This window comes from Neoarius graeffei, chromosome 12, assembly GCF_027579695.1.
Source record: "Neoarius graeffei isolate fNeoGra1 chromosome 12, fNeoGra1.pri, whole genome shotgun sequence".
NCBI classification, from domain to species: Eukaryota; Metazoa; Chordata; class Actinopteri; order Siluriformes; family Ariidae; genus Neoarius; species Neoarius graeffei.
The window spans coordinates 58301482-58589839 of record NC_083580.1 but is presented as its reverse complement, the minus strand read 5'-3'; the positions used below and the strand labels follow the sequence as shown (position 1 = coordinate 58589839).

The window sequence follows — 288358 nt, the reverse complement described above, 5'->3', positions numbered from 1 at the left end:
GAGAATGAAACGTGAAAGACCGACTACAGTAATGGAAAGCGAGAAGAAAAGACGTTATGTTGCGAAGGAAAGAAACGCAGGACCAAACTAATAAATATCGGCGCTCAGCAAGCACCTCGGTGTGATCAGCTGTTCGTTTAGCGACAGAATGATGGAACTGTCAGTGCACGGTCAAAGGTAAACCTGTAGATGCCAGTAATGCAACACTGTGGATGCCATCTGCTGTAAAACCCAAAAGAAGAAGAAGAAGGTAAACCTGCGCATGTGTACACGAACTTCCTCTGTCTGCTTGACTGTGCGAAGCGAGCAATTTCATGCACATTATTTGCTAGAGAAGCCCCTCAAATGAAATAACTTCCCAGTCATAGAATAGCCTGGGTTTGGGGTTTTTTGAGATATTACAGAAATGAACAAATATCACAATGACCAAATTTCAAAGGGAACCAAATTTCACCGATTTTATGAAATCGAAAGGCCGTCTAACTTTAAATAAAAACTTTAAAGCTAACATTTAAAAATTATTTTTAAAAATAATTTTTAGTCAATAAGTTTATGAGGGACTTATTTCCATGAAGTATGCATCCCTGGAGTGCTGACTTAAGTACGCTGCAAAGACTGGCATATCTTGAATATATTCAAATGGTTCTAATATTTCTTATTATAAGATTGCAATGAACCAAATACGAGATTATTAAACCGATTTTAAGGCAATTTTACTCATTTAAAGCTTTCTTCTATTGGCAGATAATTTTGCTTCTTTCAAGAAATAAGTGCTTAAAATTGGCAAAATTATCTGCCAATAGAAGACTATTTCAAGCTTGAAGTTAGATAGACAGATAGACAAAGGAAGAAAGTATACAAATGGGTTTAATAATCTTAGCTTTGGTTTATGGTAATCTTATATTAGGAAGTAGTATAAATAAGGAGGCGATTATAGGAAATCGTGCGTGCTGATTGGTCGAGAAATTCGGATTATTTCTCGATAATCACCTCAAGTGACTCGGCAAAATGGCGGCCAATCGCTTCATCATCGTAAGTGAAGAAGAATTAGAAATTATGGAAGAAAATGCTGTTCCTAAAAGCACTAAAGATGCTACGATGTTTGGTTTCAAACTATTCAAAGGTAAGGTGGAATTGTGATTTATTTTATCGATTTCAAAACAAAGTATTTTATGTGAGTTGGCCAAGATAAGTGACACAAGTCTGCGCGCATTACATTTGCATGCTGCTTTTGAAGTTTGGAATAAATTATTTTTAATAAAAAAATTTAAATAATCACCTGTGTATTTATACTGAAACAATTATCCGCCTAAGGCACATTGGTGAATAATAACCTTGACTTCGTCTCTTATTATTCACCGATATTCACTTTGCCTTGTATTGTTAAATACGAGATATGGACTATATTCACGATATTGTCACTTGCTAAGATGTATTTTTTGCAGTGGTAGTACATGCTCTGTTACCTATCTAGGGCGCTTATACTGTAAGTACGTGCACTTTTGAATAAAAGTTTTTGAACACGTGTTGTTTAATGTTTTATTACAGTTTACCCACTATTGGAAGTTAAATAAGAAAGAAAATTAAACAAGTGTTTACTTTTGCATTCATTGTCCACTTTCAGAATCTAATGTGACTCTAAATGAGTGCTTATTTAGATTTCCTAATACTACATTTAATTAATCTGAACCCAGGTTCTGCAGTTTAACCGAAAGTGTTAAAAGATTTTGACTGGCAGTCTGTGTGGTTCCTGAATGAATAATTTGACATGGTTTTCCATCAGGCATTTCATGAAGAGTACTCCAGACTGTACGAGATGTCTCAGGAGGAGATCACCCCCCAGCAGGACCCTCGGCTCCAGCATGTCTTGATCTATCTCTTCCAGAACAAAGCACCTGACCGGATCATTGAGAGAACTCTGCTGGAGCAGTTCGGTGACCGAAACTTGAGCTTTGATGAGAGGTATTCTGTCTTTTTGCCTTTTTTCCATTGAATTGGATGGTGTTTTGTTTACATACAACAACAATGATATATTCAGTGGTTATTCCTTTACCTTTACGAAACTTAGTACACCTTAATTATACTCTTGTTGCACAAAATCATGTGTGGTAATGGATGTTTGTGTCTTTAACCATTTACCAAAATTGTTCATATGAATTTGGTGTTTGTGTCATCCACTGGAATTTTATTTTACTTACTTTAGGTCTATCAGTATCATGAGGGAGGCCAGAGCCAAACTTCGGCTCATCAAACCAGAAGACATGGACATGGAGGAGTACTTGGTAAAATCACTAACCAGCCTTTATTTTACTTTATTTTTTATATTTAGCAGATGCTGTGATAAAATGTTTGGAATTCATTCATTTAGTGGTCATTCATCATGGAGGTTTTTTTTTTTTTAAATAAGCATGCTGGCGGCACGGTGGTGTAGTGGTTAGCGCTGTCGCCTCACAGCAAGAAGGTCCAGGTTCGAGCCCCGTGGCCGGCGAGGGCCTTTCTGTGGGGAGTTTGCATGTTCTCCCCGTGTCCATGTGGGTTTCCTCCGGGTGCTCCGGTTTCCCCCACAGTCCAAAGACATGCAGGTTAGGTTAACTGGTGACTCTAAATTGACCGTAGGTGTGAATGTGAGTGTGAATGGTTGTCTGTGTCTATGGTGGGGTTTACATTAGACCGTATCAGCGGCTCATCAGATTAACGTTTTTAAAACGATTAGTGTGCACACAGCAACGCCAATACACGATTCGCGTGCACACAGCAACGCCAATACACGGATACGCTCGGCTCCGCAGGCATCCTGCGCTCCAAATCACTCCGCCCTGAACAGCGAGTGCCCTCTGGAGGGTGCGCACTCCGGCCCTGCGCAGCTCACAGAGCGCGCGAGTGGAGCGCACAAGCAGTGATTTGGGACTGAGCCACTGTGTGTGTGATCTCAGTGCATGTCGGGCATGCGCGTCACTTACCACTTGCAAGTTGAAGGATGGCAAGCCTAAAGACAATCATAACTACACAATGGGCAGTATTTGCAGTATTTTCATACTTTTATACTCTTTAATGAAAGGTGATACAAGGCGGAAGTCCGCGCCGTTTTTCAGCAGTCGCGTCACATGACCAACACCAGCGAATCAGGAAGGTGGATGTCACAGTGACGTTGTCCAATGACGACGCCAGCTAGAGCTCAGCACAGCGTATCCGCGTATTCTCAATGTTTACACAGCACCGGACCAGACACGATCTGGATTGAATACGTGGACCCTGGCGGATTCCAGTTTCCCGGCGTTTCCAGGCGTTTTAATGTAAACGGACAGTGCATCCGCGAAGAAAACGAGACAGATACGGTCTAATGTAAACTTGGCCTATGTGTCAGCCCTGTGATGACCTGGCGACTTGTCCAGGGTGTACCCCGCCTTTCGCCCGTAGTCAGCTGGAATAGGCTCCTGCGACCCTGTAGAACAGGATAAAGCGGCGAGAGATAATGAGATGAGATGAGATAAGCATGCTACTCTAACAGTTAGGAAAATATTCTGCCAATAAATGAAGTAAACTCAAACACTTTTTAATAAGATTACACTTGTAAACAAAAACCCAGCTGTCATCAGTAATCAGGAACAGGAATCAGAATTGTAGCTACACTGAAACCTACATCTGCAGAAAAGCTAAGAGATATGCAGCTATGATATAGGCTAACTGACACGTTACTGCTGAGATATGCTAGCATCGATAACAGAGCAGATGTCTTACTGGGAGAGTCACAGTAAACATGTCACCTATATGTAAACAGTATGCTGTGTAGAAGTCTGTCACCCAATTAGTCTGTCTTAAGCTAAGGTACAAAACTACCACAAACTACTATGAGGTTATCCTTCTCAGGGTGCTAACAAAAATTAGCATTATTGTAGAGCGAGTGAACAAGAAAATACTGTATATTCATAAGCAAATGTGTATATTCTGATGTTTTAGCATTAAACATTGCTCCTGAATAATTTTTAAAAAGAGAAAAATTAATAATTTCCAGTCATAACAGACAGGCTAACCTAAAGATTGTCACAACGCTCACCTCAAGCTCAAACAGTGACAAATACATCATCTTATTTACAACCATGGTGCTGCTGAGTTCTCGATGGTGGCTTCAAAGATCAGTTAAGCAAGTAGGTGAATCATAAATATCAATAATGATGACATTGTGCTGAAATAAGGAAACGGTCACTACTGTAGCCCAGTGGTGTATAAGAAACTACAGGTTACAGCATTCTATTATGGACTCAGATTGTAAGACTTTTTGGCAATGTGCAACTGCATGGCTCCATAGTAAGAGTCCAGGTGCTAAACTGGCCTGCCTGCAGTCCAGACCTGTCTTCAACTGAAAGCATTAGGCGAATTATGAAGCGAAAAATACGGCAAAGTTGACCTTGAACTGTTCAGCAACTGAAATTGTATGTCAGGCAGGAATTGGAAAACATTTCACTTTCAGAACTACAGAAATTAGTCTCATCAGTTCCCAAACATTTACAAAGTATCTTTAAAAGGTGAGGTGATGCAACATGGTGGTAAACATAGCTCTGTCCCAACATTTTTGAAACATGTCGCTGGCACTAAATTCAAAATGAGCATGTATTTTTAAAAAAAAATACGTTTTTCAGTTTCAATATTTAATATCTTGTCTTTGTACTATTTTCAAGGAAATATAGGGTTTCCATGATCTGCAAATCATTGCATTCTGTTTTTATTTGCGTTTAACACAGTGTCCCAACTTTTTTGGAATTGGGGTTGTACAATATATTGATTTTTCTTGAAGCAGAAGAAGTTAGTATTTCATGGTTTATCACCTGGAAAATATGTTAACTGCCATACATTATCTTCTCTCCTATTAGCAATGGCATGACGACTACAGCATGTTCAAGACGGTATTTGCCTACCTGCTGACAGGACTTGAGCAATACCAAAATGGAAAGTATGGAAAGTAATTGAGGGTTCTTTTTCTTTCACTGATGAATATTCTGACTATATTACACTCATCGTTGTCATATTTGTCTTCTAAAGAATTCGAGAAGCGTTGATTTATCTTGCACATGCTTACCAAGACAATGCAGCCCTGCTTAAGGGCGGGGAAAAGAGAGGAGTGGACCACAATCTGATCGCACTTTACAGGAGAAAATGTCTGAAGGTAATGTATAAATGTTTTTATATTAGCAGTGAGCAATACAGAAAAATATATCACAATACTTAGACATTTTCATGATATATGATCTCTCTTGTGATATTTAATTGTGCTAGCAAAGTGCCAGGAAAACAGATGTGCAGTATTTAAAAATCCTGTGAACTAATTTCAGTGATATTATTATCTATGTGCTTGACTGAATATCTACAAAAATGTATTTTGTAAAAAAAAAAGAAGAAGAAGAATGTGGGGAAATCAGGTTGATATGAATGTACTCATTTTTACAATTTTTTTTTGTATAGTAACAACTTATACAGTACATGGCAGATGCTCAACATAATATTTTATTTTTCCAAGTGTTTAATTACTTCACCTGTGACGGAGTAAGCAGGGCGAGGTATTGTAATCAGTGCGGTTTGTTTATGTGTTTGTCTGTTAACAATCTAGTTACCTCGCCCGCGATGGAGTAAGCAGGTCGAGGTATTGCAATCAGTGCGGTTTGTTTGTTTGTGTGTCTGTTAGCAATCTAGCGTCTAGACGGTTGCACCGATTGACTTCAGATTTTCAGGGTAGGTGGGCAATGGTCCGTAGATTACCTGATTAAATTTTGAGGGGTAATCAGGTCAAGGTGAAGGTCAAGGTCACTGGAAAGGTCAACCTTTCGGTCAAAATAATATTTTCCATTATAATTCAAAAATGGTTGCCGATAGAGAGGTGTTTACTTTTATGAGCATATAGGAACTCCCATATGGTCTTTCATTTAGCACCATGATCTTTGACCTTGAGTGACCCTGAAAGGTCAAACTCAAGGTCATGGATTTTCAGAGGGCTGTAACTTGAAAATGGTTGATGGTAGACAGATATTTACCATTATCAGCTTATAGGAAGTGCCATATGGGCTTTCATTTGGCACCATGCTCTTTGACCTTGAAAGGTCAAACTGAACGTCACGGGTTTTCAAAGGGCTATAACTTTAAAATGGTTCATGATAGCCAGATGTTTACCATTATCAACATATAAGAAGTGCCATATGGACTTTCAGTTGCCGCCATGACCTTTGACCTTGAATGACTTTGAAATGTCACACTCAAGGTCATGGATTTTCATAGGACTAGAACCTGACAGCTGATGATTGAGAAATATTACCATTATCAACATATAGGTATAAAATAAGTGCTGCCGGGCGAGGTTTGTTTTGCCTGGCAACACTTGTTGGACTTGTGATTATGGCAATGGAGTTTATTTGTTTAACTTGAAAACACCCAAGTACTTTATTCCTTAATTGGGTGGTGTGTTTATTTGCAAGTTATTGTTACACTCACCGGCCACTTTAATAAGAACTCGTTCTTGATTCTAAGATTCCAGTTCTTGGCTGGCAGGAGTGGAACCCAATGTGGTTTTCTGCTGTTGCATGCGGAAATGCTTTTCTGCTCACCATGGTTGTAAAGAGTTTCTATGAGTTACTATATATCCTTCCTGGCAGCTCGAACCAATCTGTCCATTTTCCTCTGACCTCTCTTATCAACAAGGCGTTTCTACCCACAGAATTGTCGCTCACTCAATATTTTTTGTTTTTCTCACCATTCTGTGTAAACTTCTAAAGACTGTTGTGTGTGAAAACCCCAGGAGATCAGCAGTTTCTGAAATACTCAACCCAGTCCATCTGGCGCCAACACCCACGCCACAGATCACAATTTTTCCCATTCTGATGTTTGAAGTGAACATTAATTGAAGCTCTTGATTTGTATCTGCATGATTTCATGCATTGTGCTGCTGTCAAAGAATTGGCTGATTAGATAACTGTATAAAACAGCAGGAGTATGGATATGCCTAATAAAGTGGTCAGCGAGTGTATATGCCACACCCAGTCTGATACTGATCCAGCATTATAAGCATATTATCCTTAATTCTTATTTTAACTGTGGTTGAAATAACTTGCAGGAGCTGAATCAGAATGCAGTAACGCTGTTTAAAAGCGGAGAAGAGAGCGATGTAGAGGAGGGCATGATCATCATGAACGACTGTGTCATCCCCTGTATGCACCTTATGGTCAGAGACAGCATCACACAGGAGGACATGGATGCTATTGAAGCAATCAGGAGTCACTGGTGCTCTTATCTGGGACAGGATATGGACGGTGAGGCTTGCATATGCGACCCCTGATACATAACATCTACAGTAAATAAAGCAAGGTCGTTTGAGAAGTATTAACCTTTGATTAGCTGGTGCTCTGGAAGATCATATGATGATGCTTAAAGGCGTTGTGGTGGTACAATAGATAAACATCAAAGTCATATTTGATAATGCAAAAGGAAGGGAAAATTAAACCACTGATAAAAATGGAGAATTACATTATTTGAATTATTATTATCTGATAAGACGATTATAATCGTACAGTGTAACACTGACTTATGTCAGTAAATTCTGTGTCTTTGTTCTCTGTATGACAGAGTTCCAGCAGGAGAAGCTGAGCGAGTTCTTGCCGAGGGTTCTGGACTGCTCGGCTGAGAGGGTGGTGCTGAAAGAGCCACCCAAAGTAAGAAAGTCACCCCATGACTTGTGCAGCCGCCTGGCCGCCGTCATGGAGTCCATCCACAGCACGTCAGTCGTCACTGTGAAGTGAGCACACACAGGGGAGGTGACATCATGCTGACATCATGGTAATATGCCACCATTTAGCCCCTGAATCCTGCTAAATGGTCAACCACTGAGTTTCAATTGTTGTTGCACTGAATATAGAGCTGTGTCACTTTTTATACATATTTTAACTCGCATTGGTCGACCTGGACACTTCACTGCATAGTCTAGCATTTGCAGAACTTTTGTTTGGTTGATCTCAGGAAAGATCAATTGGATTTTATCTTGTTTCACAGAATCCATTTTCATCATGAAGGCTGGGTATTTAGGGGAGAATATGTGATACTTTGACTTTTCACATGTACCATAGAATGACGTTGTGAAATGAACCCACAGTAACCATAGTCACGTTGTTTCAGATTGCTCTACTGGTTTTCCACTCCTCTGTTTCTTCCCTCTAAGCCTGTCCTGACCCTCAATAAACTTTCTCTCACTTTGTTGTACTCTGCCACTGGACTTCTGTCTTTCTTACTGTTGTATTTTTACCTCACCCAGGACAGGATCCACCAGGGGGCGAAGTATTGTTTTTGGTGGGGTTTCTTTGTCTTTTTGTTAGCAACATTACAGGAAAATGGCTGGACCAACCTGCATGAAACTTTTAGGATAGATGGGCATTGGTCTCAAATAGAACCTCCAACATTTTGAGGGTCATCCAGTCTAGATCAAGGTCACCAAAAAGCAGAGGTGGACAGTAACGAAGTACATTTACTTGAGTACTGTACAGTACACTTTTTGAATATCTGTACTTTACTTGAGGGTTTTTTTTTTTGGAAACTTATGACTTTAACTTCACTACATTTGAAAGACAAATATCATACTTTTTACTCCACTACATTTCTGTCAAGGTCCTCGTTACTCGTTACTATGAAGCAGCTTTGAAAATGGATGTATTTTTTATTTTATTTTCTAAAACGTGATTGGTTTTTTCGCAGGTGACACTGAGACAGCCTATCAGTAATCACTAGGGTCACGTCACATCCATAGACTGTATAAAATCAAGTTCAGTGATTTTCTCCACAGTATTATTTTAACACAATCAGTTGATGGCAGAATGGAAGGAGGCAGTTCTTCTGGGGAATGCACATGCACCCATGGCCATACCTCGAACCCATGTTTCAGTTTTCTGAAACGATTAAAGATTCATTTTGTTTTAAATGTTTGCTTTGTTTGCCGAAAACGAACCACATCACGGCCTACAAAAACTTGCCATCCAACCTGCGGAAGCATATTGAGGGATGTAAACGTTTTATTCCAAGAGAAAGCTTGCAACAAAGTTGTCTGTGCTTTTAGACCTAGCGATAACGTTGCAATAGCTGTGCAGTCTGGTTAGTCAAATGACTTTCTATGGATTTGCCCGCCAAGTTGCCATCGCCTTGTCCACGGCTAACGTTTGCACATAGCTAGTTAACTTGGACACTGTTAATTAGCATGTAAAAACGGAGATATGCTAACATAAATAACATTAACTTATCTGAAGTCCTTTGGCATAATCTTGCCAAATAAACAGAATGTAGAAATCTCTCTTTTCTAGTAGCGTTAGCTACCCAATATGATTTCGAGTTTGAAAAGAGTTTGCTAGCATGTCAGGTGGATCTTCACTAACTAGCTAGCTTAACATTAAACCACCATGATGGCACACCATGCGTTCATTTTGTGAATTCACATTTCTGTCTTTGGTAACGGCGTTAGGTTTTGTAAGCATTGTGGCAATAATACAATGATGCGTTGACAGAAAATGTACTTTTAATACTTAAGTATTTTTAAAAGCAAGTACTTCAGTACTTTAACTTAAATAAAAATTTGACTGGACAACTTTCACTTGTATTGAAGTAACATTTGACCAGTGGGATCTGTACTTTGACTTAAGTAATGAAGTTGGGTACTTTATCCACCTCTGCCAAAATGGTCAAAATCATTTTTGGTGCAAATGATGTCCCGAATGTGTCCCAAATCACTCCCTACTCACTACATAGTGGATAATATAGTCAGGTCGCCATTTTGTAGTGCTGTCCGAATGTATAGTGAGCATTATTACACCCTATATAGTGCACTCAAAGTATCTCACAATGCATCATGAAAAGTAATGTCGCGGCAAAGAAGTAGTTTTATCATTTAATCAATGAGCTCACTATATAGTCTTCTAGATAGTCATTCCCTATATAGTGAGTAGGGCGTAGTGAACAAGTGAGTGACTTAGGACACAGCGTTTGTAACCAATCCGCACTTATCCTGATCAATTTCAATTACCCGTTCTATTTCTTGATAAACTTCGGAACTGATTGGAACTAGAAACGAAATAAGACTGATGTGATACCATAAGTGAGTCAGACAAACACTGACGGAGTGAAAGGATCTTCAGGGATAAGCTTCACTTCATTGGGTTCTGCTACTAACATCGGCAGGGGAGAGCAGGGAGACTTGGGACGAGTTTTCACTTGTGAGATTGAATCAGTTGTTATAACACTAAAATAAGCGCTACCGGGCGAGGTTTGTTTTACCTGGCAGCACTTGTTCCTTCTGTTCTGCTTCTTCTGATATCCCATAGACAAACTGATATCAATCCAGTAAAGATGGTACTGTATATGTGTGGTAGTTTGGGGAAACCCATTAGATGTCAATGTGGCTAAATTCTGGAAAGCAGCCAGAAATGACAGAAAACCTGACCAAAATCAAATTTTTCTGCCTGTACATTGACTCCTCAGCATCAGATTTATCCACCATATATTGTAGTGGACTAAAATGATGTCAAATTAGCCATAATTCACACTTGCCATATCTGACACTGGAGAAATGGAGACAGACAAAGTTGGAATGATTGAATACTAATTGTAGAAAATGGGAAATTTAGCCAACAGAACAAAATTCACTGAATTAATCTGTGATTATTTTAGCAGTGGTGTTAGGCCCACTTTACACGGGGACGGTCTGAAACAAAAACGCAAAAGTCCGTTTTCGTTCTCACTTTTTTCCGCGTCTACACGACCGTTTTCAAGGAGGAAATCTGCGTCTATACGGTGACGCATAAATGTCTCCGCTATGTCTGCACGCATGCGCAACGTCTTCCGTCTTGTCTGATCTGCACATCTGCGCCGCTGTTCTGTAAAGTTATCCTACCTCTTGGATTTGTCCTACCAAGCCTACTGCGCATGCGCGAAATCCAGGAGGGTAGGAAAATTCAACAGTAGTTTTGTCCCACCGATCGGCTGGGCTGATAGAAAATCAGTGAGAATTTCACGCATTTGCCGATTTTTATGTTTTGTGCGTATTGGTCGAGTCTTTGGCCGAGTCAAATAATTTGTAATGACTTGTTTTGAATAATAAAACGGTCTGTATGAGAACTTGCTAGGATAACTTTACAGAACACCGGTCCGGCTGAGGTACTGTAGTGCTCGAGGGAGGAGCAGGAGCAAACCGAAACTCTTTTAATCTACCTTTATTAAGTAACACTCACTCTTGTTTCGGTGAAGAGAAAAGGCAGTGTCCATCTCAGGAAAATAAACCCGTTCGGCTGCTAGTTTTGTTTTCAGTCTCGGGTTTATGGTTTCACGAGCGGCTTGAATAGGCGGCGCGCTTGCGTGTGTGTGTGTGTGTGTGTGTGTGTGTGTGTGTGTAACTTGGCGACACCAAACTGAGGAGCTCCAGCCGAGCGGGTGAGCAGGAAAACACATCTACTGCATTAAAACACAGGGCAGCTTGAAGGTCCGTTGGATCGATGTAATCAGACATGCTCTTACTTTTTTTACTTACTTTCTTACTTCCCGGGCTGACATGTACAGTATATGACATATGTATGACGTAAACGCGTACCCGACGTGAGCAGATCCGAGCAGAGTTTCGCGTATTGGGTAGTTTAGACGGATATGCAACGGGGGCCGTTTTTAACTTATCCACTCTGGAAGGCGTTTTCAATTTTATCCGTTTTTCAGCCTCGGAAACGCCGTCCCCGTGTAGACGAAAGGCACTTCTGATAAAATATTTAGTCGTTTTTACCCGACAGCGTCCTCGTGTAAACGGGCCCTAAGAGTGAACAGCTAGAGACTTAATATTATTAAGACTTGATGAGGCTTAATGTTATTCAAATGCTGCGATTGACATTTTCATCAGGAGAGGAGAATGGAGAGTTGGATGTGGAAAATGCTTATGATCAGTGTGATTACTCTTTTTCTGTCATAATTGGTCATATTTGTTATTTGTATATTTTTGTTATTACACATGTAATAAAATGCTAATTAAAATCAATAAATAGTAGTTACTTTTAGACAATGTTAGTGTCATTACTTGATTTGGACTGGAACCTTTGAATGCGATTTTCTTCCATAATACATTACTTGTGGGTGAGAGACACATTAATGAGAAACATGTACGATATGCCGAAAAATTTGTGGACACCTGATGAATCACATCCATATGTGCTTGTTGAGAATCCTGTTCCAGATTCCGTCCCCTTTACTGTTATAATAACCTCTACTCTCCTAGAATTAGAATATAACTGTAGTTGTTTTGATGAAAAATACTGAGATCTTAGTGGTCGGAATGATATTTTTAAAAAACCGGAAGTCAGAAATGCGAGTGTCAATTCAGTTCAGTGAATCAGAATTGTTTATTGGATGTGGCTCACAGTTTTTTTGAGGTTCGCATTGAAAGCTGTGAATATTAATTGAAATAATCATTTATATTCTTTAATATAAACACTAGTAGGCCCTAGTTTTTTTTTTTTTAAGATTTTTTTGGGCTTTTTGCACCTTTATTGGATAGGACAGTGTAGAGACAGGAAATGAGCGGGAGAGAGAGACGGGATCGGGAAATGACCTCGAGCCGGAATCGAACCCGGGTCCCCGGATTTATGGTATGGCGCCTTATCCACGACGCCCCCAGTCAGGGGTCAGGTACCTTGCTCAAGGGCACCTCAGCCCAAGGCCGCCCCACGTTAACCTAACTGCCTGTCTTTGGATTGTGGGGGAAACCGGAGCACCCGGAGGAAACTCACGCAGACACAGGGAGAACATGCAAACTCCACATAGAAAGGCCCTTGCCAGCCACTGGGTTCAAACCCGGAACCTTCTTGTTGTGAGGTGATCGTGCTAACCACTACACCACCGTGCCGCCAATTCATCAATTCAATTGAAAAACAAACAAATCTGTTCGGGGGGAAAACATAAAAAATAAAAAATGTACAATAAGCTGGGTGCATAAGTGTGAACACCCTTAAATTAATACTTTGTTGAAGCACCTTTTGATTTAATTACAGGATTCAGTCTTTTTGGGTCAGAGTCTATCAGCCTGCCACATCTAGACTTGGCAATATTTGCCCACTCTTCCTTGCAAAAGCGCTCCAAATCTGTCAGATTGCGAGGGCGTCTCTTGTGCACAGCCCTCTTCAGGTCACCCCACAGACTTTCAATTGGATTTAGGTCTGGGCTCTGGCTGGGCCATTCCAAAAATTTTTGGGGTCATTGTCGTGCTGAAAGATGAAATTCCTCTTCATCTTCAGCTTTCTAGCAGACACCTGAAGGTTTTGAGCCAGAATTGACTGGTATTTAGAACTGTTCATAATTCCCTCCACCTTGACTAAAGCCCATGTTCCAGCTGAAGAAAAACAACCCCAAAACATGCTGCTGCCACCACCATGCTTCACCGTGGTGTTCTTTTGGTGATGTGCAGTGTTTTTGCGCCAAACGTACCTTTTGGAATTGTGGCCAAAAAGTTCAACCTTGGTTTCATCAGACCATAATACATCTTCCCACATGCTTTTGGGATAGTTGATTTTTTTTTTTTTTGCAAAATTTAGCCAGGCTTGGATGTTTTTCTTTGACCCTACCTCACAGTCCAGACATATGGAGTATACGGGAGATTGTTTTCACATGTACAGTGGTGCTTGAAAGTTTGTGAACCCTTTAGAATGTTCTATATTTCTGCATAAATGTGACCTAAAACATCATCAGATTTTCATACAAGTCCTAAAAGTAGATAAAGAGAACCCAGTTAAACAAATGAGACAAAAATATTATACTTGGTCATTCATTTATTGAGGAAAATGATCAAATATTGCATATCTGTGAGTGGCAAAAGTATGTGAACCTCTAGGATTAGCAGTTAATTTGAAGGTGAAATTAGAGTCAGGTGTTTTCAATCAGTGGAATGACAATCAGGTGCGAGTGGGCGCCCTGTTTTATTTAAAGAACAGGGATCCATCAAAGTCTGATCTTCACAACACATGTTTGTGGAAGTGTATCATGGCACGAACAAAGGAGATTTCTGAGGACCTCAGAAAAAGCGTTGTTGATGCTCATTAGGCTGGAAAAGGTTACAAAACCATCTCGAAAGAGTTTGGACTCCAACAATCCACAGTCAGACAGATTGTGTACAAATGGAGGAAATTCAAGAACACTGTTACCCTCTCCAGGAGTGGTCGACCAACAAAGATCACTCCAAGAGCAAGGCGTGTAATAGTCAGCGAGGTCACAAAGGACCCCAGGGTAACTTCTAAGCAACTGAAGGCCTCTCTCACATTGGCTAATGTTCATGAGTCCACCATCAGGAGAACACTGAACAACAATGGTGTGCATGGCAGGGTTGCAAGGAGAAAGCCACTGCTCTCTAAAAAGAACATTGCTGCTCGTCTGCAGTTTGCTAAAAATCATGTGGACAAGCCAGAAGGCTACTGGGAAAATGTTTTGCAGATGGATGAGCCCAAAATAGAACTTTTTGGTTTAAATGAGAAGCGTTATGTTTGGAGAAAGGAAAACACTGCTTTCCAGCATAAGAACCTTATCCCATCTGTGAAACATGGTGGTGAAAGTATCATGGTTTGGGCCTGTTTTGCTGCATCTGGGCCAGGACGGCTTGCCATCATTGATGGAACAATAAATTCTGAATTATACCAGCGAATTCTAAAGGAAAATGTCAGGACATCTGTCCATGAACTGAATCTCAAGAGAAGGTGGGTCATGCAGCAAGACAACGACCCTAAGCACACAAGTCATTCTACCAAAGAATGGGTAAAGAAGAATAAAGTTAATGTTTTGGAATGGCCAAGTCAAAGTCCTGACCTTAATCCAATCGAAATATTGTGGAAGGACCTGAAGCGAGCAGTTCATGTGAGGAAACCCACCAACATCCCAGAGTTGAAGCTGTTCTGTATGGAGGAACGGGCTAAAATTCCTCCAAGCCAGTGTGTAGGACTGATCAACAGTTAGCGGAAATGTTTGGTTTCAGTTATTGCTGCACAAGGGGGTCACACCAGATACTGAAAGCAAAGGTTCACATACTTTTGCCACTCACAGATATGAAATATTGGATCATTTTCCTCAATAAATAAATGACCAAGTATAATATTTTTGTCTCATTTGTTTAACTGGATTCTCTTTATCTACTTTTAGGACTTGTGTGAAATTCTGATGATGTTTTAGGTCACATTTATGCAGAAATATAGAAAATTCTAAAGGGTTCACAAACTTTCAAGCACCACTGTAGTACACAACCAGTACTTGCCAGAAATTCCTGCGGCTCCTTCAGTGTTGCTGTAGACCTCTTGGCAGCCTCCCTGTCCAGTTTTCATCTTGTCTTTTCATCAATTTTGGAGGGACGTCCAGTTCTCGGTAATGTCACTGTTGTCCCATATTTTTCCACTTCTTGATGACTGTCTTCAATGTGCTCCATGGTATATCTAATGCCATGCAATGTTTTTTGTACCCTTCTCCTGACTGATACCATTCAACAATGAGATCCCTTTGATGCTTTGTAAGCTGTCTGTGAACCCTGGCTTTTGCTGGAGGATGCAACTGAGTAAATATCCATCCATCCATCATCTGTAGCCGCTTATCCTGTTCCACAGGGTCGCAGGCAAGCTGGAGCCTATCCCAGCTGATTATGGGCGAGAGGCGGGGTACACTCTGGACAAGTTGCCAGGTTATCGCAGGGACAAACAACCATTCACACTCATGGTCAATTTAGAGCCACCAATTAGGCTAACCTGCATGTCTTTGGACCATGGGGAAACCAGAGCACCCGGAGGAAACCCATGCAGACACGGGGAGAACATGCAAACTCCACACAGTATGTCCTCGCTGGGCTTGAACCCAGGACCTTCTTGCTGTGAGGCAACAATGCTAACCACTACACCACCGTGGTGTAGTGAATTGGAGTCATTTTAATTGATGGCAGGTGTGAACCCAAAAAGACTGAATGCAAATCAAAAGGTGCTTCAACAAAGGTGTTTAAGGGTGTGCACACTTGTGCAACCAGCTTCTTGTATGTTTTTTATTTCCCCCCTAACAGATTTGTTTGTTTTTCAATTGAATTGTACAGGGGGTGGCACGGTAGTGTAGCGGTTAACGCTGTTGCCTCACAGCAAGAAGGTCCGGGTTCGAGCCCCATGGCCGGCGAGGGCCTTTCTGTGCGGAGTTTGCATGTTGCCCACGTGGGTTTCCTCCGGGTGCTCCGGTTTCCCCCACAGTCCAAAGACATGCAGGTTAGGTTAACTGGTGACTCTAAATCGACCGTAGGTGTGAGTGTGAATGGTTGTCTGTGTCTATGTGTCAGCCCTGTGATGACCTGGCGACTTGTCCAGGGTGTACCCCGCCTTTCGCCCGTAGTCAGCTGGGATAGGCTCCAGCTTGCCTGCGACCCTGTAGAACAGGATAAAGCGGCTAGAGATAATGAGATGAGATGAATTGTCCAGGTTACAGGTCACATTAAAGGTGGAAAAGGTTTTGAAATTATTTATCATGGTCTCAGGTGTGTTTTTTTTTTTTTTAATAGATAAGACAGTGTAGAGAGACAGGAAATGAGCGGGAGAGAGAGAGACGGGGAGGGCTCGGAAAATGACCTCGGGTCGGAATCGAACCCGGGTCCCCGGATTTATGGTATGGTGCCTTAGCCATCTGAGCCATGACACCCCCTGGTTCCAGGTTTTTCTGATGTCCGTGCTCCTTCATGACACGTATGATTCGATTCCTCGTGAATTCGTTCATTTTTACGAATCGACTCTCGAAATGGCCCGGAAATCCCTTCATTTTGAACGAACCGACTCCCATCTTGATTCGTGAATCTATTAATTTGGAACAGACCATCTCCCAGTTGGAGTTGCGCGCGCGCGGGCAATATGGCGGACAGCAGCAGGATTTGACTAAATAGCAGCTTTGAGTTGGCAGAAAATTTGCTGAGAGATGGCTTCGTTTGTTACAGAAGTACTTGCAAGCTCGGGAAAATTGGAAAAAGATGACCTTGCTTCGAAAATATCCAAACTGTCGCGGAAAGTTGAAGAAACCAAGGTAAACAAACTTGGGTTACAATAGACTTTGCTAGCTAGCTAGCTGTACTTGCTAGCTGTTTGGCTAAAGCAGCTGTCTGTTATAGATAGTGAAGTTAGACTGACTCCTCGTTAAACAGTTCTAATTAGTAAATTTATTGGCATTAATAGTTAGTTTGTTTGCTCTCCACTTTCTTGCTAGTTCACTGGCTTGATTAGCGAGCTGCCGTCATCCATCTCATCTATCTATCTTTCTATAGTGGCATGCAAAAGTTTGGGCACCCTTGCTGAAAATGTCTGTTACTGTGAATAGTTAAGTGAGCAGAAGATGAACTGATCACCATAAGGGTAAAGATGACGCATTTCTTTAATATTTTCCGCAATATTACATTTTTATTTCCATCATTTACAGGCGTAAAATACCAAAAAATGAAAAGGACCTGAAGCAAAAGTTTGGGCACCTGACATGGTCAGTATTTAGTAACACCCCCTTTGGCAAGTATCACAGCTTGTAAACACTTTTTGTAGCCAGCTAATAATCTTTCAGTTCTTACCTGGGGGATTTTCACACATTTGTCCTTGCAAAAGACTTCCAGTTCTACAAGTTTCTTGGGCTGTCTTGCATGCACTGCTCTTTTGAGATCTATCCACAGGTTTTCAATGATGTTTAGGTCAGGGGACTGTGAGGGCCAGGGCAAAACCTTCAGCTTGTGCCTCTTGAGGTATTCCATTGTAGATTTTGAGGTGTGTTTTGGATCATCGTCTTATTGTAGGACCCATCCTCTTTTTAACTTCAACTTTTTTTACAGATGGTGTGATGTTTGCTTCCAGAGTTTGCTGGTATTTATTCGAATCCATGCTTCCCTCGACCAATGAAATGTGCCCTGTGCCACTGGCTGCAACACAACCCCAAAGCATGATCGATCCACACCCATGCTTCAGAGTTGGAGAGGTGTTCTTTTCCTGGAATTTGGCACCCTTTGTCTCCAAACATACCTTTGCACATCGTGGCCAAAAAGTTCTATTTTGATTTCATCACTCCACAGGACTTGTTTTCAAAATGCATCAGACTTATTTAGATGTTCATTTGCAAACTTTAGACGCTGAATTTTGTGGCTCGGATACAGGAAAGGTTTTCTTCTGATGACTCTCCCATGAAGGTCATATTTGTTCAGGTGTCGCTGCATAGTAGAACAGTGCACCACCACTCCAGGGTCTGCTAAATCTTTCTGAAGGTCTTTTGCAGTCAAACAAGGGTTTTTATTTGCCTTTCTAGCAATCCAACGAGCAGTTCTTTCAGAAAGTTTTCTTCATCTTCCAGACCTCACCTTGATCTCCACTGTTTCTGTTAACTGCCATTTCTTAATAACATTACGATCTGAGGAAACAGCTACCTGCAAACACTTTGCTACGTTCTTGTAGCCTTCTCCTGCTTTGTGAGCGTCAATTATTTTATTATTCAGAATGCAAGGGAGTTGCTTAGAGGAGCCCATGGCTGTTAATTTTAGGGACAAGTTTGAGGAGTCAGAGAATTTATACAGCTTTGAAATCTGCATCATCTGACCTTTCCTAACGAAGAATTTGAACAAGCCACAGCTCAATAAGCTAATTAAAGACTGGAACCTTGGTAAAAGTTACCTGAGAACTCAAATGTATTGAGGTGCCCAAACTTTCACATGGTGTTCCTTTTCTTTTTTTCACTCTCCAATTGTACAAAACAAAAATAATGCACAAATCTTGCATAAAACGCTGAAAAGAAATGTCTCGTCTTTACCTTTATGCCTTTTGGTGATCAGTTCATCTTCTGCTCACTTAACTATTCACAGTAACAGACATTTTCAGCAAGGGTGCCCAAACTTTTGCCCGCCACTGTATCTAATTGGCGTGTCATATGGTGAAGCTATTGTTATTGAGCCTGTTATAGCCACTTATCCAAGGATCATCAAGAGCTTTAACTCTTAATAAAGAATGGTTCTATTTGTCGAGTTCATCTTGTTGAAAATAGGATTGTGTTATCCCTTAAAAGGTCACATCAAATATATCACAAGTCTCATTGATATTAAATGTGTGCAGGCAAGAAGTCATTTAAGTAACACTAAAATTGTCCTTAAACCTTTTCAGTTAAATGTTTGTTGTTGTCCTGTCTTTAGGAGGAGATATCTGATATGATCAATAAAAAATACAGTGAGTTCTTACCGAGTATGGAGTCAGCTGAGGAACTCATGGATCAGGTGGAAACTGTATCCAAAGACATTGATCTCCTGAAAAGCTGTATTGACAATGAGGTATGATCAACACACCTTTTTAGTCTTCAAGATATTTGACCAGATATTTTGGATGATTTAAGCATTGTACAGGTGTGCTTTAACATCTGCAAGTAAGTTTCATAATGATCACAGGGCTTGACGTTAACTTTTTAAAGGAGAACTGAAGTCATTTTTAAACCTGCTTTATTTCTTAATTAACGTGTTATTCAGTTACGTTTTCGGTTTTATTAACCTTTATATTGTGACTCGTATTGGCATATTATTATATTACATTTATCAACCTTTTCGGTTTTTAGCCATGTTGAATGTAGTTCGTATGGTCCACGGCAGGCGTCGCTTATCCGCGCGATCTTCACAAGGCTTGTGCGAGACTTCAAACGTGAAGTGTTAGCACTGACATTTTGAAAACTGTTTACACAGCGGCCAGATCGCCATATCATTCCAATTTAGATTTATTTCGAGATTTGCCAGCTTCATCAGTGATGGTCAGTCCTGCGCTTGCACCTGAAGGTGCACCTGAGCTCAATTAAGGAGCTATGTGTTTGCCTATTTAAGGACTGTGCTGATGCATTTGCATCGCAAAGTATTATGACACGCATGCACGCATTACCGAGCCTTTCTATCCATTGTCTTGATTTCCTGTTTCACGATCCTTGTGCCTGTTTCTCGTTCTTGTCCTCACTTAGCCTTTGATGTACTGTTTGCGCCTCGACCGACCCTTTTGCCTGTAATCTCATTTTTGATCTAGCCTGCCGTTTTGGATTGTTTGTGTATATATTGTCTCACTGTGTGTGTATGTATTCTGCACTTTATTAAACTATATACTTCTGCACGTACATCCGCCTCCCTCGCGTACGTGACATGGAGATTATTCCATACGACTTCGAACCAACGTGGAGTAGAGAAGAGTTGGAAAGACGACAGGATAAGGGCTAGTCCGTCGTGCCGGTATTTACGTCATTACTGTCACACAATTAAAACGTGCCAGATCAGGCGGCTGGTGGGTTTTTCAAAATAATAAATACATGCATGTATTTTTGTGATAAATACATATTATACTGAGCGCATTTCCCAAATAATCCTCACTAAGGTTTTGGACAGCACTACAAAATGTCTTCCCCGCTGTATAGTGCCCTTTATAGTGAGTAGGGAGCGATTTCAGACACAGGGAAAACTTCCGGCTTGATTACGTCAGCATTTGAAAGAGGGCGTGCGCGTCTTTTGACAACGTTGGCAGATGTTGGTCACTTTGATTTCCCCTGTACGTTTTACACAGAAAGAAAACATAAACAGAAAGAAAACATAAAACGGCTAAAACAGCATTATTAAAGTCAGCTACAGTAGCGGTGCAGAATTTAGTATGATATAAAAAAATTACACAAATCAATGGATTGACTGTGGTAATGTTTCCAGGCTTGGGTGGAGAAGAAGCAAAGAAAGTATCATATTTTCCGGACTATACATCGCTCCGGAGTTTAAGTCACATCAGCCAAAAAATGCATTATGAAGACGAAAAAAACATATATACGTCGCACCGGACTACAAGTCGCACTTTTTTGAAGGGTTATTCTATCCATAGAATCTGTGATTCGATCTGATAAGCGGCGCGTGGTTACTGCGCGACTGCATTGTTTATTTAATAAACGAACAGCTGAGCAGTGATAATGCGCCCTTTGCCCTGTAAGTAGCCTAGTCTGATTATTTTAAATATCTACTACTATCTTTAATACTATCACTATCGTTATTACTAATAGCCTATATTATTATTATTATAACTAATATTAGTAGCCTATTACTGATGCATTAATCAGTTTGCTTTTAGAATATTTTTACCGGTAGGGCTTATTATCGCCCCATGGCTCTTTCATCTTTGTTATTAAAGCTGTAGTCATCATCGAGGAGAGTCATTCTTCATTTTTGTCGAATTTTATTTCATCAAATCAGAGGCCAAGTAGGCTATAGGTATATCATCTCCAAAGACAGGTACGGTAGTAAAAACAACCGTCTAGTGAAAAAAAAAAAACCAACAACAACCGCTCAGAGAAAAAAAACAGGCAGAAAGTGCGCCTGCCAGTTAACGTCATATCAGATAAAAACATTAAACGTTATTCAGACCATTAACACCATAACATCAGAGACGAAGAATAAAGTTCATCTTGGAAGGAGAGTTATTTTTAAAAATGCAAAACAAAATCATTTATAATAGCCCAGAGAAAAACTGGCTGAATATGTACCGTAACATCAAGTTATTCAATAGCCTATAGGCCTAAAATCATTACGTAACTTATTTAAATAACTATAGGCCTATCATTAATAATAAAACACAGGTCAATCAAGTTTATCAAGCTGATGATTTCACTCCAAATCAGCAAATCCATTGAATTCCTCATCCTCGGTGTCGCTTCTGAACAACTCTGCCAACTCCCACGGCAGACGAAGCGCCGTTTCCTCTTCTTCTGCGTGGCTGTCGTCAGACTCGGCATCAGCTCCAGTTATTCCACGGTGAAAAAAAAAACATATATACGTCGCACCGGAGTATAAGTCGCATGGCCAGCCGAACCATGAAAAAAAGTGCGACTTATAGTCCGAAAAATACGGGAAACAGAACTTACAGACTTTTGCTGCCATCTTGACTCACTGCACCAGGGTGTTTCCTCTTCATGTGCTCGTGCATGACTGTCGTGCTAGAGTGATATGCCAGATGCACTTTGCAGAGTCTGCAGACGACCCCACTGTTGGGGTCAAGATTAAAGTATTCCCAAACTTTGGATGACCGTGTGCAAGCCTTTTTTGCCATGTGTTGCTCCACACGCTCCATTGTACTGCTGGTAGATGCAGCCATGTTGCTCAAGTAGATTACACAGATGCAAATTATTCACGGAGTTTGCATGTTCTCCCCGTGTCCGCGTGGGTTTCCTCCGGGTGCTCCGGTTTCCCCCACAGTCCAAAGACATGCAGGTTAGGTTAACTGGTGACTCTAAATTGACCGTAGGTGTGAATGTGAGTGTGAATGGTTGTCTGTGTCTATGTGTCAGCCCTGTGATGACCTGGCGACTTGTCCAGGGTGTACCGCGCCTTTCGCCCATAGTCAGCTGGGATAGGCTGCAGCTTGCCTGCGACCCTGTAGAAGGATAAAGTGGCTAGAGATAATGAGATGAGATGAAATTATTCACATAATCAATTACATCAACGCGTCGTCCCAGCCGTTGCTCTGCGTTTGTATCCGGTTAAACCAAAGACGATTGATATAAACGGTCCTATTTGAAAGTTCCGGTTTTGTTCTATGAACATTTACCCTGTGTGGTTTTACACAACATGTCACACTAAAATTCCACGTCGAATAATTTTTATAATCGATTACATCGGATAATCATCCCAGCCCTAGTCTCAATGACTCTTGTTTACGGCCATTGCAGGGTAGACCATCTTGTTCACATTTATTATTTATGTAGTTTTAACTTATGTTATTGTTCATAATGTTCATTGTTATCATGAGTATGTAATGAAAGAGAGACCAAAAGAGCAAGGAAAAGCCATATAGAAAGTCAGAAAGAAAAGAGTAGGCTTTCTAAGCTGAAGAAACTGCTAACAAAGAAAAGGAAATAAATATTGACTTGTAAATAGTTGTATATAGTTTTTGACTAGAATCTGTCTAACATGAACAAGAAAGACATTTTGGTATTGAATCAGTTCAAAAACAAGAACATTAGTGACTATTATTTAATAGTCAGTCTAGAATTTCCTCCCTGGAAAAGACATTATGGTACCCAATGAACTGATACAAATCGACACAAGAATATAAGTGAATTTACAATATGAGGTATGTTATTGATATATTTTCATTCTTCAAGTGAACCCTTATCAGTTAAAAGGTAAATCAGTTCATATTGTATTATTTCAACATAATAATAACAGTTCAAATTAAATGGCATGGTTGAGAAAATATTTGCTTTCAGGAGATGCTTCAAATCTATCAATATACACAAAATCTGTTCAGCTTCTGGGGCCCTGTGTCCCCCAGGCCCACGGCTCCTGGGGAGCTCCTCCCCCCCCCCCCCCCCCCCCCCCCCCCGACCCCCTGCTAAAATTGTTTCCTCGGATTTTGTCATTTCTATTTCACAGTCCTGCCATTGTTTTGACATGTGGACTGATCTTACATAGCATATTTCAAACACTCATAACTTGTTATAGCAGTGACAAAATAGCTGTCAAAAATGCATTCCTATATTTAATAAAATGAGAGAAATAGAATTTTGATGATGATGATAAATTTGCCTTCAGTTCTCCTTTAATCCACTTGTCCAGTCAGGCAAGCAGCAAGATTTTTCACTTGTCCTGACCATTACCTTTTTATTACTGTGTATTTACTAGTTCAGTGAAGGAAAAGTGGGTAACAAAAATGATCAAAAAGTAGTTATAGTTATGATAATGATTATGCTTTAATGATTTATACCTTTTCAATAAAACTCAAACTTTAACTGTGACAATAAACAAAAACTATCCAGTGGTGCGTGTGGTGTTATAACCAGTGTGGGGAAATAAGACTGGACCGGCAGATGTTTACCGGTAATTTTCGCATTTGTCCATCTGTATTTCAAAAGCATCAAACCAGATGGCCCATGAAAAGTTGTAAAGATATGGGTCTAATCTACTTCTAATTTTCTTCCAAATGTTACACTGGGCAAATACATTATTGGAACATGGGGGCCCCTGCAGGCCCGACTTTAAAAATTCATAACTCAGTCACCGATGGTCCTAGCCCCGCCAAAATTTACAGGAACCTCCTTCTTCCCAAGCCCTTTCAAACCAGCACAGGCACGGCCCGCTTCAATGTCAGCAGTGAGCACACAAGCCCTTGCTCCAGCCACTCACGCACAGGAATTTAAAAATTCATAACTCGGATGCCAAAGGTCCTAACCCCGTCAAAATTTACGGGCACGTCCCATTCCCGAGCTCTTTTGAACCAGCCCAGGCACAGCCCGGTACGACCCTGCCTTGGCCTGTTATTCGCCCCCGAAACCTTCGCCATGGCTTGAGCCAGCCTTTAAAAATTCATGACTCGGCCACTGAAGGTTCTAGCCCCACCAAAATTTACAGTGTTTCCCTCTCCCAAGTGGCACACTAAATAAGACAATCATAATACACTCAGTATTCACTGTTTTAATTGCAGGATGCAGTTGAACTGGTGTTTTAGGGTTGACAGTATGTGATTGGTCCAGTCGGTTGATTAAAAGTTCAGTTTACATGAACCTTTGCAGTACAGTATTATGGTAAGCGCCAAACTGCCAATCAATGGTTGTTGTTATTATTATGTGCATTTTTTTTATTCATAATAAGAATGACAGTCATAGTCATATGCTTTTGTAAGATGTAGATTTATATTTTAATAGTTTTATTTTCTTCTATTTTCTAAGTTGTAGTCCAGCAGATTTGAGTCCGAATGCCAAATGATATGTCCATGTTTAGTTTTGAGTCATTTTAAGTCATTTTGTTACAAAGTTACGTGGAATCTCGTCCTCAAAATGTTAACTCTGTTATATAAGACTGGTTGTATTGTTAATTACTAAATTTCTTATAAACTTATTATAAACATAGTATTAAAAAAGTCATTGTTGACGTAGCATTTCATGAATGTTATTATAGTACCTATACAGTATATGAGGACCAGTAAGTTGTAACCAACTGGAACATCTCCCCCCCCCACACACACACACACACACACTTTTTTCTAGACATGAAACTGACCTGTGTGTGCTGCTGTTTTCTTGGGTATAACCAGTTACCTGATCTGACTCGCCCAAATTCAAAGCTTCTGGAGGAAATAAAGTTAAATCTTAATTAATCCAATAAAACCTGAAGTATAAATTAATTTTAAAAAATGAAACCAAAAGTTGGACATAAGGGGGACAGAATCACGTTGTGAATGAAAACAAACCGGCGACACTGTTGTAAAATTCCCGAGAAATATTTTACGACATTTGTGATGGTTAATGTGAACCATACAAAAGAAAAATATAATAAATGTCCAAATGAAATGAAGATTCACCACAGATATTTATTTTATTGAGGTATTTTATCACAGTTTCTCCAATTTCGATGCATTCAAAGTCTAATAATCTATAATTAGATATTACAACATGGTTATTTTTACACACGCTTCTGCTGCACTCAGCCTGCCCGGAATTTCGTAAACAATAACGCAGCCGGATCGAGGTGATTGAACTAGTTTTGTCAGAACTTTATTGATGTAACTCTTGAATAATTACGATAAAAATGGATGATTATTAACAAATATTCAACTTGTCCTGTCGGACAGGCAGATGCGGATTTGACTTATCCGGACCAAACATTTGGTTGTCCCGGTCAGTCGGACTACCGTTAATGCCGAGCCCTGGATTACTTTTCCATGCAGGTCATATTTGTGCCAGCAGTGCTGCTGAGTCGAATAATGCACCTGATGCACTTTTACCAGCGCCAAACTCGTTATCATATCGGTATTATTGACAATGGTGGTACTTTGGTGATCCCTGACTACTTTTATAACCGGCATTACATTCAAAGAGTGTTCAAACCCATGTTTGAAGAATATCTTCCTGAGAGGTTTAGGGCTTTTTAAAATCACAAGCAGTGTGATTGGTCACTTGGCTACGTGTTACACTCAGACAGGGCTTGCAGTATTTTGTTGTTTGCAGTTCAGATTATGTATAAACTGCTTGAATGAGACTTTGAGCAGTGTCACGTTTATATAAATGGGTAATGTGGACTGTTGTGCAGTGCCAGTAAAGTCTGTGTAAGTCATGATTTGGATCTGTTGAATGTCTGTACATGCAGGTGCAGAGGAACCTCCATGAGGCTGTAACTGAATATGCCAAACTCAAGCAGCAGCTGGAGAAGAACACTGCGGTGATAAACATGCTCCAACATCTACAAGAGGTGAATGAGTTTACTTAATCGCATTGTATATGCATGTAGTCACTTTTACTCAGTTTCTATGATCTGGTAATGCAATTAAAAGTGCATTTCTTTCCATGTATTTTAAATACTTTTTTCATGAAAAAGGAAATCATTTTTATTTTCATATTTATAGTTTGACACAGCCATGGTGGAATATCACAAAACCTTACAGCAGAAGAACTATGAGACCGCAGCTGAACAACTCAGAAAAGTGGGTAATCTTGTCAGTTTTTGGATCAAATGTCAATCTGTCGATCGAGCAGATTGGCTATATTTACAGAATGCCAGTTTTATAGTTGCAGGATGTACAGGTTCAGTTCGCACATTCTGTCTTTCCAGCTTGAACACATGTAGGTGCTTCATGAAAGCAATATTGAATATTCCTACATTATATTCTGTCAACTCTGAATATTTACACCGCCAATACTATTCTGCAGAGGGGAACCGTCAGGGCCTTCTAAACCTTCAGAGAAAGCCCAAACATATCAGTGGTTCAAATGTTATATTTAATTTCTTTCATAATTTCATCATAATTATTCTCTTCTAATTCTAATTTGGCCTCATTTTCTATCAAATTTGCTTCAGAAATGAAAGGGTTACTGGCCTGAAAACATTAAAATAGTTATCCAGTGAGATTTTTTTTGTTTGTTTGTTGTCTATACGCAGAGAAGAGTTTAAAGCTGGCTCACTCACTGGTTAGGACTTCATTGCCGGGACAGAACGCCATGGCACTGTATGTTTATGTAGGAAGTGACAGATGAATCAACCAATCAGATTTTGATTTATAGTAAGAGGGACCAAAAATGTATTGCCCTCAGCCTTCTCGAAGGCCAACGCGAGCTTAACCACGAGTCAGCGCCGTTAGTGCAGCAATGAAGTCACCTTCCAGCCGGTGTAGCGTTCATCAGTAGTGTTAGAGAATGCTCATAAAGCGGTCAAGCCAGTGCTATCGAGAACAAGTAGCACAGGCCAGTGACCTTGAAACTAAGATTTCTGTCTCCAGACTCTTCTTCCACACACACTCGTCACAGTATTTTTCACTCATACTTAAGTATTCTTTTTACTTTTATCAAGGCACGGGCCAACCTTGAAGCCTTGAAAGCTTGGAACACTTCAGATCTGCCATTACTTCGTGCTCTTAGCTCGGAGATCACTGTACAGAGAGAGAACCTCATCTACCACCTCGGAGAGGAGTGGAAGCAACTGGCAGTGTGGAAGCTACCTACCGGCAAAGGTTACAGTAATGATTAAACAGTGATAAACTAACCCAGGTTGAATTTAATAAAAGGATCGTAAAATAGTTAACATAGAAATTTCAAGCAAGGGTGGGTAAATTTTGTTGATAGAAACCTTGTTATTTCTTGAAATTCTCTTGACAACCCTGACAGCAATGAATAAATCAAATACTCTGACGATAAAAAGAAAATAAAAATCTGTCATCTCTGGCAGTGGCTCCTCCCCTACACACACGCACACTCTCCAGCAGTAATCAGGCAGTGCGCATTCATGTATTTTGGAGGAGTGGCTTTGGAGAGAGGGCTGAAGGGAGGTGGTGCGATTTTTCAATTTGATATTTTCAAACTCTAGCTTACACTTACTGGTTTCTCCAAAAATTACCTACCCTTGTTTTAATGTCTTGATAATGTCCAGACTAACTATGTCTTTGGCCTTGCAATACACAACAGGTCATATCATGGTTGTTCTAGCATTTTCAACAAGTATGAATGGTGATGTTCTCAAAAGAACTCGAAGGTTTTCCATGTAGTGTAGCCAATATACGCATGGTTCTCAATATAAACTATGTTGAGAAAATATTGAGAAATGGGCCGAAAAAAAATTTGGCCACTGACCATCACGCCAATGTCTGTTCCTTCCCCAAACTGTTACCACAGTCTTGGAAGCACACAATTGTCTTGAATGCCTTTGCATGCTGTAGCGTTTAAGGGGCTGGCTCACCCTTCCCAGAAGCCTCTGCACCAAGTAGCGAGTCGCCATTTTCACATTCATGGATAGTCCACTGTTTGAAAAACAATCTGGCGGCATCCTAAGCCATAAATCATACATTGTAATGTGAAATTGAAGATATTTTGTCACAGTAGTTATTTTAAATTCTTTCGCCCAATCCATTTCATTTTTGTTTGATTTTTTTTTTCGTTCTAATGGACCAGAAGTGGCCTCGGCTGTCTCGCGGGCGGCCACGAAGGAAAGAAAATATCGGCCATATTCCATTCAGAACTTCCACATATGACGCATAGATGAAGAAAACACTCAAAAGGATCACAAACAGTGAATTTACAGAAGTTTTGCTGCACAGAAAACTAGCAGAGTAGCGGTCACGTAATTTCAAAACAAACATGACAAACTGGATTCTGGGAAGGGTGCTGTAAGATTTTTATTCACTGGAACTTTATCCTTTATTCAAAGGACATCATATCAAGCCATCAAAGAATGGAACGATCTAAGTGGCGATATTAAACAGTGCTCTAAGATTTACTAGTTGAAATTTAAATTCTCGTCTCGTCTTCATCCGCCTTATCCAGGACCGGGTCGCGGAGGCAGCAGTCTGAGCATGGAAGCCCAAACTTCCCTTTCCCCAGACACCTCGGCCATCTGGGATGACCATTCTCATCCCAGCCGCTTCACACTCGACTGCAAACCGCCCCAGGGCATGCTGAAGGTCCTGGTTTGAAGAAGCCAACAGGGCATCATCATCCGCAAAAAGCAGAGATGAAATCCTTTGGTTCCCAAACAGGATTCCTTCCGGCCCCTGGCTGCGCCTAGAAATTCTGTCCATAAAAATTATGAACAGAACCGGTGACAAAGGGCAGCCCTGCCGGAGTCCAACATGCACTGGGAACAGGTCTGACTTACTGCCGGCAATGCGAACCAGACTCCTGCTCCGTTCGTACAGGGACCGGACAGCCCTTAGCAAAGAGCCCCGAACCCCATACTCCCGAAGCACCCCCCACAGAATACCCCGAGGGACACAGTCGAATGTCTTCTCCAGATCCACAAAGCACCTGTGGACTGGTTGGGCAAACTCCTATGAACCCTCGAGCACCCTCTGAAGGGCATAGAGCTGGTCCAGTGTTCCACGACCAGGACGAAAACCGCATTGTTCCTCCTGGATCCGAGGTTCGACTATTGGCCGAATTCTCCTCTCCAGTACCCTGGAGTAAACCTTCCCGGGGAGGCTGAGAAGTGTGATTGGAGCACACTCTCCGGTCCCCTTTCTTAAAAAGAGGGACCGCCACCCCAGTCTGCCACTCCAGAGGCACTGTCCCCGACCGCCACGCGATGCTGCAGAGGCGTGTCAGCCAAGACAGCCCCACAACATCCAGAGACTTGAGATACTTGGGGCGGATCTCATCCACCCCCGGTGCCTTGCCACCGGGGAGCTTGAAAACCACCTCAGTGACTTCGGCTTGGGTAATGGACGAGTCCACCTCTGAGTCATCAACCTCCGCTTCCTCAATGGAAGACGTGATGGTGGGATTGAGGAGATCCTCGAAGTATTCCTTCCACCGCCCGACAATGTCCCCAGTTGAGGTCAACGGCTCCCCACCTGCACTGTAAACAGTGTTGGCAGAGTACTGCTTCCCCCTCCTGAGGCGCCGGACAGTTTGCCAGAATTTCTTCGAGGCCAACCGATAGTCCTCCTCCATGGCCTCACCGAACTCCTCCCAGTTCCGAGTTTTTGCCTCCGCAAGTCCCGGAGGCCAACCTGGCCCGATAGGACTCCTTCAGCTTTATGGCATCCCTTACTTCCGGTGTCCACCACCGGGTTCGGGGATTGCCGCCACGACAGGCACCGGAGACCTTGCTACCACAGCTCCAAACAGCTGCGTCTACAATGGAGGTAGAGAACATGGTCCACTCAGACTCAATGTCCCCCGCCTCCCTCAGAAGCTGGGAGAAGCTCTCCCGGAGGTGGGAGTTAAAGACCTCCCCGACAGAGTGCTCGGCCAGAAGTTCCCAGCAGACCCTCACTATACGTTTGGGCCTGCCAGGTCGGTCCGGCTTCCTCCTCCGCCAGCGGATCCAACTCACCGCCAGGTGGTGATCAGTTGACAGCTCAGCCCCTCTCTTCCCCCGAGTGTCCAAGACATAGGGCCGGAGATCAGATGAAACGACTTTCATCTCAATTTTGTAACATAATTAGTTTTTACAGGACCTTCTTGAAAATCACTTTGGTGAAGAAACCTCCTGTTAAAATATTGTTTAAAAAAAAAACTACTGGGCCCAAATATGTTCCAGCATGACCACACCCCTGTGCACATCCCCACAGTCACATTCCAAAATCTAGTGGAACCCTTCCCAAAAGTACGAGGTTATTATAACAGCAAAGGGGTGGGGACTAAATCTGGAATGGAACGTTCATCAAGCACATATGAGTGTGATGGTCAGGTATCTACATAGTGTTTGCTATGTGGTGTAACTAGCAGCCGAATCCAGTCGCTAATCCTTTGAACCTGACAGACACTAATTGCGTCCAAATTCACATCCCGTCTTCTCGGTGGAATTGCTCATGAAGACTGCATTGCATTGCAGCTAGAATTCTAACTACGCTAGTTACTTGTCTATGCGATGAAGTGTTAGTAAGAACAATAATTTTGAATTGACATCAAATCTAATTATCGTTACAATCTGCGTGCAGCTCTGCGTCCATCACCACACCCATTACTCTTGTTTGAATTTTTTATGAGCTCGTCACTACATAGATATGAAATGCACACATCACAAGGAGCAGAGCCAGAGCTTTGTAATGATGTTCGTCACATTTGTGCATACAGAAGTAATCGCGTTATGAAAACAGATCAAACTTCTGCAAAGTAATATCTTAACTAATTTCGTCAGCCATTTCCACTCTCCTCCTGCTTCTCAGTTGAATAAGTCACAAAGTTCACGATGTACTGCAGATCAAAATGAACAGCAGAACTTGCCCTTTCTGATACTAGTTGTTTCTCTGTGTGACCGTGTTGTCGAGTAATCCGGTTCTGAAATCCCAGCAAATAAAACAATGACTTCTTTTTTTTTTTCCCCCTGTTAGGCACCAAGCACATCTTTTTGCTCATTTCTAAGTCATAGAGTATCCCACCATCATGATTCTTATATTGCCGGGTACCACACAGTCTCCCCTACACAATTCTGAAAAGATGAGTGTCACAAGACACACTTTTTTTTTTCCCCCTTGATATAAAGGTTAATATAAAAATTGTGCAAGTATTATCATATCAAATAATACTAGACCTAGACTGCCATGGAGAAAAAAAACATTTATGGCTAGCCCTTATAATGTCCAAGCTTAAAAGTGAAGGTGATGAAAATGGTCTAGGGTTCTTAAGGTTCGTTCATTTCATTCATCTTCAGTAAGGGTTTTATCCTGGGATATCCGAAGCCTAATCTGGGCAGACTGGGCACCAGGCAGGAATACACCCTGAATGGGATGCCAGCCTTGCACACATTGACGCACTCATTTACACCTAAAGGCAATTTAATGCCCAGGTCAGACGGCAGACCGCAGCTAGTTTTCAACTACTCGCGTCTCCCTGCGATAACAAAATGATGTGTAGAGATGGCTGCGAAGCATCGCAGGTAAACGCAGACTACACCTGCAAATAGTTTACAACAACCTGTGAGCAGTCTTATGGCCTTATATATAATTTTTAAAGGTTTTCTGTGCGCTGCATCAACTTGCGTCTGCTTCCAATTGGTTAATTCAACTTAAAAGCTCTGCGTCTTGCAATACGTCTGACCACAACGAAGAATTTGACGCAAAACGCCTGCGTCCACCTGCGATCAGTTGCAACCTGACCGATTGCAGGTCGCAGCATGCGCTTTTTTGCCATCTGACCTGGGCATATCATCACCAGTCAATCCACTGGCAGGTTTTTGAGAGGTAGGAGGAAACCAGAGAACCTGGTGGAAATTGGAGCCGAAATCAGATCGTCTTTTTTTTAAACACTCTATGTATGTATGTTTCTTTATTTTTGGGGAAACGATTATGAAGTACAAAAATCATTTTATTTATGACTTTGCATGTGGTTGACATTCAAATGTGACTTATTTTCACAGAACTGACTGGAATGCAGTCTTTCCTGACGACAGCACTTCATTTAACTGGAGGAGAATCTAAAGAGGAAAAAGACACGCCCAATCCATTTCTTTCCAGTGTGCTTCAGGCCCTTGCTATTCAAGGAGAGCTGCACAAAAAGCTAAAACTATTTGGTAATAATATTATTTATTTATTTTTAATTTACATGTTTTAATTGTGTGTTGTGTATGGTGCTTATTGCTGACTTTGTGTCTCAACACCAGGTCAGGTGTTACTGAAGTACATGCTAAAGCCTCTAATCGTGTACCCATCTCTATTGCTGGAGGTGAGAGAGCACCTTGAGATGGGCACGGTGTTGAGTCTACAGAGCATTGAGAACCAAGCAGAGCGCCCTACTCCTGCAGATGTGTATACCAAAATCATTTTAGTGCTCAAGACCCTGCACAAACATCTGTTCGGTACCCTTCAACATCTTTTCTTTTATAAAAATTGTCATGAATATTTCATTGGGGTTTAAAGGAGAACTGAAGGCAAATTTTTTTTTATTATCAAAATTCTATTTATCTCATTTTATTAAATATAGGAATGCATTTTTGATCGCTATTTTGTCACTGCTATAGCAAGTTATGAGTGTTTGAAATATGCTCTGTAATATATCAGTCCATATGTCAAAGCAATGGCCGTAAACGAGATTCGTCGAGACCTGCGCGAGACATCGTAGGACGGAAGTAAAATGTACAGCGGAAACCAAAGTGACCGACATCTGCCAACAGTGTCAAAAACCCGTGTGCCCTCTTTCGAATGCTGATGTAAATCAAGCTGGAAGTTTTGTTTGTTTTGATAGCAATCACGAAAGTTTGAAAAAAGTAGACAGTAATCGTCATTTAAACTCGTTTTTGTGCAATATTTCGTTTGGAAAACAGTTTTCAAAATGGCGGCACTGACACCTGGCTGGCACTTGACGTTTCGAAGTCTCGCACAAGTCTCATGAAGATAAGGTGGATAAGCGACGCCTGTCATGGACCAAACGAACTACATTCAGCATGGCTAAAAACCGAATAGGCCGATAAGTCTAATATTTAATTGCAAATAGTTGCCAATACAAGTCACAATATAAGATTACTAAAACCGAAAATGTAATTGAATAACACGCTAAGAAATAAAGCAAGTTTAAAAATGACTTCAATTCTCCTTTAATGGATTCTTTCTTTGTTCTCTGCATAGATACAGCTGTTGGTGAAAAGAAAGTGTCTGCTATATTGGGAGACCAGATCTGGGAGGAGCTGTCAGACTGTATCATTCGAGAATGCTTATTGTATTCCATCCCGACTAACAGCAGTCAGCTTGCAGCTTATGATACGGTAAATGATGTTTGCAAAAGATGTAACAGTGTCACTGTTAGTTTTTTTTTTTTTTTTTATTAATTTATTTGTTTCTATCTTCAGGTTATCAAAGAAACTGAGGATTTTGAAAGTCAGTTGAAGGAAATGGGCTACCTGCCTGGAGACTCCACAGATCTCTTGAAGTATGCCAGAAATGTCAACTGTCATTTTGCTAGCAAAAAATGCCAAGATGTCATAGTAGCTGCCCGGAAACTAATGACCTCAGAGATGCATAAGACAGTTAAAGTAAGGCCAGCGATGTCGTAAACGGCTATAATTGTACCAGATTTTCCCACAAGTGCACTGGATAGTTAGTTGACCTGCCCATAATTGATCTTCAGATCTCTCCAGACTACAAGCTCAGCCTCCCTAAGCTGCCAAGTCATGGTGGAGGGAGCAAAGAGAAGCACGAGGGAAAGAAGAGTGGCCAGTGTGATCAGCAGGTCCTGGAGAATGAGAAGCAGCTGGGCCAGCACACACTGTGCCTGCCTGTGTGCTGCATCAGTGAGTCAGTGCAACAGCTGATGGAGCTGGCTATAAAAACCCTGTCCGAGGCGGTCGGCAGCTCCCCCCAGTGGTATGTTTATGGCACACTGTTCACAATTGATGGGTTTAGCTTGATCCCTCAAAATAAATGAGTCTGACCTTTCAAGATGGCTGCCCACATAACGTTCTATTGCTCAGCTACCCAGCGAAGTTTTGTTCATAAATCATATCAGAAATTTTCTGACATCACTGAAAATCAGGATGAGGTCTGTGGTTGTTATTTACAGAGAGGATTTTGGGTGAAATGACCTTTTATTACTTGTTAGCTACATTAATCTCAGAGCTTCAGAAGACACATCAGACACGAAGTCTTGACGCGTTCTTTTTCACCAAACTTTTCTTTTCGGAAAATGGCTGAAATATTTTACTGTTATATTGTTGTTGTTTTATTTCTAGTGCAGTCCAGCTCTTCTATACCACCCGAAATATTTTTCACTTGTTCTACGATGTGGTCCCAACATACCACAAGTGAGTTTGTCATATTTCATCATACAAGCATTTACATTTGTTTTTCCAAAAAGTTGAAACCTCATGATTGTTGAAAGGGTTTGCATTTCTGCTTTAACACAGGGATAACCTGCTTAAGTTTCCTCACTTAGCCGCCATCCAGCACAACAACTGCATGTTTCTTGCCCACCATCTGCTGACGCTGGGTCATCAGTTCAGACCACATCTTCCTTTGAAAGACGGTGTGGCCAATTTCGTGGACTTGGTCCCAGGCTTTAGAAAGCTGGGTAAGGTTTTTGTTGCTGTCGTTTCTACTGAGATCAGTAGTTTTTGAGACCGGAACAATAGCAAGCTCTACCTTAAAGCTCACCGCACACCTTCCCGATTTGCTTACGATTTTGTCTGGCCAATTAAATCGCTTGCGAATCATAAACGTATGCGGGGGCACCTCGTAGCCGATTTCATCGGTTGCTCGGTTCATATCAAACCGGTCTTGATATTTTCGTACGCGATCTCCTCGTACGCGACACAATTGGTAGTGTGTGCATTGTTACTACGATCTCATCAGTTATGATAATTTTAAACAGCCAGTTGGAGCGCCAGGATTGATCACACGTGGACTGCAAACCAGGAAGCACAACTTGTGTCACTTTGGGAAGCGTCCACCTGTCTTTATGACATTAGTTCACCTGATTACAGCAAACGGGAAAAGAGGAACGAGGCGGTGGCTGTAATCGTGTCAGCTTTGAAAATGCCTGGTAAAGTATTATAGCATTGTCAGTGGTACAGAAATCGCTTGTCCGGAATCCCGGAACAAGTTGAATTTTAAGACCAACTGAACAAATTAGAATCAGTTCTTATTATTGATTTGTCTAGTTAGGATTATTATCCCTTTTTGATTCTAATACTCAAAATTTAATACTTGTCTATGTATGTATACATTTTATATTTATTTATTTAGTACTATCACATGATATCTTGAGCACGTGACCATCTATTCGGGCTGAACGTGTACAATGTGTGTGGAGAATTTTGAACCGATCAAATCGAGCCCGTATACTCGTAACCGATCGCCTGACACGTGAAGCCCCAATGAAATCAGGAAGGTGTGCGCTGGGCTTAAGACTACTTCTGAGCTTTCAAGAACTGTGCCTAAGAAAATAAATCAACCCGGGTTGCTTCGTTTTGAAAAGATGTGTACTGGGGAAATGCACATGGTGTTCTAAATTGTAACACGTGTTGTCATTGTTTTCTCGTTCAGGTGCTCAGTGTTTTGTGGCACAGATGAACGTTCAGAAAGCAGAAATGTTGGAGAGGCTGTCCACTGCTAGAAACTTCTCCAATTTGGATGATGAAGACAATTGCACTGCAGCCAGCAAGGCAGTCAGACAAGTGAGACCAAACACCCCTTTATATGAATTTTTCAAGAACATCACTTTTAATTTGATGGAGTGTTGTATTCTGGTAACAGAGAGTTGATTTGTAAACAGTATTTGGTGATGATGTTTAGGTGATTCACCAACTAAAGCGACTGGGGAAAGTCTGGCAAGATGTCCTCCCAGTGAACATATACTGCAAATCCATGGGAACACTTCTGAATACAGCGATTTCTGAACTGATTACCAAAATCATGATGTTGGAGGTGAGCCTGGAAATGACAACAGCGTGAACTGCCTTTAATGTTGATAGGTGTTTAACTTCTGCGAACGATTAATCCCGCCCCCAGGACATCTCAACTGAAGACGGAGAGCGTCTGCACACGCTCTGCCAGACCATCATAGAGGAAGGACCGCTAGTCTTCACACCATTCTCAGAGGAGTCCAAGAACAAGAAATACCAAGAGGAAGTGCCAGTCTATGTGAAGAAGTGGATGACCTTTAAAGAGCTGTCCATAGTGCTGCAGGCCAGTCTGCAAGAGATTGTGGACAGGTAATACAAAGCACATTAATTTCCTGAACATACAAGATTTTCCCTTATTATACAGTAGTTATAATGGTCAAACTCTGACTACAGAGGTAGTACGGGGTGCTGCCACATGGTTTAGTCCATTTAGTCCTCTGAAATGGAACCCTGATACATTTTCCTCCTCAGTGCAGTTTGTTTGAGCAGTAGCACAGGAACAAAAACGATCTGAGAACATCGGAGTGAGGTGATCTTGGCCCGGATCTCTGGTGCAGTTCGACTGCAGGAAGGGAACTGAATATGAAATGTGTTTTTAGGGGGTTTTGGATGTTTTTTTTTATTTTTTTTCCCCTCATTTGGACCAACAGACCTAAAGAAAAGAAATGGTGGATATACAAAATATTTGAAATGAATTATTTTCAGCTGTGGTCAGAAATTTACATCCATAGACCTGAATGTCATGGCACGATTGGGCTTTCAGTTATGTCTTTTAAACTCTTCTTTTTGGAGACAGAATGATTGTACAACAACTTTTTTTTTTTTTGGCTGCTCCCAATTAGGGGTCGCCACAGCGGATCTTTCGTCTCCATTGCTCCCGGTCTTCTGCATCCTTCTCTACCACACCTGCCACTTTCATGTCCTCTCTCACCACATCCATGTATCTCCTCTTTGGCCTTCCTCATTTTCATTTGCCTGACAGCTCTATCCTCAACATTCTCCTTCCCACATGCTCTGCATCTCTTCTCAGGGCCTCTGCATGCTCTTGCGACAAGGCTTTCGCAGATACAGTGGTGCTTGAAAGTTTGTGAACCCTTTAGAATTTTCTATATTTCTGCATAAATATGACCTAAAACATCAACAGATTTTCACACAAGTCCTAAAAGTAGATATAGAGAACCCAGTTAAACAAATGAGACAAAAACTATTATATTTGGTCATTTATTTATTGAGGAAAATGATCCAACATTACATATCTGTGAGTGGCAAAAGTATGTGAACCTTTGCTTTCAGTATCTGGTGTGACCCCCTTGTGCAGCAATAACTGCAACTAAACGTTTCTGGTAACTGTTGATCAGTCCTGCACACCGGCTTGGAGGAATTTTAGCCCATTCCTCCGTACAGAACAGCTTCAACTCTGGGATGTTGGTGGGTTTCCTCACATGAACTGCTCGCTTCAGGTCCTTCCACAACATTTCCATTGGATTAAGGTCAGGACTTTGACTTGGCCATTCCAAAACATTAACTTTATTCTTCTTTAACCATTCTTTGGTAGAACGACTTGTGTGCTTAGGATCGTTGTCTTGCTGCATGACCCACCTTCTCTTGAGATTCAGTTCATGGACAGATGTCCTGACATTTTTCTTCAGAATTCGCTGGTATAATTCAGAATTCATTATTCCATCAATGAGGACAAGCCGTCCTGGCCCAGATGCAGCAAAACAGGCCCAAACCATGATACTACCACCACCATGTTTCACAGACGGGATAAGGTTCTTATGCTGGAATGCAGTATTTTCCTTTCTCCAAACATAACGCTTCTCATTTAAACCAAAAAGTTCTATTTTGGTCTCATCCATCCACAAAACATTTTTCCAATAGCCTTCTGGTTTGTCCATGTGATCTTTAGCAAACTGCAGACGAGCAGCAATGTTCTTTTGGAGAGCAGTGGCTTTCTCCTTGCAACCCTGCCATGCACACCATTGTTGTTCAGTGTTCTCCTGATGGTGGACTCATGAACATTAACATTAGCCAATGTGAGAGAGGCCTTCAGTTGCTTAGAAGTTACCCTAGGGTCCTTTGTGACCTCACCGACTATTACATGCCTCGCTCTTGTAGTGATCTTTGTTGGTCGACCACTCCTGGGGAGGGTAACAATGGTCTTGAATGTCCTCCATTTGTACACAGTCTGTCTGACTGTGGATTGGTGGAGTCCAAACTCTTTTTAGAGATGGTTTTGTAACCTTTTCCAGCCTGATGAGCATCAACAACGCTTTTTCTGAGGTCCTCAGAAATCTCCTTTGTTCGTGCCATGATACACTTCCACAAACATGTGTTGTGAAGATCAGACTTTGATAGATCCCTGTTCTTTAAATAAAACAGGGTGCCCACTCACACCTGATTTGTCATCCCACTGATTGAAAACACCTGACTCTAATTTCACCTTCAAATTAACTGCTAATCCTAGAGGTACACATACTTTTGCCACTCACAGATATGTAATATTGGATCATTTTCCTCAATAAATAAATGACCAAGTATAATATTTTTGTCTCATTTGTTTAACTGGGTTCTCTTTATCTACTTTTAGGACTTGTGTGAAAAACTGATGATGTTTTAGATTATATTTATGCAGAAATATAGAAAATTCTAAAGGGTTCACAAACTTTCAAGCACCACTGTAGCTTTTTGCAGACAGTTGTAATTTATCGTTGAGCGGGGAGTAATAGGCGTGCGCGATGTTATTCACCGCCATAACGCAAGGGGGCGCGAAGTCGCGAAATCGCTAGGAGTAGTTGGTGGGTGTGGTTAGTGGAGTGTTTATCCTCCGGTTACTTATAATGACTAGAACTAGAGTCGTATGGATGTCCGTACTTCCTCACTTCCTCGATCAACCGCTCTTCGTGCTGCTCCATCTTCGCTCGTGTTTTAAAAATGGCGGTAGTGAAAACAAACCAAACCGGGAAAGTAGGGAAGCGGAAGTGCGTGTACAGCGGATGTAGAGTGGACCAATCAGAGCCCTCTTGTCTGCAAGGCTTCTGCGGTGGTCATAATTTTTGGGAGGTGCGCGCAGAGCATCTGCGAAGGGGGGGGCTACGCAGACGCCATCTGCGAGGACTGCGTTGTCAGCATAAATTGGCCTTCAGGATGTGCCCATACCATCTCAGTCTCATCTCTATTAGCTGAGCTCCCAAGCGCTCCACATGTGCTGTGTCTCTGATGTGCTTGTTCCTTATCCTGTCCAAACTCCTATCGCAAACCTTAACATCCTCAACGCCACCGCCTCCAACTTTGCCTCCTGTCTCTTCATTAAGGGAGAATGATTGAGGCTGGATTAGAATGATTCTACAACATAAAATAAAAAATCCCAAGAATTTAGTGCACAAGTTTTAATTTATTTTGGGTTTTCTGAAATCAGCACAGGGTCAAAAATATACATTCATCCACTTAGTTATTATTATTATCCATCCATTATCTGTAGCCGCTTATCCTGTTCTACAGTTGGAGCCTATCCCAGCTGACTATGGGTGCGAGGCGGGGTACACCCTGGACAAGTCGCCAGGTTATCGCAGGGCTGACACAGAGACAAACAGCCATTCACACTCTCATTCACACCTACGGTCAATTTAGAGCCGCCAATTAACCTAACCTGCATGTCTTTGGACTGTGGGGGAAACCGGAGCACCCGGAGGAAACCTACACGGACACGGGGAGAACATGCAGAATCCGTACAGAAAGGCTCTCGTCAGCCGCTGGGCTCAAACCCAGAACCTTCTTGCTGTGAGGCGACAGCGCTAACCACTACACCACACTGCCGCATTATTATTATTATTATGATGATGATGAGTGTTTGACAGCACTCATTGGATTGATCAACACGCAGTACAATTGGAAAGGCCAAAATGTTCACTGCAGATCTGAGAAAGAGGATCATAGATTTGCACAGCTCAGGAATGTCTCTTGAGCCGTTTCTAAACAACTGCAGATTCAAAGCTGATCGGCTCAAAAAATTGTATGTGAGTACAAGTTATTGGGAGGTGTAGCCACTTTGCCCAGCCAAACTGTCACCCTCTGCTGAGAGGACATTGGTTCGGATGGTCAGAAACAACCCAGGTACCACCAAGACATTGGGGGGGGCAAAATGTGGTAACTTTATTAGTTGCAGTACTCATGATAATGGTATTTAAATAAAAAAAAAAAAAATAAAGTAAATTTCACAGTCTATGGCAATCTTTTAACCCTAAAAAAAAGCATAGAAAAAATTCAGTGTTTAACTCTGAACGCAAAATCTTTTATGAGGAAAGAAAAGTCAGTAATGGAATTGCGTCAGAAAAAACTGAACTTTCTTAAAATTCAAACCAATATTTCTCTGAAGTGACATTTGCTATAATTGGGTTGATGTTTAAATGTGGTTTTCAGTACATTTTGCCTTGAATTCCATAGTTTAGCAGTAACACTGAGCTGACCGTTTAAGGCAATCTTAATTTCATAATTTTGGCCCCTCTGCTGAAGAATTGCCCTTATATCACTGTATTTAGTAGAGACAATGCTGTTATTGTTGACATGTCAAAATAGCATCATTACTCCTTCAGTTCAGCAGGGGGCTGCTTCAGCAGTCAGCATTGTTGTCTGTGTAATGAATGCGTGCTCGTGTGCTTTAATTTTCAGTTGTATAAAATTACTGACCAACTGTTTCTCTCCTCTAGGTGGGCAGAGGGTAAAGGGCCTCTCGCACAGGAGTTCTGCAGTAATGAAATGAAGAGTCTAATTCGAGCTCTGTTCCAAAACACAAACAGACGAGCTGTAGCCCTCACAAAAATTAAATAATGACTCAAATTGCCAGTGCACTTAATAACCGGACGACAGTGCGACACAGCTGCTCTTCCTTCTTTAATTTTTTTTCTCCCCCCTCCTTGTATTTTTCTATTGCGCTGTAACATAAAATAAATGCATTTTCAAGCAATTTCACTTCATACCTTTGTTTATATACTTTTCTAAGGATGTAAATTCCTCATTACGTGTCACTCTGAAACATGGCTTAATTGTTTTAGGTGCAGTTGTTGATGGCTTTATAAGGTCACAACCAATGTATCTGCAGTTCAGTTAATAATTTTTCTGTAAAATACATTTCCTACATTAAAATTCAGCTCAGAGAAAGGACATCATTAAAAAACAACTAAGGGAAATAAACAGACAACAGTTTTAATTTTGTCTAACAGAAATAGTAAAAATGGTAATCAAGTGACCACAAAATAAATGGGACGGCGTAGCTCACTCCAGTCCGTCTAGTCCAGAAGGAGCGATCTAAGGTGGGCCACCTTGCACAATAAATGTTGCAAGCTATATACGTAGAAGCTGTATATACCTTAGGAATACCTACCTATTTGCCAGAAAGAATTGACTACCAAGAGAATTTTGTTGAACTGCTCATTAAGGATTAATTAGTCCATAACTTTATTGATTAAGTAATCTGGGTAGAAGCTATATGCACTGCAGGCAGATCTACCTTCCTGCCAAAAAGAATAAAAAAAATTGGTGAAGAATTGTAAAATAGTTACGAATTGCAAGGAAATTGTAGCTTCAGAACAAAACAAATTATTTAATACAAATGTTTGAAAATGAAACTTAAACACAATTATTCAACAAATATAAAGTTACTGAAGTCAAATCAAGTTTATTTGTATAGCGCTTTTAACAATAAACATTGTCGCAAAGCAGCTTTACAGAATTTGAACAACTTAAAACATGAGCTAATTTTATCCCTAATCTATCCCCAATGAGCAAGCCTGTGGCGACGGTGGCAAGGAAAAACTCCCTCAGACGACATGAGGAAGAAACCTCGAGAGGAACCAAACTCAAAAGGGAACCCATCCTCATTTGGGCAACAACAGACAGCCTGACTATAATATTAACAGTTTTAACAGGTATAACCCTCAACTGTCCTCATGGGGCCGTCCTTCACAGGAGCGGTGCGATAAAACTCCGACCAGACACAGGGCACCAGGATGGATCAAGCAGGTCCGAGGGGCAGAAGAGGCCAGCATCTCAATCCCAGGATCAACATGTAACTCAGAGGGACAGATTGGGGGGGGGAGAAAGAAAACACAGGTTGTTAGGTATGCCCTAAAAATGACAAGTATTAAATCTGTGTGGTAGGCTCGCAGAGACGAGAGTCTTTACATCAGGCATGACACACAACAATGGCATGTTAATATGGTAAAAAATATCATGACCTGCTCTGGCTGGATGCTTGATTGGGTGATGGGAGCACACTCCTCAGCAATGATGAGATGCAGATGGGACCCTTAGGGCTGGCCAAGACAATTCAGTTACATTTCACCGGGTCTGGGACATGCGGCAGAATGTCTGACGGCCGATTCCCTGCAGGCTACGATAGCCAGTCGAGGTCTCCACCCTCTCCACCAAAAGATTTCCTGTTGACTCCATGTAACTCAGAGGGACAGATTTGGGGTGGGAGGGAGGGAAAGAAAACACAGGTTGTTAGGTATGCCCAATGTCACCTGAATAAGTAGGAGCAGTATACATATTGCACCAAGTACAAGCAGGGACTCTGGCAACTAACTATGACAGCATAACTAAAAGGAGACAGCCAGAAGGTAACACAGGCATGAGGGAGCCCCGGGACATAAAGCAGCCAGCCACTACACCATCAACAAACTCGAGTGAGCAAGCGAGTGGGGACTGACAGCATCCATACATCCCAGTTTACCAAAACACTCTGTCTGAGGACCCTCCAGATCTACTCCTTTACCTCATAAACACCATTAACAAAAGGCTTGACTAAACAGATATGTTTTCAGCCTAGACTTAAATGCTGAGACTGTGTCTGATTCCCGAATATTACTTGGAAGGCTGTTCCATAACTGTGGAGCTTTGTAAGAAAAGGCTCTGCCCCCTGATGTAGCCTTCACTATACGAAGTACCAGCAGATAGCCTGCACCTTTTGATCTAAGTAGGCGTGGCGGGTCATAGAGGAGCAGAAGTTCACTCAGGTACTGTGGTGCGAGACCATTTAGTGCTTTAAAGGTCAATAGTAGTATTTTATAATCAATACGAAATTTGATTGGGAGCCAGTGCAGTGTGGATAAGACAGGTGTGATGTGGTCATATTTTCTAGCTCTAGTAAGGACTCTTGCTGCTGCATTTTGAACTAACTGGAGCTTGTTTATGCACTTATTGGAACATCCAGACAGTAAGGCATTACAATAATCCAACCTGGAGGTAACGAAAGCATGGACTAGTTTTTCTGCATCATGCAATGACATTAAATTTCTTATCTTTGCAATATTTCTGAGATGAAAGAAAGCTATCCGGGTGATGTTATCAATGTGAGTTTCGAATGAAAGACTGGGGTCAATAATCACTCCGAGGTCTTTTACTGCTGCACGTGAAGAAACAGAAAGGCCATCCAGAGTGACTGTGTAATCAGAAAACTTACTTCTAGCTGTATGTGGTCCTAGCACAAGTACTTCAGTCTTGTCAGAGTTAAGCAGAAGGAAATTAATAAGCATCCAGTGTCTAATGTCCTTAACACATTCCTCAATTCTATTAAGCTGGTGTCTCTCATCAGGTTTTGCAGAGACATACAACTGTGTGTCATCAGCATAACAGTGGAAACTAATACAATGTTTACGAATAATATCGCCCAGAGGTAACATATATAGAGAAAAAAGCAGTGGACCCAAGACAGAACCTTGTGGAACACCAAACTTTACCTCGGTACATCTAGAAATATCACCATTTATATCAACATACTGATAACGATCAGTTAGATAAGACCTGAGCCAGGAGAGGGCCATTCCCTTAACTCCCACAACATTTTCTAGTCTATCCAGAAGAATGGAATGATCAATGGTATCAAATGCTGCACTAAGGTCAAGCAACACAAGTAGCGAGACACAGCCCTGATCAGACCCCAACAGTAGGTCGTTTACTACTTTAACCAGTGCTGTCTCTGTGCTATGATGAGGTCTAAATCCTGACTGATACATTTCATGGATGTTATTCGTCTGTAAATATGAGCATAACTGCTGTGCCACAGCTTTTTCAAGGATTTTGGAGATAAAGGGGAGGTTTGATATTGGCCGATAATTGGACAGCTGACAGGAATCAAGGTCAGGTTTTTTAATCAGGGGTTTGATAACTGCTAGTTTAAAGGATTTGGGTACATAGCCAATCATAAGAGAAGAATTTATTATTTTTAGAAGCGGTTCAATTACTCCAGGCATTATCTGTTTGAATAGATGTGTCGGTAAGGGATCTAGTACGCAAGTTGAGGCTTTTGATGTAGAGATTAATGAAAGTAATTCAGTTTCTTTTAGGGGAGTAAAACATTCTAACTGATGATCTGATACAGTTATATTGTTAACTACAAGGTCACTTTCATTGTCTAACCTTAAATTAGTAGTTTGAATTTTTTGTCGGATATTCTCAATTTTGTCATTAAAAAAATTCATGAAGTCGTTGCTACTACATACTGCAGGTGTGCATGTGTTGATAGTGGACTTATTCCTGGTTAATTTTGCTACAGTATTAAATAGGAATCTAGGATTATTTTTGTTATCTTCTATTAGGGAGGAGAAATATGTTGATCTCGCAGCACTAAGAGCTTTTCTATACTTCAGGAAGCTCTCCTTCCAAGCTAATTTGAACACTACCAATTTTGTTTGACGCCATTTACGTTCCAATTTTCGAGTGGTCTGTTTTAATGTGCGAGTGTCATCATTATACCAGGGTGCTAATTTTTTTGTCTCTGACCATTTTCCTTTTTAGAGGAGCTACATTATCTAAAGTATGGCAGAATGTTGACTCTAAGCATTCAGTTGCCTGATCAAGTTCTGCAGGGGCTGACAGTGACCCAATCAAAGTTGACAGCTCTGGGAGATCATTTATAAAGCTCTGTGCAGTAGTTGACGTGAAAGTACGTTTAATACAGTAGCGTGGTGAGGTGCATATATTATTACTCAGACATATCTTGAATGAGATGAGACAATGATCTGAGATAACTTCAGACTGCGGAAGTATGACTATATTATCTACGTTTAATCTGAATGTTAGTATTAGATCAAGGGTGTGACCACCATTATGGGTCGGTCCTATGACATTCTGCTTAATCCCGACTGAGTCTAAGATGGACACAAACGCTGTTTTTAAAGGGTCTTCTGGGTTATCAAAGTGAATATTAAAATCTCCGACAACTAAAGCTTTGTCTAAGGAAATAACCAGATCTGAGATAAAATCTGCGAATTCAGAAAGAAACTCAGAATATGGCCCCGGGGGTCTGTAAATAATAAGCAATGGAATTAACTGGGTAGACTTATTTTTCGAGGCTACATACATTATATGAGTATGAAGAACTTCAAATGTATTAAATTTATAACCAGGTTTTTGTGTTACACCTAGATAATCATTATAAATAACCACGACGCCTCCTCCTCTGCCAGTTAGACGAGGCTGGTGTATATAACTGTATCCAGGAGGACTCGCTTCATTTAATGCTATATATTCATTTGGCTTAATCCATCTCATCTCATCTCATTATCTGTAGCCGCTTTATCCTTCTACAGGGTCGCAGGCAAGCTGGAGCCTATCCCAGCTGACTACGGGCGAAAGGCAGGGTACACCCTGGACAAGTCGCCAGGTCATCAATAGGGCTGACACATAGACACAGACAACCATTCACACTCACATTCACACCTACGGTCAATTTAGAGTCACCAGTTAACCTAACCTGCATGTCTTTGGACTGTGGGGGAAACCGGAGCACCCGGAGGAAACCCACGCGGACACGGGGAGAACATGCAAACTCCACACAGAAAGGCCCTCGCCGGCCCCAGGGCTCGAACCCAGGACCTTCTTGCTGTGAGGCGACAGCGCTAACCACTACACCACCGTGCCGCCCGGCTTAATCCATGTTTCTGTTAAACACAGTACATTAAACTCCTGATCAGTAATGAGTTCATTAACCATTAGCACTTTAGATGTAAGAGATCTAATATTTAATAGCCCCACCTTTAGATCAAAGGTGCTGGCAGCAGCTGTACAGTCAGTATGATCTAATTTTATATTGATTAGGTTACTGGAACAAACTCTGAAAATTTCTACCTTTTTGTTGAGCTCAGGGAACAGACACAGTCTCGATGTAGTGGGCCCTGAGTGACGACTCTGTGCAGCTAGCAGACAGTCGGTTTAGCCTGTTCGTCTGCTCCCTGGCCTTGGCTCTGGATTGTCAGAAATTAACTAGGCCTGTTCTGAGACTATGACCTATGCTGCAGGAAATGAGAGCAGCACCTTCCCGAGTGGGATGGATACCGTCCCGCCCTAACAGGCCAGCAGTGCCCTCAAAATTAGCCCAATTATCTATAAAGCCCACACTGTTTTCAGAGCACCACCTGGACAGCCAGCAGTTCAGCGACCATAACCTGCTGTAAGGTACATCGCCACGCCGCATTGGGATGGGGCCAGAGCATACTACAGCATCGGACATCGCCTTCGCTAATTTAAACACCTCTACAAAGTTACTCTTAGTAACCTCAGACTGACGAAGGCGTATATCATTAGCTCCTGCATGGATAACTATCTTTGAGAACCTGTGCTTGCCTAGGACCCTAAGATTACCTGCTATGTCCGGCGCCCTGGCTCCCGGTATACACCTGACTAAAGCTGCTGGTGCCCCTAAAGGCTGAGCTAATTTCACGTGCCGTATGATAGAGTCCCCTATAACCAGAGCTCTTTCAGGTTTCTCAGTGGGTGCATCACTAAGGAGAGCAAACCTGTTCGACACGTGACGCGGAGAGGAGTGGTGCTCCCGTGGGCGAGCCTCAGCGGTAGCTTTGGCTCTACGCTTATGCCGCCGAGCCGTCACCCATTCGCCCCGCTGTAAGGGCTCTAATGCCGGAGTTGGGGGATTGCTAACTCCACCTAGGGCGTCCAGACTTTCCCTAACAGAAACTACACTGTTCTCACGCTCACTAACCTGCTCTAAAGCCTGGACACGCGCTTCTAGCACTGTAATCTTCTCCGTCAGAGAGCTAACTAATCTGCACTTATCACAAGTAAAGCTAATAAAGCTATCGCTAGTGACGGAGGAAGAATGACTAAACATCCTGCACTCAGCACACTGAACAGGCTGAAGGTGTGCCATGATGAAAAGATTCACGTATCTTAAATGAAGATCTGTTGATATTAAAGCAGATCAGATGTGGATGGCCTCCGCTTGTGGTCTTTACACAGGAGGAGAGAAAAAGAAAGCTTCCGGTCTCGGCGTTCTTCCGAAAAAAGAAAGAGAAAAAAACGGGAAAGAGAAAAAAACGGGAAAGAAAAAAAAACCGGAAAAAGGAAAGCGAAAAGTACAAAAATGAAAGCGACAGTACAATAAAAATGAAGAGGATACTGGAAATTTATTTGTAGAAAAAAAGTTAAAAAAGGATTAGTAATTAACGCCGGCACTCGCGGGAAAAAAGGACTCGGCGCGAACAACTCAGGAAGTAGGAAGTCATGTTTTTGAAGTTAAGTCATGTTTTAAGTTGCCTAAAATGTAAAACTGCTCAAGTCTTGTGGCAGGAAATTCCACAGATTGGGAGCATCAGCACTTGTGTGTTGTGCTTTATTCAGTTAAAGGGATACCCTGTACACCTGCTCGTTTATGCAGTTATCCAATCATGCAGATCCAGGTGAAGAGCTTCAGTTAATGTTCATCAGAATGGGGAAAAGCATGATCTCAGTTACTTTAATTAAACGTGGCACAGTTGTTGGTCCTAGATGGGCTGGTTTGAGTATTTCAGAGACTGCTGATCTCCTGGGGTTTTCATATACAACAGTCCCTAGGGTTTATACAGAATGGTGCGACAAACAAAAAACATTGGTAAGTGATGAGAGAGACCAGAGGAGAATGGCCAGATTGGTTTGAGCTGACTGGAAGCCTATAGGAGCTCAAATAATCACTCTTTACAACCGTGATGAGCAGAAAAGCATCTCAGAATGCACAACGCATCAAACGCTGAGGTGGATGAGCTACAAGAGCAGAAGGTTCCCCTCCTGTTAGCCAAGAACAAGCCTGTGCCCATGATCACCTCAAATTCCTGTTCTTGGCTGACAGGAGGGGAATCTGGTTTAATTCAAAGTGATTATTAATGTGTTTGTGCGCACACTAGCAGCGACATCATCTGAAATCACACTTGTGTTCCTGATCTGTACAAGTAAATTAGGGAGGGTGACATCGTGCGTCACTTTTCAGATGGATGTCAGACTGCAGGAATGATGCTAGATTTATTATTTAATCATTTCAGTGGCCGGGGGAAAGGGGAGCAACCGACCCCCTAAAATTATGTTGGGGGGCTGTGCACCGCCTCCCCAAGTTATGATGGGAGTCCTTTGACTATTTACAAGGAAGAAAAGTGTGAATAAACAGCCTGCTGCGCACCTTTTGTTTTCCCTTATTAAATCCCGCGGCATCCCTTTGTACTGTAGGTTGGTAGCACCCATTCGCACCAAAACCAATGCAAATTAGCCTGGCCCTAACGTCACCGACTGGTTCCGCTTTCCGGGATTTTCCTTATTTGGCTTACGCAGAACTGCAAAACCCATCACTTTTAGTAAACAAGCTGACTTATGAATATTCTGTGGACTAATTAACCTGTTTCTGTGGCAACTGCCTGGACATGTCTGGTCTCCTTGGGTACTCGTGCCAATGCGGGGACCCTGTGACAGCAAGGCTATGACAGTGTCGCGACATTTTATCTGACTGATAACTTGTGTCCTGTCCGGATGGCTAGATAGCATTCACAAGCAGTTTTGGGTGCCCAAAAACTTGATGCTGCTGTAGATCTACATGAATTCGCTTGCTGCCCTGACCACTCACTGAAATCAGTATGAAGAGGAGTTTCAGACAAATATCCATTGCAAACTTTTTGGGCTCAACAAAGGCACCCAAATTACTTGATGATAAAGAGGTAAATTTTCAGTATAAAATTTTTTAACGGGCGGCACGGTGGTCGCCTCAGAGCAAGAAGGTCCGGGTTCGAGCCCCATGGCCGATGAGGGCCTTTCTGTGCGGAGTTTGCATGTTCTCCCCGTGTCCGCGTGGGTTTCCTCCGGGTGCTCCGGTTTCCCCCACAGTCCAAAGACATGCAGGTTAGGTTAACTGGTGACTCTAAATTGACCGTAGGTGTGAATGTGAGTGTGAATGGTTCTCTGTGTCTATGTGTCAGCCCTGCGATGACCTGGCGACTTGTCCAGGGTGTACCCCGCCTTTCGCCCGTAGTCAGCTGGGATAGGCTCCAGCTTGCCTGAGACCCTGTAGAACAGGATAAAGTGGCTACAGATAATGAGATGAATGAGATGAGATTTTAACATCCCAAGTCAAATTTCGCAAACCAAGAAATGAATGATTGATTTGATTTTATTTACTCTGTAAATAATGAAAAACATATAACAAATATGAAAGACATTAAGAACCAGGATAACACATGAAAGTGAAAACACTTATTTCCAATGTGGTCCTAGTAATCCTTGTTTACTCGCACTGAAGCCGAAAGGAAAGGCTGTTATTCGTGCTCTTGTTTTATACCACGTAGCTGAGCAGGTATATAAATCTATTAGCTCTTTAATTCAACAAGGACATTGAGGACAAATTTTCTCGTGTTTGGTTTGTGTGTATGGGGCCCGAGATTTGGCGCGCTTTTGGCCAATCCAAAACTTCCTGCCGCTGCCTCTGCATTTAAAGCACATTCTACCACCAAACAATCTTTCCATATTAATAAGTATCCTGTATATAATATATATTTACATACAAATCTTAAAGATTAAAATAACGTTACTAATTGTTAAAATGACACCTTATAAATCCTGATCTTTTCTTACAGTACAGTGTACTGGGATTGCAGTGGTCGGTTTGTTGTCATTACAAAATGAATAAATGTATTAAAGTGTAGTCCATCGTCTCCTGTCTATTGAGTACATTTAAATGTGCACTTGAATACACTTTATAGCAGGATATTTCCACTTTTCATTGGTTTTGATACAGTGCTGAGCGTAAATGAGTACACCCCCTTTGAAAAGTAACATTTTAAACAATATCTCAATCAACACAATTTCCAAAATGTTGAAAAGACAAAGTTTAATATAACATCTGTTTAACTTGTACAGTGGCTTGAAAAAGTATTCATACCCCTTGAACTTTTTCACATTTTTCCACCTTACAACCACAAAATTAAAAGTTTTTTATTGAGATTTTATGTGATAGACCAACACAGAGTAGCACATAATTGTGAAGTGAAACGAAAATGATAAATGGTCTTCAAAATTTTAAACAAATAAAAATCTGAAAAATGTGATGTGCATTAGTATTCAGCCCCCCTGCGTCAATACTTTGTAGAGCCACCTTTTGCTGCAATTACAGCTGCAAGTCTTTTGTGGTATGTCTCTACCAGCTTTGCACATCTAGACACTGAACTTTTTGCCCATTCTTCTTTGCAAAATAGCTCAAGCTCAGCCAGATTGGATGGAGAGCGTCTGTGAACAGCAATTTTCAAGTCTTGCCACAGATGCTCAATGGGATTTAGGTCTGGACTTTGACTGGGCCATTCTAACACATGAATATTCTTTGATCTAAACCATTCCATTGTAGCTCTGGCTGTATGTTTAGGGTCATTGTCTTGCTGGAAGGTGAATCTCCTTCCCAGTCTCAAGTCTTTTGCAGCCTCCAACAGGTTTTCTTCCAGGATTGCCCTGTATTTAGCTCCATCCATCTTCCCATCAACTCTGACCAGCTTCCCTGTCCCTGCTGAAGAAAAGCATCCCCATAGCATGATGCTGCCACCACAATGTTTCACAGTGGGGATGGTGTGTGCAGGGTGATGAGCAGTGTTAGTTTTCCGCCACACATAACGCTTTGCATTTAGGCCAAAAAGTTCAACTTTGGTCTCATCTGACCAAAGCACCTTCTTCCACATGTTTGCTGTGTCCCCTACATTTCTTATGCCTGTCTTTCAACAATGGCTTTCTTCTTGCCACTCTTCCAAAAAGGCCAGATTTGTGGAGTGTACGACTTATAGTTGTCCTGTGCACAGATTCTCCCACCTGAGCTGTGGATTTCTGCAGCTCCTCCAGAGTGATCATGGGCCTCTTGGCTGCTTCTCTGACCAGTGCTCTCCTTGCTCGCTCTGTCAGTTTAGGTGGACGGCCATGTCTTGGTAGGTTTGCAGTTGTGCCATACTTTTTCCATTTTTGAATGATGGATTGAACAGTGCTTCTTGAGATGTTCAGAGCTTGGGATATTTTTTTTATAACCTAACCCTGCTTTAAACTTCTCCAGAACTTTATCCCTGACCTGTCTGGTGAGTTCTTTGGTCTTCATGATGCTGTTTTTTCTTCAGCATTCTCTAACAAACCACTGAGGCCTTCACAGAACAAGTGTATTTATGCTGAGAGTAAATTACACACAGTAGGACTCTATTAACTAATTAGATGACTTCTGAAGGCAATTGATTGCACTGGATTGTATTTAGAGGTATCAGAGTACAGGGGGCTGAATACACCACACCACATTTTTCAGATTTTTATTTGTTTAAAATTTTGAAGACCATTTATCATTTTTGTTTCACTTGACAATTATGTGCTACTCTGTGTTGATCTATCACATAAAATCTCAATAAAAAACTTTTAATTTTGTGGTTGTAAGGTGGAAAAATGTGAAAAAGTTCAAGGGGTATGAATACTTTTTCAAGCCACTGTAACATGAAAGTAAGGTTAATAATATAACTTAGATTACACATTTTTCAGTTTTACTCAAATTAGGGTGGTGCAAAAATGAGTACACCCCACAACAAAAACTACTACATCTAGTACTTTGTATGGCCTCCATGATTTTTAATGACAGCACCAAGTCTTCTAGGCATGGAATGAACAAGTTGGCGACATTTTGCAACATCAATCTTTTTCCATTCTTCAACAATGACCTCTTTTAGTGACTGGATGCTGGATGGAGAGTGATGCTCAACTTGTCTCTTCAGAATTCCCCGTAGGTGTTCGATTGGGTTCAGATCAGAAGACGTACTTGGCCACTGAATCACTTTCACCTTGTTCTTCAGAAATCCAACAGTGGCCTTAGATGTGTGTTTAGTCATGTTGGAAAAGTGCACGATGACCAAGGGCACGGAGTGATGGTAGCATCTTCTCTTTCAGTGTAGAGCAATACATCTGTGAATTCATGACGTCATCAGTGAAATGCAGCTCCCCGACACCAGCAGCACTCGTGCAGCCCCACGTAAGGACACTGCCACCACCATGTTTCACTGTAGGCACCATGCATTTTTCTTTGTATTCCTCACCTTTGCGATGCCATACAGTTTTGAAGCCATCAGTTCCAAAAACATTTATCTTGGTCTCATCACTCCAGAGTATAGAGTCCCAGTAGTCTTCATCTTTGTCAGCATGGGCCCTGGCAAACTCTAGGCGGGCTTTTTTGTGCCTGGGCTTTAGGAGAGGCTTCTTTCGTAGACGGCATCCATGCATGCCATTCCTCTGCAGTGTACGCCGTATTGTGTCACGGGAAATAGTCACCCCAGTTTTATGGAATCAATTTTGTGCCAAAATGTTCATACAATACTTTTGAAATATCAAACAAAAACAACAAATCAAAATTTTAAAAAAGTCAATTTTTTTAGACTGGCAAACAAATTATTCGTGTAATCGTGCAAAATATCAGTCTATTACTCTTTAGAAACCTTTTATTTTTGTTCTGCGTCATTCTCAGTTTTGTTTGACGTAATTTATTTTGGTTGCGATTCCGCTTTCTCGTTTGCGCTCCCTGACTTTTTGCTTGCAGTTTTGGCACAAACTTCACGTGTGGGTGGGCTGTCCAGGAATGCATTCCCATTGGGTAACTTGTTTGACTGACAGCTACGCTCAGCGACTCCCCCGAAAGCTGTTGTGGCCATTTCCTACTCTGATTTTGGTAGACTGTTTGACGAGTGACCGATCCATTGACGGTAAACAAAGATCTAGTGGACTTCAGTGGCGACTATGATATTGAATTAATTCAACAAAGTGTAAGTACGGGACAAATGTGCTGTATGTGTTGCAGTAGTACACATTATGCAGGTGTTTCGTGGCAAGTCAAATGTTAGACTTCGCTCCACTACCCAATATAATAGCTGTCTTGCTAACGTTAAACACGCCTGCATAATGTGTACTACTGCAACACATACAACACATTTGTCCCGTACTTACACTTTGTTGAATTAATTCAATATCATGGTCACCACTGAAGTCCACTCGACCCTTGTTTACCGTCAATGGATCGGTCACTCGTCAAACAGTCCGCCAAAATCCGAGTAGGAAATGGCCGCAACAGCCTCCGGGGGAATGGCTGAGTGTAGCTGTCAGTCAAACACAAGTTAGCCAATGGGAATGCATTCCTGGACAGCCCACCCACACGTGAAGTTTGTGCCAAAACTGCAAGCAAAAAGTCAGGGAGCGCAAACGAGAAAGCTGGAATCGCAACCAAAATAATATACGTCAAACAAAACTGAGAAAGACGCGGAACAAAAATAAAAGGTTTCTGAAGAGTAATAAACTGATATTTTGCACGATTACACGAATAATTTGTTTGCCAGTCTAAAAAAATTGACTTTTTTTTTTTAATTTTGATTTATCGTTTTTGTTTGATATTTCAGGGGCTGCACGGTGGTGTAGTGGTAAGCGCTGTCGCCTCACAGCAAGAAGGTCCGGGTTCGAGCCCCGTGGCTGGTGAGGGCCTTTCTGTGCGGAGTTTGCATGTTCTCCCTGCATCCGCGTGGGTTTCCTCCGGGTGCTCCGGTTTCCCCCACAGTCCAAAGACATGCAGGTTAGGTTAACTGGTGACTCTAAATCGACCGTAGGTGTGAATGGTTGTCTGTGTCTATGTGTCAGCCCTGTGATGACCTGGCGACTTGTCCAGGGTGTACCCCGCCTTTCGCCCGTAGTCAGCTGGGATAGGCTCCAGCTTGCCTGCGACCCTGTAGAACAGGATAAAGTGGCTACAGATAATGAGATGAGATGAGTTTGATATTTCAAAAGTATTGTATGAACATTTTGGCACAAAATTGATTCCATACAGTTTGGCTTTCTACTTCTTTAGATAACTGCAGTGAACTTGCATGCCGATTTTCTTCAGTGCTTCTCATCAGAAGACGCTCCTGTCGAGGTGTTAACTTCCGTGGACGACCTGGACGTCTCTGTGAGATAGTTGCAGTTCCATCTTTCTTAAATTTTTGTACCACTTTTGCTACAGTATTCTGACTGATGAGTAAAGCTTTGCTGATCTTCTTGTAGCCTTCACCTTTGTGGTGTAAAGAAATGATTTTCTTTGGGGAATTCTGAAGAGACAAGTTGAGCATCACTCTCCATCCAGCATCCAGTCACTAAAAGAGGTCATTGTTGAAGAATGGAAAAAGATTGATGTTGCAAAATGTCGCCAACTTGTTCATTCCATGCCTAGAAGACTTGGTGCTGTTAAAAATCATGGAGGCCATACAAAGTACTAGATGTAGTAGTTTTTGTTGTGGGGGTGTACTCATTTTTGCACCACCCTAATTTGAGTAAAACTGAAAAATGTGTAATCTAAGTTATATTATTAACCTTACTTTCACGTTATAAGTTAAACAGATGTTATATTAAACTTTGCCTTTTCAATATTTTGGAAATTGTATTCATTGAGATATTGTTTAAAATGTTACTTTTCAAAGGGGGTGCACTCATTTATACTGAGCACTGTATATTAGCTTTACTTTCACTTTTATTGTTGATGCCAACACTGTACAATACAAGACACAATAAAACGACCAGGTGAGAAAAGAGCTCTTTACTGGAAGCTTTAAGAGGAGGACAGTGTTTGTTACAATCATGTAAATACACACCACACATGGTCACCAAAACACTTGACAACCTGAACAGAGTCAGTTGACAAGCTGTCAAAATTGGCCTTTGCGACGTTTTTACGACAGTTTGTGAACCGGCCTCTGACAACGCCCCCAGAAGGTTGCCATGTTTGTAAAATTTAATCCTTTTTCACACCAGTCTTTCAATAACATGTTGTTAGAATTTACTTATGGACTCATGCTGCAAGTCCATAACAACAAGGTATGTCTTTTTTCTCAGACGAATGTGTAGAAAGAAAAATGTAAAGCTGGAGCAAATATGTTTATTGTATACTAGCAAAATAGTAATTACACTACCCTTGAATATATTGGTCATCTCATCTCATCTCATTATCTGTAGCCTCTTTATCCTGTTCTACAGGGTCGCAGGCAAGCTGGAGCCTATCCCAGCTGACTACGGGCGAAAGGCGGGGTACACCCTGGACAAGTCGCCAGGTCATCACAGGGCTGACACATAGACACAGACAACCATTCACACTCACATTCACACCTACGGTCAATTTAGAATCACCAGTTAACCTAACCTGCATGTCTTTGGACTGTGGGGGAAACCGGAGCACCCGGAGGAAACCCACGCGGACACGGGGAGAACATGCAAACTCCGCACAGAAAGGCCCTCGCCGGCCACGGGGCTCGAATCCGGACCTTCTTTCTGTGAGGCGACAGCGCTAACCATTACACCACCGTGCCGCCCATATGTTGGTCAGTTTCTTCAAAAAATGACCAAATGTTTACATTCATAGCTGATAACAGTTGTGGTCTACATTGTAAGCTTGAAGTTAAAATTCATAAATTTCCATTCCTGTTTACATTCATGCATCATCTACACTGCTTATCTTATTGAAGGCCGAAGATGAGCTAGAGCCAATCCCGGCTGATGTTGGGTGAGAGACGGGGCCCTGGACAGGCCGCCCATCTATTGCAGGAAGAACACGTTCACAACTATGTGAAATTTAATTTGACCTAAGCTGTATGTCTTTTGAAAGTCCTTTATTTGTCACATATACAGTATAAGAAAGAAAAAAAAAGTCAAAGTCCTTCCCCTGCCAGGACCTGGTCTTCCCAGGCAGTCTTCCATCCCAGTACTAACCAGGTCCTTAAAGCGCATTGGGCAGCGCCAATCTCTGCTTCTCTAGCCCTTGGCCTTTTGCCTATACAGCTAGGGTTACGGTGGGGGGTTAGTCCTCTGGTAACCATGAGAGTTTGACTCTCCACTTGCATCTGTATTGCGATGGCAATAGGTACCATTTTCATGATGGTCTTTGGTATGACCCGACCATGAGTAGAACTCAGTTTCCCAGTCAAGAGGAGGACACGCTAACCACTAGGCCAGCTCGCAGTCATTTTTAGCCATATACAGTAGTGCACCGGCGCCGGAACCGGGGGTGCGGGGGGTGCGGCAGCACCCCCTGGTGGTGGACCCTCAAAACTGACATGAACATAAAACAAAACTTACGTGAAAATATATTTGTTTATTTATTTGTTTTCATTTGGCTCTGCTGATTTTATATGTCATGTTTTAGATGTAGGATGATGAGGGCTACATTTTAGTTATTTAAAAAAGGATTTAATTAAAACTTATAACTTAATATGTAGCCTAGTGGACCATCAGAATTTTTTTTGTCGTGACGTTGACGTTCAGCTTTTCAGCGCGCGAAATTACAACAGGAAGCGAGTATGAGTCGACCGTCTGTAGAGAAGAGTAAGAGTTAGTTAGTTAGTTAGTTAGTTAGTTGATACTATGTCTCAGAAGAGAACCGTGTGGATTTAAGTGGAATAATTGCGAGAAGTCATATGATCAAGACAGCGTTTTAAGGTAAGGCCATTTGGTTATTAATTTTGCCCGCTGTGTCGTGTTCACTTGAGCCTATTTGGTATGCCTTGAACAAGTGCAGGTGTTGCTAGCATCGTGCTTTGAAGTTGACTCAGATGTAACTACAGTCTTAAAAAATGTTCGTTTAAAACGGTGTGTCCATGCTCATCATGTTTTACTTTTACTTTTCTTAATGGAGAGTGTGAAATACCGCTGCATCACTTTTATGAGTGATTTTTGCAATAGAACACTAAGTTAGTGTCACTAACCCATAGTAGTAGGATGAGTGGGTTCATGGATTTCGGTCTGTTGATTGAGAGAACCATGGTGTTTGTGTTGTTCCAGTGAGAGTGTTGTTCTGTTTCATGTGTGTGTGTGTGTGTGTGTGTGTGTGTGTGCGTGCGTGCGACTAACTACTGTATTTGAAATGCACACTCGCTTGACTGGATCTGGGTATGTAAGGCTGTAATCGGGTGGAATCCGCGTCTCCTTCAGTTTATCTAGAGCAGATGTAAAACCTGCGACTGTTAAACCACAGCTGTGCGCTTCTGCTTCTAAAATAACCTGTCCTTCGTAATCGTGTTAACTGAGAATTGTCATTGACAGACAGGCTTCAGATTCTTCCGTCATCACTCAAAAAAAAAAAAAAAAAACGTCGTTTTTACGGATTAGGCCTATAAGTAGTAGGCAGTTTAACGAAATATTGCAATTGCAAGCTTAAAAGGATTTCGGACGCCTGATTGGTTAAAATGCAGGAAATTGCATCTAAGAAATACAAAATTTTCTGGGGGAGGACCCCCAGACCCCCCTTCAAAAAAATGTCCCAGGTCACGTCACAGCACCCCCTGCCGACAATGTCTTCCCGCGCCGCTGCAGTAGTGTATACTTTAGGAAGGGCAGCACAGTGGTGTAGTGGTTAGCATTGTCGTCTCACTGAAAGAAGGTTCTGGGTTTGAACCTCAGAGCCGACAAGGGCCTTTCTGTGTGGAGTTTGCATGTTCTCCCCGTATCTGCGTGGGTTTCCTCCAGGTGCTCTGGTTTCCCCCCACAGTCCAAAGACATGCAGGTTAGGCGATAATGTCCTCTGTGTGGGTTTCCTTTGGGTTCTCCGGTTTCCTCCTGCAGTTCAAAGACATGCATTTAGGTTAACTGGCTGCTCTAAATTACCCACAGGAAAAAACCAACAATAATAATCCAGTAGAAGTCAAGTTTATTTCTATATCGCTTTTAACAACAGACATTGTCGCTAAGCAGCTTTACAGAATTTGAATGACTTTAAACATGAGCTAATTTTATCCCTAATCTAGCCCCAGTGAGCAAGTCTGTGGCGACAGTGGCAAGGAAAAACTCCCTCAGACGACATGAGGAAGAAACCTCAAGAGGAACCAGACTCAAAAGGGAACCCATCCTCATTTGGGCAACAACAGACAATGTGACTATAACATTAACAGTTTTAACATGAAGTCAGTTTTGTTGATGTTATAAACTCTTCAGTTGATGGAAACTTGAGTGCCAAATTGTTCACAGCAACTGCAGTCCTAAAGTTAGCAAGTCAACTGTAGTCCTCAGCCATAAGAGCATTACTGTAAGAGTCCAGAGCGTCTTCCAAGCATGACTTTCAACTGTCCATACAGGGCCGTCCTCTACAGGAGCGATGTGATGAGACTCCGACCAGACGTAGAGCATCCGGATGGATCAGGCAGGTCTGAGGAGCAGAAGAGGTCAGCATCTCGACCTCAGGATTGATATGTAACTCAGCAGAAGGTCACTGGAAACCACTACTGTCATTCTTTCCGAGAAACTTTGATGGCTGGAGCCGTCAGAGTGGCCATGTCAGTCCAGTGAAATGAGTTTCTCCTGTCGTGGCAACCCAGGTGTTAAGCCTGGAGGACCGAGAGAAGCAGAGTGCCGTAAAGCAGGATGTTTTGGACAGGGGAGGTCATTAGAAAGTGAGACTGTCTGGTTAAATTTTGCGCGCAGAAGTCACACAGGTGTCAGATATTCTCATACCACAGAAGCCTCGATTGTACCCGGGTTTGTTTTATTTAAGTTACTCGAGTTAGAAATGTTGCGTTTAGCGTTGAGACTGAGGCCAGCGGTCAGGGTGAGCCGCCCGGGTGTCCTCTCAGGCCCGGGCGCTGGAGCGCGTTCTGGACCGGTACCGTGTCCCAGGAGCGGCTCGTGCCGAGTCCGGGCTCTGAGTTCCGGGAGACATGTTCACTACAGCTTTCTCAACTGCAGAACGCGGACATTACAAACACAACATGCCGCTTTCAGTCAGAGCAAGAGAGTCTGCAGTCTACCGCCTCACCAGAAGGTAACGGCAGTGCTAAGCTAACAAGCTAGCTAACTAACAAGCAAGCTGGCAAGCTAATTAACAAGCGAGCTAACTAACCAACCAAAAAGCTAGCTGGCTAACTGACTAACAAGCTGGCTAACAAGCAAGCAAGCTGGCTAGCTAACTAACAAGCTAGCTAGCTAGCTAGCTAACTAACCAAAAAGCTAGCTGACTAACAAGCTGGCTAACTAACTAGCTGGCTGGCTAATTAACAAGCAAGCAAGCTGGCTAGCTAACTAACAAGCTAACTAACCAACCAAAAAGCTAACTAACTAACGAGCTGACTAACCAACAAGCTAACTAGTAATCTAGCCAGTTAGCTAACTAACAAACTAGCTAAATAGCTAGCTAGGTAACTAACCAAAAAGCTAACTAAGTAGCTAACTAACTAACCAAAAAGCTAGCTAACTAACAAGCAAGCAAGCTAGCTAACTGACTAACAAGCTAGCTAACTGACTAACAAGCTAGCTAGCTAACTAACCAAAAAGCTAGCTAACTAACAAGCAAGCTGGCTAGCTAACTGACTAACAAGCTAGCTAACTGACTAACAAGCTAGCTAGCTAACTAACCAAAAAGCTAGCTAACTAACAAGCAAGCTGGCTAACTAACAAGCTGACTAACTAACTGGCTAATTAACATGCTAGCTAGTTAACTAGCAAGCTAACTAACCAAAAAGCTAGCTTGCTAACGAACAAGCTAGTTAGCTAGCTGACTAATAAGCTATCTGGCTAACTAGCAAGCAGGCTAACTAGCAAGCTATCTAGCTATCTAGCAAGCAAGCTATCTAGCTAACTAGCAAGCAAGCTATCTAGCTAACTAGCAAGCAAGCTATCTAGCTAACTAGCAAGCAAGCTATCTAGCTAACTAGCAAGCAAGCTATCTAGCTAACTAGCAAGCAAGCTATCTAGCTAACAAGCTAGCTAGCTAATCAGAATCAAGTTTATTGCTAAGTACTTTCTCACATACAAAGAATTTGCTTTGGTGATTAGTGCTTGAACAGGTAAGATTGGAAAAAAAAAGGGGGGGAAAGGCAAAAGTAGCTATATACACAATAAAAAATAGAAGAATCTGAAACACAAATTTTGAAAATTGACAAATTTAGGGGTGTGTGTTTGCGTTATTGAAGTCCAAGCTGTAGAGTGTGTGCCGGAATGTGTAATAAATTTCACAGGATGAAGATGACCTTGAAATGTGCACAATTACAGTTTAGTGCACTTTGTGTCTGATGTCACAGAATGGAGGTGTGAGGTTCGAGTCTCTGACCTTATTGATGAGGCCAGGGGCAGTGGGGGGAAAAGCTGGCCTTATGGCGTGAGGTTTTGGTTCTAAAGGACCACAGCCTCCTACCAGAGGGAAGTGATTCAAAAAGTTTGTGTCCGGGGTGAGAGGGGTCGGCCGCAATCCTTTCTGCTCTCCTCAGGGTCCTGGACTCGGACTGGTCCTGAAGAGGTGGAAGGTTACACCCAGTCGTCCTCTCAGCAGAGCGAATGATCCACGTTACATAAAAATCGCTTCTTCTCTCTCAATTCTTCACCGATTTTGATTAGGTAGTGGTACCTCGGGTGCAATATAACTTCTACCCAGGTTTGCTTAATTATTAATGAAGTTCTGGGCTAATTAAGCCTTAATGAGCAGTTCAACAAAAATCGCTTCTTCTCGGTCAATTCCTCACCATTCTGGATTCTTTCTGGCAAATAGGTAGGAACTCCTCGGGTGTATAGTTTCTGTATATAGCTTGCGACATTTTATTGCGCAAGATGGCCCACTTTAGATCGTTCCTTCTGGACTAGATGTGGCCAGACAGAGCTACGCCGTCGTTGACAGTTTTGTTGTTACGATTATTTTTATTTTCTCCACTGAGAAAACCTGGCTCCGAAACCAATAACTAAATCCTTTACTTTCTTACTTCATGACTTTGGTAAGAAATCAACACTTTCCTGAATCTCTACACTTTTTTTTTTTTCTTCATCATGCCATCCGTGCTACACATCACAATCACTGTGTTTTTCAAAATGTCACCTTGGAAAGCTCTCCTGAAGAAATCAAACACACATGAACCTTTTATGAGGGTTTTTTTTTCTCTCCCAGTCTCTAGAAGGTTACCCTGAGACCACCCGAACCCTGACAATGTAACCTGAAGTACACCGAGCACTAAAGGATGAACACAACCCCATACCATGACAAACCCTGGCTTTTGGATTTGTTGTTGGTAACAGGCTGGACGGTCCTGTATGTCTTTGGTCCGGCACACACAGTGTCCATTTCTTCCAAAAAAAAGACCTGGAATGCTGATTTGTCTGACCAATACATGTGTGATGGTCCATCCCGGATGCCTCCTAGCCCAGAGAAATCGATGGCATTTCTGGACACAGTAAACATAAAGCTTCTTTTTTTGCACAGTAAAGTTTTGACATTTGTGGATGTAACTCTGTATTGTCGTGTTTGCCAAAGTAATCCTGAGCCCATGTGGTTATGTCCGCTATAGATGAATGATGGTTCTTGACGCAGTGCCGTCTGAGGGATCAGAGATCACGGGTGTTCAGCTTAGGCTTGTGCCCTTGCCTTTCGTGCACTGAGATTCCTTGAATTGTTTTTATGATGTTATGCACTGTAGAGAGTGAAATATCCACATGCTTTCCTGTCTTTCTTTGAGGAACACTGTTTTTAAACACCAATTATTTTCTCATGCATTTGTTGACAAACTGGAGATCCTCGGCCCATCTTTGCTTCTTAAATACTAATCCTTTCCTGGATGCTGCTTTTGTACCAAATCATGACTACAATCACCCGTCGGTATGCTGTTTCAAATCACGTCATTATTTAAGTGTTACTATTAATTACCTTGTTTCGATCCCTAAATTGCCTCCATCCCAACTCCTTTTTTTTTTTTTTTTTTTTTAAATATACACCAAATGAAATGAAGTTGACCAGACAAAACACGTGAACAGTACATGATTCCAAACATACCGTTTACATGAAAGTGATGGGCTAGATGTGTGTGTTTGTCCCAAGCATACAATCAGAAAAGAGTTTCTGATGTGCACAATCCTGAATAGCTGGCATGTTTCCCACCATGTTTCTCCCGTCCATAAAATGTCACAACGTTGTCAGTCACTGTGAGGGTGTACTGAACATGCGCAGGAGGTTGCAGGTGCAGAAGGCAATCTGATCAAGCATTTATATGGTTAATATTTTCCTATCAAACCGATTTATCGGAGGTTTACAACAGTCTTTTATAATCTGATTGCATTATCAATTGGAATGGGGTATTTCATTCCAGTCAAGCTGTTTACATGAAGAAATATTTATAATAATAATAAGTTCAATTTATATTGCGCCTTTCTCAAAACCCAAGGTCGCTTTACAAATATAGGGAGGGGAAAAAAAAAGTCCACCAAATAGAGGTCAGGATGTCATTCCAATGGTGTCATAGCCACAGTCCCACCAAAAGGCACACGAAAACAAGTCCCACGCCGCCAGCACAGCCGCCGCAACGATGCCGGGCGACATCACTCGGAACACCATGCCATGGATCCACAAAGCGAGCACAGAAGCACTGCCACGCAGAGCACTGGCATGTCCCAAACCTCCTGCACAGCCGCCGCGACGCCACCAAGCAAGATCGCCCGGGACATCACGCCAAGCACTGCTGCACAGAGCGCTGGACAACCGCGATGTTAAAATGACCAACGAGCTCACTGCAGTCCATGACTCGGAGCACAGGCATCACCCACGGCGAACCAAGGCCTGGAGGGAACAGACACCCAAAACTGGGTCCGGAGCTACACCAGCACCGGTGGACAAAAACACTCAAACAAAAAAAAAAAATCAAACTACACAAACGCGCACACCAAAAAAAAAAAAGGAGAGAAAATAAAAAGCTTCGGTGAGAAGCGGCAGCCAGAATGCACACGACGTACTTTCAACTGGAAACGAAAACAGATTTCTTATTATTATTATTATTATTATTATTATTATTTACTGATTATTAGAGTCCATATGAAGGTAGCTAGTTACAGTATTTAATTTTAGGACAAAAATGTCAGCAAAACAGCACTGTTTAACAATTGCAAAAATTACACACGTTTAACATGGAATCCTAAGTTAGAAAATTAACTAGTTAGAAAGAAGTCAAAAAGTACAAAAGGTTCTCCAGAACGTTCTCCAGTGTGTGATTTATCACAGCACTAATATTAGATCATATTTCATATTGTCTGGCATTTAAAAAATAAGGAAATTTTTTATTTTTTTATCTTATGCTTGATCCACTTTGGAGGCTGTGGTTTATTCCCAGCTGAATTTTTAGTTGATCCTACAAATGGCTTTCTACCTGTTTTGTTTATTTGCAGGTGGAGCTTCCTGCTTTATCTCCCACCATGCAGATGGGCACCATCGCTCGCTGGGAGAAGAAAGAGGGGGATAAAATTAACGAGGGAGACCTGATCGCTGAGGTGAGACAGGAATCTGACTTCTGTGAAACGAAGCCTGTTGCTACGGATCAGTTCTTTCCACAGTTATACTACAGCGCAGGTTAATTCTTAAACCTGTTTGGTCAGCAGGTATTGATGCGTTTTCGATAACAGCAGTGGTTCTGGCTGCGACGCAAATCACAGGTTTATATTAATGCACTCGTTCAAACCGGATACCGTTTCTGTGGTAACGGCATACGTGGGGACTTGTATGTAGTAGATGCCCCACGTGAACGAATTCGAAATGTGTGTAATCGTTGCTGGCGAGGCTTCTATAAGGAAGCATTGATGGAAGTAGTGTCCAGCAACTGCTTCTAGCTGCTGTAGCATAACTAATAACAGGAACTTGTTTTGTGGACGTTCCACAACTTTAAATATAACTATAAACAGATAATGTAGTTGTTGGAAAAGTTCTGTGGTATAAGAGGAATAAAACATTCTGGTGAGTGTTGTTGGGAAATAATCAGCTTCTGGGTGGGAAGAGTGACCGTTTTGGATCTAGCTGTATCTTGGCACTTCGTCATTGATTATTTTCCTGTAACTGCACACCCTCCCTAGTAGTTTTGTTCACTACAGTTTCTTTCCTAGAACAGAAGATAACGCAGCTTCTGTAGCACTTAATTTTTTTAAACACAGTAGTAGTAGTTCTTCTGACTGATCCTGTTGGGCGTCGCCACACAGGATCTGTTCCGCATATTTGATTTGGCATAGGTTTTACGCTGGATGCCCTTCCTGGCGCAACCCTCCCCAATCTATCCGGGCTTGGGATCCACACAGAAAAGACCCCTGTCGGACGTGAGGTTCAAACCCGGAACCTTCTTGCTATGAGGCGACAGTGCTAACCACGGCACCATCCGTCAAACACAGTCGCAGTTTTTATAGCCGTCAGTGTTTAAATCCTGTAGACTTTTTTTAGATGGAGGTAAAGTGGACAAGGAACCAAAAGTCCTCCGACAAGTACTTATCATAAGATAATTTAAGAGTTCTACTCTATAGAGAATAGTTATCACTGTGATCAGCAGACAGTTTGGTCATGGTGTGAATAGAGGTGTCAGGACCTTGTTTTTCTGAAGGTGGCAGCAGTAGGATCTGGAAGAAGCAGGAGCCTGGAAGCCTCAGGGTCGCAGTAGGACCTTACTGAGTTGCTGAGAGAAATATGAATAGAAGAAATGTTCAGTACAGTACAGTGTGGCACAGATATGGATCCTCTTTAACACTGCAGGTGAAAAAAATATATACAGAGCGTGTTCTGTATCTTGTCTATTCAGGTGGAAACAGACAAGGCCACTGTAGGATTCGAGATGCTCGAGGAGTGCTACCTCGCCAAGATCCTGGTACAGGAGGGTACAAGAGACGTGCCCATTGGAGCAGTTATCTGTATTACTGTTGACAGGTGAGGAGGAGGTTTATTTCTCTGTGAAACCTGGTTTGTGAGCTCTGAAGGCTATTACTCAGGGGTCATCAAACTGCGGGCCGCCACCCCCCCTTTGACCGGCCCCCCACCACTTGAACCGGCCCTATGAGGCAATCTCCAAAAGTGGTCATGGCCTTTTTTTAATTGCTTTTTGGCAAATAATATGTCTGCATCTTGTATTTTGTTCATTTTATCATTTAAAATTGATATTTAGTTATAAAATGAACTATTCATATTTTCCAAATTTTCGTCATATGCTCTCGATCAAGCAGTGACAGGCAGCGCACGTGCAGAGAACTGTCAGTGTTCAGGACAGCAAAATGACTAGCGGTAAGCGGAAAGCTGACAGAGTGCAGAGTTTTTAAAGAACAGTGGACCACCGATTATTTTTTCGTTCAGTGTAAGGACCGTGCAGTTTGTCTTGTATGTAAAGAAAGTGTGTCGGTTTTCAAAGAATATAATCTGCGTCGTCACTACGAAACCCGCCACAAAGAGTATGCTAGTTTGCAAGGGCAAACAAGAGAAGACAGGATTCGGAGGGTGAAATGCGGACTGGCTGCACAGCAGAATGTATTCCTTCGCCAAACCCAGATCAACCAGGCTGCTGTCCGAGCTAGCTATAAGGTAGCTCACCTACTAGCTACCCATGGAAAGCCGTTTACTGATGGGGACTTTGTTAAAGTATGCATGCTTGCTGTGGCCGAGGAGGTGTGTCCCGACAAGAAGGATGCGCTCAACGCGGTGAGTCTCTCCGCACCTACTATGACCAGGCGAACCGAAGATTTGGGAGACAACGTGTATGACCAGCTGAATGAGAAAGCGTCAGAATTCGAGTTTTTTGCTTTGGCCACGCATGAGAGCAATGACGTGCATATCACAACTGCTGTGATCTATTGATCTATTGCTCATATCATTTCACTTTTTTTTTTTTTTTAAATGTATTTATTTTATAGGCCTATTTATTTGACCTTTATTAAGTGCTGCACACAATTATTAATATTATCAACAGGCCTACCTACAATTTATAATTTTCCACTCACCTTTGCCAGTGTCAATCACCTCAACTAGGCAGATGTTTCTTACCTTGACAGCTTTGATGTTATTTTTATTAGAAAATAAATAAATGGAATATCTGTGGTATTTCAAATTAAAACAAAGTGTGAAGACTTGATTACTACTTTTGCAAACCACTAGTAAAGATAAACAAATATGTGCCAGGAATCAAGTGTTGATATAGTAGTGGGGGATATAGTAGTGGGGATGGCTGTGCCAGGCTAGTAATCTCTACTACACAATGAGGCCTGCTGGTGGTCATATTTGTCTGGGTCATACAATTCTATGTTATATAGCTGACCCGACCCCGGCCCCCCCATCACAGTCAGGAACGACAATGTGGCCCCCAGAGAAAAAAGTTTGGTGACTCCTGCTATAACTGCTAAATCAATGGCTGTTTCTTACTATTAATTATTCAGTCAGTGTGACATTTGCCTTTGTGTCAGTATCAGCTTTTACATCTATTCACATGACCAAAAGGATTTTATGCACACTGATCTGCAGCTAATGGAAAACCAGTCTGGTTATAGAGAAGCAGTTCAGGTTTAAGGCTTTTACTCAGCAGCCCAGCAATGACTTTCTGAAATTTAAACAAGCAACTTTTATTCTTATTACTATGAATATAATGGCCTGAATCAGGATTCTGGGTCATTTTCCGCAAGAAACCAATAATCGACTGTGCTCTGCAGCTCAAGAAATTCAGTGACCTTTTATATCCTTTATCCTGCACAGGAGCAATAAAGTTAACCTTCAGTTCTGCACTTGGTCGGCCTGAACTTAAAACAAATCTCATTTTTGTTTGTGTGTGTTCCTGGCTGCATTTTTATTGATATTTTAAAGTGCATATACTGGACCAATTTCGGGGTTTTTTTTTTTTTTATATGAAAGTATGTCCCTTTACACACTCATCCAGAAGGGTAATTTTGCACAAGGCCATCTGTCTACAGCAGAAAAAAATAAAATAACAAAACGCGCCTGGAAAAATCCCAAGGGAGTCTGGAGCCAGATTCGTGACGTTACCTGCGGAAGCGCCAGCAGGCTGCGAGAGCTTTGCACGGTTTCAGTGCACAGCCTGTATAGACCAAGCGCTCCCATTTCTCTCTCATTGTCCGGTCGTTTGGGAAACGATGAGTACTAATCCCATCAAGATTGGTGTTGCTACACCCTCCTACAATACATCTGTTCACCATTTTAATAATTACGTGGTAACGTTGAAGAAATTTGCAGAAAACCACCAGGTTGTTTTCTCATAAACAAACCAGCGCTGACGTAGGATTCAGAGGGAGGCGTCCCACACATGACATCACGAAAATCAATGTTTGCCGGGAAATCCAAATGCAGTGTTTTTTCAGAGGCGGACCAATTCGCCTCAAATGGCTTGATTTCAACTGAATTTTTCTGGTATTGCGCAAGGTACAAAAATTGCAGAGAATGCAGAATGTTGCAGATATTTGACCAAGGTTTAATATAAAATAGGAGAATTGCATTGATCTTGCTCCTGAATTTACCCGTGATATGCACTTTAAAGACATATTTTTATGGGATTTGATTTTGTGATCATCTTAAAAAAAAAAAACCCACACAATTGCATTTGCTTATTTGGCTGGCTAAAGTGCTTTGCAGTTGAGTGTTGTGTGGCTTCCTCAGGGACTCCACAGTAGCCAATTAGTGAAGCTGGGACTTGTTGGGAACTCGCAACACCTTCTGATGAGTAGCCCAGAGGATTTAAGCACTGGGCCAGCTATGAAATTTATTTATTTAATTTTTTTGAATACGTCTCTATTCACATGTTATCTGAGGGGGAAAAGTAATATGAACTCGCCGTCATGTTTCACCATCTCCTCTCTTCACACGGCCATCATCAAGCAAAAACGCTGAATCTGTTTCACTCTGAAAAACTTCAGGGGGAAAAAAAGAAAATGTAGATTTACAGTACCAGTCAAAAGTGTGGACTCACCTTTTAACTCCGTGTTTTTTCTTTTCTTTGTTTTTATTAAGATACTTCGTATCTGAAAGTAACGATCGATGTCATTTCTCTTTACTTAGCTGAGCGATTCTTGACATAATATGGATTACTACAGTTGTGGAATAGGGCTATTTACTGGATTTTTATTATTTTTGTCCATCAAAAAATTCCTGTGCAAGGATCGGCCAAGGATGGCTCACGTCACATAACAGTTCCACCGCTGATGAAGAAGCAATGTATCTCGTGATGTCAAAAAAAAAAAAAGGATATGGTGTGAATCAGTCATGGTATATCCTGGATATACCATGAACTGACGTCACAGTTTCAAGCTATACGGCCGATTCGAGTCCTAGCTGTGGCTCCATGAACATTTCTGTGTGGGAAAATCTATGTATCATGAGATCACAAGGCAGGCGATAGCATGGTACATGTGCAGGTCGAAGGTCGCGCCGACGTAAACAACAAACATGGCTGCCTCCAGTGAGTTTATGCCAAGATTCAAGCTCCTAGACGAAATTTAAAAGATAGCACTTTTTGTTTGGAATTTTTTGATGAGGGATATAAATCAAATATACCATGCACTGAGAGGCACCGGTAATTATGGATTCTCTTCAGTGCCTGGCATAGTACTATTTCCTGAAGGGCCAATCCAGTCACCTCAGAGAATCCATAATTTCAGCTGGAGCCTCTTGGTGCATGGTATATTTGATTATTATTTACTGTCTGATCTCAAACGCATTACGAAGGCAAGAAATTGCACTAATTTTAAACTTTTGACGAGGCACACCTATAAATTAAAAAGCATTCCAGGTGACTAGCTCATGAAGCTGGTGAAGATGATGCCAATAGTGTGCAAAGAGTCATCAAGGTAAACGCTGGCTACTTTGAAGAATCTAAAATATAAAACGTGTTTGTTTGTTTTTTTAAAACATTGTTTCCCACACAATTCCATTCATGTTCCAGATGTTATTTTGTAGTTTTGATGTCTTGAGTATCGTTCTACAGTGTAGAAAATAGTCAAAATACAGAACCTATGAATGAGTAGGGGTGTCCAAACTTTTTTTTTTTAACTGGTACTGTATGAAATGTTTCTCGTTGTCTGAAGTTAACATTTGAGAACATCAGAACTAAAACCCTGTGTGTTTGACCTCTAGCCCTGACCTCATCCCAGAGTTTAAGGACTTCACTCTGGAAAAATTGGCCGCTTTAACTCCAGCTCCAGCACCAGGAACTCCACCTCCAGCAGCCGCCTCCTCTGCTCCCTCTCCTCCACAAGCCCCTGGCAGCTCGTACCCACCGCACATGAAGGTGAGTCCTGACGGTTGCTGGAACAAATTGCAGTTAATGATTATACAGGTGATGTGCCACTGTTTTGAGCAATAGTGCTATTACTTCCTTTTCAAGTAAGTGCTATATGAAGACCATTTTATCAGGCGTGTGAGGAGCATTGGATTCATAATGATTATCATGTGTTTGATGTTTCCTTATCGTCATGAATCGTGTAGATTGTTCTGCCAGCTCTTTCCCCCACTATGACGGTGGGTACGGTGCAACGCTGGGAGAAGAAAGTGGGAGAAAAATTGAACGAAGGCGACTTGCTCGCTGAAATTGAGACCGATAAGGCTACAATTGGTAAGCCGTCACTCATGAGTTTTCATTTCTGATAACGATTGCACGTACTGATCTCTATTAACTTGGAAATCCTAGGCTGAGTTCAAGGATGTTTGTATGACTGTGTGTGAGAGGCAGGTATTTGGGATGGAGCATGAGGGAAGGTATTTGCGAGCGTGGAGCAGTGATTGGATTACAGAGAAACTGTCGTGCATGAAAGCACTTCAGTTCTGCGAGCGTTGAGACGCATGTGGGCTTTTCTCACTGTCTACGCTTAGCTCATGAATTCATTCGTTTCTGAGAAACGAGTTCCTTGGTCTCATTCAAAGTAAAATTTTTGAAGATGGCAGAGACGAATGTTATCACAGCAAACTTAAATGTAATGTGCATAGTTAACGTACATGGTTAACAAGTAAAACCACCCTTCCACCGTTTTTATCCCCTGCTGGCCGAAAGGCTTGGAGGGGGATTATGTCGTGGCGATGTCTGTCTGTCCCAGGAAGGGTGCTCACCTTCTGAAATCAACTCCTCTCACAATTTTTGGAGGAATTTCACGAAACTTGGCAGGATTCTTTGTTATATGTTGGTAATACACATACTGTAATTTTGTTAAATTTGGTCACATTTTACCAGAGTTGCAGCCCTTGATTAACAAAATTATAATTTGACAATTTCACGAAAGTGTGTTTTACTTCCAAAATCAACTCCTCTCACAATTTTTGGAGGAATTTCACCAAACTTGTCAAAGACGTGTAGTACGCGTTTTGTTCAATTCAGTCGCATTTTACCAGAGTTACAGCCAGGGCTTTCCACTAAAGGCCAATTTATGCTGACAACGCAGTCCTCGCAGATAGCGTCGCAGACAGTGTCTGCGTAGCCCCCCCACCTTCGCAGATGCTCTGCGCGCACCTCCCAAAAATTGTGACCACCGCAGAAGCCTCGCAGACAAGAGGGCTCTGATTGGTCCACTCTGCATCCGCTGTACACGCACTTCCGCTTCCCTACTTTCCCGGTTTGGTTTGTTTTCACGACCGCCATTTTTAAAAACACGAGCGAAGATGGAGCAGCACGAAGAGCGGTTTATTTGAGGAAGTACGTACATCTATACGACTCCAGTTCTAGCCATTATAAGTAACCGGAGGATAAACACTCCACTAACCACACCCACCAACTACTCCTAGCGATTTCGTGACTTCGCGCCCCCTTGCGTTGTGGCGGTGAATAACATCGCGCACGCCTATTACTCCCCACTCAACGATAAATTATAACTGTCTGCGAAAAGCTATCTGCGAAAGCCTTGTCGCAAGAGCATGCAGAGGCCTTAAGGCTCATACTAGCCAGCCATGACAAATAAGTAGCCAGCCGGGGGGGGGGAGTAAACACAATAAACTCCTGTGCACGCAGTTCCCAGGATTAAATGCATTTTCCACAGACCATTTATTTATTCACTTTACTCAAATACAAAGTAAAATGGCAGTAAATCTTCTTTCTTTTCTTGCGTTCAACTGACAAACTGAGGTTGCAGGTCATTATAACCTGTTGAACAGTCAGAGCGACAAAAATATAACCTAAAATGTACAAATAAAAATACTCTGCAGTATTTACTAAATCACATACTGCAGCAGTACCAATATAACACATGTAGGCCTACGTTAATTATGGTACAAGTGCTACCATTGAAATAAATCTGAAAAAAAAAAATTGGCAACAATGAATGTCCCTTTTGGGATGAATAAATTAATCTGAATCTTAATACTATTCTGAAGCACTTACTGACCACCACTTTTCTTCTCTTCTTTAAGAAGCCTTCGAGAGTCTGCTGATTAAGTTTTCTTTTAGGTGACATCTTTCCCACACCTATGGGCAGGAATAAACAATGAACATGAACATTCAAAGCAGGAGAGCATTATTCAAAAACCGTTCATAATATTATTATTATTAGTAGTAGTAGTAGTAGTATTAGCCTAAGTATGCCTGCATAATAGACAAGCTATATTAATTTCTCAGACATTTGCTCTATATTATTATTATTATTATTATTATTACTACAACATATTGCATCTTTTTTATTCATTAGTGTATGCCAGACGCTAATGCACCAATGAAAACTGATTTGCGCACCGAAAATAATCAGTAATAGGCTATACAAGCTCACATATTGCATCATGAGGCGTTCCTGGCCTGTAAATCTCTTATTTTCGGTGCATGACACATTCACACAACTGAGCATACTATGAATTAACACAACGGTCTGCAGTGATGGCGACACAATTAAACACTCAGCGAACATTTCTCCATTTGTGTATGCAAATACACTCCAACGACTCAGTTTGGTTTCATTTACAACCAACGGTGTCTTTTGATGCCAGCATGTAATTGAACGAGAGAAGACTAGTTTACTGGAGCCAAAATAAGCGTTCTCTGCTTCTGTTCCCTCCGATGTCGCCTCCGACGGCCCCGACACACTACTGCCTCCGCTGAGTACACGCGCGCGCACACACCGCATGTCGGGGCCGCGGATGAGTTACTCTCCCTTGATCAACGAAGTCGGCGGGGAATTTGTGGTTATTATCGGTACAAACAGCGCGAATCACAACTTGAATGAGTGCGGTTCAGTTTGACATTATTGTCAGTCTGTTAGATAAACATTTAATTTTATTAAAATCGAAAATTAATATTTAGAGCCTGTGGGCTACAAAAATAAGTCATTAAGTAGCCGGCTGGACTTAATTGTATAGTCGGCTGTATGGCCGGCAGCCGGCGCTTGTGGAAAGCCCTGTACAGCCCTTGATTAACAACCTTGTACTTTCACAATTTCATGAAGGTGTGCTCGCCTTCTGACATCAACTCCTCTCAGGATTTTTGAATGAATTTCTCGAAGCTTGGCAAAAGGCCTTGTTATATGACGGTAATACGCATATTGCGATTTTAATTTCACTTGTGAAAATTTTCCCAGAGTTTTGACCCTTGATTAAATAACTTGCACTTTGACAAGTTCATGAGAGTGTTCGCTCTTCTGAAATCAACTCCTGTCACAATTTGTGGAGGAATTTCACCAAACTTGGTAAAAGGCTTTGTTATATGACAGTTATACGCATATTGAAATTTTGTTTAATTTGGGCAAATTTTACTAGCGTTATGCCCTTGATTATTAACAAACTTGTACTTTGGCAATTTCATCAAGGTGTGCTTGCTTTCTGAAATCAACTTCCTTCACAATTTTTATCCCCCGCTGGCCGAAAGGCCCGAAGGGGGGTTATGTTGTGGCGATGTCCGTCCGTCCCAGGAGGGGTGCTCTCCTTCTGAAATCAACTCCTCTCTCAATTTTTGGAGGAATTTCATGAAACTTGGCAGGATTCTTTATGTTGATAATATGCATCTTGCAATTTCATTCAGTTCAGTCGCATTTTACCAGAGTTATGGCCGAGTTGCCATAATCCAAATATTTATTTATTTATTTCCAGTTTCCCCATGAAAAGTCAGTTGATGCAGGGCTCGACATTAACTTATTAATCCACTTGTCCAGTCAGACAGGCAGCAAGTCCAGTTACTTGTCCTGACCATAACCTTTTTATTACTATGTATTTACTAGTTCAATGAAAGGAAAGTGGTTAACCAAGTTTGTCAAAAAGTAGGTATAGTTAGGATAACCATTATGTTTTCGTGATTTTTATTATCTCCAGGACTCCCTGGAAGAACAGATTTTGTATCTCAATGGGACAATTCCTGGATAAATAAAGGATATAATAATTATTTTTCAATAAAACTCAAACTTTAACTGGACACACACATGGTGTCGGTCTGAACGAAGTAACATCTTCATATGAAAATAATGTTCATTAGCATCACACTTACAAAACAGTAATGGAGGCGTGGCTAACTCCTCATAACTTCTGCATCGCAACAACACCAATCCCATATAAAAAAAAAAACCCACGCAGCAGTACCCATCTTCTAACAGCACCTCTTAAAGTATCATGAAACTGCCTGAGGAAATTCACTAAAACTGAGGTCCACTGACTAAATCTTTACTAAAACAAAACAGCAAAAAAAGACTAATGTAACTAATATTTTTTAGGAAGTGACTAATGCTCAGGTCAGACGTAGTCAGTTGATCTGTCAGAACCGTGGCTGGGGCTACCTTGGTCATTCCAGCAGATGTTGGAGGTGATCCGTCGCATGAATTTGATTTGGGCGGCGTAAATATGCAAATGAAGCCACGGTCGCCACGATAGAAGACACTGGTAAAACCGATGGCGGCAGCGACGTATGGCCTTGCGTCAATGATGACAGTGTGTATGGTTTTCATGGCTGCAGTACGACAAAGCCAACGGCAAGACGAAATAACCCACATCCCCTTGGCAAACTTTTCACTTTCGGCAGAATGTTGTTCCCTGAGCATTTTGAGCTCTATGGTTGCGATGGAATGCTATGGTAACGTGAGGAATGATGATTGCCAGTACAGAGACCCCAAAATGGAGTTCTAGACACAAATAACGATACTGCTATCTGATAACATGTTTATGTACTCATTAAAAAAAAAAAACCTCCAATACCAGGTGATACTCTGTGTCACAATTAATAAACATGCGAAAGCTATGGCCTAATGGTTAAAGAAGCAGCTTTGGGACTAAAAGGTTGCCAGTTCGATTCCCTGGATCAGCAGGGCAAGGCACCTCACCCCCAACTGCTCCCCAGGCTTTTCTGGGTATGTTGTATGTCACTCTGGGTAAGAGCATCTGCTAAATGCCTATAATGTAACGTAACGTGGGGGGAATATCCCATGAGTAATTACCAGGAGGTGCCTGTTATCACCTGATTATTTAGATCACGTGCATTAGAGCAGGATTTCCAAAACCTGTTGGGGAATTTGTAGAGAGGAACAACATGGACTGTTTGTGATCCATGAACCAGGGATAATGATGGAATATGCCACGTTGGGAACATCTGCCCAGTCTCAGTGTTTACGTTTGAAGAAAAGCACCTGGCAATTTAAAAATTATTATTATTTAGGTTTTGAGGTCCAGGAAGAGGGCTACTTGGCTAAGATCATGGTGCCTGAGGGAACAAGAGATGTCCCCCTTGGTACCCCTCTGTGCATCATGGTAGAAAAAGAGTCTGACATTCAGGCGTTCGCTGACTACGTCGAGACCGGTGTGGCTGCTACCCCACCTCCAGCTCCTACACCAGTAAGTAGCATTTATTTAATCTTTTTCTTTTTTTTTTTCCTCCCCACTGCCTTTGTGGTCGACCAAATGCTTTTCTGGCATTTTTTCACTCGGTACAAATTTGGAGAAATAAGATGTTATGCGGGTGTATTTTTTTAAAAAATGTCAAGTTTCTTCTATTAAACTTTAGTGTCATCGGATCACCACAGAAGACTTTTTTTTTTTTAATTTTGTTTCCGTGTTTGATTCTTTCATTTTTTTTTTTTTTATACCTTTTTGGTCCATTTTAGGGCCATTTTGGCATGTTATACTATTCCACTGTACATTGAACTATATAACAACATACAAAATCCCACATTTCTAGTGCATTTTGTGCTATAAGATTGATATGAAATGATAATGTAGTATCTCTGCTTAATTTAATATATGCATATAAAGGAGTCATTTATCACCTGGCAAAAATTTTGCAGTTCTTTAATAACGTGTCCATCGGTATGCCAAATTACTTTTTTGGTCAGTGTTCTGAAAAAAGGGACCCAAAAACTCAATCACTGATTCTTTTAATGGTATCCATTTTGGTAGTTTCAATCTCTATATATGTAGGAATAATGCACAGAAAAAATGTGTTGACTGTGAGGCACCGACACCTTTCAGCGTTCATTGAAAATGTTCACTGGGATCATGGAAAAAGCAATGTAGTCTCCATAGCCCTCTCTAAACTCGGGGTTTAATCAGGGTTAAAGAATTTCCCATAATGTTTTTATAATTACCATGAGAAGTAAAGGTATCAAAATGCGTTTAGTCATTACAGACTTGAAGTAATTGCACTGAGTAGTGGTTTAATTGAGAAATGTAGTCTCCGTAGCCCCTGATTCTTCTTTAGGCTTTTCTTTGTTAGAAAAGATACAGTGGGGCAAAAAAGTATTTAGTCAGCCACCAATTGTGCAAGTTCTCCCACTTAAAAAGATGAGAGAGGCCTGTAATTTTCATCATAGGTACACTTCAACTATGAGAGACAGAATGGGGGGAAAGAATCCAAGAAATCACATTGTAGGATTTTTAATGAATTAATTGGTAAATTCTTCGGTAAAATAAGTATTTGGTCACCTGCAAACAAGCAAGATTTCTGGCTCTCACAGACCTGTAACAACTTCTTTAAGAGGCTCCTCTGTCCTCCACTCGTTACCTGTATTAATGGCACCTGTTTGAACTCGTTATCAGTATAAAAGACACCTGTCCACAACCTCAAACAGTCACACTCCAAACTCCACTATGGCCAAGACCAAAGAGCTGTCAAAGGACACCAGAAACAAAATTGTAGACCTGCACCAGGCTGGGAAGACGGAATCTGCAATAGGTAAGCAGCTTGGTGTGAAGAAATCAACTGTGGGAGCAATTATTAGAAAATGGAATACGTACAAGACCACTGATAATCTCCCTCGATCTGGGGCTCCATGTAAGATCTCACCCCATGGGGTCAAAACGATCACAAGAACGGTGAGCAGAAATCCCAGAACCACACGGGGGGACCTAGTGAATGACCTGCAGAGAGCTGGGACCAAAGTAACAAAGGCTGCCACCAGGGACTCAAATCCTGCAGTGCCAGACGTGTCCTCCTGCTTAAGCCAGTACATGGCCAGGCCCGTCTGAAGTTTGCTAGAGAGCATTTGGATGATCCAGAAGAGGATTGGGAGAATGTCATATGGTCAGATGAAACCAAAATAGAACTTTTTGGTAAAAACTCAACTTGCCGTGTTTGGAGGAGAAAGAATGCTGAGTTGCATCCAAAGAAGACCATACCTACTGTGAAGCATGGGGGTGGAAACATCATGCTTTGGGGCTGTTTTTCTGCAAAGGGACCAGGACGACTGATCCGTGTAAAGGAAAGAATGAATGGGGCCATGTATCGTGAGATTTTGAGTGAAAACCTCCTTCCATCAGCAAGGGCATTGAAGATGAAACGTGGCTGGGTCTTTCAGCATGACAATGATCCCAAACACACCGCCCAGGCAACGAAGGAGTGGCTTCGTAAGAAGCATTTCAAGGTCCTGGAGTGGCCTAGCCAGTCTCCAGATCTCAACCCCATAGAAAACCTTTGGAGGGAGTTGAAAGTCCGTGTTGCCCAGCGACAGCCCCAAAACATCACTGCACTAGAGGAGATCTGCATGGAGGAATGGGCCAAAATACCAGCAACAGTGTGTGAAAACCTTGTGAAGACTTACACAAAATGTTTGACCTCTGTCATTGCCAACAAAGGGTAGATAACAAAGTATTGAGATGAACTTTTGTTATTGATCAAATACTTATTTTCCACCATAATTTGCAAATAAATTCTTTAAAAATCAGACAATGTGATTTTCTGGATTTTTTTTCTTCCTCATTTTGTTTCTCATAGTTGAGGTATACCTATGATGAAAATTACAGGCGCCTCTCATCTTTTTAAGTGGGAGAACTTGCACAATTGGTGACTGACTAAATACTTTTTTGCCCCACTGTATTTGATTCTGTACTCATTGCCATACACGTTTTTTTATTTAAGTTAAAGCTATCATTAAAATGTTCTACAACCTGAAATAAATCTTTTAACCTGACGACTGCATATGTAACACAGGCACATACACTGGTGTCGTCTCCGCAGCCCCCACCAATTCACCGAAATGGTGGTCTTGATCAACAGGCCATATCGTCTGAATCGGATGAGGATACCTCATGAAATTTTCACCCTGTAATATTAAGATATGTGGAAACAAAATGCACTGACTAAAAATCTGAAAACTAAACTTTCAAAAAATGACCATTTTGGAACAGAAATGTGTACCCTGAGTGGAAAAATGCTGTTTCCTGTTTGACTGCTCTCTAATTAGGTATCAGTGAGGCAGCTCCTGATTTAAATAAACTGATTTCAGGATTCCTTTATAATTCATATAATTAGCAGTATATGAAGTGAGGAGACTGGAACAGACCTGCTTTTGTTTTTTAATACTTATCGGAAGATCTCACCTGACTGAGTTGCAACACATAGAAGCTTCCAGCAGCGCAGGGTGATGTGGTGTAACCGACTGCTTTTTATCATTTTTGGCTGCTTCTGGCTTCCAGCATGTCAAGGCCGTTCTTACTGTAGCCTCGATAACGGGGAAAGCTGATGTCATTGTTGGACATGATGAGTCTGAGCTGGTACTGCGGATGCTCTTGTGGACTTTTTCTGACTGTCGTCATTGTTAGTGGATTAAATTTTTCCTTGTCTGGCAAAAAAAAAAAAAAACAGTAATAGAACTTGTAATAGAAATGTACTTGTTTGCGTTGTAGTGGAGTTGTGCATCGGACAGGTTTTTTTTTTTTTTTTTTTTTTTTTATTGTTGAGTTTTCAAGTTCGGATGATCTATTTTTCTGTTTAAAAAAAAAAAATGATTAAAGTGTGTGCCAGACAAAGAGTAGTGTAATATTAAAGATACTGTGAAAAAATAACCTTGATATTTAATGTCTACAGATATTTTAACACAGGGGTGGGACAATTTTAAATATTTGGTAATGAATAGTTAAGTAAAAAAAACAACTGCTTTCAACGTAATTGTTGTTTTTAAAAAAATGTAAAAGTTATGAAAGGATTTCTAAGCTTTTGCACTGGAACATAATTTGATATTTTGATAATGAGATAAGTGTGTGTGTGTAAAGGATATCTATTTTGTTTAAAGTCAGACTTGTTAAAGTGCATATCACGGGTAAATTCAGGAGCAAGATCAATGTAATTCTCCTATTTTATATTAAACTTTAGTCAAATATCTGTGTAACATTCTTCTGCATTCTCTGCAATTTTTGTACCTTGCGCAATACCAGAAAAATTCAGTTGAAATCAAGCCATTTGAGGCGAATTGGTCCGCCTCTGAAAAAACTTGGCAATTGGATTTCCTGGCAAACATTGATTTTCGTGACGTCGCGTGCGGGACGCTTCCTTCTGAATCCTACGTCAGCGCTGGTTTGTTTATGAGAAAACGACCTGATGGTTTTCTGCAAATTTCTTCAACGTTATTATGTAATTATTAAAATGGTTAACAGATGTATCGTAGGAGGGTGTAGCAACACCAATCTTGATGGGATTAGTACTCATCGTTTCCCAAAAGACCGGACAATGAGAGAGAAATGGGAGCGTTTGGTCTGCACAGGCTGTGCACTGAAACCGTGCAAAGCTCTCGCAGCCTGCTGGCGCTTCCGCAGGTAACGTCACGAATCTGACTCCAGACTCCCTTGGGATTTTTCCAGACGCGTTTTATTTTATTTTTTCTGCTGTAGACAGATGGCCTTGTGCAAAATTACCCTTCTGGATGAGTGTGTAAAGGGACATACTTTCATATTAAAAAAAAAAAACGAAATTGGTCCAGGATATGCACTTTAAGGTGAGGTTATACTGGACTATTTGTAACTAGCCAAAGGCTGTTTTCAGGAAAATAACCAATCCTTTTTCTGTTTTTGTAACTGCTTTAACCATTGACCTAAAACCGCACTTAGTCTCAAAGCAACATGATGAATTAAAGAAATGAATCATTCTGGATTGTGTGTACAGTGCCAGCATGTTTGCTTTTAGCAAGATGGTGCACGTCTCACCTTGAATGTCTTTTTTAAGGTGGCAGCTCCTCCCACTCCGTCAGCCCCTGCGCCGGCTGCGGCTCCTGCTCCTGCTGCTGCTGCCAGGAAGGGCAGAGTGTTCGCAAGCCCTCTGGCCAAGAAACTGGCTGCTGAGAAAGGGATTGACCTCTCGCAGGTCACTGGTGAGTGTACAGTTTCACTACAGTGTTTGTGCAGAGTTTGTGACAAAAATGGTAGCGTTACAAGGATGAGGTTTTTTTTTTTTTTTTTTAAACCTGACACAAGCTCCAACAGAGTCCAAGACAGTTGTTTCTCTAATATGTGCAGGTTCTGGCCCGGATGGCAGAGTAACCAAGAAAGATATTGAGAACTTTGTCCCAGCCAAGGCAGCTCCTGTGAGTGAAATGGTTTTGCCTCTTCACTATACTGTTCTCTCTGAAAATGGTGGGGGGTGGAGACCGTGTTTGTCATATTTGCCAAATTATAAGATTCACAATACAGAGTATCGCCATGCATAAGTTGTACTTGCACCTCCTGTTTCTCCTCCGATATTGCACAGATTTTACCAATCCACCATTGCTGGTCATACAAACATGCAACATATTTTCCTGGGATCATGTCTGACAGGGTGTAACCTTTAATTAGTACATTAGGCTTTTCTCATTCCCTGGCCTGAGCTACCCTATCATATGGTTAGTGAATGTGTACACTGAACTTTATCACTCAAAGTAAAACCAGGTCACACAAAGTGATTTCATGTCAGTGTCCTTGACCTCATTAATATTGACCTAATTAAAGTCAGCTGCACATCCTTGACCTCTCCCCAACAGAAATCTATAATGGATCATTAACTAGGATTAAAATCCTAGGAGTTTTCTCCCAAAGGAAAGAGCGGAAGAACGAAAAGAATAATAAGAACCCGTGCAATTACAATGTGTGTTGCCTTTTAGAAGGCAAAATACAATGATGTAGCATGTGATGTAACCTTGTGAATGGCATTTTCGCATGTCCTAAAACCAGGGCTTTGAACCGGAATTTTTTTCCTATTGGTTCGTTCCGAACAGAAACGGAATTTTAACGTTTCCGGTTTTGGGTTCCCCCATTAAATAGACGTTCCCGAACCGGTTAGAACAAAAAAATTTCGTTCCCGGAACGGTTAATTACGTTCCCTGTCAGCTGTTTAACAAATGGCTATAAAGTTATGTCTCTGTCTCATCCAGCTTAAGCCAAATGTAGGCTAATTCTATTACAACCTTCATTAAATAAGGCAAGAAATAATTCAAAACAATTATTATTTCAAATGTTGGTGATTTGGATTCTCAGTATGTCTTCCCAGCTACACAAACAGAAAAAGTGCCAAAAATGAAAGAGAATTCGTTTAGTGTGTTACCAAAGGCTAGTCAGGCCCTATAGAGGGCTACCGCATGACGTCACCGCGCCGCGAGATTTTGTTAGGCGCCATATTGGAAGTACACATCTATGCAAGTACATACATACATAAAACAAACTACAGCTGAAATGTAGCCAGGGCCGGTTCTGCCCTAATCTGGGCCCGGGTGCAACATCGCGCAACCCCCCCCCCCAAAAAAAAAAACACCAGTCTAAATCAGGACAACCATCACATAACTATAACTATAAACATTTTATATCAACTATTTTAACTAAATGGGCTATAATAAATAAGCCTGCAGGCAGCCACGGCGGGCTGCCTCAGAAAACTAACCATTCAATGACAACTGAAGGCCTGCAGCCACGGCGGGCTGCCTTAAAAAGTAACCATTTGTCCTACCTTAAAACTCGTTTTGCATTTTCTGCCTCCTTTTTTGTATTTTCGACCCTCCGTTTATTTTCTTTCCTTTTCTGAAAACCCAATTTGTGTCCAGACATTTTGTTCTGCTACCAACGAACTAACTCGTCAGGTCTCGTCTCTCGAGCCCGCGATGATTCCCGTGGGAAGGGCAACAATTGATACATTTTTACAAACAGCCAATAGGGAGGTTGCATCGTTCAGGCTCTTCTTTGCTCAGACACTCAGTAATTCACCTAGTATTCACTAGTAGTCCACCTTCCCGCTCTCTCCATTCAGTCAGCGAACGTCACACAGGAAGTGAACCTCAGCGGGTCATAGAAACTTGCGCAGGAGAGGAATGACTATTTGTAGACTACAGAAACTTTGAGGAACGAAATAAAAACCGGTATTAACCGGTTACCATTATTTTTAATAAGCGTTTCTGTTCCGGAACATAAAAAATAATAAAGTTTCTGGTTTCGTTTCTGTTCCATGTGAAATAGAAAAAGTTCCCGGTTTTCGTTTTCGTTCCTTGAACCGGTTCAAAGCCCTGCTTAAAACCTTTCTATATTCAACAGCTTGAATGAAATAGTTTTCTTCACAGCACCAACTTCAAATTTGGTACATATATCAATTAGATCTCGCTCTTTTCACTGATCTAATTTGTTTTCTGGTAGACCTTGTCGGCTTTTTGCTATAAGCATTCAAAATAGACATGACAAGCTTTTTTTTTTTTCCATTTATATATGAGACAAGTATAATTTTTGTCACAGATATAACATGTTTTCCTGAAAGTACTCTAACATGTCTCATATATTAAAAAGAATCAGACATCTGGTGTCATTAAATCTGGAGATACAGAGAGCCAAGACTGCTACCATGGACAAATGCGCATTCCAGGAAGCCATATTTGGCACGCCAAAAATCTGCAAATATGTCACATACAAAGCTCTCCTTCTGTGTACAGAGCCTTATTCTATCAAAGAATCATGTGTGAAAATTTGAACCATTTAGTGTGAACAGTTCAAAAGTTATTAGCCATCAAACTATGGATGTTTGTTTGTAACACTTGTTTTTATGCTAAATATGGGGCCACGCCCCCTTTTTGAAGGCTTAATATCTCCGAAACTAGTGGAGATATTGGGCCTAAAATTTTGCACAGGAATTATTACTTACAAGGGCATCAAAATAAATTATGAAGCAAAGCTGAGATGGTAAGTCAGGAGCTGTCTGGTGATTTGGCACAGAATTGCCCCATTTTTAGTGTTCTGTTTCCCAACTTGCACTCAGTTGTGCAACTTTCTCAGTTTTCAAATTAGCGATTTCTGCTTTCCATGATAAGTGCTGCTAAAGTGGTATTTCGTTCTAGAAAGCAAAAATGCACGTTAGATCCATAGTCTGGAATTGTATGTTGGAACAATTTTAATGTTCTCGTAGTGATCTTTCTTTTTCTTATGGTGCCAGCCGTCAGTCGCTCCAACAGCAGCTCCTGGAGCACCAACGCCCGCTCGTGCGCCAGCTGTGGCACCCGTACCCACCGGCACGTTCACCGACATCCCCATCAGCAACATCCGCAGAGTGAGTCTCCTTCAGTACAGTACATGTCTCAGATATGATTCTGCTCGCAGCATTTCCGTGATAAACAGGAAAGTGCTCCTGAGCCAAGGGTCTCGTATACAGAGGCTTCAGGCAGATTGATTGAAATGTAATAAAGATTAGTAAGGAACTAGAACTGACACTATATCCATGAAATGAAAAATGTATAATATAATCTAGTAAGCTTAGTACATGAATAATCTTGGGTCTAAATGGAAAATGTACTTTCTACTGAACCAGTCCTTGAAGCAAATTTGCGTTCATTAACTGTAACTAGGCACCGGTACCTAATCAGGGTCTTTCAGCTTGTTACCGCATGCTGTGTGTGGTGTACTGGAAAGAACCTTGTTTCATCCACAGCTAATGTTTTCCTTAAAGCAGATACGCAGAACCTTTTATTTTTAAATAAATTTCTGAGTGGATAGTATCTCCATCCTTGACTCTTGTATACTGCATAAATGGGAATAAAAAAAAATAAATATTTGAGTTAAAAATCGACCGCAAAGTTGGCATTCGAGCTGCCCCGCTGAGCCAGCCAGCCCTGAGTGCGTGACATCACAGCGGTAACCGGTTTTAAGGCCAAGGCTTTTGACAGCTATAGACCAAAATCATAGAAATAACAATTTCTCCAGGAGGACTGGTGCAACTGAACTCTCTTTAAAACTAAAATTAAATAAATACTTTATTTTTCTTGTTTTATTTTTCTTTTAATTGTTAGTGCTGCACCCTCTTTCAATATGGGCTTATAGCCAACGCTCCTCAACAGATCAGAGGTCTCGTACAAGTCCTCAGTAAAATGTGCAGAGCAGAGGAGAGACCACTTCGTAGGCGCCCAATGTGCCCATGAACAACTCGCAAAACGCGTCCAAATCTTTGCAGTTTGAACATCCTTGGGCCACGAATGCAACGTAAATCCATCTTCTGTTGTGTTGCTGCACCCGCCAGCAACACCTCTACATGGCATGGCAATAAATTAGCTCAAAGTGGAGGATCGGAGTTGCAGTCAGCTCTGTGTTTTTTAGTATAGCGGAAATGGCGAGGAGACCGGCAGACTTCCTGCTGTGACGTCACGGACGTCAAGGTCATTCACTCAGACCGCTACTTATATGAATCACTTTAATCGCAAAAATTAGGATGTTAGATTTATTGTTAACGCTTAAAACTATTCCTGTGCCATTCTTGAGGTCTCAAGGCATTTATAAACGAAAGTGAGGCCATGGTTCTGCGTATCTGCTTTAAAGTGCATACAATTGCATATTTTATTATCTCTATGACCATAGCATAGCAAATTTTATTCCAGTGTTGTAATAAAACCAGGATCACTTTTTAATTACGCCTTTTTCCTACCTTACTACCTCTCGTCTGATTTTGCGAATAAGGTGATTGCTCAGAGGCTGATGCAGTCGAAGCAGACTATTCCCCATTACTACTTGTCTGTGGATATCAACATGGACCAAGTTCTGGACCTCAGGAAAGAGCTCAACGCGGTGCGATGCTGCATGTCTTCATTTTTCAATCCATTTGAGATTTGTCATGTACGTAACATTTCTGCTGGGAGTGAGATTATTATAAATGAGGCTGTTTTCTCTCACTCTCTGTCCTCGCATGATCAGGAGGTGAAAGCAGACAACATTAAACTATCAGTGAATGACTTCATCATCAAGGCGTCAGCGCTGGCATGCTTAAAGGTTCCCGAGGCCAACTCCTCCTGGATGGACACGGTTATCCGACAGTGAGTGACCTCATCATTCACTCCTCACGTAGTTGCAATGGCTTCACACAAGTTTACAGCACAGCATGTGATCAGAAGAGCTTAAGTTTCGTGACATGGCATTGAATCCCATGCAAAGAGTTAAATGCTGAGAGCTTCCGCTCGAAGTGTTATAAATATGTAGTGATTGTAATAGAGCTCCAGCCAGTTATACAGTATATGCAGTAACGTGTGTATTGTGTCTGGATGCAAATATCTGGCGAATGAGTGAGTCGGTCTTGCTCAGGTGTTTATTTTTGGTATTTAAGTCTAGCGCTTTATTTTCTCTTTTCTGCCATGTGGCATTCTGGGAAAATCCATCAGATGTCTGAGGCTGAATTCTGGCTAAACCAAAAAAAAAAAAAAAAAAAACTTTTTTTTTTTCCCTTGTTTGTAACACACTTTAAAGTGCATATCCTGGACCAAATTCATTTTTTTTTATATGAAAGTATGTCCCTTTCCACACACATCCAGAATGGTAATTTTGCACAAGGCCATCTGTATACAGCAGAGAAAAAAAACAAAACGCGTCTGGAAAAATCCCAAGGGAGTCTGGAGCCAGATTCGTGACGTTACCTGCGGAAGCGCCAGCAGGCTGCACGAGCTTTGCACAGTTTAAGTGCACAGCCTGTGTAGACCAAGTTTAGCAGCTAGTGATTTTGCATTGAAATATGTAATTGTCACTTGAGCACAATGTGGGAAACGATGAGTACTAATCCCATCAAGATTAGTGTTGCTACACCCTCCTACGATACATCTGTTAACCATTTTAATAATTACGCAATAACGAAGAAAATTGCAGAAAACCACCAGGCCGTTTTCTCATAAACAAACCAGCGCTGACATAGGATTCAGAGGGAGGCGTCCCGCACGCGATGTCGTGAAAATCAGTGTTTGCTGGGAAATTCAAATGCCAAGTTTTTTCAGAAGCAGACCAGTTTGCCTCAAATGGCTTGATTTCAACTGAATTTTTCTGGTATTGTGCAAGGTAAAAAAAGTTGCGGAAAATGTGACAGATATTTGACCAAAATTAATATAAAATAGGGGAATTACATTGACCTTGCTCCTGAATTTACCCGTCATATGCACTTTAAAACCTCTACTTGAAGAAAACAAATATATTTCCCCAAATTGCTGTAGAAATGTTTTCTTAGCTTTCTAAACGTACCATGGCTTTCTGTAATGATCGTAGGCATGTGCAAAGAAAGTTTTTCATGATCATATTTTATTTACATGTTAAACAGCAGTTACATATGGACAGTCACTATGTTGCTCTTTTTTTCTGTGGAGCTGGACTTTTCTCCCCTTTTTATGCCTCCGCCACCTGAAGGTGCAGGAGGGATTATGTTTTCGGGTTGTGCGTGCGTCCGTCCCGAAACCTTGTGAACAGATATCTCAAAGGCTAATGAAAGGAATTTCACCAAACTTTCACCATATGTGCGCTTTGGGACAAACATGAACTAATTAGATTTTGAGATCAAAAGGTCTAAGGTCAAGGTCACTGTGAGGTCAAATGTCTGTCCGCAAACCTTGTGAACACAATATCACCAAGGCTAATACAAGTAATTTCACCAGGTCAAGATTACTGTGAGGTCCAAATGTCCATCCCCAAATCACAACTTAAGGCGTGTAGTCTACCGGGCGGAGGCATCCCCATCGACACCGTTGGCGTCGAGTTCTATCTAGTCACTTTTGGTGTAAGCAGAATTTAAAATGTTAGAACTTTACAATTGGTAAGATGCATGTAAAAAAGAAACATCAGTTCAGGAAGGTCTGTAGTTTAGTAAACTATCTTTTGTAGAACAGGCTTTATAATGCCAAGCAGTTTTTGTGCTCTTTTTATTTTGATAATTAATTCTGTGCCTGGAGACTTTCTCTGTAATACCAGTCTCATGCAAACGCACTGTGGTATATGTACAGATAATGTTATTCTATCCGCATTCACTAGATATGAACAATTGTGCGCTCAGATTGGCTACTCTACTACTCGGATATCTGCTCATATACTGTGAGTAGAGAGAAACAAAATGGCAGAATGTGGTGCTGAACCAACCGAAGATGAAATAAAAACTACTTGAAAACAAAACCCTAAAAAGTATCAAGTATTTAAAGAAACAGAAATGGCTAAAAGAATGTATCCCCCCCCCCCCCCCCAAAAAAAAAAAAAATCTCCTGTTCTACACTCCAGCCCAGTCGGTGGCAGTAATGCACCTTTAAGTTGGTTTGCCAACCGCCAAAAAACCCTGAAGGACCCCCACACACACACACACAGAGGGGGGAAAGCAACAAAATATGGAATAAAACTATTTTATGGTAAGAGCGTATTATTTATTTAAATTATTATTATAGCAGTTTTCACAAATTGCTCCTGTCATTCCACTGATTTGTTTACATTCTAAGCGGAAATGATTTTGTCACACGTTTTGTATAAAGTTTTTATTTATTGAATTTGCAAAAAATAAAAATGCTCTGTTTCTCAAAATCTAGTGAATGTGGATAGAATAAAACAGTTATTCCACTCAATCTCATCATACATGGATTATAGCCGACTCGGTGCTACGCGCCTCGTCAGCTATCAGCTCATGTATGGCTCAGTTTTGTGGACTAACTGTTAAATATAATAGCATTCCAATCATGACTAGATCCAGGCTTGTAGTACTGGAGTCTGACTCGGGCCCTAATTTTCAGGATTCGTGACTTGACTTGAACTTGAGCACTGATGACTCGGACTCGTGCATTAACTGCATTAGGACTCTGATTTTTTTTTTTCTTTATTTTTTGTAACGTGCCATAATAATTTGACATAAGATTTTTTTTTTCGCAGTCCAAATCCTACGCTCTGATTGGCTGGCGAGCGGGTCCGTATCCTACGGTACGGACCCCGGTTACGGACCTCTGACGACTCGCTCGTTCACAACAAAAAACATGGTAGCAAGTTTTGTCACCGTTTATTTTCGCATTTCTCAGGAGAATAGCATTAATTTTACAGCATGAATAGTGATAACGACAGTGTTCACAGCGAAAGCAAGTTTTACTACCCTGAGGAAGAAGAAATAAAAGAACGTTTCAGGAGAAAGCTAAAAACCTGTAACTTGCTAATGCCGAGCAAAAACATGGCTGAATCCTGAATGACTCAATTTTGTATACAGTAAATAGGGGACTACATAGACGGCAAAATGTAGTTTGTTTGTTTTTTTTCCTGCCGTGGAAGTGCACTTGTATACCAAGGAGGAAGCCATTTGCATGTCAGCCGTGAATGAGGATTCAAAATGGCAGCTCGCCTCGGCTCGGTTTTCCCTTTCGGGCGCTCTCGTTTTCTGTTAGAATTTGGTAAAGAAAAATTATTTACCAGCTTAAAGGTGCCCTTCGACCAAAAACGTTTAATACTGGCTCTTTTTGAAATACCATAGTTCACTCTGAGTTGCATATGCATGCTGCATGTGAAAATGTAATTCTACCCCCATTCCCTGTATTAGCTTATGAAAGAAAATAGTCGGAAAAACGAGCAGATCTGAAAAAGCCCTACGATCTTGCGTCACTTCGTAAATTAGTATTCATGGCCTCGCCCACCTTGGCTTGCGACCGCCCACGGGAAGGAAGTTCGGATTTAAGCGCGAGGAGAGATAGCAGAGCCAGTGTTGCCAGATTGGGCGGTTTTAAGTTCATTTTGGCGGATTTGAACATGTTTTGGGCTGGAAAACGTCAGCAGTATCTGGCAACACTGAGCAGAGCCCATCTCGTCAGTAGCTAACGAAGAGGACCTAACAGCAAGTTGAAAACATGTCTGAACAAGTTCGTGCCTGTGTTATTTGTGGCAGTAACACATCAACGTTGCATTTCTTGCCCAAGATAGAAGAGGTGAAGAATAAATGATTGGAATTTATCTTTGGAACACCACCAGCGAAGTATAATGCAGCGTTAGTACTGTGTTCTGATCATTTCAACCACAGTGACTTTTCAAACTTCGGTGCCTTCAGTAGTGGGTTTGCTTCGAGGTTGTTTTTAATCCTTGGATCTGTACCGTCAAGACGATCGACCACCAGCTCACAACCTGTAACTAAAACATGAACTTTTTGTTCGAAGGTTTTTGTTACAAAATAGCATGTTCATATTCTCCATGTTAGCATGCATGACATGGTCACAAGCTAGGCAGGGATGAGTTTTCTGCTTTTTCTGAGTAAAAAACGACCTTTTTATATTATGCCAAATCCGTTGAGAATTTTTTCTTTAATTTCAGGGGGTTGGGGTATGTTTGAACAGCATGAAGGAACTTTTATTAACTCCAATGATGTTTGCACATTATTTATAAGTCGCCATCTTTAGTCTCGTTTAAATCTCGTTGAATGTGATGTAAAATTCGTGTTATCTACATTGTTATTGGTCAAAACATCGACGTCGAGACCATAATATCTAATCAAAAGTTTTTACAGACACCCACTTTTTTTTTTTTTTTAAGTCACTTGTTCATTTTATTCATTTGTTTGTTCAGTAAAAACCCAAATATTTGTTGAATTCTTATTTCCTCGCGTTGCACCTCAATGATGTCAGCGCGCAGCATTTTTCCCTTCGCGGTTTGTTCTTTCTTTCTCGCCGTAGTAAGACATCCGCTTGTTCTGACTCACTGGAGGTAGTGTCACAGTGCTGTTAGCCAATCAGAGGTAACACGTTTACATGTCATGAATATTAATGAGTAAGAGCTGAAATCCTGTCGTTCTCTCGCCACCCACTCCTCCAGCAAACTAGAACAGCCTGAAACAGGAGAACCATAGCATTTTTTTTTTTTTTCACCAAAACCGGCTCACGGCATTCATTCATACTAGAGACCACTGCACAATTAATGAAAAAACGATGCAAGGAGACCTTTAAGGTTGGTCCGTATGGTGAAATACCGTGACCTCGGCCTTAAATACTGACCTCAGCCCAGAGGGCCTCGCTCAGTACTTTCAAGACCTCAGTCACGGTATTTCACGATACGGACCTCCCAGCTGGTAAATAACACATTTTGCACAAGAGTGTCACATCTGCACGCTTTGGCTCATGCGTCAGAGAGACTCTCGGGCGTGTTCCGGACAGCGGGCGCGCCAAGCGGATTCTCGTGTGCATGCACCATAAACAACTCGCACCTGCACAGAATTAAGGCACAATCGGTGTACCTATATAAAGACTGTGGAAACGTGCTTACTTTGCAAAGTATCGAGTTGCATTACTGACATGTTCCCGAGCCTTATTTCCTCATTTGGTTTCCTGTTTCTCGTCTTTGATTCTGCCGAGTCCCTGGTGGCCCGTTTGTGCCTCGTTCGACCTATTGCCTGTTTTACGATTTTGCCTGCCGTTCTGGATTGTTTACCTGTCTTCACTTGTATTAATAAACACACCTTCTGCACTTACATCCGTCTCCCAACCATCTCTGACGGAATACTTTGCATTCCCTGATAAAGAGAAGCACATTCACCTGTTCATACATCATGTTCAGGAGCAAACTAATGTTAATGGCGCTAAAACAGCCTCCGTCAAATGGTGCGGTTGGAGTGTTGGACTCGACTTGAAATTTTCTTTCATGACTCTGACTTGAACACTGGGGACTCAAGACTGGACTCGGCCTTGAGGTCTAGTGACTCGACTACAGCACTGACTAGATCTACAAAAGTGCATGTTTAATGTTAGGAGTTTGAGATGATTCAGACACATCTTGAGTCATTTTTGGTCCTCACCACAAGAGGGCAGCAGTGCTAACAAAATAATTACTAAAGACGACAGATGATGATGATGTACACTTTTTGGTCACTTGCAGAAATCACGTGGTGGATGTTAGCGTCGCAGTCAGCACACCCAACGGTCTGATCACTCCTATTGTATTCAATGCTCATATCAAAGGCTTAGCAACCATCAGTAAAGATATAACTGTGCTGGCTGGTAAGGCACGTGATGGCAAGCTGCAGCCACATGAGTTCCAGGTGAGTATAACATAACCTGTTAAAATGTTACACTCTTTCAGCATTTTATTTGTACACCATCAGCATACACGTATACATCTGAAGAGTAAGGCCAGGGTAAATATTCAGAAGTATAGTTTAGGGCGTTTTTCACACTTGTCCCAAATATTTGAAGCTACACCCAGGATCGTTTGGGGGAGGTGCTTATGATTACACAGAGAAATCATTCTTCCAAACTGTGGCTCACTTCCACAATTTGTCACGTTTGCACGCACAAGTTTTCAAAAAGGGGGGAGATACTCGGTTTGTTTGTCTGTCTGCTGCATTTTCACCATTTCTGATGAACAGCAGCTCTTTGGGGATGTATGGCATGCCGTCATGCCGGAATACCATGCAAGCAAGAAGCTGTTCTGAACGAAGTACGTTTTTATAGCCATGCAGACTGGCACAAGAAGCGATGCTTTCAGTCCAAGAGCTCACATGCAATCTGACAGACTGACTCCAGTCCTCCAGAAAGTCTGGTATATAAAAAAAAAATTCCCCCCCCAGTCAGGCATTCTGTCTCCTCTGCTGACCAGAACAACCCTTTCTTTGCCGCCATGAAACTTGAAACAGGAAGTAATGTGACAAGTTGAACCACACTGCAAAAGAACTGAATTTGAGGAGAGAATTCCTTCATACTAGTGAAATTATCTTGCTGCATGGACAGAGAATTTTACTTGACAAGACATCTTGGAACAAGTTGGTTACAATCTAGAACCAGTTTTAATAATCTCAGAGCTGGTGTCTTGTATTCTTCTACACTGCAAAAATGATATCTTAAAGCAGATACGTAGAACCATGGCCTCACTTTTTATTTATAAATGCCTTGAGACCTCAAGAATGGCACAGGAATAGTTTTAAGCGTTAACAAAAAATCTAATATAGTAATTTTTATGATTAAAGTGATTCATATAGGTAGCGGTCTGAGTGAATGACCTTGACGTCCTTAACGTCACAGCAGGAAGGCTGTCAGTCTCATTGCTATTTCCGCTATACTAAAACACAGCTGACTGCAACTCCGATCCTCCGTTTTGAGCTAATTTATCGCCGTGCTGCGTAGATGTGTTGCTGGCCAGTGCAGCAACACAACAGAAGGTGGATTTATGTTGCATTCATGGCCCAAGAATGTTCAAACTGCAAAGATTTGGATGCGTTCTACAAGAAATTCATGGATTGGGCGCCTGCGAAGTGGTCTCTGCTCTGTTCTGCACATTTTACTGAAGACTTGTACGAGACCTCTGATCTGTTGAGGAGCGTTGGCTATAAGCCCGTGTTGAAGGAGGGTGCAGTCCCAACAATTAAAGGAAAAGAAAACAAGAGAAGGAAAGTAAGTTCAGTTGCACCAGTTCTCCCGGAGTGTGAGCCGAGGGTTGTTGGTAAAACCCGAAACGGGACGGGACATATCACTCGGGCAGTGACCTCCCCACAGTTGTTGCTAAAATCGGTGACGTCCTGTCCCGGGTTTTAGTAATTGCCTGAGCCGAGCAGTCATGGCGGAGTACTCAGTATGGAGAAAATGGAGAATGAGTGGACCGGTCGTCTGATTTCTCTGCTGGATATGCTTGCCTCAGCAGCAATATCTTGTCCTTACGTGGAAGAAGCGCATGAACGGAGAACTGAGCGAACAACTGAAAGTCAGATTGTTTCAAAACGATCGGCCTTCAAGAAGCGAGAACACGGACAGGTAAGCTCCGACTCTCATTTGGATACAAAACAACAAAAACACCTCGTTGTTTTACCTGAATTTAGATTAATATATGTAACTTGTATTGTGTGTTTAAGTTACCGGTATAAGATGATTTAATTTGCTTCAGAATGTGATTGTCTCAGTTCATCCGATTTATTTAATGAGCCTTTTACGTTTTATCAGTGAAAATGCATGCATGTACATGTATGCTGCATAAGTTATAACACCTATCCTGTTTTAATGAGAGTCAGCCCACAATCAGTGACGTCAAATCAGTCTTAGTTCAGCAAGTTGTTAACAGTATTTCTTACTTTCACCGTAAATTTTTATTTCTATGACTTTGGTCTATAGCTGTCAAAGGCCTCGGCCTTAAAACCGGTTACCGCAGTGACGTCACGCACTCGGGGCTGGCTGGCTCAGCGGGGCAGCTCGAATGACAACTTTGTGGTGGATTTTAACTCTCGGAATTTTTTTTTTAAATTCCCATTTATGCAGCATACAAGAGTCAAGGATGGAGATACTATCCACTCAGAAATGTATTTAAAAATAAAGGTTCTGCGTATCTGCTTTAACAAGTTAGAATATCTTGAATATAGTTAAAACGAGCTAGTATTTCCTATTGAAAGAATGAAAGACGCCAACTCTGAGATTATTAAAACGAGTTCTAGCTTGTAACCAACTTATTCCAAGATGTCTTGTCAAGTAAAATTATCTGTCCATGCAGCAAGATAATTTCACTAGTATTAAGGAATTCTCTCCTCAAATTCAGCTTTTTGCAGTGCAGTAACCTTACTCAGCATGCAGCACTCTGAGCATAGCTTCCACACAACACGTTCGGTTCAAGCAAGCCCCAGACCACCGTTTTCAAAATGACGAGGAATCCGTTTTCTGGACCGCTCCAAGGCTTGTAAACGGCTTTCAGATTTCACCAAATGTCTCAGGGCAAACGGCACAAAAAGAAACGAGTGTAAACCATGAAGGCCAGACTGTAACGTTTGTTTTGTTCTGTCTTTTAGGGTGGCACTTTCACAGTCTCCAATCTGGGCATGTATGGTATCAAGAACTTCTCTGCCATCATTAATCCTCCTCAAGCCTGTATCCTAGCAGTGGGAGGCTCAGAAAAGAGGCTGCTGCCTGCAGACAATGAGAAAGGGTGAGAGGAAAATGCACTGTTTATCAGCAGAAAGGTCTTCAGCTGTGTGGAGGCAAGGTGCTGTAGATGAATAGGGTCATTAAATAATAGATACGACAATCAGGTTTTTGCTCTTTTTTTTTTTTTTTAATTAACATTTGCTTGTTTAATAAGCAAAAATTTAGACCATTTTACTGGAATGATCATTTGGTCATGAAAATATCATGCCTTTTTTGTCATTAAGTATAAATGCAAGAATTGTCAGCTTTCGGTGATCTTCCTATGTAATAATGATTGTGTGGTTTCATCGATACATGTCATCCAGAAACGCGCTTTTGATTCTGAATATATTTAAAAAAAAAAAAAAAGATTTTATGGAAAATGGCTTTAAAAATAGGTGGTGTAGTGGTTAGCGCTGTCGCCTCAGATGCCCCTTTTCCACCAAAACAGTTCCAGGGCTGGTTCGGGGCCAGTGCTTAGTTTGGAACCAGGTTTTCTGTTTCCACTGACAAAGAACTGGCTCTGGGGCCAGAAAAACCGGTTCCAGGCTAGCACCAACTCTCTGCTGGGCCAGAGGAAAGAACCGCTTACGTCAGCGGGGGGGCGGAGTTGTTAAGACCAACAATAAGAAGACTGCGAAAGATCGCCATTTTTAAGCGGCGAGAAGCAGCAGCTGTACAAACGCGAAGTCATCCATTATTATTGTTGTTGCCGCTGCTGCTTCTTCCGTGTTGTTTTTGCTTTGATATTCGCGCCAAGGTTTATGTAAACATAGCGCCGTAACTGACGAATACAGCGACGTAATGACGTGGCTCCGCTTAGCACTGCGAGCTATGGAAAAGCAAACTGGTTCTCAGCTGGCTCGCAAGTTGAGCGAGTTGTGAACCAGCACCAGCACTGGCTGTGAACCAGCCCTGGAACTGATTTGGTGGAAAAGGGGTAAGAGAGAAGGTCCTGGGTTTGAGCCATTGGCTGACGAGGGCCTTTCTGTGTGGAGTTTGCATGTTCTCCCCGTGTCCACGTGGGTTTCCTCCGGGTGCTCCGGTTTCCCCCACAGTCCAAAGACATGCAGGTTAGGTTAACTGGTGACTCTAAATTGAGCGTAGGTGTGAATGTGAGTGTGAATGGTTGTCTGTGTCTATGTGTCAGCCCTGTGATGACCTGGCGACTTGTCCAGGGTGTACCCCGCCTTTCGCCCGTAGTCAGCTGGGATAGGCTCCAGCTTGCCTGCGACCCTGTAGAACAGGATAAAGTGGCTACAGATAATGGATGGGTTTTAAAAATATAATGTGCCTGGTATGCTCACAAATGATGCATGAGAAAAGCATTTGCCCTATTCTGATGGTATACAATCTTTCCCCTGTCACTCGCAGACACACTAGGCACTCCTGGGCATCTGTGCACTTGTGTATGCGGAGAAAGGAAGGTAACATTCTCCTTTGAGTGTGTTACCCTGCCCTGCAACACAGCTTAAGTGGCAGTTTGAAAAGGTGTTGATGTTAGTTTCATTTGTGTTGGAGGAATCATGTGTTGTGCTGGCTCTCATCCTGTGCTGGGTGGGGTAGACAATGTGGTTTGTGTTTCCGCTCTAGTTCGAATGCTTTATAAAGGAAATTGACACCTTGATCATGCATTACTTGACAAATACAGGGTGTTTAAAGTATTCAGACCATGTCATTTGTTGTTATAGATTTAAGTTCAAATGGGTTTGAGTGACGTTTTGGGCATTAATCTACACAAAATAATCCATAATGACAAAGCAAAATCATGTTTGTAGGTTTCTTTTTATTAAAAAAAAAAAAACCTGAACATTCTCAGCTAAGTATTCTGATGATCTTGAGATGCCTCTAGAACTTGACCGGAGTCTACTTGTAGTAAATTCAGTTGATTGGACATGACGTAGGTTTGTGCCTTTCTAAAGCCTCCACAATTTACATCATAGTTTCCGTCGTGGCACGAGATCGGCCTTGGGGCATGTTTGCCTTGGAAACCACCGCTCCAACAAACACCTGAAGTCTTTACTATTCATCATTGTCCTTCTGGCCTGCTGCCTGTCAACTCCCAGTAGTTCCTCCACTCTTTTCCAGGTCTTCGATGGTGTTCTTTTATCAAAGAGCACCTGCTTTTGTAGCGTGGTGTTTTCCATACAGCACACGTTACATGTCGCACCAAAAACCAAATCGTAATGGCCAGGCCTCTGTGGTCAAATTTGTGTCAAGACAGATTTGGGGAAAGGGTATAAAACTGTTTCGAAAGCAGCAAATGTTCCTAAAAGCACATTGGGCACCATCATTGTGAATGAAAAACTGTTGAATCCACCAGGACTGTTCCTTGAGCTGGCCATCTTGTCATACTCAGTAACAAGACTTCGATCAGGAAGGGTGACCAAGAGCCCAGTGGCCACTCTTACACTGCTTAGGTCCTCCACAGAGATGAGAACACCTGTTGGAAGGACAACCATCTCAGAAATACTCCCTCAATCAGGCATTTATGGTGCAGTGGCTCAATAGAAGCCACTCCCAAGTAGAAGGCATATGGCGGGGACTTAAAGAAGAGTGGGGGTGTTTTTAAAAAATAAATAAATAAAATAAAAAGTTACTTTATTTTTTTAAGACTGGACTCCAGGTGCTGTGTCTGGTGAAAGCAGTATCTTTAGTAGCAGTAGCTCATGAACTGGCTAATCCAGTGAAGCATGGTGGTGGCGGCGGCATCATACAATGGGGTACTTTTTAGCAGTAGGGATATTGAGACTGGTCAGAATTGAGAGAAGGGTAATTGTCGGCACATGCAGGTAGGTCATTGAAGGAAACCAGCTCCAGTGTGTACATCAAAAAATTAAATTTAATCAATTTCTAAATTAAATTTATAAGACACTAAATTGGACAAACTGAACTGGAGGTGTCTGAATCCTTTCAAAACCCACGTACATCAGAAACCAAGCTTTACTGGAATCTATGACATGATTTTGAATGGGTGGAGCTTAAAGCCTTCATTAAAGTTACTAAGCATAAGATAATGGTGGACATGACTGTATAAAAAAAAAGTGAAATAAACATTTTCGACTGTTTTGGTATCTTTATGGCTACAGTTTAAGAGAATAAAGGGGGGAGTTGCTCCCTAAAGTGGAGGAATTTAAGTATCTCGGGGTTTTGTTCACGAGTGAAGGTAAAGGGGAGCGGGAGTTGGACAGACTGACTGACGGGCAGCGTCAGCAGTGATGCGGACGCTAAACTGGTCTGTTGTGGTCAAGAGAGAGCTGAGCCAAAAGGCAAAGCGCTCATTTTACTGGTCCATCTACCTTCCCACTCTCAACTACGGTCATGAGCTGTGGGTAGTGACTGAAAGAATGAGATCACAGATACAAGCGGTAGAAATGAGGTTTTTTTTTTCTCTACAGGGTGGCTGGGCTCTCCCTTAGGGTGAGAAGCTTGGTCATTCAGGAGAGACTCAGAGTAGAACCGCTGCTCCTCCACATTGAAAGGAGTCAGTTGAGGTGGTTCGGGCACCTTGTTAGGATGCCCCCTGGATGCCTCCCAAGGGAGGTTTTCTGGGCATCCCCCACCGGGAGGAGACCCTGGGGCAGACCCAGGACATGCTGAAGAGATTACAACTCTTGGCTGGCCTGGGAACACCTTGGTGTTCCCCTGGAAGAGCTGGTGGAGGTGGCTGGGGAGAGGGAAGTCTGGGCTGCTCCGCTTAGGCTGCTACCCCTGCGACCCAGATCTGGATAAGCAGTAGAAGATGGATGGACAGTTTAAGAGAATAGATGTTGGAGATGCAGTTTATCAAAAAAGATTTACCAAAAATTGGAAAGTGCGACGTGAGCAAAATGTGTTATTTCTACCTGGGGTGTATTGCTTTAAGAAAACAACATACCGTATTTTCACTCACCCACTCTTTCTATAAGAGTGATTCCACGCTTATGGGTACTGAAATGGGGACATGAACTTATTTTTAAAAATTCACCTAAAACCATTTCTTTTTTTTTTACCATCAGGTCACAAAACATGTAATCTTTAATGAATGATGTGTTAAAAGATAACTTTAATTTTCTGAGATGTAATAAAAACATATTTATATGCCAAAGTCAGAACGTAACAGAAGTGTTGTGGACATATATATTCTCAATTTTAACAATGTAGAATTACTTTTTGAAACATAGGAAGGTGATGTTTTAGCAAATATAATTAATAAACATGTGTAGTAGAATAAACATACACATTCTTTCAATAAGATTAACATGGTATATAGCTAGATTGTAATTAATTTGTAACAGACGCGAGATGGACAATCGTAACAGAAGTAATGTAACAGACATCATTTTGGAACTTATAGGCTTGACTTTGGCATATAAATATGTTTTTATTACATCTCAGAAAATTAAAGTTATCTTTTAACACATCATTTATTAAAGGTTACATGTTTTGTGACCTGATGGTAAAAAAAGAAATGGTTTTACGTGAATAATGCCGCTTTTCCACTACAAACGCGGCTGAGTTGGGCTGAGTCGAGCTGAGCGGGGCTATTGAAGTTGCATTTCGACTACAACCGCGCTGAACCGTGCTGGCTGGAAGTGGGTGGACACATTGGGTGGAGTTAGCGAAAGTGGGTGGACGTCACGTGATATCGTTAAGCAGCGCAAACAGTGACATCAGTGACCTTTTAAGCGGTAGTCTCACGACCCGGATAGTAAACAATAAACATGGAGGACATGGAGTCGTTAGTGTTGCTGGTCTTGGTGCTGTGGCTTGTTGTCACCGACAACGCGGACAGATACTGGCAAGAGCGTATAGATGAGGCGAGGCGCATAAGGCTTCAGAAATTCTCGTAATTCGTAATTATTATTCTTCCGGGTTTACGGTGTTTACAGATCCCAGCGTGCTCGCGGGGCGTGTGGGCATGTGAGGACACTCCTCCTCACCAATCAGTGCACAGGGGAGTGTCTGCTCACGCCCCTAGCCTCACTCGGCTCGCTTTGGCTCGCTTCAGCCCCACTCCAAAACGGTGCGAGTTTTAGGGGCTAAGCAGGGCTGAAGCGAGCTGAGTCGTGCTGTTTTTTGGTAGTCGAAACGCGAGCCGTGTCGGGCTGAAGCGAGCTGAAAAAGGGTAGTGGAAAAGGGCCATAAGTTCATGTCCCCATTTCAGTACTCATAGGCGTGGAATCACTCATATATAATGGTTTTAGTTAATATCTGAATGTAATGTTTCTGTATTTATAAATGCTGTGTTTTTGTAGGTTTGATGTGGCCAGCATGATGTCCGTGACTCTCAGCTGTGATCACAGGGTGGTGGACGGTGCGGTCGGGGCTCAGTGGCTGGCCGAGTTCCGCAAGTTCCTGGAGAAGCCCATCACTATGCTGCTTTGAGATGCTGTCAGCCTAAAATGCAGGACTCTCAGATAATCAGAGGTCTCTCTCAAATGTTACATGCTCGGGATATTGCCCCCCCCCCCCCCCTTTTTTTTTGGCCCCTGTTTGTTCCCCATCTCTCGTACATCTTTTTAATTTTTTTTAAAAAGCTTTAACATGCTAGGGCCTGGAATAATCTCTCAACCCAGAGTAATTCATTATTGTAGATCTATTTGACTTTAGGAGGGACTGTTGGAAAAAGTCTGCATGTCTCATAAATTCATGGGGTCTGTATGAAGATTTTGATGCTCTTTCCCCCTCCATCGCCATGGTCTCAATGTTCTCTAAAAAAGTGGTACATTGGAGGATGTTCTGGTGGAGAATGAAGTGCACCGTTTTCCTACGAAAGAGATGAAATGCTCCATCTGTCCATTTATGTGCCAAATTATCTTATAAGCAAGTTGTAATGTCATTTCTGTTATCTGGATATAAAACTGAACCCCTGGCACTCGTACACTTTTTTTTTTTTTTTTTCCTTTTTTTTTTTAAAGGTTATCAACACTTCCTGAGCTATAAACAGTGGTCTCCTCTCTGGTGAACTGTAAAAGCTTTTGACCCTGAAATGCTGGTAGCCTTTATTTATTATATAAAATTTCACTCCAGACAAAGCACGCTAGTGCCTTTTGGTGCTCTTTTTTTTCCCCCTCTTTTCCTTAAAATGTGGCAATATTTTAACATCCCTCTCTCTGTATTGATAACGCACAATAGTGTATAACCAGGTAAATTAAAAAAAAAAATCCCAAAACTTAACTGTCACCTTGAACTGTAATATTGGTTTATGGATTCGTGATATTTTCTGAGATTGGAGTTTTATTCAAGTCATGAATGTGGACACAGTCAGCGGTGTCCAAATCAAATTTAAAAAAAAAAAATTCTAATATGATGTTGGACAGATTTAACTATTATGTTGTACATGTTGAGTGATAAAAGAAAGTAAGCATTAAAGTTTCTTATTGAAACTTGATTGCTTGCTTATTTGTTTGTTTATTTATTTATTGCTGAGAGACATTCATTCTCCACGGTAAGCCAGTGCATTTACAAGAAAGATATGGGAGGTGATTTTCTGTTTGTTTGTTTTTTCCATGGGTGAGGAGACAAATCATTTAAAAGCCTATTTTATATCCTCCATCTTTCAGTAATTCCCCTTGATTGCTCAGGAGTAAATTTAAAGGCTTGGGAGGGGGGCAAATTATACGGTTTTATTTATGTTCTTCCATGAACAACTATATCTTGGATAAAGTAATGGTTTAATGGTGCTGTTTGTATTTATGTATTTATTTATTTATTTATTTATTTTTAAATAGATAATTGAAAAGCCAGTCCTAATCCACACCCCTATGGAAAAGGGCTAGAGCGAGTTAGTAAGCTCTCGACTGGCTGTAAAATTGTAAACAGAAATAAATAATCTAGCCCCATCCAATGACCGATCCAGTTTTTATACTGTGTCTTTAAGAATATGGTCATAGGAGCAAAATTATAAACCGTCTTTAAATGGAAACTGTTAAATGCGTTTAGCTTTAGAGAATAGCTTTTTGCATGGTGTTTTTGCACGTGTATGCGCGTGCACAGACCCTCAGAAACAAAATGTGTGTTGTAAATTGTAAAGCTTATTTCTGTAACTAAACAGGACGTTAAGAGAGAACAAGCTACAGTATTTATTTTACATATAATACTTGATATCCATATTTGCACATTCTCAATATACACAAAAAAAAATCCTTTTCAATGAACCTGTACTGTTACATTGCATTTAGCAGACACTCCTATCCAGAATGGCATACAAGAAGTGCTGAACTTGTAGACAAGAAATTTCTTGTGCCAACTGAACAAGTGACAGTATAACACTTGGTCTAATATTCTGTTGAAGTACTGACACTTGCCAAACAGCCAAGGGAAAACAATTCAATCAGACAAATAAACTGACAAAGTACAACTAAATAGACAAAAAACTTTAACAGTTAATCCCAGGCTATACAGTACACAGCCTAGTTCGGTCAAGACCGATACACAATTACATGGTATCAAGATACTAGTCTTGGTATTATTGACATTATAATCAAAAAGAAACTCGGTGATTTGTCCATCCTTCCTCCAAAGTGAAGGTCATTTTGTGGGCGTGTCTTTTGTATGCTAATGAGCACTAGTATTATTGGCTGTCTGAGTGGTGGGTGTGGTGTACATGGAGCTGTCCTGGAGACCTCGGTTGCCCTGGAGAAGACAACTAAAAACTAATCAAATAAACTGAATGATAAACGACTCAATAAAACCAGATGAGAATTTTAAAAAATTATAATAAATATAGCATAATGTCTCCTTATTCTAACTGATGAGAAACACTGATCACATCCAGAGCAGCAAGTACGGGAAATGTATTATGTAATTATGTTTTACATGCTATATAGAGGATATTACAGGGTCGCACAAAGATATCAAGTTTATCTTCGAGTTGTGAATATATATCACGGGTGAGGGAAGCGAATGAGTGATATATTTTTCAACATGAGAAGATAAACTTCATATCTTCACACCACCAAGTAATGTTCTTTATATTATATGGACACATCCACAAAAAATACTCAAGTTAATCAAAAGGATTTTAATTCTGAACCATTTTGCCAATGCGCGTCTAGTTAGCGGAAAACACTGGGAGTGATGTCGTCAGAGTGAAATATTGGGAATTATACGTACAGGACACTTTTTTGATGGAAGAAAAACATTCATTTTTTTCGCGGTCCAGTTTCCATCAAATCCTGCGCTCTGATTGGCTGGCGAGCAGGTCCGTATCCTATGGTACGGATCCCAGTTATGGACCTCTGGCGACTCACTCATTCACAACAACAAACATAGTAGCAATTTTTGTCACCATTTATTTTTGCATTTCTCAGGAGAATAGCATTAATTTTACAGCATGGAGAGAAATAACGACAGTGTTCACAGCGAAAGCGAGTTTTACTACCCTGAGGAAGAAGAAATAAAAGAAAACATTTCAGGAGAAAGCTAAAAACTTGTAACTTGCTAACGCCGAGCAAAAACATGGCTGAATCCTGAATGACTCAATGTTGTATAAATAGAGGACTACATAGGCGGCAAAATGTAGGGTTTTTTTTTTTCCTGCCATGGAAGTGCACTTGTATACCGAGGAGGAAGCAATTTGCATTACAGCCGTGAATGAGGATTCAAAATGGCGGCTCGGCTCGGTTTTCCCTTTCGGCGCTCTCGTTTTCTGTTAGAATTTGGTAAAGAAAAAATATATATTATTTACCAGCTTAAGGTCGGTCCGTATGGTGAAATACCGTGACCTCGGCCTTGAATACCGACCTCAGCCCAGAGGGCCTCGCTCAGTACTTTCAAGACCTCGGTCACAGTATTTCACGATACGGACCTCCCAGCTGGTAAATAACATATATGTATTCTATTACTTTTTAGTGGGTTTCATTCATTTGGATGGACAGCATGCAATATTGTTAGCATATCGCTTATCCTACATGTATTACGTCACTCTGCCTAATGGAGAACGAGCGTTGAATATGGTTTATGATATTGCATGGTTGTCAAGACAACATAACTTCCGCGCTAGCGAGTGACTGTGACGATTTGTAAACAAACATGGCCGCCAGGTTTGCTTCGTTAAATACAGGAGATTTTGAGAGAATTTTGAAAGAGAAAGACGTGCTGAACATCCAAAAGGAACGTGTATATATTATAATAATAATAATATTGGCTGGCTTTTTTGTGGTCTATCAGATATATTCCATTCAGCTAGCATGATACTGAACTCGTCTTCAACTCGTTCAATATCATGCTAGCTAAATGGAATATATCTGATATCCAACTCAAAGTCAGCCAATATCATTGAAATGTGTCACTCAGATCCACAATGTATTTCAACACGAGAAGACAAACTTCATATCTTCAAACCAACACGTGATTTTCTTTTTATTATATAGACACACAAAGAAAAAATACCCAAATTTATCAAAACAATTCATCGATTTTCTCATGAGTGACATATAGAGATTTATGTCATGGTTTTGGTTCTCCATGTCCTGGATGAAGCTCATATGAAAAATATGAGTGGTGTATTTCCCAGTAAAACATTCATGTCCATGTAATATAAAGTTCTCCGCTTGTTCCTGGTCAGAGTCCCGGGAACACAGTGAGTGAGAACCCAGAGAAACCCACAGGGACAGGAAACCGAGCCCGGGACTGGACCATGCTGGAGAAAAGGAAGGTGTAATATTTAATGACAATAAATTGTGTCTTAAGTGCAGTGTCTGGATATTTAAAAACATAACACAAACAGAATATTAGGGATCAATACATTTACAAGAAAATGAACTAATTGTGGTCAAACACTTGCAAAAATACAGAAATGAATAACTAAACTAGAAAGGAAGTCCGAAAATAAATGAGGAATAAAAACCTGACGACTACAACAGGTGTTTATAAAAAATGTATTTAACATTTGTTGTTTTTTCCATTTTAAAAGTTTATTCGTTTGTACAAACCTTGCCGGATTTTCTTTGGTTGTTTCCCCAGTAAAGTCTTTCAGGTATTCCTCACTTAAGTACACTGGTACCATTCCCTGGAATGAGTTACCGAGTCACTCAAAAACAGGGTTAAAAGTTTTTTATTTGATCAACTTTATCAACAGTCACAAAATCCTTTTATGTCTTATTGGTTTTTTTTATCTACTGTATGTATTTTTGTTGGTCTATTTTGTGCTTATATTTTCTGCGCAACTTTGTTCAAATTTATTATCATTATTATTTGCATTTTTATTATTTTCATAATTATTACTTTTATTCAATATTATTATAACTAATTATTGTTATTATTATTTCATTATTTTATTGTGTCTGGTAAATTAGCCAGCACTTATGCGTCCGGCCACATCACGATCCCACCAAGCAGTTGTTGGGATGTTGCTTCGAGTTTGAGACTTCTCCTACAATTTATACTCCTTAGCTTAGTCACTCGTCTGTATCAATCCACCAATGACTTTCCTCATGATGGTTTCTCCTTCCAGGAGAACAGCCGCTTGCATCCTCGTAACTAGTCTGGAGGCGTTTTTCTCATCGATTAACTTCTTAACCACTCTTGTTGCCTTCTCAACGCCACTGCCAAGACATCCAATAATGACTGGGACAATCTTGACTGCCAGCCCGGTCTTTTCTCCCTGGTCTCGAAAGCAAGTTGTTGGTACTTGTCAAGTTTCTTCCTTGTCGCTCACTCCAGGCTTTCCTCTTGGGGACAGGCCATATCGAAATAATAATAATAAAAATAAAATATAATAATAATCCATCCATTATCTGTAGCTGCTTTTCCTGTTTAGGGTCGCAGGCGAGCTGGAGCCTATCCCAGCTGACTACGGGCAAAAGGCGGGGTACACCCTGGACAAGTCGCCAGGTCATCACAAGGCTGACACATAGACAGACAACCATTCACACTCACATTCACACCTACGGTCAATTTAGAGTCACCAGTTAACCTAACCTGCATGTCTTTGGACTGTGGGGGAAACCGGAGCACCCGGAGGAAACCCACGCAGACACAGGGAGAACATGCAAACTCTGCACAGAAAGGCCCTCGCCAGCTGCTGGGTTCGAACCCAGAACCTTCTTGCTGTGAGGCCACAGTGCTCACCACTACACCACCTATTATTATTATTAAATATTATGTCATTGTTTTATTATTATTATTATCCATCCATTATCTGTAGCTGCTTTATCCTGTCCTACAGGGTCGCAGGCAAGCTGGATCCCATCCCAGCTGACTATAGGTGAGAGGTGGGGTACACCCTCGACAAGTTGCCAGCTCATCGCAGGACTGACACATCGAGACACAGACAACCATTCACACTCACAAGTCCATTTAGAGCCACCAATTAGCCTAGCCTGCATGTCTTTGGACTATGGAGGAAACCCATGCAAAAATGGGGAGAACATGCAAACTCCACACTGAAAGGCCCTTGTTGCCTACTAGGCTCGAACCCAGAACCTTCTTGCTGTGAGGTGACAGTGCTCACCACTACACCACCTATTATTATGTTATTGTTTTATTATTATTATCCATCCGTCCATTACCTGTAGCCGCTTATCCTGTCCTACAGGGTCACAGGCAAGCTGGATCCCATCCCAGCTGACTATGGCTGAGAGGCGGGGTACACCCTGGACAAGTCGCCAGCTCATCGCAGGACTGACACATCGAGACACAGACAACCATTCACACTCACAAGTCCATTTAGAGCCACCAATTAGCCTAGCCTGCATGCTTTTTGGACTGTGGAGGAAACTGGAGCACCCGGAGGAAACCCACGCGGAGAACATGCAAAAACTGCACAGAAACTCCACTCGAACCCAGAACCTTCTTACTGTGAGGCGACAGTGCTCACCACTACACCTCTGTGTATTATTATTATTATAGTACATTATTAATTATATTTTAACATTTTATATTTTAAAATTGTGGCATGTTGTTTAAAAATTGATCTCGGCTGTGTTTTTGTTTAAAAATGTTTTCAAAATTGTAGTGGTGTTTAATTCATATCCAGAAAAACATATATTCCAATATAATATACTCAGCATAAACATTTTAAATAGATTCTATATTTTTGGTCCATCCGTGACATATTACTAAAGTAGCCTATTTACTGTTGTTGATGTGGGTCACTTGCTGTTAGCCAATTCACTTTCTCGTACCAGGAGAGCTGAAAGGAACGAGTATTATTCCCTACCTTTTTCACCAAGTCAGTTTGAGGCGTTGGTCTACCCTGCTCTTTAATTTTAATTTTTTCCTCGAAAGGAAGACTGGCAAATGGCTTCGCCAAAATTAAATCAGCAGTGCTTGGCATCCGTACGCAGCTTTCTTGCTAGCTGACTAGCCCGTTCAAGTTCAGTCACTCAAACGAAATTCCTGGAACTAAGACAGCAAACTTGACAACACTATATTTACACTTTATTTACAATGAAAATATATACAAACTAAAAAAGCTGGTAGAAACCGTATGTAATGAATGAAATCGAAATGTAAGCCGATCTCTTACAATACACCACACCACTTGCGAATCCGCATGGGACTGAACTGATGTTGCCAGATACTGCTGACGTTATCCAGCCCAAAATATGTTCAAAACCCGCCAAAATGCACTTAAAACCTCCCAATTGGGAGGGAAATCGACCAATCTGGCAACACTGTCCACTGCCTGTCTATAGTTGAAATGAGCTGTCAATCAAAGAAAATATCTGGCTGCTTTCACCAATCACCAGTCTCCTCGCGGAAACTGCCATGTCCCTCCCATGTGAGGCTCGGAGTCCGTGGGCGGGCATTTTCGCAGTATTTGTCCAATAACCATCTTGCATTTTGAGATTGAAAAGCGCATAGCTCCCAAATGCCGTTGAAGTCCATTGAGGCTGGGAGTCCGTGAGACTCCGTGGGCGGGCATTTTCGCAGTATTTGTCCAATAATCGTCTTGCATTTTGAGATTGACAAGCACATAGCTCCCAATCCACTGAGGCTGGGCTGCATCGCGCTGTCACGAGGGGGAGAAACTCACGCGCACATTAGGCGAACTGGGGAAAGTTATAACAGAATGATTTCGCACTGTAGTTGGGTTGAGCACATATATTTCTATGATTCTGGATCTGAAATAGCAATGTTATAAGGTCGGCTATAACATAAGCCTAGCACAATTCATCCTACACGATGTTCGTCATTTTTAGAGGAGGCTGAGCCTCCCTCGTTGTCTTAGAGCAATCGCCCGTGTGGTCAGCAAACCATTTGGTAGTAGTTTTGGCATTGTGGGTAGGTGCTAAGTCCTGCTGGAAAAGGAAATCAGCATCTCCAAAAAGCTCGTCAGCAGATGGAAGCATGAAGTGCTCTAAAATCTCCTGGTAGATGGCTGTGTTGACTTTGGACTTGATAGAATACAGTGGACCAACACCAGCAGATGACATGGCACCCCAAATCATCACAGACTGTGGAAACTTCACACTGGGCTTCAAACACCTTGGATTCTGTGCCTCTCCACTCTTCCTCCAGACTGTAGAACCGTGATTTCCAAATTAAATGCAAAATGAACTTTCATCTGAAAAGAGGACTTTGGACCACTGAGCAACAGTCCATTTCTTTCTCTCCTTAGTCCAGATAAGACACTTCTGACATTGTCTCTGGCTCAGGAGTAGCTTGATATTAGGAATGCGAAAGTTGTATCCCCTTTTTTGACGATGTCTGTTCGTGATGGGTCTTGATACACTGACACCAGCCTCAGTCCACTCCTTGTGAAGCTCTCCCAAGTTCTTGAATCAACTTTTCTTGACAATCCTCTCAAGACTGCGACCATCCCTGTTGCTTGTGCACCTTTTCCAGCCACCCTTTTCAGCAATGACCTTTTGTGGCTTACCCTCCTTGTGGAGGGCATCAGTGATCATCTTCTGGACAACAGTCAAGTCAGCAGTCTTCCCCATGATTGTGGTTGTGTGTACTGAACTAGACCGAGAGATACACTGTGTTCATACTGTTTTACTCAAACTCGAAATGAAATATTCTAATATTTTGAGACGGGTTTTTTTAATGTTTTTGTACTGTATGCAGTGGCAGATTTAGCAAATTGGGGGCCCCAGGCGAAGGTATGTATGGGGCCCCCCTCATCCGATCCGAAACAAAAAAAAAATGTACCGACTGCATGGTGGATAGGCAGGTAAAGCTAATCTATAGGGAAGTAAAGGTTGGAGAGGAGAAAAAAAAACATTCCCCTTTAAACCCTGCATACACTTCTTTACTCCAAAATGAAGATGGAAAGCAGAGAACACACAAAGTGTAGCACTACACAAACTAATAATCATGATGGAACCCAACAGAGAATAAGATTTCAGATAACATCTGTCTTTGCCAAAATGCCAGGAAAACCAGCACTGTTTATTTTTTTTTTAAAGATCAGAACATTTCAAACATTCTATAAATAAAACTATGTACATGGGTGTGTGTGTGTGTGAGAGAGAGTGAGTGAGTGAGTGAGTGAGTGTTTGTGTGTGTGTGTGTGTGTGTGTGTGAGAGAGAGAGTGAATGTTTGTGTGAGTGAGTTAGTGTTTGTGAGTGTGTGTGAGAGAGAGTGTGTGTGTGTGTGAGTGAGTGAGGGGAGGTAAGAAGTGTGGACTGAGGAGAGATGAGGTGGCATTTGGCTCTAAGCAACTCCATATCCATGTGAATGTATGTGTCAGTGAGTGTGTGAGAGAGAGTGTTCTGTGTGTGAGAGACAGAGAGGGTGAGTGAATGAATGAGAGAGTCATTTTCTTCGTGGTGGTCAACAGAAACGGGACACGCACTCACCACCTCCGCTATGTTTTTTTCAGAATTATTAGTCTGCTGCTCATCTGCTCTGTTGGAGCTTGATGCTGCTAGCTCCCCTCCTGAATCAACAGCAGGCTCCTCCTGCTCCGCTCCAACATCCGAGTCAACCGACGGTGTTGACACATTAAAGAAAGTTGTAAGCTTGGGAAGTGCATCATTCTTTGATTTCGCCTCATCCCGCTTCCTCCTTTTCGTAGCACCACTTGGAAAGTGGCGCTTCATTTCGCTGATCACAAGTTCAGAACAATTCACCACAGTCGCTATGAGAAGTTCTCTGAATTCACTCACTCAGGTTCAGTTCATGTTCGTCGCGCAATGTTCTCGGACTCGCACGATTATTGCATGGAATAGTCCATTTCAACACAAACGGGGGGGGGTACAAATACTTCATTCCTTTGTATTTTAGTTTTTTGTCTGTGAAGATTCTCAATCATCCAGGTCATAGTAAACTGTGGGTGGTAGAAAAGGGCAACTGGACTTGCTTGAAGATTCTTGAAAACGTTTCACCTCTCGTCCAAAAGGCTTCCTCAGTTCTGAGGAAGCCTTTTGGACGAGAGGTGAAACGTTTTCAAGAATCTTCAAGCAAGTCCAGTTGCCCTTTTCTACCACCCACAGTTTAGTTTTTTGTCTTTGTTTCCAATTTAAACATACAAAATTACAATTTACAAACACAATGGCTTAGGAATGGATCGCTGTCCAAAGGCCCCCAAATCCCCAGCTGATTCGGGAAGGGGCAGCTGGTCTGGGGCCCCTGCCGAATGGGAAAGTTGGAGGGGCCCAAGGCAATTGCCTACTTCGCCTCTATTGTAAGACCGCCTCTGATAGCAGCCAACAGCTACACTGTCAATCTTACTATCTCTGCTGTCAATGGTTCCATATATCCACCAGGGGGAACCAAACGTTGTATGGTCTGCACAGTACTCGGGTCTATCATTACTACCAGAGTGGATTACCGGAGAGCAACACCCCCCCCCCCCCCCCCCCCCCCCCCCCCCCAAAAAAAACTCTTCGGATCTGCACGAATTACACAAGTCGCCCAAAATGCCGGGGAAAAAGCGGAATGCGCCGAAAAGCGCGCCGTTTGCACGCCTGGCTACCTAAAGGGGACAGGGTCTCTAAAGGGTGCAGGGCGCTCAAAGGAGATGGGGTACCTAAAGGGGACAGGGTCTCTAAAGGGGGCAGGGCCCTCAAAAATGCCTCAAACCCATCATCATCCTCCTCTTCTTCCTGATGAGGTGTGGGATCTTGATCCTCTTCATGTCTCTCCTCGCTGGCAGGAAACATCCTTCCTGTATACAAGAGAGATGAGATGTGCAGATGTGCCTCACTGTCTTCGTCAAATGAATCAGAAACCTCTCTTTTTATAACAAAGCTGTTTTGTACAGCAGGAAATCCTCAGTCTAAATAAATTGGGGGCGAGTTTCCCAAAAGCATCGTAGCACAAAGATCATCATTAAATGGTAGTGCGAGCATCATAATGAACACTCTCTGTCCTAATTAAGATGCTCTTAGCTTTAAGAGGCTTTTGGGAAACCCAGCACAGTTCTTTACATCAAACGTATTTACACTCGCACAGTTTTCTTTCCTATTAGCTGTACAGCAGTTTGCTGAAACACACCAATGAACAACTCAATAATAAACTCGCACACATTTCATCTTATTGAAAGCATTTCATCCGTTTTAAATCTTATTACAGGGCCGCACGGTGGTGTAGTGGTTAGCGCTGTCGCCTCACAGCAAGAAGGTCCGGGTTCGAGCCCCGTGGCCGGCGAGGGCCTTTCTGTGTGGAGTTTGCATGGTGTCCGCGTGGGTTTAACCCAGGTACTCCAGTTTCCCCCACAGTCCAAAGACATGCAGGTTAGGTTAACTGGTGACTCTAAATTGACCGTAGGTGTGAATGGTTGTCTGTGTCTATGTGTCAGCCCTGTGATGACCTGGCGACTTGTCCAGGGTGTACCCCGCCTTTCGCCCGTAGTCAGCTGGGATAGGCTCCAGCTTGCCTGCGACCCTGTAGAACAGGATAAAGCGGCTAGAGATAATGAGATGAGATGAGAATCTTATTACTTTCCAGAGTGTCTATTTACTGTTTTACAGCCCAACGAAGAGACAAATAAAACCCTGAACACTGGAAAACAATAATTTAGTGACATTAACTTTGCTAACTAGCCGACTTGCTAACCTTAGCTTCGCTAACATTCCTTTTCAGAGTAAATATTTGACTTTTAGTAAACTAAGTAACTATAGGACTTTTCTAACAAACTGGTGAACACACACTAAAGTTAGGTTACAGAAATTATTATACATCTTAAACTATTAGCCGAATGGGTCATTTCTGCTCACATTGCCATTTCTGGGATAGTTTGCACTTTAGCGACAGTAACCTGTGTGTGTGTTATGGTCATATGTTAACATAAAAAAAAAATCATGAATAAACGTTTTTGTACTTATTTTGGCGATTTGAAGCCTTTTGTGTGGTTTTCTCTTGTGTTCTTCTGATATAAGAGCGATATCCTCTCGAGATCGCCTCAATAAATATGGAGGAGTTTTGTCGCTAAAGTGCAGCTGTCCCCGTTTAATGACGACATTTCTAAGCCCGTCTGTCTGTTTCTCACAATCATAAAATCGTCTGTAACTGTTGTAGTTATAATATTCAGACAGCAAAATGTGTTCATGCTGACAGCTAGCTAGCTTAGCCAACTTGATCTAACTTTTCTGACTAGCCGCTAACTTTAAGCTAATTATCATGGATGTAAACCGATTAGCCAAACAATAAGGAACAGGTCACTTTCATCAAAACCCTGTTAACTCTATTCCTGATGGCGTTTCCGTTTATTTAGTGCTATTTTAACCCCCTTTTCTGTAATAACGAGGTGTTTAAAACACTTGCTGCCGGACCGAAAGCGAGAAAACCGGCTAACTCACCGTCGCAGGGCTCGGTCAGTCCGCTCCATTCGCGCGGTGGCAGCGCCTCCATCTGCAGCAGCAGGTCTTCGAACAAGAAGTTCATCGCTGGCGATGCAGGAGTTAATTCTCGAGGTGGTGCTTGAATCAATCCAGGTGTGTCGTGGGAATAAATCCAGTGGTGCAGCAGGAATAATCGCAGAGTCGCTTGTGGATGCCGAAACTCAGCCGTTGAACAAATGGAGGATTTTGAAATGAAACATTCCAAAGCGCCACCTGATTGGCTGCTGAAGGCTTTTTGTTTCACCGCGTTGCTTGGTGAGGAAGCGAGTTTGTTTTGCTCCGCCCCCATTAGTCCGAGTCCAATAATGAGGCCCTGATCAGGAAAAGGAGCGCAGAATTTACTGAGATTCATTTCAAATACTTATTTCATTTTCACTCAGACTTCAGATGAGGATCTTCCAGGGATTCATTTTTGAAAATGTTGTCTTCACACTTTCATAATATATTTCATGAATAGAATAATGCCACAACAAATGTTTTAAAGGAACAGTCCACCGTACTTCCATAATGAAATATGCTCTTATCTGAATTGAGACGAGCTGCTCCGTACCTATCCGAGCTTTGCACGACCTCCCAGTCAGTCAGACGCAGTCAGACGCGCTGTCACTCCTGTTAGCAATGTAGCTAGGCTCAGTATGGCCAATGGTATTTTTTGGAGCTGTAGTTAGATGCGACCAAACTCTTCCGCGTTTTTCCTGTTTACATAGGTTTATATGACCAGTGATATGAAACAAGTTCAGTTACACAAATTGAAGCGTAGCGATTTTCTATGCTATGGAAAGTCCGCACTATAATGACAGGCGTACTAACACCTTCTGCGTGCTTCGACAGCGCATTGATATCTGAGCTCCGTATCAATGCGCTGCCGAAGCGCGCAGAAGGTGTTAGTACGCCTGTCATTATAGTGCGGACTTTCCATAGCATAGAAAATCACTACGTTTCCATTTGTGTAACTGAACTTATTTCATATCACTGGTCATATAAACCTATATAAACAGGAAAAACGCGGAAGAGTTTGGTCGCATCTAACTACAGCCCCAAAAAATACCATTGGCCATGCTGAGCCTAGCTACATTGCTAACAGGAGTGACAGCACATCTGACTGCGTCTGACTGACTGGGAGGTCGCGCAAAGCTCGGATAGGTACGGAGCAGCTCGTCTCAATTCAGATAAGAGCATATTTCATTATGGAAGTACGGTGGACTGTTCCTTTAAATGAGTCTGATTTTTTACTTTGGCGGCACGGTGGTGTAGTGGTTAGCGCTGTCGCCTCACAGCAAGAAGGTCTGGGTTCGAGCCCCGTGGCCGGCTAGGGCCTTTCTGTGTGGAGTTTGCATGTTCTCCCCGTGTCCGCATGGGTTTGCTCCGGTTTCCCCCACAGTCTAAAGACATGCAGGTTAGGCTAACTGGTGACTCTAAATTGACCGTAGGTGTGAATGTGAGTGTGAATGGTTGTCTGTGTCTATGTGTCAGCCCTGTGATGATCTGGCGACTTGTCCAGGGTGTACCCCGCCTTTTGCCCGTAGTCAGCTGGGATAGGCTCCAGCTTGCCTGTGACCCTGTAGAACAGGATAAAGCGGCTAGAGATAATGAGATGAGATTTTTTACTTTGACGTAGTTACTAACACACCAAAGATAAATCCATCATGATAGATAGATAGATAGATAGATAGATAGATCACTGATCTCCTCCACGCCACATATTACAATAACCTGGATCCACATACACATCCGGATTTGCATCAAAATCTAATCAATTGCTCCTTGGCCCATGGCTCACCTGTCCTTAAAATTTAATCAAAAACTGTTCACTACTTTTTGAGTTACGTTGGGAACAGGCAAACAAACGGAAGCCAAAACATGGCTGTCATTTCTCTTTACTTCGCTGAGCGCTTCTTGACATAATATGGATCACTACAGTTGTGGAATAGGGCTATTTACTGGATTTTTATTATTTACTGTTTGATCTTAAACGCATTAAGAAGGCAATAAACTGCACTAATTACCTTTTGACGAGGCACCTGTTAATTGAAAAGCATTCATGAAGCTGGTTAAGATAATGCCAACAGTGTGTAAAGCACCATCAACACTGGCTACTTTGAAAAATCTAAAATATGAAGCATATTTTTGTTTTGTACACTTGTTTGTTTACCACATAATTCCATATATGTTCCAGATGTTCTTTCATAGCTTTGATGTCTTCAGTATTGTTCTACATTGTAGAAAATAGTCCAAATACAGAAAAACGTAGGAATGAGTCCAAACTTCTGACTGGTTTTGTGTGTGACAAAATCAAGGGATGGGAATCTTCATCATCAACACGATACGATACGCATCTCAATGCACTGCCAATGATTCGATACATTAACGATTCATGAAATTACCAATGGTAAGATGCGATACGATTTTCCAACCTACTGCGATACAGTGCGATACTGTACGATTTCATTTTAACACAATGCGATGCAGTGAGATTCGATACGATGCAATGCGATGCAGAAGAAAATTATACCATGGAATACATAGTATTTCTCAAGTACTGGCACTTAAAGCATTACCACTGGCTGTGCCTTTTATTTTAAAAAACAGGAATTACACAATTTCAAAATTCAGACCTGAATAATGAACAATTAACTTTCTGCCACATTTTTATGTTAGCCTAAGCAGCTCACGCTGCGTTAAGTTTTTGAAAGAGGTTTAATAAAGAATTAGATTTATACTAATAATAAAAAGAAAAAAGCCATGAGATTTTAGGATAGTGGATCCCATCCAATATAATAACTAGTAAATTAACAAAAAATTAACCCGTTGACATATTCTATCTTCCTCAAAAAGATTGAAAATACTTTAGAAAACCAGTAACAAGGCAGTAACAAGGCTCCTGGATTCAAGCAAGTAAAAAGGCAGTAACACAGCTCCTGGATTCAAACATTTAACTAAGGTGTTTCTTTTTCGAGTTTTTTTTAAGGAATATCAACTGATCGACATGATCAGGGTGTAGGAGACTTCGTTGGGCAGTAACAATATCCCCTGCAGTGCTAAAGACACGCTCAGAAGATACACTAGTTGCTGGTATGGACAAGTAGTTCTTAGCCAAAGCTGAAAGGAGTGGTAGGTCTATCTGCCCTTTCCACCACTGCAACACATTGCCCTCCAAATCTAGACAATCTCTCTTTCTGTATTTGATAATTTCAGTCTTAGCTTGCTCCAGTATGGTCTTCGTTGGAGGTCTGGAAGTGATGAACTCTCCAAAGAGCTGGTGCAATGCTGTTTTTTTGGGAGCGGGTGAGGCATCATCATCATCTATGGAAGACATAAAATGACATTATTAGTGCTGACAAAAAAGAGCGGTCAACACAACAAACACATACACACAGTGTCTAAAAAAGCCGAAACTTTTCCAAACTATTGATTTAAAGCCAACCGGTGAATGTACATACATGTCAACCTATATGGAATGTCCGTATTTTATACGGATTTGATTCAATAAACGTAGTATACGGGCGTATAAATAAAGTTATACAGATTCTTTTAAAAAAAACTTCAATATTTATTTAGAGCTATAATCAATTCCCACGATGATAAAAGAGCGCATAACATTTACAAACGTACTGTACACCACAGACAGCCAGTAAAGAGTCTTATGAAATCGTGCGTTATCTTGTGGTAGCGAGACTTCGTTCCACTTCTGATCATGCGCACACCGCATTGCGAGAATCCCGCCGACCATGAAGTCATAGACATATAAACATAGACGCCGCCTTCTGCGTAGAATCATATGTCATCCTCGCCGCCATATTGGATGTGGCAAAGTGGAGATTCTTCAACCGTCTCTGGTATGGACCCTTTTCACGTGACGTCACGACAAACGCGGCCACCATTTTGGACGTGTACTACCAGTAGTTTACCAAAGCCAACATTGAGGAACGGCAGCAAAGAAAGTTTTTACTTTCAGCAAGACTTCCATCATGCCACTATATTGTTGTGCACCTGGATGTAGTAACCATCAACAAACAAGGCAAGGGTTATCATTTTATCGGATCCCGACGGAGAAGATGGATAGCGGCCATTAACAGATTGGCAGCCCTCGGCATACCAACGCTTGTGTAGTGACCACTTTGTTGGAGGTAAGACGAATAAAATTAGCCAGAAAAGGCATTACATTGCTGTTAACATTCTGTGGCGGCGAGTGTGTAACCAAATAGGCTAAAATAACCCATTGTAACCTCTTTGTTCTTCTGTAGTAGCTATTGTTGACTAGCTAATGTCAACAAGTAGCTGGTATGTCCCTGGGGCAATGTTTACGTTCAGTCATTTGGATGACTGTTAAAACCTTTCAGTCTCAAGTTTTTCCTTTACTGTATTTACTAGTTTACTGTAATTATGATCCGGCAGCTATTTACACCGGATCCAGTGTAAATAGCTGCCGGAGCCAACGTCCGAGGTTCTGGAGCGTGCTCCGGCTTGCTCTCCCTCAAATTAAGCAGCGCGTGCCGGCTTGCTCCCGGAGTGCTCCGGCCAAGGTTCCCCTCAAATTAAGCAGCGCGCGCCGGCTTGCTCCCGGAGTGCTCCGGCCGAGGTTCCGGAGCACACTCCGGCCGAGGTTGCCCTCAAATTAAGCAGCGCGCTCCGGCTTGCTCCGGAGCAAGCCGGAGCGCGCTCCGGAACCTCGGCTGGAGCACTCCTGGAGCAAGCCGGAGCGCGCTCCAGAACCTCGGCCGGAGCACTCCTGGAGCAAGCCGGAGCGCGCTCCGGAACCTCGGACGTTGGCGTGTATGTGTATGGCGATGGGTTTTTAATGACATAGGTATACAGATCATGTGGGCCGAAGTCAGGTAAAGACGAGGGCTTCGTGTACTTCCGTACGTCAGTGAACAATCCTGGTGGAAGCAGGTAAACATCGTTCTCTAAGCCTGCTAACCTCAATTTTTGCAAATACCTCTCCCTCTGCTCGCCCTGTAAATGCCCTACGTCGCTGGATAGTGAAGGTGTTTTCTGCATCTCGCTCCTTTTTCTTTTATGTTTTTCATTCGTCGCCTTCCTCGCATTCAAACTGATTCGAGCCGAAGTCCACTACATGTCCAAAATGGCGGTCGCGTTTACGAAGGTCACGTGACTGAAAAGGGTCTATAGCGTCTAGACCAGGGGTCGGCAACCTTTGAGACATCGAGTGCCAATTTCAAATTTTCTAGTCAATGTGTGTGCCACTATCAACAATAATGGTAAAATGACACAAACTACAGGAAAATTTCCAACAAATTTGGAATTTTATTATACATAGGCATGCATATGAGTATTCCTTACAGATAAATAGATTGTTGTGCTCAGACACAATTTCACATTTTGCTTGTAGGCCTATAATCTGCTCCAAAATCAAGGTAAAAAAAAACAGTTAACAGCAAAAAATACATCTACCAAAGACTATGATAACCAGATGATTGTATAACCCAAAATAGAACTGATAGTTGGATTTGTATTTTTTTTTCTCTGAATGTTTCAACTTCTCTGTCTGTTTTCTCTTCTGTGATGCTGCACTGAAAAAAATTAAACATTGGCTCAAATTAAAAAAATTGAGGTAATCGATCACACCTAATATTGTAGTGTTATACAATATAAATAATTCATTTGATTTGACCTGAAATATTTAACTTCATGTAAACCAATTTCTGATGGTTGAACCAAAGCAATTATTTCAGATTTTCCTAAATTGTTTTTTTGGGCTTTTTTCACCTTTATTTGATAGGACAGTGTAGGAAATGAGCTGGAGAGAGACAGGGAGGGATCAGGAAATGACCTCGGGTCAGAATCAAACCCGGGTCCCCGGATTTATGGCATGGCGCCTTAGTCAACTGAGCCGCAGTAGCCTGTCCTTGCGTTTCTTGGCTGAGCTTTTTTATCTGGGGTTCATAGTTTGTCACTTTTAATTGTAAACATGCCTCAGAATGGTCCGTCGTCAAATGGCTGCGGGTGGGGCTGAGCACGCTTTTCATGTGCGAAATACCTGCTCACACAGGTATGTTGACCCGAACACTGACAAGAGGGCCAATGCAATGTTCTTGAGCAGTGTTCGAACTATGCTGATATTTTCGGGGGGTCCCTTTTTTTCCCTGGGGGGGGGTGCTTGCGCTTGTCTCAGAGCGCGGATCTCCAAACACATGAGAAGCCTATCTTACGCACATATCACGCGGACTCCACACACCAAAGCATCACTGGAAATCATGTCAACAACCAATCTTCCATTTCAACACGCGTCAACAAACAAATGGCACCACAAACATGAACGAATCGGTCAGGCTACCGATTCCAAACCCACAGCAGACGAATAATTAAATGCATCTTACCTTACGGATGTCCACTGTCATCTGCTGAAGAACCGTCTTGCTGCTCCTCGGAATTTTTACTTTTCTTAACAAATCCCAAACTCGAAAGAGTACCTTGTTTTCTTTTCGACATGGCTAATGCTGAAGACTAGCACTCGCATGATCTGAAGATGCACCGATTGATAAACACTTTCTCAACCTACTGCAAGGCCGGATTAACTATATGGGCCTGCGGCACAGTGCCCAGGGGCACTAACCACTCACAGCCAGTGGGGGGGGCACCACATGACAGAAACTTTAAAAATATTTTTTCGTGAATGTTTGTACACTTAAAATGGTTATACACTTGACATTGTTAAATATCATCTCATCTCTCATTATCTCTAGCCGCTTTATCCTTCTACAGGGTCGCAGGCAAGCTGGAGCCTATTCCAGCTGACTACGGGCGAAAGGCGGGGTACACCCTGGACAAGTCGCCAGGTCATCACAGGGCTGACACATAGACAACCATTCACACTCACGGTCAATTTAGAGTCACCAGTTAACCTAACCTGCATGTCTTTGGACTGTGGGGGAAACCAGAGCACCCGGAGGAAACCCACGCGGACACGGGGAGAACATGCAAACTCCACACAGAAAGGCCCTCGCCGGCCATGGGGCTCGAACCCAGGACCTTCTTGCTGTGAGGCGACAGCGCTAACCACTACACCACCATGCCGCTCCTACATTGTTAAATAGTCATATATAATTCATTATGAACACTAATTTCATAAGAACAACAACAATAATCATAATTCTGAGCAAGAGTGGCCTATGTGACTATTAACCCCCCTTTCCTCAACCTGTCAGTTGAGCCAGTCCACCTACGGTGAAATGCATCAATTTTTTTTAAAACCGCGGTAGAAATGAAAAATGGATAGACATCAATTGAGTGGTTGTGCGAAGAGAAAATTTAAAAAAAAAAGAGAGAGACTCCAGGCGTGTAGCTGCAATTAAAAATGTTCCAGTGTTAGATCGTTTTTTTTAATAAAAACATTGACAACTGCTGTCACTACCAGCGCTGAAGCCGGGGAGGAGGATATGTGCGAAGCCACTTGAAGCCAGGTAGAGATCAGTTCACACCATGGTGACGAGAAGGAAGACGAGGGTGTTATGGATGTCAACCCAGCGCAGCCGACGCCAGTAGAACACTTCTCTATTTCAACTGATCCTGCGCTATGGGGAGAACATGGCTAGGTTCATACAGAACAGACACTCTTTGAATTGATACACATATGTACATTGTACATCTGAATATGCCGTACTGAATGTTATTTGAATTTATATTTCGAATTGAGGGCGGCATGGTGGTGTAGTGGTTAGCGCTGTCGCCTCACAGCAAGAAGGTCCGGGTTCGAGCCCCGGGGCCGGCGAGGGCCTTTCTGTGCGGAGTTTGCATGTTCTCCCCATGTCCGCGTGGGTTTCCTCCGGGTGCTCCGGTTTCCCCCACAGTCCAAAGACATGCAGGTTAAGTTAACTGGTGACTCTAAATTGACCGTAGGTGTGAATGTGAATGGTTGTCTATGTGTCAGCCCTGTGATGACCTGGCGACTTGTCCAGGGTGTACCCCGCCTTTCGCCCGTGGTCAGCTGGGATGGGCTCCAGCTTGCCTGCGACCCTGTAGAACAGGATAAAGCGGCTAGAGATAATGAGATGAGATGAATTGAGACATTTGAATATGTTGCCTAGATCGATGCTATTTTAATTGATACACATTTTGAATTGACACATTTGAATATGCTGTATTGTATGGATGTTTAAATTGCTGATGCTGTTTGAATTGATACACATTTTGAATTGAGACATTTGAATATGCATAGAATAGAGTATGGATGCTTTGAAGGTTTTTATTGAGACATACAAATATATGCTGCTCATTTTTGAATAAGACATTTCAATATGCCTACATGCATATCATTGGTTGTTTTCAGTGAATTTGATGGGCTGATGTAGCCTGCTTAATACATTTTCAATGAGGAAGAATGACCTTGTTTATGTGTACTATTGTTTATGTATATGCTACTATTTTTGACAGCAAAGGGCAAGGTTTGTGAGTGTGTGCAGGAGGTTACTAAACGCGTGCGCGCAGGGTGGTGGTGGTGGGGGCACTTGAGGTATAGTGCCCAGGGGCACCGCATTGGCTTAATACGGCACTGACCTACTGCCACACCCACTACAAACATTGTAGCAAAACAACCGTGGGAAAGAGGGGCAACTACAGAAACATGGATAGAAGTCGTGGGAAAATTCTGGGGACACAAACTAGTAGAAAGGAAGTGTGTTGGCACTGTTGGCACACTTCCTGTCTACTAGTTTGTGTCCCCAACCTGGCAGCAGCAGTCGTTGTCATATCGGTTTATTTTATCTTTGATGTAAACACAACACTTCGGATATGCAAATGCTTCCCGTTACACACGATTGCTATGTCAATAAACATCATTTTGCCAATAGTTTAGAGACCCCCCAACATTTCCCAAATCATGTTTTCAAGGGATCTCATGTCTGTTTCAGGGGATCTCGGATCCCCCGAGTACCCCCGCAGTTCGAACGGTGTTCTTGAGACAGCTGAACTTCTCTGGTGCAGACGTCCAGCATGCGAGGATGGTGGACTCCTGTGCAATACAGGACTGATTCGGCTCTATCGGCAGGGTCTTTATATGTCTTCTCATGTTTTGTCTCGAAATGCCGCTTAACGCTGGAAGTTCGGCACACAACGTTTTCACAGCACAAGGTACATACAGCACGATCTTTGACGAAAACAAAACCATATTCTTCCAAATTGAGCGTACTGCTATGGCTTGTGTAGTTGTATTGGTTCTTCTGGTAGTTTATTTCCTTGTAATTTTAATGTGTATACTAAGTAGTTAAATCTTATTTTTTCTACAGTCATATTTTGTAGTTTAAAATAGTTATTCTCATATGTCTATCTTGGGGGCGGCATGGTGGTGTAGTGGTTAGCGCTGTCGCCTCACAGCAAGAAGGTCTTGGGTTCGAGCCCCGGGGCCGGCAAGGGCCTTTCTGTGTGCAGTTTGCATGTTCTCCGCGTGGGTTTCCTCCGGGTGCTCCGGTTTCCCCCACAGTCCAAAGACATGCAGGTTAGGTTAACTGGTGACTCTAAATTGACCGTAGGTGTGAGTGTGAATGGTTGTCTGTGTCTATGTGTCAGCCCTGTGATGACCTGGCGACTTGTCCAGGGTGTACCCCGCCTTTCGCCCGTAGTCAGCTGGGATAGGCTCCAGCTTGCCTGCGACCCTGTAGAACAGGATAAAGCGGCTAGAGATAATGATAATAGAGATAATGTCTATCTTGGGGGCGGCACGGTGGTGTAGTGGTTAGCGCTGTCACCTCACAGCAAGAAGGTCCTGGGTTCGAGCTCCGGGGCTGGTGAGGGCCTTTCTGTGCGGAGTTTGCATGTTCTCCCCGTGTCCGCGTGGGTTTCCTCCGGGTGCTCCGGTTTCCCCCACAGTACAAAGACATGCAGGTTAGGTTAACTGGTGACTCTAAATTGACCGTAGGTGTGAATGGTTGTCTGTGTCTATGTGTCAGCCCTGTGATGACCTGGCGACTTGTCCAGGGTGTACCCCGCCTTTCGCCCGTAGTCAGCTGGGATAGGCTCCAGCTTGCCCGTGACCCTGTAGAACAGGATAAAGCGGCTAGAGATAATGAGATGAGATGTCTATTTTGCATAAGTATTTAAGGCACATTTGCATAGTGCATTTTTACATGCGTATTTTGCACAGAAGCATTGCATTTTAACTGTTAATAATTGTTGTGTTTTTTCTATTTTTATATTTTCAAAGGTTTTTCACCTAAAGAGAAAATTAAAGACAAAGCTAAAGGAAAAGTGCTAAGAGCTAAAGAGAGAATTAAAGACTTAAAGAGCTAAAGACCTGTTAACTGTTTCTACCATCTATCTACCATTGCAACTTTATGGATGTGCCTTGAACTTTAATAAAAAGAAAAAAAAAGAGGAAAAAGAGGAAACGGAAACAGTTGTCTTGTCGACTCCTTTGAGTGAAGTCCAGTTACCCTAAACCTCCACTACAATCCTTTATTCAAGTTGGGGAAATTGCACAGAAATAATCAAACAAAACTGACACAACTTGACACATGGTCTACTGGAGAAGTTATTCTCAGATGGGTCAGGACATGATTTGAAGAATATTCCCCGAAGCCTCAGCAATTACGAGCAGCAAATGAGTGAAACAATGTCAGTGAGATTGTGTCTGTGTGAAGTCGAGCAGTTCATAGTAAAACCCCTGGAACAGCTGGACCTTCAGGTTCTTTATCCAACTCGGACATTTACAACTTAATCGGATTCACAGAATCAAGTTTTCACTCTGTGGCTCTGTTAAAGTTCCCTCTTTCATGCAGATAAACCACAATTCTTACTGATTAATAATAACTACAATAATAATCATTACATTTTATTCACATAGCATTTTCAGTACAGAAACTGCAGCTCAAACTGCTTTACATTAAAAGATGAGAAAATATACATCAAGATAAAATATTTAAGAATTTAACCTTCAAGTGAATAAATTTGCAGTTTATGTTGAAGTTTATTTTGAAATTCTATTTAAAATGTGTGCATGTGACAAAGACTTCTTCATAAAATGACAATCAAGATGTAGAGCACTTTACAAGACTTGCAATATTGGGTGCAGTGTTTTTTAAAATCTATACTCCTTCTTCTTCTTCCTTCTTTTCTTGTTCTCGTCACCGAACAGCATCTTGATGGCTTCCTGTAAGAGAAGTGCACAAGGTCAGAAACGACTCCTGAACGTTTTTGATCTCTGTGTAAACTGTGATGTGACGAAACGTTTCAATAGAAATCGAATACAAAATATCGTTGTGTGTCTCAGAACTGAATTTCAGCAGATGTCCAGTTTTTATTAAAAGATCCTCACCGGCTTGAGACCAGCTTCCCTCGCCTTCAGGATCGCGTCCATTTCATCCACCTACACACACACATAGAGGAAAGAGGGATTGGTGGGTGGGGTTTTGTTTCCACATAGCCAAAGTTAATTCATCATTTCAATATCAGATGTTTTTAAGAATCAGAGATGAAACACTCTGTAAATTGCTTGAGTGTGTGTGTGTTGGTGCAGTGTATGTGTATTGGTGCAGTGTATGTGTGTAGTGTGCGCTCACTTTGTCATACAGGAGCTCAGGATCGCTGATCATATTCATGATTTCGTAATTGTTCTGGTTCCCTGCAAGCATCCAGATGATCTTATTTGCCAAGTTCAGGTGGATTTTCTCAACAAGAGGCAACAAGTGATCATCTGTTTTGTCAAAAGCTTGGGGCCTACAAGCAAAGTCAGGCTATGTGTGTGCATGTTAAGTGCAGCGTAATATTAGCCACTGATGACTGGGATCCTGGGGACCCCGGCCATAGTGGCCTGTTTGTCTCTGATTCCACAGGCATAACTCCAGCAGAGGTGCACCCCAAATTGGCGGGAGTTCCAAATTCCGTTTGGGCGAAGGGTAAACATGATGTAGGCCTAATAAAGAATGCTGAACCAGTGGTGATCACCCCCAAATCAGATTTCAGGCCTAAACAGACCCAGTACCCACTCAAACCAGAAGCAATCGCAGGTATAAGACCGGTCTTTGATTCGTTGCTGAAGGCAGATGTAATTGTCCCTTGCCAGGACTCTCCAGTGCGCACTCCTATTTTTTCCAGTTAAGAAGGCAAGAAAACCATCCCAGCCCGATGAGTGGAGGTTTGTCCAAGATCTGCAAGCAGTCAATGCTGTCCCGCACGCGCCTGACGTCCCTAAAGACTGCTCTGCAGACCACACCCACTTTGGGACTGCCTGACCCCAATAAACCATTTGTTCAAAGTGTAGATGAAAAGAAGGGTTTTTATGACCTCTGTTCTTTTGCAGAAACATGGGGATAGATTGAGACCTGTAGCCTACTTCTCCAGCAGGGTGGATCCAGTGGCGGCTGGACTTCCTGTTTGCCTGTGTGCAGTTGCTGCAGCTGAAAAGGTGGTAACTGCTTCCAGAAATATTGTGGGGTACTCTAACCTCACCCTTTTGGTCCCACATGCTGTCTCCCTGCTTCTGTTGGAGAAAAGACGTCACATTTGTCAGCACAGAGATGGTTGAAGTATAACACTGTCATACTTGATATGCCTAACATCATTGTGAAACGTTGTTCTGTTCTGAATTCTGCCTCTCTTCTCCTTACAGAGGACGATGGAGAACCACATGACTGTGTTGCTCTCACTAATGATTTTTGTTCCCCCAGGGCAGACTTAAAGAGTGACCCTTTTGGAAAATCCAGACATGGTCCTCTATGTGGATGGTTCAGCCTCCAGAGACTCAGAGACAGGAAAGAGCAAAGTAGGTTTTGCCGTAGTCTCAGATCACGAGGTCCTCAAGGCGTTGTGTCTGCCCTCAAACCTGTCGGCGCAGGCCGCAGAGCTCTGTGCCTTTATTGAGGCATGCAAATTGGCTGCAGGGCAATCTGTCAATATTTTTACGGACAGTAGGTATGCATTTGGCGTTGTGCACGATTTTGGCACTATTTGGAAACATAGAAATTTTCTCACTAGCACAGGATCTCCCATTGCACATCATAAACTGGTCTCTGAGTTGTTGGATGCTGTTCTACTCCCTAGAGCCATTGCTGTGTGTAAGTGTGCTGCCCATACTAACAATACTGATCTTGTGTCTCAAGGGAATGCCAGGGCAGACGCGGCAGCTAAGTGTGCAGCCTCGGCTTCCAGTTCACTCTCTAACCTTGCCTTTCCTCAGGTTTCTACCCCTTGTTTACAGCTAGCGGACCTTCAGAGCACTGCCACCCAGGACGAGAGACGAGTCTGGAAACAGGCAGGCTGTATCCTTGCAAACTCGGTCTGGGTTTGTCCCTCGGGCCGTCCCTGTCTACCAAAATACATGTTCCCTTTCTATGCAAAATTGGCACATGGGCTCACCCATGTATCAAAAGGGGGGATGGTAGCAGAAGTAACAAAGAGATGGTTCACAAAGGGGTTTTCAAATTATGCTGCGAAATTTTGCAAGCAATGCTTGATATGTGCACAACATAATGCAGGTCAAGGTATCAAACTAACTCAAGCAGCACACCCAATACCAGACAAACCATTTGATCATCTCCAAATGGACTTCATTGAACTGACACTTAAAAATAAACTAAGCAAAGCTTGTGCAGAAACAGGGCTAGGATGGACAAAGGTCCTCCCTGTAGTACTCACACAAATGAGGATGCAAACTAGACCTAAACATGGGTTAAGCCCATTCGAAATTCTGTTTGGATGAGTACCCAACACGGGGATAGGGCCAGCTCAAGGAACACTGCCAGACACCACACTGTGTGATGATGCAATGTTGAATTACTGTGCAACGTTGTCCTCTGCTTTGAAATCTATCCACAAACAGGTAAAGAAGCACTTCCCAAACCCGCTGAGGGACCTCTGCACGATCTACAACCAGGGGATTGGATCGTGGTGAAGGACTTCCAACAAACCAAGTGGAACAAGCCACGGTGGAATAGCCCATTCCAGGTCCTGCTCATGACCCCAACGGCAGTGAAAGTCACAGGCAGAGTGACGTGGATCCACGCTAGCCGCTGCAGGAGGGTTCCTGAACCGGCTGAGCAGGAGGAAAAGAAGGCCTAAGTGACCCAGACGCTGACTAAAGCTTGTGAGGAAGAAAGGCATCACTGCATGGAACAGTGCAAGTATCACATCAATCACGCACGCACCCTCAATACGGAAGAGTATTTCGGTGTCTAGCTGATAGATAAGCCTCAGGGTTTCGAGTTTCCTCCAAGTCCCGGTGAGGTGGGACGAGGGCTGATAGGGCATGCCCGCCCTCTGAGCACCAATACACGTCAAAAAGGGCAAGGGTTAACTCGGTAACATCATTGAGGCACTGAACAAGATGCGCAAGGTTGCTGAACAGTTACGAGCAGATGAACGTGGAGGAGTTGAAGACAGCTGATCGTGTTAGTTCAGTGGATGGAAGACTCCGATTCTATCCACCATACCGGTCCTGGGCTTAGTGATTGTGATGCTATGTTTGCTCCCTGTTTTCTGTCAATGTTATAAGTAATCTATAGAAACATCACCTAAAATGTTATGATCGGACATGACCCGCCCCCTTTTCCGTTTGCAATAGAGTGCTCCGAGATGATGCTAAAAATAGTAACCATGCGGTCGGCGCGGCCATCTTGGAAGTCACTCGCTCCAGAGCGCTCATAGAGTACACATCATAGAGTACACATTCACCGATTCGGTTCCGCGTTAGAGGGCTTAGAAGCTTTGATTTTTTAAAGAATTTAGACATCTGAAGTGATGGAGCACTACTGTGATAGTTTAGATAAGCAGGCACGGGAGCGTTATGCTGAGAAGGTACGTTTCATTGGGAATGTAGGTCCATACACTGTTAGTGAGAAGGAATTGAAAGCTGACCCCAGCTTGTTGCCGCATAATTATTATCAATTAATTATTTTAGTCAGTGAATAAAATGTAAGCCTAGTATGTAACTTGTACTAACAGCATGTGTACATAAACATTACTAGGCCTAGATCTTGAATGCCATTTGATGCAACAATGCACTGCAGTAGACATAAGCTACCTAATGTGACAAATATATCCATTAATCATTACTGAAAGTACATAGAAAAGATAATAGTTTGTATCACATTTATTTTAGTAACTATGAAATTCAAGACAATTTAACCTACCTGTCACAAAGTGATCAGAACAAATCCGGATACAGTCAAGTTGTCCTAAATTTGATCGGTTAATGGCAGCCAGCCACTGTCGTCTCCTCCGCTCGCTTTTCTCCTGTGCTGCAATTCCCTGGTTAGTCACGACTTTAGGGAGTCTGTGGAAGCTTTTGCCACCCTTTTCCCCCCGGCTACTACAGCCAACAATGCCACACGTATTCGGCATTTTGCTTCGCTGAGCAACAACAATGCACTGACATAGCGACGTTTGACTTCCAATATGGCCGCCGCCGGGTTCGCGCTGATCTCGAAGCACTCTATATTCCAGTGGTTGGCAGTGAGTGATTGACAGGTTGCACTCCGCAAAATTTACACTGCGTAGCACTAGGCCTATGCGGCCCAGGCAAAAAAAAAAAACATAAATAAAATGGTTCGTTGCGTAGCAACCAAGGCAGCACTACTGAGGCGAAAAGTTCTGTGTGGCCTCCCGCAGCCATTTTCACTGAACAGTGAACATAGAAATGAAGCAAAATGGACAAGTGGATTATCCGAACCAATAGGCCGGCAGCCACCAGCAATGAAGGTGATCATGTTGTGCAGAATTTGGACACTGAAGTCTGTGTTAAAGCCGATGTGGATATATAAGTTTAACGCGCTTAAGCCTTTTTATGGAGTATGGTACACGTTTTTTTTTTTTTGCACTATTCTTGTCAGTTGTCTGCCGAATTCATCTCAAAGAAAATTGCATTAAACTAAATTTGTTTGTATGAAACACAATTTATTCAATAATGTTTAAAGTTGTGAGATTTTTTTAATGCATCATAATAAGTTATCGTTAAAATGGGTGCTTCCCACTTGCAACGGTGAATAGTAATGAATGAAAATGACTTACAACTGAGTCTTTGATATTCAACTACATACGCTGCCGACGTCATGACGTCACGGTGCAAGAACATAATTCTGACCCCCCAATGTTGACATGAAGTTGGCACCTATGGTTGTATGTCTGTATTTCAGAGGCAGCTGACAAATATCAGTTACCAGATGGTGAAAATAGACTCTGATGACGTGCCTGACTGGCCTCCAAACTCACATGAAGACTATAACCCACCGTTCGATGACATCAGCACAGTTGACATGAAACTAGTCCTGACTTAAAACATTTTCATTATGATTGTTTCCTGTTCTATTGTTTCCTGATCTATGTGTGTAGCTTGCTATCGTTAACTTAAGATGTCTGTCTTATAAAAAACAGCCTTAGCATTATCCCTGTACACTCAATGATATGTTAAGTCGAATCTCTCTGGGAACTCTTAACACTGAAATTGTGTACATTTTTTTCTTTTAGCAATTATTATCCTATAGGATAAAAAGGGGGGAGAATGTGAGGGAATTTTAATGGATGAACATTATTATTCTCTGTGTTTCTGTATGTTGAGCTCAAGTGACTTAATGGATGAACATTATTATTCTCTGTGTTTCTGTATGTTGAACTAAAGTGGCTTAGTTACTGAGAAGAGATGTTTTTCCACATGCTGTAATCGCTTTTCTGTGCCCTTGGTGGTAATGAGCAGGGTGCTTGAGTTCGTCCTAACTACGCATCTTCTCATGATGTAATCACCTTTCCTGACCTCGGTGGTGATAAGCAGGGAGCTTGAGCTCTCCCTAACTCGCATCTGCCTGCACATACCGGAGCACACCAGGTGCACTCATTAGTAAAACTTCATAGAAAATCTTGAGCCAATCACGTGACGACACAAGCAGTGAGCGAATGCGTTCAGAGTATAATAGATAACATTCCTAAAACACAACTCAGAGTGCGCGTACTCTCGGCATCATCAGAAGTGGTGTCTTCTTCTATTCTTCTCTTTCCTTTCCTATTTTATATATCTTTTATATGATCTACTGTAATAAATAACTGAAAAGACGACTCCTAAGCGTTCTGAAGTGTTTATTAGGAATTTCCATTATGGGTGCAATGTTTTTTAAAATCTATACTCCTTCTTCTTCTTCTTCTTCTTCCTTCTTTTCTTGTTCTCGTCACCGAACAGCATCTTGATGGCTTCCTGTAAGAGAAGTGCACAAGGTCAGAAACGACTCCTGAACGTTTTTGATCTCTGTGTAAACTGTGATGTGACGAAACGTTTCAATAGAAATCGAATACAAAATATAGTTGTGTGTCTCAGAACTGAATTTCAGCAGATGTCCAGTTTTTATTAAAAGATCCTCACCGGCTTGAGACCAGCTTCCCTCGCCTTCAGGATCGCGTCCATTTCATCCACCTACACACACACACAGAGGAAAGAGGGATTGGTGGGTGGGGTTTTGTTTCCACATAGCCAAAGTTAATTCATCATTTCAATATCAGACGTTTTTAAGAATCAGAGATGAAACACTCTGTAAATTGCTTGAGTGTGTGTGTTTGTGTGTGTGTGTGTGTGTGTGTTGGTGCAGTGTGTGCGCTCACTTTGGCATACAGGAGCTCAGGATCGCTGATCATATTCATGATTTCATAATTGTTCTGGTTCCCTGCAAGCATCCAGGTGATCTTATTTGCCAAGTTCGGGTGGATTTTCTCAACGAGAGGCAACAAGTGATCATCTGCAGACAGACAGAGAGAGAGTGAGTGAGGTGTGAGAGAACAGAAATCGAGTGAATGGTCCCAGCCATCCAATCATGTAACATGGGCAGGGTTCAGGTGCCAGACTCTTTCTATTCTCGATTATTGAGGAACAAAAGCAAGACGAGTTGAAAGCAGGTGCTTGGAGAAGTTTTCGATCTCGACAAGGAAACACATCGCAAACCATAATGGGGGAGAAAAAAAAAAGGTACCCTATGGGTCCATGTGGCTACTGTTTATAAATAAAATAGTTTTCTGATCCCATGTCCATACAGTAAATATAGCATATATACACGTTATCAATTCTACTCGCCTCATCTCTTGCAAGCATCACCAAGCTGCGAGCAGCATCAGGGCTTGGAGTGTTTTGGTTACCATGTTTTGTTTAGTGTATTTTGTTCTAAATGCAGTGCTGTGAACTCGATCTATTTTCAAAATAGTACGAAAGCACTTGTTCATGAATTGTCTTTGAAGCATTATTTAGAACTAATGAGCACATTTTGTTTCACAAGTGGAGTGTAAAGACTCTGAAATAAAAAATACAATTAAAAAATTAAAGCCAATAGCAGAAGTTTGATATCGGCTTCTCAAGCTATCTGCCAAAAAGCTAAAAAAAAAAACACCTTTCAAAACCTTTCATTTGACCTTTCAGAAGAACCAAACAAAAGCCATGATAATCAAAAAGGTACATTTTCTTCAAATGAACACCACTTACTCGATATCGAATCAGTAGCCTTGGTGAACCACAAGATGAATTTCGTTTATCTTTTTATCTGCCCATTATCTTACAACACTACAAGTTATAATGAGGTTTCTCTTATTCCATTTCTGGTTCTGATTGGTTCTGAAGTCTATCAAGAAGTAGAACGGGTAATCGAACTTGATCAGGATAAGTGCTGATTGGTTACGAAGTCTCACTATTGTTACACTCATTCTTACAACACGATGACATAGTGGCTACTGCCTCACTTCGCCTCTTTGAGGCAGTGGCCACAAAAAAAACCCAAAAAAAACCAGTGGATTATACGCTGAGCTGCAGAGCAGGAGTGTTTATGAGCCAGATGTTGGTGTGTGTTTTTTATGCGTGTATGAGTGTGAAACTCACGCGCCATCTGGACTTGTTCATCTACAGGACATGATTCCAACATGTAGATGGTCAGCCTTTTCCCAGCAGATGGTGATGTGGGTCGATCCTGGACACAGAGGAACTCATTTTTCTTCTATTATTATTATTATTATTACGACTCATTACTCGTGTTTTGTTCTTACTGTTGCGTCCTTGTCTGGCTGAACTTCACTCACAGCTGACACAGCTGTAGGAGGCACTGCATCAGTTGTGGCTGGAAGTTCTTTTGCAGCTGAAACTGGAACCACAACTGGACTGCTGTCCCCAACTGCAGCTGTCTCAACAGCTGGGACGCTTTCCAGCGCTCGCTCAGCTGAAGGAACAAAAACGCATCACAGCTCATTCATTTCAGTGAAAAAAACATTATCGGTATCAATTATACTATGTGCATGCAGTCAGATTCAGAAGTACTGGCATCCTTGGTAAAGATGGGTCAGAAAGGTTATGAAAATTTGAATATTATATATACACACACAGTATATATGGTTTTACATTAACTTTTTTGCTCACCGGCCACTGTGGCTAGTGGTTTTCCTGAGTCACTAGCCATTCAGCCTTTTCACTAGCCACAATTTTGTTGCCAGGAAATCGAAGTTTTTTATTCACCATGATATGTTAAAGTTCGGAAGATCTAGATTTAATTATGAATTAAATCTCTACAATAGCACTCAAGTATTCAGTGCTGTTAAGGTAGCTCCCTATATGAAAACATGCAACCAATTCAGACAAAAATATAAACAGAGTATTCTGTTTATTGAACTCAAATTCAAGCCCCTTACAATATGAAATATCGTATGATATGAAAAATAACATTCAGTACAACTGAACTGATTCTAATATTAAAAGTCCAATTCAAAACATTTATCATTGAAAAACATTTGATGTTTTGATATGCAAGTATTATGTGTATTATCAAGTATTATTATGTATATTATGTATTATCTATTAATAGTGTGTGTGTGTGTGTGTGTGAACATGTGTAGAGAGACATTAAATGTCCTCATTACATTCATCATCAGATGAGTCTGAATGGTCCATGAAAAATGGTCTTCGTGACCTGAGGCTTCCAGCAGGCCATAAGTTGATAGCTGGGGTGAGATCAACTTCTTTCCAGTCGCATGAACGTTTCTAAACAGCAGCTCCAGCCTCTCCAGCTCAGCCGACTTCATGACAGCCAGGGACTGAAAGCAATGCTGTCCTGTAGTGACCAGCCGTCTTCGCCTGTTTTGATGTTATAGTACCAGTGTGTGCATTTGACTTTTCGTGGTCCTTTATAGTTTTGAGTTTAAAATTACTGGTGCCCGTCTTTGCCAGAGTTTCTACAGTCTTCACAGTACGTTATTTTCAGTTTTGCTATGAACTAGCCAATCTCACCCGAACTTCCATTTGTCATTGAACTGTCTTATCTTCCTATTAGTGTCTTGTTCATCTCCATGGCCGCAGCCAGCTCTGAGGCCCCCGAGGTCCGGACCTCGGTCATTAAGAGCTGAAAATACATTGGTACGCTAAATATTCAACTGGATAAAAAATAAAGAATAACATTAAAACGTCTCCGTAAAAAGTGCATTGTTAATGATGTTAAACGCTGATTCTGTCTCTGTTTGGTGTGCGCGGCTCTGAGACCAAGAACAAAAAAGCGAATGAGCGCATGCGTGACTCAGGGGAGGAACGCAGTGCAGGAGACACAGGGTTTCCATGGTAACCATCAGCGCACTTTCATGAAGCTATTAAATTTACATTTTCGAACTTCGTAGTCAGCTGGGATAGGGTCCAGCTTGCCTGCGACCCTGTAGAACAGGATAAAGCGGCTAGAGATAATGAGATGAGATGAAAAAATAAATATATATTATTTCCCAGCTTAAGGTCAGTCCGTATTGTGAAATACTGTGACCTCGGCCCAGAGGCCTCGGTCAGTATTTTCAAGACCTCGGTCACGGTATTTCACGATACAGACCCCCCCCAGCTGGTAAATAATACACACACACACACACGACGGTACTGTTCCGTCCCGGGTTATGAGAGATATGTTACACTGATTCTGACAACATGATGACATTGTGGCTACAGCCTACAAAAGAAACAAACAAACAAAACAAACAAACAAAAACCCTTACGAATGACTAGGTACGCCTTTTCGACCAACAGGGAACAGGTTCTTGAACCAATTCCATTCAGGATTCTTTGAACAAGAACAGAATCCGTTCTCTGTGGGTCGAAAAGGGGTAACGTCCCAGTTTGGTTATACTAAACATAGGCACGAATGGAACGCTGCTCAGCCAATCAAATTAGTGAGTCTGTATATTACTGAACTGTTGTATAATTAGTTAATTAGCTGATTATAGCTGAACCAGGGGAAAATGGTGCATTCCAGGACCACATTCAGGAACCTGTGGTGTAATGTGAACGTGGCCATGCCTCTACTGGCTTTCCATATAGGATGCGCCATCAAAACCCTATATTCAACATCTTGAAAGAGGCTCAAGAGGAGCTCAAATGACTCTCTGAGCAGATCGGGTTTGCTTTTCAGGTTTACTCCGGACTACATGTGCAGCAGTGCAGTTGTAGCCTGCCTTGTTTGTGATTTTAAAAATACAGTAAATCATTCGATAAGCCAAAGCAATAGAGTGGAAAGTTTCAACTTATGTTTGCCTTGGATAACTTTGCCTAAAACATGGTGGTGTATCCTGATTTTTTTCCCCAGAATGTTTTTTTTTTTTTTGTGTCGGTGTAACGGATGCCAGATTGTTAATGTATCTCAGTTCCATAGGCTACATGGTTAGGGGATCTTTTGTCCTCATTGCTTGGGCCAGATCAAACCATTAAACAAGCTTCAATTATTCTTACTCTTGCCACATACATGATTTTTCTTGTCAAAACTGATGATATTCAGTTCAAACACCATTAAAAGTAACTTCAGGAATAGATCTCTTGTGTGATGTGTAATTCACCCTCTCATTTAAATATGGAGAAAATGTTTTGGCGCATGCTTTGCGCATCCCGGACCTCGGTGATTTTAAAATGCTGCTCCGGCCCTGATCATCTCTGCCCCTTTTTCCCTGAGCAGCAGGGTTTGAAACTCCAGCTATATGCCGCCACATAGTGCGCTTGTCAGTCGTCAGCAACTTTGTTGCTTCGTTCATTAACCGCAGGTTACCGTATCACTGATTTTACCTGACACGTTAAAGTACGTTCTAAACAATTCTAACATGTTGTCAGAATGTTTACGCAGGTGCTCATGGGAGTTGTAGGCGCGTAATGTTACATTGCAATGCGTTTATTATATCAGATGCCTTCAGAGAAAACTACAATTAAAATATATTGTCATACCACAGAATAAACCACCCGCCAAAGTGGCTAGTGAGACTAAAGTCATTACCCGCCAAAGCCCAATTTTACCCGCATTTGGCGGGTGCTAATGTAAAGCCCTGATTTTATATGTATTCTAAGAGAATTTAAAAAACTTCAAAAAATTAAGCTTTTTAGAGGCACAGATTTTAACTTATCCATGTATGAAAGCAGTAACATCATGCATAAATCACACAGGGATCCTTGAGCAGGCTATAAACTGGTATTAAAAATGCAAAAATAGTGTCGGGAACAGCGTTCTCCTGTCTTTTGTATGGTTTGTACTGTCTTACCATCAGCTCGATGCAGAAAGTTGACGAAAGTGTAGCCGCGTGAGGAGAAGGTCTTCTTGTCCCTCCACATGTGGACAGAGTGAATAGGTCCTGCACGGCTCACCATCTCCACCAACATCATCTCGGTGACATCAGGGTGCGGATCACCCACATACAGTGAGGTCATTGTGGAGTTTGAGTTCATTTTACCTAGAGAGAGAGAGAAATCAGACTTTCAGTGGTGGAGAAAAGCAAGGAGACCAACTGAATGATGGACAGAACATTGTCAGCATCGACACGGTAACCTCCTGTTTTAAACAGACAAAGCTGAGGATAAGTACACTAAAATGCATTTCTCGATGGAGACTGGAGGAATCGTAAAACGTAAGGACCTAAAGGCTGAAGGTGGGTTTCCCAAAAGCATCGCAGCAAAAAGATTATCAGTAAATGGTAGAGCAAGCAGCACAATGCACTCTCTGATCAGTATGAAGGTAAAGAAGAAGGAATGAGAATACACAGTTATGAGATTAGTGTGTGTCGTGTTAGTAAACTATTAAAACTTAAAAAAAAAATACAAATCACTCAGTTAGTACAAGGTGACTTACTACGAAGGAGAAGATTAAATCGCTGGAAACTCGCTGTGAAGGTTTGTGTCGCTCTGAAGCTCTGTGTGGATGTGTGGCTCTTATATAGCTGCAGATTTTGAAACATAACTAATTAAACTGTTTTCATTTAAACTAATTGAACTAATTAAACTGCCTGAATCATGTGACCTGGGTTTTCCCCTAAACTTTCGGGGAAACCCCAGGTCACGTGACCAGGTGACATCAGCTCCCTGAGAGAGAGAGAGAGAGAGAGCATCCTGATCGCTCTGTCTTGTTCAGTAGCCCATTCAGTGTTCTGTGTGTGTGGCTTTACATCTTCTCTCCCGGACCGAGAGCTCACAGGCTCGTCAGAGTGAAGCCATCTGGCCGCCATCTTACCCCTCACATCGCGTGGATTTGGTTTGTGTGTTAAACCGTCATATCTGGCCCCAAGACAAGTTTCTCCTGACTTTTTTCCCACTGCTATAATTATTTTTACGGAAATTATTTCAGTTTATCTTTCTCTTACAGTCAGGTCTGAACAGTATTTATTTGTCACATAATTCACTGTCACAATATTCATGCAGCTTGTGACCAATAAATGCTGTTAAGACCTGACTGAGAATGAAGTGAAAATGGCAAAATGAATGGGCTACTGAGCAACACAGAGCGATCAGGATGCTCTCTCTCTCTCTCTCTCTCTCTCTCAGGGAGCTGATGTCACCTGGTCACGTGACCTGGGGTTTCCCCTAAAGTTTAGGGGAAAACCCAGGTCACATGATTCAGACAGTTTAATTAGTTCAATTAGTTTAAATGGAAACAGTTTAATTAGTTATGTTTCAAAATCTGCAGCTATATAAGAGCCACACATCCACACAGAGCTTCAGAGCGACACAAACCTTCACAGCGAGTTTCCAGCGATTTAATCTTCTCCTTCGTAGTAAGTCACCTTGTACTAACTGAGTGATGTGTATTTTTTTTAAGTTTTAATAGTTTACTAACACGACACACACTAATCTCATAACTGTGTATTCTCATTCCTTCTTCTTTACCTTCATACTGATCAGAGAGTGCATTGTGCTGCTTGCTCTACCATTTACTGATAATCTTTTTGCTGCGATGCTTTTGGGAAACCCACCTTCAGCCTTTAGGTCCTTACGTTTTACGATTCCTCCAGTCTCCATCGAGAAATGCATTTTAGTGTACTTATCCTCAGCTTTGTCTGTTTAAAACAGGAGGTTACCGTGTCGATGCTGACAATGTTCTGTCCATCATTCAGTTGGTCTCCTTGCTTTTCTCCACCACTGAAAGTCTGATTTCTCTCTCTCTCTAGGTAAAATGAACTCAAACTCCACAATGACCTCACTGTATGTGGGTGATCCGCACCCTGATGTCACCGAGATGATGTTGGTGGAGATGGTGAGCCGTGCAGGACCTGTTCACTCTGTCCACATGTGCAGGGACAAGAAGACCTTCTCCTCACGCGGCTACACTTTCGTCAACTTTCTGCATCGAGCTGATGGTAAGACAGTACAAACCATACAAAAGACATGGGAACGCTGTTCCCGACACTATTTCTGCATTTTTAATACCAGTTTATAGCCTGCTCAAGGATCCATGTGTGATTTATGCATGATGTTACTGCTTTCATACATGGATAAGTTAAAATCTGTGCCTCTAAAAAGCTTAATTTTTTGAAGTTTTTTAAATTCTCTTAGAATACATATAAAATCAGGGCTTTACATTAGCACCCGCCAAATGCGGGTAAAATTGGGCTTTGGCGAGTAATGACTTTAGTCTCACTAGCCACTTTGGCGGGTGGTTTATTCTGTGGTACGACAATATATTTTAATTGTAGTTTTCTCTGAAGGCATCTGATATAGGGTGACCACCTGCTCATAAGCCCAAGGGGGGACAAGGGGTATGTTTTTGAGGGACAATGTGGGACGCCGCCCCCAATGCGCCGCGCCGGCCGCTGGAAGACTCACAGATAGTGGTTTACCCATTTCTAGCACATACTACCTTACATGGTATATCAATAATACCCTATTCTGCTGTTATTGGTGATGTATGGTCATGAACAGGCCACCAAATGTGTTTTTTTTTCATAAACATTCATAATATTTTGACCATTCAATGACTTGAGAGACACACTTCCACTTATGATTTATTGAAGCTACTCAATTTTATTTATTTTCTATTACAATTTATTCACTTTAAATCAATCATAATATAATATTGAGTCTGAGGCTTTGCAGTGCATCAGTACAGCAGGAATAGTGACAAGTCTCCATTTAGTTTTCAGTGGATTAACAGGAATTGTAGTGGCTCAGCACCACAGAAACAGTCGAAAAAGTCTCTTAACTCACAACCGCAGCCACTTTGTCAGCTAGAGAGTCGTTTTTAGGTCGGAGGAAAGCATCCATAGATTTAGACGTTTCTTTCTGTTGCACACGTTTCTTGTGAGTCTCCGCGAGCCTGTGTCGTTTCACATCGTATTCCCCGCCATGGGACTAAGATCCATGCATGCACTCTAAAAAATAATGGGGCCAGTACCGGTTCTTCAGGGCGATGCCATAGAAGAACCTTTTTCAGGGCTTCAAAGAACCATTCATGCAACAGTTCTTTAAAGAACCATTTAAACCATTTGTTTGAGCAGTGAAGACAGATTTGTGTAAACATAGCCTATGTGCATTGACCAGCAAATGGTAAGAGAATGCCAGGCTCTGAAGAACCATTTCCAATGTGAAGAACCTTTCGCATAATGTAATGGTTCATCATAGAGTTTTGACTCTCCATGGAACCATCCAGAGATTTGAAGAACCACTGAAGCACCTTTATTTTTTAGAGTGTGCATGTCCGATTGAGAAAGATGTTTTGCAAAGGTCAAAGAAAGCCCTCTCGGTATCCCCCTCAACCCCTTTCAGCCACAAATATTCATTTTCCCACTCTTTCCTGTACATACACCTTCTCTTTTTAACTGGAGGTGGCGGTGCCTCACCTGCCATCTCCCCAGTACCTTTCTCCATTTTTTAATATGAAAGCGATGCATGCGTTGCACCTGCGTCCCTCGTCACTGTCTGTGCACATGAGTGCGGTGTCATGGCAACAACAAAAAGTTGACAACAACCAGTCAGTTGTGAGGGGTGTGTGTGTGTGGTTTTGTTCTACAGTCTATAGTGGCGACGGCGGTGTGCTGAAATGTCAAGTAATATTCGTTTGGCTGCCTGGGTGGCCCGGGGAGAGCGACATCCCCCTCAGCAAGCATCGATTATGCGGGACACGTTCTGAATTTGCGGGACGCATAAATTCGGCTTCAAATGCTGTACGCGCTATGCGGGACAGGTGGTCACCCTAATCTGATATAATAAACGCATTGCAATGTAACATTACGCGCCTACAACTCCCGAGCACCTGCGTAAACATTCTGACAACATGTTAGAATTGTTTAGAACGTACTTTAACGTGTCAGGTAAAATCAGTGATACGGTAACCTGCGGTTAATGAACGAAGCAACAAAGTTGCTGACGACTGACAAGTGCACTATGTGGCGGCATATAGCTGGCGTTTCAAACCCTGCTGCTCAGGGAAAAAGGGGCAGAGATGATCAGGGCCGGAGCAGCATTTTAAAATCACCGAGGTCCGTGATGCGCAAAGCGCGCGCCAAAACATTTTCTCCATATTTAAATGAGAGGGTGAATTACACATCACACAAGAGATCTATTCCTGAAGTTACTTTTAATGGTGTTTGAACTGAATATAATCAGTTTTGACAAGAAAAATCATGTATGTGGCAAGAGTAAGAATAATTGAAGCTTGTTTAATGGTTTGATCTGGCCCAAGCAATGAGGACAAAAGATCCCCTAACCATGTAGCCTATGGAACTGAGATACATTAACAATCTGGCATCCGTTACACCGACAAAAAAAAAAAAAAAAACATTCTGGAGAAAAAAAATCAGGATACACCACCATGTTTTAGGCAAAGTTATCCAAGGCAAACATAAGTTGAAACTTTCCACACTATTGCTTTGGCTTATCGAATGATTTACTGTATTTTTAAAATCACAAACAAGGCAGGCTACAACTGCACTGCTGCACATGTAGTCCGGAGTAAACCTGAAAAGTAAACCCGATCTGCTCAGAGAGTCATTTGAGCTCCTCTTGAGCCTCTTTCAAGATGTTGAATATAGGGTTTTGATGGCGCATCCTATATGGAAAGCCACTAGAGGCATGGCCACGTTCACATTACACCACAGGTTCCTGAATGTGGTCCTGGAATGCACCATTTTCCCCTGGTTCAGCTATAATCAGCTAATTAACTAATTATACAACAGTTCAGTAATATACAGACTCACTAATTTGATTGGCTGAGCAGCGTTCCATTCGTGCCTATGTTTAGTATAACCAAACTGGGACGTTACCCCTTTTCGACCCACAGAGAACGGATTCTGTTCTTGTTCAAAGAATCCTGAATGGAATTGGTTCAAGAACCTGTTCCCTGTTGGTCGAAAAGGCGTACCTAGTCATTTGTAAGAGTTTTTGTTTGTTTGTTTGTTTCTTTTGTAGGCTGTAGCCACAATGTCATCATGTTGTCAGAATCAGTGTAACAGATCTCTCATAACCCAGGACGGAACAGTACCGTCGTGTGTGTGTATTATTTACCAGATGGGGGGGGGTCCGTATCGTGAAATACCGTGACCGAGGTCTTGAAAATACTGACCGAGGCCTCTGGGCCGAGGTCACAGTATTTCACAATACGGACTGACCTTAAGCTGGGAAATAATATATATTTATTTTTTCATCTCATCTCATTATCTCTAGCCGCTTTATCCTGTTCTACAGGGTCGCAGGCAAGCTGGAGCCTATCCCAGCTGACTACGAAGTTCGAAAATGTAAATTTAATAGCTTCATGAAAGTGCGCTGATGGTTACCATGGAAACCCCGTGTCTCCTGCACTGCGTTCCTCCCCCGAGTCACGCATGCGCTCATTCGCTTTTTTGTTCTTGGTCTCAGAGCCGCGCACACCAAACAGAGACAGAATCAGCGTTTAACATCATTAACAATGCACTTTTTACGGAGACGTTTTAATGTTATTCTTTATTTTTTATCCAGTTGAATATTTAGCGTACCAATGTATTTTCAGCTCTTAAAAATGACCGAGGTCCGGACCGCGGGGGCCTCAGAGCTGGCTGCGGCCATGGAGATCAACAAGACACTAACAGGAAGATAAGACAGTTCAATGACAAATGAAAGTTCGGGTGAGATTGGCTAGTTCATAGCAAAACCGAAAATACCATGTACTGTGAAGACTGTAGAACAGGGGTGTTCAAATTGATCCATAAAGGGCCGTGTGGCTGCAGGTTTTCATTCCAGCCATGCAGCAGCACCCTGATTTGGCTTATTCAATCAACTGACACACCCACCCTTTAATCAAGGGTGGGTGTGGCTGCAAGTATTTGACTGTGTGAAGACAGTTCAGTTGATTGAATGAGCCAAGTCAGGTGTGCTGCTGCATGGCTGGAATGAAAACCTGCAGCCACACGGCCCTTTATGGATCAATTTGAACACCCCTGCTGTAGAAACTCTGGCAAAGACGGGCACCAGTAATTTTAAACTCAAAACTATAAAGGACCACGAAAAGTCAAAACACCGGTACTATAACATCAAAACAGGCGAAGACGGCTGGTCACTACAGGACAGCATTGCTTTCAGTCCCTGGCTGTCATGAAGTCGGCTGAGCTGGAGAGGCTGGAACTGCTGTTTAGAAACGTTCATGCGATTGGAAAGAAGTTGATCTCACCCCAGCTATCAACTTATGGCCTGCTGGAAGCCTCAGGTCACGAAGACCATTTTTCATGGACCATTCAGACTCATCTGATGATGAATATAATGAGGACATTTAATGTCTCTCTCTACACATGTTCACACACACACATTATTAATAGATAATACATAATATACATAATAATACTTGATAATACACATAATACTTGCATATCAAAACATCAAATGTTTTTCAATGATAAATGTTTTGAATTGGACTTTTAATACACGGGCGCAGATAGACAGGGGGGATTCGTCCCACCCAGATTTAAATTCACCTCGTTCGGTCCCCCCCACTTATAGGGAGGAAAAAACGTCTATGCCAGGGGTGTCCACACTGATCCATAAAGGGCCATGTGGCTGCAGGTTTTCATTCCAGCCATGCAGCAGCACACCTGACTTGGCTCATTCAATCAACTGAACTGTCTTGACACAGTCAAATACTTGCAGCCACACCCACCCTTGATTAAAGGGTGGGTGTGTCAGTTGATTGAATAAGCCAAATGAGGTGTGTTACTGCATGGCTGGAATGAAAACCTGCAGCCACACGGCCCTTTATGGATCAGTTTGGACACCCCTGGTCTATGCTGTCTTTCTTTGCATAAGGCAAACCTCACGGAAAAATCAAAAGACTAATTACCATTCGGTTTATTGAGGTGCACAGCAGTACGTACATAGTTGCAACTGCGTAGACTGCACAGGTTGCGAGCTCGAGCTTGGTTGCTATGGTTACCCACAACAAGTTTGACAGGCATATCGGGGACAGCTCCTCCTAGTTCAGGACCCCAACACGGCATGATGAAGGGTGCCAAAAGGCAGAAAACAATTGCATTGTTTAAAAAAAAAAAACGACTGTAAGTAAACTGTGCCTTACTTTATCATATCACCTTGCAATTTTTTAATAGTCTGTTCAAAGTAATGTCATAGTGAAAGTAAAATCATACGGAGTAGAGATGCCTTTCTGGTAGCCTCCTTCTTTCGGTGGTAGCCTGTAGATACAGTGCTCAGAAGGCAGTTTTAATGTTTAATCTGGCGTTCCCTGCCATAATTTCAGTGAGCATATTGTTTCATAAGGAAACTTTGCGAAGAGTTGTTGACTGACTGCCGCTCACGCAACACACAGGCATAGTTAGAAAGTCAGGATGCACTGGTTTACACTTTACACACACACATAGCCCAGCCTCTCGCTATGTTTAACAGTTGGAACTTAGCGGTTTTAAAACTAGTTTTGCAATTTCTGTGCGTGATGATAATGTGTAAACTTTGGATTTCCATAGGCTATGTTAAAATGTTATCATTGTCCTGGCCTGCAGGAATTCCTGGTGATGGCAGTGAGGGAGGTGAAATAACATGTATACATACTACCGTTCAAAAGTTTGGGGTCACCCAGACAATTTTGTGTTTTCCATGAAAAGTCACACTTTTATTTACCACCATAAGTTGTAATATGAATAGAAAATATAGTCAAGACATTTTTCTGGCCATTTTGAGCATTTAATCGACCCCACAAATGTGATGCTCCAGAAACTCAATCTGCTCAAAGGAAGGTCAGTTTTATAGCTTCTCTAAAGAGCTAAACTGTTTTCAGCTGTGCTAACATGATTGTACAAGGGTTTTCTAATCATCCATTAGCCTTCTGAGGCAATGAGCAAACACATTGTACCATTAGAACACTGGAGTGATAGTTGCTGGAAATGGGCCTCTATACACCTATGGAGATATTGCACCAAAAACCAGACATTTGCAGCTAGAATAGTCATTTACCACATTAGCAATGTATAGAGTGGATTTCTGATTAGTTTAAAGTGATCTTCATTGAAAAGAACAGTGCTTTTCTTTCAAAAATAAGGACATTTCAAAGTGACCCCAAACTTTTGAACGGTAGTGTATATATACAGTATATATACACAAAATGGAATCATTTGCTGACAGCTCAGTCCCCCCCAGTTCAAAAATCCTATCTGCGCCCCTGTTTTAATATTAGAATCAGTTCAGTTGTACTGAATGTTATTTTTCATATCATACGATATTTCATATTGTAAGGGACTTGAATTTGAGTTCAATAAACAGAATACTCTGTTTATATTTTTGTCTGAATTGGTTGCATGTTTTCATATAGGGAGCTACCTTAACAGCACTGAATACTTGAGTGCTATTGTAGAGATACATTATACGCTGCCAAACATCTCATCTCATTATCTCTAGCCGCTTTATCCTGTTCTACAGGGTCGCAGGCAAGCTGGAGCCTATCCCAGCTGACTACGGGCGAAAGGCGGGGTACACCCTGGACAAGTCGCCAGGTCATCACAGGGCTGACACATAGACACAGACAACCATTCACACTCACGGTCAATTTAGAGTCACCAGTTAACCTAACCTGCATGTCTTTGGACTGTGGGGGAAACCGGAGCACCCGGAGGAAACCCACGCGGACACGGGGAGAACATGCAAACTCCGCACAGAAAGGCCCTCGCCGGCCACGGGGCTCGAACCCGGACCTTCTTGCTGTGAGGCGACAGCGCTAACCACTACACCACCGTGCCGCCCGAACTTTAACATATCATGGTGAATAAAAAACTTCGATTTCCTGGCAACAAAATTGTGGCTAGTGAAAAGGCTGAATGGCTAGTGACTCAGGAAAACCACTAGCCACAGTGGCCGGTGAGCAAAAAAGTTAATGTAAAGCCATATACTGTGTGTGTATATATAATATTCAAATTTTCATAACCTGACCTATCTTTACCAAGGATGCCAGTACTTCTGAATCTGACTGCATGCACATAGTATAATTGATACCGATAATGTTTTTTTCACTAAAATGAATGAGCTGTGATGTGTTTTTGTTCCTTCAGCTGAGCGAGCGCTGGAAAGCGTCCCAGCTGTTGAGACAGCTGCAGTTGGGGACAGCAGTCCAGTTGTGGTTCCAGTTTCAGCTGCAAAAGAACTTCCAGCCACAACTGATGCAGTGCCTCCTACAGCTGTGTCAGCTGTGAGTGAAGTTCAGCCAGACAAGGACGCAACAGTAAGAACAAAACACGAGTAATGAGTCATAATAATAATAATAATAATAATAATAATAATAGAAGAAGAAAAATGAGTTCCTCTGTGTCCAGGATCGACCCACATCACCATCTGCTGGGAAAAGGCTGACCATCTACATGTTGGAATCATGTCCTGTAGATGAACAAGTCCAGATGGCGCGTGAGTTTCACACTCATACACGCATAAAAAACACACACCAACATCTGGCTCATACACACTCCTGCTCTGCAGCTCAGCGTATAATCCACTGTTTGTTTTTGTGGCCACTGCCTCAAAGAGGCGAAGCGAGGCAGTAGCCACTATGTCATCGTGTTGTAAGAATGAGTGTAACAATAGTGAGACTTCGTAACCAATCAGCACTTATCCTGATCAAGTTCGATTACCCGTTCTACTTCTTGATAGACTTCAGAACCAATCAGAACCAGAAATGGAGTAAGAGAAACCTCGTTATAACTTCGTAGTGTTGTAAGATAATGGGCAGATAAAAAGATAAACGAAATTCACCTTGTGGTTCACCAAGGCTACTGATTCGATATCGAGTAAGTGGTGTTCATTTGAAGAAAATGTCCCTTTTTGATTATCATGGCTTTTGTTTGGTCCTTCTGAAAGGTCAAATGAAAGGTTTTGAAAGTTTTTTTTTTTTTTTTTAGCTTTTTGGCAGATAGCTTGAGAAGCCAATATCAAACTTCTGCTATTGGCTTTAATTTTTTAATTGTATTTTTTATTTCAGAGTCTTTACACTCCACTTGTGAAACAAAATGTGCTCATTAGTTCTAAATAATGCTTCAAAGACAATTCATGAACAAGTGCTTTCGTACTATTTTGAAAATAGATCGAGTTCACAGCACTGCATTTAGAACAAAATACACTAAACAAAACATGGTAACCAAAACACTCCAAGCCCTGATGCTGCTCGCAGTTTGGTGATGCTTGCAAGAGATGAGGCGAGTAGAATTGATAACATGTGTATATATGCTATATTTACTGTATGGACATGGGATCAGAAAACTATTTTATTTATAAACAGTAGCCACATGGACCCATAGGGTACCTTTTTTTTTCTCCCCATTATGGTTTGCGATGTGTTTCCTTGTCGAGATCGAAAACTTCTCCAAGCACCTGCTTTCAACTCGTCTTGCTTTTGTTCCTCAATAATCGAGAATAGAAAGAGTCTGGCACCTGAACCCCGCCCATGTTACATGATTGGATGGCTGGGACCATTCACTCGATTTCTGTTCTCTCACACCTCACTCACTCTCTCTGTCTGTCTGCAGATGATCACTTGTTGCCTCTCGTTGAGAAAATCCACCCGAACTTGGCAAATAAGATCACCTGGATGCTTGCAGGGAACCAGAACAATTATGAAATCATGAATATGATCAGCGATCCTGAGCTCCTGTATGCCAAAGTGAGCGCACACACAATACACACACACTGCACCAACACACACACTCAAGCAATTTACAGAGTGTTTCATCTCTGATTCTTGAAAACGTCTGATATTGAAATGATGAATTAACTTTGGCTATGTGGAAACAAAACCCCACCCACCAATCCCTCTTTCCTCCTCTCCCTCTCTGTGTGTAGGTGGATGAAATGGACGCGATCCTGAAGGCGAGGGAAGCTGGTCTCAAGCCGGTGAGGATCTTTTAATAAAAACTGGACATCTGCTGAAATTCAGTTCTGAGAGACACAATTATATTTTGTATTCGATTTCTGTTGAAACGTTTTGTCACATCACAGTTTACACAGAGATCAAAAATGTTCAGGAGTCGTTTCTGACCTTGTGCACTTCTCTTACAGGAAGCCATCAAGATGCTGTTCGGTGACGAGAACAAGAAAAGAAGGAAGAAGAAGAAGAAGAAGAAGGAGTATAGATTTTAAAAAACACTGCACCCGTAATGGAAATTCCTAATAAACACTTCAGAACGCTTAGGAGTCGTCTTTTCAGTTATTTATTACAGTAGATCATATAAAAGATATATAAAATAGGAAAGGAAAGAGAAGAATAGAAGAAGACATCACTTCTGATGATGCCGAGAGTACGCGCACTCTGAGTTGTGTTTTAGGAATGTTATCTATTATACTCTGAACGCATTCGCTCACTGCTTGTGTCGTCACGTGATTGGCTCAAGATTTTCTATGAAGTTTTACTAATGAGTGCACCTGGCGTGCTCTGGTATGTGCAGGCGGATGCGAGTTAGGGAGAGCTCAAGCTCCCTGCTTATCACCACCGAGGTCAGGAAAGGTGATTACATCATGAGAAGATGCGTAGTTAGGACGAACTCAAGCACCCTGCTCATTACCACCAAGGGCACAGAAAAGCGGTTACAGCATGTGGAAAAACATCTCTTCTCAGTAACTAAGCCACTTTAGTTCAACATACAGAAACACAGAGAATAATAATGTTCATCCATTAAAATTCCCTCACATTCTCCCCCCTTTTTATCCTATAGGATAATAATTGCTAAAAGAAAAAAATGTACACAATTTCAGTGGTAAGAGTTCCCAGAGAGATTCGACTTAACACATCATTGAGTGTACAGGGATAATGCTAAGGCTGTTTTTTATAAGACAGAGATCTTAAGTTAACGCTAGCAAGCTACACACAAGGATCAGGAAACAATAGAACAGGAAACAGTCATAATGAAAATGTTTTAAGTCAGGACTAGTTTCATGTCAACTGTGCTGATGTCATCGAACGGTGGGTTATAGTCTTCATGTGAGTTTGGAGGCCAGTCAGGCACGTCATCAGAGTCTATTTTCACCATCTGGTAACTGATATTTGTCAGCTGCCTCTGAAATACAGACATACAACCATAGGCGCCAACTTCATGTCAACATTGGGGGGTCAGAATTATGTTCTTGCACCGTGACGTCATGACGTCGGCAGTGTATGTAGTTGAATATCAAAGACTCAGTTGTAAGTCATTTTCATTCATTACTATTCACCGTTGCAAGTGGGAAGCACCCATTTTAACGATAACTTATTATGATGCATTAAAAAAATCTCACGACTTTAAACATTATTGAATAAATTGTGTTTCATACAAACAAATTTAGTTTAATGCAATTTTCTTTGAGACGAATTCGGCAGACAACTGACAAGAATAGTGCAAAAAAAAAGTGCACCATACTCCATAAAAAGGCTTAAGCGCGTTAAACTTATATATCCGCATCGGCTTTAACACAGACTCCAGTGTCCAAATTCTGCACAACATGATCACCTTCATTGCTGGTGGCTGCCGGCCTATTGGTTTGGATAATCCACTTGTCCATTTTGCTTCATTTCTATGTTCACTGTTCAGTGAAAATGGCTGCGGGAGGCCACACAGAACTTTTCGCCTCAGTAGTGCTGCCTTGGTTGCTACGCAACGAACCATTTTATTTATGTTTTTTTTTTTGCCTGGGCCACGTAGGCCTAGTGCTACGCAGTGTAAATTTTGCGGAGTGCAACCTGTCAATCACTCACTGCCAACCACTGGAATATAGAGTGCTTCAAGATCAGCGCGAACCCGGCGGCGGCCATATTGGAAGTCAAACGTCGCTGTGTCAGTGCATTGTTGTTGCTCAGCGAAGCAAAATGCCGAATACGTGTGTCATTGTTGGCTGTAGTAGCCGGGGGGAAAAGGGTGGCAAAAGCTTCCACAGACTCCCTAAAGTCGTGACTAACCAGGGAATTGCAGCACAGGAGAAAAGCGAGCGGAGGAGACGACAGTGGCTGGCTGCCATTAACCGATCAAATTTAGGACAACTTGACTGTATCCGGATTTGTTCTGATCACTTTGTGACAGGTAGGTTAAATTGTCTTGAATTTCATAGTTACTAAAATAAATGTGATACAAACTATTATCTTTTCTATGTACTTTCAGCAATGATTAATGGATATATTTGTCACATTAGGTAGCTTATGTCTGCTGCAGTGCATTGTTGCATCAAATGGCATTTAAGATCTAGGCCTAGTAATGTTTATGTACACATGCTGTTAGTACAAGTTACATACTAGGCCTACATTTTATTCACTGACTAAAATAATTGATAATAATTATGCGGCAACAAGCTGGGGTCAGCTTTCCATTCCTTCTCACTAACAGTGTATGGATCTACATTCCCAATGAAACGTACCTTCTCAGCATAACGCTCCCGTGCCTGCTTATCTAAACTATCACAGTAGTGCTCCATCACTTCAGATGTCTAAATTCTTAAAAAATCAAAGCTTCTAAGCCCTCTAACGCGGAAACGAATTGGTGAATGTGTACTCTATGATGTGTACTCTATGAGCGCTCTGGAGCGAGTGACTTCCAAGATGGCCGCGCCGACCGCATGGTTACTGCTTTTAGCATCATCTCGGAGCACTCTATTGCAAGCGGAAAAGGGGGCGGGTCATGTCCGATCATAACATTTTAGGTGACGTTTCTATAGATTACTTATTTTGCATTCAAAGCTAGGCTATTATTTGTTTAGTTGGTTTCAATCATCAGTTAACATGAATTCATCTGTACTGTTTACTACTTTTTCACGTTTCATTATTGGGGTGTTTTTGCCCCCCCAACTTTATCTTTGGGGGGTCAAAAAGGTCCGTGCCCCCCCACAGATGGCGCCAGTGCATACAACATTGACAGAAAACAGGGAGCAAACATAGCATCACAATCACTAAGCCCAGGACCGGTATGGTGGATAGAATCAGAGTCTTCCATCCACTGAACTAACACGATCAGCTGTCTTCAACTCCTCCACGTTCATCTGCTCGTAATTGTTCAGCAACCTTGCGCATCTTGTTCAGTGCCTCAATGATGTTACCGAGTTAACCCTTGCCCTTTTTGACGTGTATTGGTGCTCAGAGGGCGGGCACGCCCTATCAGCCCTCGTCCCACCTCACCGGGACTTGGAGGAAACTCGAAACCCTAAGGCTTATCTATCAGCTAGACACCGAAATACTCTTCCCTATTGAGGGTGCGTGCGTGATTGATGTGATACTTGCACTGTTCCATGCAGTGATGCCTTTCTTCCTCACGAGCTTTAGTCAGCGTCTGGGTCACTTAGGCCTTCTTTTCCTCCTGCTCAGCCGGTTCAGGAACCCTCCTGCAGCGGCTAGCGTGGATCCACGTCACTCTGCCTGTGACTTTCACTGCCGTTGGGGTCGTGAGCAGGACCTGGAATGGGCTATTCCACCGTGGCTTGTTCCACTTGGTTTGTTGGAAGTCCTTCACCACGATCCAATCCCCTGGTTGTAGATCGTGCAGAGGTCCCTCAGCGGGTTTGGGAAGTGCTTCTTTACCTGTTTGTGGATAGATTTCAAAGCAGAGGACAACGTTGCACAGTAATTCAACATTGCATCATCACACAGTGTGGTGTCTGGCAGTGTTTCTTGAGCTGGCCCTATCCCCGTGTTGGGTACTCGTCCAAACAGAATTTCGAATGGGCTTAACCCATGTTTAGGTCTAGTTTGCATCCTCATTTGTGTGAGTACTACAGGGAGGACCTTTGTCCATCCTAGCCCTGTTTCTGCACAAGCTTTGCTTAGTTTATTTTTAAGTGTCAGTTCAATGAAGTCCATTTGGAGATGATCAAATGGTTTGTCTGGTATTGGGTGTGCTGCTTGAGTTAGTTTGATACCTTGACCTGCATTATGTTGTGCACATATCAAGCATTGCTTGCAAAATTTCGCAGCATAATTTGAAAACCCCTTTGTGAACCATCTCTTTGTTGCTTCTGCTACCATCCCCCCTTTTGACACATGGGTGAGCCCATGTGCCAATTTTGCATAGAAAGGGAACATGTATTTTGGTAGACAGGGACGGCCCGAGGGACAAACCCAGACCGAGTTTGCAAGGATACAGCCTGCCTGTTTCCAGACTCGTCTCTCGTCCTGGGTGGCAGTGCTTTGAAGGTCCGCTAGCTGTAAACAAGGGGTAGAAACCTGAGGAAAGGCAAGGTTAGAGAGTGAACTGGAAGCCGAGGCTGCACACTTAACTGCCGCGTCTGCCCTGGCATTCCCTTGAGACACAAGATCAGTATTGTTAGTATGGGCAGCACACTTACACACAGCAATGGCTCTAGGGAGTAGAACAGCATCCAACAATTCAGAGACCAGTTTATGATGTGCAATGGGAGATCCTGTGCTAGTGAGAAAATTTCTGTTTCCAAATGGTGCCAAAATCGTGCACAACGCCAAATACTTACCTACTGAAAAATATTGACAGATTGCCCTGCAGCCAATTTGCATGCCTCAATAAGGGCACAGAGCTCTGCGGCCTGCGCCGACAGGTTTGAGAGCAGACACAACGCCTTGAGGACCTCGTGATCTGAGACTACGGCAAAACCTACTTTGCTCTTTCCTGTCTCTGAGTCTCTGGAGGCTGAACCATCCACATAGAGGACCATGTCTGGATTTTCCAAAAGGGTCACTCTTTAAGTCTGCCCTGGGGGAACAAAAATCATTAGTGAGAGCAACACAGTCATGTGGTTCTCCATCGTCCTCTATAGGGAGAAGAGAGGCAGAATTCAGAACAGAACAACGTTTCACAATGATGTTAGGCATATCAAGTATGACAGTGTTATACTTCAACCATCTCTGTGCTGACAAATGTGACGTCTTTTCTCCAACAGAAGCAGGGAGACAGCATGTGGGACCAAAAGGGTGAGGTTAGAGTACCCCACAATATTTCTGGAAGCAGTTACCGCCTTTTCAGCTGCAGCAACTGCACACAGGCAAACAGGAAGTCCAGCTGCCACTGGATCCACCCTGCTGGAGAAGTAGGCTACAGGTCTCAATCTATCCCCATGTTTCTGCAAAAGAACAGAGGTCATAAAAACCCTTCTTTTCATCTACACTTTGAACAAATGGTTTATTGGGGTCAGGCAGTCCCAAAGTGGGTGTGGTCTGCAGAGCACTCTTTAGGGATGTCAGGCGCGTGCGGGACAGCATTGACTGCTTGCAGATCTTGGACAAACCTCCACTCATCGGGCTGGGATGGTTTTCTTGCCTTCTTAACTGGAAAAAATAGGATTGCGCACTGGAGAGTCCTGGCAAGGGACAATTACATCTGCCTTCAGCAACGAATCAAAGACCGGTCTTATACCTGCGATTGCTTCTGGTTTGAGTGGGTACTGGGTCTGTTTCGGCCTGAAATCTGATTTGGGGGTGATCACCACTGGTTCAGCATTCTTTATTAGGCCTACATCATGTTTACCCTTCGCCCAAACGGAATTTGGAACTCCCGCCAATTTGGGGTGCACCTCTGCTGGAGTTATGCCTGTGGAAACAGAGACAAACAGGCCACTATGGCCGGGGTCCCCAGGATCCCAGTCATCAGTGGCTAATATTACGCTGCGCTTAACATGCACACACACAGCCTGACTTTGCTTGTAGGCCCCAAGCCTTTGAGAAAACAACACACTAGGGTCCTCTGTTCAGGACCATTCATTGTCATTGGCTGCACAGTTCTTGACCCACTTCCCCATGTCTTTCCAACGGGCGGCTCGTGGCCTTGCTAATGAGACATGGGATATAGAATTAATGATGTCTAAGAAATCATGTTGGCAGCAGTCGACCTCAAAGTCCTCTGACACGAGGCCGCGTATAACATGTTTGAGAACACTGCGATGAACATTGATGCAGCTGTTTGGCCAACGAGTAAAATGGACCTGCACAGCGCAATAATGTTTAGACCAATACATAGTTTGAGAGTCAATCTTTCATGTGCATGGGGGTCTGCAAACCAAGTCTTTTCAAACTCTACATCTTGCCCGTGGTGAACATGTGCTGTACAATGCAAATCTTCCTCTTTCATATAATCTGTGTCAACTGATGAGGTGTTCAAGTATGCGAGCTGTACAAGGTGTTTGGGAGTTTGTGTGAGTTGATCTGAGCAGAGCCGCCAGACATACACATACAGGGGGCTTCCAAACCCATACTGCACACCACACATTTCACTTACTTCAATAGTTAGTCCATCTGGCGTGGACGTGAGATTTACTCCTAATTTGCACATTAAATCACGTGCTAACAAATTTACTGGACATGTATGTAAGATGAGCGGGACATAACTATTCCTCCCTCGCTTTTACACGGGAGGTTGACTGAGAAAGTTTCGGTTACAGGTCGTCCTGAGATGCCCACTGTCTGAATAGAATTTGAGCTGAGCGGTGGGTCTACTGGAAGTACCCCATGTTGTATCACTGAGTGTCCTGCTCCAGAATCTACTAAAAAGGTTAACACATGCCCACACACAGTGAGGGGCATACAAGGGAGTTTAGAAAAGGGAGTAGTTGTGTATTTTAACAAACTTAATGCAACTTCACGTGTATTTATTTGGACTGGTGTATCGGGCGTTTCTGTGTAGTCTTGCTGTTGCATGCAGGTGCTGCTACTAATGTGTTTAATGTTATGTGAATGCTCCTGTCTATGTGTATCATCAGGTGTGTGTTTTACCTCCCCGTTCTCTGTGCGGGGCCCGTTCCCGGAGTCCGCCCATCAGTCTGCTTTGCTGTACTCCTCACAGGGCCTCTGCCTGCTACTGTGGAGACAATCTCGAGCAATGTGTCCCTTTTGATTGCAGTTGTAGCAGGTTGCACCTTTTATCCAGGACGAGTCACTCCAGGTCGTCCTGTCTCGGCCCCTACCTCGACCTCTTCCTCTAGGTCCAGGCTGAACAGTCATTGCCAGCCGCGCTCCAGTCTGGTGTAGTCGCTCGCTGGTCAGCTTCCGGCCACTCTTTGGAAACCTTGTTCCAATCTGTACCCATCTTGATCATGAGTAGGCGGCGAAGTTCATGGGTGGTCGGTCGGAATTCTCTGCAAAATATCAACAGCTCATTACCAAATCTCTTTCCTCCTACCTCTCTCATGTTGGGAAGAGAAGCCATGCTTTCCTTCATGTCAGCTGTCATCACACACAATGATGCATTTCCCCCCCTCATGCTCCCCAGAGGCTGTGCCTTGGTGTTCACAGGCATAGAGGTGGAAGGGCTTGAAGTGAGCAGGTAACCCAGGGGCGGAACAAAGGGTGCTTTTGAGGGAGTGATAAGCGACCACCATAGCGTCAGTCCAGGTCAAAGGATGTTGCAGTGGATCGTGATGAGAGATTGCGGAACGGAGATGCAGGGCGTTTTGTGTCTAGAATGACAGCCTTGAGAAAGTTCAAAACTTCAAAAGTTCAAATACTTAAGTGTCCATACAATATTGCAGCTTGGTTCTGGAAACCTTAAAGCCCTTATGTGCCAGATGTTGGAGCAGGCGCAAGTGTCAGTGTCTTGGCAGATTTCTGGTGACTCAGCAGATACCAGAACACACAGACCACAGAGTCCTGAGGGAGGGAGAAGGTCACAGAGCACGTTATGAATTACAGCTGAAAAAAAAAAAACAGCAGGAGAGTCAAATGAAACCTTGAGTCCAAACGCTATCTCCTCATGTGCGTGGAAAAAAAAAGGCAGAACAGAGATCATTAATTTTCATTAATGGAAAAACAGCAATGATGAGCAGGAACCTGTGACATTACAGAAGAAACAATCAATTAATTAATCTTACGTAAATCTTGTGTAAAGTGTCTCACCACGCCTTGCTCGAGAAGAGACTGTAGGATGACATCCAGAGAGAGAGGTACTGCCTAACATAAACAACTTAACTCTGTTAACTCTGTTTCTTGCTGAAAAAAATTATGGTTAACTAAATACATTAAAAGCCTATCCATTCCATATCTCATCTCATCTCATTATCTCTAGCCGCTTTATCCTTCTACAGGGTCGCAGGCAAGCTGGAGCCTATCCCAGCTGACTACGGGCGAAAGGCGGGGTACACCCTGGACAAGTCGCCAGGTCATCACAGGGCTGACACATAGACACAGACAACCATTCACACTCACACCTACGGTCAATTTAGAGTCACCAGTTAACCTAACCTGCATGTCTTTGGACTGTGGGGGAAACCGGAGCACCCGGAGGAAACCCACGCGGACACGGGGAGAACATGCAAACTCCACACAGAAAGGCCCTCGCTGGCCACAGGGCTCGAACCCAGGACATTCTTGCTGTGAGGCAACAGCGCTAACCACTACACCACCGTGCCACCCCATTCCATATCCTCTGTGTTTTTTAAAGGCAAAAGTATGGAGGTTTAAAACTTCAGCAAACAATTAATCAGAGCATTTCATATCAATATTTCAAAATTAGGAGGAACATGGTTAAGCTTAGCCTCATAAGTAGCAATAAGTTTAAAGAAAGATAAGGAGATAAAAAACAGGGCAAATTGAAATGACAAACAATTTCACTGAATGTAATTTGAATAAAATTGAATAGCTGATAAGCACTTTTGTTGGATTCGATATGTGACAGAGACTGAAAATACATTTTTAATTCAATTAACAGTATTAATGAGAATGAGAATTGGTTGTCTTGGACATTTCGACTTTATGTATATGGAATTTACCTAGTAATATAAAGAGATTACTTATTAAATTTATTATTGTGAGAAAGTGCCAAAAATAATGATTTTCTCTGCCCATTGCAGATTTCTGTGGCTGTCCTTGCCTGCTGTTCTTGCATGAGTTATTTGTTTATATTAGTAACAGTCTGGGAGCCCTATCTCAATGCTGACTGAGAAAGAGACACTATAGAGACGGAACATTATCTCATCTCATTATCTCTAGCCGCTTTATCCTTCTACAGGGTCGCAGGCAAGCTGGAGCCTATCCCAGCTGACTACAGGCGAAAGGCGGGGTACACCCTGGACAAGTCGCCAGGTCATCACAGGGCTGACAGACACAGACAACCATTCACACTCACACCTACGGTCAATTTAGAGTCACCAGTTAACCTAACCTGCATGTCTTTGGACTGTGGGGGAAACCGGAGCACCCAGAGGAAACCCACGCGGACACGGGGAGAACATGCAAACTCCGCACAGAAAGGCCCTCGCCGGCCCCGGGGCTCGAACCCAGGACCTTCTTGCTGTGAGGCGACAGCGCTAACCACTACACCACCATGCCACCTAGAGACGGAACAATTATTCAAAATATTATTTATAATAGGACGACAATTATTCAAAAAATGTCAAAAATTAAGTAAAAAGCGGGTTAGCTCGCTGTTGAACTAATTGCATGCTTCCCAGACAAGTCCACATTTCGCTAAAACGCGTTAGAAACAGGAGTATATAGGATATTTAAAGGTTAGAATTACATATGAGTAATAAAAATACCACTACACCAGCGGCGGTGAGAGCGCCGAATCCTTAACCACTAGACCACCACACGATCAGTTTTAAAATGTTTTAGATCAACATTAAACATTAGGTTAAACATTAAACTTTTCGGCATTTCCATTCACACGTAGGGTAAATATATTTGATGCCTTTTATTATGCCTTTAAACAGGAAGTGGTATAATACTCAATATTTTAAAAATGATTCCTGATAAATATCTTCAAATCTGAAAGTGATATTTGATTTGGCTGAATTAATCAAACTCTAAGCCTTAAATATATTTCTTCTGTTTTTACCATGTCTGGTTAATTTAAGTGAATGTTTTAAAAATGGTTTTTGTGTTGTATTTGCTTGTACAGTTATTTCCTTATTTAAGGTCTGAACGCATAGAATTACTGCCCAAATCTGATGAGACGAGAGTTTTGCCCTAAAGAGCTGCTTTTTTTTTTATCCAGTACGCATGCCCAGTTCACAAGCATCATGGGAACTGGAGTTCTCATGTTATTTTGCCGTCACATACTTCGTATTCATCATTTATAAGATCTAGACATGAAACTGCATTAATAGCTGCACTATTAATTATTAAAACACATTAATAGTCTTGTAGACTGCTCAGGGACCTGTTCAGAGATCACCTCGCAGACCACTCGTGACTTTCCTGATAACTTTCCAGTTACAAGTTTCGGACTATCAACACACAAGGAATATAAAATAAAATACAGATGATCTACTCACCAAACGCTGAAACTAATTGACTAAGAAGCAGATTTTTCCTCTGATGATGTTAAGGGAGGGCGGCACGGTGGTGTAGTGGTTAGCGCTGTCGCCTCACAGCAAGAAGGTCCTGGGTTCGAGCCCCGTGGCCGGCGAGGGCCTTTCTGTGCGGAGTTTGCATGTTCTCCCCGTGTCCGCGTGGGTTTCCTCCGGGTGCTCCGGTTTCCCCCACAGTCCAAAGACATGCAGGTTAGGTTAACTGGTGACTCTAAATTGAGCGTAGGTGTGAATGTGAGTGTGAATGGGTGTACCCCGCCTTTCGCCCGTAGTCAGCTGGGATAGGCTCCAGCTTGCCTGCGACCCTGTAGAAGGATAAAGCGGCTACAGATAATGAGATGAGATGAGATGAGATGTTAAGGGAAGAGGATCTCTTCTCTTGGATTTCTAACAGTGATGAGATTCACAGACGATTCGGATCTTCTTCGGGACGAAACATATGACTCGATCGAGCGAATCGATACAGACGCTGCATTTGTTGAGTTCATGCACACGTAATGGTTTGAGGAAAGTTCATACTTTAATTTCATACAGCATGAAAGTGTGATTATTGTTTACAATTTGAAAACAGGAATACAAATAAGGTTTCCGTAGTTTCTGAAGAATCAAGAGTGAATCAAGTAAATTGATTCACACGCATGCGAGTTTGTTCTAAAGAATCGATTCAGTGAAGCTTTCGTTGAGATCATAATGCACAATATACAGAATGTCCGTATTTTATACGGATTTGATTCAATAAACATAGTATACGGGCGTACAAATAAAGTTATACGGATTCTTTTTAACAAAAAAAACACCTTCAATATTTATTTAGAGCTATAATCAATTCCCACGATGATAAAAGAGCACATACCATTTACACTTTGTGTTTTTTTGTCAAACATTGAAGCTTTGTATTCATTCTTAAAGTTTATTATTATTAATATTGAATAAAAAGTACCTGGGATATATTATTGTTAATTATCATTCAAATTTTAGGTAAATAATTTTAATTTGCATCTTATAAGGATTTTATAAGGGAAATAAGGATTTTGGAAGTTGGTTATACCGGTTTGATTGACCAAAGGTTTGACATTTATGCACACCAGGAACACAGTTCTGACTGTTCATGTCCAGAGTACTGATTTGTTGTTTCATTATTTTGTGCATATCCAGTAATGCCTTATATAAATGCTAAAACAATTAAAGATACATTACACAGCTCCCAGAGATTGCAAATACCTGGATGAGGATAAATCAAAACTGAGCCGGCCAAACTGTCTAGAATCTGTGTAGAATGCTAAACCACATCCAATCCCGTGGGTTTTTTCTTGGGGTCCGGGTACCTTAATACAATAATACAATTAATATAATAAAATTTTTCCCCCCATGGTGGCTGCACGAAGGAATCAAAAATTAAAAGCGCGCTCTTCCCGTGACAGCTCCTTCACTTCACGAGGGTCACCTTCCCGTAAACACATTACGAGGTTTACCAATCTTCCCGTGGCTCTTCCAAGCCCCGTAACGTCCCGTAAACAAGAGTCTACGAGGTTCCCCAAACGTCCCGTGCCTCTACACAAGGTTTACCAAGAACATAACCAGAATTATAAACAACTGGGTCTCTTTTCTTTTTTTTAAATTACTACCAACCAGGCGGAAGTCTAACCAATCAATTATAAATTAAAAATTAAAATAATTTACTCACCTGGTTGGCAGTATCCCACTTCTGACACCAAATTGTTGGGGTTCAACCCAGTCAGAGACCCCGATTCCTTCGTGGGCCCCCCTCAGATCCGAGGACGAATGAAACAGGTCGATAGAAACAGACAGGGGAACACCAGAGAGTTCACATGCCAGTTTATTCGCACAGTCACTTCGTCAAAATGGAAACATTCTTGGAAACATCTTATAGTATCTCTGTGTTTATGTTTTGTCTTCATTTGTGTGTGTGTGTGTAATGGGTGTGCGTCTATGTAGAAGTGTGTAATGATCTTGAATCAATCATAATATAATAACATATTTCTGATGATAGTAAGGTACAGATAGATATCAGAGTTTCAATCTGACACCAAAACAGACCTTGGTGAATCTTTCAGACACCTCTCTCATATCAAAAAATAAACAAAATGTTCCCAAACAATGTCCAGCCGAGACAGAAGGTCATTTTTAACTGAACCTTAAGTTAATCCTTAATTTTGTCACCATTTTAATAAATTACTGCCTTCTTGATCAAGAATAATACTTATATCAACCTAACAACGGGCGAAAATCCAAGATGGCGGCACAGGTGTTTTCACGTTTGTCTCTGCGTTTGTTTGTGTAGCTAAACTGTGTTTATATACGTTTGAATGGGCTACCAGATCTGATAAACTTATATTCTGGGACTTCAGAACTTAAACCGCAGCCTCATTCGCAAACAGCAATATAATTAAGCCTAACAGGGGCGGTTCTAGCCATTTTGGGGCCCTAGGCGAAATACAGACATGGGGCCCTCAAAAGTCAGTCTTGAAACACACAGAATAATGGTCTTGGCACATGCCATATCTCCTTGCTGTAAATTCAGAAAAAAAGATAGCAAACTGCCACTAACAGTGTGCCCCAAATAAGCTCCACAGTGAAACAGGTTTGAGATTACTCCAGCATTTGCCAAAATTCTGACAGTGTTTATTGCTCAGATCAAACCAGAAAGAGAGAGAGCGACAAGGCAAACAACAGAAGAAGAGACAGTAGACAGAGAGAGAGACAATTTTAAGAGTCAATCTCCATATTTTAATAAAACAAGGATATCTGAAATCCAATTATTATTTTTACTCCACAGATACAGTACATATTACCAAATATAAAATGATCTTATTCTTATCAGAAGTAGAACACAAATGGATCCATATTACCAGATACACATTACCAGAGATACAAAATGATCTTACTGTTATCAGAACTACAACACAAATGGATATTACTCTATCGAAACCTCTACATTTCAATGGGATAAGACTGATGCCAAGATAAATGTACGAGAGAGAGAGAGAGAGAGAGAGAGAGAGAGAGTGTTTGTGTGTGTGAGAGAGTGTGAGGGAGTGAGGGAGGGAGGGAGGGAGTGAGAGAGAGAGCCATTTAGTGACAGGCAATACAGTGGTTGAGAGACCGATACAGAGGGATTGTGAGTTTGTAAAGGATGCAGCCAGTACATTATTGAAATGTCCTTAATCTTCAAAATTCCATTGTTCTGGCTTTGATCTGTTCGACCTGTTGCCCTGAGGGAGGCGCTACAGGTGCATCAGGACAAAGACAAATCGATTAAAAAACAGCTTCTTTCCAAAAGCCATAACCGCCCTGAACTCGGATATGCTCTGACATTATAGTTTATTTACTTTACTATTTACTAATTTATAATGTGCAGTACTTTATAAGGTGACTCTCTCTGTGCAATACCTCACTCCATAATGTGAAACGCAACACATACACCTCAGGACTGTGCACCTTACACACAACACATACACCTCAGGACTGTGCACCTTACACACAGCACATACACCTCAGGACTGTGCACCTTACACACAGCACATACACCTCAGGACTGCGCACCTTACACACAGCACATACACCTCAGGACTGTGCACCTTACACACAACACATACACCTCAGGACTGCGCACCTTACACACAACACATACACCTCAGGACTGTGCACCTTACACACAGCACATACACCTCAGGACTGTGCACCTTACACACAACACATACACCTCAGGACTGTGCACCTTACACACAGCACATACACCTCAGGACTGTGCACCTTACACACAACACATACACCTCAGGACTGCGCACCTTACACACAACACATACACCTCAGGACTGCGCACCTTACACACAACACATACACCTCAGGACTGTGCACCTTACACAGGGATCCCAGCAGTAATTGAAAAAAAAATAGAGAAATGTAAGAAACTATCAGCAGGGGTCAAGGGGACTGCAAGCCCCCTGAAGCTGTTGAGATTTTAACATTTAAAGATGCTATAGAACACATTTTTACATAGATTTAACATAGAAAAGCAACAGAATTTAACAATAATGTGTATCTATTTGATGGCATATTTTGTAATCAATGACATAAGTGGCAAAAAAAAATTGTTATTTATAAAAATTAGATGAAAATGTAGCTTTGAAGAATATACTTCTTCTAACCCGGACACTGTTCTGCTATCTCTTTTATGGACGATATCTTTTTTCCACGACATATTCAGGGCTGTGAAATTGTAAATAAGAAATCCGAGGAAAAGGGGGGGGGGTCTGGGGGGCACAGCCCCCCAGCATAAGCCGGGGGTCTGGGGCCTGCAGGGCCCCAGACACCAAGCCATTTTAGGTGTTATATGGTGTATACTGAGCATTTCCTGCAAGTAAAAAATTGATCTCAACAAGTAAATATTTGACTAGTCTTGGTCTTCATTTTGCCATATAAAATACCTATCAACAGTTTTCTCTTTTAAAATGAAAGCTCCATGTAAAATACCTTGAAATATCTAATAAGTGCCTATGTATTTTATCTCTTAATCAAAAATAAAAGTAAAAAAAAATGTGTAAATAACAATTTAAAGAAATGTTAATAAAATAAAACTTTGATAGGCCTTTCAAAATGACTTTGTGAAAAATCATGCTCAATATTTAAGTGAGAGATACCTGTTGTCTTCCAAATTACACTTAATTCTTGTATTATGTCCTGGCTTTTTCCAAGAATCTGTCACAATGTCTCTTGTCTACAGAGCAAAAGTTTAAAAAAAACTAATGTTTCTTATCTAATATATTATTTACATCTTTTCTTTTACTTCTGGCTCCTGCTATTCCTCTTTGCATCACTCCCAGCTATTTCTTTCAATTCATCTTTCAGTAAGGCTATTAGTTATTAGTTCTATAGTATTTGCATTCCTCTATTAAAGCTATTTACAAAACGTTCATAGTCTGTCAAACAGCATCTAATGAAAGTCTTTTAATTTTCTTTTCTTTAACACCATCTCTTTCAGTTTTGCAAACTTGTTCTTTTTCATCTTTTCCTTCAGTCTGTCTGTGTGTTCTTTTCTAGCCCTCTTTGCATCTCTCTCAAACACCTCCTTAGCTTTCCTTTTTGATGGCATCTTATCTATGTCTGATCTTGCAGCCTGTAAGTACAAAATTCACGTACGCGGTGCCAGGTCACGCAATAGCTATTTTTAGCTCTGTCATGCACGAGTCGCAGTCAAGACGTGTTCCACGCTCAGCTGGCATAAAACTCCGCGAGTCCGGCTGTACTAAGCCGCCGGTCTCGTGCAAGGCGATTAAAACCGACTAGACCCCCCCAATGATTTAATGCAAAAATAGACGTTTTGTGAAGATATTTTTCGCGACAGAATCCGCAGAAATTTCACAGCCCTGCATATTGAATTAAGTTCAACGCATTAGAAACAAAAGCACGAACGGAGTTAAAACACATTTTCTAGCAAATGGGCGCAGCCATATTGTTTTCTCGTTCTATCGCGTACAGTCTCGCAGTATTTACATCAATTTAACTTCCGAGTGTTCCCGAATGTCAACGAGAACAAACAAAGCTGACAAAAACATCGCTAAACAAGCACACCAAATCAGAACGTATTCTGCTGGTCATTTTACTTAAACAAACATATTTTTAACGGATATACAAGAGATTTAAAAAAAAACCCAAAACCACCACCGCTTTGGCTAGAAAAATAGCGGAATTCTGCTAAATAGCGGACGTCTGGGATCCCTGCTTACACACATCACACACACCTCAGGACTGTGCACCTTACACACAGCACACGCACCTCAGGACTGTGCACCTTACCCACAGCACACGCACCTCAGGACTGTGCACCTTACACACAGCACATGCACTTCAGGACTGTGCACCTTACACACAGCACACGCACCTCAGGACTGTGCACCTTACCCACAGCACACGCACCTCAGGACTGTGCACCTTACACACAGCACATGCACTTCAGGACTGTGCACCTTACACACAGCACACGCACCTCAGGACTGTGCACCTTACACACAACACACGCACCTCAGGACTGTGCACCTTACACACAGCACACGCACCAGGACTGTGCACCTTACACACAACACACGCACCTCAGGACTGTGCACCTTACACACAGCACATGCACTTCAGGACTGTGCACCTTACACACAGCACATACACCAAGTCTGTGCACCTTACACACAACACATACACCTCAGGACTGTGCACCTTACACACAGCACATACACCAAGTCTGTGCACCTTACACACAGCACACACACCTCAAGTCTGTGCACCTTACCTTACCTTGCAATACTTCATCATGTGTAATATTTTATCTTATAATGTGACTGTCTCTGTGCAATACTTTATATGTGCAATACCTCACTCCATAATATGTAACACAACACATACACCTCAGACTGTGCACCTTACACCCCCCCCCCTTTTTATTTTATTTATTTAATTAATTATTTTTTTTCTTTTTCCCCCTTCCCCTCTCTTCACGCTGTTTGCACTGTTATTGGAGATGCTTTAATCTCATTGTACATGTGTATAGTGACAATAAAGGCATTCTATCTATCTTCTATTCCATAATGGGGTGTAGGTGTGTGTGCGAGAGAGAGAGAGAGGGGGTAGAGAAAGAGAGAGGTATGAGTTTTTAAAGGTTGCAGCCAGTACATTACTGAAAAGTCCTCATCTCATCTCATTATCTCTAGCCGCTTTATCCTTCTACAGGGTCGCAGGCAAGCTGGAGCCTATCCCAGCTGACTATGGGCGAAAGGCGGGGTACACCCTGGACAAGTCGCCAGGTCATCACAGGGCTGACACATAGACACAGACAACCATTCACACTCACACCTACGGTCAATTTAGAGTCACCAGTTAACCTAACCTGCATGTCTTTGGACTGTGGGGGAAACCAGAGCACCCGGAGGAAACCCACGCGGACACGGGGAGAACATGCAAACTCCGCACAGAAAGGCCCTCGCCGGCCCCGGGGCTCGAACCCAGGACCTTCTTGCTGTGAGGCGACAGCGCTAACCACTACACCACCGTGCCGCCCTGAAAAGTCCTTAATCTCCAAATGTCCATTGTTCATCATAATCATATGAGAAAGAAAGTCCTACTTGAAAGTCTACCTCCTCCACACGAACACATTCCTCAACAGAGTCAACAGCGGAGGTTGAGGCTGTAGCAGACTCAGGCGATTTGAAAAAGGTAGTTAGTTTCAGAAGTGCAGCTGCATTCTTTTTGCTTTGTGCCCTTTTTTTCCGTTTAGCGCAAACACTGTCATAACTGCGCTTCATCTTATTTACAGTTCCCTCTGCTTTGGTTTGAATTTCCGTCGCGCACCTGTCTACATCGTCAGATCATGGACTAGTCCAATGTAAAACAACCGGGGAGGGGGGTGTGCTGAGACAAATACTATACACATGAATTCGATATTCTGATGCTATTTTGGTGTGTTTTTCCATTTATATCGTTGACTACTTAATATCAGAGACAAATTAAGATTACATATATATTGTTTGGTGTTTACTGTGACGGGGCTGACCGTTAGGGGCCCCCAAATTTTGGGGGCCCTAGGCAACCGCCTTGGTTTGCCTAATGGTAAGTCCGCCCCTGACTGTATGCCATACTGATTAAAATTAAAATAGAAAAATGCTTGAAACATTTTAGTTGATGTGTAATGAGTCTATAATATATAACATTTTCTTATCTCATTATCTCTAGCCGCTTTATCCTGTTCTACAGGGTCGCAGGCAAGCTGGAGCCTATCCCAGCTGACTACGGGCGAAAGGTGGGGTACACCCTGGACAAGTCGCCAGGTCATCACAGGGCTGACACATAGACACAGACAACCATTCACACTCACATTCACACCTACGCTCAATTTAGAGTCACCAGTTAACCTAACCTGCATGTCTTTGGACTGTGGGGGAAACCGGAGCACCCGGAGGAAACCCACGCGGGCACAGGGAGAACATGCAAAAAAAAAAAAGGCCACGGGGCTCGAACCCGGACCTTCTTACTGTGAGGCGACAGCACTAACCACTACACCACCATATAACATTTTCACTTGATGGAAAATATTGAACTTTTTCACAATATTCTAATTTTTTGAGACGCACTAGTATTCTTGCCGGGCCACAATCGAAATAAATGTTGTAGACTTTATTGTGTTATCTGTGTGTTTTAATGTCCACTTTATTGATGTATTTTGTGCATTATTTTACATCATAAAATCAATCACACAAAAGCGCCTGCGGTGGCCAGGCGGAAGTGACGTGTGTGTATCGGATGTGACGAGGAGGAGTTTTCCCGCGCTTTGAGGGCTGAGGGTGAACGGTGCAGTGTGAGTGGCCGGAGGAGGTGATGGACGGGGCGGGTTCAGTTCCTTGAAGCGGTGTCTTTGTTTTCAGTCAGGTGGCGGTTTATTATTTCGGATATTTTTCCGTGTTTTGAGCGGGTTACACAGCGGGGGTTTGTCAGGATGCCTCCCAAAAGGCGCGGCGGCGGGACTCCTCCAAGCAGAGAGCTGAAGTGGAGCAACCGGAAGGAGAACTCGGTTCTCTCTCTGGAACTGTAAGACTCGGGCTTTCACACGGTTTCTGCACTTAACCCGGGGTTTATTGTGTTTCAGTAAGAAATGACCAAGTCCACTGTCTTGTTACTAGCCGGCTAGCTAGTTCGCCTAAACAACAACAACAACAACAGCGTTCCCGGTTAGCTAGCAAGCTAGCTGAGTCAGAGCGACGCTATTGTTAACCGTCATCTTGTCACGTGACTCAAAACCAAAACATTACATCACTGTTTATCCCACTGAAGGCATTCTGTAAACTTATGCATCCAGTTTATTTACCAGTTAAGTCAGTTATAATATCTCTAGCTGCATTGTTTGATTTGTCAGTCATTTACTTAATTCTAGTGGACCAATTTAGTGGGGATTAGATTAGATTCACTTTATTCAGAGGCTCGGAAAAATTGCACAGAACAGGTAGACTCTGTATACGATATATACATAAATAATGTATATAAATTTTTTATTTGAAAGAAGGAAAGCACAACTTTATTCATCACACACTTGTGAAATTTCATCTCTGCATTAACCCATCTGAAGCAGTGAAAACACACACACACATACCCAGAGCAGTGGGCAGCCATGCTAACAGCGCCCGGGGAGCAATTGGGAGTTAGGGGTCTCGCTCAAGGGCACCTCAGCCCAAGGCCGTCCCATATTAACCTAACTTAACTGCATGTCTTTGGACTGTGGGGGAAACCGGAGCACCCGGAGGAAACCCACACAAAGCCCTTTTCCACCAAATCAGTTCCAGGGCTGGTTCGGGGCCAGTGCTTAGTTTGAAACCGGGTTTTCTGTTTACACTGACGAACTGGCTCTGGGACAGAAAAACCGGTTCCAGGGTAGCACCAGCTCTTTGCTGGGCTAGAGGAAAGAACTGCTTACATCAGCAGGAGGGGGCAAGCCAGAAGCAGCAGCTGTACAAACACGAAGTCATCCATTATTGTTGTTGTTGTTGCTGCTGCTTCTTCTTCTCCGTGTTGTTGTTGCTTCGATGTTCGCGCCAAGGTTTATGCAAACGCAGCGACGTAACTGACGTATAGACGTGGCTCCCCTTAGCACCCCGAGCTATGGAAAAGCAAACTGGTTCTTGGCTGGTTCGCAAGTTGAACGAGTTGTGAACCAGCACTGGCCCCGAACCAGCCCTGGAACTGATTTGGTGGAAAAGGGGTAACAGAAAGGCCCTTGCCGGCTCGAACCCAGAACCTTCTTGCTGTGAGGTGACCGTGCTAACCACTTACACCACAGTTTACGCACTCCTCCAGAAAGGTAATTTTGCACAAGGCCATCTGTCTACAGCAAAAAAAAAAAAAAACAAAACGCGTCTGGAAAAATCCCAAAGGAGTCTGGAGCCAGATTGATCCAGATTCGTGACGTCATGTGTGGATCCGCCAGCAGGCTGAGAGAGCCTGCATGGGTTCAGTGCACAGTCTGTGCAGACTAAGTTTAGCAACGAGCGATTTTGGATTAAAATATGGAATTGTCGCCTGAGCGCAATGTTACTTCACCTTTGGATGAAGAACATAATGAGATGTCCGATGTTATAATATAGAATTATATAATATTTTGTTTGTTGCTTTTGTTTTCTTTTGTGTATATATAGTTTATTATGGCGGAAAGTGACGTTTGATTCGTGGTGGCAGACCTAGAAATTCATATATTTTTTTCACCAGCCAGCCGGACTAGTTACCTTCCAAAGTAACTCGCCAAACAGAAAATCAACTCGCCAAAATTTGTTCATGTATGAATTTTACTTCTGTCAAAAATAACACAAAAGAGAGTAGTTACCATTGTTCATGACTAATGTGCATTTATTTCAAGACCTGAGTATTTTGATACTGTTGTTAAATACATAAGTGAGAACAACACAGAGCACCATAATATAATATCAACAAATAATAATATGTTGGAAAATTTGGCAACTTGGTGTATGAGTATTGAAAACAAATATCCTTACTATCATGACTATAGCACCCAAAATATGTCCAACATGCTTTCTGTATTTAACCATTTATGAGAGAGAAAGCATTAGGAGCTTCATATTGACTAGGAATCAACTTGAAAAAAATTAATTATTCCATAAAAATCGTATCACAGCCAAGGCCTACCCTGCTCCCACGTTTGCTTATAAGTCCTTTGTCGTTTCTCCTTCTCGTACGCTTTATCAGCGGCCTTTTTCTCCTTTTCAGACCGAGATCGCTTTGTCCCCGTCTCTGGCGGTTTCTGTACACCTTGCAGAAAATTCCACATTGCAACGTAGCTTTGGCAGATGTAGATGTAAACAACAACAAAAACAAGTGTTTAAATGGGCGATAATGTGGCCACATCTATTGAATTTGAGAACGTGATTACCGCAATATTCAACGAGATGCGTTATATGTATGCGCAGTAGTGAAAAAACCGACAGCCTGACTCATACATGATATGATTCGGAATTCTTCGGTATTTTCCGTCCTGCCGATAAACACATCGATTAACACAGACACGGCACACGCTTAATATGTGGCGGCTTTAGTTGACGGTGTGTCTGAATCTTCACTTCATATATATATTTTTTTTATTTTCAACTAGCCAGCCGGGCTGGCTAGTGACAGGAATTACCTGCCAAATGACAAATTAAGTCGCCTCGGGTGACCGGACCACTGCGAATTTCGAGTCGTGGGTGGTATAGAGGGTTAGGATTTGATAAGTTATTTACTTCTTCCTAATCCTTTCCGAACATTATTATGTTACTGCCTTGTGGCTACGCTATTCTGTTTGTTTATGACGATGTTTTGATTATTGCATTTTTAATTTTTTTAAAACTCTTTCTTCTTTACTGTTTGGAATAAAGCAATCAATCAATTGGGGCCTCATCTGTTTGGATTTGATGATGATTCAAGTAGTGAAGACGATTCCGGCTAAGCGGGGTTGTATATACATTTAATGTGTTTGACAGGTCCCAAGATCTCAAGCCCTGACATGCATATCCCTTGATACATGTGAAGTAAGTGTATTTATTTTTTTCGCAGTCCGGTTTCCATCAAATCCTGCGCTCTGATTGGCTGGCAAGCGGGACCATATCCTACAGTACGGACTCCGGTTACGGACCTCTGGCGACTCGCTCGTTCACAACAACAACAAACATAGTAGCATTTTTTGTCAACAGTTATCTTTTTTTAATAAGATTTATTTATAAGATTATCAGAAATCTTATAAATTTTTGCCAGCATTTCTCAGCATAATAGCATTAATTTTACAGCATGGATAGTGATAACGACAGTGTTCACAGCGAAAGCGAGTTTTACTACCCTGAGGAAGAAGAAATAAAAGGAAACATTTCAGGAGAAAGCTAAAAACCTGTAACTGTTGCTAATGCTGAGCAAAAACATGGCTGAATGACTCCTATTTGTATAAATGGGGGACTACATAGGTGGCAAAATGTAGTTTTTTTTTCCTGCCATGGAAGTGCACTTGTATACCGAGGAGGAAGCAATTTGCATTACAGCCGTGAATGAGGATTCAAAATCTCGGCTCGGTTTTCCCTTTCGGGTGCTCTCGTTTTCTGTTAGAATTTGGTGAAGAAAAAAAAATATTATTTACCAGCTTAAGGTCAGTCCGTATTGTGAAATACCGTGACCTCGGCCTTGAATACTGACCTCGGCCCAGAGATGTACCACACAAACACAGGAATACCTAATTTAGAGTATAGTATCTCTTATTTCTTACCCTGGCAACAGTCAACTTGTGAATTGGCAATTTTTCTTGGTCTTTTTCTCGGCTCTGCTTGGTCCTCGGCTTCGAGAGCCTCAGTGGATGCGGCACTTCGCCTTCTGTCAGGGGAGACGAACACGGCTGGCTCCTTTGGTGACGCTGACACAGATGGAGACGGAGTTGATTTGGGCATTCTAACAGATGGAACTGCGTCTTTTTTCAGATCAAGTTGCTTCTTGAAGCCCATTTCCCACTGCAAATAGTTCTCAAAGTCGTCTGGCTTTATGAAGTGAGCCCCGCATATGATGCTGTGGTCTGTTGCGTGTTGCCAGTTTTTCCGGGTGCCTCGCACGAAGCGCTCCCATTTCTCTCTCATTGTCCGGTCTTTTGGAAAACGATGAGTACTAATCCCATCAAGATTGGTGTTGCTGCACCCTCCTACGATACAGCTGTTAACCATTTTAATAATTACGCGATAACATCGAAGAAATTTGCAGAAAACCACCAGGTCGTTTTCTCATAAACAAACCAACACTGACAAGGGATTCAGAAGGAGGCGTCCCACATGCGACATCACGAAAATCAATGTTTGCCGGGAAATCCAAATGCCAAGTTTTTTCACTGGTGGACCAATTCGCCTCAAATGGCTTGATTTCAGCTGAATTTTTCTGGTATTGCGCAAGGTAAAAAATATTGCGCAAAATGTGACAGATATTTGACCAAAGTTTATTTTAAAATAAGAGGATTACATTGATCTTGCTCCTACTGTAAATATACCCAAGACGTGCCCTTTAATTCTACAGCTCAATCTCCACTGATGGATCTGACCACTAGAGGATCACGTGATGCTGGTGGCTGAGCCTGATCCCCTTCTCCTCCTGTCGCTCCTTCAGACCTGCCTGATTCAACAATATTTTTCTCTTTCGAGGTTCTGCAATAATGGCACACGTTCTGCTGTTGTGGATGGTCTCGGATGATTAAAAAAAAAACAACCCAGCCCAAGTCTCACCGTTGCTTTGTGTTTTATCCCCTCTGGATGATATTGCTTTGTTCTGCTGTACTCATGAAGACTCGTCTCTCATCTGAGGACACTCGTTCGGCAGATTGTGAACATTATTTTAATACACTTAGTACTGTTTGTCTTGACTCTTCTACACCTGTATACTGTAATAGATAGATAGATAGATAGATAGATAAAACTTTATTGATCCCTTTGGGAGGGTTCCCTCAGGGAAATTAAAATTCCAGCAGCATCATTACAGAATAAACAGAGAATAGAAAATAGAGAAAACTTCTAGATAAATTAAAGTATGAACATATATCAAAGAAAACTCTCACAATCTAGCAGGAGAGGTATTGCGCATTGTTCGGTATTGCTTTTTGTCAGGCTAGGCTACTGCTCCTTCCCGTCCTCTGTCCTTCTGCCCCCCCCCCCCCCCCCCCCCCCCCCAGAGAGGAGTTATACAGTCTGATGGCGTGAGGGACAAAGGAGTTTCGAAGTCTGTTAGTCCTGCACTTGGGAAGGAGCATTCTGTCACTGAACAGGCTCCTCTGGTTGCTGATGACGGTATGCAGAGGGTGACTGGCATCGTCCATGATGTTCAGTAGTTTGTCCATAGTCCTCTTCTCTGCCACCGTCACTAGAGAGTCCAGCTTCATGCCGACCACAGAGCTGGCCCGCCTGATCAGTTTGTCCAGCCTGGATGTGTCCTCCTTGGATGTGCTGCCCCCCCAGCACACCATGATGTAAAAACAGGACACTGGCAACCATGGACTGATAGAACATCCACAGGAGTTTCCTGCAGATGTTAAAGGACCGCAGCCTCCTCAGGAAGTACAGCCTGCTCTGTACCTTCCTGTACAGGTGGTTGGTGTTGCAAGTCCAGTCCAGCTTGCTGTCCAGCCACAGCCCGAGGTACTTGTAGGAATCCACAGCCTCCACCTCGACTCCCTCGATCAGAACTGGTCGTGACCTTGGTCTGGGCATCTCCAAAAAGGTGCATCTTGTAGGGTGTTCTCGGTATGCAGCAGTTATTACCTACTAAACCTACAGTTATTACCTACAGCAGCAGTTATTACCTGCCTATAATGCTTTATAATCCGACTGTTTAGTGTCACTCAGATGAGCATGGGCAAGTGCGAGTCTGGTCATCTTTAGTCCCACCCCCATGTCATCTCAGGAAGTTTTTCCTCATCATTGTTGCCTCTGGCTTGCTCGGTAGGGCTCTAAATCTGCAAAGGTCTCTCAAGTTGCTGTGTGAATGTGTATAAAATCTCACCGGTTCACCTGTCGTCCTTCCTTGGAGCATGTTTAGTAGGTACTGACTAGGGGTGGCACGGTTCACAAAAGTCGCGGTTCGGTACGTATTGCGGTTTGAGGTCTGCGGTTCGGTACGTATTGCGTTTTTTTTTTTTTTTTTTAAATCTTAAGTACTCTGTATTTGGGCATATAGCCTACTATTTACCTTAAGTAAACATAGTTTAGGATACAGCATTTAAGAGAGGTTAAAATTATAGTTACAATGAAATAATCATGCACAAACTGAGTTTGAGTTGACATAAGCACATTTTATGAACAATCTCTGATGAAAAGCCAGGTAGTATTTTGAAACAGCAAGAGGGAAGACATGGATAATTTCAACAGCTTTTTTATTTACTACAGTATTTATACAAAGTGTCAGGAGTGTTTGCTGCCATGTTGTGGCATCTAGAGGAACCAGGTGTCTTTTGTCACATACAGAGTTTTCATAATTGGAAGAAATAAAAATGAGTTCTTAAAGCTTACTTTTGAACAGATGTGTGTGTTAAAACTTAAACTTTTATGTGGCGACCAACCAACCACCTATATACAAAAACCGAATCAAAAACTCTTCTAATCCCTGAGAGTGAGGATGTATTTTTTCACTTGAAATTAAAGTGCAGTGTTTTGAAACGTATGGCTGGATTTCTTATCTAATCTTAAAGTGCCACTGTATTCTTAGAACGATTTATAACAAAATACACACATAGCCAATATAAAATAGGCTATTGCAATAAAACCAATCACTGCACTGTTTAAAACAAACCTCCCCTCCCCTCGCCGGAAAAAAAAAAAATCTAGTTCGCCCATTATCCTGTGTCATTCTGAGATGTGCAGATAGACAGTAAAGGGAATTCCGAATTCCCTTTACTGTCTATCTGCGCATCTCAGAATGACACAGGATAATGGGCGAACTAGATTTTTTTTTTTTTTCCGGCGCCGCGGTGGAATGCTATCACCCCTGTTCGCGCGAAAGAGAACCACGTGGTTTCATACGGGCATTCGGCTTTTTTTTTGGCGAACGTCTTAAATAGGGGTACCGCGGTTTATACGCGTATTGCACCGCAACAGGCGTATCGTACGGTTCGGTTTTTTTCCCATAAGCGTGCCAAGCCTAGTACTGACTGCTGCATACCGAGAACACCCTACAAGATGCGCCTTTTTGGAGATGCTCAGACCCAATCATCATCATCATTCGTGTTCAACCTGATGGCAGGTTTGTTCTGACAGCTTCAGCCATCAAAGTTTTTGAGGGAGGAATTACAGTAGTGGTTTCCCATTACCTTCTACTGTATTATTATTATTATTATTATTATTATTGAGGTTTTCCCGTCTCAACCAATCACGCACACATTCACACCTGTGGACAATTTAGAGTAGCCGGTTAACCTAACCTAACCTGCATGTTTTTGGACTGTGGGAGGAAACCCATGGAGATATGGGGAGAACATGCAAACTCCACACACAAAGGCCCCCGTCGGCCACTCGGCTCAAACCCAGAACCTTGCTGTGAGGCGACAGTGCTAACTGTTCCACCACTGTACCGCCCCCCAGTCATCTCTGGGATTGGATCATATGGACTAGCCTTCATGCCCCATGCGAATCAATGAGCCTTTGACACCCATGATCCTGTTGTTGGTTCACTGGTTGTCCTTCCTTGGACCATTTTTGGTAGGTACTAACCGCTGCATACCAGGAACATGCCACAGGATGTGCCATTTTGGAGATGTTCAGACCCAGTCATCTAGCCATCACAATTTGGTCCTTGTTAAAGTCGCTCAGTTCCTTACGATTGCCTATTTTGTTTTGTTTTTTCCAACACATCAACTTCAAGAATTGAGTGTTCTCTTGCTGTCTAATATATCCCACCCCTCAACAGGTGCCATTGTAACGAGATAACCAATGTTATTTACGTCACCTGTCAGTGGTTATAATATGGCTGATCGGTGAGGGTGTATATGTAACTTTTTGAAAGCACCATACAAATAAAACTATTGACTTGAACTAGTTGTAGTATTTACCAACATTTCTCTCTCTCTCTCTCTCTCTCTGCCAGGCACAAAGAGAAAGATCCGGAATTTGTCTCCCTTTGTAAGGACCTCTCAGTCTCCGACTCGGTGTGTACTCAGGCGTGGTCACTGTGGGAGTTGATGACCAAGACAGCAGAGAAAGTCACCGTATGTGTTCATCCTTCATTAGTGTTTAACCTGCACAACGTGTCCATGTGTGTGTGTTTTGTTTTGTTTTTTGTGGAAATTAGTCATGCGCAGTTTCTGTTTATCGTATAATTTTGATGATTTTGTAACGCAGGAATCAAACAAGCAACTCTGGGGCGCATGTGTGTACATTTCAGCTGTGGACTTGGACGACATCCGGTTCACTTTTACGGAATTTCAGAAGGCTGTTGGGCTGAGGTAGGTGGAAAGAGAGAATTATGAATAAGGATATCTGAACAACATGGGAAAAGTAGGTTAAAATATGACCAATAAAATGATGACCAAAAGGGTCTGGAAACATCGTAGGGTTTGTTGTTCTAGTCAATGATGGTGTGGTGTGAGGTAGAGTTACGATTAGCACCCCTTTCTGGCCAATCAGATTTGAGAATTAATCAAGGCTGGGGTATTAAGTATTTGAACCTCTTGTAGGCGGCTATGTTGTAAAAAGAACATCACCATGTTGCTCCTCTGATATGAAGAAATTAATCTAATGCTTCTTCCTAAGCACGATGATCTCCTCACAGCAGCCGAGTCAAATACTTTAACCAATTCTAACCCTGTTCTTGAGTTTCTACTTGCCGGTCATGGCAGAACTGGATGGTATGCTAAGATGTTTCAGTGTGGGCGTGTAACTTTACTGAATTGCCTCTCTAAGTTCATTTTTCTTAGAAGAAACCTTTATTTGTCACATGCACCCTTCAAGCACAGTGAAATTCATCCTCTGCATTTAACCCATCTGAAGCAGTAAACACGCGTGCACACACACCCAGAGCAGTGAGCAGCCATACTAGAGCACCCGGGGAGCAGTCAGGGGTTAGGTACCTTGCTCAAGGGCACTTCAGCCCAAGGCCGCCCCACGTTAACCTAACCGCATGTCTTTGGACTGTGAGGGAAACCGGAGGAAACCCACGGGGAGAGCATGCAAACTCTACACAGAAAGGCCCTTGCCGGCCGCTGGGTTCGAACCCGGAAACTTCTTGCTGTGAGGCGACCGTGCTAACCACTACACCACCGTGCCGCCCTGACTGTCCTTTACCAGCTTTTGGGCCACTTGTCCTAGTAACTGTGTTCTCTGCTGTTCCATAAACGAGCACAGTTCTAATTTGTCTAAAAGGGTACCTGCAGTGAATTTTAATTACTAGCTATTTCAAAAGATGACGTATGATACCAGTGGTTCTGTTATGTAACGTTCGTCATAAGCTCTTTTCAAGTACGCACGAGTTTTAAGTCACTGCTCCGACAGTCAGGCATGGTCAGCAACATGTCGCCTTCTTCACGGGCTGTTCCGGCACTGGTAGTGACGCACAGTTGGTTTGTCAGGTTGGCTGGGCTGCAGTGGACTGGTCACTGACCTTGTGCTGCAAATACCAGTCTAAGATAACACATTGTCAACCGATCTGCTCATAAGAAATATTTCCACTTACTCGAGCTGATCTTTGGCTGGATCAAGTCGAAGTTTAAAAAAAAAAAAAAAGTACCGTTCATCATCAGTGTCGCAGTTCTCAAGATTGAACCGAATTTGCTGTTTGAAGATTGAACTGAAAGTGAATCGCTGTCCTGAATCATCCGAAGCGCGTAAAATCCGCGAGCCATTTCGAAACAAGTTTTACCTCCAAATAGCCCAAACTGTGTCTCAGATTTTATCCTGTTTACGGTGGGCGTTCCCACCGCGAAAGAGAAACCAGTTGAGAGTGAAAGTGATTATCATGCCGTTACCATCACTGTGTCCGAAATCGCTCGCTTGTTCATTACTCCCTATCTAGGGAATTACTATATAGAGGACTACATAGTGAGTTCATTGGTAAAATGAAAAAATGCTTTCGGACACTTGTCTGTCACGCTGGTATTTATGTCATTACTGTCGCACAATTAAAACGTGCCAGATCATTCAGCTGGTGGGTTTTCAAAATAATAAATGCGTATTTTACTGAGTGTATTTCCCACATTAATCAATACAAAGTATCTGCAGCTTCCTTTTTTTTAAAATCAAGGCTGAATACTTTCTTCTTTGCTGCTGCCTTTTATTAAATCAAATTTGACTTTTAATTTGATTTCTTTCAGCGTGACTGCAATGCATGATGGGATATATTGCTTGGTTAGTGACCATCGGTTGTACACTACTTTTCGTGATGCATTGTGGGATACTTTGAGTGCACTATATAGGGTGTAAATAATCCTCGCTATCATTTCAGACAGCACTGCAAAATGGCGTCCGCACTATATAGTGCCCTATATAGTAAGCGATTTCGGACACAGGGCATGTGAATAGTCTTTTATGAATGCGTAAGCGGACGCTCAGCCTTCCGACTCTGGTGTGACTGAGTAAGGGGACGAGTTTTACGGTTTATGTGAAGATATTTATCTCAATAAATGACCTACCTGTTCTAAACCTTTCGAGCTTCGCCGGTGAAGCTCTCGACCCCAAAGTACAACCAAATCTACTTGCACGTAATGCCATGAAATAATAGATATGTGCCATAAAATAAAGATCTATTACAAGTATTAGATCTATATTTATTCAACATGTTCTGAAGTTACTTGACTGGGAATCTCGACCCACAGAACACAGCTTGTTTACTTGCACCTGATAACTCAGAATCAACGACTGTATGCCACTTCCGGCCGGCAGTGGCTGCTCCCCGTGGTTCTGCCTCCACGGGTAATTCACGGAATCAGATTGTCCACAGAAGTGCTTTTATGGTGTTTGACTGAATGTGTGCGTCTTTTGTCTATAAGTAATACATAAAGCTCGATTAATGTTGTAAGCATGACCAGTACCGGTACACTTTAAGTGAAAACTTGTATTTCTGTTTTTAATTTACGAGGCTCATGTTCCTGCTGTGCTTGTCCTTTGCAGCGTGAAGCAGTTTCTCACCCTGGTGCGAAAGCTGGATGAAAATGTGGACACAATAAGCTCTAAAGTAAACTCCGCTGTGACGAGGCTTGAGAAGAAATACGAGGTGTCGCTGGCTCTCTATCAGAGATTTGTCAAGTAAGACTTTTTCAGTAAGACTCCTAGGACTAAGGATAAAGAATAAATGCAAGCACTGAATTTATGTAAGAAGTAAACTGCAGTGGGTAATGCTGTTCTAGGAAAATAATCGGCGATGGTGTGGTCTGATGCAGCACAAATTAAATTTAAGAATGATATTGGTAGAAATATTAGTTACACACCGCCACGTTATAATTCTGGCCCGCCACCCTTCCCTTGGCCAAAAAACAAAACGTACCTTCATCAGTATACACCAAATAAATCGTAAAGTATTCGCTTTATTATAATTTTGTGACTATTTAACATGCAGAAGACCATTAAACGAATGCATACAGGTCTATCCCTGCGTTACACTACACCGCGCCATATTACACTATACTGACGCATACTGTACAGTCATAACGTTGGAAGCTGCAGCTAGCCAGCAACTAAATAACTTTGCGGGTGTTTGTAGCGTCATTGTGCAACGGTTGCGCTTATCTATCGTCTTTTCTGACCATGCACAGTTACAGTATTCATATAACAGTGCGCGCACACACACACATTAGTTAAGTTCAGGTCTTTTATTTTGCGTATCTGAGATTGTGTAGGCGAGAGCTGCATTTTCCCGTTGCTTCACTGTTTGTTTACCGCAGGACTTCCGGGTTCCTGGGTCAAAGGACCCGAACTATGGAGGCCGGGGTGGCTTTGTAGTGCCAGTCTCGGGCACGCACACCAGCTGGTGCATGGATTGTAGTGGTTTCACCCAGTTAACATTAATTATATGTATTGTAAAAAATTTATGCATTTATTGTCATTGGGTATTTTGTTTATGCATGGAAGTTCGTTTATTTTTCACGCAGAAAAAAACATGATGAATTCAGGGATCAGGCGCATCAGTCTCAACTGACGTCAAATGAGTCTCGTATTGACAGTAAAGATACGTACAGTAAGAATGTGTTAATTTTTTGTAAAATGATTTTACCAATGATTTAGCATTTCCTATCCATTTATTGGCCAGTTTCACTGTTGAAAAAGCCCAAAGTCTGTCAGCTTCTGGTGGACTTTGTTCCCCTGGCCCCCCTACCGGGGCCCCGCCCTGCCCCCTCCGCCACCTTTTATTTTTGAAAAGTGGAGAACCCTGGTTATCTGTTCAAAATTAATTTTAAAAAGCCAACAGTTTAATATTTAATATAGAGATGTTGCGATCTGTTCACTTTAGTCACCTTCCAGCTTTGTCCTGCCATTTAGAGTCGAGACCAGGGCACGGATATGAATCTTTACAAAGAACTTGCTGACTCTGGTTTTGTGATCCAGTGCTGTCTGTGTAGTTAACGGAGTAACTCATGGTAGGCTGGAGTTGGTCAGAAATGCATAAGTGATATTGCAGCAGAAACCTGAGGCAGGGATCTATTAAGTCAGCTTTAGAAAGTGGTTAATGAGTACTGTCCAGAATAACCAGTTTTGCCATAAATTTGGGGAATTTTTTTTTTTTTTTGGTTTGGATGAAGAAATTTTAATTCATCGCAAAAATATTATTTTTCCTTTTTGTTTTTTTTTTACCTTTTTTCACCTTCCAGCAGCAACTACATGATATAAGCAAAATATGTTTAGGCCCTGCATAAAGCAGAGCTCCCAGTGAGTGTAAAATGTGTTTGTAAGTGGCAGCCAGAGCTATCACACATTTATTCGTATTACGGGTGGAGCTGTCAGCCCAGGAAGCCGTTTTTTTAAAAAAATTTATTTATTTATTTAATGCTACGGATGCTTGCTGCTGTGTTTTTATATTCACCATGTGCCTCCATCAGAGGTTTAACATGGGATGTTATAAAGCTTTGCTGTCTGCCATCCTGATGTCACCCTGTTTTGTATGTGTTAGTGTGAGACTTTATTTTGAACTTTTCAGCTTTGAAAGATTCAAAATAAAGTCTCACTCTAACACACACATCACAGTGCATAGGGAAGCTCTCCCTTTCTTCTCTTCTCTCCTCTTCACCCTCTTAAGGTTCTTTTGTCATTTCAGCCATATACAGTTGGTATAGTACACAGTTAAAACGAAACAGCCTTTCTCCAGGACCATGGTGCTAAGTTAAACATCACAGGACTACAAATCTACGGTACAACACACATAGAGTACAACACTCCAGACCAGCGGTTCTCAACGTTTTTTCATTCACGGCACCCTTCAGAAGTATGCAAATTCTCAAGGCACCCCCATATAAAATATACGCGGTCACGCTGACCCCGGCAGTGACGTTGTGACCTGGGAAAGGGGGCCGTGAGACAAATTTTAATGATGCATGAGGCGGCGATGAGACGGCATTAGTGTAACTGTCGTTTTTTGGAATTTTAATTCATTTTATTTATTTCAGTGTTAGAATATATCATTTTTTGACGGCACCCCTAACGAAGCCGGGGTGCCGCGGCACCCCGGTTGAGAGAGACTGCTGTAGACAATAAATGACACAAACAGCATAAAGTTTAAGCACTGCTTCCCGTCATTGGGAGAAAACATGCGCATTCAGGGCTCGACATTAACTTTTAAACCCACATGCCCTGAGGGTTAATTTCCACTTGCCCCCCAATATTATCACTTGCCCCCTATTTTGTGAGTGCGGCTTTTTTTTTTTTTAGGAAAACCATAGAATAGTTGTGAATTGCAACATAAACTGAAGATCACGCACTGAGTTGAAGTTTGGTTATTGATTAAGTTTATTATTAAGTTGGGTTACTGGTGACTTTTTACTTGTAACAGACACTAACAATTTTATCCAAAATAGTTTTTCCTGCCTTAGTCGATTTATTTCCATTTCACATGCATGCAGCTGTTGTAAAGTTCAGTGTGTTTTGTGTAGAACTCTCTCACACTGTAGGTTCATTTCTTGATAATGTAGAAATCATAAAATAGAAATCTATTACAAAGTTTGTATGAAGAAAACAATAGGGTGCCAAGGCTTTTGAACAGTACTGTTTAAGTATATATATATATATATATATATATATATATATATATATATATATATATTTTGTGATAAGTTTAAAAAAAAAAACGTGCTGCGGCATGACAGACTGGATAATGTTCGAGTTTAAAATTGTTTAGTGTGTAGGTTGTGGGTGTTTTTTATACAGACCTGGCAACCTGTAAGTGAATAAGTACAGCCGGTCTGTCATAACGCAGCATGTTTTTTATTTATTTTATTTTTTTAAAATAAAACTAGAGGTGGATGATTATTTATTTATTTTGCACAGGACTGTGTTCCTTTGATGGCAGAAACAAAGCTTCAGCTCTCTGCTCTTAATCTGTTCTGTTCTTTCAGGATTATATCGCACATGTCGCGCCTTGTTGATTTTTTTTTTTTTTTTTTTTTTTTTTTTTAATGCCTGAGTTGTTGGAAACCAATCTGGGTTTTCTGTGTCGAATAAGGAAGCGGCCTCACCTGTAAGAAAATCAAACACTTTCAAGAAGGAGCTAACTTGAATGCGAGCCAAAAAAAAAGAAGAGATTCTTAAGCAAACTCTTCCATCCTCACTTCCGACTTTCTGTTTTTGTAATATACATTTTAAATACAACCGCGAATTTCTCTGGAGTTTTCAGGCTGAGCTCCTCTCCTCATATTCTTTAACCGCTCATTTCCTTGTTGTTCTTGAAGCCTTTGCTTCTATTTAACATTTTTTCTTGATAGCGGGGAGACGGTAATGCCTTTTATCCATTTCTCTGTTTGAACAAGCAAACACAGCACAAAAATTAACCATATTGAAGACAGATTAACCCTTGCTTGCATGAAAGACGGTGTCTATCTGACCCCAGCTGTAATTATCATGTGATGTGTGACGTCATGCACAAGGGGTCTGTAAACAGTACACGTACCATACTACAGCAGCAGGGGTATATGAAATAACTTGCAAAGCAGTAAATGAAACCGAGACGAAGAAAACAGCCAAGGCATAATGACAGATAGGTAGTGAAGGACGCTTTTTGGAACTGAAATAAAAGATCAAAAAGCCTAATTTTTGTGGTGTTAGTTCGTAATATATGCTCACTCCAACTTGCCCGGTCAGGCATGTTGGGGACATATCCCACTTGCCTGAATGCGTGTTTCACTTGTCCCGAGCAATCGGGCAGTGCTTAATGTCAAGCCCTGGCGTTATTTACACACAGGTGTAATCACTTTGCGGCTCTCCATTCACAAACCAGCACTCAACCACACACACCTGCTACCACGTTCATTTTTTGTTTCACGGATTTATTTGTGAATGTCAACCACAAATTACACCTGTGACTCAAAACTCTCCGAGGTCGATGCAGAGTCACAATGTTTTCTGCGCATTGACATCTTGGTATGATACATTTCCACAGTGATGTGAATTAGATAAAGCTCCTCGCGTTCGTCTGTTTCCGTAGGGCTGCACTGTTTACCTCAAGAGGTAGGATATTTGGTCCCAAAACGGAGAAAAGCGCCCCTCAGCACATCAGAATGATCACATCTCGTCTGCATGATATTGTACTTGCGAGACATAATAAACCGTGCATGGCATTTTCCTGAAGAAAAAAAAAAAAATTTCAGATGACTTTTCAGTCAGCACCTTTTAAGTTAATTTTAAAACACTTGATTATATTTTGTAGCCAATCCTCTAATCTTAAGGACACATTCTACTAGATGTACAGTACCAGTCAAAAGTTTGGACCCACTGTCTCATTCATAGGTTGTTCTGTATTTTGACTCTTTTCTACATTGTAGAGCAATACTGAAGACATCAGAACTATGAAATAACATCTATGGAATTATGTGCGAAACAAAAAAAGTGTTTAAAAAAAACCAATGTTTCATATTTTAGATTCTTCAAAGTAGTCAGCGTTTACCTTGATGACGCTTTGCACACTATTGGCATTATCTTAACCAGCTTTATGAGGTTGTCACCTGGAATGCTTTTCAATTAAGAGGTGCCTCGTCAAAAGTTAATTAGTGCAATTTTTTGCCTTCTTAATGTGTTTGAGATCAAATAGTAAATAATAAAAATACAGTAAATAGTCAAGTTTATTTGTATAGCGCTTTTAACAATAGACATTGTCCCAAAGCAGCTTTCCAGAATTTGAATGACTTAAGACACGAGCTAATTTTATCCTTAATCTATCCCCAATGAGCAAGCCTGTGGCGACGGTGGCAAGGAAAAACTCCCTCAGACAACATGAGGAAGAAACCTTGAGAGGAACCAGACTCAAAAGGGAACCCATCCTCATTTGGGCAACAACAGATAACATTAACAGTTTTAACATGAAGTCAGTTTTGCTGATGTTATAAACTCCTCAACTGATGGAAACTTGAGTGCAAAACTGTTCATGACAACTGCAGTCCTAAAGTTAGCAAGTCAACTGTAGTCCTCAGCCATAAGAGCATTACTGTATGAGTCCAGAGCGTCTTCCAAGCGTGACTTTCAACTGTCCACATGGGGCCATCCTCTACAGGAGTGATGCGATGAGACTCCAACCAGGCACAGGGCATCAGGATGGATCAGGCAGGTCCGAGGAGCAGAAGAGGTCAGCATCTCGATCCCAGGACCGACATGTAACTCAGAGGGACATATTTGGGACGGGAGAGAGAAAACACAGGTTGTTAGGTATGCCCAGTGTCACCTGAATAAGTAAGAACAGTATAGACCCCTTTCACTGACGTCACCCGAAACCGGAAGTAAACAGACCCTGCGCCATTTTGGAAGACCAACAAACTCGTGATTAGGGGGAAATAACAGCAGCGGTATGTGAACCCACGAGAATAAAGTGGAGTGGCAAACGACTTAAACAAATCTGAGCTGTTTTATTTATGATTTATTGGCCCAACAGTAGACTTGAAAGAAACCTGTGTGAGACTTGGCAAAAACTGTGGATATAATGGATAAGTCTGTGCATGATCTGCGGACACTTTTGCCGCTTTTCCACTACCAACGCGGCTGAGCCGTGCCGTGCTGAGTCGGGCTGAGCGGGGCTGTTGGAGTTGCATTTCAACTACAACCGCGCTGAACCGTGCTGGCTGGAAGTGGGTGGACACATTGGGTGGAGTTAGCGAAAGTGGGTGGACGTCACGTGATGTCGTTAAGCAGCGCAAACAGTGACATCAGTGACAGTGGCGGAACAAGTCAGAGCCGGGCCGGGGGCGGGGCAAATGACCGGGCCCTTTATTAAAGCTTATCATAACATCATTTTAGGCTACAAAATGTCCGCAACTGCGGTGTTTACCAATTTCAACACTACCGGGTGCAACTATGTTATTTAGTACATCAAGTCCTTCAAACGAACATGTAACTCAGAAACAAAAAACATTAGGATACTGTACATGGCTCATAATAAAACATCAATAGCCTATACTGCGCACATTATTTGAAGGGCATACGAATGAGCGCTCAGAGGTTGCAACGGTGACAGGAAGAGTCAGAAATAAAAGGAGGGCGGTGCAAACCTCACTGAATGCACTGTGTTTACCAATTTCAACACTACGGGGTGCAACTATGTTATTTTGTACATTAAGTCCTTCAAACGAACATGTAACTCAGAAACAAAAAAACATTAGGTGACATACTGTACATGGCTCATAATAAAACATCAATAGCCTACTGCGCGCATTATTTGAAGGGCATACGACGAGCCTTGCGCTCCGCGAACTCGTCCACGATGCTCTGTATGTCACTGATTCAGTGATCTTTTAAGCGGTAGTCTCACGACCCGAATAGTAAACAATAAACATGGAGGACATGGAGTCGTTAGTATTGCTGGTCTTGGTGCTGTGGCTTGTTGTCACCGACAACGCCAACAGATACTGGCAAGAGCGTATAGATGAGGTGAGGCGCATAAGGCTTCAGAAATTCTCGTAATTCGTAATTATTCTTCTTCCGGGTTTGCGGTGTTGACAGATCCCAGCGTGCTCGCGGGGCGTGTGTGGGCATGTGAGGACACTCCTCCTCACCAATCAGTGCACAGGGGAGTGTCTGCTCACGCCCCCAACCTCACTCGGCACGGTTTGGCTCGCTTCAGCCCCACTCCAAAACCGTGCGAGTTTTAGGGGCTAAGCAGGGCTGAAGCGAGCTGAGTCGTGCTGGTTTTTGGTAGTCGAAACGCGAGCCGTGTCGGGCTGAAGTGAGCTGAAAAAGGGTAGTGGAAAAGGGCCATTTGAGGTAAGCAAACGCAAGAAATTCAGATTTAAAACGTGCTAAATTGGCCCCAAGTTGATAACTGTATGAGGAGCAAGCCTCCCAGACTTCTACAATTTAATAATCATCTCATTATCTCTAGCCGCTTTATCCTTCTACAGGGTCGCAGGCAAGCTGGAGCCTATCCCAGCTGACTACGGGCGAAAGGCGGGGTACACCCTGGACAAGTCGCCAGGTCATCACAGGGCTGACACATAGACACAGACAACCATTCATACTCACATTCACACCTACGGTCAATTTTAGAGTCACCAGTTAACCTAACCTGCATGTCTTTGGACTGTGGGGGAAACCGGAGCACCCGGAGGAAACCCACGCGGACATGGGGAGAACATGCAAACTCCACACAGAAAGGCCCTCGCCGGCCCCGGGGCTCGAACCCAGGACCTTCTTGCTGTGAGGCGACAGTGCTAACCACTACACCACCGTGCCGCCCCACAATTTAATAATAATAATTTAGCATGGTTTGGGGCTTGCTCTCCCTCCTATTATATAAATAAAGCATAGTTGTTGTGTAGGTATATATCATCATAAATACATATGTATAATTTGGATAAATTAACCTAAATTATGGATACCTTAATAGTAACAAAAAGTATTAATTTTTCAACTGAAAAGATATATTATTAAAAGATAAATATCAACAAGATTACCTTGGCCATAACTATGTGTAGGTTATTCTTAATAACAGCTGTATTATCACGAACCAAGCCACTAACAACATAATTGTAAGCCTGTAGCCCTTTGTAGGCTTTCAAGTCATCAGCAGTGTAGGCACTGGGTGTAAACAACAAATAGTTTACAATGTCTGGGTAGCAAACAGATGGCAGAATTGGTGTCAGGTCCTCCTTATGTATCTGACACGGAGAAATAATATAAATTGTGCTGCCTACCAGATTACAGTCGTCTGTTTTATTGCATCAGTACTAGTATCACTTACTATACTCATCAGTCATAGATTAGTCCAGTACAACATGACCAGCTTGCTTTTTTTTCCATTTGACTGTCGCAAGTTTTTTTTCAGGCTGGTACAGTCAAAAATTGAAAAGTTTTGGCCTACTAAACTAGTCATCGATTCTACTAGTGTATTAATTGGAGTCGACATGAAAACGTTCGGTAAAAACTTTAAACCAGTAGAATCTCTTCAAAGTTTCACCAAATGGTTTTATTTATGCAATTTAAAGCTCATAATACTGTATAACTTTGGTCGAGTAAAAACACGGAGCAAAAACATGGCTGAATCCTGAATGACTCCTATTTGTTTAAATAGGGGACTACATAGGCGGCAGAATGTAGTTTCTTTTTCCCTGCCATGGAAGCGCACTTGTATACCGAGGAGGAAAGCAATTTGCATTACAGCCGTGAGGCGGCTCGGCTCGGTTTTCCCTTTCGGGCGCTCTCGTTTTCTGTTAGAATTTGGTAAAGAAAAAAAAAATATATTATTTACCAGCTTACCGGGTCCATTAACATAAATCTGACAGCTGACAAGGTCGGGATATAAACGAACTTTTGCGTTAAACTGTGTGCTTGGATTCACATAATTTTTTTCTGAGTCTTATCATATGGGTCAAACCCATCAATCACAGCCAGTTTCTCCACATACTGTGCCCTTTCTGCAACTGGTAATGTACTCACATAACCAGAATTATCATCCATCGTGTCACTTTACTCTCGCTCGTACTTTGTTTTATATTGTGAGTGCATGTACTTGGTCTTCCAATATGGCGCCTAACAAAATCTCGCGGCGCGGTGACGTCATGTGAAAGCCAGAAGGTAACACAGGCATGAGAGAGCCCCGGGACATAAAGCAGCCAGCCACTACACTGTCAACAAACTCGAGTGAGCAAGCGAGTGGGGACTGACAGCATCCATACATCCCAGTTTACCAAAACACTCTGTCTGAGGACCCTCCAGATCTACTCCTTTACCTCATAAACCCCATTAACAAAAGGCTTGACTAAACAGATATGTTTTCAGCCGAGACTTAAACACTGAGACTGTGTCCGATTCCCGAACACTACTTGGAAGGCTGTTCCATAACTGTGGGGCTTTGTAAGAAAAGGCTCTGCCCCCTGATGTAGCCTTCACTATACAAGGTACCAGCAGATAGCCTGCACCTTTTAATCTAAGTAGATGTGGCAAGTCATAGAGGACCAGAAGTTCACTCAGGCACTGTGGTGCGAGACCATTCAGTGCTGTAAAGGTCAATATTAGTATTTTATAAACAATACGAAATTTGATTGGGAGCCAATGCAGTGTGGATAAGACAGGGGTGATGTGGTCATATTTTCTAGTTCTAGTAAGGACTCTTGCTGCTGCATTTTGAACTAACTGGAGCTTGTTTATGCACTTATTGGAACATCCAGACAGTAAGGCATTACAATAATCCATCCTATCCCAAATAGTCCCATTCCACAACTGTAGTAATCCGTTATATCAAGAACCGCTCAACTAAGTAAAGAGACACGACATCCATCATTACTTTAAGACATGTCTTTTAATTAATAAAAATAAAGAAAAAACATTGAATTAGGTGTGTCCAAACTTTTGACTAGTACAGTGGGGCAAAAAAGTATTTAGTCAGTCATCAATTGTGCAAGTTCTCCCACTTAAAAAGATGAGAGAGGCCTGTAATTTTCATCATAGGTATACCTCAACTATGAGAGACAGAATGAGAAAAAAAATCCAGAAAATCACATTGTCTGATTTTTAAAGAATTTATTTGCAAATTATGGTGGAAAATAAGTATTTGGTCAATAACAAAAGTTCATCTCAATACTTTGTTATATACCCTTTGTTGGCAATGACAGAGGTTAAACGTTTTCTGTAAGTCTTCACAAGGTTTTCACACACTGTTGCTGGTATTTTTGGCCCAGTCCTCCATGCAGATCTCCTCTAGAGCAGTGATTGTTTTGGGGCTGTTGCTGGGCAACACGGACTTTTCAACTCCCTCCAAAGATTTTCTATGGTGTTGAGATCTGGAGACTGGCTAGGCCACTCCAGGACCTTGAAATGCTTCTTACGAAGCCACTCCTTCGTTGCCCGGGCGGTGTGTTTGAGATCATTGTCATGCTGAAAGACCCAGCCACGTTTCATCTTCAATGCCCTTGCTGATGGAAGGAGGTTTTCACTCAAAATCTCACGATACATGGCCCCATTCATTCTTCCTTTACACGGATCAGTCGTCCTGGTCCCTTTGCAGAAAAACAGCCCCAAAGCATGATGTTTCCACCCCCATGCTTCACAGTAGGTATGGTGTTCTTTGGATGCAACTCAGCATTCTTTCTCCTCCAAACACGACAAGTTGAGTTTTTACCAAAAAGTTCTATTTTGGTTTCATCTGACCATATGACATTCTCCCAGTCCTCTTCTGGATCATCCAAATGCTCTCTAGCAAACTTCAGACGGGCCTGGACATGTTCTGGCTTAAGCAGGAGGACACGTCTGGCACTGCAGGATTTGAGTCCCTGGCAGCGTAGTGTGTTACTGATGGTAGCCTTTGTTATTTTGGTCCCAGCTCTCTGCAGGTCATTCACTAGGTCCCCCCGTGTGGTTCTGGGATTTTTGCTCACCGTTCTTGTGATCATTTTGACCCCACGGGGTGAGATCTTGCGTGGAGCCCCAGATCGAGGGAGATTATCAGTGGTCTTGTATGTCTTCCATTTTCTAATAATTGCTCCCACAGTTGATTTCTTCACACCAAGCTGCTTACCTATTGCAGATTCAGTCTTCCCAGCCTGGTGCAGATCTACAATTTTGTTTCTGGTGTCCTTTGACAGCTCTTTGGTCTTGGCCATAGTGGAGTTTGGAGTGTGACTGTTTGAGGTTGTGGACAGGTGTCTTTTATACTGATAATGAGTTCAAACAGGTGCCATTAATACAGGTAACGAGTGGAGGACAGAGGAGCCTCTTAAAGAAGTTGTTACAGGTCTGTGAGAGCCAGAAATCTTGCTTGTTTGTAGGTGACCAAATGCTTATTTTACCGAGGAATTTACCAATTAATTCATTAAAAATCCTGCAGTGTGATTTCCTGGATTCTTTCCCCCCATTCCGTCTCTCATAGTTGAAGTGTACCTATGATGAAAATTACAGGCCTCTCATCTTTTTAAGTGGGAGAACTTGCACAATTGGTGGCTGACTAAATACTTTTTTGCCCCACTGTACATGGGTGCAGGTTTTCCGGCATGTGCCGGAAGCTCCGTTTTTTTCGGTTCTGAAAAAGTCATTTTTCCAAATCGTGTAAATCCGTTGAGATTTTCAGGGGGGTATGGGGTGGCCCTCTCACTGTCACTGACAAATCTTTTCATCTCGTCTTCGCCACAAACCTCATTCAATTTATACACCGCTCACCGACGAGTGGTCCTGACTAGCCCATTGTTTCACGGTGTTATACATGTGTGATATGTTTCACGCACATAGCACGTTGTTCGACCAGATCAACACAGCTATTCCAGTGTATATATTGTCAGACCCTCCAGGATTTTGCGATGTTGCGATTTGCAACATCAACGCAAATTCAACCAATCCCCGTGAATTCAGGGCGGTGTTGCAATTATATCCAATCACCGTGACTTTCCCGCAAATTTGACCAATTGTTGGCGTCGTCTTGAGGTGACGTAGATAAACTACCTTCTGCCTTACTTCTGTGTATACGTTCAAGAGAAGCGGCATGTGCGAGTCTCAGGAGAGACTGCCTGCACACAGCACTAGTATGAAAATATATATATATAATTTTTTTTTTTTCCTTGTATGAAGGCTGAGGCATTTCCTTTTGAATTTGAAGTCCGTGTTTATATATAGGCTTCAATTCTCTATAGTGTTACTGAAAGTGTGTTATGTTTATATTGAAGCACTGTGTGCACGATACTTTTTTTTTTTTTTTTTTACATAATACAAGAAATTAATGGATGCCAAAATTTTGCAAATGGTATTTTATTTTCCATTGTCTAGGCAGCTTCAGCATCATACTGTGAGGTTCTGTTCAAATTTTGATCTGAATTTTTTTTTTCTTTCTATGAAGCCTGAGCCAATTATTTTATTAGTTTATAATTATTATTTAAATGTATTCTTCAGGAGAGACTGCCTGCACACAGTACTAGTATTAATAGTTTTTTTTTTCTTATATGAAGGCTGAGGCATTTCCTTTTGAATTTGGAGTCAGTGTTTATACCGACTTAAGTTCTCTATGGTGTTGCTGAAAGTGTTATGTTTACAGTGAAGGACTGTGTGCACTTTACATTATTTTTTACTTAATACAAGAAATTAATGGATGCCAACATTTTTGCCAAAATGGTATTTTATTTTCCATTGTTTAGGCAGCTTCAGCATCATACTGTGAGATTCTGTTCAAATTGTTTTTTTTCCTTCTATGAAGCCTGAGCCATTTATTTTATTAGTTTATAATTATTGTTTAATTTAGTCTTCAGGAGAGACTGCCTGCACACAGTACTAGTATTAATAGTTTTTTTTTTCTTACATGAAAGCTGAGGCATTTGTATTATATTTTAAGGTAACTTCATGTTGTGCTGTGTAAAGCCTATTTTTCTGCATTTTTGTAGTCCTGGTAATCTTTTATATTGGTAAAGTTGTTTATAGGACCGTTTCTCAGTGTCTTTGTTCTTTTAATCAATAATTTTTCAGTAATAGCTTAATATTTAACATATCACTCAATTTTAATCACAAAAAGAGAAAATTGCAACAATTTCTCGCAACTTTCACTTCCTCCCGCAATGTAATCGCAACAAAAACCTAAACACCGCAACTTTCATCGCAATTTTTTGGAAACCCCCCCGCAACATCAGACATTTTAGCCCGCAGCAATCACAAAAAAGGCCCACGGAATCCTGGGGGGACTGATATTGTAAAAAAGGTATCACAGCAAAAGCATATTAAAAATGGTTGTTTCAACATTTAAATTAGTAGTTGCTAGATGTTTTGAAATATCAAGCCTTGTACTTGAAATATTATTTCAGATGAATTGATGAAATGTATTAAACATTTGATGTGATTATGCAAATCATGTAACTATTAATATTATGTTTGCATGAGAGACAACTATTTTAACTTGTAATTAAAATTTTTTTTTCGAGCCCTAAGGGGGGCTCACCCCCCTTTGTAACACCACCCCCCCCCCCCCCCCCCCCCCCCGGCATGGCTGCGCCATGCACGTCTGACCTTGTCAGACTTTTCAGGTTTTTGAAAATTTTATACTTGTACCCATGCTAGTAGTGTACACTAAATTATAACCTTCACGTTTTTGGTATAAAATTCACTTCAAGTCTGTAAAGAATAATAAATAAATAAAAAGAAATTAGTTGCCCTTCAAATGAAATGGAATAATCCCTGTTAAATAACATTGCAATTAAATGCACGCATCTCATTAGCTCTTCTCGGCAGCATGTCTGTAATAAATGCATAGTGTGTTACTGAAGATAATGTAGCAGATAACTTGCTGTGACATTCCTCGTATATTTGCAGCAAATCTGTTGGTGAGAAATCTTTCCTTGCTGGGATGGTGTACATTAAATCGTTCCTTTTCCACCATTTGGAGAGGCATCATGTGCTCATGTAGCTAACCAAACCTCGTCTCTTTCTCGAATTTCCTTCCACCACTTGCTTTTGTGGTCACCTCTGAACGGTTGCCTGAGGTGGGGTTTACATTAGACCGTATCAGCGGATCATCAGATTAACGTTTTTAAAACGATTAGTGTGCACACAGCAACGCCAATACACGATTCGCGTGCACACAGCAACGCCAATACACGGATATGCTCGGCTCCTCAGGCATCCTGCGCTCCAAATCACTCCGCCCTGAACAGCGAGTGCCCTCTGGAGGGTGCGCACTCTGGCCCTGCGCAGCTCACAGAGCGCGCGAGTGGAGCGCACGAGCAGTGATTTGGGACTGAGCCACTGTGTGTGTGATCTCGGTGCATGTCGGGCATGCGCGCCACTTGCAAGTGGAAGGATGGCAAGCCTAAAGACAATCATAACTACACAATGGGCAGTATTTGCATCAGTATTTGCAGTATTTTCATACTTTTATACTCTTTAATGAAAGGTGATACAAGGCGGAAGTCCGCGCCGTTTTTCAGCAGTCGCGTCACATGACCAACGCCAGCGAATCAGGAAGGTGGATGTCACAGTGATGTTGTCCAATGACGACGCCAGCTAGAGCTCAGCACAGCGTATCCGCGTATTCTCAATGTTTACACAGCACCGAGACACGATCTGGATTGAATACGTGGACCCTGGCAGATTCCTGTTTACAGGCGTTTTAATGTAAACGGACAGTGCATCTGCGAAGAAAACGAGACAGATACGGTCTAATGTAAACTTGGCCTGAGTAACACAAAATTTAGTTTGGCTTGTTGGTTAACTGACCGTATTTTTAGCTTCACATCCGTGTTCTCAGACGTGTGTAAGGTCTGACACCCTTCTTGTTTTCGATGGGGAGAGAAATTTGATGTGACTATCTTTTGTAATCAGTGTTTTTTGCAAATTACTGTTTGTTTGGACCTTCTGTATGTGAAAAACGTCCACGCTATTGATGTAACTCCCTTTTTAGGAACTGTTTTTAGTTCTTTGCACTGGCTCCTTTTTGCTGCAATATGCCGAAATCCTATCGTTTTTGAATAATGTAGCGGTATATTTTAAATACATCACCCATCCCGGTCTAAAAAAACACTGAAAATGAGGCTAAAATTTAAACAATCTATTCAAAATTGTAGCTTCTTACAGTAGTGCTTGAAAGTTTGTGAACCCTTTAGAATTTTCTATATTTCTGCATAAATATGACCTAAAATATCATCAGATTTTCACACAAGTCCTAAAAGTAGATAAAGAGAACCCAGTTAAACAAATGAGACAAAAAATATTATACTTGGTCATTGGATCATTTTACTCAATAAATAAATGTTACATATCTGTGAGTGGCAAAAGTATGTGAACCTCTAGGATTAGCAGTTAATTTGAAGGTGAAATTAGTGTCAGGTGTTTTCAGTCAATGGGATGACAATCAGGTGTGAGTGGGCACCCTGTTTTATTTAAAGAACAGGGATCCATCGGAGTCTGATCTTCACAACACATGTTTGTGGAAGTGCATCATGGCACGAACAAAAGAGATTTCTGAGGACCTCAGGAAAAGCGTTGTTGATGCTCATCAGGCTGGAAAAGGTTACAAAACTCCTCTCCAGGAGTGGTCGACCAACAAAGATCACTCCAAGAGCAAGGCGTGTAATAGTCGGCGAGGTCACAAAGGACCCCAGGGTAACTTCTAAGCAACTGAAGGCCTCTCTCACATTGGATAATGTTCATGAGTCCACCATCAGGAGAACACTGAACAACAGTGGTGTGCTTGGCAGGGTTGCAAGGAGAAAGCCACTGCTCTCCAAAAAGAACATTGCTGCTCCTCTGCAGTTTGCTAAAGATCACGTGGACAAGCCCGAAGGCTATTGGAAAAATGTTTTGTGGACAGATGAGACCAAAATAGAACTTTTGGGTTTAAATGAGAAGCGTCATGTTTGGAGAAAGGAAAACACTGCATTCCAGCATAAGAACCTTATCCCATCTGTGAAACGTGGTGGTGGTATCATGGTTTGGGCCTGTTTTGCTGCATGTGGGCCAGGACGACTTGCCATCATTGATGGAACAATGAATTCTGAATTATACCAGCGAATTCTAAAGGAAACTGTCAGGACATCTGTCCATGAACTGAATCTCAAGAGAAGGTGGGTCATGCAGCAAGACAACAACCCTAAGCACAAGTCGTTCTACCAAAGAATGGTTAAAGAAGAATAAAGTTAATGTTTTGGAATGGCCAAGTCCTGACCTTAATCCAATTGAAATGTTGTGGAAGAACCTGAAGCAAGCAGTTCGTGTGAGGAAACCCACCAACATCCCAGAGTTGAAGCTGTTCTGTCTGGAGGAATGGGCTAAAATTCCTCCAAGCCGGTGTGCAGGACTGATCAACAGTTACCGGAAACGTTTAGTTGCAGTTATTGCTGCACAAGGGGGTCACACAGGTACTGAAAGCAAATGTTCACATACTTTTGCCACTCACAGATATGTAATATTGGACCATTTTCCTCAATAAATAAATGACCAGGTACAATATTTTGTCTCATTTCTTTAACTGGGTTCTCTTTATCTACTTTTAGGACTTGTGTGAAAATCTGATGTTGTTTTAGGTCATATTTATGCAGAAATATAGAAAATACTAAAGGGTTCACAAACTTTCAAGCACCACTGTAGATTAACCTCATCTCATCTCATTATCTCTAGCCGCTTTATCCTGTTCTACAGGGTCGCAGGGAAGCTGGAGCCTATCCCAGCTGACTACGGGCGAAAGGCGGGGTACACCCTGGACAAGTCGCCAGGTCATCACAGGGCTGACACATAGACACAGACAACCATTCACACTCACATTCACACCTACAGTCAATTTAGAGTCACCAGTTAACCTAACCCGCATGTCTTTGGACTGTGGGGGAAACCGGAGCACCCGGAGGAAACCCACGCGGACACGGGGAGAGCATGCAAACTCCGCACAGAAAGGCCCTCGCCGGCCACGGGGCTCGAACCCGGACCTTCTTGCTGTGAGGCGACAACGCTAACCACTGCACCACCGTGCCGCCTGTAGATTAACCTGAGGCTTCAAATTAGAGTTTGTGAAAAAAAAAAATATTGGGCGCAAAAGTATAATGCAGCAGTTTATTGCAATTTATTTAATTATTTAATTTTATTTAATTGATATATTTCTCCAGCTTATTTCTATAGGAGTTTGTGAAATGTTGTGGGGTTTTTATTTATTTATTTATTTATTTATTTTTAAATGGGTGTGTTTAATGTGGTTTAATAAATAAACAATGCAATCTCACCTAATTCGTCCTGTACAGGATGTGGGCAGACTGTAGTTCGGAGGGGGCATGCTGTATAAAGCCAGTGTTGGAATTGAACTGTGTAGTAAGTAACCAAAATAACTCCTTTTTACCCATATATCTAATAAAATTTTTTTTCTTTTCTTTCCAGGACATGCGAAAAAATCTATAGTGTGCCTGACGAAGTTAAGTAAGTAAAATCCTTAATTAATCCATGCATTTCTTTCTTCCCCCCCCTTTTTTTTTAAAAACGTGTACTTGCATTGATTGTTATACACCACCTAACCGAAGCTCTTATGTGCCAGTAATTGCTTTTTCTATCTTCACTCAGGAGACAAGAACTTTTCCGCTGTAGCTGGATCTTATTCCTTTTGGCTAAAGGTGGGATAAAAACTTTATACCCGTATCAGTGTCTCAGTGCACATCTAGAATATATAAGTACTAATGACACCACACATACTCATTCTTTTGCATGGTTTCAGTCTTAATCTACTCCCACATTCATTAAATGGGATTGTACCTGCTGTAAATCCGATTATTGTTTGTTTGGGCGGTGGATTATCCTCAGGACGTCACTGACGCTTGTATGGTGTAGACACAAGTGGGTCACTGCACATTTGCTGTGGGTTTAAACACCTCACTGTGTTTAACTCTGTTTTTTCTACCAGAGATCCTGTTCGAAATTCAGTCTTTTGTTTTTGGTTTGGTTTGATTCGGACTCGCATGCGCTTCCCATTCAGTATACATGCTTATATTGCACAACATATGGTATTGTGCCTTCTCAGTGCTCTCTATGTTCAATAAAATGCTGTTTTGGATGAAAAGTAATTGCTTCCATGTGATACGTACCCTTTTTAAAATTTTTTTTTTTTTTTACCTCCGCTAAGGAGGTTATGTTTTCGGTAGCATTGGTTTGTTTGTTTGTTTGTTTGTTTGTTGGTTTGTCTGTTAGCAACTTTATGGAAAAAGTAATGAACGGATTGCTCTGAAGTTTTTTCCAGAGGTGTGACTGTTCACAAGTAACAATCCATTAAATTTTGGCGGTGATCCGGATCACCTTCTGGATCCCGGATTTTTTTAAAGGATTAATTTTTTCCCTATTGAAATGAATGGGCGCACGATGCAAAAAAAGATTTTTCCTTCTGTAGGCCAAACTGTAAGGTGTAAAGTCATAAAACTTGGTACACTGATAGAGGAGTGGACCCTGATTGATTTCATCAAGTTTCATGTTGGTACGTCTCACGCTGTAGCGCCACCAACTGAACACAGTCTTACATGCGTTCATGCACGTAACACTTGATCCGTATGTCTGATTTTCATAAGTCTGGTGCCATTGGAATCCTTGGAGCCAGACGATTCCAATGCACCCTATGACGTCATTATCCACATCATTAGATTTTCCGCCATTTTGAATTTTGTCCAAAGTGAAGGTAGAGTGACCCTGGCCGCATCTTTTGTCCGATCATCACGAAACTTGGCACACATGATTTCCAGTCCATGCCTAATGAATGATATTCGTTTTGTTCTCATACGTCGACGCGTTCGCCCATGGCAGCCAATCAAAATCGATGGCGAAGCCATCAAACAGGAAGTGAGCTCATATCACAGAAACACTTTGACTTATCAAGACCATATTTAGTGGCATGACTTTGGACACCATCCAAACTACCCTCATCAAATATGGTGTCATTTGGCCACTAGGGGATGTCACAATTAGCAAAAACGTATTTTGGCTCATATCTCAGAAACGCTTTGACATATCAAGACCATATTTGTTGAGATGACTCCTCCCCCCCGGAAAATTTTTTGATAATAGATGCTCAGGTGCATTTTCAGGGTCTCTGAGAGGTTTTAGATACATGATTATAGGATAGATTTTACCAGTGCTTCACTGATTTCTGACCTAAATAGTATTAACGTATACACATTTGAAATTTCACCTTAAAGTTCATCATGCAAGTTAAACTGTTTTGTTATAGATTACTTGGGTCTATGATAGATTGAAACTCTACGGGGATCCCTTAATTATCTATGATCAAGTAGCGTTGTAACAAAAATGTGCATGAGAATATGACCAGTGGTTTGCTCCGTCTTGCGCAATCCAATGAAGAGAATCGATCATCATGACCTCCTGTTGATCACAAAGGGATCTGAACCTCAGAACTGCCACCTTAAAGTGCTGATGACACGTTTTTGACATCTTTGGCGATGTTTTATAACATAAAAAGTAATTCCCGATGATCCATATATTAATTCACGAAGGCGCCTATTTTACAAGTTATGATAAAAAACGCGGCTATTTGGGCAAATTTGACGGGGCTGCAGCACCCAGGAGACGAAAGAGGAGGAGGAGCTATATGACATCAGCGAAAGAACCTTCCTCCTAACTTACCAGTTTATTGTTGATGCGACAGGTGTTCAGTTTGTCATTATTAGTATTATTATTATACATTTTTTTATATATATATATATATATATATATATATATATATATATATATATATCTTAGTTATTATGCCTTCGCGTTGTGTTGCCGGCTTTTGCTCCAAAACCTACAAGGATGGGGTAAGTTTATTCAAGTTTCCCAGAGATCCCGAGCTGCATGCGAAGTGGGTGAAGCAAGTCAGGCGCACTCGTGACAAGTAGGAGCCCTCACCAACATCCGTCCTGTGCTCTTGACACTTCAATTTGGATTGTTTTGACACCCTTCCCAGCTTAAAAGAATCTCTTGGGTGTTCAGTTCAGCACAAACGTGTGTTACTACCATCAGCAGTGCCTACACAGTGTTGCCAGATTGGGATTTTTCCCGCCCAGTTGGGCGGTTTCAAGTGCATTTTGGTGGGTTTTGAACATATTTTGGGCTGGAAAATGTCAGCAGTATCTGTTGCCAGATACTGCTGAAGTTTTCCAGCCCAAAATGTGTTCAAAACCCACCAAAATGCACTTGAAACGGCTCAACTGGGCGGGAAAAATCCCAATCTGGCAACACTGCCAGTATTCCGGACGGGTTCTACTAGTAGCTATGCCGGATCCAAAGACAGTCCTCCTGTCAGAACATGTGTTGTGAAACGACATAAGATAAAGGTACGTAGAGCTATAGATTCTACATGATAATCATAAATGTAATCATAAAGTCGGCGTGATATCAGTCATATATTTGCTTGTGAAAGCTTGCGGCTTTCATGTAACTGCCGCCTAGTAATGAGAGACAAAGGGTAAAGAGGGTAGGCTATCATAGATTCTATTCGGAAGAGATCAACACAATTCTAGACTCCCAGAAGAGGAAGAGCTAGCACTAGAGAGTTCACCGGCGTTTTCATGTGCCATTTCCATTGAGTAGAACCATAGGATGTCTATGAGTAGAACAGCCAGTGAACCGCAGCGTGTTCTCCCGCTGACGTCACATGGCCGCGAGCCACGGACCCAGTTTTCTTGCGCTGTGCAATTAAAAGTTGGATATTTGCGTAACAACAGCTTCTTTTCACGTAATTATAACAGAAATCTAACATTTGCCATGTTGTATAGTTTATTTAAGAAATTGCATAGAGTCATGTTCGTGTCATCAGCCCTTTAAAATAAGTTGCTGTATTACTATAACTGTAATGATTTAGAATGTTTCTGATGCAATTACCATAATATATGTAGAACTAAGATACACTGAAAAGAAAAGTAAGGCAACTGCATATTATAAAGTTTACATTTAGGCACTTTATTAAATGGACTAGATTAAGATTAAAACGTATTTAAAGGAAAAGAGAACTTAATTCATACATTTAAGTTTGCAGAAAGATTATGTACTTATAAACACATTCATGGATGATAATAGACTAGGTCAAACTTTTATGATTAAAATCAGTCGGCTTTGTCCATCTGGTGCGGGACAACATTGGCAGCCAATGAGATCGCTTATAATGAATCGGAAACTTCCGGGATGTCTGACGTTTTCTTTCGATGTTTTTATTGGACGGTTTGAACACGTGATCTTGACGCAGCCGACAGATTAGTTTGTTTACATCATACCACGCGGACATATCACTTTGACAGAATCAACTCAAACATTGGGAAAAAAAGGCCGCTTGTTTAACACAAATATCAATCAGTATGTAAATGGATCTGCTATTTGCTCTCCTATGTATCTAGTTACTTGTGGGTAGGAAATTTAACGTATCGGTATAAATCTAAGCGTATCGGATTTTAACTAAAGCGACTAAGCGTATCGGCAGGCAGAGCAAGCGTATCGGGCCTGACACGCTAAAACACTTTGGGGAAAACCATGCAGTATTAGGAGAAAGTATAATGGAAGTGACGAGGGTCTTTTAGTCTTGTTGTTAAAAGACAATCTGCAGCCTTACAGTACATCTCTCTGCATTTGTGGCTGTTCAGGAAGTGTTCTGCAGATGGAGGATGACCTGGTGATAGCCTTCCAGTTACTTTTGTGCGTTCTGGAGTTCTACGTCAAGCGCTGCCCGTCCTTTCTCCAGCCTCTCTACAGTAAGTGAGTTACACTTGATCCTCCATTACAGAAAATGATTTCGATCTCCCAGTGGAAGCAGTCTGTATTTCCGCTGTATTAGAACGTACCTGAATGACTGACCTCCTCTTCTCTCTTTCCAATCAGAGTCCGCGATCAGCGAGACGATACAGAGCCCTCCAACTCGGACCTCGAGGCGGAACAAAGCCAAGCCCCGTCCTTCTGAGATGGACATGCAGTTGCTAGAGACACTGTGTAAGGAGAGCGACTGCAGCGTAGACGAGGTTAGCAGAGATGCCTTCTAGTACGGATTGGCCGTATTTTGTACGGAAAAGTCACATAAATGCGATGTTCTGGCAAACAGTGGTATTCTGTACGGAATTATTATAAAGTCTTAAATTCCAGTGAGTTGTTTTTAAATGTCCAAGCGACTTTTTCAATCCATGCGCGATTCACGGCTATTTATTTTTACGACAACCACACATGCTGTGTGTGACATGCGCAGATTCCGCACATGCTGTGTGAGGCATGCGCAGATTCCGCACATTTGTTCGCGCTATTTTCGATACGGTAGAATGGCCGTGCATTACACCCAGTCAAAAGGGCAATGGATACGCGCACTGCAAACTGTGTAGAACTGACATTAACATCACTCATGGTGGTCGCGATGACTGCACGCGGCATGTCAACTCCAAAAAACATATGGAGTACGCTGAAATGGCGAGTCAGGCGGAAAGTAAATCTGGGGGTATCCAGCAGTTTTTTACGAAATCTGTGGATGAAAAGACACGGAACGTGACCCGTGCTGAAGCGGTGATGGTTGACCTGTGCTTGGAGTTGAACTTGCCAATTAGTGCCATGAAATGTGAGTTAAACTTATTCGGTTTCTTTTTACATGTCTGATTTTATTCACTGAAATATCAAACACTGGCTGTACTTCTTTAATTCAAAGTCTTTTCAGTGTTAAGTACAAATGTACATGTAGTATGATCAAAAACAGAATTTTATGATTAGTGCTGTTGGGATTGTGGCAAAAACAGTGGAATGATCAATTTTTAAATGCAATTATAAATGTCATTTTATTCAATGTCTCTTCTGAAGCATTATGCTGAAGTATTTATATATTGGGACATTAAGATAACAATGTCGGACTCTCTTTGGCATGAAATAAGAAATTTTTTTTAAATTTTATTAGAATCCGTTAACAGGTAGAACATTTTGCCAGGCAATATAATATAATACTTTTGAGGAGTTACATTCAGTACCAATGATTGGTAGTCAACCGTAATGTCTGCAAACAGGGAACACTATTGTATTTAGAAAAATGTGATATATTGTATGCTCGAGAAATTTGTGGAGTGGAAATTCAGTTGAGATGGCTGCTCGTGTTTTTTTTATTCAATTCACACAAAACAGTACTTTTTAATAATTTAAATGTTAAACATATTGGTATATACACCTCTTTATAATGGAAATGCGCATAAATTAATGTTACTGAAAGTCATTCCAAAATACTGAAAAATGTTTTCAAGAATACTGAAATTCAAAATTTGGGGTAGGCATCTCTGGGTTAGAAAAGCTGCATGCATCTGTGGTGGTTTTTAAATAACCTAGTGCATAGTACAGGTATTTAAGAGGTTGCATAAGCTTATGGCCCTTTTCCACTACCCTTTTTCAGCTCACTTCAGCTCACTTCAGCCCGACACGGCTCGCGTTTCGACTACCTCAGAGCAGCACGACTCAGCTCGCTTCAGCCCAACTCAGCACCCAAAACTCGCACGGTTTTGGAGTGGGGCGGAAGCGAGCCAAACCGAGCCGAGTGGGGCTAGGGGCGTGAGGAGACACTCCCCTGTGCACTGATTGGTGAGGAGGAGTGTCCTCACATGCCCACACACGCCCCACGAGCACGCTGGGACCTGTAAACACCGTGAACCCGGAAGAAGAAGAATTACGAATTACGAGAATTTCTGAAGCCTTATGCGCCTCGCCTCATCTATACGCTCTTGCCAGTATCTGTTGGCGTTGTCGGTGACAACAAGCCACAGCACCAAGACCAGCAACACTAACGACTCCATGTCCTCCATGTTTATTGTTTACTATCTGGGTCGTGAGACTACCGCTTAAAAGGTCACTGATGTCACTGTTTGCGCCGCCTAACGACATCACGTGACGTCCACCCACTTTCGCTAACTCCACCCAATGTGTCCACCCACTTCCAGCCAGCACGGTTCAGCACGGTTGTAGTCGAAATGCAACCCCAACAGCCCCACTCAGCTCGACTCAGCCCAACTCAGCCGCGTTGGTAGTGGAAAAGCGGCAATAATATACTCTCGGTGAGTGTTTGCAGGGTCCCTCCCCCCCTTCCCTGGTTGTTGTTTGGGGGAGGGGGGTTTTTGTGTTCTTTCCGGATATCTAAATTGCACTTTTTTGTAAAAATAAGAAATGTGTGGGCGTTTTGCTTTTTGTGAAATGTCGCCACAGTTAAGAGACGAGATTAAAGATAAAGCCAGACACGGGACATTGCCATACAGTGTGTTAACAGACAGAAGAGAAATCGATGAGTACTTCCTCAAGCAAAGTTTTTCTAAGTCACTTTCTATTGCTTTTTAACAGTGTAACAACAAACTGACCAGCATGAACAAGGGCTGGACAAAAACAAAAGTCCCAACCTAAAATATACAAGAAAGAGGAATAAAAACAAAACACAAACGGTACAATACAAAGCCTGCACTCACAAAAAAAAAACCCATTTTATTTATGTATCAGTGTACACAGAGTATGTATTTTCAGAATTTCTCTCACTTCCTTGACTCTGTCACCACACCACTTCCTATAGTATCGTACATTTTTTTTCACAGTCAAGACACGACATTCACAGAAAATCCGTTGACAGCATTTCTCCAATCAACCATTCAGTGTCCTGTTCATGTAGGGACCCCATATTGTTATAAACACCTCCTCTCTGTTGTTCAGCCTGAAAAGCAGCTGCTCATAGCTAGCTATTTTGGTAATTTCCTCCAGCTGTTCATTAAATGGGATGATGCTTATTGATTTCCAGTGTCTAAAAACAACCCAGAGTAAGGGCTATCTTACACCATACAGTCTGCTGAGGAGATGATGATGATGATGATGATAACTTCACCCCCTCTGTTATTACATCCAAAATGCAGAGAGCAGGGCTCTGCACTGCAAAAAAAAAATATCTTAAGCTAGTATCTCACTGGGCTGCGACAGCCTGCGACAAATTGCGAACGTCATTTGCGAGAGAGTTTCAAAAGTGTCTTGAAACATTCGCAGGCCTTCTCAATTTCCTTGCATGAGTCGCAAAGTGTCGCTCCTTCGTCGCTGAAATTTTGAACATGTTCGAAAAATTCATGCGACAAAATTTCTCTCAAAATAGCCGCAAATGTGTTGCAAAGCCATCGCGAACCCTTCTCAAGTCAGTTTCCGTGAGGCTTCCTCTACTTCCCTGCCTGCAGAGGGAAAGCCGGGCTGCGACTAGTTGGAGACACGACAATTGCGGAAAAATATGCGAATATCAATTCAGTGTGAGTCCAAGTGAAAATTGTTGCTAATTCGCATATTTTATCGCAGTTGTTGTGTCTCCAACTAGTCGCGGGCTGTCGCAGCCCAGTGAGAGACTCCCCTTAGCAAGTGAAAAATATCTTGAAGATAATTGAAACGATCTAGCATTTCCTATTCGAAGAATACAAGACACCAATTCTGAGATTGCAACCAACTTATTCTAAGATGTCTTATTAAGTAATAATAATAATAAGTTCAATTTATATAGCGCCTTTCACAAACCCAAGGACGCCTTACACAGGAGTTACCAAAAAAAAAAAAGCCACACTAGGAAGAGTAGTGTGAGGTAAAGAGAAAAGTTTTCAAGTTAGCTTTGAAGGAAGAGAGAGTGGAACAGTCACGAAGCGATTGTGGTAACGAGTTCCAAAGTTTAGGAGCAGCAACACTGGCATCTATGAGTGGCAGATCATTCAATTTAAAACGTGGAACAGTCAGAAGTCCACAGACAGAAGATCTGAGGGAGCGGGAGGGACAGTCCAAATTAATTAGCTCACAGAGATGGGAAGGGGCGAAACCATGAAGAGCTTTATAGGTTAAAAGCAAGATTTTGTATTTGAACCAAGAAATAATTGGCAACCAGTGCAGTTGCTGTAAAACAGGAGTGATGTGAGCAGTGCACTTGGTGAGTGTGAGGACTCTTGCTGCTGAGTTTTGGATGTACTGCAGGCGATTTAGCAATGTGGCAGGGAGACCATAAAAGAGAGAATTGCAGTAGTCAAGACGAGAAAAAATAAACGCATTGACCAACATTTTGGCATGAGTCTCCAAGAGAAAAGGGCGGAGACCTGCAATATTGCGGAGGTAAAAGAAAGCATTCTTAGTAATTAGTTTAAGATGGGGTTCAAACGTAAGGGTGAAGTCAAAGAGAACTCCAAGGTTTTTTATAACTTGGGAAGGACTAATAGACACAACATCAACAGTAAAACTGGAGAAGTTCAGAATCTGTCTTTTGGTACCTACTAATAGAACCTCTGTTTTGCTGGCATTAAGTTTAAGGCAGTTTTTATGCAGCCATTGCTTAAGGTCAGTGATGCAAGTCCTTAGCAGCTGAACAGAGGCTATGGAAGGGGTGATAGTGATGTAGATTTGAATGTCATCAGCATAACAATGAAAGTTAAGGCCATGGTTACGAATAATCTGGCCTATAGGAGAAACATAATATAAAAAGAAGGGGACCAAGGACAGAACCCTGAGGCACACCTTGAGCAATAGTAGCAGTGGATGATTTATGAACACCAATAGAAATAAACTGTTGCCTGTTTGCTAGATATGACTGAAACCAGGCTAAACCTAAGCCAGTAATACCAAAAGAAGATAGTCTGGAAATGAGTATCTCTTGATGTACAGTGTTAAAGGCAGCTGTGAGGTCCAAGAGAACAAGGACATTGAGATGACCAGCATCAGTTGAGAGCAGGAGGTCATTAACAACTCTTAAGAGAGCAGATTCAGTGCTGTGCAGATTGCGAAAGCCTGACTGAAAGGGTTCATAGAGGTCATTATGAGCAAGGAAAGTATGAAGCGGAGAGGCTACAACTCTCTCCATTACTTTAGCTAGGAAAGGGAGATTTGAAATGGGTCTGTAATCGGACAGTGAAAAAGAATCTAGACCAGGTTTCTTTAGTATTGGTGTAACAGAAGCAATTTTGAGGGAGATTTAGTGCCTAAAGCAAAACACTGATTAATGATATGAGCAATATAAGGGGAGATAGCAGATACACAGGATTTAAGAAGTGCAGTGGGTGCAGGGTCCAACAGACATGAGGAGGACTTGGTCGTAATTTCCAATACTTTAGAAGAATCAACAGGAGAGAAAGCAGAGAGACAGCAGTCAGCTTGATGAGAAAAAGCTACTTGCAAGACAGAAGAGTGAATTTCAGAATGAAAGTGTTGGTAAATACTGTCAATTTTATCCTTGAAAAAATCCAAAAAAGCCCGACACTGAGCAGGGGAACTGGGAGTGGTTAAGGAAGGAGGCTGAAGTTGTTTATTTATTGTATTAAATGGAGTTTTGGGTCTATGATTGCCACTCTTAATGATGTTAGCATAGTAGGAGGATCGGGCAGCATTAAGAGCATCCTTATACTTTGCGATGTGTTCAGAGAAGAGTGAAAGATGAATCGTAAGGCCAGTTGTCTTATAAAGGCGCTCTCGCCGGCTTCCCTTGGCTGTCCATGCAGCAAGATAATTTCACTAATATTAAGTAATTTGCTCCTCTCATTCAGTTTTCAATTTTTTGCAGAGTGAGAGAATTCTGTTTTGAGGAGTAATATTATATTTTCCCATAAGTTCTCGAGCAAAGTTTTTAACATAGCACATTTTCACCCTCAGCAAAATGTCATCCGGTTGCCAGTGTGTTTTTGTTTTGAGCTGTGTAGGCGCAGCACGGTGGTGTAGTGGTTAGCACTGTCGCCTCACAACAAGAAGGTTCTGGGTTCAAGCCCAGCAAACCCAGGCGTGGGCCTTTCTGTGTGGAGTTTGCATGTTCTCCCCATGTCAGCATGGGTTTCCTCTGGGTGCTCCGGTTTCCCCCACAGTCCAAAGACATGCAGTTAGGTTAACGTGAGGCGACCTTGGGCTGAAGTGCCCTTGAGCAAGGTGCTACTTAACCCCTGACTGCTCCCCGGGCGCTGTAGTATGGCTGCTCACTGGTCTGGGTGTGTGCGCGCGTGTGTTCGCTGCTTCAGATGGGTTAAATGCAGAGGGTGAATCTCACTGTGCTTGAAGTGTGCATGTGACAAATAAAGGGTTCTTCTTCTAGCATAAAGATATTAAAGTCTGCCGAACGTCTTTTAGAGCCCGACCGGTGAATTGGTATCAGCGTTTATAACAGCCTGTAAATGACGATTAAAAAAGAAACCGAGATGGAAGATGAATCCTTCAACCATGTTATGAGGTAGTGTTGTGTAATTTGTCCTCCAAATGGTAATCTTCAACTCCGCTGTTGGTGACACGTCTTTGAAATGACACAAATTGCAACAATCAGCTGCCCCAAGGAATATTAAAGGAATATCATTCCTATATATAAAAATAATGATTGGTTACACCATTGAGGTGCAGTGTATGACTGACCGTGAAACTTATGTTTAAAGTGCATATTCTGGACCAATTTTGTTTGTTTTTTTTATATGAAAGAATGTCCCTTTACACACTCATCTAGAAGGGTAATTTTGCACAAGGCCATCTGTCTACAGCAGAAAAAAATAAAATAACAAAACCCGTCTGGAAAAATCCCAAGGGAGTCTGGAGCCAGATTCGTGACGTTACCTGCGGAAGCGCCAGCAGGCTGCGCGAGCTTTGCACGGTTTCAGTGCACAGCCTGTGTAGACCAAGCGCTCCCATTTCTCTCTCATTGTCCGGTCTTTTGGGAAACGATGAGTACTAATCCCATCATGATTGGTGTTGCTACACCCTCCTACGATACATCTGTTAACCATTTTAATAATTACGTGATAACGTTGAAGAAATTTGCAGAAAACCACCAGGTCGTTTTCTCATAAACAAACCAGCGCTGACGTAGGATTCAGAGGGAGGTGTCCTGCATGCAGCGTCACGAAAATCAATGTTTCTCGGGAAATCCAAATGCCAAGTTTTTTCAGAGGCGGACCAATTCGCCTCAAATGGCTTGATTTTCAACTGAATTTTTTTTGGTATTGCGCAAGGTAAAAAAATTGCAGAGAATGCAGAATGTTACAGATATTTGACCAAAGTTTAATATAAAATAGGAGAATTGCATTGATCTTGCTCCTGAATTTACCCGTGATATGCACTTCAAACAAAACTACATCCCAAAAAGTCAGCAAGGAGTAGGAGTTTTCTTTCAGGTTGTTGTAGTCTGGACACAAAATCCGCTTGTCCAAGGCATCTGGACGACTGATTTATCCACCCCTTCTTTATTGCTAGGATAAAGTGAACTTTTGTTTTTGCTTCTTAAGTTGAAATGTTGTCACATGTGATGAACTGTAATATCATCATCGGTGCCTCTTAAAAGCATTTCATCATTGTGCTTCTTGTAATTCCAGGTGAAAAACGTTTACCAAAGCAGTTTCTGTGCCTTCCTGGACTCCATGGGCTTGTCAGGATCACAGGAGCTTCCAGCAGTAAGTTTCATCCTGCTTCAAATAACTGATCTCCTCAATGGAGGTTTGCGTTTTCTGAACTGTTCTGCTAGATATTTCACTTGAAATCAGAACACCCCCCCCCCCCCCCCCCACTTTTGGAGGGGCAGATGAAGGGAAGAAATGTTCTTGCTTGTGAGCAAGTATGAGGAGAGTTGCATCACGTTAAATTGACACCATTTCGCTGCCAATATCCCATAGTTGCAGTATAACTAAAGATCACGATAGGTCTTTTGTTTGTTTGTGGGTGGGGTGGTTTTTTTTTTTTTGGGGGGGGGGGGGGGGGTTGTTTGTTTGGACGTTCACTGATGCGTGATGCGGCGTCCCTCTTTAATGGTGGCTGCATGCATTCAAGTCACACAAGCTCAAGTTCTCTTCATTTTCTGCCTACAGAGTTCCAGCAAAGGCAGCCAGTCTCATCACCAAAGTTATTTCATTTTTATGATCATGACAAATATAATCTAGAGTGTAAGCTAGGGTAGTTAGTTATCCAGTACTGATATTTATCCTTCGGGGTCAAAGATGACCATGACTTCAATTTGTTGGGGGTCCAGAGGTGACTGATGAAGCCAGTCCGGGCTTTGAAGGTACCTCCACATGTCAGCATTCCATGTGCCAAGGTTGAGTACCTTCACTATCTTTTTGTTGTATTTTGATTGCCGAGTGGGATCCCTGCCAGCTGCAGTGTGCTGGCCAGGGTGAGGTGAAGCAGGCTATGTTTGGGGCACCTTTCTAGCCCCTTCCTCCATGGAGGTGAGCAGAGCGAATCCTAAACAGGGCTGCTCAGACACCCAGGGGGCTGCCGAACTCCGCTGCAGCATCGTTCCAGCAGAGAACGACTCTATGCCCTGGGCTGCCTGTGTGCAGGTTCGTAACTACAGCTTCCAGTGTTTCTGCACCTTCTGCTTTGCAACTTGCCCATTGCCACAGGACTTGAATTCCAAGTCATGGCTTGCGCGTGAACTTGTCCAGGGTGTACCCCGCCTCTCGCCCATAGTCAGCTGGGATAGGCTCCAGCTTGCCTGCGACCCTGTAGAACAGGATAAGCGGCTACAGATAATGGATAGATGGACTTGCACGTGACTTGGATTAGAGCGAGGGAGAGTTGTGCAGCCGTCCGCCTCACTGGGTCCAGCGGCAAGACAGAATCAAGACGGCTGCAGCTAGGTCAGGATGCAGTGGATGGCCAACAGTGTTCTACATGTTGCAGTGTGCCCTCATCGCACTCCACAAACGTTATGTTGGGTCCTCCTTCCTGCCTGTTGAACCACCAGGTGGTGGTCTCCTCCGCACAGTCTGCTGAGTCCAGCCTTTGGTTGTAAGCCTGACCAGGTGGAGTGAGGGGTTGCTAGTGCTTGCTCAAGGCACCACCCCAGGCAAGTGGAGGGAAGGAGATGCCTTAGTACTCCATTGTATGGTGGTCAAGCACGGCACATACCCACTGCCCTATATCCAGTACTAGATAGGATTGGGTAATGGGAACCCTGCTTCACATCAGACCACGTCCCACCATCCTGTTAATCATTTGATTTACAACCCCGATTCCAAAAATGTTGGGACAAAGTACAAATTGTAAATAAAAACGGAATGCAGTAATTTACAAATCTCAAAAACTGATATTGTACCGTATTTTCTGGACTATAGAGCGCACCTGTATATAAGCCGCATCCGCTCTATTTTTAAAAAAAAATTTAAAAAAAAGATATACAAGCCGCACCGGGCTATAAGCCGCAGATATCTATGTTGAAAAATTAGATATTTACTGCATGTACAGAACGATTTTGTACTGTAAATGTACATGTATGTACCTGAACAGATTCTTTCCAAACAGTGCCTTTTAACACGGCAGCAACTTTGCTGATTAAAACGGAACAGAACCAAGAGAAAATAACCGGTATTTATTTACCTTCATTTCTCCTGTGTTTGAAACCACAAGTCACTTTAATCATCTTCGCTGGATTTGAAAATAATTACCAGTTAGTAATTTGTCGTGCGTGTTCTATCTGCTAAAGATCTGCTAATTCTTCTTTGCGTTGATTTTTCGTCTATCTTATTTTTGATTCTACTTCCGGTTAGAGCGCCCCTAGCGGTGGAAGAAAAATCCACAGAATAGCCGCACCTTTGTATAAGCCGCATGGTTCAAAACCTAGGAAAAAAGTAGCGGCTTATAGTCCAGAAAATACGGTATTCACAATAGAACATAGACAACATATCAAACGTTGAAAGTGAGACATTTTGAAATTTCATGGCAAATATTGGCTCATTTTGGCGGCACGGTGGTGTAGTGGTTAGCGCTGTCGCCTCACAGCAAGAAGGTCCTGGGTTCGAGCCCCGGGGCCGGTGAGGGCCTTTCTGTGTGGAGTTTGCATGTTCTCCCCGTGTCCGCGTGGGTTTCCTCCGGGTGCTCCGGTTTCCCCCAAAGACATGCAGGTTAGGTTAACTGGTGACTCTAAATTGACCGTGAATGGTTGTCTGTGTCTATGTGTCAGCCCTGTGATGACCTGGCGACTTGTCCAGGGTGTACCCCGCCTTTCGCCCGTAGTCAGCTGGGATAGGCTCCAGCTTGCCTGCGACCCTGTAGAAGGATAAAGCGACTAGAGATAATGAGATGAGATGAGATATTGGCTCATTTGAAATTTCATGACAGCAACACATCTCAAAAAAGTTGGGACAGGGGCAATAAGAGGCTGGAAAAGTTAAAGGTACAAAAAAGGAACAGCTGGAGGACCAAATTGCAACTCATTAGGTCAATTGGCAATAGGTCATTAACATGACTGGGTATAAAAAGACCATCTTGGAGTGGCAGCGGCTCTCAGAAGTAAAGATGGGAAGAGAGCCCCCTAATTCTGCGCCGACAAATAGTGGCGCAATATCAGAAAGGAGTTCGACAGTGTAAAATTGCAAAGAGTTTGAACATATCATCTACAGTGCATAATATCATCAAAAGATTCAGAGAATCTGGAAGAATCTCTGTGCGTAAGGGTCAAGGCCGAAAAACCATACTGGGTGTCCGTGATCTTCGGGCCCTTAGACGGCACTGCATCACATACAGGCATGCTTCTGTATTGGAAATCACAAAATGGGCTCAGGAATATTTCCAGAGAACATTATCTGTGAACACAATTCACCGTGCCATCCGCCGTTGCCAGCTAAAACTCTATAGTTCAAAGAAGAAGCCGTATCTAAACATGATCCAGAAGCGCAGACGTCTTCTCTGGGCCAAGGCTCATTTAAAATGGACTGTGGCAAAGTGGAAAACTGTTCTGTGGTCAGACGCATCAAAATTTGAAGTTCTTTATGGAAATCAGGGACGCCGTGTCATTCGGACTAAAGAGGAGAAGGATGACCCAAGTTGTTATCAGCGCTCAGTTCAGAAGCCTGCATCTCTGATGGTATGGGGTTGCATTAGTGCATGTGGCATGGGCAGCTTACACATCTGGAAAGACACCATCAATGCTGAAAGGTATATCCAGGTTCTAGAGCAACATATGCTCCCATCCAAATGACGTCTCTTTCAGGGAAGACCTTGCATTTTCCAACATGACAATGCCAAACCACATACTGCATCAATTACAGTATCATGGCTGCGTAGAAGAAGGGTCCGGGTACTGAACTGGCCTAGTCTGGCTAACGCAACTTCAAAGCTCTGCGAGCATTTGGTCTGGCAAAGATATTAAGCCCAACCGTTTCCCAAAGTGCGTGGTTGACCCGCCTCCCTGAAATGCCTCAGTTTGCTACTGGTCGAAGCCAGAAAAGGCTGTGACGAAGCTTAAACCAATCACATCACTCTTTCCTCTGACGTATGTGACGCGACGGGGCTAACTGGTAGATTAAACTCTTACCGAAGCCGGTCGGGAGCAAGGCGAAAACGTCCTTCCTTTCAATAAATACCTTCAGGGCTGCTCTTTGCTCCGTTTTCAATGAGAACTTGCTCCATGTTCGTAATGTTTCTAGTGAATGAAGCGCTTCCGGCATAGATTCTGTAAACAATCTATGGCTTCCGGTCGCAGTTCTACTACGTCACTGCCTTGAACACGCCTCTACCCAGGGCCGTTGGAGATGCTCAAAGTTGATTGGCGCCCGATTTTTCGGGAGCTTGGAAGAGCTGTAGATAGCTTGCCTTGCCAGACTAAGCTCGCAACAGGCCCTCGTGTTACGTCACACTTGGGATGGGCGGGCCCAGGCTAGAACTGGCCAGCCTGCAGTCCAGATCTTTCACCCATAGAAAACATTTGGCGCATCATAAAACGGAAGATACGACAAAAAAGACCTAAGACAGTTGAGCAACTAGAATCCTACATTAGACAAGAATGGGTTAACATTCCTATCCCTAAACTTGAGCAACTTGTCTCCTCAGTCCCCAGACGTTTACAGACTGTTGTAAAGAGAAAAGGGGATGTCTCACAGTGGTAAACATGGCCTTGTCCCAACTTTTTTGAGATGTGTTGTTGTCATGAAATTTAAAATCACCTAATTTTTCTCTTTAAATGATACATTTTCTCAGTTTAAACATTTGATATGTCATCTGTGTTCTATTCTGAATAAAATATGGAATTTTGAAACTTCCACATCATTGCATTCCACTTTTATTTACAATTTGTACTTTGTCCCAACTTTTTTGGAATCGGGGTTGTAGTTTCCTGTAACAGGATGGCCCAATTTCCAGTCTAGTGTGTTCTGAAATTTAGTTTCTGTAAAAGATTTACTGCATCGCTTAGGGAAGTATTGGATTGTTCCCTCTGTAGCAATACTTTCATTTCTATTTTCCGTTCAAGTGAATTAATGAAGTCTGACAAACGCTAAAGATTTAGTTTTCCTCCTCTGATTTTATAGCGCAACCAGGCATTAGTGATGCATCTAGCCTGCAGTTAAAGTGCATATCCTGGACCAAATTCGTTTTTTTTTTATATGAAAGTATGTCCCTTTACACACTCATCCAGAAGGGTAATTTTGCACAAGGCCATCTGTCTACAGCAGAAAAAAAATAAAATAACAAAACACATCTGGAAAAATCCCAAGGGAGTCTGGAGCCAGATTCGTGACGTTACCTGCGGAAGCGCCAGCAGGCTGCGCAAGCTTTGCACGGTTTCAGTGCACAGCCTGTGTAGACCAAGCGCTCCCATTTCTCTCTCATTGTCTGGTCTTTTGGGAAACGATGAGTACTAATCCCATCAAGATTGGTGTTGCTACACCCTCCTACGATACATCTGTTAACCGTTTTAATAATTACGCGATAACGAAGAAATTTGCAGAAAACCACCAGGTCGTTTTCTCATAAACAAACCAGCGCTGATGTAGGATTCAGAAGGAGGCGTCCCGCACGCGACGTCACGAAAATCAATGTTTCCCGGGAAATCCAAATGCCAAGTTTTTTCAGAGGCGGACCAATTCGCCTTAAATGGCTTGATTTCAACTGAATTTTTCTGGTATTGCGCAAGGTAAAAATATGATATGCACTTTAAGCTTTTGTATCCCTCTAAAATGAGTCATTTAAAGGCCTGTGATGTGCAGTGACCCTGAAGTAAATATTAGCTTTGAGCTGAGCTTCTGGCCAATTTACACCCGATAGTTAAAGTACTACGGTATGAAAGCCAACAAGTCTGTATTGTCAGTCGTTTGATTACATGATCATATCGACTCTGCTCTTTTATGAGGATTAGGAACGTTGTTGCTTGTTCAGCAAAAGATCATTGAGTGTAAAAGCCTTCTGTTGCTTTTGAGTATTTGTGCAGTATTTAAGTTGTTTGTTTTCTCTTTATAGGTGGAAACGCTATCCAAAAGTTATGAAGAGCTCTACTATAAAAGCAAGGACTTTGATGCACGACTGTTCTTAGTTGATGATGAGACGCTCAGCTCAGTCAAAACAGAAGTGTATGTATTGCACATTAATCTGCCTTTCGAGAAAGAAAGAAAGAGAATTTGGCCTGAAAGCTCACTTTCGTTCACCTGGATGTTTGTGGTTAATTGAAGATGGTACTTTTTTTTTTCTTTTGTAGTATAAAAGTAGAAATGACTCCTAGAAAGAATCCACCTGGAGAGGAGACTGTCTCCATTCCACCACAGACCCCAATCAGGTAGGAAAGCTTTATAGATCGCGCACTAATATGGATCTATGAGTGAACGCAGACCGCACGAAGATACGGGTTTAACGGTATTACATTTCTTATCCCGGTCGTGTAAATTGGCTGAAAAATTTCTGAGTCATTCACACATGTAGATTAATAATAGTGAACACGTTAAATTGCAAGACGTAGTCTTAGTCAGTGGTTTCCGTGCAAGATGTAGTGTCAGTCAGTGGTTTCCGTTGGTAATAGCAAGAACTTGATCTATACCAAAGATAGTAAGGGACGGTTGGAAAAGTGAAGACGCACAGTCAGAAACGTACCTTATATGAAGCTCAAGTCAGTTTATTTGTAGCGCTTTTTTTATTTTTGTACTTATTTTTTATTGGGTTTTCAGTGACATTCCAGTATATACACTTTTCTCTATCTAGCTGTAGATGACAATTGTACACGCATCCAAATTAAGATTACAAGCAAATAAGACAAACAAAACAAATATCCACTCCCAATTAAATACATTAAATATATTAAATCAAATATACATATTCAGACATTCATATACATAAGCACACATACAAATAAGCAGTCAGGAACCCACAGAACTTACACTAAAACATTGTAAGGCACTGTTACCCCTTTTCCACCAAATCAGTTCCAGGGCTGGTTCGGGGCCGGTGCTGGTTCACAACTCATTCAACTTGCGAGGCAGCTGAGAACCAGTTTGCTTTTCCATAGCTAGTGGTGCTAAGGGGAGCCACGTCAGTTACGTCGCTGTATACGTCAGTTACGTCGCTGCGTTTGCATAAACCTTGGCGCGAATATCAAAGCAACAACAACAATAATGGATGACTTCGCGTTTGTACAGCTGCTGCTTCTCGGCGCTTAAAAATGGCAACCTTTCGTGGTCTTGCGATTGTTGTTGGTCTTAAACCCCCCCCCCCCCCCCCCCCCCCCCCCGCTGACATAAGCGGTTCTTTCCTCTGGCCCAGCAAAGAGCTGGTGCTAGCCTGGAACTGGTTTTTCTGGCCCCAGAGCCAGTTCTTTGTCAGTGGAAACAGAAAACCCGGTTCCAAACTAAGCACTGGCCCCGAACTAGCCCTGGAACTGCTTTGGTGGAAAAGGGGCATGTGTGGATTATGTAAAAGAGGTGGTAAAGGGGGGAGGCTAACCAGTCTTATTGCATTAATAAAGGTACAACAGGACTCCACCGCTTAGTAAAGATGGGCTTTTGGAGCCTTAATAAATATGTAATGTGCGCCATCTGATAGAGGTCCCAGACCTTCTGGATCCATGTTATATGAAAGGGGGGGGGGGGTTGGTTTCAACCATCTAATAGGTATGCACTTCAGTGCAGCTGTAAGTAATATATTTAAGAGAGATTTCTTGGACCTCCCATTCAATCCTTTAGGAATTACTCCCAATAAAGCCACAGTAGGATATTGAGGTATGTCCTGTTGGAAAACCTCTTTAAGAGCATCAAAAACCTCTCCCCAGAATGTCTTTAGTTTCGACATAACCAGAATATATGGGTATGATTGGCGGTATGTGCCCCATAATTTCTCCAGCATGAGCTGGAATGGAATGTGACTGGTTCATTCTAGATACTATTTCTGGAGTCCTGAAAAATCTAACAATTATTTTCCACTTAAATTCCCTCCATGTATTTGAACTTGTGACCAGGTGTGCCTCACTACACACCTCCTCCCAGGCTTCCTGTGATATAACCATATCCATTTCTGCCTCCCACATCTGCTTAATTTGTAAGGAGTTTTGTATATTCATGGATAAAAATATATTGTAGAATCTACTAATCGTTTTTCCATCTCTATTTCCTGTTTGTATTTCTGTTAGGAACTGTTCGATGGGAGAAGTTTTTATGCGTTTTCCCCATTCCTTGTGCCCTGTCAGAAATGTTCTAAGTTGCAAATATCAGTAGAAATCTGTCTTGGGGAGACCGTAATCATTTCTCAACTGCTCAGATGTTCTTGGATTACCAAAACTGAATAACTGGTGCAGATATACCAAGCCATACCCTGACCACCTTCTAAAGCCAATGTCCAAATTATTAGGTGTGAAGCTCTTCATAGATCCAATGCTGATTAACGGTGATATTTGTGTCGGTAATCCAAAAGTTGACTGTATTTTTAATCCAAATTTTAAGTGTTCTTAGTCCGAGTTGCCATTTCCTTTATGGGAACATCCAGGAAGGGTAGGTCTTGCAGGGACTTTAGTGAGCATCGACCTTTTTCTATGTTAAGCCAACATGTACCTATATTGTTCTGAAGCCACGCTATCATCGGCTTCATTTGTGCAGCCCAGAAATAATATTTTAGATTGGGAAGTTTAAGGCCGCCGTTTGATTTAGATAACTGTAGGGTTTTAAGTCGAATTCTAGGGCGCTTTTTTTTGCCATATAAATCTTGACAACGTTTTCTCCAAATTATCGAATGTAGATTTTGGAATTTCTGTAGGTAACATTTGAAACAAGTAAAGTAATCTGGGCAGAATGTTCATACAGATGCTTTCAACGTGCCCCAGCAGAGACAGGGGGAGCATAGACCACCGTTCTAGATCGTTATTAATGCTCCGAATTATTTTACTATAATAAGCGTCAAACAGATTCTGCAGAGATGGGGGAATGTATATACCTAGATATTTAATACCTTCCACGGGCCATCTAAATTCACTCTGAAGCTTTACACTATGTGGGATCGTGCCATTTATATCCATAGCCATAGTTTTCTCCACATTTACCTTGTATCCTGAATAAAACCCAAACTTGGAAATTTGTCTTTTTAAATGTGGGATCGTTAATGCAGGTTTTGTCAAATACAGAATTACATCAGCATAAAGCGATAATTTGTGTTCCTCTCCATTAATTACAATTCCTTTTATATCATCATCATCATCTCTGATGAGTTGGGCCAACGGTTCGATACTAATAGCAAATAGTAAAGGTGATAAAGAACAGCCTTGTCTGCATCCACGTTCCAGAGTGAATCTCTCAGATCTACAGCCATTAACTTTGACAGCAGCCTGTGGTGACGAGTGCAATGTTTGTATCCAAGTTATAAAGTTAGGGCCGAATCTAAATCGCTTTAATGTTTGAAATAAATACTGCCATGATACACGGTCGAATGCCTTTTGGGCATCTAAGGATATAATTACTGATTCTAATTTCTTATCTTGCTGATGGGATATTATATTTAGTAAGCGGCGTACATTATTTCCGTAATATCTCCCAGTGATGAATCCAGTCTGGCCAGGGTGGATTATTTAAGTGATTATCTGATTAACTTGCCTGGCCAAGACTGGCGTTAATATACGCAAGTCCCCATTCAGCAGTGATATTGGTTTGTAGGATTGACGTTCAGTGGGATCTTTACCCTCCTTATGGATCACCACTATAGCTGCCTCATTCCAGGATGGTGCCATAATTTTTGATTCAAGTGCATGACGGTATGCCTTTAGTAACAACGGTGATAGCAAATCTTTGAATGTCCTGTAAAATTCATTAATATATCCATCTGGACCTGGGCTTTTATTGTTTTTGAGAGATGAAATCACCTGCTTGATCTCCCATTCGTCAATTGGCCTATCTAAAGCTTAGGTCACAACCGGATGTACGATTTTTTGGCCGTGCAATTTTTGGCGTTTCCCAAATCGCTGCGTTTTTTTTGTTCGTGGAGAAAGATGCATGTTGGCCGTAAGTTTGTCTTGCAACCTAAAAAAAAAAAAACGTAAGCGCCCGTAGAGTTTGTTTGACATGACAAAGAACCTCTGCGGCCAGTCTACGGCTCGAAAATCAACATGTCACACGCACGCCCTCCGTGCGTTTCTTGCGTTTTTTGCACATAGGAGCACGTACGGCCGGTTGTGACCTAGGCTTAACTCTTCTGCTGCGGACTCTGTCAATTCAGGCAATTTTATGTGGTCCAGAAACTCTTCAAGTTTCGTATCATCCGAGCAAGTGTCTGTATTCTTATATAAGCCTTTATAAAACTCTCTACAAAGGATTCTGCTATTCTATCAGGTTTTGTAGCAAAGGTGTCCTGTAACTTTACTCTCTGTACCGTGTTGGATGCTTGCTGTTTTCTTAAACGAAATGCTAATAATCTACTCGCTCTATTGCCATATTCATAGTATCGCTGATTGGTAAATCTCCGTCTTCCCTCAACTTTGTCTGATAGTACTTGTAAACTATTAAGTTCTCTACGAGCTGCATTCAAATTATTTAGGATACTGACTGAAGCCGATTTATTATTATTTTTTATTTATTTATTTATTTTTAATGTTTTTGTTCAAGCTCTTTGATTTTATCCTCCAATTCTCTCTGTTTAGACTCCCCCCCCCGGTGCGTGAGAATGAAATAATTCGGCCCCTGATATATGCTTTGGCACAATCCCACAGTATCAGTGGTGATGTTTCAGGCGAGGTATTGGTATTTAAAAAAATCCTTAAACTCTGCTGTGATAAAGGAGACAAAATCTTTATCATTCAGAAGAGATGCATTAAGCCTCCACTGCTTGGAAGTTGGTCTGTGGCCTATATTCCACATAAGCGCGATGGGTGCATGGTCTGAGATTGTAATAGGTAATATCTCAATATCTACTATCCTATAAGAATCACTCTTAGGTGTGAAAAAGTAATCAATCCTTGAATAGGACATATGTCTACTTGAGTCGAAAGTAAAATCTTTACTTCTTGGAAATTTGCTCCTCCATACATCCACAAGACCTGACTCTGTACATAGATGTTTAAGCATTCTGCTCATTTTAGACAAGGGGACTTTCGAGGCAGGTTGCCGATCCATTAACTGTGACGTCACACAAAGTCTCCTCCCATCAACAATAGACCAGTGCTATACTGTAATATTATATCAAACAGTATTCTGATAAAGCCTGGCTCGTCTTCATTGGGTGCATATAGACCCCTTTCACATGACGTCACCGCGCCGCGAGATTTTGTTAGGCGCCATATTGGAAGACCAAGTACATGCACTCACAATATAAAACAAAGTACGAGCGAGAGTAAAGTGACACGATGGATGATAATTCTGGTTATGTGAGAACATTACCAGTTGCAGAAAGGGCACGGTATGTGGAGAAACTGGCTGTGATTGATGGGTTTGACCCATATGATAAGACTTGCGGCAAGGGAGAATGGAAACATAAGGAAGACCTGACACCAATTCTGCCATCTGTTTGCTACCCAGACATTGTAAACTATTTGTTGTTTACACCCAGTGCCTACACTCAGTGTTCGAACTATGCCGATATTTTCGGGGGTCCCTTTTTTTCCCTTGGGGGTGTGTGCGCTTGCGCTTGTCTCGGAGTGCGGATCTCCAAACACATGAGAAGCCTATCTTACGCACATGTCACGCGGACTCCACACACGCATCGCGTCTGAAGTCATAACTCATCAGGGGAAATCGTGTCCGCATTGGCATGTTCAAAAAACAACCTCGCGTCAACAATGATACCACACGCAAGGAAAAAAAAAAAGTCAGGCTACTCAACAACCAACCTGGCAGCAGCGAGCAAGCCCCAAACCATCCTAAATTATTATTATTATTAAATTGTAGAAGTCTGGGAGGCTTGCTCCTCATACAGTTATCAACTTGGGGCCACTTTAGCATGTTTTAAATCTGAATTTCTTGCGTTTGCTTACCTCAAAGTGTCCGCAGATCATGCACAGACTTATCCATTATATCCACAGTTTTTTGCCAAGTCTCACACAGGTTTCTTTCAAGTCTACTGTTGGGCCAATAAATCATAAATAAAACAGCTCAGATTTGTTTGTTTAAGTCGTTTGCCACTCCACTTTATTCTCGTGGGTTCACATACCGCTGCCGTTATTATCCCCTTATCACGAGTTTGTTGGTCTTCCAAAATGGCGCAGGGTCTGTTTACTTCCGGTTTCGGGTGACGTCAGTAAAAGGGGTCTATACGTTTAAAAGGGATACCTCTATGCCATCAATTAGCCCGTTGACCAGAACATATCTTCCTTCATTGTCTTTGTGCACCAGCGTTTGTGTGAAGTTGATTTGTCTACGCAGAAGTATAGACAGCCCCTTACTTCTTGCGGAGTGGTGTGAGGAGTAATATACTTTGTCTGCCCATGACTTTTTTAACTTTTCATGTTCCCCATCAGGTAAGTGGGTATCCTGCAGATATGCTATCTGACAGTTAACCTGTTTCAACTGGCACAAAATTTTCTTTCTCTTAATAGGATTATGAAGACCCTTAACGTTGTAGCTTATGACTTTGTGTGTCCATTATCTATAATATGAAATATATATCTTAGTCTTCAGACATGGGGCAACCAGGAGGAGAAATGAGAAGCAAAGGCCAACACTTTGCACATATCCCGTCAGCATTATTATGTGGATCATGGGAAGCGGTAATATTGATTGGGTACACAGGAAGTGGAAAAAGAAATGACTACAGCTGTATCTAAAATTTCCATCATTAACAGAATCAGTAAGAATCCTGATGTCGAGGAAAGTTGGTGCCCTTGTTGTCACGGTGTTTGTCACAGGGTCCCCAAAGAACAGAGGGACCAGAACAATCAAAATAACAAAAACGCTAACGGAACTACAATTAGCGAACATTGATAAAACAATGGTGGGACCAAGTCCCTAGCTGCAAAAGTAAGCAGCAAGAGTGCACGTCTAGGTTGGATTTGACTGTGCTTGGGGTACACTAGAATAGAATAAAAATAAATCTGTTCTTGGGCTCCTGTAAATTCTAATACAGTTTCAGCATCTCCTTATTATAGTATAACAACTCAAATTACACACGGAATTAAGTTCAACTTAAATGTTGGAAATTATAAAATTTGCACCCTCCAGGTGTAGTAATGAGTAAGTAAGCAATAACAAAGTAATAAAATTACATTAACTTATGTAGTAGTGAACTAACTTAAATACAATATACAACTGAGATCTTGGAGCAGCAAATGAATTACTGCTGGAATATAACAAGTGATATATATGTACTAGCCTTAATAATGGTAGTATAATGTTGACCTTACTGTTGTTATCCATACATGTACGGATACGTTCAGACCTGAGGCTCTGTGAATGGTATAACCTTCTTCTGGACAAACTCCATGGCCTTCATAGGATCCAGAAACTCCTTGTCCTCATCCTTATACGAAATGCAGAGTCTAGCAGGATAAAGCAGACCGTAATGGACTCCTCTCCGTCCCCAGAGCGTCTTCGTTACATCCGTAAATGCAGCTCTGGCCTTGGCCACGGCAGAGGTGTAGTCCGGAAATATGGCAATCCGGTTTCTATTGTAGATCAGCGGAGCTCTCTCCTGCGCTCTCTGTGGCGTCTCTGTCATGGTGCAGCTTGGCGATGATCACTCGTGGCTTCTCCTGTTGTCCGGGGGGTTGCGATGCGGTGCGAGCGGTCTATTTTGATGTCCCGGTCCATCTGCAGGGCTTCTCTAATAACTTTTGATCCAGTTGTCGGTGAGCTCGAGTCCGGCTGTTCATAGATGCCGGTTATTCGGATATTGCCCCATCTCATCCTGCCCTCCATATCCTCACACCGGTCTTTTAGGGTGACCACCTGTTTTTGAAGATTGGTCACCGTAGACTGCAGCGAAACTACCTCGTCTGATCATGTTGACAGTCCACCTTTCATGTCCTGAATGTCCACATTCATATGCTCAATTTCTGTGCGGATCGCGGTTGTGTTATTTACAATGTCCGACCGCATCGCCTGTATTTCCGACTTTAGGACGTTGAAGTCCTTCGCCAGTGCGTTCTTAAGTTCCTCTCTGATAATTATGGAGATCTCCTCCCTTATGGATATCATCACGTCCGCTTTAAATTTGTCGGCTGTCATCACTGAACTTTCTGACTGGGTGGGTGAGGGTGGGTCTGGGTTACCTGGCGTAAGTGTGGTCTGCCTCGTGTTCCTGGCAGGCCGAGGCGCATTAGGCCCGAACTTGTATTTATTTAACTTTTCCGCCATGCCAGCTGATACCGCTTCTCTACTCTGTCATTAGTATTCCAACAATAATCTCTATGGATTAATCACTTATTTTCCAATTGTAGTTGCTGTTTTAGTCAAGATTTATTGCTATTTTTGCAGGAGCCCCGAGAAAGGCGTCCTACTCCATGCTCTGCTCAATAACGCCCCCCCGTACCGCGCTTTTAACAAAGACGTTGTTGCAAAGCAGTTTTGCAGAAAATTAAAGACACTTTCTTTAAACATATGAGCTAATTTTATCTTTAATAAATCAGTTTGCCCTTGATGAGCAAGTCTGTGGCGACGGTGGTAAGAAATAACTTCCTGAGACGACATGAGGAAGAAATCTTGAGAGGAACCAGACTCAAAAGTGAACCCATCCTCATTTGGGTGATAACAGATAACATAACTTGCTTCTATAACTGTGTCATAAATCTATAATGGTCACAAAATACAATTGTGTAACCAGGAAATTTAATATAGTTTTCGCGTGGTCTGTTATCAGCTGTTCATCAATGGAAGCTTGAGTGTAAAACTCTTCATGACTGCTGCAGTCCTAAAGTTATCATGGCAATTGTAGTCCTCAGCCATCATCGCAAAACTGTAAGTGTCCAGAGCCATGAGCTGCTGCTGTCGACCAAGAGCTGCCTCCAAGGACGGGACGTACGGTTTGCGGTCAGAAGTTTACATACGCATCCATGAATGTCATAGCAATATTGGGCTTTCAGTGAGTTCTTTGAATCGACCTTTTTCTCTGGCAGAGTGATTTGTACAACATCTTTCATAGAGGGGGGGAAAAACAAGAATTTGGTTTGCAGGTTTTAATTTATGTAATTTTCTGAAATCAACACCGGGTCAAAAATGTACATCCAGCGCATCTGATACTTGATTGACGGTTCCATGGCAAGATTCACCTTGACCAGGTGTTATTGGTAGCCATCAACAAGCTTGTGGCAGAATTATAGTTGGAAATTTGACTACTCTTCTTGGCACAATTAGTAGAGTTCAATTAAATGTGTGTTTTTCCTGGCATGGAGCACAGTTTGTGCAGTGCACAAGTTCCACTGGCACCAAAACCCAAAATAAATGAAAACTTGTGCACCCTATACTTAGGCTTTTTTTTTTTCTTTTTTTTTTCCTTAAAGATGTTGTACAATCATTCTACCACAGGAAAAAGAAAATAGTTCAACAATATCATTGAAGGCTTAACAGTGTTTCCCTTAAAGTGCATCTCGTCTCTTCTCGTCTTCATCCGCTTATCCGGGGCTGGGTCGCGGGGGCAGCAGTCTGAGCATGGAAGCCCAAACTTCCCTTTCCCCAGACACCTCGGCCAGCTCCTCGGGAAGAACACCGAGGCATGCCCAGGCCAGCCGAGAGGCATAGTCCCTCCAGCGTGTCCTGGGTCTTCCCTGGGACCTCCTCCCGGGGGGACATGCCTGGAACACCTCCCCAGGGAGATGTCCAGGAGGCATCCGAAAGAGATGCCCGAGCCACCTCAGCTGATTGTAAAGTGCATATCACGGGTAAATTCAGGAGCAAGGTCAATGTAATTCTCTTATTTTATATTAAACTTTGGTCAAATATCTGTCACATTTTGTGGAATTTTTTTCACCTTGCGCAATACCAGAAAACTTCAGTTGAAATCAAGCAATTTGAGGCGAATTGGTCCGCCTCTGAAAAAACTTTGCATTTGGATTTCCCGGCAAACATTGATTTTCGTGACGTCGCGTGCGGGACGCCGCCCTCTGAATCCTACGTCAGTGCTGGTTTGTTTGTGAGAAAACGACCTGGTGGTTTTCTGCAAATTTCTTCAACGTTATCGCGTAATTATTAAAATGGTTAACAGATGTATCGTAGGAGGGTGTAGCAACACCAATCTTGATGGGATTAGTACTCATCATTTTCCAAAAGACCGGACAATGAGAGAGAAATGGGAGCGCTTCGTGCGAGGCATCTGGAAGCCGAAGACCAAAGCAGAGCTGAGAAAAAGACCAAGAAAATCGGCAGTTCACAAGTTGACTGTTGCCAGGGTAAGAAATAAGAGAGACTATACTCTAAATTAGGTGTTCCTGTGTTTGTGTAGTACACGGATAATGTTATTTATTGACGCACACAAAAGTAAACAACACGAAAGCGCTGGGCGATAATACACTTACTTCACATGTATCAAGGGACATGCGTGTCAGGGCTTGAGATCTTGGGACCTGTCAAACACATTAAATGTATATACAACCCCGCTTGGCCGATTCCACGTGTGTAGCTTATGAAATCTTTCTCCTACAGTAGCCAGTACTCTTCTAAATGAAGAAACATATACATAATAGTAATTAGAAAAAATATGATTTATGTAACAATAGAGAGATGAGCATTGAATCCATGGGTTTAGAAGCTCAGGCTACAATTCCATATTTCAATGCAAAATCGCTAGCTGCTAAACTTGGTCTACACAGGCTGTGCACTGAATCCATGCAAGCTCTCGCAGCCTGCTGGCGGAGCCGCACGTGATGTCACGAATCTGGCTCCAGACTCCCTTGGGATTTTTCCAGGCGCATTTTGTTATTTTATTTTTTTCTGCTGTAGACAGATGGCCTTGTGCAAAATTACCCTTCTGGATGAGTGTGTAAAGGGACATACTTTCATATAAAAAAACCCAAAACACTAAATTGGTCCAGGATCAGAGTCCTGCACGGGTCCATTTTTTGAGATCCGCACCCACCCACATCTGCACAGTACAGCACTGGACCCACCCATTAACCCGTGATTATATCAAAGTTAAATTCGCACCCGCCAGGACCCGTTAACATCCCACCCGTTACCCACCCGTGCCTGCGAAAAAACACACAATGTAAAGCATTCTAATAGAGCACTTTATTTTTTCGATGTGCCTCTCAATGAAAAACAACTTGACTGTATGGAAAAATACACTCAATTTGTTCCTCTTTTCTTTCAGATTTTCGTAGTAAAAGTAACGGTAAACACGGGCATTTCCTGTACCGGAGCCCTAAATAGCACAACGTAAAATGGAAAAAAAAAAAGTCAGTTTAAAGCAAAATAAAATCAGATAGCAGATGTAGGCCTGCCTTAATTTGATCCAAGGTTACTGTGAAGGAACAGTATATCATCCACAGTCCCAGGTTTGAGCTGCGTTCTGCGTTCTTGGATCACAAATCCAGCAGAGGAAAAGTCTCTCTCACTCGCAGCGCTGGATGCAGGGACTGAGAGAACACCTCGCGCAATCATTGCCAAGTTGGGGAAATCCTTTTCATGTTCTTTGCACCACAAAAGGACGTTGAAGGAATCCCCCTTAGGTGGCTTGAGTTCAATGTATGCTGAAACTTCATCTTCGTTCGGCTCGCTGTCATCACTGGAATCCTCCACATCGGATAAATGATCAGATGGAGACAGACGGGGTCTTTTCGCCGCTTGGTTCACAACGGCGGTGCTGTGGCCTGGTGTGGTGTCGTGTTTCTCGCGGAGCTCTGTTAAAATAGAAACAATAATAAATGTGATGAAAATTAAAATCTACTTGTTCATACTAAAAACAAATACGCCTATGTATGAACTATAGACTAAATATTTTACCTTCCACAAGATGCCGAGCTTCATTGTGAACTCCGATTATGTCAGACCCACTGGGCAGCAGCTTCAGGCTTTTCAATTTTGGGTGTAAAAACATAGCCAGTTTGTGCAGGGGGTGTAGTTGAAATTTCTCATCAAGGACCTTGAGACATTTTTCCTTCAGCGATGACAATGTAATGCTGTCAGTCGAACACTGCTATAGGTGACGTCTTAGGCGCTCCAACCACACAGCTGTCAAGTGAAGGGTGGGAGTTTTGGAGGCTTCTAAGGCTTTGGTTGCCTTTGAATCGTGCCAAAAAAGCCACAATTTTGTGCAAAGTCTCCCTGCTAATGGGGGTCAAATGGTCGTCTTCTCCTTGCTCCTCTAAGAGAACATGGATGGCCTCGTACTGGCTGCTGATTGAGTCAAGCATTGTGTGAAGCGAGTTCCACCGTGTTTCCACGGATGCTTTCAGCATTTTCTCCAGATGACTCTGGAGGTGTGACTGCTTAAAATAAGTCACGAGCGATTTGGCAGACTCAATGAATCCAGAAATCTCTTCACCAAACTCATCTTCGTCTGTGTGTGTTCCAAGTGTGGTATGCAGTACTGTGTTCAGGGTATGCACTGTGCAGTTCAACCTGGTGACTGTATGGAGAGCAGCGACAACGTTTGAGCCTTTGTCAGTTACATACACCAGTTTAGGAAAAAACTCAAGTCCGAATTTACGGAGTGCATGGATTAAAGCTGGCCTAATGTTGTCGGCTGTTTTGCGTAATGTGCTGTCCCATTCCGCGGTGCAAAGCACTCGCTCCTTCAGCACCCAATCTCTGTTAATGTAATGTATGGTCACACAGAGAGAGCCTACTTTTCGGAAATCATCAGTCCAGAAATCAAGCGTAACAGCCCCGTTACAGTCAGTCATTTGTGACCTTAGATCAGGAGTAATGCTTTGTCTGGTGTCATCGGCACACTTCTTAAGTCTACGAGAGACAGTGGTTGGATCGGGCAAAAGTTGCTGCGCATCCACTGTACCTGCCCGCGCTCCGACATTGATTAAACCCTCAGCCAATTCCAAAAATCCAACGCCACTCACTGTCTCAAAGGACCTAATTTCCCGACTCACAAAATTCACAGCCAACTGCACTATGGTCTCCTTGTCCTCCCTCCTTGGAGGTTTGTAGCTTTGGGGAAAAAACCGTTCGATTGTTGAGCTGCTGGTGGCACCTGTGGTTGTCGTCCTTGTGCAGATCTCAGCATGTTTCCTCAGGGAAGACGTCCCCAGTTTCTGACTGTCATACGCGAGTGTTTTGTAACATGCTTTACAAGCTGCATATCCAGTCACCGTGTTGTTGTCTTCATCAGCTATCGAGCCAAATTTATTCCAAATTTCAGACTTCGGCCTGGAAGAATCATTGTTAACTATTTTATATGTACCCTTAGCCAACTTCAGTTTTATCTCATCCGACAGGCTGATGCTAGAAATTTGCAGCGGTCGCGGTTTAGTGACGTAGGCTATACGTTAAATATTGTAGCGGCCTACTGAGCACATTTGTGATTATGGCCATTTGTACATGATAATGAAATTTTATATATAAGTGCTGTCAAAAATGTCGCGTTATTAACGCGTTAACTTGACTCAATTTTAACGGCGATAATTTTTTTTATCGCGAGATTAACGCTCTGTGACATGATGTAGGTTTTTCATAAACTTTTGAAACTGCCAGGAACTTGGAACAGCGACTTTGCTTAGAAAAACGATAGCAGCTAGACTGTAATGCCCCGCCCCGCACAGCCAGAGTCCTCTGCGCTCCTCCCCCAAAGAACCAGCGCGGGCAGGGCGCGCTAGTAGAGCTGGGATTTATGGCTCTTTGATGGGATCCGCATCTTTGTGATCCGTTCTTTGAAAAGAGCCGTTCAAAAGACTGGCTCATTTGGCTCTTTTTAAATATTTATTAACCCCGCCGACAGTAGTCGGAGGGGTTATTATTTTCACCTGCGTCAGTCTGTGTGTGTGTGTATCTGTCTGTCTGTCTGTGTGTCTGCAAGATATCTCAAGAACCAATGGATCGATTTGGACCAAATTTTGTACATGTGTTGCCAATCACCCAGGAAGGAAACCATTAAATTTTGGAGGTCAAAGGTCAAGGTCATGGCAGAACTTTGAAATTTTCGCCCAATGTATTTTAATAGGGAAAAGGCGGGGTTTGCACTCGTTAGAGTATCCCTGTCTAGTTCAGTTTTAAGAAGACAGCGTCTAAAGAAGCCAGATCCCTCTGAACTGTAAACTCAATGCTATCCCAGAAATCCTTCCTGTAATATGCAAATTTGGCCGCCTCTGATTGGACAGCGCGACGCATCAACAGGCAGAAAGTGTAAAAGTACAAAATGTGTTAAGTGAGCTGAAACAGTAAAGATCAGATTCAATGCAATATTTATCAACGAACAACGGAGATTAAAAAAAACAGATGGATAATTCAACAGTAGATCATTTCACTCATGGTTCTCTTGCTAGCCCCGCGCCGGTGCTCGGCTTAGGTTTCACTTTGCAGTGGCTGTGTCAAGACGTGTTATGCTTTGCAATAAAAAAAAAAAAAACATTGGTACAAAGCAAGCCCATGCACTTTTTTAAGCTGATAAGAGAATTACAATGATTTTTATGTGACAAAAATGTGCGATTAAATTGCGATTAATCGCGAGTTAACTATGACTGTCGCGACATTAATCGCGATTAAATATTTTAATCGCTTGACAGCACTTTTTTTATATATATATATATATATATATATATATATATATATATATATATATATATATAAATATATATATATATATATATATATATGTATATATATATAAATATATATATAAAAGCTGGATAGTACAGTGGTAACGCTCACTGACTACGACGCAGGAGATTGGGGTTCGAATCCCGGTCGGGGCAAAACATCATCCAGTAAGGGTCCTTAGGCAAAACCCCTCATGATATATCAGCCTACCTCAGGAATGAGTGAAAACATAACTGATAGAGTCATACCGGCTCAGACGTCGCCCGGGTCAACAAGGTCTGCGTCAGTTGCTAGGTGATGAGAAATGGGCTACTGGAACAAGACATCGATGGACGAGGAAAGAAAATACGGATTTGCTGGAATGCTACTATACAAGCAATCCCAGAGAGAGGGGATACATGCAGCGGATACTTCGAAACCCACAATCAAGGCTAACAAAGAAACAGCTATTAGCCCAGTGTTCCAACATCCATAATCGAAATCTGTTATCACAACTAGAGATTAATGAATTACAACAACGATGCTACGGCAAGGGGGAGCCAGGAAGACAGGTCAGCGGGGAGATGTCATCATCCCCACAACCAGAGATTGGGTACCAAGCCCCAACAGCTAACAGCCTCAACACAAGAGCTGCTGACCTGAGAAGGAAGATCGTGACCCAACTGGAAACCTGGATACACAGTACAGCAACAGTAATCATGGAGATGCTTGGACACAAGGTGGGCTCAGGACATAACAAACAGTATCCACCATGGAAGAGACGATTAGAGGCCAAGATAAAGGCAGCAAGGAGAGAAGTTAGCCAGCTAGCTGAACTACAGAAAGGGAACATGGTGAATAAAGGGGCGCCCAGGAAGTACAACTCACTCTCCATACCAGAGGCACTCGAAACTGCCAAACAGCGACTAACAGCTCTGGCCACCCGGTTGAAGAGATACACCAAGGAAGGAGAGACCAGGAGAATAAACAAGCTGTTCTCCACTGAACCAGCCAAGGTATACTCTCAATGGCAGGGGAACAACAACCGGTCAGACCCACCAAGAGCTGAGGTGGAAAAATACTGGAAAGACATATGGGAAAGAAAGGCATCATACAACACCGATGCCCAATGGTTAGTGGACCTAAGAGCTGACCACAGCAACCTCCCAGAACAAGAACCAGTAACCATCTCAATGGCAGACGTCCAAGAAAGAGTGTCAAAGATGAAGAGCTGGACAGCACCAGGCCCCGATATGATCCATACGTACTGGCTGAAGAAGCTAACTGCACTCCATGAACGCCTAGCAGCACAGATGAACCAGCTGCTGAGGGATGGAACCCACCCAGAATGGCTAACCCAAGGCAGGACAGTCCTAATCATGAAGGACCCCCAGAAGGGACCCATCCCATCCAACTACCGGCCAATTACCTGTCTCTGCACAACATGGAAGGCCCTGTCAGGCATCATTGCGGCAAAAATGAGTAAGCATGTGGCTCAATACATGAGCGAGTCACAGAAAGGAATTGGCAGTAACACCAGAGGAGCCAAGCACCAGCTACTGGTCGATAGAACAGTCGCCCGAGACTGTAAGAAGAGACAGACCAACCTGTGCACTGCCTGGATTGACTACAAGAAAGCCTACGACTCAATGCCACACACATGGATACTGGAATGTCTGGAACTGTATAAGATCAACAGGAACCTAAGGACCTTCATACAGAACTCAATGGAAATGTGGAAGACAACCCTAGAGGCCAACTCAAAACCCATTGCCCAAGTCAACATCAAGTGCGGCATATACCAAGGAGATGCGCTATCACCACTGCTGTTCTGCATAGGCCTGAACCCCCTCAGTCAGATCATCACGAAGAGCGGCTACGGGTACCGATTCCGTAGTGGGGCAACAATCAGCCACCTGCTCTACATGGATGACATCAAGCTGTATGCCAGGAACGAGCGAGAAATAGACTCGCTGATCCACACCACCCGGATCTACAGCGATGACATAGGGATGTCATTCGGATTGGACAAGTGTGGCCGGATGGTCTCAAAGAGAGGCAAGATGATCCGGACTGAAGGGATTGACCTACCAGAGGGCAACATAGGTGATATCCAAGACAGCTACAAGTACCTTGGCATCCCACAGGCTAATGGAAACCATGAAGAGGCCACAAGGAAGTCAACCACAGCCAAATACCTCCAGAGAGTAAGGCAGGTCCTGAAAAGTCAGCTGAATGGTAAGAACAAGGTCCGAGCCATCAACATGTACGCACTACCAGTCATCAGATACCCCGCTGGTATCATAAACTGGCCAAAGGAGGAGATAGAAGCCACAGATATCAAGACTAGAAAGCTCCTCACCATGCATGGAGGGTTCCACCCCAAGTCCAGCACCCTGAGACTATACACTAAGCGGAAAGAGGGAGGCCGAGGGCTAGTGAGCGTCAAGACCACGGTTCAGGATGAAACATCGAAAATCCGAGAATACATCAGAAAGATGGCCCCAAAGGATGAACTGCTAAGTGAATGTCTCAGGCAGCAGAACCCTGATGAGAGTGCAGAGGAGGAGGAGGAACAGACAACCTGGAGAGACAAACCCCTACATGGCATGTACCACCGTCAGATAGAGGAAGTGGCTGATATCAAGAAATCCTACCAGTGGCTGGATAATGCAGGACTGACAGACAGCACAGAGGCACTAATCATGGCAGCACAAGAACAGGCCATAAGCACAAGAGCCATAGAGGCCAGGATCTACCAGAGTAGATCAGACCCAAGATGCAGACTGTGCAAAGAAGCCCCTGAAACAGTCCAGCACATAGTAGCAGGGTGTAAGATGCTAGCTGGATCAGTGTACATGGAAAGGCACAACCAAGTGGCTGGGATAGTATACAGGAACATCTGCAACCAGTATGGAATAGAAATACCCACGTCCCAATGGGCCATACCACAGAAGGTGGCTGAGAACAACAGGGCCAAGATTCTGTGGGACTTCAGCTTCCAGACTGACAAACAGATCCTGGCTAACCAACCGGACATAGTGGTGGTGGACAAAGAGCAGAAGAGGGTGGTGGTGATAGATGTGGCGATCCCAGCTGACGCCAACATCAGGAAGAAGGAACATGAGAAACTTGAGAAGTATCAAGGGTTGAAAGAGCAGCTGGAACGGATGTGGAAGGTCAAGGGTTGCGTGGTCCCCGTGGTAGTGGGGGCACTTGGGGCAGTAACCCCCAAACTGGGAGAGTGGCTCCAGCAAATCCCAGGAACAACATCTGAAGCCTCAGTCCAGAAGAGCGCAGTCCTAGGAACATCGAAGATACTGCGCAGAACCCTCAAACTCCCAGGCCTCTGGTAGAGGACCCGAGCTTGAGGATGACATGGATACCACCCCCCCGCCGGGGGTGAGAAGGAGATTTTTTATATATATAAAATTATTATACTCTATACTGTGAATATATAGGCCTATTACAGTTTTGATGCATCTGATACCCGCCCGTGTGTAATCACTACCCGCCCGCATATCCGCCCGTAAAATTCCAGATCGTTAAAAACCCGCCCATTTCAGCAACTATTTGGCCGTACCCGTGGGTACCCGACCCAGTGCAGGACACTATCCAGGATATGCCCTTTAAGTTTACTGGTTTGGGGGGGAGGGGGGGGGGGGGGGGGGGGGTTTCTGGATGAGGAAGTAGCTCCTATTACAGAGCATTTGGACCTGAGCATACCGTTAAAGGAGTCATATTTAAGTTGTCACATTTTATTTTAGAAAAACAATTTTTACGATAGAACTTTTTTTTTAACAATTTTACATCAGTTTGTTTTACAATAGAACGTTTCTTTTGAATCTTTTTTTAAACGAGTATTAAGAGATCAAAATGGCACATGAACCATTTGTAGTTCTAATTGATTAACCCTGCTGACAGTAGTCGGAGGGGTTATTATTTTCACCTGCGTCAGTCTGTGTGTGTGTGTGTGTGTGTGTGTGTGTGTGTGTATCTGTCTGTGTGTCTGCAAGATATCTCAAGAACCAATGGATCGATTTGGACCAAATTTTGTATGTGTTGCCAATCACCCAGGAAGGAAACCATTAAATTTTGGAGGTCAAAGGTCAAGGTCATGGCAGAACTTCGAAATTTTCGCCCAATGTATTTTAATAGGGAAAAGGCGGGGTTTGCACTCGTTAGTGTCCCTGTCTAGTTTATAATTCTAATTAGACAGTCGGATAGCTTATTTCTTCTTTCTGTAATTTTTTTTCATTCGCCTGTCCACTGTGTATCACTACTTTTATGTGTTGAGTGAAGTACAGTAGTAGACTGTGCGTGTTAGAAATAACGTAAAAAAAAGAAGTCATTTTCTGTGGCTAGCTAACTTGATGTTTACAAAGTGATTTAAACACCCCACCCCAAAAAATAAAAAAAATCGTATGTCCTGATCTTTTGCTGCTTGGGGGGGCTGACATTGCTAAGTGTTTGAATCTAATCGTTTTTGAGTGCATGGGAGGAGAATGATGTGGACGGGGAACTGGCAGCTTGAGCAGGGGATATTTCTGCATGGTCCTAGTACCACCGTGAGTTGGCCTAATGGTTAGCATGTCCGCCTCTCGATCACGGTCGGGTCATGCCAAAGACCATCATAAAAATGGTACCTACTGCCGTCTGGCAAGGCAATCTGCAATACCGATGCGAGTGGGGAGTCAAACTTTCGCGGTTACCAGAGGACCCGCCCCCCACTGTAACCCTAGCTACATAATGGGCGAGAGGCCGAGGGCTACAGAAAAGGAGATCGGCGTTCCCCAATGCGCCATGTGGCACGGGAAGGACTTTCTCGTACCTGCACCTTCTCCTGTTTTTGAGCAGGTGCTCTTTCTGTGTGGTCCTAGTGCCTGCACTTCTGGGTGGGGTCCCCCCCCCCCCAAAAAAAAAAAAAAATTCATCTCTCCCCTCCAGACCTTGGGGTGTGTGGACTTTCAGGGGGTGTCGCAGGGTCCTGTGGGGGAGGGATAATGGTAGGGGAAACACTGCTCAATATTGCCATGGAGTTCATGTCCATATATGTAAATTTCTGACTGCAGCTGTTTGTGGTTCTGCTAAGCGTTAATCAGATGATCATGAAGTTGATGCGAATTACCAAAAACCTTTTGATAGTTTTGTCAGAATTTGGTGAACTGGAAACAAAAAAAAACCAACCACCCTTTATTTTATTTTTTTTATTTTTTTTTTTAAGATAAAGTATTGTATTTATGTTCATAACACTCAGGGGCAGGTAGAAAAAGCTCCGCTACACCAGTTTTGATCTCATGCGTATTTAAAGCCATTGTCCTGTCCAAGCATCGCCTAATTATTCTGTTTAGCATGATCGTTTATTGTTTAGCAACCAGAGCTGACAGTTGAGACTATTTTTTGTGTGGTGGATAAATTGCTTATTGTGATTTATTAGTAGTAATAATTTATTGCACACTGGTTTCTATCCTTTATCTTTTTTTAGCTTTTTAGTCTAATAACTAGCAGCTATTTTATCAGGATTTCAGCTACTGCAATGCAGTCTTGAAACCAGTAATTCAAGATTCAAGAAAACTTTATTTTCCTGTGAGGGACCTTCATTTGTGGTTAGGCAAATATGCATACATACTATCACCCTAATGTCCACAATAAATACTCAATAGAAATACCTAAAAAGCTTAAAAACTAGTGGTGTGTGAGAGAGAGAGAGAGAGAGGTCTTTTTGTGTGCTCAATAGTCTGATAGATGCTGGCACAAAAGTAGACAAGGCTTGCTTAGTTTTTAGGGGTAAGGTCTGAAATCTCCTCCCAGAGGGTAAGAGAATAAAGCGGGTTGTTCAAATTGTGAGTGGGGTCAGATGCAATTAATTGACTTTTTTTTTTTCCTGATGGCTTGTTTCTCAAATATGGCTGAAAGGGTGATTGGAGGTTGTCCAATAACCTTTGCACACATCTTGATGATTCTGTTCAAAGGGCCCTTGTTCAACTCACTCAGGGAGCCAAACCTTGCCAAGATGCCAAAGGTGAGGGTGGGTTGAATGAAGCAGTTGTAAAATGCTAAAACAGAGACAAGCTGGGAACCATAGCTACCACACTCTGATTCCTTTCATCAAGAATCATACAACCCTAGTTTTAAAGTGCATATCACGGGTAAATTCAGGAGCAAGATCAATGTAATTCTCCTATTTTATATTAAACTTTGGTCAAATATCTGTCACATTTTGCATTTTGTGCAGTTTTTTTTACCTTGCGCAATACCAGAAAAATTCAGGTGAAATCAAGCCATTTGAGGCGAATTGGTCCGCCTCTGAAAAAACTTGGCATTTGAATTTCCCGGCAAAAATTGATTTTCGTGACGTCGCGTGCGGGACGCCTCGCTCTGAATCCTACGTCAGCACTGGTTTGTTTATGAGAAAATGACCTGATGGTTTTCTGCAAATTTCTTCAACATTATCGCGTAATTATTAAAATGGTTAACAGATGTATCGTAGGAGGGTGTAGCAACACCAGTCTTGATGGGATTAGTACTCATCGTTTTCCAAAAGACCGGACAATGAGAGAAATGGGAGTGCTTGGTCTACACAGGCTGTGCACTGAAACCATGCAAAGCTCGCGCAGCCTGCTGGCGCTTCTGCAGGTAACGTCACGAATCTGGCTCCAGACTCCCTTGGGATTTTTCCAGACGCGTTTCATTTTATTTTTTTCTGCTGTAGACAGATGGCCTTGTGCAAAATTACCCTTCTGGATGAGTGTGTAAAGGGACATTCTTTCCTTTAAAAAAAAACCCCGAAATTGGTCCAGAATATGCCCTTTAAGCCCTAAATGGCAAATGTATATCGGCTGTCGTTATAAACCTATAAAAAAAAAAAGAAAGTCAGTGGTTGACATGGACAAAATAACCCACCTTCTGTGTGCTTTTGACCCATTTTTGGCTTGTGATCTGCAAGTTAAGAATCATAACATGATGTTCCTGCTTGATATGCTTTGTAATGGTTGAATTGTTGTCTTTCAGAGCTACAATGTCTTCAATCCAGCAGCTGAGGGGTGAGCTTACTTCAGCCAGTGACCAACCTTCAGGCAATCTCATGGTTTACTTCAAGGTACATTTCTGAGCAAAATGCCACCAACTACCTTACGTTTATTCCCAGCGTCTTACACTTGGTCGCCAACATTTTAAAGGAACAGCTTGGCCACAAAAAATATTAAATGTCCAAAGTTTGATCCATAACACAGATCTAGTCAGTTAACCAAGACCTGTTTTGTTTCCAGTTTCCTTTATTTTTGCACTGTAGCTAACAAGTAAGGAAAGCATATAGCCTCCAGTTTAGCATTGTGAAAACTTGACCAGTTAACTGCGTTTAGGCTACATTAAGCTGTATGGAAACCTTTTCACCAGGTAACACTGGTGCTCGAAGACAAAGGTTATTGTTAAAATTGCTAGAAGACAGAAGTAAAAGGTTTCATTTTAATATTAATTTTGTGAAATGCACAAAAGGATGATGACCACCACTCGTCTATTTACGTTTTGGGTTTATGTGAAGTTGGGAAATGGCTGGGAAATTTTTACACATGCACACACCAGATAGTGTCAAGTTTATTTGTATAGCGCTTTTAACAATAAACATTGTTGCAAAGCAGCTTTACAGAATTTGAACGACTTAAAACACGAGCTAATTTTATCCCTGATCTATCCCCAATGAGCAAGCCGGTGGCAAGGAAAAACTCCCTCAGACGACATGAGGAAGAAACCTCGTGAGGAACCAGACTCAAAAGGGAACCCATCCTCATTTGGGCAACAACAGACAGCATGACTATAACATTAACAGTTTTAACATGAAGTCAGTTTCGTTGATGTTATAAACTCTTCATTGATGGAAACTTGAGTGCAAAACTGTTCATGACAACTGCAGTCCTAAAGTTAGCAAGTCAGCTGTAGTCCTCAGCCATAAGAGTATTACTGTAAGAGTCCAGAGCGTCTTCCAAGCATGACTTTCAACTGTCCATATGGGGCCGTCCTCTACAGGAGCGATGTGATGAGACTCCAACCAGACGCAGGGTAGGGATGGCGAAAACTAAAAAAAATCTTGACCGACCACCGAGCCTCATTAGCCGGTTAAAGTCGGTTAACCTTTGAGTTTAAACAGGGATGCAAACGGCGCGCCTTTTTCACGGCTCGTGCAGATCCGATTTTTTTTGGGGGGTGTTGGAGTGTCTGAATAATTTCATCAGAGTAAATTCTGTATTAAAATTACTACATAAGCAAATGCCGTTACAGTCCATGAAAAAGCCGTGAAAAAGTCTGCATCTGCGCCTTTAGTTTGTGTGGAGAGATGTGATCTGCAATAACATGCATTGTTGGCTACAGACCGAAACATACTTTCAGAATGCACTGGCCAAGGCAGGACTAAACTCCATGTGCCTTCTAATAATAATTAAAAAAAAAACAGAATAGTAATTTGTAAGCTAAAAAGCCTGTGTCTACACTTTTTTTTTCTTTCGCCGAGTGGCAGCTGTGTTCAACTGGGGCGGGACATGACTGAATGGGTGTTTCTGATTTGTCAGCTGTCGTCCTTACACCGCATGGTATGGCCCAAGCGTTTACAACACAGAATTCCAGGTTCTCCGCTCCAAAATTGGCAGCTTCAAAACAATTGATTTTTTTTTTTTTTCACCGACAACCAAAAAAAAATTAACCGGTTGACGTTGATTCGGTCAACCACCGGTCAAACGGTCATCGGTTAACATCCCTAACACAGGGCACCAGGATGGATCAGGCAGGTCCGAGGAGCAGAAGAGGTCAGCATCTCGATCTCAGGACCGACATGTAACTCAGAGGGACAGATTTGGGGCGGGAGAGAGAAAACACAGGTTGTTATGCCCAGTGTCACCTGAATAAGTAGGAACAGTATACATATTGCACTGAGTACAAGCAGGGACTCCGGCAAAACTAACTATGACAGCATAACTAAAAGGGGAGAGTCAGAAGGGAACACAGGCATGAGGGAGCCCCGGGACATAAAGCAGCAGCCACTACACCATCAACAAACTCGAGTGAGCAAGCGAGTGGGGACTGACGGCATCCATACATCCCAGTTTACCAAAACACTCTGTCTGAGAACCCTCCAGATCTACACCTTTACCTCATAAACACCATTAACAAAAGGCTTGACTAAACCGATATGTTTTCAGCCGAGACTTAAATGCTGAGACTGTGTCTGATTCCCGAACATTACTTGGAAGGCTGTTCCATAACTGTGGGGCTTTGTAAGAAAAGGCTCTGCCCCCTGATGTAGCCTTCACTATACAAGAATAGATTCTATAGATTCACTATCGTGTGAATAGATTCGAATTGCATGCAAATACTGGAAACGCATCCAGTATAGAGGAAGTTGTGAACACCACACAGGATGGGGGTGTTTTTTTTTTTTTTTTTAACCATAAGTTCAACTATTTTTAAGGACCAAGCATGACATGAGTTGCATAAAATATTTTATGCGAGTTGCATAAAATATTTTATGCAAGTTGCATAAAATATTCTTAAAGCAGTTTTTTTTTTTATTGTCCTTGTTGTTTATTTTAAAAGCTGTTGACAGGTGAGTGTTCTGTTATTCATTTGGAAACATTATGGAGCATAAGTCTGTAAATATGCCTTTTGTCCCAGTTGTATAATTTATACAAGATTTTTTTTTTTAATATATTGTTATTAAAGAACTGTACCGTGGACCCATCAGAAGACATCACGAAGCGGGTTGATCAGCTCGGACAGATCTTCAGCCAGAAATTTGCTCAAGCTGTTGGTCAGCGCTGTGAAGGATTAGGCAAAAAGGTAACAGAGCAAAACCTCAGGCAGTCTATTTGAGGATCGTCTGCGAAACAAACTTCCTTTATTTCTGTTTTGCAGAGGTTTACTCTCGGCGTCCAGCTTTACTACAAAGTCATGGAGTCGATGCTTAAGTCGGTGAGTATAAAGGGATTTAATGGAAGCAAAAATGTCTTCATCTGTGACCTTAATTTTCTGATTTTCATCACTGACTTTTAGGAAGAAAAGAGACTCTCGGTGCAAAATTTCAGGTCAGCGTCAATGTCGATCATAATCATCCAAATGAAGTATCGTGTCGTCAGACGCTGTCTTGCATGTAATACACAGATATATTAATGTTTTTCCTCAACAGTAAACTCCTGAACAACGCCACTTTCCACATCTCACTCCTTGCCTGTTCACTGGAAGTTGTCCTGGCAACTTATGTTGGTAAGCCAAAGTAAAGCAACCAATCCTTTGACCATTCAGCCGGAGCCTGTCCAATAAAATCAGATATTAAGGCTCCTTGGTTTTATCAGCCATAGTAAAAGACAAATTAAACATCAGTCCTGTCTCTGGAAAATTTGCAATCAATTTTTAAACCACTTGTACCACAGTGCTGTTGAATTCTCAAATATAATTGGTCAGAAGGTTATATTAATACACTTTTTCTAATATATGATGCGGACAAAAGTTTCTGATCACCTGAAAATCACACCAACATGGGTGTGTTTTTTTGGAACATCCCGTTCCAGGTTTAGTGGACCTTTTGAAATTATTTTAACCTCTAATTGTCTGGGAAGGCTTTCTACTGGATTTTGGAATTAGATTAGATTAGATAGAACTTTATTGTTCCCTCAGGGAAATTAAGATTCCAGCAGCATCATTACAGGATAAACAGAGAATAGAAAATAGAGAAAAAACTTGTAGATAAATTAAATTAAGTATTTACATATACAAATATAAAAAGAATAAGATATGGGGAAGGGGGGGGGCAGCAGGAGAGATATTGGACATTGTCCGGTATTGCTTTTTGTCAGGCGAGGCTACTGCTCCTTCCCGTCCTCTGTCCTCCTGTTCCCCCCCCAGAGAAGAGTTGTACAGTCTGATGGCGTGAGGGACAAAGGAGTTTCTAAGTCTGTTAGTCCTGCACTTGCGAAGGAGCATTCTGTCACTGAACAGGCTCCTCTGGTTGCTGACGACGGTGTGCAGAGGGTGACTGGCATCGCCCATGATGTTCAATAGTTTGTCCATAGTGTGGTGTGGGATGGTAACTATAACCAGGTTTTTAAAAAGTATGATGTGCTGTTTATTGTTGGCATATTGCTGTGGCGTAAAAGGAATAAAACACTCTGGGGTGGTAACTTGCACCTCTGTTTCGTATAATGGGACACCCTCATGTTTTAATGTGTACATAATACACTGGGGGTGGGGGTTTACGGTTACCATCGCATAAACACAAGTTGATTAGTTTATTGATAAATCCAGAAAGTAAGTGTTAAAAAACGTGACCATCATATGTCAATCCCTGTCAGACGGCTTTGTTTCTGCGTACATTTTGATGGTTCTGAGATCATATAAAGTGTTTTCCTGAGGAAACGGATAACTTGGAGTTTTAACTGCCAGTTGCTCTCCTTCAGGATATTCCTTGAAGAACGGCGGCAGTGAATCCCCTGAAACGAACCTGTGCTTCCCCTGGATCTTGGATGTCTTCCAGTTTTATGCCTTTGACTTCTACAAAGTGATAGAAAGTTTCATCAAAGCAGAGCCCACTCTGAAGCACGACATGATCGAGCACTTGGGCCGCTGTGAGCAGCAGATCATGGAGAGCATCGCGTGGAAATCGGTGAGTTTTCCTGTCAACGAATGCATCTGGCATGCTGACATGACGTGGTTTTTAAGTAGCACACAGCGCCGAGTGGAAGTTGACTTTCGAGTATAGATGGGTGGCTTGGTGGTAATAATTTAAAGGAATATTGACAGTCGTTAAATATTATGCAGATGTCAGCCTAAGAAAACTGGCACTAATCTGACCGTTATGTTTATTGTATTTACGGTGTTTGGTCGAATTAGCATGACGAAATGATGTCCGAGGGCAGTGGAGCAGAGTTCTCTGATCGGCTGTTCAGTCTTACACGTCAGTGCAAGAGAAGAGAAACCGAAATATACAACAAATTACGCTCCGTATATTTCATTTTTATATTCTGTTTATCTGCTCGTTACTTAAAAATCTGCAATTTATTGGCTGTAATTCTGCCACAGTGTATGAAAATTGCATGGGTGCAAGTTTTCCGGCATGTGCCGGAAGCTCCGTTTTTTTTGGTTCTGAAAAAGTAATTTTTCCAAATTGTGTAAATCCGTTGAGATTTCCAGGGGGGGTGGCCCTCTCACTGTCTCACTCTCAGCGTATTACTGGGTTACCGCGGTACAGTCTCTGCGCAAGACAAATCTTTTCATCTCATCTTCGCCACAAACCTCATTCAACTTATACACCGCTCACTGACGAGCGGTCCTGGCTAGCCCGTTGTTTCATGGTGTTATACATGTGTGATATGTTTCACGCACATATCTGCTTTTATAAACGTTTTTTTTTTTTTGACATTTGATTACTTTTCAATTATTAAATAAAAGTAAAGTTGGTCTTGAAATAAGTTTATTAGCTTTTTTGTCATCTTTTCTAATGTGGTTGTTAGGTTGAAAACTCATTTGTAGTCAGTAGTGGATTATAAAATATAGATATTTTTGTATATGGAAAAAGCTGAATCTTGTTATTTGCTAAAATCCAGGAGTTTCTGAGGACATCAAGACATGTCGCCCCTTATTTTAACTCAAGCTGTGTATATATTGCAAAAAAGGTATCACAGCAAAAGCATATTAAAAATGGTTGTTTCAACATTTAAATTAGTAGTTGCTAGATGTTTTGAAATATCAAGCCTTGTACTTGAAATGTTATTTCAGATGAAATGTATTAGACATTTGATGTGAATATGCAAATCATATAACTATTAATATTATAAATGTTTGCATGACATTGCATGAGAGACAACCATTTTAACTTGTAATTTAAAATTTTTTTCAAGCCCTAAGGGGGGGCTCACCCCCCTTTGTAACCCCCCCGCATGGCTGCGCTGTGCACGTCTGACTTTGTCAGACTTCTCAGGTTTTTGAAAATTTTATACTTGCACCCATGAACTTGTAGCTGGGTTAGTTTATTTATTTTAATATAACAGTATGCAGATTGGGGTTTTGACTTTGTCATGCTGTCAAGTAGGGAGTCTTTTGAGATTAGTCATAATAAATGAACACAACTGTCCAACATATGTGGTGTATCCAAGTGCAGCTTCTCACAGCAGGCATGAGTCAATGCTTAGTCAGCTTGGTTGCTGGTAGATATTTGTATCGTGACACTAATATGCATTAAACAATGATGCTGAAGCTCATGAAGGAGTCTTGCTGAATTTTTTCCTAAAACTTGTTTCCTTCTGGAACTAAAGGTAGAATTTTGTTCCTGGCTTCTCTGGCAACTGGCAGCATCTTGGTGCACCAGGTTGCTGGAGCAATAGTACGTAGATAAGCTGGTTGAGGCACCAGTAGGCGCTGGCTAGTGAGAGCGTGACTGCGTGCAGCACACTTGCAAATTGAGCCAGACCACAGCTGGGTACAACACTCACATGAGTGAGTGTGTAACACCCGTAGGTTGTTGTGGTACGGGGCAAAGCCAGATGATGAGTAATAGTGTAGCGGCTTTTCCTATGGCGGGGCGTTCTGACAAGCACACTCAACACCTGGCATTTGAACAGCAGAAGAAGTGCAGGGAGCAGCAATGCAACAGGGTCCAAGCTGTCAGGATGTGAAGATTTGATGGTGCCCCAAGGATGGGTTGAGCAAGCATGTTAATATGGTTGAAAAGGTTGCAACAGCATATGGAGGTCTGTAATGCTGTGGTTTGCTTTTGGTAAGAAAACACACTGGGTGAAACATATTTTGACAAAATTCAAAAGTTTAATGGTGGCACCAGGAGCTCAAAGTTATGGAAAAAGCTGCTATTTTATGACTTTTATGACAAAATTTCGATCACTTTTCATGAAACATTATGGCACCTTATAGAGGATACCAAATATCTTAGATACTGTATACAGTATGTCTAGAATGTCTAAAAATATTTGGAGGTTTTATTTTAGGGTGTCACTAGCATTATCTATCAATGTTATAACCCTGGTTTTAAGCTTGCTGCCTATACATATGCTAGCCCCTATTAAAGTTATAATGATGCTGGATTACCCGTTTTCAAGACAACTGAAGATACAAGTGAAATGTTAAGAAGCAAATTCTCCATGTCTATTTCCTATGTGGTCGTCTCAGATTTGGAACCATTACTCTGTCTTTTGCTACAACTTGCACAATGTTCTGGAATCTTTCTTCTATTGTGGCAGAACCAACTTTCTCATGGGCTAGTTTAACCCCACGCTCTGCCACATCATTTGTCACAATGAAGTTTGTGAGTGTTGCCTTTATCCTCTGGTAAGAATCCAAGCCATCCCATTGTGACACTGGTGTTGAGAGCAGATGATCATCAAATATATCAAAAGCTGCAAAGAACAGCCACGAGTCTTCACCTATGAAGTTTTCCAGTTTGAGATCCACATTTTTAGTACATATTCTAAATATATTATCAAGCACAGTTTGAGTTTTAGCTGTTCATTGAATCATTGTTCAACTACTTTTAAACAATACAAATGTATTATGAATCACATTAATGCTTCTCAATCCCTTGCAGATGTTCTTAACATGATCTCTGGGTCACAAGAAATCAATAAATGGAGTCCAACATTGTGATTCAAACCTTACGCGAAAACATTAAGCGTTTTTTGGCAAAAAATGAACCTCATGGTGCCACCATTAGACTTTTGAATATGGTCAAAAACTTTTACAGGATGTCTTTATTGGTGAAAAGGAACACCCAAACAAAAATGCATCAGATTTTATGAAAGTGAGGGCAACTGATGCACCCTACTGTATAAATGCTAGAGTGCAGATAGCTCTGTAACTAGATGTCCGGAGAGCTGGGAATACCATCTAGTCCACAGTTCAGGTCGGAGTACTTTAGGGCCTTTTCCACTACCCTTTTTCAGCTCACTTCAGCCCAACACGGCTCACATTTCGACTACCTCAGAGCAGCACGACTGAGCTCACTTCAGCCTTACTCAGCACCCAAAACTCTCATAGTTTTGGAGTGGGGCTGAAGTGAGCCCAACCGAGCCGAATGGGGCTAGGGGCGTGAGGAGACACTCCCCTGTGCACTGATTGGTGAGGAGGAGTGTCCTCACATGCCCACACACGCCCCGCGAGCACGCTGGGATCTGTAAACCCGGAAGAAGATGCACCTCGCCTCATCTATACGCTCTTGCCAGTATCTGTTGGCGTTGTCGGTGACAACAAGCCACAGCACCAAGACCAGCAACACGAACGACTCCATGTCCTCCATGTTTATTGTTTACTATTCGGGTCGTGAGACTACCGCTTAAAAGGTCACTAATGTCACTGTTTGCGCCGCCTAATGACATCACGTGATGTCCACCCACTTTTGCTAACTCCACCCAGTGTGTCCACCCACTTCCAGCCAGCACGGTTCAGCGCGGTTGTAGTCGAAATGCAACTCCAACAGCCCCACTCAGCTCGACTCAGCCCAACTCAGCACCGCACGGCTCAGCCCAACTCAGCCGCATTGGTAGTGGAAAAGCCCCATTTGAGAGTAAAGGCTTTGTCTTTCGCAGCGCTCTGTTCTCAAAAGCTGATGTTGGGAAAAATTCTTTGCACAAAGAATGTAGTTTTTTTTTTTCTTTTTTCTTTTTAAGCTGTTCTTCCGTGTCGGGACTCTTCGGGGGAAAAAGAAGGTATATTCCAACACGTAGTTAACGCTAATGCTAGGCCATAAATCTGCACCGTCACGCCAGTCATTTTGAGGAATCTTGTACGGATCAGAACCGTTGATAAACTTTAATTTCCGTGTATATCTATCCTTTGCTTCTTTCTGACTAAGATTATGGAAGTAATGCGGTAGTAAAGGGTTTTTTTTTTTTTTTTGCTGTGGTTTTCTTTGGGCAACAAACGCCAGACATCTTTGCTTGACTTCAGTATGAAACAAAGTTTGCTTGTGCCCCAGGCATAGGGTAGCAACGGTTACAGGGTTTGACATTAGCTTTTAAACCCACTTGCCCTAGGGGGCAAGTGGGGGTTAATTTCCACTTGCTCCCAATATTATCACTTGCCCCCTAATTTGCAAGTACTACTTTTTATTTATTTATTTATTTATTTATTTATTTTTAGGAAAACCATAGAATAGTTGTGAATTGCAACATAAAATGAAGATCACACACTGAGTTGAAGTTTGGTTACTTTTTGCTTCTAACAGACACTAACAATTTTATCCCAAATAGTTTTTCCTGCGGGCGGCACGGTGGTGTAGTGGTTAGCGCTGTCGCCTCACAGCAAGAAGGTCCGGGTTCGAGCCCCGTGGCCGGCGAGGGCCTTTCTGTGCGGAGTTTGCATGTTCTCCCCGTGTCCGCGTGGGTTTCCTCCGGGTGCTCCGGTTTCCCCCACAGTCCAAAGACATGCAGGTTAGGTTAACTGGTGACTCTAAATTGACTGTAGGTGTGAATGTGAGTGTGAATGGTTGTCTATGTCTATGTGTCAGCCCTGTGATGACCTGGCGACTTGTCCAGGGTGTACCCCGCCTTTCACCCGTAGTCAGCTGGGATAGGCTCCAGCTTGCCTGCGACCCTGTAGAAGGATAAAGCGGCTTGAGATGATATGAGTTTTTCCTGCCTTAGTCCATTTATTTCCATTTCACATTCATGCAGCTGTTGTAAAGTTCAATGTGTTTGTGTAGAACTCTCTGACTGTATTACTCGATAATATAGAAATCATAAAATAGAAATCTATAACAAAGTTTGTATGAAAAAAACAATAGGGTGCCAAGACTTTTGAACATTACTGTGTTTGGGCATATTTATATATTGGGTTTTTTTTTGGTGATATCATCCACCTCTAGGTTAAAAATTAAAAAAAAACCTGCGCTGCATCATGACAGACAGGATAATGTTTGAGTTTAAAATTACTGTTTAGTGTGTAGGTTGTGGGTGTTTTATACAGACCTGGCAACCTGTAGCTGAATCAGTACAACCAGTCTGTCGAGACACAGCACAGGGTTTTTATTTATTTATTAATTTATTTATTATATATTTTAATAAACGTAGAGGTGAATGATATAACCAAAAAGAAAAAAAAAGATGTGCAAAATATTTATATATCTTTTTTTTTTCTTTTTGGTTATATCATCCACCTCTAGGCTAACTCGAATGCGAGCAGAAAAAAAATGAAACGAGACTCTTAAGCAAACTCTTGCATCCTCACTTCTGACGTTGTTTTTGTAAAATACATTTTAAATACAATCGTGAATTTCTCTGGAGTTTTCAGGCCGAGCTCCTCTCCTCGTATTCTTTAACCACTCATTTCCTTGTTGTTCTTGAAGCATTTGCTTCTATTTGTTAACATTTTTTCTTGATAGCGGGGAGACGGTAATGTCTTTTATCCATTTCTCTGTTTGAACAAGCAAAAACAGCACAAAAATTAACCATATTGAAGACAGATTAACCCTTGCTTGCATGAAAGACGGTGTCTGTCTGACCCCAGCTGTAATTATCACGTGATGCATGATGTCATGCACAAGGGGTCTGTAAACAGTACGCGTACCATACTACAACAGCGGAGGAATAGAAAATAACTTGCAAAGCAGTAAATGAAACCGAGACGAAGAAAACAGCCAAGGCATAATGACGGATACGTAGTGAAGGACGCTTTTAGGAACTGAAATAAAAGATAAAAAAGCCTAATTTTTGTGGTGCTAGTTCATAATGTATGTCCATTCCAGCTTGCCCGGTTGGGCATGTCGAGGACATATCCCACTTGCCTGAATGCGTGTTTCACTTGCCCCGGGCAGTCGGGCAGTGCTTAATGTCGAGCCCTGGGTTGCTAAGGTAAATGTAACATCAGTGCAAGGGTGCTCACCCATGCACTGCAGCGTCATGGTACCATTTCAGCAGCAAAATGATTGAGGGTATTTGTTGTGATTGGGGATTTCCTGGGGGGGATTTCCAGTCTGCCTGCGTGTATCATGGTAGCAAACCGGCTCAAAACACTGCTTTTCCTACAAATATGCCCCAAACATCGCAAGGTAGAAATCTGACATGATTTTTCAGTGACTGTCGGAGCAAAAAAATAGCCTGTCGACAAGTTTAAAGCGTGTCAACCTCAACACACACAAGCGCTCTGGGGAGAATGCTGGCATTAACGTGCTTGCTTCGGTCGCCACATCAAAGTAGCCGTCCAGCCCTATGCATACCAGGAAGAACATGCTGATGTACTTGAGAATGAAGGTCAGCTGGAAGAAGACATTTCTGGAAGACCAGACCATACTGTGAGCCTGGTTGTATAAGTAGTAATAGGATGTGCAGTGGAAGGGAAAGAATGAAGAGGTCAACAGCATCTAGGTACACCGTCCACTGCCTTGCTGGTGAGAGTCCATGGCATGAGCCACAAACGCTAGAGTGCCACACCATTGCTAGCCAAGCTGCATATGAAGATGAGGCTGTAGGAGATCTGGTAGTAGGTGAAGCGGTACCTGGTGTCCACAGTACAGCTGAATTGTGTCCGAATGGCAGCCGTGGTGTTCGTCAGATCCATAAGGAGCTCCTGGAATACAGTTCTCTCTCTTTAGCAGCATCAGTCAGAACCCGTGGACTTTGTTCCAGGGCCGAAACTGTCTGTGGAAGAGCAACAATGACCCTTGACCTTAACAATTTAGATGGGATATAGCTGTGCAGTTGAGGGTAGAAGGTCTTGCTCAGGGACCTGGTGCTGGGATTTGAACTTGCAGTAGCCCAAATTCTTAAAGCAAATGCGCAGAACCATGGCCTCACTTTCATTTATAAATGCCTTGAGACCTCAAGAATGGCACAGGAATAGTTTTAAGCGTTAACAATAAATCTAATATCCTAATTTTTACGATTAAAGTGATTCATGTAGGTAGCGGTCTGAGTGAATGACCTTGACGTCCGTGATGTCACAGCAGGAAGTCTATCGGTGTCATCGCCATTTCCGCTATACTAAAACACAGAGCTGACTGCAACTCCGATCCTCCATTTTGAGCTAATTTATCGCCATGCCGCGGAGATGTGCCAGCAACATGACCGAAGGTGGATTTACGTTGCATTCATGGCCCAAGAATGTTCAAACTGCAAAGATTTGGACACGTGGAAGTTCACGGGCACATTGGGCGGCTACGAAGCGGTCTCTCCTCTGCTCTGCACATTTTACTGAAGGCTCATACGAGACCTCTGATCTGTTGACGAGCGTTGGCTATAAGCCAGTGTTGAAAGAGGGTGCAGCACCAACAATTAAAGAAAACTACAAGAAAAGGAAAGTATTTATATTATTTATTTTTTTAAAAGGAAAGTGAGTTCAGTTGCACCAGTTCTCCCAGAGTGTGAGCCGAGGGTTGTTGGTAAAACCCGGGATGGGACGGGACGTATAGCTCAGGTGGTGACCTTCCTGCGGTTGTTGCTAAAACCAGTGACGTTCCGTCCCGGGTTTTAGTAACTGCCTGAGCCAAGCAGTAATGGCGGAGTACTCAGTATGGAGAAAATGGAGAACGAGTGGAGCAGCCATCTGATTTCTTCACTGGATATTGCTGCTATCTCGCCTTTACGTGGAAGAAGCAGAGAACTGAATGAACAACTAAAAGTCAGATTGTTTTGAAACAGTCAGCCACAAGATCGGCCTTCAAGAAGCGAGAACACAGACGGGTAAGCTCCGACTCTCATTTGGATACAAAACAACAAACAACACGTTGTTTACCTGCATTTAGATTAATACATGTAACTTGTATTGTGTGTTTAAGTTACCGGTATAAGATGATTTAATTTGCTTCAGAATGTGATTGTCTCAGTTCATCTGATTATTTAATGAGCCTTTTACGTTTTATCAGTGAAAATGCATGCATGTACATGTATGTTGCACAAGTTATAACACCTATCCTGTTTTAATGAGTCAACCTACAATCAATGAAGTCAAATCAGTCTTAGTTGAGCAAGTTGGTGACGGTATTTCTTACTTTCACCATAAATTTTTATTTCTATAACTTTGGTTTATAGCTGTAAAAGGCCTCGGCCTTAAAACCGGTTACCGCAGTGACGTCACGCGCTCAGGGCTGGCTGGCTCAGCGGGGCAGCTCGAATGCCAATTTTGCGGTTGATTTTCACTCTCAAAAATATTTTTTCTTTATTCCCATTTATGCAGCATACAAGAGTCAAGGATGGAGATACTATCCACTCAGAAATTTATTTTAAAATAAAGGCTCTGCGTATCTCCTTTAACCAGTAAGCAATCACTTCATTGATCTTGACTCCTCAGCGAAACATACTCGTAGACCAACAGTTGCCATTTAATATTTGCGCAGTGCAAAGCTGTTGGTAACCTTTGCACACTCATCTCTGATTGTGTTACTTGGGTGTGTCACCTCTGCAGTTCTGTTTTCTTTGTTCATGGAGCATACCACAGGCAAAAGAGGGAGTGTTCACTTTTTGGGGAACTTGCTGTCCGTGCCCACCAATGACTGGAATCACTTAGTGACGCATCTTCCCTGACTGAGCTGTCTTTTCTAAACCACATTACAATAAGGGCTGGTTGTAATTAATTTAATAATAGCTTACAGTATTGTAGTTATACCCGGGGTTCCCCTGGGTTCTGGAAAAAAAAATCTCCACTTTTTTCTTGGAAAATAAAGTCCAATAAGTATTCTTTGCTTTTTCTTAGTCTTTTTTTTTTTTTTCCTTAGTTACCGACTTATCAGAGTGGACTTAATACAGGTTTATACCAACCAAACTGGCACAATTCAAATATGTGTACAGATACAGCTTGGCTTCTCCATTACATATAAAAATTTGGGCTCCGCTCCCACCTCTAGTAAAGAAGACTTGATTTGATGGTGCACACAGCACCCAAAGCCTCTTTTAGTTTGAGCTTACTTAAGTTTATTTTAGCATGGAATTATTCAAAAGAGGTCTGAGGACTCCCTTTAGCCTTTACTTCAACACACAACTTGATTTACAATTGAACAGAGTTGAGAAGAATCTTGGAACAACCAACAGTGAAAGAATTCAAGTTTCTCGTTGATTTTACAAGCCGAACACCGAATGACGTGGTGTGTTTTATCCATTAGCTCAAGGGCCTTTCTGGCTGTTGAAAAGACCAGGGGTTAAGTCAAGTTTTCCTGGGATGTTTTTTTTTTTTTTTTAAGTGAGGTTGGCATCGATAGGTTGGCGCGGTTATATCTAACTTAACAAGAAATATCAGACACACGCATTTAAAGGTAATGACCTCTTGATTACTGATTTTTGCACTGCTCTTTTTAAATTTATATACTTCAGTTTCGGTCTCCATTATTAAATTATCAACAGCCATAATGTCTCGGGTAACTTGGACACGTGCCAATGGACTTTTAAATATCACTGGTAATATTGATCAGTTTAATAAAATATAATTTCTCGCTCACATATCTCCTCCTTTAGGACCACAAAGACACCAATTCTAAGCTAAATTATCATATTCAACATTCAAAATCCCAGATGACCTCCAAGTGGGTTCTCATCTCATTATCTCTAGCCGCTTTATCCTGTTCTACAGGGTCGCAAGCAAGCTGGAGCCTATCCCAGCTGACTACGGGCGAAAGGCGGGGTACACCCTGGACAAGTCGCCAGGTCATCACAGGGCTGACACATAGACACAGACAACCATTCACACTCACACCTACGGTCAATTTAGAGTCACCAGTTAACCTAACCTGCATGTCTTTGGATTGTTGGGGAAACCGGAGCACCCAGAGGAAACCCACGCGGACACGGGGAGAACATGCAAACTCTGCACAGAAAGGCCCTCACTGGCCACGGTGCTCGAACCCGGACCTTCTTTCTGTGAGGCGACAGCGCTAACCACTACACCACCGTACTGCCTTCTATTAATCTTTTTTTTTTTTTTGAGGGTGAAAATACCCAGGGGCCCCGAGTGATGGGGCCTAACAACGCCACTGCGTTCGCCACAGGAACTCAACACTCCGTGCCGCCTGAAAGGTAGCTCCCTCCAGTCGCTTGCCGGCTGACAGCACTTTCATTTAGGCGGGTGTTTTTTATTTATTTATTTATTTATTTATTTATTTTTAAAACCTGACCCCCTGTATTACCGGCACTGTCTGATGTTCTTGGGGATGGTTAGGGCTGTAGTCTGCTTCTTCCGTGACTGTTTCGTTTCAGCCCTTAAATCATCTTCAGTGCTTGAAGAAGCCCAAAAAAACTTCGTCAGCTTAGACCGCGCCATTGTTTGGTTCACGCAGAGGTAATTACACCACCACACCAGGCCGATTAAGATGCACTGCGATTGGTCAAAAGCTTGGCGGTCATTTATGTGTAGTTGATTTTTATTGTTCACAAGCACGTGCTCATTGTTTACACTCGGGCTTCCGGCCGTCTTTTCACTGGGGTTGGATTTCAGCAAACGGAGGGGTTTGTGGAGGGATTTCTATAAAAGATGACTTCTGATAATGATGACACACATTTGTCACTGTAACGACTGCTAGTAATTTTCTCCATCAGTGACAAACACCAGCAGGAACCCTGTATAGCTAAACGCAAGTTCCTGGGATTATTAGCACCTGTAGAAGTTTACCTGTTGTGATTATACGGGCTAGTTTCTTTTAACGCTGGGCCTCATTTATCATGCATCGTTTTTTACATGAGAAATTTGGTATCTATTCGTTTGAAAGAACATTCGTTGTGTCAGATTTCCTGGCTAAAGAAGAAGAAGAAGAAGAAACCTTTATTTGTCCCATGCACACTTCAAGCGCAGTGAAATTCATCCTCTGCATTTAACCCATTTGAAGCAGTGAACACGCACACCCAGAGCAGTGGGCAGCCACACCAGAGCGCCCGGGGAGCAGTCAGGGGTTAGGTACCTTGCTCAATGGCACTTCAGTCCAAGGCTGCCCCACATTAACCTAACTGCATGTCTTTGGACTGTGGGGGAAACCCGAGCACCTGGAGGAAACCCACACAGACACGGGGAGAACATGCAAACTCCACACAGAAAGGCCCTCGCCAGCCGAACCCAGAACCTTCTAGCTGTGAGGCAACCATGCTAACCACTACACCACCGTGCCGCCCACTTTGTGTACGTTTTTTACATGAGAAATGTGGTTTTCATGAAGGGAAATGTGGTATCTGTTAGTTCAATATAACGTTCATTTCGTCAGATTTCCTGATTTTAAGTGTACGTATGAGTCACTCTTGTGCATCTTAATTGTGTTCAAATTCTGTAACTGACAAGTTACTGTAATTTTTATATACAGATTACACTGCCAAGTTTGAATCACTTGTTTATTTTAATCGACAAAGGAAGAGTTTGATCTTTTGTAAGTGAAGCAATGTGATGCCTGAGCTGCATTATTGGAATATTTAGCACAAACCATTTACACACATCTTTACTGAAAGATTGATAAAGGAGTACCACTTAGTGGATTCATGTGTACAAGCTGATATGTGGCTTTTTTTTCTTTCTCTTTTTAATATATAAATAAATGATTTTTACGATGATTTGATAACCATGTTTGCATGCACTTAAGAAATGTTACGATGTGAAGACTTTGAAGATATTTATTTAATTACTTTCTTGCAGCAATCTTAACTAGCTTGTTAGTTGGTTTGAATCGCAGTTAACTCAGGGTGTCTGTGAGCACTAACTTTCCTTAACGAGGAGTTTCTCAGTGTATTTAAATCCGTGTTCCGTTATCTCATCTCAGATTAAAACTCTGAAGTGTAACACGAGCATTTAAAAATGCACAAGCTGCAACTGAGCCAGTTATCATGAAGAACTTATCGTGTGGCGGTTTTTCTTGTTTTTCCTGTGTACTAGAAAAATTATCTCACAGAACTGCCAATGCATGTTGCAGAAAGTAGGGAAAAAAAACCCCTCAGTGTCAGCTTGGCAGAAACCAAACTACTCCTTTCACCACAGATTATAGCAGGAAAAAACACGCGTGAAGCAGAAGTGTAATAAAATAGATGACACGCAACCATTTTGTCCTTTTTGATATGTTTATCAAAACCTTTAGTATCAGTTGATATCACTACTCCAGTAGTTTAAAAGCCACTAAGAGCTAAAATTAATTAAAAGAAAACATGACTTGCACAAAATTGCAGTTTAAAACACTTTTTTTTAAATTATATTTTTACTTTGTATTGGCAGCCTTAACCAAAAATTTTGTACGTGTCTATATAAAGAGAGTTGTGTGGGTTTTTTTTTTTTTTCCTTTCAGATTATTAAACTATTATGCTACTTGACAGCATTTTATTTTCTGAAACAACTTGCATGAAAAAAAAAGTCTGACTTAAGGACAGCGGTGTTGTGGCTGTATTCAAGAGTGTTTCGGATATTCTCAGCATTTGCTCACTTGGCTAGTTCTGAAATAATGAAAAGGATTATCTAGTCTTTGCAGTAACATGTCGTGTGTACACCTTGCACGTTATGTCCAAAGTGCACGCAGGAGTCATTGTGGCTGAACAAATGCATTTCACTAATGTTTCTCGGCTTTGGCTTGCTGCAAAGCCTCCGGCAGTTTTTGGAGGGTAACGACATTCATATTGAATGCGTGTCACACCTTCGTCATAATGCAGGCTTTAAAATGAACAACTTTTAGAATGTAATGGAAAAATACCAAGGATGGTTTTACAGTAATGCCTACCTTTTTTACGTGACTCAGTACCACTACATGTATAAAGATAAGACCATTCTTTTTTCAAATGCTTTGATTCTATTTATGTATTTTCGATGTAATCGGTATTCAATCTAATTATATTAACTTGTGCAAGCCTGGAAAAGTATTGAATTTAGCAGCACTCATTCGATGAACCATGTTGGGAAAAAGTCAATGGATTTTGTCATCCAGCTCATACTGCATATACTCACACGCTCTGGTTCGAAATGTTGTTCCAACGTTCTCCTGTGCTAACACAGTCTTCTTGAAAACATTTCATGGTTTTCCTTTTCTCAGTATTGGAAAAAAAGTTATAGGTTGCAGAAATTATATCCTATACTAGAGGAAAAGTGCATTTAACCCTGCATGTTTGAGAAAATTATTGGACTTTGGATTTAACTTTGGACCATACGGTGACTCGACTTAAAGGGCATATCCTGGACCGGTTTCGGGTTTTTTTTTATATGAAAGTATGTTCCTTTACACACACATCCAGAAGGGTAATTTTGCACAAGGCCGTCTGTCTACAGCAGAAAAAAAAATAAAATAACAAAACGCGTCTGGAAAAATCCCAAGGGAGTCTGGAGCCAGATTCGTGATGTCCCCTGCGGAAGCGCCAGCAGGCTGCGAGAGCTTTGCACGGTTTCAGTGCACAGCCTGTGTAGACCAAGCACTCCCATTTCTCTCTCATTGTCCAGTCTTTTGGGAAACGATGAGTACTAATCCCATCAAGATTGATGTTGCTACACCCTCCTACGATACACCTGTTAACCATTTTAATAATTATGCGATAACGTTGAAGAAATTTGCAGAAAACCACCAGGTCGTTTTCTCATAAACAAACCAGCGCTGACGTAGGATTCAGAAGGAAGCGTCCCGCACGTGACGTCACGAAAATCAGTGTTTGCCGGGAAATCCAAATGCCAAGTTTTTTCAGAGGCGGACCAATTCGCCTCAAATGGCTTGATTTCAACTGAATTTTTCTGGTATTGCGCAAGGTACAAAAAATTGCAGAGAATGCAGAATGTGACAGATATTTGACCAAAGTTTAATATAAAATAGGAGAATTACATTGATCTTGCTCCTGAATTTACCCGTCATATGCACTTTAAACTTTAGATACAGAGGTGCAAATCACAACCCACTATTCTCAAGGCTATTATATTTATTATTAAATTCTTAGTTGTTAGCTGGTTGCAAAATTTCACATAACTGAAAAACAAGCAGCCTGTAAATATCACCTAATGGGTTCTTTTTGTGGAAACTTCATGAATAAAAAGCAAGCATGTTATTGTACACACTTAAGTGTGCTGCGCTCTGTCCAGCAGTGCTTTAGTGCTTGGCGTGATGTTCCGAGCGATGTTTGTTTCTCAGTGGTGTTGCGGCAGCTGTGCAGGCGGAGTGGGACTTGTTTTCGTGCACCTTTTGGTGGGGCTATGGCTGCTACACCATTGGAATGACATCCTGACCTCTGTTTGGTGGATTCCCCCCCCCAATAATTGTAAAGTGACCTTGGGTTTTGAGAAAGGTGCTATATAAATAGAAATTTATTATTATTATTATTATTATTATTATTATTAAGTAATTAAACTAACCCAGTTAATCAGGAGGTCATGGATTACAGCTTGAAAGTTCCTACACACTCTAATCAACTCAAAACTGTATAATTTAAATGGGAAACATGCTTCAGTTACATTGTGTTCATCATCATCTCCACAGGTGCCAGTAATAGTGGTATATGTGTTTTTGTTGGAAAATATATATATATTTTTTTCTTGATGAGGGATTTGTTTTTCTCCAAATACATTTTTTCAGTTCAAGGTTGTTTTTTTTTCCTCTTTTTTTCCCCCAGTGTGCGATGAAGTGACTTGACTAAATTGTGGATTTTTCTAACACTTTTTTTTTTTTAAACTCATCGTTACAAGGGGTGCCAATAATTGTGGAGGGCACTGCATATGGCAGTACATTTTTATATATAAAATCATAAAATAAAATCCATTCCTGTAGGATATGCAGGCAAGATTAATAATTGATCAGTTATTCAGTTTGGGATGCAGAGATGGATGGCGTGAGTATAACATTTATTAAACGTGTGCACAGTAATACATCAGGTTTGTTTAAATGTGCTATAACGTCAAATCTGGGCAGCCTTAAGCCTTACACAATTTCTTGGGGAGGCAAAACAATGTAAGCTACTGGTATTTTAAACACATTTTAATGGTGTTTTTAAATCATGGTGTTTTAAAACTCATCATGTAAATTTTACATTTGTTTAAAAATAAATAAAGAAATGAAATGAAACGACGAGTTTGTTTGTGAAGATACCCATGACGACAATACAGGGAAAATCCAAATTTTACAATCCATACATGCATAAATTAACTTTTTCTTATAAATGTACATTCCATTTTGAAGTATACACTGGAAAATATTGTTCTGTACTTTTTTTTTTTTTGGTTTGGCATAAAAATCTCCGTTTCCTCATACTGTAGATTCGATCAATATTAATTTGGCCATCACATGCTCTGCCCTGTTCTCAGGAGGCTTGTTGTCCGAACCATTACAGTGTCTCCTGGCGCTTTTTGAAGCATCAGATTTGCGCTTAAAGCAGTTCTGGAAGGTTTCTGAAGTGAAGTAATAAATAACAGGGTTGAAGCAGCAGTTTGTCACTGCAATGCATAATGCAATGGGGTAAAAAATCTTGACAATATTCTTCACGGTGCAGTTATCAATAGCTTCACTGCGGACCAGGGTATAAAAAATTAGATTAACGTTATATGGGATGAAGCAAAAGCAGAAGACGAGCAAGTGCACAACAATCATGCGGAAGATCTTGGCCTTATTCAGCTGCCTTTCGCTTTGAATAGTATCCAGGTTTCTCAGCGTCCTCAAGATCATCATGGAGCAGAAAAGGTTGATGAGCAGTGGGATCATGAAGCCCAATGTCTCCATGACCAACACCACTTTGTATAGCTCGGATTTCCACTGACTGCTGTTGTAATTTTCAAAGCAGTAGCGAGTGCGATCATGCTCGTTTGTCGTTTTCAGCTGTAATCCAGCTGCCAAGCTGACCGAGAGCACAAGCAGCCAGACTGAAGAGCAGGCGATTTTTGCATTTCTTCTAGTCCTCAGTGACCTCGAGGCGAACGGGTAAACGATGGCCAGAAAGCGATCCGCACTGATGCAGGTCAGGAAAAGGATGCTGCCGTACAAGTTCATGTTGAACAGCGCCACGGTGATTTTGCAGAATTCCGGCCCGAAAGTCCACTTCTTGTTGAGAAAGTAAGAAATCCGAAATGGCAGACTGAGGACAAAAAGCATGTCGCATACGCCTAGGTTCAGCATGTAGATGGTGGTTTCATTCCTTGGTTTCAGCGTACAAATGAAGATGTACAAAGCCACCATGTTGAGGAGCAGCCCGAGGATGAAGATGATGCTGAACACCGAAGTGTATAGAGTGTATTTAAACTCATCCTGTACAAGGCAGATGTTCCTGACAGTGGTGGTGTTTTGCATTGTCAGTTCAGAGATCTTTTTTAAGAAATATGTATAGAGGTTACCTTTTTAACCTTGTAAAATATCTCCGTAAAATTGTACATATCCACAGTTAGTCCTGATTGTAGATTTGGCGATGTAGCGTTCCTCAGCAGGTTTATTTTTTATTTTATTTTTTGAAAGTTCTTACAGCGGTTTTGAGAACATGATCCTGCACGTCTGATCTTGTACTCGTGCTCAACCACACATTCACAAGGCCCTTTGCATCTTGATTTCTCAATGGGTTTTATTTCCCCTCCTCTTTATGGTCCAGTCAGCAGGATAGAACGCCATCGTTGTCAAGTCCAACGTTTCAAATAATTATTCTGCTTTTCCCCCAACCTTCTTTCCTGCTTTGGTTATTATTAAGAAGAAAATGCCAAAGTCTTGTCTTTTTTTTTTTTTCTTCTTCAGCCAAATTGCTTTTCTGATGTCCTGCTGTTCTTGTCGTATGGTGTTTTAGCTTCCTGTCTGTTTCTGTGCCACAATCCGAGGCTCCTTGCTCCTGGCTGTGCTGTTAGTGAAATGAAGAAACGGTCTTCTCTCATCAACAGGCAGGCTTGAAGGGGAGGAGCTTCTGCACGTTGCTCCTCTCTCTTCCTGCACCCCCGTCTTTTTCTAGTTTCAGTCCTATTTCCCATTCAGAACTTCCTGTGTATTGTGATGGAGCCCTCTAGACTTGTTCTCTGCGGTGAAGAATCAGTGAGAAATGAGAACGCGTCCAAAGTTCAAGTACTAATCAAGTCTAGGTTGCCTGGGAATGCACACAAACACCTTGAAAATTTTTCATGAGCACATTTTAAAAACGTTGTGAAGACATGAATGTCATCTAGGCGTTAAAAAGAAAGGCGGGGAAAAGCACACAATAGGGTTTGCTCTCCAGTGATTCATCTTTACCAAAAGAACTTGCTAAACTTTGATAATTGTAGGTGATTATGTATTTGAAAATAGTCAAATGTCCTGTGCGTGTACTTCAGTATAGTGTGGTTTTATGTCAACACACGGGGGTTTCTTTTTATTTATTTATTTGTGTGTTGGAACTCAACTGACCTAAAATTTGTTTCGATGCGTAATCGTGATGTCAGTTGTGATTAGTTTCCACCCTATGGTACATTTGGGGAAGTTCCCCAGACCATAATGTAATGATGAGAACTTTTAAAAATGGCTTTTGGAAGGGGGGGAACACGCCCTCTTGAACTAATTTTAAATTGGAAAAAATCCCTGTGTATGGTGTGTTAATGCTGTGTTTTGATTTTTTTTTTTTTAACATACTTTTATGATAATTGTAGTCACATTCAGGGGTGCTGTGCTTTTGAAAAATACAGTGGTGCTTGATAGTTTGTGAACCCTGTAGAATTTTCTGTATTTCTGCATAAACATGACCTAAAAGATCAGATTTTCACACAAGTCCTAAAAGTAGATAAAGAGAACCCAGTTAAACAAATGAGGCAAAAACATTATACTTGGTCATTTATTTATTGAGGAAAATTATCCAATATTACATATGTGAGTGGCAAAAGTATGTGAACCTCTAGGATTAGCAGTTAATTTGAAGGTGAAATTAGAGTCAGGTGTTTTCAATCAATGGGATGACAATCAGGTGTGAGTGGGCACCCTGTTTTATTTAAAGAACAGGGATCTATCAAAGTCTGATCTTCACAACACATGTTTGTGGAAGTGTACCATGGCACGAACAAAGGAGATTTCTGAGGGCCTCAGAAAAAGCGTTGTTGATGCTCATCAGGCTGGAAAAAGTTACAAAACCATCTCTAAAGAGTTTGGACTCCACCAATCCACAGTCAGACAGATTGTGTACAAATGGAGGAAATTCAAGATCACTGTTACCCTCCCCAGGAGTGGTCGGCCAACAAAGATCACTCCGAGAGCAAGGCGTGTAATAGTCGGCGAGGTCACAAAGGAACCCAGGGTAACTTCTAAGCAACTGAAGGCCTCTCTCACATTGGCTAATGTTAATGTTCATGAGTCCACCATCAGGAGAACACTGAACAACAATGGTGTGCATGGCAGGGCTGCAAGGAGAAAGCCACTGCTCTCCAAAAAGAACATTGCTGTTAGTCTGCAGTTTACTAAAGATCATGTGGACAGATGAGACCAAAATAGAACTTTCTGGTTTCAATGAGAAGCGTTATGTTTGGAGAAAGGAAAACACTTCATTCCAGCATAAGAACTTTATCCCATCTGTGAAACATGGTGGTGGTAGTGTCATGGTTTGGGCCTGTTTTGCTGCATCTGGGCCAGGATGGCTTGCCATCATTGACGGAACAATGAATTCTGAATTATACCAGCGAATTCTAAAGGAAACTGTCAGGACATCTGTCCATGAACTGAATCTCAAGAGAAGGTGGGTCATGCAGCAAGACAACGACCCTAAGCACACAAGTCGTTCTACCAAAGAATGGTTAAAGAAGAATAAAGTTAATGTTTTGGAATGGCCAAGTCAAAGTCCTGACCTTAATCCAATCGAAATGTTGTGGAAGGACCTGAAGTGAGCAGTTCATGTGAGGAAACCCACCAACATGTCAGAGCTGAAGCTGTTATGTACAGAGGAATGGGCTAAAATTCCTCCAAGCCGGTGTGCAGGACTGATCAACAGTTACTGGAAATGTTTAGTTGCAGTTATTGCTGCACAAGGGGGTCACACCAGATACTGAAAGCAAAGGTTCACATATGTCTGTGAAGATTCTCAGTCATTCAGGTCATAGTAAACTGTGGGTGGTAGAAAAGGGCAACTGGACTTGCTTGAAGATTCTTGAAAACGTTTCACCTCTCATCTGAAAGGCTTCCTCAGTTCTGTCTGACTAATAAGGAATATCAGATATATCCTCTCATGGATCAGAATCAGAATTCTGATGACAAGCTCATCTAAGGTGTCGTTGAGGCATCATGTTGGTGTGGGTCACTGGAGGCTGGGTGTGAACGGCGAGTCATTAGGGTGATCAATGGATTGCCCGTTTGGGTGATCAATGGAAAGCTGACTACAATGCGGTCTTGGGCATGCTTCCCAGACGGCTGGGTGCACGCCAAGACCCAGCTGTTTTCGGTGACTCACAGGAAGACAGATGCCCCTTTTCCACCAAAGCAGTTCCAGGGCTGGTTTGGGGCCAGTGCTTAGTTTGGAACCAGGTTTTCTGTTTCCACTGACAAAGAACTGGCTTTGGGGCCAGAAAAACCGGTTCCAGGCTAGCACCAACTCTCTGCTGGGCCAGAGGAAAGAACCACTTACGTCAGCGGAGGGGCGGAGTTGTTAAAAGTCCCATGGCATGAAATTTTCACTTTGAGGTTTTTTAACGTTAAAATGAGTTCCTCTGACCTTCTCAAGTCACCCCAGTGGCTAGAAATTTCATAATGTGTAAACCAAACTATGCCCAATATTTGAGAATGGCGCGTCAAAACGGCGCGTTGAGAAGCTCTTCCCTTGCCGACGTCAGCAAGGGAGATTATCCCCACGCCCCCCCCTCTGGATTCCCACCCACTGTATGGATTGCCCGCCCAGCTCAAAAGTTGCCACCAAACATGGAAGTTGCGCTGTACATGGATGTGACAACACAGAAAGGAGTCTGTTTTTACTGCCGACGGGAGAGCCCCTGAAGACGCAGTGGCTTAATTTTATTTACTTCAATAATACGCCGTCGAGTCTACCTAAGACAGTGTATGTTTGTCGGAAGCATTTTCCTGATGAATGTTTCCACAACTTGGGACAGTACAGGGCAGGTTTTGCACATCAACTGTCACTGAAGCCTGGGTCCGTACCAAGCATCCCTGCCGCATCAGCCACAAACAGCGAACAAGTAAGTGTATAACTGTTAAGTCGTTTTGCCGTGTTTTAAAATCGGTGCGTTAGCCTTGCAATGGCTACATTAACTGTGCAGCTAACCGCTTCCTGCAGTTAGCCAGGTACTCTGCGCTACAAAACCAAAAAGCATGCAGCATGCTCTGTTAAACTGAGTTTAGTCTGGAAATTGACTGTAACTTATGAGCTTATGTTTTGCCGTGTTTTAAAATCGGTGCCACGTTAGCCTTGCAATGGCTACATTAGCTGTGCAGCTAACTGCTCCCTGCAGTTAGCCAGGTACTCTGCGCTACAAAACCAAAAAGCATGCAGCATGCTCTGTTATAATAGCCAATCAAAACAGTTTTTACAAAGACACCCACATTCTTTTTTTTAAGTCACTCGTTCATTTTATTTGTTTGTTTGTTCAGTAAAAAGCCAAACATTTGTTGAATTTATTTTATTTCCTCGCGTCGCACCTTAATGACGTCAGCGCGTGGTATTTTTCCCTTCGCGGTTTGTTCCTTCTCTCTCGCCATAGTAAGACACTCACATCTGCTTGTTCTGACCCACTGGAGGTAGCGTCACAGTGCTGTTAGCCAATCAGAGGTAACACGTTTACATGTCATGAATATTAATGATAAGACCCGCCCCTACCCTCTACCCTTCCCCGCCTCCTGCTTCTCATTAGCAAAACGACGCACTGGGAAAAGCGCTGAAATGGGGCTTTCTCCCAGGAGGCTATATCTACGTGCCGAGGGTTCATTTCGAGAAAGGCTGCGGATATAACATCCGGAAACCTCCACGAGCCCGTTTAAAGCATCAACAAACCACCATGCCATGGGACCTTTAAGACCAACAACAATAACAAGACCGCGAAAGATCGCCATTTTTAAGCGACGAGAAGCAGCAGCTGTACAAACGCGAAGTCATCCATTATTATTGTTTTTGTTGCTGCTGCTGCTGCTTCTGTGTTTTTGCTTCGATATTCGCGCCAAGGTTTATGCAAACGTAGCGACGTAACTGACGTATACAGCGACATAATGACGTAGCTTCCCTTAGCACCACGAGCTATGGAAAAGCAAACTTGTTCTCAGCTGTCTTGCAAGTTGAACGAGTTGTGAACCAGCACCAGCACTGGCCCCGAACCAGCCCTGGAACTGATTTGGTGGAAAAGGGTTAAGAGAGAGTCAGCTTTTCATTGATCACCCTAATGGGTAATCCATTGATCACCATAATGACTCGCCATTCACACCCAGCCTCCAGTGACCCACACCAACATGATGCCTCAATGACACCTTAGATGAGCTTGTCATCAGGATTCTGATCCATGAGAAAATATCTGATACTCCTTATTAGTCAGACAGAACTGAGGAAGCCTTTCGGATGAGAGGTGAAACGTTTTCAAGAATCTTCAAGCAAGTCCAGTTGCCCTTTTCTACCACCCACAAAGGTTCACATACTTTTGCCACTCACGGATATGTAATATTGGATAATTTTCCTCAATAAGTAAATGATCAAGTATAATAATTTTGTCTCATTTGTTTAACTGGGTTCTCTTTATCTACTTTTAGGACTTGTGTGAAAATCTGATGATGTTTTACGTCATATTTATGCAGAAATATAGATAATTCTAAAGGGTTCACAAGCTTTCAAGCACCACTGTAGTCATGGGATGATCGCTGTCCAAAAATTATTCAAGTATCACAGTATTAATAAACCGTTTATAAAACTCACAACCTGGCGGTGAAAATTAAAGTGGGGGGGAAATTTAATGCAATTTTATTTTATTTTATTTTTTTATTTTTTAAACAAAGGTTTTTAAGTTTGCAAATTATTGAACATAAAACGAAAACAAGATATTCCTCTGGTCTAGTTGTTGTATTTATTACATTGTTGTTATAAGCTATAAGACAGTGGCCAAGAGGAAAGGCAATGCATGGGGTGGAAAAAGAAAATCGAACTAGCACGTTCTTCGGTGTTTTTCATCACCATTGTGTATGATCAAGTTCAGAGCAGAGGTAGTAGTGCCACTGTATTTTACACGAATAGCCGATTATACAAGCCTCTGTACTGGAGTAAAGAACATTTATTCAGCACATGTTTTCTGATTCACATGTCCACACGATGTCCCTCAGCAGATCCTTTTTTTTTTTTTTTGAGGATTTTGTTGAACGAGATCTTGTGAGTAAATATTATTAACACCTTGTTTGTTTGTCTTGTAGGATTCTCTCCTGTTTGAGCTCCTGAAACAGTCTCGTGAGGATGGTCCTGGTGAGCAAGCAGAGCCTCCTGCAACACTGAACCAGCCTCTGCAGCACAACCACACGGCAGCTGATCTGTGAGTCGACCACAGAACTAAAAACCGTTTACTACAGAGCGAGCTGCTTCCTCTCACTCCTGGCACTCTGTTCAAGCTTAAAGTACGAGAATAAAGTGAGATTCACCCAATTGAACTTCTCAAAAATGCATGGGGTAGCTGAAACCCATCAGGTACCCGCAAGACTGTGTCTGTGTCACGCACAACACCGCAGTTCAGAGGCGGTTCTTCATGTTTCTGGTCGTGACAGCCAGAACTAGGGATGCATTGATACTGACGCTGGTATCGGGTATCAGTTCCCCGTCATTCATTTACTTATGCTTGTAAAATGCAAACATCTGATACCACATAATGATGTAGATAGTGCGTTGCGTAATGCTGCGTTCAAGACTTGTCGTTCCTATAACCCGTAACAAAAAAAACTACCAAACAGCTCTCAACTTGAAATTTCAACAGCTCTACTTGTGGTTATCTTCTCAATTACCAGTTCCTTCCCTGTTCATAGTGTGATGTCAAATCAGCATGGCAACCCACACTGTGAATAGTGTAAAATCCCCCTTCTCTCCTTTTAAATTAGATTATAGCAGTATTGCCTTTGTGTCTGTTAATATACAGACAGAGTATCTGGTTAAATCTACAACACTGACCGTGCTAATCTGTACTAAGAGAGTAATCCCCACCATTAGCATTATCGCTAATGTTAGCCAGCTAGCTTGTTGCTATTGTTGCTGTACTGCAGTTTCAGTTCCAAAAAATTGTATGCATTATGTAGAACAGTACCAAGAATCATTCATTACATTTATGGCATTTAGCAGACGCTCTTATCCAGAGCGACATACAACATACCGGGGAACAGTCGGGGGTTAGATGCCTTGCTCAAGGGCACTTCAGCCATTCCTGCTGATCCAAGGAATCAAACCGGCAACCTTTTGGTCCCAAAGCTGCTTCTCTAACCATTAGGCCATGGCTTCCCCACATTCAGGCCTAAAAGTAGAGCGAATGTGCCAAGGAACAAAATGACATCATTACAACCTGCCAATTACCATATTGCATGGCACCAAGAGTGCAGCATGAGCCGAGTGTGTTGTCTCACTAATGAACAGACATCGCTAGCACAGCCCAAATGCCGTGAACACCCAAACCGATCTAAAATGGGAAGGAGCTGATGTGCGATTGACTGTAACAAGAAGTTCAGCTAGTCCAGCGCCTTTCACCAACCCAAGGACGCTTTCCAGAGTAATGGCACTACGGAAAGAGAAACGAATCCAAGAAATGAAAATGTAACCAGTAAGGGACGTGGGAAAGGAAAGAACAAAACAATTTACATGAGCATAAAGGTAACAGGTGTGTTCAAAGTATTGAAAAAGATCCAACAAGATGAAGACTGTACAAATAAATTCAACAAGAAATCAGACCTTTCTTTTCTTTCGACAGCCTGTCAAAAGCTAAAGAAAAGAGACAAAAATGGAGGTAGTTGTATTATGTTTAAAGGTCAGAGGCAACGGTCGGAGGTGAAACGTAGAATATCAACTTTATTGTCTAGAAGAACGACCCAAAAAGCGAATTCAATCTTCCTGGTGTCTAATTTGCACCCTAAAATTGAATAAAACGGTTCAAAAAATCCGATTAAATTCTCAATGGGGGGGGGTCCATTCTGATCGAGCTGTTTACATGAAGAAATTTCATTCCAATTGAAGTTGAAATCGATTGTTAACGGATTAATAGGGTCCATGTAAACGTACTGTTCCATTTGATTAATTAACTTTATCTTAATCAACTAAATTGCAGGCAGACTGAAAGCTTTGATCAATGGCAAACAGCAGGTTTCATGAAAAAGATGAAATTGAACAAGCCTCTGCTTCAAATTTGATCATCACTTGTACACAAAGTAAAGTTACTTTTCTTGGCCCAACATAGGTGGTTTTTTTTTTTTTTTTTTGTGTTGCGATTTCATTCATTCATTGCACTCCAGAATGGTTATTTTTCTCAAATAAACTTGTAAATAGCTGACCTGAAAATTGAAAGAATGAATGTTGACATTTTAGCTGCATGGTTTGCCTGGGTGTGCACTTCCTGTTTTTTGTGGCTTTTTTTTTTTTAAGATTAGGCTGATACTAAAATGACACGTTCTACTTTGAAGATGCAGATAGCGATTGCTAAATCTGGGACATTGAGTGTTCGTCCGGAAGCACCACAGCAATGCAGAATTTAGATATTACTCTTGTTACAGCTCATTATCAAAGCCATTGTTCGTTTAGCTAACCGGCTAGTGGCTTAGATTAGATTAGACTAGACTAGACTAGACTAGACTAGATTAAACTTTATTGATCCCTTTGGGCGGGTTCCCTCAGGGAAATTAAGATTCCAGCAGCATCATTACAGGGAAAAGAAATAGAGAAAACTTCTAGATAAATTAAAATAAATTAAGTATTTACATATACAAATATAAAAATAATAAGATATGGGGAAGAGAGGAAGGGGGGAAGGTGGGGAGAAGGGGGGGGTGGCGGTAGGAGAGATATTGCACATAGTCTGGTATTGCTTATTGTTAGGCTAGGCTACTGCTCCTTCCCGTCCTCTGTCCTCCTGTTACCCTTCCTCCCCCCCAGAGAGGAGTTGTACAGTCTGATGGCATGAGGGACAAAGGAGTTTTTGAGTCTGTTCATCCTGCACTTGGGAAGGAGCATTCCGTCACTGAACAGGCTCCTCTGGTTGCTGATGATGGTGTGCAGAGGGTGACTGGCATCGTCCATGATGTTCAGTAGTTTGTCCATAGTCCTCTTCTCTGACACCATCACCAGAAAGTCCAGCTTCATGCAGACCACAGAGCCGGCCCGCCTGATCAGTTTGTCCAGCCTGGATGTGTCCTCCTTGGATGTGCTAAAGTTTAATCTTGGATGTGCTATTAAAGTTTAATCTTCCACAGGAGTTTCCTGCAGATGTTAAAGGACCGCAGCCTCCTAAGGAAGTATAGCCTGCTTTGTCCCTTCCTGTATAAGTGTTTGGTGTTGCAAGTCCAGTCCAGCTTGCTGTCCAGCCGCAGCCAGAGGTACTTGTAGGAATCCACAGCCTCCACCTCGACTCCCTCGATCAGAACTGGTCATGACCTTGGTCTGGACCTCCCAAAGTCAATGACCAGCTCCTTGGTCTTCGAGGTGTTGAGCTGCAGATGGTTCCTGTTGCACCACACAGCAAAGTCCCTCACCAGGCTCCTATACTCCTCTCTGTTGTCACTGATACACCCAACGATGGCTGTGTCATCGGCAAACTTCTGAATGTGACACAGCTCCGAGTTGTAGCAGAAGTCCGCGGTGTACGGGGTGAAGAGAAGAGGGGCCAGCACCATGCCCTGGGGTGCTCGGTGCTGCTGATCACAGTGTCAGACGTGATGTCCTTCAGTCTGATGTACTGCGGCCTGTCCATGAGGTAGCTGGAGATCCAGGTGACCAGGCAGGGGTCCACTCGCATCCTGTTCAGTTTGTCCTGAAGCAATAGGGGCTGGATGGTGTTGAAGGCACTCGAGAAGTCCAAGAAGAGGATCCTCACTGTGCCATTTCCCTTATCCAGATGCGAGTGGGCTCTGTGTAGCAGGTAGAGGATGGCGTCTTCCACACCAACACCTGCCCGGTACGCAAACTGCAGACAGTCCTGGGCATGTTGTACCTGGGGTCTGAGGAGGCTGAGGAAGAGCCGCTCCAACGTCTTCATCAGATGTGAAGTGAGTGCCACCGGTCGGAAGTCGTTCAGCTTGCTGGGCCGATTCTTTTTGGGAACTGGAACGATACATGATGTCTTCCAGAGGGTTGGCACTCTCCCCAGCTGCAGGCTAAGGTTGAAGATGTGTTGGAGTGGTTCACCCAGTTCAGCAGCACAGATCTTCAGTAGTCAGGGACACACCTTGTCCAGGCCTGCTGCTTTCCTGGGGTGAAGCTTCCTCAGTTGACCTCTGACCTGGTCTGCAGTAATGCATGGAGGAGTCTGTGTTGAGGAGGGGCCTGCTGTGATCACTGGGGGGAGGTGTGTTGAGGGAAGAAGGAGAGACGGCTGCAGTGAGGGAGAGGGTGGGGGGAACGTGGGCTGGTTGAACCGATTGAAAAAGTCATTCAACTCATTCGCCCTCTCCACTGTCCCCTCAACGACTCTGGTCTTTGTATTGTGGCCTGTGATGGTTTTCACACCTTCCCAGACCTCCCTCATGCTGTTCTCCTTCAGCTTCTGCTCCACCTTCCTCCTGTAGCTGTCCTTAGCTTCCCTCACGCAGCGTTTTACCTCCTGCTGTGCTGCTTTCACCGCCTCCCTATCCCTGCTCCTGAAGGCGGCCTTCTTCCTGTTGAGGACAGCTTTGACTTCCTGTGTTACCCATGGCTTGTTATTAGGGTAACACCGTACGGTTTTAGCGGGGGAAACCACGTCTGCACAGAAGTTAAGGTAATCCATCAGACAGTGTGTCAGCCCCTCTTTGTCCTCACAGTGTGGGCTAAGCAGCACATCCCAGTCTGTGATGTCATAACAGTCCCTGAGGGCATCTTCCATTTCAGGGGACCACCTCCTGATGGAGCTAGTTGTTGCAGGCTGCCTTTGAACCAGTTAGTGGTTAGCGTGTCCGCCTGTCGATCGGGAGCTCACGAGTTCTACTTATGGTCGGGTCATACCAAAGACCATCATAAAAATGATACCTACTGCCGTCTGGCAAGGCATGCTGCAATACAGGTGCGAGTGAGGAGTCAAACTCTCGTGGTTACCAGAGGACCCGCCCCCCACTGTAACCCTAGCTATGTAATAGGCGAGAGGCCGAGGGCTACGGAAACGGAGATCGGCGCCACATGGCGTGGGAAGGACTTGTTACAACTCCTTATCAAAGCCATTGTTCGTTTAGTTTGTGAGTTAAAGTGCTAGTCTTACAAAAATGACATCACCCCTGAAAATTATACCTTATAAAACTTGACATGTTAAATAGTTTACTGTTTAATTTATATTTTAATACGAGACCAGGAACATGTTCTATTTAGCCAGTAAAGTTTGGCTCTTTGAGTCCGCCATTACCCAAATGCGTTCCTGGTAAGTTGTTGTTAGTTTAAAGAAAGTGACGTCATACGCGCAACATTTGAAAGTCTGCGGTATTTCTGGCTTCATCTGCTTTGCAAAATGTAGCCCCTTTTTTAATGATTTTATTTTTTTAATTCCAAGACAAAATTAAAATCAAAGCACGCCTCCTAAGAGGTGTGTGTCGTTCAAGGCTGTGCAAGTGTCGCAGATTTATTAAAAAGAAAAACAAAGCAGCCTTTTGATCTATTATAGCTCAAAGTTGGCAGGACACGTGGGGGGGAATTAATGGATTCAATTTGTACGGACAAAGAGGAGTAACTTCAAACCGACAGGATGGTTTGGTGTCTGCTTCATACATTTTTGAAAAAGGTAAATTTGTGAGGCAGATTCACATAGAAGGATTTGAGCGACATCTGGTACGCGGAGCGGTTCCCACAATCTGGAGACAAGTGTCAAGCTTGTGTTTAGCCTGTTGCTTGAATTCATTAGTTATCTTTAGTCAGATCAATAACGTTCTAAGGTAGTTTCTATGTGGCCAAATATAATACTTAGATAGACGACAGACAATTACTGGTTTAAAAGCAAACCGAAACATGATTACTTCACTTAAGTCACTTCTTCGTCCTTGTTGTAGTAAAGTTGTGTAGCGCGCTTTCCAAAAGAAGGCAGTTGCACAAATTATGTCACACGTGCAGCGCTGCTGACCAGTAAGTAAGCTTTTAGTGATTTTTGGAACAGAATTCCAACGCAAAAAAAAAATTTTCCAAACCAATTTTTTTATTTATCGGTGAACTTTACAACTTATTTGAGCACATCTCGCACACAGGTGGGCGGCACGGTGGTATAGTGGTTAGCGCTGTCGCCTCACAGCAAGAAGGTCCGGGTTCGAGCCCCGTGGCCGGCGAGGGCCTTTCTGTGCGGAGTTTGCATGTTCTCCCCGTGCCCGTGTGGGTTTCCTCCGGGTGCTCTGGTTTCCCCCACAGTCCAAAGACATGCAGGTTAGGTTAACTGGTGACTCTAAATTGACCGTAGGTGTGAATGTGAGTGTGAATGGTTGTCTGTGTCTATGTGTCAGCCCTGTGATGATCTGGTGACTTGTCCAGGGTGTACCCCGCCTTTCGCCGGTAGTCAGCTGGGATAGGCTCCAGCTTGCCTGCGACCCTGTAGAAGAGGATAAAGCGGCTACAGATAATGAGATACTTAATGAAATCTCGCACACAAAACCCTGGATTTTATGATGCAGTTTTTTGTAAGACTAGCACTTTAAAATGCAAATTTGAGGCTGGAGTGCTTATTTCTTCAGTCAAAATGTAATCTATGTTCTTCCCAGAAGAGTGGAGGTTATTATAAAGGCAAAGGAGAACTAAATCTGGAAGGGGGTATGTAAAGCACGTGTGTGTACTGGTCATATGTCATATTGGCCACACAATGTGGTTATGTTAAAAAATAAATAATTGTGTTTCGTGATCCTTCTGGGCCATTTTTTTAAATTCCCTAAAAGGAAACTTAAACCCAAAATTGCCAGATTTCTTGTTTGTATGTTCTCATCCTCTGTTTTGTCTCTATCAGATATCTGTCTCCTCTGCGTCCGAGTCGTCGAGTTGCAGCAGCAGAAGCGGATGTTCTAGCTGTGCCACCATCACAGCCCCCTGCCCCAGGCACCAGACAGCACCGCTCCAACTCCCTAAGCCTCTTCTATAAGAAACGTACGCCCTCTTATTTTTGAGCAGCAGCTGATCTCGTGATAATCATTGATAGACATGACGGACTTAAAATGTTCCGTACAATTTTCTGCTTGTACAGAGCTCATTTGTTTTGCTGTAATTTTCCACTCAATTCCTGAACGTGAGCTGCTGCAGTTTGGCTTGAATACAGACAAAGGTGGCCATTTCAAGCTGCAAATAAAAGCTCGACATAAATATGAAATATATTAGGACATTGTGGCATTTCAGAGCAGTTTCTCGCCGCCTTTACTGGCTTTTATTGATTGTTGGTGTTGCTTTTTTGTGTAGTATATAGAATGGCCTACCTGCGCCTGAAAATGCTTTTCTCTCACCTTCTGACCCTTGACCCTGAGCTGGAGGCCATCATATGGACTCTGCTCCAGCACACACTCCAGAACGAGTATGAGCTAATGAAGGACAGACACCTAGACCAGGTATTAACCTGCACTTCCTTTCACTTTGAACATGTTCTGGTCAGTTTATACAAGTGTTACTGTTGATGTTAGTTTTGGGTCCTCTAGTCGCCACCTACAATCACAGCAGCCGTGGTTCTTTTCATCATTTAAAATTAAGAACAACTTAAATTCACCTAGCACAACTTTTTGCCAGCATGTCTGTCAAGAGTGGGAGGCCATTCAATTTGAATGGAGCAGTACAAACTTTGTGTGTAAAAGTAGTCTGTAAATTTATCTAGCAGATTTCATGACTCGAAAAATGAAAGGAAACACTTCAGTCTACTTAAGTTTAATTTTTTTTTATTCATGACTAAATTTTCATGCTTATTTTGATATATATATATATATATATATATATATATATATGTATATGTATATATGTGTATATATATATATATATATATGAGTGATTCCACGCTTATGGGTACTGAAATGGGGACATGAACTTATTTTTAAAAATTCACCTAAAACCATTTCTTTTTTTACCATCAGGTCACAAAACATGTAATCTTTAATGAATGATATGTTAAAAGATAACTTTAATTTTCTGAGATGTAATAAAAACATATTTATATGCCAAAGTCAAGCCTATGAGTTCCAAAATGATGTCTGTTACATTACTTCTGTTACGATTGTCCATCTCGCGTCTGTTACAATTTAATTACAATCTAGCTATATACCATGTTAATCTTATTGAAAGAATGTGTATGTTTATTCTACTACACATGTTTATTAATTATATTTGCTAAAACATCACCTTCCTATGTTTCAAAAAGTAATTCTACATTGTTAAAATTGAGAATATATATGTCCACAACACTTCTGTTACGTTCTGACTTTGGCATATAAATGTTTTTATTACATCTCAGAAAATTAAAGTTATCTTTTAACATATCATTCATTAAAGATTACATGTTTTGTGACCTGATGGTAAAAAAAGAAATGGTTTTAGGTGAATTTTTAAAAATAAGTTCATGTCCCCATTTCAGTACCCATGAGCGTGGAATCACTCTTACTCAAAACCTATTTTTTTTTATATAAGAGTGATTCCACGCTCATGGGTACTGAAATGGGGACATGAACTTATTTTTAAAAATTCACCTAAAACCATTTCTTTTTTTACCATCAGGTCACAAAACATGTAATCTTTAATGAATGATATGTTAAAAGATAACTTTAATTTTCTGAGATGTAATAAAAACATATTTATATGCCAAAGTCAGAACGTAACAGAAGTGTTGTGGACATATATATTCTCAATTTTAACAATGTAGAATTACTTTTTGAAACATAGGAAGGTGATGTTTTAGCAAATATAATTAATAAACGTGTAGTAGAATAAACATACACATTCTTTCAATAAGATTAACATGGTATATAGCTAGATTGTAATTAATTTGTAACAGACGCGAGATGGACAATCGTAACAGAAGTAATGTAACAGACATCATTTTGGAACTCATAGGCTTGACTTTGGCATATAAATATGTTTTTATTACATCTCAGAAAATTAAAGTTATCTTTTAACATATCATTCATTAAAGATTACATGTTTTGTGACCTGATGGTAAAAAAAGAAATGGTTTTAGGTGAATTTTTAAAAATAAGTTCATGTCCCCATTTCAGTACCCATAAGCGTGGAATCACTCTTATATAAAAAAAATAGGTTTTGACTTAGTTTCTAAGAGCAATGTTTGTTTCCAGAGCTTATATCCAAAACTGTTCATGATACAGGTTTGAAACTTGGTAGACATGTTAACAAGGTGATGTAGATGCACCTTTTCATACTAAGAAATTTTAATTTTTCATGTTTCCGTGGAAACAATTTCAGACTTAGTCTCTCAGGTTAGTCTTAGGGGTAGGTTTTGTTTCCGGAGTAGAACTTGAAAACTATGAGTGGTATGGTCTTGAAAGTTGGTATATGTGTTGATTTAAATAATGTACATGTGCCTTTTGATATAAAGAAATGTGAGAAATTGTCATTTTTATCTCACCTGGACCAAAGGTCTGGTGGGTTTATGCCATGGGGCTGCTGAGGTCAGTGTAAAGAGGTAGGGTTGGTTTCCTGCAGCACAACTTGAAAAATGTGACAAATAATATCTTGAAACTTGGTATATAGTTTGTATATAGGGTGGGGGATATAGATGACTCTGTCTTGTTGTTCTTCCTCACTTATGGTGACAAAGCAATTGGCCACCATTTTGCCGAATCGCTTGAGGTGATTATCAAGAAATCGTCTGAATCTCTCGACCAATCAGCACGTGCAATTTCCTATAATCACCACCTGTGTATTTATACTCATGTCACATATGCCACTTGAATCTGATTGGTCAGAAGGTGTTAAATTTAACGGTACAGCTCAGACAGTAGTTCTGGCTGTAATTCAAACATTAGGCTGATATTACTGCTTTTGTTGTAATATGGTATAATATTCTGTAGAACTAGTTACCTGGGACTTGTATAGAGCACACACGACATAATCCAAGCCTAAGAATAAACGCATTTAAAAATGTGCTGTTTTTAACAAAGATAAACTTGGAATTGTTGATACGGTGTCATTGTCTGTCAGTAGATGCTTGTTTAATGTTTATGGACGGAGCCTCTGGTGCCATGCTGGAGAAATCTAATGGCAGCTGATTTGTGTTTCCAGGGACCAACCTTACAGCCATCTCATCAGCAGCTCAGAAATTTTAACCACTAAACTACTGTCTAGCATTTGCTTTAATAAATATTCAGATTTGGGTGCATTAGTGGTAGAGATCACCATCAGCAAAACACAAACACCATTACCACCATAAGATTAAACATGTCCCTTTCAAATTCTAAGAATCAGGACATCAGATCAACGCTGGCCTGAAACACTACCTGTATTTGATCTGACTCGACACGTTTTCTCATTCCGTGTTTTGTGCCATAAATAGAAAGCCAGCAAACTTGCTGCAACTTTCTATATACGAGGCTTATTATTTGGTGAAACCCAGGTCATATAGTCAACTGTTCTGCAAACAAAATGTCTCATCTTCCGGTAGGCATATAACGATTCACTCAATTAATAGAATAGAATGCTTTTATTGTCACTGCACAAATGTACAACTAAATTTAATTCATCAAAGCCGCTGCATACGTGTGCGCCGCCACTCTTGGGCACTTCAGCCCAAGGCCGTCTTTGGATTGTGGGGGAAACCAGAGCACCCGGATGAAACCCACGCAGACACAGGGAGAACAATTCTCTTTCTTTTTTTTTTGGGGGGGGGGTGTTTAAACAAAAGGCATATTTAAAATGATAAAGAATAGGGTTTTGGTTTTTTTGTTTGTTTTTAAACACATGCACACAAATTGGCGCTCTCTTTTTACAAGTTTACTTCCAGAACACAGAACATACTGGAAGTTATGCATGTAACACACATCATCCGACGATAAATCACGATACAAATTTCTGATGATTCAAATGGATTAAATAAAAAAATGAATCGAGAGCATCAGTAATCTTAGTTTTTCCGAGCTGTAATTGCGTTATTTTGCAGGAATTCGCATGACTTCAACCTGGATGGAAGTAACACAGTGCGAATGCTGCAGAAAACACATGCACACAAATTGGCTTCTCTCTTTTTACAAATAGGTGAAAGATGAAGAAAAGAGAAGAAAAATAGAGGTAGTACATGTTCATAAGTTTCTTAAGAAAAGGCCCATTTGTCATTATCATTTTTTCGTAAAAGGAATATTTTAGTTAAAAATAAGCTATATTTTACGCCACCCTTTACAAATATGGGTGAATACTTACTGTTGGTTATTAAAAATGAAACAAGGGTTTTGGTTTTTTTTTTTTTGGGGGGGGGTGTTTAAACAAAAGGCATATTTAAAATGATAAAGAATAGGGTTTTGGTTTTTTTGTTTGTTTTTAAATCCCCCACTTGCCAAAAGGCCCGATGGGGGGGATTGTGTCGTGGCAATGTCCATCCTGGAAAGGGTGCTCACCTTCAGCAATCAACTCCAATCTCTCAATTTTTGGAGGAATTTCATGAAACTTGGCAGGATTCTTTGTTATATGTCGGTAGTACGTATATTGCAATTTCGTTCAATTCAGTCGCATTTTTACCAGAGTTATGGCCCTTGATTACCAAACTTGTACGGTACTTTCATAATTTCATGAGGGTGTATTAAGCTCTTATAGCATAGATATAGTTGCCAGCGGGGGATATTGTGCTCTCTGAGCACTCTTGTTGGTAGGAGCTTTCTTCATTTTAATACTTTTTTCAAACATATATGGTGGGAAATTCCAATCATTAATTCAGTATCATGAATCAAATTGTGAAATGAGGTGATACGGTGGTGTAGTGGTTAGCACGGTCGCCTCACGGCAAGAAGGTCCTGGGTTCGAGCCCCGTGGCCAGCGAGGGCCTTTCTTTGTGGAGTTTGCATGTTCTCCCTGTGTCTGCGTGGGTTTCCTCCGGATGCTCTGGTTTCCCCCACAATCCAAAGACGGCCTTGGGCTGAAGTGCCCAAGAGTGGCGGCGCACACGTATGCAGCGGTTTTGGTGAATTAAATTTAGTTGTACATTTGTGCAGTGACAATAAAAGCATTCTACTCTATTAATTGAGTGAATCGTTATATGCTTACCGGAAGATGAGGCATTTTGTTTGCAGAACAGTTGACTATATGACCTGGGTTTCACCAAATAATAAGCCTCGTATATGAAAAGTTGCAGCAAGTTTGCTGGCTTTCTGAGAGTTAGCTGTTCTTTGCTGAAGCATCGAGATCTGTGTTAATGTAATGCTGGGATCAGACAACACAAATTCAGCCTGATTTTGACATGGTTTTGTCCTGGCTGACAAATTTCCAGCATCAGACCCAAATATGAATGTCAGGAATGACAAACAGGCCTTGTAGTGTGACGTAATCGAAGAACAGCAATGTAGCGTGACGTAATTGAAGAACAGCAATGTAGCATCTGGGACGCCCCATGACACCTCGACAAAAAGTCTAGCATGTCAAAAAAAAATTTTCTTGCCATATTTTGTAGCCATGATGGACAATTTCTTGATCCTCCTCCCCGACGACACACAGACGTCAATGATGATTGGTTGGGGTCAAACTTATCGTGTTGCCAGTCTCCCAACTAAGTCCTGGCAAGAATTTATGGCTGTATGATTGCTTAATCTGATATGGTGACCGTTGGGAAAGGCAAAAATATCATGTCTGATCCTGGCATAAGCAAGTGTCCAGCTAAGAGCAGTCCTGGACTGTTTTTACTGCATTAATTAAGCATGAGCTTTTTTGCAGAGAGGTCTGAATTTAAAAAAAAAAACCTTCTCTCCATTTGGTCATTAATCCATTTCGTGTATACATGTTTTTTTTTCCATCAGAACTGTGGGGTTCTAGTTGAACAGTGTTTGGGCTTAGTGAATGGCTTGTTTCATTTCAGCTGAATCATTGATGACATGGTGAACTTGACCATAAATATCACTCTAGGTAGTGTTTATAAAAATAGATGAATAAATCAAAGGGATCTTTGTGATATCCTTGTGTTTCAGCTGATGATGTCTGCCATGTATGCCATATGCAAGGTGAAAAATGTGGATTTGCGCTTCAAGACGATCGTCACTGCGTACAAAGAGCTTCCCAATACCAACCAGGAGGTCTGAACAATACTGTTTTTATATTATGGATTCTTTATTTATTTTTTTTAGTTGAAGGCAAAATGAAATTCTCTCAGAACATTTTGCTTCTCATTTTGTTTCTTCTCGATCATCCAGACTTTCAAGCGTGTGTTGATCAGAGACGGCCAATACGATTCCATCATAGTCTTCTACAACCTGGTGTTTATGCAGAAGTTGAAGACAAACATCCTGCAGTACGCTTCTCCTCGGGTAATGTGCTTTAATGCGTCCTGTCTAATCCTGTACTGTGGTGTCCCCTATTGGACAGAATGAATATTAACACCATGTAGTCGAATGCAGTTTGTATTACTAATTGTGGTGTGTCTTTTCTCCCAGCCTCCTCCCCTGTCTCCCATTCCACATATTCCCCGGAGTCCGTACATGTATCCCAGCTCTCCGCTCAGAGTGCCTGGTGGGAACGTCTACATCTCTCCTTTAAAGAGCAATCGTATGACACCCAGATCCAGGTCACTGCTCTGTTAAACAGCAACTCTCTTACTTATTGGTTTCAATGATTGAAATGCATGAAACGGTTAAACCGATAGAAGGCATGTGCTGTTCATTGATGGTCACATTTTTAAATTCAGGGCGTGCTGTTTTATCTAATTACACTGCAACCCCACTATAACAAACTCTTTTACTATGAACTTTCGCGTATAATGAAATAAGTTCATGTTCCCGCCTTTAGTGACAGTCAGCATCTTAAAAAAAAAAAAAATCATTGAGCTATGTGTTCCTCTTCCCATGAGAGACAAATAATAGGTAAACAAGTCCATAGTCAAGTTAACAGTACATGTTAATGCCATAAAACAAAGGATTAAAGTGCATGGTCTGGACCAGTTTCGCTTTTTTTTTTTTTTTTTTTATGAAAGTATGTCCCTTTACACACTCGTCCAGAAGGGTAATTTTGCACAAGGCCATCTGTCTACAGCAGAAAAAAATAAAATAAAACGCGTCTGGAAAAATCCCAAGGGAGTCTGGAGCCAGATTCGTGACGTTACCTGCGGAAGCGCCAGCAGGCTATGCGAGCTTTGCACGGTTTCAGTGCACAGCCTGTGTAGACCAAGCGCTCCCATTCCTCTCTCATTGTCCGGTCTTTTGGAAAATGATGAGTACTAATCCCATCAAGACTGGTGTTGCTACACCCTCCTACGATACATCTGTTAACCATTTTAATAATTGCGCGATAACGTTGAAGAAATTTGCAGAAAACCACCAGGTCGTTTTCTCATAAACAAACCAGCGCTGAAGTAGGATTCAGAAGGAGGCGTCCCGCACGCAACATCACAAAAATCAATGTTTGCCGGGAAATCCAAATGCAAAGTTTTTTCAGAGGCGGACCAATTCACCTCAAATGGCTTGATTTCAACTGAATTTTTCTGGTATTGCATAAGGTAAAAAAATTGCACAAAATGCAAAATGTGACAGACATTTGACCAAAGTTTAATATAAAATAGGAGAATTACATTGATCTTGCTCCTGAATTTACCCGTGATATGCACTTTAACTATCCTTGCTTAGGTGTCGATCACTAGCAATTATCGTGAACTGCAATCATTGACTTCAAAAAACCAATTCCTTAAAAGGACTTTATTTTATGAGCTAAAAGCAGTTTTACTCAAGTCTTTACCCCGTAAGCATTGTTGTCATGGTTACTCGTTGTCACGTCCACGTACGTTGGTGCTCCGAGTGTACTGACGCGTGCACAGTGCCATTAAGACTAACTACCATGCACCTGTTCCAGATTAGAGCACAATCACAACATGCGCTTATAAGGACTCCTTAAACACACAGACTTTGCGAAGTATACACACTGTACCTAGTGTCTCACGTTACCAAGCCTTTGTTCTGTGTATTACTTTATTGGTTTTGACTCGCTTTTGTATTTTGGACTTTACCTTTGTGATTACCGTTTATGTTCTGTTTGTGCCTTGTGTGATCGTTGCCCATTCTATCACCCTGCCTTTGTCTTCGGTTTTTGAGCTGTTTGCCTGCCCGTTTTTAACTAAACACTCTTCCTGCAATTACATCTGTCATCTGCCTCCAATACATGACACTCGTAAATGTAGGATACTCTCCGTCGAAAACAAACTTCATATCCTGTACCATCTAAAGAATATTATTCTCTCCACGTTCACTGGATATGAGCAATCGCACACTCTGATTGGCTACTCTACTACTAGGATATCAGCTCATATATTGTGAGTAGAGAAACAAAATGGCGGAGCATGTTGCTGGACCAACCGAGGATGAAATAAAAACTCTACTCAAAAACAAAACTCAAAAAAAATAAGGCAACAAAATATGGAATAAAAGTATTTAATGTTAAGAACGTATTCTTCTCCCCCCCATAATAATAATAATAATAATAATAATAATAATAATTATTATTATTATTATTATTATAGCATTTTTCACAAATTGCTACTGTCATTTTGCCAGTTTGTTTACATTCTAAGCAGAAATTATTTGGTCAGACTTTTTTTTTTTTTTAATCGAATTTGCAAAAAATGAAAGCTCTGTTTCTCAAAAATCCAGTGAACGTGAATATAATAAACATTATTCCACTCAATCTTGTCGTACGTGGCTTATAGCCAATTCAGTGCTATGCACCTCATCGGCCATCAGCTCATGTACCACTCGATTTCGTGGAATAACTGTTAATGGTATACTGAAAAACTCTGTTTCAACTTTTAAAGAAAAACAGCGCCAAGACTTCGTCCATAACTGCAATCAGCATAATGGGCTGAAAAGAAAGAAGATGCAGCAAGTAAACAGCGAGTGTAACTTATTTTGTTTACTTTGCAAATATGTAAGTGAATTAAGCGTAAATATAAATTAAACACAGCCGGTCTTGTTTTACATAAGCGTGAGTTAGTGGTGTGACAAGTGGGTTCATTTCAGTATTACGAACTTTTAACGAACTATTTGGATGTCGCCCAAGGAGTTTGTTTTAGCGGGGTTACAGTGAACTCAACCTGGGGGTGGTCACAGTGACTCCGCTTGGCTTCGGGCCACATCATGGCACCCTTTTATGTTTTAGTCTTTACCATGATGGCCGTCTGTGAGAAACAGCTACTGTGTATAAATCACGGGACATGCCACAGACAATGATGAACTCATGAGATCCTTGTACTCTGCACCATTCTTACAGGATCCTTGTCTCCATTGGCGAATCATTCGGGGTGAGTCATTTTTGTACTCCTTTTACTGCACACTCAGGCTGAGAAATATGATACAATATCCTTAAAATCATTCCTGTGCATTTTGAAGTGTAGTGTCATTCGTCAGTAAATTTATGCATCAATTAGTTTATTATACCCCCACGCCGAAGTGGGGGTATACTGGTTTACCTCTGTCCATATCTCCGTATTTCCATCTGTCTGAAACACCCTTTTTCTCAGCAACCACCAATCATAGCTGCTTGGTAGCTAGCTTCAGCTTGGGGTTCATTACAGTGTATACCGTTTTCAGGTCTGTCGCACATCGACTTCCCGTTTACCAACTGAATGTATTTACAGTACAAAACATATAGCGTGGATTTAGAAAACGTTCCTAACACTCTTCTCAGTAACTACAAATCACAACTGCTTGGTATTTGGTAGCGAGCTTCAGCTTGGGGTTCTATACAGTGTATACCGTTTTCAGGTCTGTCACGCATCGACTTCCTGTTTACCGACTGAATGTATTTACGAAACATATAGGGTGGATTCTGCCGCTATTTCAAGACGCAAAATGCTATTCCAAAATGACAGTTTACCAGGATGCTATTTGAAATCCCTGGGGAGAACACTGTTCTTTACTTACTTATTTCAGGGTTAATTATTTGTTGATGTCAGTATTCATAATAAGTGTCCTGTTCCTTCGATTGCTTGCATTCTGATATAAGCGAGAGTGGGGGGGGGATACGTAAGTGAGCTCACAGTTGATCTTATTTTTCCTATTTTATAACTAGAAATTAATATAGGCTTCATGTAGAAATATGGATTAGGGCTGCATCGATGCCATTTTTTTTAGCCTGAATATGAATACATTGTTTTGGTACTCGATCCTGAAACAAATAACCTGCTTAGTATTAATCATTCAGGGATGTCATGAGACCAATTATTTCGCCCTCTTGTTTCCATGATTTTAAATAAAGTTTGTGTACAGCTGGAAATAAAGCAGATTTCATTGTTGTTGGAATCCCTCCTGGTCGACGAACGATAGCAGCTGAACGTCTAGAACAACATCCTGAGCATTTGTGTTTTCTATTTCAGGCGTTTTATCAGGTTACATGTATTGAAAGAAAAAGAAAAGGACAAAGCCTTTATTTGTCATTTATACATTATAGTACAGTGAAAATCTTTTCTTCACATATCTCAGCTAGTTAGGGAGTCCGGGTCAGAGAGCAGGGTCGACCCTTGGAGCAGAAAGGGTTAAATGGCAGATTGGTGGTGCTGAAGCTTGAACCTCGACCTTCTGGTCAATAATGCAGAGATTTAATTGCTTATAGGAAGATCCTGTAGTTCCTCCTCTTGATATTTACTCAGACTTTGCAGTGTGCTTTTCTTTGATCGCCATCTTTAACTGTGAAATGCGACCAGGTCTTTGTGTGTCATCTGTCCTCTTATTAGATCAGCAACATGCACTCGGCTTAGATCGCACAGTCTTGTATAGTATCTGGAGTTGGTATCAAAGCACTTATTTTTATCACAGAGTAGTCGTAATCGCTACAGCATCGGACAGACGCGCAATACCAAAATCAGGATCGAAACCTCCTGATCTCGATTGTGTGTCTCAAACATATTTTCGGCTCTTAGGATTTATTTGTTCACCCTTAATACACACTGCTGCTGATGAATTGTGTTGTCTAAGCATTTTCCTTCTCTGAACCAGACCTCAGACAAATTCCAGAAGATCAATCAGATGGTCAGTAGCACAGATTGGCCCCCGAAGAGAAGTCTAGCCGGAGACTCCAACCCCAAACCCCTGAAGCGGTTACGTTTCGATGTGGATGGACAGGATGAGGCTGATGGGAGGTGGGCCCTCTCTTAATGTTTCAGCAGGACAAAAGGGTCGTTACATGTCAACTCGAGCAAGGCTTCTGGCCAAAAATATTTTAATTTTAGTAATTTTTTTTTTAAACAGTCAAACACACACACACCAAAAAAAAAAAAGAGACACACAAAATATTAAAGCTTTTAGAGCTTGTTTTACTGAGTTTCAACCCCTTTTATTGAGGCGGAAGGGGTCAATTGATCAGTTTTGCTTCTCATTTTGGAGAAAGTTCGGGGTTTTGAAAATGAACTTTACTGAGAACCCACATCCCTTATTTTGTTTTTTTGGAAAGGCATGTTGGTACACTTCATTCTTTGGAAGAGAGAGAGTTTTATGAGTCAGGGGCGGGGCAGAGGGGTTGTCTCAGAAAGGAAAATCCAAATATGGGACACAAGGCATAAATCCGGTTTTCTGTGTCCTGGAAGAATAAATATTGTAGATTAATTAGTATCAAAATTGGAACTGTATCGCTCTCTCTCTCTCTCTCTCTCTCTCTCTCTCTCGGTCTCTCGGTTTAAAAAAATCCACTTTTAAGGATCAAAATATATTAAAGTGGCCGACTGGCGCTCCCCTAAATTAGTGTACAAAAAGCTTCTTAAAAAAAACCCCTAAATGTCTGTCTGTAATCCTAAAGTTAATCTTTAGATTAACTGAGCTTTTCAGAGTAGCCACTTACAGATAAATACTGTATTACGGTTTGTGAAGCCGTGAAACCATTATTCCCCTGTCGGTATACCTGCACAGTGATGCACTGCAGAAATAGTGAATGCAAATTGAGTTCCCAAAGTTTTGAATATGACTTCGATGGGCAGATGAGTGCTGGGCCCTTGTTCATCTCATGCTGTGTTTTCTCCCTGCCCCAGCTGCAATATTAACTGACACATGGTACACTTGAATGAAAAGGGCATTCAGAGGATCAGTGCGTTTCAGATTTTCATCAATGTGCATTTCCGAATATGCTCTTGGACACAAATTTTATCCATTTTTGTTAAGTCACAAGTTATCTTCCAGGATAAATCTACACCGCCTTTTCTTCAGAACACAGAAAACCAGGTTTATGCCTTGTGTCCCACATTTGGATGGAGAACAAAGTTAAATTTAACAGTTTAATGCTGGAACCGTTTTGGTTGTTTGTTTATTTTGGGAGTTTAAAGTTATAAATGCCTGGAGATCAAGATAAGTTCCTAAGCAGACAATACAAGGGAAATAATGCGTCTTTTATACTTGAGAAAAAGTAAGAGTTTTAAAAAAAAAAAAATTGCACTCAACTTGTAAAACTGTAGGGTCGTCTACTCCACTCCACCCACCCTTTTTTTTTTTTTTTGGCGGGGGGGATTCTTTTATAGGAATTACTGCAGCAGCTTTTTAAAAATCCATAATCATGCAATGGTGGGTTTTTCTTTTTTTTTGTTAAAGTAATTATTTTGTCTCTTACAGCAAATCAAGCGGCGAGTCTACACTGGACAAGAAGCTGGCTGAGATGCGTAAGTCTCTCCATGAGTAGAGAAATCATAAATCCATTCACTCGGCCACTAGCAGGTGAATGCTGTAATGATCTCCCTGTTTTCTCTTGATGAGGAGAATCTTGGTAGCGAATATTATTTGAGCCATTCCACCGAATCGGTGCCATTTCCGTCCCTAGAAAATTATATGTATAAATGCACATAAAAATGTACTTTAAAATACATTTCCTTATTACACAGAATGTCCTGCACATTGATCTGATTTCAAATTTAAGATATATAATTGTAAGGATTAATAAAAACTACCTAAAACACTGAAAAATAGCATGCTACCTGTCCCCACACTCTAAGTTTATGCTTAACTATGAAATATTATGATTAAAATCCTTCAGAAACAGTATTTTTTTTTGCACTGTTGTGTGACTCCGTATCCTATCCATGGTTTAAATATATTTTTTTCATAAGAAATCCACAATATCTTAGTTAAAATACACATTTTAGTCGTGTCCCTGGGTTTTCACTCAGTCCTGTTACCCAAACATATTACCCCATCTGACAAATTTGGAACATTCCATAAATCACATGCTCAACAGGAAGTTACATCAGTTGTGTCTTCTGAAGGCCATGGGAAGACCAAAACTTGGTTCTCTCATTTACTTTTCTGTATATTTGATGATTTTTTTTAACTTTGACTGATAAGGTCAATGTCAACATACTGTCCTGTTACTTAAATTATTTCTTAGATGATATTTGTTTATTTTAAAAATACAGATTTTTGGTAAATCACTAGAATGTGCTAAGTGTGGTCATGCTATTAGTGATGACGCCATGTGGCTTAATTCCATTAGCTAATCCTAGGCTAAAAACTCAGTCCTGTTACTTTCAGAGTTTTGGTAACAGGACTGAAAAAAAACGCAGCCATCTTTGACTTCCAAACCTTGTAATGTAGCCTGAGGTTGACCAATACACATTTTAAATAGTTAAATATGTGTTATTATAATCAGTGTTGAAAAGATACCAAATTAAGTTTAATTTGGGAGTGGTACAACAAGCAAATGGCACCCATTCGGTGGAATGTCCCATTTACTTGATGGTGAGCTACTTGGTTAAGTGGATTAATAGAGAGATGTACAGGGGAGTTGGAGAACAACATGGACATGGTGCTTATCCTTTTCTTTGAAAGTGCTCAGTGTGAAACATCATGATTGTGATCTTAAGTCAGTGGCCAGCATGTGGCCGTGAGTCTGGTGTTTTCTCTTTGTGTTGCTTGCAAAAGATATTGGAGTCTGGTTAGCTTGCGTTTTTATTTAATTTTTTTATTAATTTTTTCCCCTTTTCCTTCCCCTTGTCATGGTTAACCATGAGGTGATCTCATATTGTTCTGTAGCTGTAACAGCAATAGAATAATATGAGAGTTTTGCTTGAGCCATGAAGAGGATGATGAGGTTTTGATTGCGTAGGAAGTGCTGGAGTTTGCGGCTATCGGACCACCATAAGAGTGGATTATTTGCTTACCACATGGAAGCCTTTGTTCTCCAAAACGAGTAGTTTTCTGTCTCTCTCTTTCTGTCTCGCGCTCTGTTTCTTGCGCTCTTTCTGTCTCGTGCGCTCTTTGTCTTGCGCTCTTTCTTTGTCTTGCACTCTTTCTTTCTGTCTCGCTCTCTTTTTCTGTTTCTCTCTCTGTCTCGCGCTCTTTGTCTCGCACACTCTGTCTCATGCTTTCTTTTTGTCTCGCTCTCTCTCTCGCACGCTCTCTCTGTCTCGCTCTCTTTGTCACGTGCGCGCTCCTTCTTTCTGTCATGCGTGCGCTCTTTCTTTCTGTCTGTGGGTGGTAGAAGAGAGCAACTGGACTTGCTTGAAGATTCTTGAAGACGTTTCACCTCCCATCCGAAAGGCTTCTTCAGTTCTGTCTGGCTAATAGGGAGTATCAGGTATTTATCCTCTCATGGATGAAAAGCTCATCTAAGGTGTCGTTGAGTCATCCTGTTGGTGTAGGTCACTGGGGGCTGGGTGTGAATGGCCTCGAGAGTCATTAGGGTGATCAGTGGATTGCCTGTTAGGGTGATCAATGGAATGCTGATTCTCTCTGTCCTCCTGTGAGTCACTCAGGCTACGTTTACATTACGTCGAATCAGCGGATCATCAGATTAACGTTCTTAAAACGATTCGCGTTTACACTAAAACCGTTAGCCGTGCACACAGCAACACCAATACGCGGATACGCTCGGCTCCGCAGGCATCCTGCGCTCCAAATCACTCCGCCCTGAACAGCGAGTGCCCTCTGGAGGGTGTGCACTCCGGCCCTGCGCAGCTCACAGAGCGCGCGAGTGAAGTGAACAAGCCACGATTCGGGACTGAGCCGCTGTGTGTGAGATCCCAGCGCATATCACTTATTACTTGCAAGTGGAAGGATGGCAAGCCTAAAGACAATCATAACTACACAATGGGCAGTATTTGCATCAGTATTTGCAGTATTTTCATACTTTTATACTCTTTAATGAAAGGTGATACAAGGCGGAAGTCTGCGCCGTTTTTCAGCAGTCGCGTCACATGACCAACGCCAGCGAATCAGGAAGGTGGATGTCACAGTGACGTTGTCCAATGAGACGCCAGCTAGAGCTCAGCACAGCGTATTCGCGTATTCTGAATGTTTACACAGCACCGGAGCTGATACGATCTAGATTGAATACGTGGACGCTGGCGGATTCCCGTTTCCCCGCTTTTTCAGGGGGGTTAATGTAAACGGACAGTGCATCCGCGAAGAAAACGAGACAGATACGGTCTAGTGTAAACGTAGCCTCAGGCTACATCCACACGACAACGGCAACGAGATGTTATTTAAAAATATATCGCGTCCAAATGGGCAACGATCAGTAAAAAATCAGGTCCATATGGCAACGCAATGCTTGCTGAAAACGATGCAATACACATGCCACACCTCTAGGGGCGCTGTAAGACGGTCCCTTCGGAGACACCAGAACAATAGAAGTAAGGACGCATGCGCATAAACTATTATGCGCGAGACTTCATATTAGCTACAAAGTCAGGAAAATCTGTTTGTAAAATTACATTATAATGACCAAATACAATGAAAAGTATTTTTCCAGTCTCACCTGTGAAAGGTAATCCCATGTGATCTCGTTTGGACGGTAAACCTGTTGGTACAGTTAAACGCAGCACATGAATCTTTATTCTCCGCTTTGACCTATCCAATATGGTGGCGAGGATGACGTATGATTCTACGCGGAAGGCGGCGTCTTTAATGGTCCGGAATAAATTGAATGCTACATGTTGATGGATTAATTTGCTCTTCTACGCCCTTTTTGAGCAATGTATTGTAGGAGTTAAACCAACATCTGAAGAGGTGAGATCGCTCCTTTTTTTCCCTATTTTTGCTGGCGGGATTGACTCTGCCCTAAGGGCAGAGTCTCTCACTCTCTCTCACTGTGCACCATTACACAATAAATATTCACAGTGAAAATATTTTGTAAGCACGTTTCATGAACCAAGTTATAGGATTTGTTGACAACTCGCATCGAGTTCGTTACACTTCTACCCGGCGTGAAGCACTCAGTCATGTGGTTGTGACGTCATCGTAAACAAATCCGTTCTACTCATCCAGACGACTTCACAACGGCAACGTTGCCAGATCTTTCCACTCTGGAACCCGTTCTCAAAAAGATTGCGTTTTGGGCACCCAAAACGCCGGTGCCGTGTGGACGCCAGGCCTAAACGATAAGCAGTTGTATCGGAGTCACCTGAATCCGTTGCCGTGTGGACAGGGCCTCAGGCTACATCCACACGACAACAGCAACGAGATGTTATTTAAAAAAATATCGCGTCCACATGGGCAACGATCAGTAAAATATCAGGTCCATATGGCAACGCAACGCTTGCTGAAAATGATGCAATACACATGCCACACCTCTAGGGGCGCTGTAAGACGGTCCCTTCGGAGACACCAGAACAATAGAAGTAAGGACGCATGCGCATAAACTATTATGCGCGAGACTTCATATTAGCCACAAAGTCAGGAAAATCTGTTCGTAAAATTACATTATAATGACCAAATACAATGAAAAGTATTTTTCCAGTCTCACCTGTGAAAGGTAATCCCATGTGATCTCGTTTGGACGGTAAACCTGTTGGTACAGTTAAACGCAGCACATGAATGAGGCATCTTTATTCTCCGCTTTGACCCATCCAATATGGCGGCGAGGATGACGTATGATTCTACGCGGAAGGCGGCGTCTTTAATGGTCCGGAATAAATTGAATGCTACACGTTGATGGATTAATTTGTTCTTCTACGCCCTTTTTGAGGAATGTATTGTAGGACTTAAACCAACATCTGAAGAGGTGAGATCGCTCCTTTTTTTCCCTATTTTTGCTGGCGGGATTGACTCTGCCCTAAGGGCTATTCTCTCTCTCTCTCTCTCTCTCTCTCTCTCTCTCTCTGCACCATTACACAATAAATATTCACAGTGAAAATATTTTGTAAGCGCATTTCATGAACCAAGTTATAGGATTTGTTGACAACTCGCATCGAGTTCGTTACACTTCTACCCGGCGTGAAGCACTCACAGTCATGTGGTTGTGACGTCATCGTAAACAAATCCGTTCTACTCATCCAGACAACTTCGCAACGGCAACGTTGCCAGATCTTTCCACTCTGGAACCCGTTCTCAAAAGATTGCGTTTTGGGGCACCCAAAACGCCGGTGCCGTGTGGACGCCAGGCCTAAACGATAAACAATTGTATCGGATTCACCTGAATCCGTTGCTGTGTGGACAGGGCCTCAGTGCGTTTACATGCACATCCAAATCGAGCTACCGTCGGTAATCGAGCTAAGGGTCCCAGCAGGGGTGCCAGAGAAATCCAACCCTACATGCACACAAGTTAATCGAGCTATTGTGTGAGGTACATTGTGCACCCGAGCCACAGGTGGCGCTACACGCCCCATCGTGTTGGTACACTTCCGGTTGTCGTCATGAAGAAGAGCTATTCAAGAGTATAAACAAAGTTATCAGCAGTGTTGCCAGATACTGCTGACATTTTCCAGCCCAAAACATGTTCAAATCCGCCAAAATGCACTTAAAACCGCCCAATCTGGCAACACTGGCAGTTCTGTGTTCACAAGTTCCGTGCTCAAGCTGTTAGGCTTGCTCTAACAGACTGTATGGCTACAAACTGTCCTGCGCAGACCACTGTTTTGTAAGACAACTTATTTTGCACAATTGTATATTTTTCTAAAGTCCATTTTTTGCTTACAATTTAACTTGTGTCTTAATAAACACAAAGTTCAGTTGTGTTTTTTTTTTATTGACATTCTTCAGATGTTGTACATCTATCTATATATATATATATATATATATATATATATATATATATACACACACACAATGACTCGTTTATGTACACAATTCACAGCTATGCAACAGCTGTACAGATGTATTTGGTGATACAGTAAGTGAGCTAAATTTTAACAGTGCAAACAATACCACAAAAAGAAAAAATTCATGCCGTTGTCATGCCGACCGAGGCTGTTGTGTTTCCCGCTTGTGGTCTCGTCACTCGTCACTTCCGGAAGGGGCAGTGCTGAAGTAAGTAGCTCGAATACGTAGCTCAATAGGGTATACATGCACTAAGTAGCTCGGCAGAAATCGCATAATCTAGGTCGTGTAGCTCGATTCCGAGAAATCAAGTTCGGTTCAATTTCAGCCGTATTAAGGTGTATACATGGCATTTTGAACTTCAATTTCAGTCGAGCAACGGCAGAAATTCGATTCTCTCTATGTGCATGTAAACGCACTGACCGAAAACAGCTGGTTTTTGGTGTGCATTCAGTTGTCTGGGAAGTGTGCCAAGGACTGCATTGTAGGTGGCTGATAAATTATATCTTAGGCCCTGTCCACACGGCAATGGATTCAGGTGAATCTGATAAAATTGTTTATCGTTTCGGCCTGGCGTCCACACGGCACCGGCGTTTTGGGTGCCCCAAAACGATATTTTTTGAGAACGGGTTCCAGAGTGGAAAAATCTGGCAACGGCGCCGTTGCGAAGTCGTCTGGATGAGTAGAACGGATTTGTTTACGATGACGTCACAAACACATGACTAGAACAAGCAGCACTCTTGCTGTTTTGTATGAACCACTGCATTGCATTCACTTTTGTATACAGCTTTTCTTTTAAATAAGTAACTGAACCATTTCTTGAATTTCTTTTTTTTTATTGGATAAGACTACTTTTCAAAATGTTCACACACAATATAAAAAGTTATATAAATTATATATCAAAATGCTTTTCAAAATGTTCACACACAATAAGAAAATTCAGTTATATAAAACTATGCACACTAATAAAACTAATTTGTACACACAGAAGGCACGATTTCCTCGCGTAGTCGCAGCCATCTTCTTCTTCTTGTTGTGTGTGTGTTCCTGTGAGTGCTTCACGCCGGGTAGAAGAAGGGGTTTATGCGCATGCGTCCTACTTCTTCTATTGTTCTGGTGTCTCCGATGGGACCGTCTTACAGCGCACGTAGAGGTGTGGCATGTGTATTGCATCGTTTTCAGCAAGCGTTGCATTGCTATATGTACCTGATATTTTACTGATCCGTTGCCCATGTGGACGCGATATTTTTTTTAATAAAATCTCGTTGCCGTTGTTGTGTGGATGTAGCCTTAGACCCCCAGCTCTGTTCAGTGATGGCCGTTCCAGGTTGACAAAAATGGCTTCTTTAACTCCTCGCTCATCCCAACGATCCTCTCTGGCTAAGTGAGGATCTTTCTTTCTGTCGCGTGTGCTGTCTCTCATTGAGTCATCCTGTTGGTGTGGGTCTCCAGTGACCCACACCAACTGGATGACTTAACGACACCTTAGATGAGCTTTTCATCCATGAGAGGATAAATACCTGATACTCCCTATTAGCCAGACAGAACTGAAGAAGCCTTTCGGATGAGAGGTGAAACGTCTTCAAGCAAGTCCAGTTGCTCTCTTCTACCACCCACAGTTTACTATGACCTGGATGACTGAGAATCTTCACAGACATTTTTCTTTCTGTCGCGCGTGCTGTCTGTCGTGTGCACTCTCCCTTTCTTTCCGTCTGTCTCGCGTGCTCGCTCTTTCTTTCTGTCTGTCTTGTGCACACCCTCTCTCTTTCTTTCTGTCTGTCTCGCGCGCTCTCTTTCCGTCTGTCTCATGTGCTGTCTCTCTTTCTCTCTCTGGTTGTTGGACAAGAGAAGAAATAACACAGGTAGCTGCTTGCCTACTCGTCTGCCAGGAAACTATAAAACCACCCCTTTTCTGAATTTAACTTGTCCGAGTCTGTCTCCCTGTTCTCAGAACCCTGAGGTTCACAAACACAACACTTTGTGTCGTAGGTTCAGTTCGCAATCGCATGCAGGAACAGAAAATGAAGGAGGAGGCTGAGAAGGACGACCCAGAGCCCTGATGTGAAAACGCCTCATCATCGATGTCTGCTCCCACAGACTGTGTTCACTCTTCATTTGCATTTTTACTAATTCCACTGTAAGTGTCTGAATCAGTAAGAGTATCGCAGAAAGATTTCAACCCATCGCATCAGAGGGTAAATTTATAATCTTCAGTAGTGATGTACTGGAATGAAAATTCTTGGTTGAAACCTGCAATTCACTACATGGTTTTATTAACTGGTTGCTGGTACTTTTGCAAAAAGATAAATTATTTAGTTTTTTTTATGCTTGTAAAGCATTCGCTTATGCTTAATGAAATGAGTAACCCTACTGACAAAAAATATACGATATAAACATTCTCGAACTGTAAAGTTTATCTGGGAGTGTTGTAATAACATCTAGGGACTATTTTACAGAAACATTTTTATATAAAACTAGACACGCGTAGTGTTTTTAGGCAGAAACACTGTCTTGTTCTTAAGTAGAGACACCAAAATAAAATTCTTGTCTGAAACAGAAGTGGAGGATACACTTTTTTTTTTTTTTTTAACTGTCACCAAAATGTTAATTTATTTTGCTTTATTATTTGCCTTGAAAAGCATTAATTGATACTTGGTGGTGGAGGGGGAAAGGATACTGAAATGTCAGTCCTTTCATTAAGATGTGACTCCACAAATAAACTTTTTTCAAAGTCCCACGGGGCCTTGATGGCACTAATGGATCTTAGGCAGAAATATTTTTTATTTTTTTAATTAAAAAAGGTTTTTTTTGTTTTGTTTTTTTCCCCCAGAAATGCTATGGTTATGAAATGAATGCGTATGTCCGTGCGTGCATTTACATACTTGTATTTCTCTCTTTTAATATATTGCATTGCTTTCTTTCCTGAATGGCTTTTTTTTTTTTGGCTATTGAAATGCTAGCTGTTAGAAATAGGGTTTTACCTTTTTTGTATTAAGTCTTTTTGTCAAAAGGTTTGTTAATAACTGACTTGAGATAGTGTTTGATTAATGTCTTATGTGATCGTCTTTTAGGAAAATAAAATGTAAAAGGGCAGCACTGTGTGTCACAGGATGCATTTGTTTCCGATCAAGTATGTACCAGCGCTCCAAAACAGGAATCTGATGAAAATAGAGAAGCAGAAGTATTTGAACAATAACTGTCTTGTTTCAATAAATATTTGCAATCAACACGATTTTTTAAAAAATAGCTACTTCCTCTTGGACGACTAGTAGTGGCAGGCTTGGTCCTGCCACTCAGGGAGACAAATGCATGCAACTTAGGAATGGTCATGGAAGATTTTTCCAAGTAGGAGCACATTATTCTGGGTCATACTGTACAGCTTGGACTTAAAAACAACCCATGCACACACTCCAGTGGTTGATAAAATATAGAAAGATCACAGACTATGGAAGGATACAAAATACGGAGTAGTTATGTATGCTAGCAATTTACGGATTGGTTACCGATTTCATACAGATGATGCATCACAGATTTAAAAAAAAAAAGTCTAAAACAATTCAATGTTTGGACTGCTGAAGTTCATAATTAAAATATCTTACCTACATTTATATGTTTATTAATTTACTACTGATATTTCATGGAAAATCACATCTGTGGATAAAAGATCTGTACTCCATGACTTCATGATGCAACAAGGATGTACAAAAATGCCTGGGGAAAAATAGTACGTGCTCAGACATCACCACATGTAAACAATTACCTGATCAGTCAGATGTTTTATCAGGTCAGGTCCAGGCCTGGAAAAATGGCTCCAGAAGCAATCGCACAGATACGGATAAACCCAGGCCTGGGCTTTAGGCATCATTATCAGTCTGGTGTCACCACCAACCACATAAACTGCAGGGGGACCGATTTATTTATAGTTGTAGTTATAGTTATTAGTATTGTGGGACCAGACTTTAAAGCAGATACGCAGAACCATGGCCTCACTTTTTGTTTATAAATGCCTTGAGACCTCAAGAATGGCACAGGAATAGTTTTAAGCGTTAATAATAAATCTAATACAGTAATTTTTTACGATTAAAGTGATTCATGTAGGTAGCGGTCTGAGTGAATGACCTTGACGTCTGTAACGTCACAGCAGGAAGGCTGTCGGTCTCATCGCCATTTCTGCTATACTAAAACACAGCTGACTGCAACTTCGATCCTCCATGTTGAGCTAATTTATCGCCATGCAAGATGTGTTGCTGGCCGGTACAGCAACACAGCAGAAGGTGGATTTATGTTGCATTCATGGCTCAAGAATGTTCAAACTACAAAGAGTTGGACGCGTTTTGCAAGAAATTCATGGATTGGGCGCCGACGAAGCAGTCTCTCCTCTGCCCTGCACATTTTACTGAAGACTCGTACGAGACCTCTGATCTGTTGAGGAGTGTTGGATATAAGCCTGTATTGAAAGAGGGTGTAGTACCAACAATTAAAGGAAAAGAAAACTACAAGAAAAAATTATTCATTCATTCATTCCTTCATTTATTAAAACAAATAAAAACGGAAATAAAAACAAATAAAAGCTAAATAAATAAAAGCAAATAAAAACGGAATGTAATAATTTACATCCCAGCGTGCTCGCGGGGCGTGTGTGGGCATGTGAGGACACTCCTCCTCACCAATCAGTGCACAGGGGAGTGTCTGCTCACGCCCCCAGCCTCACTCGCCACGGTTTGGCTCGCTTCAGCC

The 288358-nt window shown here is 42.0% G+C and overlaps 7 protein-coding genes across 7 annotated transcripts in view; 5 read left to right on the top strand and 2 right to left on the bottom strand.

The window, feature by feature from the left end:
• Window positions 1-8240, top strand: part of usp28 (ubiquitin specific peptidase 28) — a 62766-nt gene extending 54526 nt beyond the window's left edge. Inside the window, exons 21-26 of the mRNA XM_060936132.1 lie at window positions 1784-1962; window positions 2204-2282; window positions 4869-4948; window positions 5038-5161; window positions 7097-7292; window positions 7606-8240. Coding sequence (XP_060792115.1) covers window positions 1784-1962; window positions 2204-2282; window positions 4869-4948; window positions 5038-5161; window positions 7097-7292; window positions 7606-7778 — 831 coding nt within the window. The 3' untranslated portion in view covers window positions 7779-8240. The remainder of the gene's footprint in view (window positions 1-1783; window positions 1963-2203; window positions 2283-4868; window positions 4949-5037; window positions 5162-7096; window positions 7293-7605) is intronic.
• Window positions 8241-16862: 8622 nt separating this feature from the next.
• Window positions 16863-41276, top strand: zw10 (zw10 kinetochore protein). The gene is made up of 16 exons (XM_060936131.1): window positions 16863-17064; window positions 19193-19327; window positions 26141-26242; window positions 26397-26474; window positions 27338-27497; window positions 32339-32491; window positions 32582-32776; window positions 33543-33679; window positions 33764-33946; window positions 34042-34277; window positions 34643-34714; window positions 34817-34980; window positions 35955-36085; window positions 36204-36335; window positions 36420-36622; window positions 41020-41276. Exons 1-16 carry the CDS (start codon window positions 16960-16962, stop codon window positions 41138-41140), a joined length of 2307 nt encoding a protein of 768 aa, XP_060792114.1. The 5' UTR covers window positions 16863-16959; the 3' UTR covers window positions 41141-41276.
• Window positions 41277-58953: 17677 nt separating this feature from the next.
• On the top strand, window positions 58954-99612 carry dlat (dihydrolipoamide S-acetyltransferase (E2 component of pyruvate dehydrogenase complex)). Its single transcript, XM_060936130.1, has 14 exons — window positions 58954-59381; window positions 63752-63853; window positions 65140-65264; window positions 69459-69612; window positions 69810-69936; window positions 74929-75104; window positions 79702-79846; window positions 79992-80059; window positions 82918-83031; window positions 84429-84536; window positions 84663-84781; window positions 90591-90753; window positions 93478-93614; window positions 98830-99612. Exons 1-14 carry the CDS (start codon window positions 59130-59132, stop codon window positions 98957-98959), a joined length of 1920 nt encoding a protein of 639 aa, XP_060792113.1. The 5' UTR covers window positions 58954-59129; the 3' UTR covers window positions 98960-99612.
• Window positions 99613-128363: 28751 nt separating this feature from the next.
• Window positions 128364-133868, bottom strand: LOC132894787 (polyadenylate-binding protein 1-A-like). Its single transcript, XM_060934904.1, has 6 exons — window positions 133763-133868; window positions 130268-130437; window positions 130104-130191; window positions 128846-128979; window positions 128610-128660; window positions 128364-128444 (listed from the first exon to the last, which is right to left on the bottom strand). Exons 1-6 carry the CDS (start codon window positions 133866-133868, stop codon window positions 128364-128366), a joined length of 630 nt encoding a protein of 209 aa, XP_060790887.1.
• A 1322-nt stretch (window positions 133869-135190) lies between these two features.
• LOC132894965 (polyadenylate-binding protein 1-A-like) lies at window positions 135191-145207 on the top strand. The gene is made up of 7 exons (XM_060935111.1): window positions 135191-135265; window positions 135659-135847; window positions 143003-143172; window positions 143264-143351; window positions 144467-144600; window positions 144780-144830; window positions 144996-145207. The coding sequence occupies exons 2-7, from the start codon at window positions 135664-135666 to the stop codon at window positions 145074-145076; spliced, it is 708 nt and encodes a 235-aa protein (XP_060791094.1). The 5' UTR covers window positions 135191-135265; window positions 135659-135663; the 3' UTR covers window positions 145077-145207.
• Window positions 145208-163493: 18286 nt separating this feature from the next.
• Window positions 163494-286853, top strand: rb1 (retinoblastoma 1). Its single transcript, XM_060936128.1, has 27 exons — window positions 163494-163748; window positions 171792-171912; window positions 172046-172149; window positions 174809-174943; window positions 192149-192187; window positions 192329-192378; window positions 196381-196488; window positions 196616-196752; window positions 204073-204150; window positions 209930-210039; window positions 210165-210242; window positions 231553-231640; window positions 234250-234366; window positions 234442-234498; window positions 234580-234611; window positions 234713-234789; window positions 235980-236185; window positions 258749-258864; window positions 265459-265595; window positions 265902-266047; window positions 271601-271705; window positions 271823-271936; window positions 272063-272193; window positions 274881-274911; window positions 276605-276747; window positions 278204-278250; window positions 285611-286853. Exons 1-27 carry the CDS (start codon window positions 163657-163659, stop codon window positions 285679-285681), a joined length of 2670 nt encoding a protein of 889 aa, XP_060792111.1. The 5' UTR covers window positions 163494-163656; the 3' UTR covers window positions 285682-286853.
• On the bottom strand, window positions 250227-253279 carry lpar6b (lysophosphatidic acid receptor 6b). The gene has a single exon (XM_060936129.1). The coding sequence runs from the start codon at window positions 252713-252715 to the stop codon at window positions 251681-251683; it is 1035 nt and encodes a 344-aa protein (XP_060792112.1). The 5' UTR covers window positions 252716-253279; the 3' UTR covers window positions 250227-251680.
• Window positions 286854-288358: the final 1505 nt, after the last annotated feature.

Coding starts and splice junctions, on each gene's coding strand:
- zw10 (XM_060936131.1), top strand. CDS start 16,960: ATGGCTTCGTTTGTTACAGAAGTACTTGCAAGCTCGGGAAAATTGGAA. Junction 32,492..32,581: donor CAAAAAGCTAAAACTATTTG/GTAATAATATTA, acceptor TCTCAACACCAG/GTCAGGTGTTACTGAAGTAC. Junction 33,680..33,763: donor AGCTTGCAGCTTATGATACG/GTAAATGATGTT, acceptor TTCTATCTTCAG/GTTATCAAAGAAACTGAGGA.
- dlat (XM_060936130.1), top strand. CDS start 59,130: ATGTTGCGTTTAGCGTTGAGACTGAGGCCAGCGGTCAGGGTGAGCCGC. Junction 59,382..63,751: donor GTCTACCGCCTCACCAGAAG/GTAACGGCAGTG, acceptor GTTTATTTGCAG/GTGGAGCTTCCTGCTTTATC. Junction 90,754..93,477: donor TGCAGCCACATGAGTTCCAG/GTGAGTATAACA, acceptor TCTGTCTTTTAG/GGTGGCACTTTCACAGTCTC.
- LOC132894787 (XM_060934904.1), bottom strand. CDS start 133,868: ATGGTGAGCCGTGCAGGACCTATTCACTCTGTCCACATGTGGAGGGAC. Junction 130,438..133,762: donor CTTTCTGCATCGAGCTGATG/GTAAGACAGTAC, acceptor TTGTTCCTTCAG/CTGAGCGAGCGCTGGAAAGC. Junction 128,661..128,845: donor CTGAGCTCCTGTATGCCAAA/GTGAGCGCACAC, acceptor GTGTGTGTGTAG/GTGGATGAAATGGACGCGAT.
- LOC132894965 (XM_060935111.1), top strand. CDS start 135,664: ATGAACTCAAACTCCACAATGACCTCACTGTATGTGGGTGATCCGCAC. Junction 143,173..143,263: donor AGCCAGACAAGGACGCAACA/GTAAGAACAAAA, acceptor CTCTGTGTCCAG/GATCGACCCACATCACCATC. Junction 144,831..144,995: donor GGGAAGCTGGTCTCAAGCCG/GTGAGGATCTTT, acceptor CTTCTCTTACAG/GAAGCCATCAAGATGCTGTT.
- rb1 (XM_060936128.1), top strand. CDS start 163,657: ATGCCTCCCAAAAGGCGCGGCGGCGGGACTCCTCCAAGCAGAGAGCTG. Junction 210,243..231,552: donor CCACCACAGACCCCAATCAG/GTAGGAAAGCTT, acceptor GTTGTCTTTCAG/AGCTACAATGTCTTCAATCC. Junction 278,251..285,610: donor CAAGAAGCTGGCTGAGATGC/GTAAGTCTCTCC, acceptor TTTGTGTCGTAG/GTTCAGTTCGCAATCGCATG.
- lpar6b (XM_060936129.1), bottom strand. CDS start 252,715: ATGCAAAACACCACCACTGTCAGGAACATCTGCCTTGTACAGGATGAG.